We start from the raw sequence: 288,358 nt of genomic DNA on the forward strand, positions 1-288,358 counted from the left end.
AGGGCTGCATCTGGAGACAGAATTTTCCATGTGTTACCACTGCCAACAGGCCAAACCAATTCCTGCAGCCTGAGGACAGTTCCCATCAAAGAGCCACAGGTGCAGGCTATTGGGAGAGAAAGTACCCAGGAGGCCACATGCACAGAAACAGCCCTAGCGTTGTACTGAGCACCTCACCTGCATTGCAGCCTTTAATTCTTGCATCCAGCTTAGGTTTCGTCACCTTTAAAGTGGGCTCTCCTATTATCTTCACCTCACAGATGTGGAAGCGAAGCCGTAGGAAGGTCAAGTCCTTGGTCTGAGATCATCCAAGTAGAAATCACGGAGCTGCCATTCTAACCTAAGTCCACGTGAGCCAAGGGCCCAGATCCTTCACTGTGATCACTTCCTGGCACGTGTGCAAATACATTTACGGCATTTATTTCCTGATCCTTAAACAATTCACAGTATGTACCTATACACTCATTAGGAAAATTACAACTGTTTTCCTAGGTTATGTAAACAACTCTTTTGCATGTAGGAAGATGGTTAAAATGTCCATGGCAAGTCTCCCTGGTTCAAGAGATAAAACCGATGTGTGCACAAAATTAATTCATGCCATTCTCTTCTTTAAAGTAAAATAGCAAATTAAATCTGCATTATAGGGGCAGCTTCATAAAAAGCGAAATGAATATGAAATTATACTCTCAATCTTGAGGAGAGGGACAGAATCTTGAAATTTGGGAGATATTTTCTTTTATTCATTGTTTATGAAGTATTTTTTAAAGATTGCCATTTATAGCTATATAAAGCTATACTCTATAATCCACTTATTTAACTACTTCTCTTTGCCATATAAACATAATTACTGAGAGCAATCAATTTGTTCCCATTTGATATAGGACTAAATTAAGAATAGCAGATTATACTGCACTGAGTTTGGAGGGCGTGGGGAGCGTTTACTGTGCTGCCTTGATGTGAGCTGCCTATAGACAGGCCACGTGGCAGGGGACTCCTAGAGGACACATCTAATTGCTACGGACCTCAGTCCCATAAATACAAGGAACTGAAGTCTGCCAACGACCACAGGAGCTTGGAAGAGGTTCCTAAGGCCCAGGTGAGACCCCAGCCCCCTGCCCATACTTGGATTCCAGCCCAAAAGAGGACCCAGCTAAGGCATGATCAAACTTCTGACCTGCAGAAATTGGGAGATAAAAAATGTGCTGCATCTAATTGCTAAGTTTATAGCAACTTGTTACACAGCAATAAAAACCTGATACACCTGCTTACACTAACGGGGGGAGGGCGGGTGACCATGCGATCTGCTGTGGCCAATGGGAATGGGGAAAACTTGACACAAGCAGGAGCCTGACAAAGGAGTCTTGCATTTCTACATGCTTTCTTCAACATTTGCTACCACCAGCCACAAATACACATCTGCCGAGCTACTGGAGGGATGCGAGAGACACATGGAGGAGAGCTGATTTGTCCTGAGTTCATCCTAGACCAGCCAGACCCCAGGCAACCTGCCAGCTGACCACAGACACCCAAGATTACCCAGCAGAGATCAGCTGAGCCCTGCTCAGATCAACAGAGCTTCTCCCAGCTGACCTTCAGCTTCATGCGAAATAATAAATGCTTGTCATTTTAAGCCATTAATTTTGAGGTGCTTCATTGTGCAACATTTGAGGCAATAGATAATTGCTACAGGGACCCACCAATTAAAGTTGCAGGACACTTTGAGCTTAAACACTTATATGGTTGCCTATTTGGAACTTTTTTCTTTTAATCAAACGGCTTAAAAGCATAAAAGGAAAGATTTGGGGAGCTGATGAGAGAAAAGAGATGACCATTTGCTATGAACTCCTGATAAAAGAGAAATTCTTCTCCAGTAAGATTGAAAATGCATTTTTATTTTCTTTCGCATTTTACAGAGCATATTTAAGCAACAGCAAAAATAAAGGCTGCTTGCATTTTTATATAAATCTTTTATAGACACCTTTCACTTTCCTTCGCTCCCAAGGCCTCGAAGGTCACCAGCACCTCAGGGTCTCCGTGTGCTTGGGTGGGGAGGTGCTTGGGAGGTTTGGGGAGGGCAGAACCATGTGCAGAGGGGTCCACTGTCCTCTGCCTTCCACACCACACCCAGTCACAGAACTACCAACGCCTCGTCTAACAACCCAGGGACTCCTGCAGGACACCCGGGTACAGTCTGTTCCTAGGGGAGGGTTGGGGAGGGGTGTGTTCCAACGGGGGCTGGAACAGAAAAAGATACCCTCTTCGAGGCTGAGGCAGAGAGAGCAAATCCACAGTACTTTTCCATCCTGTGGGCACGGGCCCTGTCTCAGACCTCAGGGGCCTTTGTCTCAGACCTCGGCTGCCCAGGTAATGGAAATTCTGAGATTAGGGGCTGCGCTTTTCAGAGAACAGCTCCGTTCATTCTCTTTGATCCTGACAAATTCACCACCGAGAACAATGCAATACAGGAAGCATTATAATTTCATTTTGATCCACTAAATGTCAGTAAACAAAATGCACTCAGAGGATTTTTCTTATAACTGATTTTTGTTTCCCATTTTGGGAGAGCAAAATAATGGAATCTTTCCACAGCCTAGTAACTGGTTTTTTTGAAATAGCTTAAAATGCTTCTTTTCTAACCTAGCTTAGTGTCAGCATATTCCAATCTGCCTGCATTTACCTAAGTTCTATGTATAAGTGTTTCCTGTAACATGTGCATTGTCGGGTGACAGGGGCCTGAGGCCATAGAGGAAAGGTAGGAGTGAAACCACCTTCCGAGAGGCAGAACCAATTCCCTTAATAGCAAACAAAAGTGCTTCTTTGAGGCTTTCAATGTCTTTCTTTCTTTGTTAATCTTCACCAAAGGATGTTTTTTCCACTGACTCTTAGAGAGAGCGGGGGAGGGGGCACACGTCAATGTGGGAGAGACACACTGATTGGTTGCCTTCCTCATGCACCCTTCTGGGGCCAGGATTGAACCTGCAACCCAGATAAGTGCCCTTGACTGGGAATCGAACCCTTTGGTGCACAGACTGATGCTCTAACCACTGAGCCACACCGGCCAGGGTCGTTTAATGTCCTTGGGAAGCTTCACAGGGACCCTGTCCTAAGGATTCAACCAACAAGTTACTGGGGAGCCCTAGGAGGCCACTCTGGGTAGCCTCCTTTTTGGTGAGAGCTCAGAGGTGACAGCCCAGTGACACTGTACTCTGCAGAGTGATCTGAATCACTCAGGTTCATGGAGCTGCCCAGCCCCTTGCCAGTCACTCGTCACCACCTGTGAGAGCCTGTGGGGCCATGTCCAGCACCGGGAACCACCTGCCTTCCACTTGAACTCCAACTTCTCAAAGTAGTTTTTATTTGGGGACTATCCCACGCCCTTGAAAGATCCATCTTTCATCTTTAATAAGCTGGGATTGCTCTTCCGAGTACTTATATGTGCCCGTGCCCCACGATGTGACGTGGGGTTCACACAAATACTTCAGCTGCTCCTCCTGGCCTGAGCCACCCCAAGCCAGCTGCATTTCCTTCCTTGGTCCCTGGGGTACGCGGCAAACAGAGGACGGAGGGCAAGGGGAGCTAACTCCGCAGTCACCCACGGGCCCCGCACTCCTTCAGGATCGTGGCTTGTGGCCTTGAAATGCACGCCTGACCAGGGTTGGGGACACCACTCTGGGAGTGACCTTCACTGTCTGACTTGAAGGCGCTGAGCGGTTAAGGCACGTGTTCCTCTTGGTTTGTAATTTCCAGTCCAAACCTCTCTCTACCTGTCCTATGGGACCAGTATGTCATATGATTACAAACACTTCGGCTAATTTCTCATTTGTGAGCTCGTCAGATCAATTCCGAGCATCTACCCAGACTTGTTGATGACGTGTCAACAGTGATTTTTCTATAAAACAAAGCTGCTATCTTTGTTCAGATGAAACAAAGGTAAGCTATCTCCAAAGGACAGCATTTAAAAAGTCACATATTTGCTATAATACATGTCTGCTACTTCTAAATACAGTTTCTAGGCACAGGACAGAGCTTCGTAGGACCAAATGAAAAGAGGCAGCTTGTCATGTTTAGTGAAGTAATTTTTAGTTTTCAATTGAGAATAAAGTTCATTTACTTTTAGGAGAAAAGCAATAAACTGTATTTAAGTTTTTAATATATTATTAATCATTGCATATATGCAGTTAAAAATCTAGCATACCTCACATATCAAATATGCTGCTATAATTTTAGGGTATGTGATATTTATTTTTAAAACTACTGTGCATCAACCCAGAGGGTATGTAAGTTTGCAAATTTGCAATATCCATCAGTCACACCATCAAAATCACAAACTCTTTCCTGTTCCTCTTGCAAATCTTAAAACAACATCATGACAGGCATATAATCAACTACAACACTCATAATTACAATATGCAATTTAACTGTAATGACACACATAAGAATTTCTTTACCATAAAGCTCTTCCCTTGAGACATCTGAGTCTTCCTATCAATATGGAAAACAGCATTCAAGGATAAGCATACAGTTAGCAGCACATTTCAATGGAAAAGATATCCAAAATGATGCCAACTTCCATCAATGGGTGCAATCTGAAAAATATCATAAAGATATGGAACACACATATTGTCACATTTAGCTGCTGAACATGACAAATTGCATGTTTGGACAGAATTTTACACAGAGTCAAGGTCAACACATGAAAGCTCTGAGCGTGTCTTGCTCAGGAGCCCTTTGTGGCTACATCTCCTGGTGCTGAGAGGCTGTTTCAGCCCCAATTCCTTTGCACCGCCTCCCCAGTTGATTCTGTGCTCATGAATACACAACATTAGAAAAGTGAAAGGTAAACAATAAAAGTAGCTTATAAAGAAGCTTTTCCTGCTTTCAGATAGAAGCTGAAGCTATTTCTAAAGGAATCCAGCATATTGATTGTCTTCGGTTCCTTGCCATTCCAAACAAAGAAATAGCAATAAATATATTTTGCAACTCAGCAAATCAAAAAAGATATGGATTCTATGCCCATTAATACTGATAGACTTGACTAAACAATATTGTTGCCTTCACACGTCTTAAATATGAGTGGTGATTAATCAATTCTATTGCTGAAATTGCACATGATCAACTAGTCCTATATTTGTTCTTGAGCATCAAAATGTATAGTATTTATTAAGTCATAGATGGTGCCTCTAGGAGGACCTTCACTCCCGATCAGTCCCACCATTTGGGTAAGCTTCACAGCAGTGCCTGTGGATAGGTTCCGCTTTAGAATGCTGAAACAGACGGTGCCTGACCAATGCCACAAATGCCCACATTACCTCAGCAGCACTTCTCTAGATTTCTGAAATTCATCCATGAGCACTGGGTCTAGTGCCCATGTTACTATTCCCTGAAGATCTCGAATGAAATATCACACATCTGGAAGAAGATAAGGTTAACAACCAGTAAGGACGTAGGCCTGCTGCAGTCACTTCCCTGAGGAGGGAACATTTTGCTGTTAAAAAGCAGAGTAAGGTTTCAAATACACATATTCAGGTAGAGCTGGTGAATCATAACATAATTCACTAAAGTGCTTGTATAACAAAGGTGATCTGAAAAGACTGACTCATATTCTGGCCCGTACAGATATTCGGTGACCGAGGATTAGATGAATTCACAGGGATTCCATCACGCAACAAGTAATTAAAGATTGTACAAAAGAAAGGAAATTTTTAAGTGCAATCAAGAAAAGATGATGAGGCCCGTTAATTTCAAGTAACAACGTCTTCGCACTAGAAGACAGTTCAGATAGTCCAAACAAAATCGTCATTCTTGTTTTATCATTGGGGGAGTGAACTTCACTGCTGGGATGTGCCTCGTGCACAAACTGGTTCGCTTATCAAAACCCAACTGTCTCTTAAAGGCTTGGCCTTGCAATGGGGAATGTTGATTCAGTAACTGGTCGATTAAGGGAGGGATTCAAATAGCACACATTCAATATTTTGGCAAAAGAAGGCACTTCTCAGTTGATGGACCTAAAGCTGCTGCTGAAAAAGACATGCATTTGCTTATTTTTGTTAGTTCTTACTGGCTCCTAGCATCATACATGCCTTTTGCATGATCTAAAAGTGTTAGAGAAAGTTTTTTGCTCCAGTTCTCATTAATGAGATTGACTGTACTTAAGAACACCTTCAAATAAATATTTCTCTTTTCTAACCAAGGTGTGACCTCTGACAACTATTCTTTTCTACTATATATTGTCATTTGATAAAGAGCTTTATTGTTCAAAGGTTCACCCCATAGCTTGATTTGTTTCTAAGTACTGGCCTCTGTCACAAAGTCTGTGCCCCGCTAGGCCTGTGCTTACTATACAATGAGAAAATGTGTCCACTCCACACATTAAAAAAACAAACAAACATAAAAAGTAATATTGCAGGTTCAAATTAAATTGGAATAGGAATAAAATTTTGCCTAGTTTAAATCAATAAAAGTCACAGCATTTTGATTTCACAAGTAAATTTCACATTTGGATGGAACTGGTTTAAAAGCTGAAGCTGAAATTTTTCATTACTATATTTGTATCTGTTATTTTAAATTAAATATAAATATATAAGTTACACTGTATTTGTTATTAATTTGGCTTAAAGACAAAGATTCACTGATAATCTTCAAAGACATTAGTTAAATGGAATTTGGGTATCGTTTAAGTATTAGACATACTAACTGTAAAAATAGATGGATTCATATTATGGATTTTTCCATACTACACAAAAGGTTATTGTGTTTTAACCGCTGTAAATATATTGAATTCTATTCAATTGTGCTAAAAATATACCAATGTAAATAAAGGTAACAGAACTCAGTGAAAAGTAAATAAGAAGCCCAATTTTGGCTTTCAAATTACTAATTATATAGCATTAGAATGTTCTTTAAGTAGTCAGAAGTGCAGTCTAATGTGGCAATAAGGGTGTTTGTTGACATTACTCTGATTATAAGAAGCCAGTTGAAGATTTTAGCCCAATAAGAATCTAGAAAATTTTCATCATAAATTCTGATTTCTCTTTTTCAGGGATGTTTCAATGAATAAAGAAGGAACTTACATTTTATTATATAACTTATTTTCATTTCAAATTTCCAACAATAAAAATTTTAAAACAATGTAATTTTAGTAAGGGGGGACTTAGAATAGGGAATATTGCATCTCTTTCATAGATTCTATGAACTCCTCAAAGTGCTCTAAAAACACTATAAGTTTGATTAGCAGCAAAGCATGGGCCTAAGCAACCCCCCAGTCCCCACATATTTGTACATATACACACACTGTACATCAATATATGCTGTTACTCTCCCTTAAATATGACTATGTGATAGTTATCCCCAGAGGCTGTGCAAGGTTACAAATACTGGCTACACTGTATCAGGGTTCAAGACCACTAGCACCCAAGTGGTTAAGAGAGAACCAACCCTTTCATTAAAATGAACAACAAACAAATTCAATCACATTTTAAATATCTTTTAAGATTAAAAAAAATTGGGAGTTACAGTGAAGCACCCAATATATTATCATTCTGAGTCCTATAATATTCTTTATCTAAAACTATTTGTTATACATGGAAGGCTAGATGTCTTTGAACTAGTTTCAGCAATCCTAAGTATAAAATATTTCTTTGAAAAACAAGGTTATTTTTTCTAACTTGGAGGAAAGTTCTATGAAAAGTGGGTTTTCTTCCCACAGGTGACCTTTGCAGCATTTCCTCCCAGGAGCACACCGGGAGCCCTGTCCTCCCGTGTGTAAGGCATCCCAGGGGTCGAGCCTCCAAGCACTGCAGCTCTCGTACAGCCCAGCACCCGACCTCCAGAAAGAGGTCCTGCCAGCACCATGGCATCTTGGTCTTTTCTCTTCCACACTCTTCTAACAGCACCCAGTCCTTAGGCATCTTGCAGCAGTGGCTTAGGTCCAGAACTTGAACTTCATTAGGAAAACCAAGTTCATTCAACGTGCAGCATTTTCATCTTTTGGTTGGGTGGCTCTTAGTCCCCCATGGATAGGAGTGATACCTAGAAGATTTGGAAGTGGAAAGAGTTCTGTAGAGTCAAGAATATTTTACGTCACACATTCAATTTCAAGAGCAGTAGCTCAAATGTATAAGTAAATAAATCACAACAAATAAGAAAAAGATTCTAAATATAACAGACTGGGGACATTTTTAGAAAGCTGCCTTTTGCTGATGTTCAGTGCTAGTAGTGTCTCTGTCAATTTAAGAACTCAATAGGTACTGATAACCCTTTACAATGGAAAAATAAACACCCAAAGTAGCTTGTATATGTAAATGCCCATGCACATTAAATATCTAATTTATATACTCATCAGTTAATTGTGGGGGAGGGAGCAGTGCAAGTTGATTCAATGTAGATCTTTTCATCTTGCATATCATTATTTCTCAGCACATACTTCACTGTTACAAAATAAAATATGAATGTGTACCTCTAAGTATGTGCTTGTCATCTACTCATTCACAGAACCCAGGCAGTTTTACTCTCACAAACAGCAATGAGAAAATTAAGGTGTGCTTGGCTGTATCTTTCTGATAAGGAAGTTAAATGTTTCTGTGTGTCAAATATGATTAATCATACAACCCTAGAAATGGCCAAGAACAGAGCCTGCTTTGGGCTGGCCAACTTTGTTTTGACCTTGGTTCATTTTCTTTACCCTGCTTTCTTCCTCTCAACTCAGTCCTACCTCCCTTCCCAGAAGCCCAGAGATAAGGAATCCCCTATTTGGTTATGGCTTCTTGCTGCCATTTCTTTTTTTGTTACCATTTTTTAAAAACTAATACAGCATTTTGTGCTGGAAACATTCTACCAACTGCCCCAGCACTCTCCCCATTATTTAAACAATTCTAGAAATCTTCCCCAAAGATAGCCATTAGCTAGATGCCAATGCCATCTCCCTATCCCTAAATAAATACAAACTCTTTCATCTAAGCTGGAAATGTGCCATATCTTGGCTTAATGTCTTCGTTGCTATCTTAATGTTTTGTAGATGTGTGTATAAATTTGAACTCAGAGTCTTAAGCTCTAAGCAGGAATTAGGTATATAATTCTCTGTGCATGGTAATTGAATAACATTTTGTGGTGGTGATGATGACGATGAAGACAATGAGAACAACAGCAGGTCCTGGAAGGGGAGTGAAAGCGATGTTTCCCATCTCTAACCATATTGCTAGGACAGCTTTCCTCAACTTGTGAACCAAGGTCAACAGATTTCTTTCCTACAGTCTATCTCACAGTCTTTAATATGGTATGTGTGTCAACATTCTCCACAAATGGAAAATTGTACCTTCAGAGTTTCCCAAATACATTTTGGTCATGAAACTTTATTTTTCAGGAAACATCTATTAACATCTCTGATAATACTGGCTATCTATGAAACCTATTTGGGAAAATACAATCTACTGATTCCAAAAACTCTACATGTTGTGTGATATTTAACAACTTCTATCCTTTTGCTATAAAAAAAAGCATGACTGTCATAGCTGATCTGATTTGTATTTGAAATTGTGTGTATTTCCAGCTTGTGAAGTATTAGGTGCTTCTATGTAGAGCCTGACTTATTTCTTGGGATTTAATTTGGAAAATCAATAAACAAGTGGTGGCTTAAAGTACAACCAAGGCTTATTTTTACTAGTAAACTATAAAGAGTCTTTCTCCCAAGATATATTCTATCATTGCTATTAGAAACAAATAAACAAGGGAGTGTAATGGCTATATGATTTTAAAATGGGTGATTCATTTTAATTTGAAGCATTTTAAGAAAATTTATTTCACATCCATCATATGTTGCTTGAACTTGATCGGTTAAATCACGTCTCCCTGTTACGTTCACAATTCTGAATATAACTGTGAATAATGTTTTGCCTTTGTTATTAAGCACCTTATCTGTTTATCATAATAAGAGAGTTTGCAATGTCTTTTAATACAGGAATATGTCTTTGAAAGTGGAAATGATGTTTGATTTTTTTAAAAACTTGATAGTAAAACTGAGAAAGGATAAGCAAAAATTTCAAAATAAGGCTGAAATTGTTTTTTAAAAAGGGAAAAACAACTCTTGTAAAAGCTTCTCTAACTTCCTTAACACCTGATTTTTCATGAATATTTAAGTTGATTTCTGCAAAATATAAAGACAGTTATTGCCAATGATCCTGAGTCTCTGAGAAGATACAGATTAAGAACTGATAAGCATGACTTCTGCCCCCACTTAAGCCAAGGCACTTAGAACAGTAAGATGCTGAGAGTCAAGAACAGGGACATTCGTACTACCCATGGAAGGCTGGGTGTTCTCAGTCCGGGAGTAGAAAGTAAAAAATTAAATCTCTCCAAGAATGGTGGGAGGAGAGTGATTGTGGAGATGGTGATTTCTATGAAAAATATATCCTTGGAAAATGAGAATTACGCATCATTTCACTGCAGTTACAAATCACAACAGAACTAAATTTACAAAAGTAGTATTTGGAAATATATTGTCAAGCCAAAGGAACAAGCAGTTGAATAATCTCATGTGTGATTCATAAGAACAACTCGTGGAAACAGACGGAAAAACAATGCTGGAGACTGAACTAACCTCGACAAGAATCTAATTTCCATATAATGACCTCAACGGGGTGTTCTCGGGCCCTCTTTCTCGTACCATGGCTACTAATAGTTATCCTTGGGGACGGCTTCTTGGATCATTCAATCACAGTCACAAGGCAGCTTCACTAGCCAGGAAGGAAGACAGTTCCTCCCGGCTTAAAGGCCACATGGGGAACAAACTCCATGAGACTGGGCTTCCTAGAGCAACTTTTAACTATAGAGAATGTGTATGTCGTTGCTTACGATCAATACACATTCCATACGGCTCCTTGGAAAAATGAGCTTCCTGGAAAAGTCGAGACACTGTCAGTGCCCATATCCCCTCGTCCTTATGACTTCAAAGCATGCTGGCCTGATCTCCAACGGCCAGGCCCAGCATTTCCTTTCCTTGAGAATTTCTCTGGCCTCTAGAATCTGCTTTGGCCACCTTACAGAAAGCCAGAAATGCCAGGTAACTAACATCCCCTGGGGAAAGGCCTCAAACAATGACTGATGGAAACTGGAGGAATGCGTGAGGCCCACGTTCTACACAGGCTCTCAGACTTCCCTGTGGGATGGAGCTCCAGTCACCCATGATGGTAACTTGCTTGAAAAGGAAGCCTCTATTCAATTATTTCTTCACTCCCCTACCAGTGCTTCCTAGAATTTCCTCTCAAATAAACAAATTGTACCCAAATCTTTGTGCCCAACACCATGCCCAACAGTAAAATTGCAGGAATCCAGAACTGGATGAAATAGATAAAATAAGAGAATATTTTTACAGCACCAGTAATGGTTATAGTAGAAGATACTATATTGCCCCTGTAAACTGAGGCTTCTTATTTAGGGTACTCCAATGGCAACATATCACAAGTTCCTCTCTCACAAACATAACTTAAATTGACCAGAAGTGATTCTTTGTTTAGTTGCATTTTTCCTCTTGCATTCTGTAAAAACAATCGGTAAATTTCAGTGATGGAAATATGAATTTACAGCTCTAATGGAATGGAACAAACGAGTGCTTAATTTTTTAAAAAAGATCTAGACATCTCTTCCATTTTACTGCATTTTTTTTTTTTTATGGGAGTAAATTACTACTAAGTGGTCACCCTTTCTTTTCTAACAAAACACAGCATCCATACAAAAGATGAGCAACATATATTCTACCCATGGCCACACACAGTCTAAGACAAGATATTTTATAAAAGTGTTTAAAATAAAAGTTGGAAAACAACCTTTGGAATCAAATATAGAGAAATCAGATCTAATCTCCAATGGTTGCAATTGATTTTTCAAATTTGAAAGCAAACTCTAGAGCTCACCTGTTAGAAGAGAAATTGTAGTAACCGCTTTCCTCCAGGACTTCTTCAATCACAGTCTGAAGTTGAAAAAAAATCAGGTTAGCATTGAATTAAATGCAACAAAATAAAATCATCCGGAGGCACTGCCGAAACCTCACCTGCATCTGCTCATATGTTATTCCCTCCTCCGAATCAAGGCTGCTGGGGAGGCCTGCGAGAAAGCACGAAAGTCTGACATTGGGCTCACGCTTTCTTAGGTCTTATTGGCAACTGGGACTCAACTGCAGTGAAAACAGGTCAGTTTCTCACTGATACCGGTGAGTACTTACAAGCACATTCCTAATAGTCTTGGCTTAGAATAGTCAATCTTTTTGTTTCTCTTCCTGTAATAGCTGGCTGCTTTTGAGGCCGCCATCACAGAATAATACACCAAGATTTAGGGTGCTGCTCATGATATAAATTAGCCAATTAAGCTGTGTGTGTGTGTGTGTGTGTGTGTGTGTGCAGGTGAGGAGTGACTTCAAACTGAAACTGCCTGACAGGTGCGTGTTCTGTTCAACTCTTCCTAGTCCACAAGGCAGAGAGCAGATACATGCTACAGAGAAAATACATTTTTAGAGGGAGGCAGAGAAAGACAGTGAGAGACAACAAAGATCTGGCCCTTTCCTGTGGCTGCCCAGAGGGAAATAAAACCCATGCATTTAAATGCCAAAAGGCAATACTTCTTTTTATGTTTGCTCTGAGTATGATGTACCAACACCTTCAGCCACCCCAGCACCACCCAAAGTAATGTCCCCCAGCCGCCACTGCAATCAATCAGCACTGACTCTGTGGGTGCCCCGGGGCTCCCCGCGGGGCAGGAGAGCATGGGGGGGGGGAAGGTCAAGGAGAGGGGCGCCCACGGGCTCTGCTGTCTTTGGTCCGGGAGAACTTAACAATTAATACAGGAAACAATTCGCCCACATTAGGCAACCACAAAAGCACAACCAGAGTGAGTGCGTTTCCAGGCTGAGGAGATGGCAAGTCTTCACCTGACCGTAAAAGTTGACTTCTGTCCTTTCCGCTGAGTGACCTGACGATGGTCTGCAGGGTTGGAAAACTACGAGGAACTCTGAAACCGCGGAGTGGCTTGACAACTTCTGAGAGCTCAGATGTCATAAGAAATGTAACATGCTGCCGACCCCTACCATTGGCCAAGTGAATTTTCTATGTTGACACAGATCCTCACTATAACCCTGTGACGCAGGTGCCATTTTTATCCTCATTTTACAGGCAAGGAAACTGGGGTGCAGAGAGGTCAAATAACTTGCCCAGGTCAGCTACTAAGTGGGTGAGCCAAGATCTGAATCTAGGCACCAATGTCTCAAGAATCTATCCCTTTAGTCCCTGTATTATTCTGTCCCCCCTGCCACCCCATATGTGAGATTTATGCAAAATGAAGAAAAAAATTCAATATGTCTAATGTGGATCCTTCGGGTAAGTTTCAAATTTTCTCCATTTTAAATATTAAACTCTTTATTTCTGCTTTTTATCTCCCTGGATGCTTTTGGGTATCTGATTTCTCATCACCAAATAAACTAGATGAAATAAAAGGAAATATGGTCCTAGCTGGGTTGCTCAGTGGTTACAGCGTCAGCCTTCCCCCGGACTGAAGGGTCCCGGGTTCAATTCCGGCCAAGGCTACATACCTTGGGGCAAGTGGGAGGCAACCAATCGATGTGCCCCTCTCCCATCAGTGTCTCTCTCTCTCTCTCCCTTCCACTCTCTCTGAAAAGTGATGGAAAAAATATCCTAGGGTGACGGTTAAAAATAAAATAAAAGGGAATACGATTCACCCCCACGGATTCTGCTGTTCGCTTATGACATTAATAGTGACCAAGGAAGCTGCCACAGCTGGGCAAAGTAAATCTCGGGGAATTTCTAGATTCCCCCGTATGCCCCTTCCAACTATTGCATAGATAATCAAAATAAGCTCTATTTTTCTTTTAAATTGAAGATTTTAATCTTTGAAGGATAGCTGTAGATCCAAACACTATATTTCTTTGTGAGAGCCAGATTTCCTGTGATGAAAACCGTTACCTGCAGGGTCATTTGGGGACAGGCTGTTTCCACCGGCGGAGTGATGTAATGAATGGTAATCTGCTGTGAAAAAGCTGGGCTCGATCGGCTCTGGCGATCCCTGAGATAACTGGAACAGAAAAAGGAAACCGCACCATCTTTTACACTCAGAAGCAAACGGCATGAGGCCTGTGTGTGGGCTTTTCCACTTCCCCGCGTCTGCACAGAAAATTTAGTGCTCTGCGCTTTGCGATCCCTGGTAAATAGACAAACACACATCTTCTTCCTTCCGAAACAACGTGTAAGTCAGAAGCAGCCCAGTTACGGTGAAAGCGAGTTAGGCAATTGCCTGGTCGCATGAAAAAAAAACCTCTACACTTTATAGCTTTATGAGAACAAAATTTTTAAAAAGAAAAATAATGTCAGGGGCTGGGACATCACAATGTTTTTTTTTAGTCAGGCATAGGAGGGGTGAATTTCAATTATTCGACAGACAGTATGTTTAGCCCAAATCATCCTTTTTCAAGTGTGTTTGGAACAATGCCTACTTGTTCTATCAAAGCAAACACACTTCTTGATACATTTTTCTGAATGACCATTAATTAATTTTCATTTCCAAACATTGATTCTCAGCACTCTCAAGGAAAGAGTAATTCACCAAATGACAGAATTTATTGAAGTTCCAATTGTTTCGTGCCCTTCTCTGTGCAGCTGAATTTTTTAATGAAATTTTAGACTAGAAACGTTTTTCAGCTTCCTCTCACCATTCCTTCTAATCAGCATGTGGAATGGCCAAGTTTTAGTGCCTGTGTTAATATAATATACTTTTAAAATATCGATTCATATTAATAAACCAGAAACAAATGGTGCACTTTGGACTACGCGAGAGTGGTTACCTTGGAGCCACATACTCTGCTCAGTCCCATACATCACTGTTCAATCCCTTGAGAAACTGTTTGGCAGCAAATATTAAACTTGAACAACGTATGCCCACCCTGTGATCCAGCAGGGCCCCTCTTAGGTAGATACACAAAAGAAATGAGTAGGTCTGTCCCTCGACAGAAATGTGTAAGGATGTTCATAGCAACTTTATTCATAATAACCCTAAACTATAAAAACCCCAGTGTTCACTGGGTGGCAGGGTAAATAGAGATATGGCGGTGTGCTTACCAATGGACTTCTTCAAAGCGCTGAGGAATAGGCTATGGACGCCCACAGCAAATAGGCTGAGCCAAAGAAGTCGGAAACAAAACAGTGCCTAGAACAACTTCACTTATATACATTTTCCCCATCAGGCAAAACTAGCCAATGGTGATAGGAATCAGGAAAATAACTGCATTGTGGCAGGGGGAGGGGGCCTGGCCAGGAAAAGGCAGGCGGTAACCTTCTTGGGGACTGGAACTGTTCTGTTTCAATGCGGGTGGTGGTCACATGGGTGAACATACATGTTAAAGTCCACAGAGCTGTGAATGTATTTCACTGCATGCATTGTGCATCTTCTACCTTAATAAAAACATTTTATATTAGCAATCTACATTCCATCAATTCACTTTGGATGCTGTAAATAAAAAACATTTGTGTCTTTCAATCTTCATGTTGCCAAACACTACACTCTAGGAAAAAAATGTGGTTCTACCCCTTTTGATTCCTGAAAACTTATTTTTCTTACTTCAGTGACAACTGATAAAATTAACAAGTCATTTGTAAAATGACAAGACTGTAAGATCGCAACATACTGTAATGCAGGAGGATCTGATATCCGCACACGCAGTAACTTTCTCATCAGTGTCGTTAGGAGGCCACGGAGGGGGCCCTAAGCAATCCTTACTTCTTATATCCAAGCTAACAGGGTGCTCCCACTAAGCTTCTTAGAAAAGGGCTTTTCCTTTTCTGTAATGCCTCTCTATAGCCTGCTGGGTTGTAAGCCATTCATCAGGAGCCACAGTGATCCCTAACGACTCCTCACGCTGGAGACCTGGAGTCCCTAAATTTCAGGAGACGTTTCAAGGGGAAGGTGGAAACCAATGCGTTTCACGTGCTCGCACCACTCACTGCTCCCACGGCCCTGGTGGGGGTGACCGAGCCAGTCAAAGGCTAATTGGCCACTCTTCCGCGGTTGTACAGGGGATGAAAGATCCATTTCTGAACAAAAATCATCGTTAACAAGGGATTATACCAGAAAGGAACAAAAGCAGAGGTCACAGGTTCTTCTCACTGAGGTTTAGAGGAGCAAGAGGGCTTCTTTCCATATCCCCATAGAAGTACCTGCACATATTACATAGAACCAGCATAGAACACACGATACAGAATATATGTATCAATGTAGAACACAGTCTACATTCAACAATCACACATGAAGCACCTACTACGTGCCAGGCGCTATGTAAGACCCCGAGAGAATCAAAGGTGAGAAAGACACACTCACTGCCTTTGGAAAAAAACAGAAAAGTGAGGCAGATGAGAGGCACTTAAGACACAACAGTATGTGTGAAAAGGGCTTGAGGTGTCGGGAAAGGGAAGATGAATCCCGACGGGAAAATGAAGGGAGGTTTTCAGGAGGAGCTGGCTTCCCCGTGCAGTGGCGGGACAGCTGGCAGCGCCCCGGCTGAAGGTGTCCCCAGCACCTAGAAGGCGCGGGCTGACTGCCTGATGGGGCGGGTAGACACCAAGACGTGCCGGCCACCCACCGCAAGCTCGCATCAGAGAGGGGGGCCGGAGCACCGTCCAGAGACAACTTAACCTGCCCCTTAACCAACTTGAAACTAAAGATGGGTCGGTGACCCCTTGGTCCCCTCCCAGAACACCCTCCAGCACACCACCCTCCCTGCCGTCACTTCCCCGACCGGGAACGGAAGGGAGGTGCCCTAAGGAGAGACGCCACCAAAATACAGAAGCGGCAGACAAGGTTGGGAGTGCGACTGAACAAAAGGAAATCTCTTTTCTATTAGGAGAGCAAAGAAAGGCAGCACGGGAGGGATCAAAATGAAAACCTAAGTAATAAAAAATGATTCACTTTAAAGACACACACGGATGGAAAATTCCTGAGCAGGGGAGGAGCTGCAGGCAGTCACCTCCGTGCATCGGGCCGCTTGCGTCTAGCACTTGCATCTCAACGCTGGGATTTCTGTTAAAATGAATTTTGTGTACAACTGGGGTTATTCTGAATATCATTTTAATAAGTTTATAAAAATCGTTTCAACTTTTCATGGGAGATTTGTGCTTCTGTCTTCTAAAAATCTTTTTATTGGTATTCATGGTCTGATACAGAAATTTGGTAAAATAAATGTTTATCTATGGCTCCTCCACTTCTGTTTTGAGCTCCCCTAGCTTTGCTTCTTGGCCGTATTTGCCAACCCGGCCCATGAAAGAAACTTGGCGCTCTCTGATCTCCGGCGAGGAGGGGCTTATGCTTGTTTACCTGCCGCTGTGTCTTTTCTTTTTTCCATCTCCTGTGTGTGTGTGTGCAGCCACCACTGATGGCAGGTAACAGCCAAAACACACGGTCTGGATTCTTATCAAAGAGCCCATGGTCCCGCCTGAATAATGAGCATATTTACGCCCAAGGTTGGAGACAGTGAACAAAAAAGAAACCTTAAGAAAAAAGGTCCCTAGCAGCATGGCTGTGCCAAAGTTTAAGCATATGATGAAACTTTTAAAAAATTACATGGAATTGCAGTAGGACCAAGTATCTGTACCCAGGTGGGTCTGAACTGCCTGGGCCTGGGGTCTTTCAGGGACAGGAGGGTGGGAGCTTGTGACCATACCCACGGCCTATATTAAAATGGTTTCCTGTCACCCAGTTGTATTAAACAGAGATAAACTCTTTCTTTCTGTCTGGTTGATTTGACCTCATTGTGATTTAGTTTCTTTATGTATGAACAGAAATATTTACTAGCACCTGAAGTCTAGGAGATGGTAGAAAATGTTGAAGATGGAAAGAACCTTACAAATAGTTCTCGTAGGTGATAAAAATCATGGCCTCAGGTGGTTAAAGGACTTGTTCAGACTGGCAATGCTCAATTAAGGACTTACTGGAGAATATTCTAATAAGAAACTTGGGATAGAATTCTCTAAAAAAGATGAAAGTATATTTAAAAGCAAAATATTTAATAATATTTAGTCTTAGGAAAACATGCAATAATATGGGAAGAACTTTCTGTTTGTCTTCTGAGAACAATGACTTCAGATATAAAGGTGAGAAAATTATCCTTAATAATTTTCCCTTAGTGTCTTAAGCAGTTTGAATGTTGGGTCCTCCAAATTCATACATCGAAACCTAATCCCCAAGGTGATTACGATGATGTGGGACCTTTGGGAGGTGATTAGGTCATAAGGATGGAACCCTCATGTCAGTGCTCCTATAAAAAATGCCTTCATAACAATGGGCTGAGTGCGACCCCGTCTCCCCCGGAACAGGGTCCTCGCCGGCTCCAACCACGCTGGCGCCCTGACCTTGGACTCCCAGCTTCCAGAACCATGAGCAATAAACCTCTGTTGTTTACAAGTTCCTTGGCTTATGGTATTTTTTGCTATAGCAGCCTGAATGGACTAAGACAATAATAATATCCTTTAACAGAGTTTAGAGCTTAAAGTACAGGCAAAGGAGGTAGGAAATTTAATGGGAAGGATAGGTTTTTGTTAGGCAAAGGAGAATTCCTAAATGTAGAAAACCATACCTTTTTAATTTCAGATTTCAAGTTACAAGGGTTACTCTGCTGGCTGAAGAGGGATTTCTTGAATCTCTCTATAACCCTTCTTTTCAAATTGTGGTGCAACGCTGGAGGAAGCTGCATGGAATGAGAAAATAGTTATTACAAGCAAATTGTTAACACTGCACAGCTGGCTGACTCCAGGGAAGCATTTATTGAGGGTCAGTGCAACAATATTCGCTCAACAGGACTAAATAAGAATTTAAATTGTACTCCAAATAGCATGAGTTTATGTTATAATTCTCCATTCTATAATCCAGAAAAAATATATCACTCTGCTCTCTTTCAAAGGACTGCTTAATTTATCTTACTGTTCTTTCATTTTATTATTGTTCATATAATAACTAAGTGATATATTAATTGCACATATAAACTGACTTTTGTAAAGACAAACTTGACTAGGAAGAATGCCTTCTATCAAATACTTAGGTGTCTGGGTCACACCCACAAGCAAAAACGATGGTAAGCACTCTAACCATGACCTTTGTCCTGAAGGGTCTGATACTTTAAACCAGAAAGCACACAGTCAGATGCCTGCCGGTGAGTGCTTCTGAATATACAGCTGGAGGCTGGAGGGGCCACTCTTATTGAGAAGGAGAGAATGAATCAGTACACATCAGGGCCAGGTCAGGCTGACTCAGGTTTAATAAGTAGTAGGAAGTCCCTGCAGAATCTTAGGAAATATGGGGATTGGATGAAAATGGGGATTTCAAAAAATCAAATAGGGCCATGGAAAGCCAGTGCCCTTCCTCCATCCCTGCCCTCCTCCGGGGCAAGGAGCTCGGAGTCCAGACGGCAGGGCCAGAGGTGAACGATGGCCAACTTTAGCCAAGTGAGAAGTAAACCTCCATCGTGACAAGCCGAGAGACACCAGGGTACATCTGTTAGCGCAGTGTAATTTACCACATCCTGACTAATACAATGGACATCTATTATTCAAGTTCCACAAAACAGGGGGACATGTAAAAGATAATAGTAGGGCAATTAATGGGGTCTACAGGGGCTCACAACGGCTGATTTAATAGCAAAGAAAAACTGTTCATCAGCCCAAACACAATAGGATATGGGATCCATTATGAAGCACTGTAAGGGTATAAAATAAAGACAGTACAATTGAAAAAGTTCTAAAAATGCATCTATAATCCTAGTTAATCCTTTGACTTTGCTTGAGTCAAAGCAGTTTAATTACAGAAGAATTAAGACTGGAGATTCTGAAGCCCTTTGGTGTACCCTGGAAGGTTCTGTAGGTTAATAGCGCTGAGCTTCTGCTGGTCTGTTTTTATGTCAATATTATGGCTTGCTTTTACTTTGATCCAGATGTGATTACTACTTCCTACCCCCAGCAGAGAGTCACAATTAATGTTGTCCTTCAATGAAAAGGGGAAATCAAGAAATGTAAAGAGACAGAGACAGAGAGAGATTTCTCAGCATTAATGAGCAAATAGTTGGAAGACAGATGAGAAGGAAGTGAGTATAAATGATATTTGTGTGCATGAGAGATTAGCAAAAGTGGATGGATTTAAGTTGGAGTAGGATCAGACATGAAGAGGAGAGGCATGCGCATGCTCTCCTAGCAAGGAGGTGGCGGGCTGGAGTGGAGGAGAGACGGGAACATTGCCTTGAGATACCTTTTTGAACTTGATAGTTTCCTACAGTCACTAACTAGAAGCTGCCACTTCCCTGAACTAAACACCAGATGGCAGTGCTGGCCCAGGACTGTCTAGTTGCTGCCCAGTATGGTGCCAGCTGCCAAAGAGAAAGCTGGCTGCCTTTTCTGATATACCTAATTGTCTGCTGTGGCAAATTTTTGAAGATGTGAATCATCAGTAGGTCCATAAATTTCTTCAAAGGTGGCTTACCCCAGTACTGGAAGCACCAGTATCAGCTTACTAATTCAGGTGCTCTTAAAATCTTTATTCATTTAACTTGGTAAGTCTCTGGTTAGAATTCTTTTTCCTGCCCCTAATAGCTTGAATTAACCCTCAGGAAAACTTTTGTGAGTAAGCTAACATTCCATCAACCTAAGATTCACACACAGGGCAGTATTAAAACGATATTGCATCCTATTGGAATAACTATGACTGTGGACAGCAAAACATCTTTAAAGTTTTACAGAAGTAAACTTTAAAATTTAAAGATGTTTAAAAAAATCTTTAAAATTTTACCCAGTTTAATTGCAGATGACAGAAGTATAAAAATATTTTTAAAAACTATAACACTAAGAACAGAATATTAATACCTATGATTTCTGTGTGCCGGCACTCTGATTACTCTTTTATGCACAGTACGCCACTTTTCCCCTAAAACAAATTTATAAAGCAGGCGCTATTTTATAGGCCAGGAAACCAGAGCTTAAAGACATTATGCAATATGCAAGGATGCTTCCTAAGGTAGTGAGTCCTCTTACACAGCCAATAATCAAGAGCAAACAGCACCACCACTAGCAGCACTGTGGTATAGCACTTTACAGTTTATTAACATTTGACATACTTTCTTTTCTTACCATGACAGTCCCATAAGCTGCCTGAATTTTACTGATGGAAAAAAATGATTCTAGAAGAGATAATGACTTACACGTCTAAAAGCTTGATTCCTGTTTGTTTGTTTTTACTATATCAAAAAAAGTAACCAAAGAAAGATGAAATCTGATATGTATGTTTTATAGTAGGTTTTCTCAAACTTGCATAATATATGGATTCTTTTTAAAGAACTACATTCTCTAGTATTGCCAAGAATACATCAGCAGATCATTTGTAGCCATGGGGCTCCATCTGATAGTGACTCAATATCTTTTCTATAATAAAAGCCTTATTCTGACATATTAGTGCCTAAGAGATTTCTCTAAATGCTAAAGTAAAATGTTCCAAGATTATCATCAAAATAAATACACAAAATGTATGACTTCTCTTAGAATTTACAGACCCTGCAAAGCTGAGTTCATTTGAGAAGCATTACCCTAAATTCTATTTAATCTGTAACCCTCGCCACTAGGAACCAGGAGATCCAGATGCGAGGGGTGGAGGGTTCTCTTTTCATCCGTCACCACCACTGAGAAAAGCAGTGCGTTTCACAGATGACAGTCAGTAGAGCAACTTCCGTCGGAGGACGGCACAGTGCTCTTCCCAACCACACATTTTTGTCCTGTTGGCAACGTTTGTGGCTGATAAGAAGGTGATGCACAATGCAAAGCAGCTCCGGCCACACTGCCTGTCTGTTCTCTGGGCGACAGATGTTTAATTTTTGAAAGTAGCTCTATGCTAATTTTCAAAGCATTTACTTAACAAAACAATCAAATCCTAAGTGCAGAGTCAAATCCAAAGCTGACGTTGGCTAGGCAGGTCAAACCTAAGGAATCACACACAGAGACTCACACTAAAAGGGAACATATGTACGCTGGTCACCTGATACACCCAGAGATCTCGGCTCTGGCTTCCAGCGATGGAAATGAACCACTGATTTCATTCTCAGCTTTTCGGTCTTAAGGTAACATCTCAGTTTTGATGAAAACAGATGTCAAATCAGTGAAGGCAGGGTAAGGATTTTAACATCCTGCTTTTTAAAATGGTTGCTCTTGGATGATTTCTACAGGTCTGTCTCCATGGAAACTGGAGAGAAAAGGCCACCTCCAGCCAAAAGTGAGCCGTCTCCCCTGTAAGGTCATCTGTTGGCTATCAGGAGGGATCTGGCCCTGCATTCCAGGTCGGCCTCCACAGTCAAAGTCTGAGAGTTTGATGAGTAAATAAATATGTGAGCAAGAAAGGTTTCTGTCAATTTGTTTTGTTTTGTCAATTCAGTTTTACTTTGAGCAGTTTTCCTTTGCAATGAGCAGGGAGAGAAACTGATCTTGGACTTTAACCTACAGCAAATACACCAGTATAATGTTTAGACTTGTATTTGTCTCCTGTATTTGAAAGGCACTGACTTTGTTTAGCACTGTGATTTAAAGTTCCCCAAGGAGGAATCATTCCTTACTATGTGCAATGTCATAAACTTTAAAGTATTCTGGAAATGCATTTAAAAAACCACAGTGGTTATATCTGAACTTATAGCAAGGAATGCCATCTTACCAAAAGATTTGAAACCATTTGTTATGCTGGCAGGGTAAGAGCATAATAGTAAGAAATTCATAGTAGTTTTATTCTTGCTTTAAAATACATTGAAATCCAATAAAGAAATAGAACACATCCATTAAAAAGTTTTTTATTATATATAAATTAGCAAGACAGGCATATGAACACTATATTTAAATTTCAAAGGACATTTTCTCTCAATTTACTAGTTAATCATTGAGGGAACCAATAAAGCTATTTAAAGCTCTTTCCATAACACTAAACTTAAGCATGCTTTCCCCATATATCTATGTCAGTATTTAAATGGAGATGCAATTTTGAATATAATGTCTTTACTCAATAGAGATACGGCACATTATAGTTGATTTATTAACCAAGTTTCTCCCCGCACCCTCACATTGAGAACTTGGAGAAGGGGAATCCCAGAGAGAGGCCTCTTTACCTACCCCTCGCCCCCCAGGTTAAGTGTGCCAGCTGTCAATTTATTGCCTCTTAGCTCCAAATACACCCTTCAGTGCCCTGCTTGTGATGCTGGAATATTTCTCCCCTGCCAGCTGGTAGGATGTCTGCTGTGTCTGCAGAGGGCACCGGCGGGACACGAGGAGGGTGGAGCTTGTCCCTGGTTCCAGATGCTCCTGCCTCGCCCTGGGCCGGTAGCGTGAAGCAGTCAGTGCAATGGGGCCCCCTAGCGGTGCTCCCCCAACCACATTCAGTCCTGCAGGCGGCTTCCCAGCGAGGCGGTGCGCAGCCCCTATCCAGGGCGGCCTCCCAGGCCTAGGGAGGGCGCTTCCCTCACACCACGCTCACGTGCTCATTTCCAGCAAGCTCCGTGGTATGACACCTTCCCATCGGTGGCTCGCCCCAAACCCCAGAGGGAGGCAGCCCTGAAAGTTTCTCCAGAACTGGACTTCTGGGGGTTTCTCTGACCTTTCCAGGGAGGTCCAGACCTCAGCCCAGGGTGTGTGTCCCCTTCTATCCTGTCCCTTCCTTGGGTGCTCTGCCTCAGTACCTTCAGCAGTGACTTCCCTATCTTTCTTCCTTTATTCTCTAGATTTCTCTTCCCCTCCTGAATTTAACATATTTAAAACTACTGTATTCCTTAATCTATGTAACAGAAAAAAAACTCTAGGCCTGGTAGACAAAAATAGGAGTTGAGTTGCAGTTGCCACAGTGGAAAGTCACAGCCTGAGGACCCTTGAGAAGGGTCCTGAAACACTACCGTAAGGGCCACACTATAAATTTACCCCAAACCTTCCCTAAGGGACCTGAGGCCATTTCCTGCAGGGACTGTTCGCCCAGGAGGAGGGAATGCACAGGCTTTCAGGGAACAGTGGGCACTGGCTGTAAACTGGCGCTTATTCCTAGTTTTATATGGTCACTGTGGTACATGACCAAGCGAAACGGTTTTCTGTTTGTCTTGTTTGCTTTACTGTGGGAGGGAGCAGATCTATTAGCCCAAGTTGGACTCACAATGGGCCCCGTTGGTCCACTGACCTGGTGGCATTTCTCTCTTGTCCCCAAATGTATAACTGAAATTGCCACAACTGGCAACTGACACAATCCCCGCATTGCTTCTCTGAGGATCTGGGTGAGGGTATGTTTATATATTTTGCTCACTGATAGGTCTCAAACGCCTAGGCCAGTGGTTGGCACACAGTAGGCACCTTCTAATTACATGTCAGATAAACAAATGAATAAACTGTGTAACACATGCAGTCTCTCTCATTACTTTCTCATCCAAACATCTACACTTCTGCATCTACAAAATTTTCTTTTCTTATTAATAGTACGTACCTTTGGTACATGAACGATCAAGTCAGACAAATTTCTGTAACTTTTAGCCACTTTAAAACAGTGCTTGCTTCTCTAGTGCCTAAAAGTCACTGGGATTTAGGAATGGCAAGTTTCCACAGTCCTGGATTTTCTGTGCTCTTAGCTTTCATTTCTCTGAGAGGTCCTGGTTTTAAGCCTCAGGATTTGTGGGTGGGCACTAGTTTCCTCTTTCCTTCCTGCAGTAAAGGTGTTTCCAAAGCCCACGTCTGTCCCCACTTCCATCTGATGGCCCACTCGTTGGTCGGTCACCAGCAGTGAAAGAGCAGGTTTGAGGTCACAGGGAAATCTGACATGTTTGCCTTTTTACTCTCCTATCTCCCTGGCCCTGCTGCTAAGCCACAGTGTCGCCAAATATTTGTAGTTGGGGAGGAAAGGACAATTATTCACTCTAACTGAAAGTCCCACGAAGTTCCTAAGCAATATTAGCAGCAAATTCATATTTAAGATGAAAAGGAAATAAAAGGCTAAAACGCTGACCTGCGTGATGTAGATGATTTTGTGCAGCTGGATTAAGATCTGCTGAACAGGATCGCTGATCTGGCGCACTTTCCTCTGGGACACGGCAATCCCTGCGGACGCTGTGGGTGGTAAATGTTTCGGTTAGTCAGGACCCTGGTTTTCTCTCTTAAGGGTGATTATTAGTAGAAAATGGGGTAAAATTCTGAAATAAAAATTAAGCAAAGGCCCTCATTCTAGCAACGAGACAATATGCAGAGACCTTGTAACACTTCAACATTTATTAATATGGGATGCGCAATTCCTTCCCTCCACTTCTCAGATGCCTAAGCAACAGCCCGGAATCTGCTTGCATTTTCACGAGGCTGCCACCAGGAGCACGTGGTGCCTGGGATACCGTGGTATCCAAAAGCTGGGCTTTAGATTTGTGCAGTTAAGAGAACATCATGCTTTTAAATTTTAAATTCATCTAACATAGTTAAAACTACTGAACGCAAACATCGAATAAACAATATCCAGAGAAAAAAACACCCCCAAAACAAAAAATTCTAAGTAACAAAAATTACTTTGAATTAAGTAACTTTCAAACCCTTGATTATCACAAATTATCATTTCACCTGGATTTCTGTCCAGGTCTCAATAGGACACACTTATAATTTATCCCAAATTCTCATCACAGAGTCATACCACTTTCACAGTTTTAGGCTAGGCTGGTGTCAAATATTATTTTCTTTATGGGTATCTTTATTGAGTTAACTAAAAAATTCTCACAAAAAATTATCCAGTTCTAGTTCATCTGCATTTAATACTTTGCTTAAATGTTAAAAATTTAAAGGATCTTCCTTCCCTAGGCACTGTGTCTAACTCCTTTTAAGCATCAATTACTTGACCATTAAGATGAGGTTTAATAAATTATTCTTAAGGTAAAAATGTGAAGGTAAATCAGAAAAAACTAAGATAGCTCTAAAACAAAAAAAAGAGAGAGCGGGAGCTATGTACAGCCTGCAGAGATGGCCGAGTGTACACATTCCACATTTCCTACAGGGGTTTCTTGCAGGAATAATTCTTAAAACATAACTGTTTGTCTAGATTCATATCAAAAGCTAGAGACCGTGTAATGTAGCCAAGCTGATGTTGCAACAGGAGCATTAACTTTGCATTTTCAGAAACTAAACAGCTTAGTTTTTTATTATTTTCATGTTGATCACTTTATGTCTTTGATGTGTGAACTTAACAGTCATGGGGAACGAGCTACAATCTCACAGCCTGGCAGAGCCTCCTTAGGTTTGCGATGGCATTTCGAGAGGGATGCCACATGGGTTTGACTCCACCTTGCCACAAGAAATGTGCTCATCTGTAGCCCTAGACACAAAAACCGAGATAGTTAGCTACAGAGTCTGTCTTCCGAATGACTCGGTCATGCAAAGTAACTTAAAACTCTTTTTCTTAAGACCCTCTGACCACTCGCTCTCAAGTCCAGTAAATTCTTAACTTTGGAAAATAGTTTTGATGGCTACTGTCTAAAAACTAAATTTAAAAATGTTTAATTACACCTGCCCCCTATAAAACAAGCAAACAAACATAATGACAACCTAAGTGTTACAGAAGAGGCAGGAGGCCCCTGGGAACCACCACCCATTGGCCTCGCCCCAGAAGTAACCTCTGATACCAGCGTCGTGTGCTGCCTTCCAGTCCATTTTCTACCCATTTACATGCATGAAGCTTTAACTCCACGACTGCATTTTTCAAACTGTGGTTGAGTGCTGAAATCAGTTTAATGGGTCATGACCAGCATTTTGAAAAATGGGATGGACTGAAGTGGAACAGGAGAGAAACTTTTCAGAGTGCACTGCGTGCAGCAAGAGTTCACTCCTTCAAGATACAAAATGTGTTTCTTACTGAGGGTCATTGCTGAAAGCGTTTGAGAGCTACTATTGCAGAAAATCTATAGCATCACCTCAAGCATCCTTTCTTTCTTTTTAAATATATGGTGACACATCATAAGACTTCCATACTTTTTTCCTCTCACTCGGTCTGGCACGGAGATTCTTTTTTGCCAGCACAGAGGTCTGGCTCATTTGTCACCACCACTCCTGAGTAGCACGGCCTGCTCCGCACGCACCGTAGTCTCCTTATCCACCTGTCGTGATGGGCACTTAGCTTGCTTTCAGTTTCTCATGACTGTAAATGATGCTGCCGTGAGTGTACATGGGCATGCCTCCTTGTGCACGAGGACAAGGGGTCTTTTAGGGTAGATGCGGAGAAATGAGACACGAGCTGGGCTCACAGGTGTCCATAGTTCTTATTTTAACAAATACATTTGAAAGTGGCTAAAGCAACTTGCACTCTGCCCAGAAAAGAATCCATTTTTCTACACCTCCATCAACGCTATATATTATCAAGTGTGTGGTGAATTTCCTGTTTGTGTCCCATGCTTTTTTTTTTCTTATTGGTTTGTAAGTGCTCTTTACATAGTCTAAATACCTAATTCTTTTATTGCATTTTATATATTAAAAGCATTTTCACCTAACCTGTTACTTCTTTTCAATTTAAAGGGCATTTCCCACCCCGTCACCTAGACTAAAGGCACCACCAGAACAGCCTCCGGGCCCCTGCCGCCCCTGCGTCAGGGCAAGGCAGCAAGCACCCCACGGCCAGCTCAGCGCTCCCGGCCCGCTCCGGAAAACTTGCTGAGATGTGAGTAATCGCATGAGTTAGGATTGGAGAGAAAAAGGAAATTTGAAACTGGGAAAGACGGGAGGGAGTCTAGCCACAATATCTGCAAACCCCCCTGATTTCCTGAGTAACTTTGATTCATTCTGGGTATGAAAATTATTCTCCTCTTTTGCTACATGATCAAATCTTCATAATTTCTTATATTCCCTCACTCCAAGATGCATATTTATTTAGCCCTTAATAGGATTAGGAAAACACAAAAGGATAAAAATCCAAATAGATACCTTTTAAAACTTTTATTCCTTATTTAAATATCAATAACTACCAAGTTCATGGCGAATGTTAGCCATATCATTTTGAGTTTCAAAGCATCGTCTCTCAACAAATCTTTCAGATTGGCACACTGAAAACACTACGCATCCTAACTATTCACATGCAAAAAATGCAACACATATTTACATTGACAATTTTGTCCTAAAATAATTTTATTGAAACAATTCCCTTAAAAAGACCTCACAGACAGGGATCATATTTCAGCATCAGTCATAGTGTGCCCATGATTCATATCTATGTTGTTCCTAATACAGAAGGTATTCAGTCTTATTAAAATGTAAATAAAATCAGCTTAAAATTATAATACTTTGTATTCCTTTCATAGTTTTAAGTCAATTTAATTAGTGTTTTGAAAACTGCAAAATTCCCTATAGGAGGCAATTTCCTTAAAAGTTTCAAAAATAATTATATTTGCTCGCATACTCTGTGGTGGGCACGGCACTGACCCGCTATTAGCCCCTGGGGGCAGTAGAGAGGAGCACCAGAGGACCACCACCCTTTTCAGCAGGGACTCGAGACACTGAGAAGGGTTTTACACATTTAGTCTCCTCTCATTCTCACACCCATTCTGAAGGGCAGTTGTTTTAATCCCCATTTTACTGGTAAGGAGACTGAGATTAAGGAAGTTGCCCAACCGAGATCAGAGAGCAAGAGGGTGCTGGGGTATGAAGCCAGGTGGCCCTAAGAGGGGTGGGGAAGGTCCAGCCCGCGGGCTGTATATGGCCCTCGAAATCATTTGTCTGGTCCTGCCAAGGACTCACCAAAGAGAAGCAGTTCCAGCCATCACATTAGGGGTGAGTTAATTATATGTTTGACCAAATATAGCAGGCTAATTTTTAAGTTGATAATTTCGTATGACCCTAGAATGATGTTATAAATATCCAAATGGCCCTTGGCAGGAGAAAGGTTCCCCACCCCTGAAACACTACACTGGCACCATGTGTTTTGGCCTAGAAATAGCAAATGCATTTGGTATAGTCCACACAGCCTGGCTTTCCTCCAGAGTTATTTCTTATGCGATGCGACAATGAGTGGCCAAGTCATGCTGACTCATTCATTCCTCCTAAAGGGACCATGTCTTCTCTGAAAGTCACCGTTGTTGACGAAGCCCAGATGCTCAGGAACAAAATACTGTGGTGTGAAAACCACACTATGTTCAGTGCTACGAATGCACAGACTAACCAATCAAACGAAAAGAAACAGAAAGAAAAGATAGCCCTACCCACCTTCAATATCCTGAACAAGAAAAACATATCCAATCATGAACGAACTAGGCCAAATGACCATCGCTTAATTCTCTGGCATCATGCTAGAGCATTTTCTAATAACCCCACTGGCTCCTAGGCTAATACTTTTGGGTAATGTCCCGGTATATTTAAGTAACAAGCTACACTGATAAAGGTGCAGGCAGTTTACAGCCTATATAGTGTAAGCAATTAACCTGCAGACACTGACCTATTGGTATGACTTCATAGGCCAATCAAGAAGTTAATCACAGAAGCATACAGTTTTATTGCCCTGTAGAAATTGCACCAGTCTTATGCTTAATTTAGCGACATTATTTCAGCTTTTCTTTCTTGACTAACTCTGTAAATCCCTGTTCTCAAAATGCTCTTGGAACCAACTCTTTTATCTTCCATCTGGTTCCATTGTTAATGGGTTAAATAAAGCCAGAACATGTGCTGAAGAATAACTTTAGAGTTGTGCTTTTGCACTCCAGGATGGTTTTTAAAAAGAGTAACATAAGTAACAATTTTTAACTAACTCGCTATCTAAAACACCCCGAGTAACCTATGGAGTCCACAGTGAGGAACGCCAGGTAAGCTCAGCGAGGGCTCAGCTGTCCTGGAGGCCAGGCGGGCGGCCCAGCTGGAAGAAAGAGGCCTCTCGTCGCTTCTCATTAGTGTTGACTGACCTGTCTCCATCCTCGATACTCAAATTACTGTACGATTACAGCTCAAAGGGTAGTTGAATATACTCCAAAACTATTTTTAAATGTTATTGAAATAATTAATAATGGCAATTTGGAATGTGAGAGCCTTGCTTTTCTATTCAACTATTTTGAATGGAGCGCTACCCTCATCACCCAAGCCACACCGACTTCCCTTTACTCCCACCAGAGGGCGATGTAACTCCCCCCACCTCCCCCCACACACACCCACCCACCTCCCCACACACACCTCCCACCCCCCCACCCCTGTCCGGGCAGAAACCCTTGGGGCAGAGTGTGAGCTGCCACTGAACAGCTGATCTGCGGTTGGCACTTGGCCTCCTATTGGGACCATGAATAACTTTTGCAAGTCTGAGTACCTCTTTGGAAAGACATTATCCTACAAAGAATATGAAGGAAAAAAAAATCGACATCTCCAGCAGCATCCTCCTGGGACCTGGTCCACCCTCACTCAGCGCCTCCCTCGGCAGGAAGAATTAGGGAGCATATTACCATTGGCAAAGGAAATGTGCTGCCGCCCACCCCTTCCCCAGTCTGAAGTCTGACATTAAAATATCATTGTTTTTCCTTTAAGTAATCATAAGGTTACTCAGGCAGTGGTTCTCAATAGCAAGGAGACACAAGGTAGGTCTGCACCAGTCACTCACTAAGTAATTTCCAAGGGCCTGATCTCAGAGGAAATACTCAGGAGATATGCAAACTTTACTAAAGACACTTACAATCTGATCTGGTCGGAAGATAGAGCTAATATAACCAAATCCCAACAAGCAATCAAGTATATAATTATACGCCAAATTGCATGGTATAAGCTAGCATTATAGGTTTTGATTAAAATCTGGTTAGCACATTTATATATGCTAAAAGGATTGCTATGCAGTAAAATGAGAAAAGGCATGCACTCCAAATCACTTTGGCAATTGTGAAATTTAGGATTAAGTACTTTCTGTGAATAATTAATTTGAAAGTAAGCTACTGAAGGTTACAGAATATTAGCTGTGCTCCTGGAACATTTGGAAGGGACACTGACTACTGTCTTTGGATTGGACCTTTATGAACAAAAGACAAGTATAAAAACAGATTCCCTGTCATCTCTAGTAAGACAACAAAACTAAGAGCCCAGATATAATAAAGTGACAATTTCTAGTCAGAACACAGAGCATAATCATTTCTATACATCAGTTCAGTGCCTGCTAACGCTGCTGAAAATGAAAACTAAGGAAGGGAGGAAAAATGTCAGGGTCAGTGCAGTCAAATTAGGCCATACTCTCAGCTGGCATTACATTTGCACTTTAAATTTGAGTTTGATGATGTTCCCCAAAATGTACATTTGACCCACTCTGATAGCATCCATAACATTAAAATGTACTCTATGTGTTGACAAAGAATACATTTTTCATCCTATGTTTTGGTATGATTTAATTTTCACAAATATAGGACATTTTCTCTACCTCAGCAGGAAAGGATTGTTTCTTTTTATATACAACAGACTCTAGACTTTGTGTTCTCATTCAAAACATCCAGCTGTTTGATTAATTCATTTGACTCTACAGGTAACAGAACCAATTATTTTAAAAACTGAGTTTTCTGAAACATTGGGCACTTACATACAGCACAGTTTTACACAGGAATAAATCAGGTATGAAAGGTATTTCTTTTCCAATTTTCTTTTCTTTCTACTGATTATATCAAGGTTAAGTTTCAGTATGGAGCAAGGATGTTGTCACCATTTCTCAGCCTGGGTGTGGCTCAGCGGGTGAGCGTCAACCTAGGAACCAAGAGGTCACTGGTTCGATTCTCGGTCAGGGCACATGCCTGGGTTGTGGGCTTGATCCCCAGTCAGGGGCACAGAGGTGGCAGCTGACCAGTGACTCTCATCATTGACGTTTCTCTCTCTCTCTCTCCTTCTCCTTTCCTCTCTCTGAAATCAATAAAAACATATTTTACATTTTTTTATTCTCTTAGTCTAGAGATACAGAGGACAACTGGAAAGGAGTGTGATTTGCAGATGAGGTGATCTAAGTGGATTGGGCTGGTACCAGTTGTTTTACGATGGAAATAGAAATAAAGACTTTTTTTACTCGAAAATAAGAACGTACTACCTACTACCATAGATAGTAACCCAAATTGTCAAGTACACTAATGTGTTCTATAACATTATCTCTTTATGGTTAAACTTTAGCATTCACTGACAACACTTACAAATGCGATACCATATTGTTTTAAATTTAAAAATATATATGAATCAGTGAATGTTTAAAAATTGGACAGTATAACAAACTGTAGGTCTAAGAAATATAATACATGTAAACTGTGCTATAATGTGACTAGTTTGTTTAAAGGTCCAAAGATCTGGTCAATCTTACCGACATCAAGTCAAACTGTAAACTGGGCCTATTCAACACGCCCTCTAGGAAAAGGAATCCCTATTATGGATCACAACAGAACTGTGAATCTTACATGTGCGTGTGTTTGCTCTGCTCTTGCTGCTATAAAATTAGTCAACAATGATTGTTTTAGCTACATGATTATGCTATGAACTTACCTTATGCCAAAATAGGAGGAGTAGAGCAGGGGCAACATGACAGCTTTGGACATCTTAGTAACAAAATCATCCCTTTGTTTGCATCTATGTTGACAGTGTAAATGGCCCCAAACTCCCAATAGCTCTTTCAAAGCAACTTTAATAAATATGAAGAGATGGACTAATATTACAGTAAGTCAATTCACATCACCTTTGTTCACTACATGTGCTAACGCTACCAAAAAAAGTGAATTAAGAAAGTTAAAGTGAAAATAGCATTAAGCACTAATTCCAAATTAACCAAAGTAGTAAAACAGAACTTTATACTTGAGCCATACACTCCTATATATTAAAAGCACAATCACTAAACTTTTTCTTGCACTGTCCAGGTTTGGCTAACAACTTTACCACTGCGTGTACTCTGGCCCTCTTTCACAGAAATCAGAAACTATTAACACACTCCTTTTTCCCCAAAACAGTATTATAAACTTTTATGTTTTAAGAATCCATAATTATTAAATTATTAAAGAAACAATGTGACATAATATTGTTTTAGTCAAATACAAATAGAAAAAATTAAAAAGAACTATCTGTGTCAGAGTAAAGGAGATAGAAAAAATAAGCTTTAGTCTCTAGTATCATATAGGTCTAGAGCTTACAGAAACATGCAAGTAAAACATAGCTACTATTTTTTGCTAGTAGGTGTGCACTTTAAGCACCAATAGTTCAACTGGTTAACATTCCCACCAAAGCAGAAATGCAAATTTTAGAAAAACAGCCTATATTTACGTCAGACAAGTGAACACAGAAAGCATTTTCATACTCTTAAATGCCAGATAATGGAAGACAAAACAAAATTCCCCTGCCGCTGGGATTAAGATGACCTCCCAAGCATCTTTCAGACGTTTCAGGCCCAACTACAGTTCTGTGTTCACCCATCGTGTGCCTGAATCAACTGGATCTAACGAGCACTACCATGATCTTTGAGACTGCGGAGAATCACAGCGGGGAGGCTGTGGGACTGCCACCCCGTCGCTAACTCGGCCTCTGCCTCCTTAATGTGGGCCCTGACCATGAGGGGTGGCACTTTCAGAAGCAGGTCAAGAGGCAGCAAAGCTGAAGAAATAAAAGGGGGAAAGATATGAAACTGTAACATAAATTGCACTGAGTTTCAGGGAGGCATGCATGATTTCATTCTGCCCACATTAAATTACCTGGTCTTGGTCTTGACCCCATTCCACTTGTGAAGTCCCTGAAAACAGAATTGGGGGCCATTAGAAGGGCTTGTTCAACTTCGACTTGACTGATATTTATTGAAAGTCTACACCTTGCTACGGTTTAGATTATAAAAATAAATAAAGTGTTTTTCCCCCTTAAGACACTCTCAAGAGTTCAATAAAAAAGGAACTAAACAGACCTGAACCCAGAGCAGAACCGACAATCCACTGACCAATGGAAGAAACTTGTCCCATCAGAGTTGCTTATAAGCTCTAAGAAGGATTAAGAGCCTAAATCTCTTAGTGCCTTGAATGATTTTCTTGTTATACTAAAATCAACGTACCAGTTTTGTATTAAAAAGAAATATTATTTAAAATTTTAGATATATTATTTTTCTTTGTTCCTGCTGTCTTAAAAAAGAAACTATAATTCTTCCTATGAAATAAGATGATTTTGCATTTACAGGGAAGTGGTATAGTTCTCCCACGGCTCCCACTCCTACTCCAATACCACCTGCTAGAAACAAGTGAGGGATAAGCCAGAAAAGTTCATCACTGTCATAGAGAAGAAATAATTTGGTCTTACTGGCAATAAATCAAGATTGCTTGATTGTGACATTGGCAGATAGGCCAGGATTCTGGCAAGTAGTGATCAAGCAGTGTTTACTCAATTTAACTAAATCTAGATATGAATTATGAAAAAGGCGGGAGGGGTTGAGAATAGGTGTAAGTGAAAATGAGCGAGACTTCTTCTAAAAGCAGGCAAGATCCATAGTTCCTGAGAGTATAAAAGGGCCTTCCTGGCCACATGTAGGATACTGGGTGGTTACAAACGTCCACAATCATCTTTCTATACAAAGACTAGAGACAAGGGCACACCCATGAATACAATTATGCATACATTGAGTTATCAAAGTTGTGAACCACAGGCATCTCTGATTCTGCAAACACCCGATGTCTTAAACCAGCCTGCCAGCTGTACCCTGTTGCCTTAGCAACGGGATGCAAGCAAGCATGGAGAAATCTTGTTGCCTGAGCAACAGAATCTTAAAGAAAAGGGGAAGTGAGGCCTTAGGTTGTGACTATAGCAAAGGCTGTAGACTCAAGCCAGTAGGTGAGATTTCAGTCCCGTTATAGTGAGAAATATAGAATTTCTGCTAAAATAAAAATCATCCAACTATTAATTAACAGGTATTTGTGGACTGGCACCTCTGTGCAGTACACTGTGCTCTGGGCAATGCAATAGAAGACTAGGCACAGTCTGTTATGTACCAACCCAGAGTAATAAATATTAATTGATGCTCTTAAGGCCTTAATTCAGTGACCGAAGCTTAGTAGGACTGAGATATACATAATAATGAAAGAAGCTGAAGCCCCTGTGTGTGTTATCAAATCCCACTATATAGAATAATTTATTTGTAAATTGAAATAAAATGTTATGGCTTATTGGATTAGAACTATCAATATAGATACTGAGTGAGACTATAAAACCCAGCTAGAAACTGATAAAAGTCAAGCTCATTCTCAATTCTTTCCTAGCAAGTAGTAATAAAGGCAGAAGATTTTAAATCACTTAAATCATTGACTTGATTACAGTTGGAAATTTCAAATAAAGTCCTAATAATTGAATTTTTAACTGCTTTTTCCTGACACAGACATTAACCTAGCTTCTGGCTAACTCTGTCAATGTGCACAAAACATCGAACAAACATTAACAATAAGGATATCTATTCATATGAGTATTAAAAAGTAGATATTTCCTGAGAGCTTGACCATGAAGAATGAATTCCATTTTCCCTCTTATTCCTTATGACTTCAGAGATGCACACATCAAAAGGTGATTTACACAAACACTATCATCCACTTCAACCCCTCTCAATATACACACAAAGTTCAGATCTCTCAAACTGGGAACATAAAGGTTATACAACCCCTCTGGAAAACACAGTTTGGCAGTTTCTTTAAAAAGTTAAGTATAAACCTACCATATGCTCCAGTCATGCCAAGATAACAGAAAAATACATGTCCATATAAAGACAGAAATGTTCATCTTGGCTTTATTTGTAATAGCAAAATAGTGTAACACAAATGCCCATTAACAGATGACTGGCTAAACAAACAGTATATCCAATGGAACTGTACTTAACAATAAAAAGGAATTAACTATTGATGCACGAAACACAGACAAATCTCGAATAATTATGCTGCCTGAAAGAAGCCAGACAAGAAAGAGTATGTACTATATAATTCCATGCATGTAAAACTCTAAAATGCAACTAAGCTTTAGTCCAGGAAGCAGATCAGTGATTGCCTGGGTGGAGAGGGAGGGTCAGGAGTGAGGGGCACAAAGGGACATGAGGACACCTTTAGGTGATATGTTCACTGTCTTCCCTGTGAGATTTAAGGGGATGTACATACTCCAAACTTAGAAAATCGCACACTTTAAATATGTGCCATTTATTTTGTAAATTATACCTCATTGAAGCTGTTAAAATAACTTCTCTCATTCTCGTCCAAGGGGTTATTCAAATAAACTTGAAGTTATTCAATCACATGATCTATGTGCATTCATTAAAAGCAATATATGCATAAAAATCCCTCATTATGTTAATTTTCATCTGCCCTTTGTTGCTCACTAGATGGAACTTCAGTGTAGTCAAACTGCGTTCTCTCATGGCTCTCCATCTGCAGGAGAGCTCACTAGTTAGGCCTCAACAGGGTTTGAGGGGCTGCAGTTAAAGCAGCTGCGTGGTGACCACTCAGATTGATAACCATCTGTAGGAGAATCCCAGTGGCACTCCTATTTATGACTCTCCAATAACATGCAAAGAAAAGAAATAAAATCCAATCTCTATTCTAGTAAACCAATGGCTAAAGGCAAACGATGCTCACCGAATGCAATAGCGGGAATGCCCTGTTTATTAGGAAGTGTGTGTCAACTGGAAGTTCCCATAGTCTACGTCTGTAATATTAAACATGCTACACTGGCACCTCCAGGTTCTCCGGGGGCCCAGGAGAGTTCTGGGAATGGCTGCTAAATGACATCCTGCTCAGGGAGATGTGGTGCCTGGAGATTTGGGGACAAGGATTTGGAGATTCGCCTCTGCTCCATGAATGGCTGCCTTTCCAGAAGCCGAGGAACAGGGCTCTCGCCCCTGATCCCATATCTGAGCTTTGACTTTGGCTTCTGGGACTTTTGGTGATTTGGGGATGGACTGCTAAGATCTGGGGAAGAATTTGGCAAGAAAAGGAACCCAAAGGAATTATCTGCCAGCTGCAAGTGACTTCTGTTCCTGAGAAGAAACATGGACTTCTACGAGTTTGGGGACAGGCTCTCTCCAGGTCTTGCCATTAATTATATTCCTAAAAAAGAGTTTCATTATCTGATGGTGGCTCAGATCAACAGGGTACCTTCCAGTTCTAATATCATGTTTCCTTTCACCAGCCGTGAGGCTTTAATACTTCTCTGAGGAGGTAGGAGCTGCCCTTCCTCATTTCATTTGCTCATGTTTTATCCATTTTCCTGGCCCATTTGCCCAAGAAAATCTACTCAGGCTATTAGGGAGGCCCCTGGGTTCTTCAGCAGGCAGCTGGCTGAACGCTAGCTCTCGGTGTCTGCAGTGGTCAGAGTTGCGTCTATGCGTAAGCTTTCTCTGGCTCCAAGCTACGCGGGGATTCTTCACCATCAATTCTCTTCCATCCTCAATCTCTCCTCTCCAGGGGCTGCTTCTGCTCAGTCCCTTCAACATTCCCCACCAACTAACTGACCCAGCTCCCCCTCACTTTCTTTAATTGCCCTGCATCCCTGCCTCTGTCACTTTTAAAACCCCCACAATCCAGCTTCTGCTCACACCCACTTCACCAAGGCCGTGGAACTGCTCTCAGGGAGGCCGCCAGGGACTCGCAGGCCACAATGAACAGCTTTGTTTAGCCCTTAGCTCAGGAGACAACTACTGCAGAAACTTCTAGCTATCCCAAAACAGCAATTTCCTCTTCCTTTTAGATCAGAACTCCCCAAACATATTCATTCTCCCTTGCACTAGATGTGGTCATGTGACAAAGCTCTGGCCCATGGTGCGAGCAGAAGGGTGGAGCACCACACCTGGGTCACATCCCTAAATGGAAGGGGCGTGTCTCCACTTCCCCTTTCCACCTCCCTGGGTGCGATGTGGTCCACATTTACCCTGAGGGTAAAACCTATACCCTGGGGATGCAAAGAAACAAAATATAAGGAGCCAGGGCTCCAGACGATCTCATGAAACACAACTGTCCTACCTCCCTGGTCCACCCTTGAACTCAGAGAAAGTAACTGATTGGCTGAAGATCACAAATCTAGACTAAAGCCCAGGTCCAAGCTGAGTAGTCTTCCCAGTGTGCAGCTTGGTAACTACATCGGTTCTGGGAGGGTGGGCTCCAATTGCCTCCATTTCCACATGACCAGCGTAACCTACAGCAATCAAGTTTCACTTTAATCACCAATAATTCAGCTCCACAGAGCCTAAAGATATTTCTAGGAGCTCAGTGTGTACATACCTCACTTGGGATTGTCTTTCTCCTCCTGAAGCACTAAAACTTCTCTTTAAAATGCCTGGAACAAGAAAATAAAAATAGTTCTATATTTTCGCACTGCAAATCTGTTATTTATTTGTTTGCTTGCTTGCGTGCTTCAGAGTGCTGCATTCTATTATCTGAGCAATTGTAAGTACTACGACTTCATTTACGAAAGCATCAGCCAAAATATAATGTTGCAAATTAATATTTTCTTGACAGGTTTGTCTAAGGGCCTTTTTTTTTTTTTTTTTTACAAAGAAAAGGTACTAAGCAAAGAAACTGAGTTATTAATAGCTAACAAAGAACAATAGCACATCTATGTCATAATCATCCTAAAACCCTTGCCAAGACAGCTAGCTGCAAGTTACCACCTGCAAACCTAAGGGTCCAACTTTTGCTTCCCCACTGACCCTCCATCCCTTGTTACTGGGGACAGACATACAACACTGAATTCATCTTAAAACAGTAATTAACTGCTTCTAGAATTTGCTACACATGTTTATATGCATAGATATTTTTGCTGTGCAATATTCATGTTTTACCAATTACAAATCAAGACATTGTACCTAGTAGGCTGGAATTTACAGGGAAGGCAGAGCAGAGTGTTGGAAATTGGGCTCTCCCAGAAAATCTGGACCATCTAGTCACCGATTTTCCAATTAAGTTTGAAAAGGGACAAAGAAGGAGGCTAAGTCTGTAAGGTTCCAGTTTTGTCCTTAGGGAGAGGCAATTTTAAACCTTCTTTTTTGAGACAGTCATTGGTGAGAAGTCAGATAGTCACTGGTGAGGAAAATTATTTACACTCAATTTATTTTATAGAGTATTTCTATCTACCCTTTTTAATATTCTATGAACTTATTCTTTTAAAAGAGCTATTATTTTCTATTATAACATCTGTTCTTTCAGTTTCAGATTTGTTGAGTGAATTGAACCCTCTCCTTATAATCTTTAAGTTTTGTCTTAATATATCTATTTTTTTCTTTCCCATATCCCAGTGTGACTATTTTCTTTACTGTTTCAAATTAAGAGTCAAGACTAACATATGGACTGAATTTATATGTCATATTTTTTCATAGCTCTAAACAATTAAAATATTTATGTTACTTTGGTGTTTTAAGAATAATACATCCCTTTACATTAATGTAAATAAAATTGTACAAAACTTCACCTACACCAACACTAATTCCTTTTCCAAGTTTCTAACCCCTAATCAATAGACTCATGAAGGTCACTTCCATCACTCCTGTGGTTATTTAGTCTTTCCAAATTAGTTGTCTCCACTCCCCAGTTAGAGCCTGCACTTGCTGGTAGAAATCGTGAAACCATTCATTTGACAGCTGACGCAATGAGAAACCACAGCGCTGGTTGGTTTGGGGGCTCGGGCAGAGTGAGACGCGCCTGTGCTAACTCGCACTGCTGGGTCATGCATGCGCGGACAATGACCTGCCCCCCAGGCTGCCACCTGCCGGAATCCGCGAACTGGTAAAGAAAGCTTACTGAATGTAGACTCCTTCAAAGGGCTCGAACTGGAGCTGCTGGAGTTGTCCGAAATGTCCAGTTCGTCGTCCAGCTCTGAGTATATATCTACACGTTAATGAAAAAACATAATAAGCACATGAGCCTCGGACAGAGGCCAGTGTGTATTCAGGCTGCCAGCCCTTCACTAGAAGTACCTTTCTCAATGTTTTCCAGGTTGAAATTCTCCTCCGACAGGATTTCGTCACAGGCCCTGTCTTCTTCCTTGCCGCAGGGGGCCTGGAACCCCTCGGGGGGCAGGTCGGCGCCCTCGGAAAGCTCGCTTCTCAGGCTCGCGGCGCCGCTGCTGCTGCTACTCAGGCTCGCCTTCTCGAAGGTTTCCTGAAGGAGAAAGTCAGTGTCTAACAGCCACTTCTGGTCTTCCTTCCGCAGGACACAAAGCTTGTTAGAACATATATTAAAACGCTTAAAATGGCATTATAAATGTGTGTGCTGCAGTAGCAAGGAAAATTCCAACTGTACATGTGCCATAGGATCCATTCAGTCCATAACTACGAAAAAGAAGTAGGTCTGCAAGCTACTGCTGGACAAAAAGAATGGATGTGGCAAGATGCTTAGTCACAAAGGTCTGTGTAACCTGGTGAAAGAAAACGCAGCACTAAGTGATTGACACGTATCCATTAAACTGAAATTTCTCTTCTTTAAGTTATTTTGAAAATTTCTGCTATCAGATCTTCTCAATACCACAGTGAGTAAGTAAGTAAGGCTTAGTTTCCTCAAAGTTCAAGGGCAATTAGCAGCAGACACAGCCAGGCCAAGGAGAGAGAGAGAGAGACAGATGAGGTCTCCTAAAAGATGAGCTACAGCAAAGGGACTTTCAATCCACTTAGGACCCTGGGCCACTGCCTGGCATCAACACTCTCCATGGAGCTACGCTGGCCAGGGGCTCCTCCAGCTCCTCCAACTGCTGTATTTTTATTATCATAGTGCCACAAGGTTACCATCTGGCCATGTGAGTCTGTGCACATTTCCCTAAACAGTATTATTAGAAACTGCAAGATTATGTCTGATATCTTAAAAGTAAAAGGAAAGAAAAATTACTCTCATTAAATTCAGGAAGTTTTTGATTTTCTAAGAAAAAGACAAGAGGGAAAGGAACTACATATGACTCAGCAAAAGAAGTACCCCTTATTTCTTTACTCAGCTGATTCTCAGTTTCTAAGACATTTATTGTGTGCAGCAGTTTGTGGTAAGTATGTCAAAACTTCTTAGGCTGTTGGGCTAAACAATGTTGAACCTAAAGTATAGACCAGAAAGATGAAAAGACAAAGGAAGAAAGGCCATAAGAAAGGTAAGGATAGTAGTTGGAGAGCAGGAGGCTGCACTCATTGAAAGGGGAAAACATCTACTCAGGAAGTGTGTCAGAGATTGCTTAGTCACAAGTCACAAGTCGACCCCAATGATGAGCAATGCTTGGTACAGATAGGCTCATAGTTTTTTTCTAGATATTTTTCCCCCTAAAATTAAAGTAACACCCATAGCTTCAAGGAACAAGTTTCTAAAAACTCTGGGGTCGTAGAATTTGCAGATGAAGACAATCCAAGGCCTTATGAGTGACTGCAGTTAGAAGTAAACCTCAGAAAGTGTTCATGTATTTATGTCTATTAAACAAGACAAAAAAAACACTATGAGACATTTTGTGCATTGCAGACTGTCCAACGAATTTCTGTTATGTCTTTTTCCTGAGAATTTTTTCATTTTTCATTCCTCAAAGTTTCACCAAGATACTTGGAAATATTTCTTGCTCTGTGGAAAGTAACATGCAGTTAGTTGAGGAGCCTTTTAATTTTCTTTGTCTAGACATCTATCCAAAGGTCAATGTCTTCCTGCTTTTGGGACTCAGAATTCTCCATTCCTGCTTCTTGAATCTACCCTTGTCTGCTAAGTGAGAACCTGCAGCAGTTTTTGCTTCAACAAAATCTACATAGTTTTTTGTAGTTGCCATAAACTATATGCCACTCTTAGACACACTTTCCCAAGTGTGATTTCCAGAGTGTTTGCTTGTGAATATTTGAGTACCCAAGTTATTATGCAACTGGCTCCTTCAAGACCTGTGGGCTATTTCAGTCCCTTTTAACTCCCTTGATACCTTGCACATAGCAAATGCTCAATAGGCAGCTGCTGTGTTCAGATCAAAGGGAAAAGGGCTAGAAAGTAGGTGAATTCCCTTACAGGATGAGGTTTGGTAACTGCTGTGTTTTTAATCTTGTCCCTTCATCCAGGATCCTACATTGTGAAATTTCTCGGAGAGGTGAAGGGACTATCCAGTGATGTGAACTTCTCCCTTCCTTTTTCCTCTTTGCACTTAGGAAAAGTTGTGAAGCTCACCTCTTTTAGAGATGACCAGCCCAGCAAGGACAACACGCCTCTGTAACCCAGCAGACACTGGCCAAAGGCAGAGATGGTCGGGTATTTTTAGCATAACAATGAGGCCATTAAGATGTTTCCAAGTTGGCTCCAGCAAGTACATAAACCTATTAAAGCGAGTTAGGGGTAAAAAAGGTGCAGCCTTGGGGACGGAATTTGGTAGCTGTGGTCATTTTTTATACTTTCTAATTATGATTTTTCTAGGGATAGGAGAAAGAGTTCAGATTTTGTTGCCATTTGTATCTCCTAGGAATGAATGGACACATTCTGTGTATCGATACAGCAGCAAGGAGAAGACAATGGAAATTATACAATAAAATTAGCATTGATATGGTAATCATCACTATTATAAAGGCCCCTTCCTGTCATAATTGCTGAGATAGGCACAATTATGTTTAGCTCAGTTTTTCTCATTACAATGTAATTTTTACGTGTGGAGCAGATCATAATACATTTTTAGCTGAAAGGCAATTCTAACAGTAACAGACTGACATTGTTCAAATTAACTGTGGCAGTAGGAAAATACTTAAGAGAGCCTAGTTTATTAAAACTAGTGCAATTTTTTAAATTGCCCAGAATGTTAGTTTTATAATGAGAGAAAGAAAAGCAAGAAATAAACATAAAGCATAACACCAGCTCTATCCTATCGAAGCTTAACTTTAGAGCCATAGAGAATGCACTACATCTATTGTGTTCTACTTTATATTCTATTTGAGCTATATCTTTACCCAGTTTCTTCTATTTGTTTAGTTAATAACTGTGACCTTAAATACATGACTTTAGGGCTATCCATTGCTTCACAGAAATTCACCAGGCTGAGGGGATCTCTTTTCAGGGGCAAATCAAGTTCTATGTTTTTCATGGCTGACAAAGAAAACTCAAAATAGGAGATACCCACAGCACCCCAAGAATGCCATTGCCACTGATAAGAAAAATGGATCACAGATCTATATATTAAACTATAACCATAAAGAACTTACAAGGAAAAATAGCTTATTTTTGCAACCTTAGGATAGGAAACAATATCTTTAACAGAATACAAAAAGGATGAACAAAAAAAATCTAAATAATAAATTGAACTTGAACAAAAATTTCTGCTTATCAGGAAAATATCATTAATAAAATTAAAAAGTCATAGACTGGGAGCAGTATCTGTAATGCATATGTTCAAGAGAGTCATATCTAGAATATATAAAGAACTGCAAATCAACAAAAACAAACAAATAATTCAGTCAAATAATGGGCAAAGATTTGAACGCACACTTCACAGACACAAAAAGATAGACAAATGACCAATAAGCACATTTAGAAGTGCTCAACATTCTTGGTTATAAGGAAAATGCAAACTAAAACCACAAAGACATACCCTTTTATGCCCACTACAAAGGCTAAAATCTAAAAGATTGACAAGACCAAATGTTTTCAGGAATGTGAGACGATCTCACACATTCCTACTTAAAGGGTCAAACAGAACAGTGCTGGACAACTGTTCGGTAGTTTCCTTTAAGGTTAAATCTTATGACACGGAAATTATATTCCTAGGTGTTCGTCTAGGAGAAATGAAAATATATCCACAGAAAGACCTACCCAAGACAATTCATAGCAGTTTTACTTATAAAACCCCCAGTCTAGAAACACAGTATCAGTGTTCATCAACAGGAGAATCAACACGTTGATATACTCATACAACGTAATATAAACAACCAACTAAAGGGCCTGGCTTTGGTGTGCAAGCAGGCCTTTAATTTATATTCAATTGTAAATATGTCACTGGAGAAATAAAATATGAATTTCCTATCTACAAAAAAAAAAAAAGAAAACTACAATAAGAATTCCACAATAAAGACATGAAATTATGAAAGATTTGTGAGTTTAAAAAATAATCTTTGTTGATTAGCACTCTACTAGCTACCTTTTCCCCCACAAATAGATGGAATCTAAGACGATAATTATGTGTGCCATATTTAAATAGTTTGACAATATCAGATATTATAGAAATCTTTCTTTTTTAATTCACCAAAAACTTAGAGTAAATTTCTAGGACTCACTATGTGAAATGAGATAATTTATCAAGATGCGAGGTTTTTGAAAGATCATTTTGGTGGGCACATAAAAAATGGCTAAGGGAAAGATGATTCTAAATTATATGGGTGGAACAAATTCAGTAACTTGGAAGGTCTTTAAGGTAAAAAAGCTAAGTGAAATAAGCCAGGAAGAGAAAGACAAATATCACCTGCTCTCACTCATGAGGAATCTAAAGAACATAATAATTTGATGGAAAAAACAGATCCAGTGACACAGAAGCATGGAACAAACTGATGAATTTCAGAGGGAAGATGGGGGTGGGATGGAGGGTGGGGAGAGATTAACCAAAGAATTTATGTACATATATGCATAACCCATGGACACAGTCAGTGGTATGGAGAAGGCCTGGGGAGGGGACTGGGTGCAGGGTAGAAGGGGTCAATGGGGAAAAAAGGAGACATCTGTAATATTTTCAACAATAAAGATAAATTTAAAAATAAATAAACACTAAAAAAAAAAAAATTACATCTGTGGACAGAAGGGGATCTGAACCATAAGGAAGAATTAGCTTATATAATAGCCTGATAATTCGGTTGTTAGGTATACTGTGGAGAAATTCATCATTTTAGTCCACACTACCTAGGATTGAACCCAAATGCCTTAACTAGGTATTTACAACCTCTGCCATCTAGAATCAGCCTGCTTTCAAACCATGTATAAAATATAGTGTATTGTGAATACAGATATGCACTGTAAATCAGGAGACCAAACTTCCAGATCTGTCACTAACTAGCTTGATGACCTAAGGTCTCTTAACTTCTCTTGGTTTCCTTTTACTTGCCTATTAAATAAAGCATAAAATAATAGCATTTCCAAAATGTGATTCTTTGTCCTAAGGGAGCTAAGCTGGAATATCTGAGTGCCTGAAATTCTGCTATTCCCCTCCATCCGGGAGTGATGTCCTTACCTAGTTTTCAGGGCCTCCCAGAACTGTCACCCACATGTCTCATTTGGCATTTACCCAACCCATCCAGAGCATTAGAAATTTCTTCCTGCATGTGTGTCTTCGCTTCCCAAGTATATTGTAAGTTATTTCACAACTGAGACACTGTTTATATCTTTTTTTATAAACCTTCACAATACCAAGCACAATGCCTAGAATTCAGAAGACATTCAACAATTCCTTGTTTCTTTATTAATTACAGACAGCAAGTGTTTGTGATTTTTCTTTGTGCTGCTCCAATAGGCTTATGGATGTGAAAGTATAAAAGTTAGAAATCTTAACACTTTCCAAAGGCGAGTCTTGGTTATTTCACAGTGGGTGAGTAAATCACAGTACAAAGGCATGAGCTTCTTTAGTGAAGACTTCTCTGTTCTTTTGAAATATATATTAATACTTGTCTTTACAAGCTCATAATGAACATTTCCATAATTAAGAATAAACTAATGTGTGAAAGTAAATAGCATGCGCTCCATGAGATAGGAGCCTCTGATGTCTCTTATCAATTGTTCGCTTACCTGCTAATTTGCAAAATTTCAGTAATTCACAGAGGACTTTTTTATTGGCACTGGGAATCCCTAAAGTTATATTGAACCCACTAGTTTCTATTCCCTTTGACTATGAGTTATCATTAGGTTGTGTAATTGCATTATTGATATTAGCAGCTCTAGGAAAACACGCCAGTGTATTTGAAATGACACGATTGCAGTACCACAATACTGCTGGAGGAAAACAAAACAATTTTACACTAAACCATTTCACCAGTAATGGTGTAGATGTGAGTTTCAAAAAATAATAATCGATACCCAGTGAGGATAATGCCAATTAACTGCATGCTGTCTTTAATGAAAAGTAATCATGATTTTTTCCATTCTTTCATAAAGCTGCATTTTTTTCCTTTTAGCTACCATTTGGTTAATCTTGAAATGAAAAATCACCAGTATACCCAAAATCGGGCAAAAGAAGGTATTTATGGCTCTTTAAAACTGTAATATAAACTTTGCTTTGAAGTAAAGCACTTCTCTATGGTCCCCAGAAGACTGAAGGCTCTATGAGGGCTCAGAGGCTAACTAGGAACAGGTGCCCAATAAATATTTATTAACTGCATGGGTAACGTACATGGATCTAGTACCAATGGACCAGTTAGTATTAGATTAACAAGTTTCATCAACAAACTATCCTTCAACATGAGCACTGCTCATTTTCCATAATTGATGCTAACTTCTAATTTATGCCCCTTTTCAATTTGCACAGTATATTCAAGCACATTAATCTATTTAATCCTAGTGCCCGCTGCAATTGGTAATATCTCCCCACTAATTTGCAGATGAGTAAAGAACCTCTAGAACCTCTAAACTCCCTCCTTGACTAGATCTCTCCCCTTTATTTTACCCAGTCATGGCCTGGCAGCTAGGTTTCTACAGTTCAAATGCTATGGTATCTTGGATTTGGGAGAGGGTAGCAGCTAAGCATAGAGATGATACGTGACTGGTCCCAAGTAACAAACTGTTAAAACTGGGGGGGAGGAGGGGTACACAAAGCACTTTCTTTACTTCTATAGATGTATCAAATTTTCCGCAATAGATTTTTTTATAGAAAGCTGAGGGATAAAATTAAATAAATTAAATGGTTTCTCAAGGTGTTTTGCTAAAGATAAAAGAGTTTCTGCTTAACATTTTAAACTAACTCCACCTATCAGCTACATGAATCTCATATAAACCAACCTGTTTATATCCCACTGGAAATTGGCTAAGTAGCTTTGCAGTACAGAACTTAACAGAAGGCTCCAAATGCTTACGCTCTATAGAAATGGCTAAATCTCTTGCATTTTAGTTCACTGGAAATACTGTAGTCTGAATGCAACCTGACATCCGTGTGCTTCTCATTGTTGCCTAGTTTTCACAAAGCCAGGTAGCAAAGTAATAAGGGAAATGCACTCTAATTCCCTGTGTGTAAGATTTAACGGTGTTCTGCAAGAGCTGTAACTCCAAGGTATATGCTCCTAAACATAAACCGGGGCCTTGGAGAATCACCATGAATTGTTCTGTGAAATTACAGCCGGGATCAGAACCTACACCAGTGAAGATGAAAGACCCCCCCACCCCCAAGAAAACTATATTGAATCTTTAACTTCTGGATTCTAAGTACATCAAGACAAACCCAGCTAACAGTAGAGTGGGCTTACCTTCTGACAGACTGACAGCCATCGAGGGGAGGGGGAAATGGGAGTTGAGGAGTTGAGCAAAAAAAGGAAAAAATAAATAAAAAATACTCACGGACAAGGACAGCAGTGTGGGGATCGCGGGTTTGGGGTGGGGGGTAGAGGAGGGGATGGGGTGACAAATGGTGATGGAAGGAGACTTGGCTTGGGGTGGTGAACACACTATGCAGTGGACAGATGATGTGTTGTGGAATTGTGCACCTGAAACCTGTCTAATATTGTTAACCATTGTCACCCAATAAATTCAATAAAAAGGAAAAACATAAAGGAGCTTTTCCTTAAGGCAGCATGAACAACCTTAGACCGCCTATCCGAGCGCATCATGGAGAGACTGAAGGATTCACACTTACGTGAGCCAGTGGAACCAGCTCACGGTGACAGGTGACGGCGTTCCTGTTGGCTTCCATAAAATACCTCTGCGTGCGCCTCCGTTCCCGTTCCAGTTTCTTTTCCAGGGCCAGCTGGGATGTAGACAAGCTGTCTAAATACTTCATCATGACGTCCGATATCATGGAGCTGACTTCCACAATATCGGGGCGGGCTTCTGCGTCAGGAGTGAGGCACCTAAGAGAAGATTAGCTCATTACTACACTCTGGCCAACGTCCGGACCAGGCCATGGGGCTTGCAAGGTGAAGGTTAAATTCCACTGTGTGTCCACCACAGTGTGCGCACCCAAGAGAACCTAGGGTAACATGGATATCGAGCATAGTTTTGAACCCAAGACTTTTCCAAAAGGCATTTGAAAAGTTTGGGAAGGAGAGGGAGGCAGCACCGTTCTCTTTGCAGCTGGACCGGCAGGCAAGGGTTACAGGCTGAGCAAGGAGCTGCTCCTCTGCTCTCAGGATAGGCAGATGGGGTCATCTTCTCCTGTGTGAATTGGTTATTTTCTAAAATTAGCACCAACTCACTGGTCAGTGAAACAAAGAGGGATACCGATGATAAGAGGCCCCGATGATCACCCCTGATGCACGAAAAAGGAAGAAAGGTTTGGGGGGGTCACAAGTTATTGGAAAATATTAGCACAATCTGATCAGTGAGGGTCTTATAAAACATGAGGCCATAAAAATAACATGCAACCCAGTTACTTAAGAGGTTTAAGATGTTTGTAATAAATTCTTTAAAAAGTAGCTAATTTGACACATTACCTACTAATATTTTCTGTGATGTTGGAGGCAGGAAATATCAATCAGCCTACTAACAGGAATATTGTTCATGTCACAGCTAAACACAAATAGAAGGCCTTTCTGGATGCCCAGGGAACCAATTATCAAGATCACTGGCTAGCATCGTTAAATACTTCTGGCACTCACTACAATATTTTTCTATTTTTAAATTCAAATTCACTAACTTCACTAAAATCATGTGTGCCTTTCAGAAAAATTTAACTTCTTCGGACTTTGAGAGAAAGATCTAATTTTCACGCCTTGTGTGCGATTTAGAGACCCATAGTTAATACAACTTGTGCCTATACTGATGTCTCCAGGCAAGATTTAGAAACTATTACACAGAATTATTCTTCAAAATAGAAATCAAAATAAGACTCTAACTTGTTAATATGCTTATTCTTTCTTACTGAGTTGTTAACCACGAGTAAACTACAAGTCTTAATCAGATTTTAAGACGTTGCCATTTCATGCTTTATCTTTATGCTACTTCCTTTAAGTTCTAAGGCAGTGGGCTTATACTCTGGTTATGACCGGCACTTATACATCTCCTGAATTCACATTTAACAAAGTTCAATCTATGAACTTTATTATATAAACAGTAAGGCGAGAGAGACAGTGAAGACAGGGCCAGCTACATAATTCGTGTGGTTCCCAGTACAAAATGGAAATGCGGGGCCCCAGCAGGGAGGGAGGTCTCCCCCTTCCACAGCCCAGCATCCTGATGGTAGAGGAGGGACCCCAACGACTTGCAATCTCCATGCCCACAGGATGCAATAGGATGCACTGGAGGTGGGCAAGAGGCCCCCACCGAATCACCCCCAGACACACTGTGGTGCTGCCAGCCTGATCAGGGATGACACCTCTTCTTGGCCCGGAACCAAAACACAGCAGGGCACATGCTCCATCCTGTCCCCTCCTTACTTACCGTGGGGGAGGGGGGTAAAGGTGGAGCACAGGCCTCCCCTGCTGACACGCCCAACTGCCATACGAGGTAGGGGGCAGCAGCGATGATGGGACAGAAACAGGGAGGTGGAGCTGGAGGCCAGGGAAAGGTCCAGCGGACTGGGATCAGGTAGCTGGGAATCTGTGCCAGGGAGGCAGGGAGCATGAGCTGAGACTCAAGCCCTCAACACACATGCTCCCTGTCCCATCACCTCTCACTTCCAAAAGACCAATTCGAAGATGAAAGTGTTGACCTTGATGCAGAGGCTTGAACGCCGAGCACAGTACTGATGTGAGCACAGAGGCCTCATGCGGTGGTCGTGAACAGGGAAAGCCAACTGTGTGTCAGCCACGCATTTGTGTTAGAGTTTCTTACACTTGTTCATAACCACAAAAGAAGCCAAGTGCTGAACTTTACCTTCTAACTAAATCAGTCTTCTTCGACTCTCACTTAATTAGCAAAATGGGTTAAAGCTCATAAAAAATGTTTGGTTGACCTGGGGTTGGTTATGACTGCAATGTATTGAAAAAACAAAAAACACTCCCAGCATCTAAGCCTTTCATCGGTGCAGATATTCTAAATTATTAGTTTGCAGATATTTAAACTAATTCAACATAATATTAGCAGTTGAATCATCAGCTGAGTTTTTTTTAATCAAAAAGGCAACATAAGCTAATTTTCTAATTGTGTAGTCATATATTAAGGTAAATGGGAACCAGAACGGCCTCTGTTCTGGCATTTACTCATCCCTTTCTCTCCCAAAGTTACTCCCCGCCCTGCATTTGCCACCCAGGAGATACAGTTTAGCATCATCATTAGGTCTGAAGGCTCCAAGTCACAATGCTGGGGTTTAAATCCTGGCTCATCCTTCATACCTCTGATCTTGGGCAAAACTTAGCTTCTAAGCCTCTGACAGCTCATCTGTGAAATGGGGTCATCATAACATCTACCTCATCAAGCTGGTACGGGGATTAAATGAAGCCATCCCTGTAAAGTGCTGGCACATTATAAAGGCCCAATCAGTGGAAAAGAAAACCCACAACTTTATCTCTCTGCCATCCCTTCCCACACTCGACCAACACAAAGTCCCGTGGCTTCTACCCCTTAACAGACTTTTGAATCTGTATCCTTCTGCTCTAATCCGTGGTCACTGGCCTATTTCATCATCACTTGTTTGGGCTACTGAAGCAGCCTCCTAAATGGCACACGCCCCTCTAGTCCACCTCTGCTCCATACTGTAAAATGCTACCAGGATGATATTCCAAATTGATTACATCGCTCCTCTGCTCAGAACTGCTCAATAGCCCCTCGATGGCCTAAGTGGACAAAATTAAAATTCCGAGCCTGCCAGACAAGCCCCTTTCTGAACTGTCCCTTACCTCCTTCCACAGCGGCCCTTCTCCCCCTACGCTAGCAACACAACAAATGCTCCAACCTGTACTTTCCCAAATAGCCCAAGGCTTTCCTAGGCTCCCATTTCCTAGCTCGTTTTAGTCTTCCGCCTGACTCTGTGGGGGGGTTGCTGCCCTTTCCCAAACCACAGCCCTTACCTGCTTGCCAAAGCCCCGCTTTTTCAAGTCTCCCTGAGTAAGACTTCTTGGACCACCCTCAGATAGACTCACTGTCCCCTTTTATATGTTCTTATTGCACTGCCTATATTTAAGTACTTAAAACTACTATAATTATTGTATTGTATTGGTCTGTTTCAGCACTAGAAACTGCAAACTTCTTGAGAGGAGGGACATGTGTCCCTTTCACCCTGATCTCCCCCAGCATGTAAAATGGAATCTGGGTTCTAAAATGAACTCAGCAAGTGAAATAACTAACAAACTAACCAACTAACTAACTAACTTAGCCTAACATTTAAGAAGTTACCTGTCCGTAACCCCAAATGTTTGGCCACAGACTATGGGACTACCAGGTATCTGTCCTACCAGAAGTTCTAGTTTAGCTTCATTGCTTTGAAATGTCTCCCTGCTTAGCTATTTCAGAGACATTCTGAAGAGCAGCCCAACGCTTCACTGACCCCCTAATCAAACAAGCATGAAATCATGTTCTAGGAAGAAATCTGGGATGTTCCACTCAGCCTGCCCGCTTTGTCCCCAGGCTGCTCTGAGAGACCAGATGGAAAGAATTAGAGGGCTACAATGTTGGACTGTATTCGTTTCATGTTTAAAGAAACAAAGAACTGAAGGTGGGGTGAAAACTGTAAAGATCCATCGTGCCGAGAAGAGCTGAAAGCATTAAATCCGTTAGTCTCATGACTGCCCCTGAAACAAAGGGCCAGCCAGCTTATGCAACCCGGCACAGAGAGAGAAAATAAGGCATTTGGAATATTTTGTGCATAATAAGAAATGCTCTCCCTTTTTCAAAAGTAAACAGACAATGCTCTCTCGACAGTCCACTGGAAGGTAAAAGCAATAATGCTGGTACTGTGCAGAGCAATGAACTGTATTTCTTTTCTTCCCCGGACTCTTCAGGGTTGCCAAGATATTTTCCCAATTTAAAGGCCTGTTAAGGAAAAAAGAAGGTTCCAATGACCAAAGTGCTTGTCCACCACCTCACCAAACAGGAAAAGGGAAAGATGCCACACGTTAGAATACAAACAGTGTGAGAGCCACCTGACAAGAGGCAGAAAGTAAAAATGAGAAGACAGTGCCGCAGGCAAGGAGAAAGATACATGTGATTGGAAACAACGCCTCATTTAAAATTAAGAACGAGCCTAGTGAATTTTCTCATCAATGGCTGTCTTCATTTCAAAAGCGCCACAACATTACTAGTGACTGGCTCTGAGCCTGGTTTGCTGAGTCATAAGTGATCACTAAGAACACTTTTGCCTTGATGTGTCCCTTGCATCAATATCCTGAGGAAAACAGGAAATGGAAAGTATCCTGTAATTCTTTGGGAACTAAATTTTTAAAGAATAAAATTCCAAAGCAAATTAAATATGTGACTGCATGCAGCTCATGACTGAGTTGGGTTTTTCATGTCAAATTTTCTAAAGATAAAACTTTGTTTGTGATGTGAACCCAGACGATGAATCTTGAATAACTTTAAACAAAAACAACATCTGCTGCAGAATGCACACTGCAATCTTAATTTATAGTCAGTTATAAAGCTAATTGTCAGTTCTTATCATGGCATCTTGTTCTTTCAAATAAAAATTATCCTCAAAAACACTTAATCTAGAGCCTCTCAGTAGTGATCATTCATTCTCTTAAACATCCCGGTGACAGGGAACTCGCTGCTCCACTGGCACACCTCTATTCTGACACTCGCTTCCCAGGTGAGCTGACCTGCCTCCTAGGAACTTCCACTCCATGCCCTTGGCTCCATTTCCTGAAGTTCCGCTGAATAAATCCAATTGCTTTCATATTTTCAATGTCATTACATTGTCCCAGTTAACTAAAGTATTTTTAATCCTCTTAAGATCGTACCCCGAAACTTGTTGGCTCAATTTCCAATCCACAAATGAAACCTCACTTCTCTCCACCAACACCAACACCAGTCCAGTCACAGCTGCCACCACCTCTGAGTGGACAGTGGGACCCCCTTCTCCCTCCCTCCCGCACTCCTTCCCTCCAGTCCATCCCCCATGATCTTTGCTAAAGAGGAAATTTTCACTGTGTGCCAGCCTGTTAATAACACTTTAGTCCTCTGCTCAGTACTCAAGATAAAAATTCAAAACTCTCCATGTGGCCCATAGGACCTCACCAGTCTGGTCCCTGTCAGCCTCCCCAGGCCCATGAGTAGTTACTATTGCCACCTATCCATCCCAGATTAGAAAAGTGGGGCCAGGAATGTTAAGATGAGTGGAAGAGTAGGAAGTTGGATCCAGTTGTTTCCAGAACCTGTTGATGCTCTTAACCTTTCCATGATGTTGATACACGACTCTGCCACAGCCTCAGCCCCAAGAGGCATGGATGCCAATAGCCGGGGAGCCTGTCAGAAGCAAATTATGGCCCTGTATGCTCAGTGCCACAAAATCAGAGTAATGCCTCTGTTCTTCTTCTCTGCACTACCCCTCCCTGGCTCTTTGCGGCAATCAAATACCTATGAAAAGGAGAAATTGAATGGCATCTCCGGAGACTTGGATTTTTAAGGCACTTCACAGGAAGCAAATAGCAGAGAACAGGGACAAATTGTGGAGATGAGCAGTTTAAATACATGTGACTGGATTCACTAGCAACAAGGCACGACCCAGTACATGCAGAATTCAGATGATTTAGGAAGGGGCTTCAGCTCATTTCCTGTAATATTAACAACAATGACAATTGCCAGCGTTGGTTGAGATTTACCATGTGCCAAGCTCTGGTTAAGTGAGTTGTGTGTGTTACTTTGTATAATCATCACACCAGCCTGATGAGGTTGGTACTATTAGGATCCCCATTTTACTGAATGAGGAAATAGAGATGCAGAAAGAGTGGTCTGATTGCTTGTTTCAGAGTCTGCAGTTAGTGAAACTCAGCCCGAGCAGGGCCTGGGGCTCTAGTACAGCAGGACAGCCCCGTGGGAACGAGGAAAGACTCCAGACGTAACCCGCAAGTGTGCAAGGAGTACCTATTAGTGCCAAACAAGGGCTGGGAGGGAAACCAAAGGGAAGGGGCACAGCCTTGGTAACATGGCTATGACATCCCACCAGAGATGCTGCTAAGTGCTGGGACAGACACAGAGCCGAGCTTTCAGGGAATTGGGCTGGGGGATGGATAAAGATTCTATCTGAGGTGACTTGGGTTTCTATCATAATAATGGGGCTTTGACTGAGCTCAATGAAGCAGAGGAGTAATCTTGGGCAAACTTAAGTGCATAAAATGGCCCAGAAATAACAATTGGCCAGATAAATGAGAGTCATTTATTCGTACAACCAGTTGTTAAGTGTCTACTTCATGCCAGCCATTGCTTTGGGCACTGAACAGCTAGGAGCTAAACTGAAGGAGGCCCTGCTCTTGTGGAGTGTGGCAGGGACACAGATGATAGGGAGACGAGTGTGCATACACACATACAACACGTCAAGGTGATGGGCACCATGAGCTCTACAAAGCAGACAAGGGCACGAGAGAGTGCAGAGAGGCCGGGGGGGGGCATCAGAGCAGGCTTCCTGATACGGGGACATCTCAGCAGAAACCCAAGGCAGGTGAAGTGAAGGCCTGTGCCACGTGTGTTTCAGAGAGGAGAGTTCCAGAAAGCGGGAACAGCAAGGACAAAGGTGCAGAGGGAGGTGCATGCCTGGATGGAGAGGGACAGTGGGAAGGAAGTGGGGCGGGGTCCGCTGGCACAAGCCCTGGGGGATCAGAACTTTGCAAAGGGATAGTGTCTTTCATTAAACTCCTACTATATTGACAGCTACAAAAGTTCTTCCTGACTTTCTTTGAAAATTTGTTATACAATATAACACTAGTGATTTAAAAATAGAAATGAAAAATGCTTACAATTTTACCTAACGTGGCCTTTTTCCATTTCATATGTTCTTGTCCAGCCTTTTCCCACGTTCATGCATAATTTTAGGGGTTTTGTCATAGTTATAAACAACTTTACATCCTGTTGTACTTAGGTGCATATTGCACGTGTCACACAGGTGGATACAAAGCCTTCGGATCATCATTCTAGTGGCTGCGTAATGTTTCAAGTGAATGTACTACTTCCTCTTGGACACCGCCTGGCTTCCAAGTGGTCACTATTACTGATGATGCACAAATATGTTTCTAGGTTTGCATTATTTGGGAGCCCTTCCTCTGTATGAACATTGACAAAGTGAATCTTTGCAGATGTGAGGTGTTTCCTGAGGATCCCTGTAAGTTCAAAGTCGGGAGACTAATTACCTGCTGATGGTATCGGTCACTTTTTCAGAGTAGATGCCTTCTGGCACAGGCTCATATACCGCCTCCACTATCTGCAAAACAAACAGAGTGGAGTGATGGAAGGAAGCGAAGGGGCCACTGACATCTTCGAGCAGTAATGCCTGGCCACCACACGAGAGTTACTCAATAGGCATTCTAACTTTGGGCACAAACCTTCATCAGAAGCCAAAGCATCCCAACAAATACAAAACTGACACCAATTAAATAGTTCTTGAGCTTGGAATTATATTCTTCAAACTGACCTAGAGTTAACCTCAGATTCGTATAAATGATGTATAGGGTAATATCACCTATTGGATAGTGGGCATCCAACCTGCAATTAAGAGTAACAGACTGAAAGTAATTTGATATATTTATTTTATAATTTTCTATGATAAGTAAAGACAATTATAGGGAGAAATGTGCCATAGCACATGGTATAGGTTAAAAGAAAGGAGGAAAAATAGACTGGATCATGTGGTTAATAAAACCGTGCCTGCTGGTCACTGATGGTTTTATTAAGGTCACAGAGGTCCTATTTAAGAAGAAGAGGAATGGCATCCTCAGCAACGCGAGGCCCCTTTGTCCCCCGCACCCGCTTACCTTCGTGGCCAGGGAGAGCATGTTGGAGCTGGAGAAGGGGGGGCTCAGCGTGGCCATCTGGTACAGGATGCAGCCCGCAGCCCAGACGTCAGCCTTCTCCCCGTAAGGCTCACTCTTCAGTACCTCGGGGCTGAGTGACAATAAGGGTGTTAACAGACACTGAAAGAGGGAGTCCGCACAGAAAGAAGTCCCACTCTCAAGCTGAAGCTGGAGATATAAGGAGAAAATGGCAACTTCTCTTCATGATTTCAAGTACACATACTAAAAGTATCTCTGAATTCCCCCAGACTTGGGTGAATCGCAGGGACACGCAGGCTATTCCAGTGGAAGCACTGGACATCAAGGGGCCATAAACATCACCTACTGTGTCCAGGGAAACAGCCATCCCTCTGCGGAGGATGGAATTATTGGCCCCGGTTCATCACTATAGTGGAGATTTTGTACGTCTCACCCTTGCCTCTTAGCAGGCAGTATTTGTGACCCACTCCTGCCTCTGGGTGTGACCGATTTATCTGGCTTTGGCCAATGCAACGTGGAAGGGACAGGGCACCGGATGAGGGTCTCACTCTAAAAGGGTCTGAAGGCTTCCCTTAGTCCCTCTCGGGGCTTCTGTTCATTAGCAATAGAAGAACATATCCCACGTAGCTGCTGCCCCTCCAGCCTGGGCCCCTAATAAGACCCACGGAGAAGATCTGCCCCAGGGAACCCGTAAGCCTGCGCCCGAAGGGGAACCAGCCCGGGGGACCCACAGCCCTGTGCGTCTCACAGTAAAAGCTTACTGCTGAAGGCCACTGAGGCTGCGGGGTGCTTTCTCACGCAGCATTTTCACAGGAAGGGCTCTGTCAGTCCCGAGAGAATAAAAATGTGTCTCCTGTTATCACCTGATCAACTGCTCACATTTAAAAAGAAACGCCTAACAAGAAATAATGTCCTCAAGAGGAAGGTGTCCTTGGCTCCCCACAGACAAATTTCTCATGTTTTTATCTACTGAGAACTCAAAGGATTTCTTTCCTGTTTCCAAGAGCTCACGAAGCAGACGCTCTGCGTGCTCCACCAGGGTCCCCCAGGTCCCCTCTCCCGTCCTGTTCCCACTGCGCGGTGTGCTGAGGGGAGGGGGCTGCAGCGAGCCCCTCGGCTTTGAGGCGGGCTGTCCGAGTTAGCTGACATGATAGCCGTCATCAGATTCTCGGAACTGCCCGTAGGTCCCTCAGGTAGACTGAGGATGGCTTCTTTGGGAGAATAAAAGAAAGAAACAAGAGGCAAACAGCACAGTGCTGACTCCCACTGTGCTTCTGGGCCCAGCTTCAATGCAGCCCTGAGCCGAGCGTTTCAGAACCAGGACTAAAGGCAGCGACCCCTGGGACTGAATCCGACGTCCAGAAGCCACAGCGAAACGCTCTGCTGCGGCGTCACGGCGCCCTCCAAAGTTTGTATGTTGCAGTCCCAGTTCCCAGCACCTCTGAACGTGGCCGTGATCAGGGGACCTGCCCATACGGGGTGATTAAAGCAAGATGCCGATAGGACGGCCCTAGTCCAACACGACCAGCGTCCTGGAAAGGGGACACCTGGCCTGTGTGCCCAGAACTCCTGTGAGGAGGCAAGAGGACGCCCACTGCAAGCCAAGGACAGAGGCCTCAAGGGAAACCGAGGCTAACAACACCTTCACCTTGGACTTTCGGCCTTTAAAACTGTGAGAAATTGAAGTTCTGTTCTTCAAGCCGCCCAGCCTGCGGATGTCGTTGCGGCAGCCCGAGCACACGAATGCAGGTTCTAGGGGAAAACCTAGTCATGTGTTTTTCATCGTCAAAGGGAGCCCAGCCTTTGGGAAACAGGACTCACGTCACTGACTCAACCCCAGCTTGCAAATATCATATGGTGTTTTTTGATAACTATTGTTTAGAAAACCATTGTGAAATAATTTCTAATTTCTCCTCTTAAAGTGAGGCCAACCACATTTAGTGAATACAGAGCTACAGCAGCAATATTTCATTTAAGAGAAAGAAGTAGCACGCCCACGCACACACACAATTTAAAATGGATTTTCTTTTTCTCAAACAAAAAAAATTATTCTGTATTTTTTTAAAAAGGATGGTGGTGAAGGGGAGAAAATGGGGGACATCTGTAATACTTTTAACGATAAAATAAATTAAAAATTAAATAAAATAAAAAGGTTATTCCTACTTGATTTTGTCATGTGAAATGTTTTTACTGATAAAATAGAGCATAACTTACATGATATTTAACAAAAATAGGGGCTTTTCTGGCAAAGATTAAAACATCTACGATTAAGTGTGTGCAAGTTATAAAAAAATTCAATAAAAAATATTAGTTTTATTTATTATTGCTGACCTAATGTACAGCATGGTGACTATAGTTAATAATAATGTATTACATATTTGAAATTTGCTAGGAAAGTACACAAGTGTTCTCATGACAAAAAAGGTAATTATGTAAAGGAATGTATATGTTAATTATCCATGTGATGATCCTGATTGTGGTAATCATTTCCCAATGTATATGTGTATCCAAACATTATATTATATACCTCAAATATATACAATTTTTAATTGTCAATGATACCTCAATAAAGCTAGAAAAAAATTTTAACTGTAGCCAGAAGTAGTATAGATTTATGTAGATAGCAAGGCACAATGTATATTTGTTACAAATATTTTGATAAATAAGTAGCCTTTGAGAGGAAACTATAGTAAAATTTATCCAAGCACTACCTCTATTTTACAAATGGCATAAATTCACAAATTAATAGTGAAAACAAGGTAGAGGAGAGATGAGGAAGAAAGGGTGGTTAATCTATTTTTTTTAAGCCACACTGTTTAGATTTTAAAACCGCATTAGTAGTTCCTCACTGATACATAAACAATGAAGTTGCTAGTTGCTAATGCAGGTTTATTCACCAAGTGAGATAAACAAAGAAAATATTGAACCTAGGTGTTTTTTAAAATATTCTAAAATATGACCATTCTTCTAATTCGTAAATAATTCGATAATGTGACGGTTCATATGAGTTGGGAGAGGGGATGGCTTTCCTTTAAACGTAACACAGCGAACGTGCCGAGGCGGCGTGGGGAAGGCTTTGTGTGGGGATGGCTATTCTTTCTCCCAGGGCCATACTGTGGCTTTGTTAGAAGTCCTTATTGTGCTCGCCCTGTCCCCACACACACTAAAATTAGAACCGCACAGCGAAGGCTAGCCTGCCCCTGCACCGGTCGGCATGCAAATGTGAAGCGTATTTTGGAGACGGTACAACAACAGGCAAAAGGTACTACGCAACTGTACTTTAGTTAAAATAGTTTTTTTCTATATTAAGATGAACAGTGCTGATGCTGCCACACGGGTCTACATCCTGGAACCGAACGTCAAAGCAAGCGGACGGCAGAGGGCAAGGGCCAGGCTCGCACCGTCGGAGCGAAAGGCTACAGGCAAGCAAGGAGAGCAGTCGGGGCGCCCGACAGTGGGGTAACAGAGTTGAAGGGAACAGTGTAAACTCATGTTTCGCTTACTATCAATACATGCGAAATATTTACAGATATTTGCACACGCACAGGTTAGCATGCACATATATCTCCTCATTCTGTCGCTGCAACGACCTAGAAATGATAGTACCCCCAGAGCAATTAGCGCCCCTAGCACCAGAGCTTGGTTTTTAATACCATTCTCCAATAAAAAGAACCAGGACTCCTTGGAGAAATGACCGGTTCTAGGACTGGGGCAACAACAACGAAAGGACTGAATGAGCTGGAGCATCTTGTAACGCCAGGAAGTCAGTGTTCACGTAGTGAGAAAACCTCACAAATCGTCCTTGAAAAAGTGTCTCGTTGGCAATATAATGATGTAGCATCTTTGAAGTGGCATTTGGAGACATTATAAAAGGAAAATTTTCCTGAGAAACTATGAGTCTCTTTCTATTCTGCTTCTTAGTTTATTTTGTTCATTAGCTTCCAGCTGTCAGAGGGGAGGGGTTTGGGGGGCTTGGTGAAAAAGGTAGATAAAGGAAAAAAACCCAACAACAACAACTCATAGACACAGCCAACAGTATGGTGATTACCAGAGGGAAACGAGGGGGGCTTAGAAGAGGTAAAGGGGAGATTCATGGTGATGGAAGGAGACTTGACTTGGGGTGACAAACACACAATACAATATACAGAGGATGTATTACAGAATTGTACACCTGAAACCTATATAATTTTATTAACCAATGTCACCCCAATAAATTCAATAAATGAAGAAAAATTTCCTCAGCAATTGTTAGAAAATGCTAATAAAAGAATCTTGAGGAGTTTGGGACATAGTGAAGACTAAATGCTTGGAGACAAGTACCTCTTATTGAAATAATTCACCCAATAATATTTGTTTCACTGAGTCAAGACAGAAAAGGGATTTTTGCATCCCACTGCGATGCATCAATTCTCAGTCTATTAAAAAGTACGTTCAATAAATGCATAACTCATGGACTCAGAAAATAGTGCCGTGAAGGCCTGGGGGGATGTGGGGTGGAGGGGATCAATGGGGGGAAAGGGGGGATATCTGTAATACTTTCAACAATAAAGATAAATTTAAAAAAAAAAAGTACATTCAGTTCTCTGGTTCTGGCCACCAAACATTCATCTCCCTAGACTGCCTTCAAAACAAAGGAGAGAGAGAACTAACTTATCACTATTAACTGAAAAAAGAACAAAAATGTAAATTTTGAAAGAATAAAAACCATCTGTCTGAGAACACAAGATCCACTGTTTATTCAATCAAGGAAGCAAAAGTCTGTGAGTTCCTGAGGATAAAAATCTGAAGTGACATAATTAAGATTATATGCCAATACCTAGAGTTTATTTAGGCTGAAAAGGAAATTATGCCATACCTTGGAAAGATCCAACCTAGGACAGTTAGCATTATAGGGTGGCCAAAACACACACATGCACGGTGTGTGTGCACATATGTGTGCATGCATGTGTGCCTGTCAGTGCACGTTTATGGTTGCTGAGGCAGGTAAAATGTTTCTGAGAAATGGCTCAAAAAACAATCACTGTGGTGGGATGGGAGGTAATGACAATTAAAGGGGGTTCAGGAACTTAGGAGAACTCAGAGGGTGCATTTTCTGGGAAAGAGTGAACAATACGATATTCAGATACCCAGTGAGATGAGCAGAGCTTAGCAAAAAGGACTCTAGGCAGGACGACGCACGTTGCAAGATCATCCACGTTCTGATCTTCTCCTATGAGGCCCTATTATTGTAAGTACCTAAAGGCACGGATGGAATATGGTCTAGTCCCTACGGAGGGGGGAAAGGATTGAGGTGCAGGAGGGACAGAAAGGATGAGTCTCCACTAATGCAGTGGCCAAGGAAATGGAGAGAAGGGATCGCAGGACTGACTGCACATGGAAGGGGAAGACCCCCCTCATCTTTCAGGCTCCCAAGTCTCTGGCTTGGGTGATGGGGTGAATAGATACAGGGGGAACTGTGGGGGGAGATACTAGATCAATTTGGAACACATCGATGCATGCCCGCGAGAGCCACAATTAGGGATATGCAATGGGCACCCCCATTCTGAGGTTAACAGTCTCTTAGAGCCTTACCCTCACAGGTTCTGTAGCCAGCACCAGGGAAATATTCTCAGCTCACAGATGCCAGCTGCCATTAAGCAGATAATTAAAAAGATTTGATACCTAAACAGCTTTAAGTTTGTTTTAAACACAAAGTTCTTACAGAGGGAAAAGGGAATTAGATGACACATTCAAGAGCCATGGATATGCCACTGAAGGAAACTGGCCACACCTTTATCACAAATTTTAGAGTCTGCCTGGACCTAGGTTGTACCTAGGGTTGGCAGCCTTAGTGAGTAAAAATCCAGAACACCAGTTAAATTTCAATTACTAAAAAATTGCAACATCTGGGACATATCAATACTAAAAAAATACAATATTTGGACACAAACTGAAAAAAATTCTGTTGTTTATTTGAAATTCCAATTTCATTGGGCATCTTGTATTTTATTCTAGTTGCAATAAACTTTGTGTGCTCTCCTTTGTTAGCGCTCAAGTCGTCCTTACAGAAAGGCACACGAAAGCTATTTAAGCATTAAGTATGGTTTCTGCACTTACTTTAGAAAAATAATGATAGCAGTGTATTTACATAGGGCACTTGGAACATTTCTCTAAAAGCATCGCATTTCTCTCATGTTGCATAAAGACGTGCATTGATGTGTCTTAACACCAATGAAATCAATGCTTAGAAAGTTCTTTTAAGTATAAGCACTTTAAATATAAACTTTTAAATATAAAAGTCCTTTTAAATATACATATAAATGTATATGTATAAAACATACACACATATATATATGAAATGTAAGTCCAGTCCTGATTTTTGCAATGACCATATATTATCTAAACATTTTAGTTAAATAATAAATAAACTCGACTATGATCCATCAGAATAGCCTCATTGGTTCCATAGATGCAGGTGGGCCATGACTGGTTTCTAGAAGCCAAACCTTCCCATTGGGTCACCTGCCCTCCTGTGGATCAGGGAGATGTATGATTTAGCCCCTAAGTAACATTTTATGAACTAGAGTGGCAAGATGCTCCATTTGGAAGAGTTATCATTACACTTTCCATGAACGACTGGTAGATGAATCTTAAAACTAAAACTGACCCATTATTTCATTGATTAATGCACAACTTCTTTAAGCAAGACATGAGTTCTATACAGAAAAGCATTTTAACTAGAAAATGAAATGTCAAGTTACATTCAGTTTTCATTTCCCCACTAGGATCAGTGAATGTTGCCCAGATGACACAATTGATCCCAGATCATTTTATATGACACGGTAATTTGTTAAGAATCTGTTCATGAGATAATACATATGCAAGTGCCATGAAAAATACTAAGTGCTATACAAATGCAGAGTGGCATTATTATTATTCTATAGAGAAATCTGTCACCTTTCACAGGGATTGTGACAATAAGTGGCTTAGATGAAAACCAGACAACATGGTAGACATAGTAGTGAAGACGGGACTGTCATATTCCTGAATCCTGAGGAGCTCTCAGGGGACAAACAAATATTTGACCTTTGGCCCATTCAAGTCAAAGTCAAATAGGCCGAGAACTTCTACCACCTCGGTGAAAAAAGTTCGTAGTGATAACAGTGGTGCCAGGCTCTTTCCCAGCAGGTCCACTCTGAGAAAAGTGTGTGTGATCCCAAAACACTAATGGAGGCCTACTCTCACCCTGTCCCACCATGTCAGCCACCCTCCTGATCTGTGCTCCTAGTTCACGGCACCCCTTATCTAGCATGTTCACGCTCTTCATCCCCAAGCAATACCACCCTTTACCGTATAGATCAAGTTCTACCTATTGGGTGAAACCTTCTCTTACCACGCCAGCCAACACAGATGGCCTGACACTGAATTTTAAAAGCACCATAGCCTGTATTTTTCCCTAGTTGTATTTTCATTTATTCAGCAAGTAGGTGTTGACCACCTACTATGTGCCAGGCACTGTTGTAGGTGTTGCAGACACAGCAGTGAACAAAACACACAGGGGGAAAAAAATCCCTGGCCTCATGGAGCTTCCATTCTACTAAGGGAGACAGCCAACATGTAAGGAAACGAAAAAAAGTTAATAAGTGTTATGAAGAAAATAGTTATTTAAAAGAAAAAGAGTATCTGATGAGTTAGCATTTAGCTGTTCTGTGGCATCAAGTAGCAATTTCACCTTACAAGGGTCTCAATGTTCTCTTCTCTATTAGAAGGTTTGTAAGCTATGTTCCTGTACTGGAATGCGGTGTCCATCAATTAAGGTTTAAAACATCTTAATGACAGATATATACACAGTTTTAAAACAAAAATTAAATTCATTTTTCAGTATGACCTAAACATTGAGGACAGAATCAACACCATGTTCAAAATTAGGTATCATCCTACTCAAAAACAAGTTTGTGAGCGTATCAACAATTTCTGATGATGTATTACTTCGGTAGACTATTGGAACCTCTTTTCTGTTTGTTTTAAACAAAATAAAGAATTTTTATTCTAAAAGATAGCTAGCACATATTTCAAAGTCACTTTTTGGAATTCATTCTTTTTATTTGTAGATGTCTTAGGCTGAGTGCCCACTGTAATTTCCTCATAAAATGCTGGGCAAATGGATCCTAAATCTGCACTCTTCCATGGCTGAAAAAGAAAAGAAATGCATTCCCCTTCCATCTTTTAAACAGATGTTCCATAACCATGAATACATGAAAAACCTTTGAACGTGACCTCTGACAGCTCTCTCATGAATGATTTCACTCTGTCTCACTATTGCCTGTGCTGATAAGTAAACCACTTGCTAACTCCCAACAAAGAAAGCTATCAATAAAAAAACACAGGATCAGTGTGATATTAGGAATACAGAGTAGCTTCTTTCACCCAAGAATCTTTCCTGAGGCCAATATCTGCAATTAGTGACCTCCTTTTGTGTTAAACACTGTAGAGATTCCTGGGAAACTGAGAAGGGGGAAATGGGAAGGAGGGATTCAAACATTAGAAGTCATGGCCAGAGTATATTTGATAATGACTGACCGGTTGACAATGAGCTAAAAAACAAAATCATGATATAGTATCAAGTCCAAGGCTACCCATGAAGCATCTTTATAGTAATTTCCCTAAAATCAGAGTGTGGCATTAAAAAAGTAGAGAGATTTCCAAGAGCAAGAGAGGAGGAATTGTAAGTCATATTTTATTTCACCTGCTCTTTGCTGTCTGTAACGAACATGGCGAGAAACTTGTTTTCTTAGCTACTTTGTTTTGCTAAGATTCTGGTTTGCCATAATTGGCTATTATCTCTACTAACCTGACTAAAAATTAAGTTGTATTTTTTTTTAAAAAAGCAATTGTCCAATGCATGACTCCTAGATTTCTGGGTGAAAGTTAAGGAACGAGGGCCCATTTTTACTGCCATTTTACCCATGTTAAATTGCTAATTCCCCTCCTCCTGTAGGCAAGGAGCTAAATGGTCCACCTCAACTTCTCTTCTCTTACTCAAGTCACTGAAGTGCAAGGCAGGAGCTTTTACTTCCTATAGGAGCTTCTTCCTCGAAAATTTCCATATTCCCAACTCCCAACACTGCGAAAATTAATTTGAACAATCTGATCGTTTATAAAAAGAACCCCTTCTTCTCTCTTTAAGAACAATGACTATAAATTTTAAAACAGAAATAAAGCACCTTACTCAGGTCCCAATTTATTGTGTTCCACTCGGGAATTCACTGCTATCGGTGTAGTCCGCCCAGCTCCATCCAGAGGCTAAGTCACCTTAGCAAAGAACCTCGTAGGGCTGATCGGAATGACACCTGGACGCTGTGGGGCTATTTCCTCTGCACTTTAGCTCCCTTTCCCATGCAACAGGAAATGCAACACATTTTCAAAATATAAGGCCCAGAGTACCAAGTTCACTCAAGTAATTTATACTCCTGCCCTTTCCTCAGTTGTCGGCAGTTTAAATGGGAGAAAGGGCGAAAGGGAAACAGAAAAGGTGAAATAAGGACTGTACTTTGCTTTGTTTACCACACTTAGAAATTGTCACCTTAATTTACTGTACCAACACTGAAAGGTTCAGTGGTTTTAAATCTATAACTAGATCTCTTAAAAAGTTTCCTCTCCTTTCTCAAATTTATAAAAAGTATAACCTAACAAGCTTTGTGAATGGATTCGATGTCTGAGAAAGAAAAATAGGTCATTCCCAAGAAAGGTCCAAGAATTCCAGACAGTCATTACAAATTCAATACAACAATAAGAGATTACAAAAGTGACTGAGGGCAGAAACAAAAACGAGAATTCACAATACTAAATTAAAGCAAAGAAAACATCTGAGACAAGCAAACAAAAAGGTATTTAGTACACAATAGCCACCTCTCACTGATACATGGTACAACTGAAAATAAAGATTCATCACCTATGCATATGGGCTCTAAATTATATAAAAATAAAGCAGAAACTATTTATAAATATAAAAACCACTATTATGGACTAAATGCTTGTGTTCCCCCAAAATTCGTACACTGAGATCCTAACTCCAGTGTGATGGTGTTAGGAGGAGGGGCCTTTGGGAGGTGATTAGGTCACAACGGTGCAGCCCTCATAAGATTAGTGCCCTTTAAAGAGAGACCCCAGACAGCTCTCTCGCCCCCTCCAACACGCCAGGACACTGAGGAGACGCCCGGGTGTGGTGACTTGGCCTCCATCCCCCCCCATTCAAGTCCTCTGACTTCCCCTCCTCTTCCTTCCCCTGCGGACCCTCATCACATCACCCACCCCTGCCATTATCTCTTTCCTCCCTCACTTCTGACTGTCATCGCTTCATCAGTGAGCAGGCTGTCACGGTGTCTGCAGGGAGGGGAACGCGGGTCACTCTGGGCAATGCTGACGCAGCGCATGGCGCGCCGCATAACCCCGCACGGGAGGGCGGGCCCGCCCGGCCCGGGGCCTCTCCCCAGCTCTGCAGCCTGGCAGGTCCCCGCTCTGCCCGCGGCTCCCTGCGGCGCGCCCGGGGGCTTTCCGCATGCCCCTGATGAAGGCTCCTACGGGCATCCTATGGAAAGGAATTAAGTCACCTACTCCTGACAAGTAAGGGCTGGGATATCTACTTAAGGGGCGGGTAAGATGATAAACACACACGTCAGTCCTCTTCCCTTCCCTTCCCCGGTTTAATTCAGAGCTTCAAAACAAGCGCTTCCATTAAGGGACTGTCAGGCCGAGAGAGACCCGGTGGATCTACAATGACAAAAGGAAAATTCCAGGTCTCCCGGGATCTCAACATAAACTGCAACCCAACCAAACCGCATTCCCGCTCTCCCCTAAATAAGCTGAGTCTCTTCAGGACTGAACTGAAGGACAGTTTCATTTTCACAATCCAAAAAGACACTCTGGAGATGTACCAGCTGTGAAGGCACAGAGAAATATAACACCTACTGTGTGTCGTGGTTTAAAGTTCTTCCTGCATACTCTACAGATTTCCACCCCCAACAAAAGAAAATTATTCATCCAGCAGAAGCAATGGGGGGGGGGGGGGGTGTCAGCCTTGTTGTTAACAGATAAACTTACACTTTTCAAGTCACTATACTAGTGTGGCCGCCAACCTCTGCATCTTCTCACTAAGCTAGCTTCAAGAACTAAGATGGAAGGAATTTCTAGTAAAATAAATGAAAATTCACACTCCAAAAATACTCTCCTGAACACTTTTGTATGAAATGAGTTTTTGAAATGACTCTGTTATTTACAGATGATATCCATCCCCCTTTGAGAAAATTTGTTCTGAATTCTACCCCCAGGACTCAATTGCACAAGAGACTAGATTTAAAAAGAAGATGGAAGTGTCCTGATTGTTTGACCTGGTGAATGATATTTCAGAGTATTTCCTTGAAATCTGTTATGTCTACTGACTACCACATCCGTTTACTAATTTCAACAGATTCAGACAAATGATATGTGATCAGCAAAAGAAAATTCTCACTTCAAAATAATTAACGGATTGCAAATAAATCCTCAAAGTATGCTGAAGAAGCTACAAGTGTCCCAACTCATCAAAATACAAACACTCATTTACCCAAGAAACAACCAGCCTTGTAAATATATGCCTAAGTATGTATTTCATCATTTATGCATTCACACAATAAATTCACTAAGCACCTATTGTTTACCAGATGCTGGGATACGTATTAAGACATAAAAAATCCTTCCTCTGCCCTTGAATGTTTATAGGCAGGAAAAAAATCATATATACCATAGGTGTAATAAAATGTTCCAAGTGTCACGTTGGGTAACAAGTCTACTAGTTCATTTGCACATGCAACAACTATTGCACACCTACTATGTGCCCAGGATCGTTACAGTTTCTGAGTAATAAAGGTAGTCCCCACCAGGGACAGAAGAATGATAATGTGTTGTTGTTGTTGTTTTAAATACACGTAATGATGTATAACTCTACACATGTGTATTACTTGGGTAATTAGGGAAAACTTACTAAATAAGCTTTTTGTCCTAAAGTTGCCTTTCCTTTGTGAGCCAAGAAGAGAAATAAAAGCCCAAACTTGTTAAGTATGATGTTTGAGAGCCATAAAATTATCGTGCTTACCAGGAATACAGGATTGTTCCAACAACAGATGTGAGTTTACTGTTTTCTTGTTTTTGCTTTGCCAGGCCAAAGTCAGCTATAATTCACAAAACAAAACAATGTTAGTATTTTTCTCCAGAATTAGCATCTTTCCTTAGGTTTTGAGATTACAGTTCACAACAGGAAGCTTTTCTTTTTTTTTAACCTTCTACAGAATGCCCTATGTATCAATCTTCCACACCACCAGCCCTAATGAACAGCATACATATAATATTCCATTATGCTATGTATTTTGACATGAGGTTTATCATTTTTAAAAAACTAAAGTAAGTCTTGCCAACTGAAACATAGGACAAAGTACTAATTGAACTTCTGGTTTCACATTTTAAATTACCTTTTATAATTTCAAATGAATAGAATGAATCTAATATTTTGGCATATGGCAGTTATGACCTCACCTGGCCAAAAAAATGAATAAAAATTAAAAATAAGGTAAGCCTGAATAACCACCATGAAGACCTAAAAACCTGAAATTAAATGACATCTACTGGTAGTAAATCATAGTAACATAATGTTCAGAATCACTCAAAATATTTACACATCAACAAGTAATTTGGATTTTTAATTTAGAACCAAATATTTATATTTAATATTAGCACTAGCTGAACTTTTCAAATCACCTACAGATTCTTTCCTTTTTTTTAACTACTCAACAACTAAGGTCTAGGTGGTAAAACCTCATCTTCAGATCCTCATTGTACAGATTTACCAACTTTCAAGTGCTTTACTTACCAGGGTTACACAAAACCACACATTGAACCAGAACAAGAATTCGAGTTGCTCTGCCTAATAAGGTTTGATGTTCACAGTATCACTTTGTAAAGTGTACCAAATGCGATGGAATTTCACTGCAATTGGTTATTTACCTATAATTAAATGTCTTTCAAGTTGAAAACATTCCAGAGTAGTTTGACTTCAAATAATAATAATTCCCATTAGTGATAACCATACCCACTTACTAAACAACAACCTTGAGCTAGCACAGATTTATTTAGCTGCTTACATGAATTGCCTAATACTCACAGAGACCCTGAAAGAAAGGTGTTATTATAGTGAGTGCCGCTTAGCTGCTGAAAAGCAAGGACTCTGGAACCAAAGATTGCCTCATGTCAAATCCTGGCTCCATCATATGCTACTAGAGTAGTCCTGGGCAAGTTATTTAATCTCCCTTTACAGTAGTTTATCCATAAAATAAAGATTATAGTGTAGTATAATAGTGAAATTTGAATAAGTTAACATATGAAAATGTAGTATAATATAGTATTGAACAGCTGATGTATATCATTATTTAATCATCACAAACACTATTTTGTAGATGAGGAAAACTCAGGGTCAAAAAGATTGACTAACTTGCCCAAAAGGAGAAATTAACAGTCTGATGTGAATCTGGGGTTGCTTGATACTAAAGCCCAAATTTCTTATCAAAACACAGTAATTCCAACAACAAAAAAATCAGGCCCAGATCATTTCAGTGACAAATTCAGCCAAACACTTGAGGAATAAATACTGATTCTGCACAAATTATAACAGAAAATAGAAGAAAACATTTCCCAACTCACTTTACAAAACCAATATTACTCTGATACAAAGCCAAACACATTACAAGACAAGAAAACTATAGAACAATATCCTCCATGCAAATAGACACAAAATAATTAACAAAATAAAAGTAAATAAAATCCAGAGATATGTAAAAAGGTACTTAATGACGAGGTGAGGGTTAGGCCAAAAATAGAAGGTGATCCACCATTTAAAAAGCAATCAATGAAGTTCACCAGTATGTTTAGGGTCTGTCATTCTTAACTAGTACTCAAGGTCCAGGAGAGCCTGGCTGGCGTGGCTCAGCAGCAGGAGGCAGCCGATCAATGATTCTCTCATCATTGATGTTTCTCTCTCTCTCCCTCTCCCTTCCTCTCTCACTAAAGATATATTTAATATATTTAATAATTATTGAGAGAAGAAGGGAGAGGGAGAGAGAGAGAGAAACATCAATGATGAGAGAGTCATTGATCGGCTGCCCCCTGCACGCCCCGGACTGGGGATCGAGCCCGCAACCCGGGCATGTGCCCAGACTGGGAATCAAACCTCGATCTTCTGGATCATAGGTCGATGCTCAACTGCTGAGCCACGCCCAGCTGGGCTGTATATATATATATTTTCAATACAGGAGAGCAAGGGCTTTGTGTCATTAGTCATGTAGAATGACAGAGGTACATGTTGGCACATATATAGACATATATGCATATGGATATGTCTATCTATCATCTACTTACCTACACATCTGCATTATCTACCCTCTCAGTCAAATGGGGAATATTAGAGGGCTCAACTACATGATGTGTTGCTAAAAACCATTCACAGGCAGATGAGTTGCTATAACCTTCTCTTCCTCTAGTGTGTAATGGAGAAAATTAGTGGAAATAGAATAGTATTTTAATATTTTTAGGGGCTCCCTATAATTTTAGCACACATAAACCTTGACTAATTTGCAATCTAAAATAATACTTTAACTTTTAGTTCTAATGTTACATAGAAATTATAAAAATGCCATTGATTTTGAAAGGCAAAAACAAAGGAGTGGCACTCACAGTGCTTCAACTCGCTCCAATTAACTTACATAAACGGCAGAGCGCAGACTGGTGTCTGCGGCCAGCCAGGCGGCCGCGAAGTGTCCGTAGAGAGGCAAAAGCTAACAGGGTTGGGCCCTTTGGAAGATACTGGTAGTAACGATCATGCTGGTATTGCTCTTTCTCCATGTTTGGAGCAGAGGAAAGGCTTCATTTCAGGAAATGTGGTCCTAAAAGCCTTCATGTGCTCTAACAGAAATCCAAAAGTGACAACGGGAAATGTTTTGTCCTTCCCTGTGCTTGCATATAGCACATTTCTGCAAAAAAACCTCTCCTTTGATAGAACCGCTCACGCAGGAACTGTTCGTGCTGCGGCCTGCAGCGAGCGCTCGGCCTTCAGGCGGAAAGGGGTGCGGGCTCTGCCTGAGCTCCTGGTTCTTACTCTCCCCTTTACCCCGGGTGACAGTGGACACGTGACTCCGCTACCGTGTTTTCTCAGAAAATGGCTTTGAAACTGACCTTCTGCAAGGCCTGCTCCCACAGCCTGGCAGCAGATGAGCGCTGTGCAGTGCTGTGCAGGTGCTAGGTGTTCCTGCGCCTCTCCGCGGGGGGCTCTCGGTCGTCACGTGTGTCAGCAACACCCCACTCACAGCCAGAAGGGCCGGCCTGAGCACAGCCCTGTGGAGCACCTGCCCCTTCACACCCCATCGGGCTCACTGTCACGCCCTCTGGGGTACCCCAACAGGAGATGGCATCTCAGCTTCCCATTTCCTGGCCTTAAAGTCTCTGCCTCTTTCCTCTTGCCCCTATGTTCAGCCCCTCCCCAGGTCTTGTATTTGAACCTTTTTTTTGTTCTGTAGCCATAACTGAAATGTGCCAGGAGCCCGGGCCTCCCCCTTGCGGCCACAGCAAAGGCCTCCCCATCAGACGCCTCCTGCTCCATCCCGCGGGTGTTAACCATGGAGCAGTGCCAACCCGTGCCAACCCGGCCTTCATCACAGCAGCCCCTGCCTGCTGTTCTTCATAAAGCGTCCGGCCGCTCCGCCTGCCTTCAGGACTGCCCATTACTCGTTGGTTCACTCATTTTTCCACCAAAACCTCCCCCTGACCTTCCTCCAAATGAAGTTCAGCCATTATTAACAATATTATTTCTAATTTAACAAGTGGAACGCTAATCGAGTCCAAAATGAAATTTCTGAAACAGAGGAGGGAGGCAGGCATGCAATGCTGTGCAGCAGGGAACGCCTCCACCACGCCACCCCCCTTCCGAGCGCCCTTCCCCAGGGCAGGCCCAGCGCTGGCTGCGGCAGAGGTAAGGTATTTCTTTTCCTCAACAGCATAGTTACTTCATCGATTTTTTATTGATGGAGTTGTTATGACTGGGAGCTCCAGGATGAAACTTCCAACACCCGACAAAAGAGTGCTTTCTGAATTCTAGGTAACTCTACAGTACACACACATCATTTCACTCTCGGACATCTATCAATAGACTGAATTCTCCCTTCCTCTCTCTCTAAAATCAATAAACATATCCTTGGGTGAGAATTTTTTTTTAAAAAAAGATACAGTCTCCTAAGAGGAAATATATTTAGACGTTAAAATTAGATATCATTTGGTAAAACTTTGCACACCTAAATATGCTGGAACTCTGCTGCCTCATGAAGGCAAAATCCAGCCAGCAGGCTTACTACAAATAATTGCAAACCAACTTTAATCTTAAAACATCTAATTCACCTACAGTAAGTAAAAACAGAAGAGGGAAATTTTAGTTTTTCTAAAGCTTTCTTTATGGTCATGTTTTCAATGCATTTTGGCTTGGGCATCTTAAACATCACTTGGTAATTCAGAGCTTCTTTTCTGGGAGTAAATAAACCTTGTAGCACAGAAAAGAGAAAAATAAAATATGGCAAGGTTGCCCCCTAGTGGTGACATGGTTACACACACACACACACACACACACACACACACACACACACACACACACACACACAAACACACACACTTTTATAGCCTCTATGAATTACAGCTTTATTTAAATCTCCCCAAATATGGGAATCTTATACATTTGGTTTCAAATTAATGTTGTAAGATTTTAGTTTAACTGAAACTCCTTTTAAAAATGAGTCTCTAATATCCACATGTATATCAATAGTGATAGACACTGAAATACATATTTCATCACTATTTTATTTTAAATATTTTTAAATAGAACAAAGAGACAAAGCTGAAAACTGAGAATTATTTTTTAAATTAAGGGATTATTTAGTATAAAGATCTAAGACCAAAGGATTTCTAGAAGGGGAAGCAGAGAAAGCGGAGGGGAGAAAAGCAGTGAAGGAATCACGCAGGAAAATTCCCCAGAGCTGAAGTTTTAGTCTCCCAATTGAAAAGCATACCTAGTTCCAGACACACGGAATGAAGAGAGACCCATCCAAAGCAGAGGATAAAGGAAGCATCCTAAAAGTTTCCAAAGAAATAAAACAGCTCCTGTATCCAGCAATGGAAATCAGAATGGCACTGGACTGTAGCAGCAAAACTGGATGCTAGAAGGCCAGAGTAGCCCCTTCACATCTGGAAGGACACGACTTTCCTCTGAGGAAAACTACCCGGCCAAACGACCAGTAAAGTACGAGGGCCCAAGAGGAATATCTTGTGCAACGCAAGCATCCAAAAATTATAACTTCCGAAGGATTCTTTCTCAGGAAAGAACTGGAATACACACTTCGGCAACACGGGGGAGTTAAAAAGAGGGGGGGGATATAAGAAACAGAGACTCCAATCAGAAGAGGAGCCTGAAAGTTCCAGGACAGGGGTTGTCTAGCAGACTAAATTCAAATCCAGTCGTCACTACAGCAAGTAGCTACAGGAATTGGCTGTCCAGGAACAAAATTGAGAAAAATTGTCATGCTTGACCATGTATAAATAGTACAGAGAGAGAGAGCTTTCAAAATGGTTTTGGAAGATTTAGAAAGAAGAAATAATAGGTACATTAAAAAAACTAGGAAAAATAAAAGAAAAAATAAAGGTCTATGAGAAAGGAAAGGTAATCAACACTGAATGATTATTAACACAGTATGCTATGAAATTTAAATATACAATTTACAGTAATCCTTATTAACTATAAATTGAAATACCTACATGTATATAAACACTAAAAACTCTTAAGAAAACATATGTCTGTCTTATAAAAAGAAAAATAGTAAAAAGCTTGTGATAAACAAAATTGTAATTAATTTCAAATAATTAAGTAAGTGTGTGTCCAAGATGAAGATTCACAATTATTTGGTTTCATTATACATCTCACAAAGCACTTGCTTGAAATATTTCCAAGTAATTTTGCATTGACGGTTAGCGATAGAGTTTGTTTTAGGTTGCTTTTTAATTTTTTAAACTAATAAAGGATCTCTACTTGCAAAAACTGGACAGCAAATCTAATCATTGTTATTGAAGATATGTGGTTTTGGTAAATGTGTTATTTTGGAATTGCCTTCATGAGGAATTATATTCCTCTAAAACTAAGAGATTCACCTTCAAAAATGTTGTCATACATCTCTTATGTCTATAATATTTAAGGCAGTGATCTCCAAAGCTGAGTGCCTCTAGCAACCCACCGAGGGGAAGGAAAAAATATTAAAATCTTTACTTTGATATTTTAATATACCCCTTTATATTTTATTTCAGTAGACTTCATGTACTATATAATAATTATACAATGAAATTTGTATAGAATTTATAATTAAGCATACATATAACAACTGTATTATCAAAAAAATTTTTACTGATAGAATGTCATGGCCAAAAATATTTGGAGACCTCTGATTTAGAGATGGCTCCCTACTTATAGTTGGTGAACCATTAATAGTCCATGAGAGTAACACAAGTGGTCATGAGTGAAGAAAGGCAGGAAAAAGCTAATATATCTTCTAAGCAACTAAAAAGTTAAGGTATGATTGAAAATTAACCTACTTTGGGGGAAAAACAATTATCTCATTTGCAAAATTTTATCCAACATGAGGCCTCCCTGCCTCATGTTGGATAAACATCAGTTGAGATATATGAATGGCTGGATTTTTCATAGTCCTTGATTAGTACATTTGTCACTCATATGGTACAAACTATGTTAAAACTGTTTAAAATAACATGCTCACATGGTAGTCATAAAAGCTTTTGTTGATGAAGTAATATTCTATAGAAAGAAAATACCTAGAAACCATTGGTTTGGAAACTGAATTCTCAAGCATCTTAAGGGCACTTTCTTCTGTCATATGGGCAAAATACAACTCAGTAGTGGCTACTAGTCACATAGGGATGTTCAACTTAATTAAAATTTAATAGAATTTAAGATTCACACCCTCAGTCCCATCAGCCACACTTCAAGTGTCTAATAGTCACCTGTGGCTAGTGGCTACCAAATTGGATAGTGCAGATACAGAACATTCCCATCGGTGCAGTTCAGTCCTGTGGGAGCTCTGCTCTAGAATAATATTCAGAAATTCTTAAATTAAAAAATGTTAACACTTTTATACTTACTAACTGTTACTTTGTCTTTATCCCCCAACATAATGTTGTTCGGCGTGAGATCTCTATGGACAATCCTCTTCTCCTTGTGCAAGTACCGAAGAGCTAAGCACAGCTTGAAACGGCAAAGATGAAACAAATTTTATTTCCCCCAACAAACTCATAACCACTGGCGACCACTACACACGCCTCTCACACACAGCTTGGACCTTCCCCGTTTCACAGAGAAGTGTAATGAAGGTAAAGCGTACCTGAATAAATATTTTCCACAGTCTTTCTTCGGTAAAATGGAGTTGTTTTTCCTTCAAAGAACTGAAATGCTCTCCAAGGGGGGCCCCTTCTATAAGCTCCATAACTATATACAGCCGATCATCTATACAGGAAAAACAACAAGAAAAAGACAATAGAGATCTAAGCTCAACAAAGACATTTCAGAAACACTTAGGAATTAGAATCCAAGCTCCCCGGTGGGTGTGCAGCGCACAGCACTGAAGAGTTGGAGGTGCACTAAGATATGCATTCACTCAGCCCTGGGGGTGTGGGGGGTTGGGGGGTGTCTGGGGGCAACTGGAGCCCAGCGACAATCTCTTCCAGCGACAGGCCACCTCCCAGCATAAGTTTACACTGGCAAGCATGCGGTCACTTTCTATGTAGCTGCAACCTGAAGTGGTTGGGAGGCGCCAAAGAGGACAAGCTAATGATCCCAAGTCACGGAGGATTCCCTGCAGAACATGCAAACCCACCTTCATCTCAATAGTCTATTTTTCCCTTAAATAAAGTCGGCCCATGAGAAAACTGCATTTTAAACTGCATCGTTTGTAGTCTCACAGATTTATCTTTCTGACTTTTATAATCAATCACACCATGGTCTTGTAATGAATGACAGTTGAAAACACCACCCAGGATAGAAATTTCTGTTACGCCCCCTCAAGAGCAGAGAAAGCTGGGCTTCCCTGGTTTTACCTGATGGGTCCCGGAAATCTCATAACAAATTGTGTTCCTCTCTGTGCTTTGGGTGCCAAGAAACAAAGAAGTAAATTCTACTTCCTCCTTCAAAACTGATATGAAACTACTAACAATGGTAAGTTTTAGATGTATATAAAATATGCAGGTACATGATATTTACAAAAATGAAATCATGCCATACATGCCCTTCCACTTGTGGTTTGGTTGTTCAACATCCTTCTGTGTCACTACACATGGACCCATGTCTCTCTTTCTATTGGTTGCATAGGATCCCATGATACAGTGGGATCATAATTTACTTACCATTTTCCCAAGGACAGACATTTCTATTGTCTCCAATTTTCATAATCCCAAGAAATATTTTCATATGTACTAACCTTACCTCTAGCTTTATTTTTAATTTTCTCACATTTTTCCTTCTTTTATCACAATTTTCTAATCTACTTTATCACAGTTTGTTTTTTTAAGCCACTCTCATTTCTTTTTGGAAGAAGTCAGGTTGTGAAAAAGACTTTTTATTGCTTTTATTCTTAACTAAGACAAGTTGTGCCATTTAGGTAGAGGTTAGAAGCCAGTCTAGATCTCTGTATGATAGGATGTGCACTAAATTACAGGAAATTATTCTAATATCAAGACCAAGAGCCAAGGGTGCAGGGTTTACTGGAGACTGTCAGAGCTGAGTTCCTCTGAGTCATCCAGAGGGAGGGAGATGGGTAAAACCATAACATGTCACAGTACACAACAGGTGTGCTTAACAGTAGTGACGATGAAGAGGCAGCGAGGGAGCCCCGACTTTCGCCTTGTATCTCTTAAGTCTTCCTTCAAATGGAGGTTTATTTGAAAGTTCCTATGTTTTATCAGTACCTACCTCGCTTCAGTCAGAGGTCCTACGCTGTTCTAAACAATTGACTGTTCGGGCTCTGGCTCGGCAACCCGTCATCCTGGCGGAGAGCCTGCGGCCTGCAGCCAGTCAGGGCTCCATCTCCACCTTGTGGCAATTGCTTGAACTTCAGGTAAAGAAATCAAAGACCAAGCCCGCTCCCAATTTATTTTGGAGGTGATCAATGTCATCTAATTCAATGAAAACAACTTTTGTTCTTTTTTAGCCACTATCCTTAAGTTTCTTCTCTCCTTGTCCTAAGTTATTGTTATGTGTATGAAAATAGCTATAATAATTAGTGTGGATTGTTCATTCAGTGTCCCTTACCTGGGAGTCTAGGTAGTTCATACGTAACTCTCTCTAGGTCACTGATTACATCACTGCTCCAGTGATCAAGAAAGTGATGCATGAGACTGACTGTCACATAAACAGCAAAAAAAGTAAAGTAGACGACTGAGCTTATTTTTTGCATTCTAATATGCAAATAGGTGACAAAGATACTTTCCCTTAATTAGAAATATCATGAAAACTCATACTTACTTTCCAGAAATGTTTTGTAATAGCGTACAACATTGGGATGATAAAGCTACAAGAAAATAAATAACAAACATTACACTACTTCAAAATACAAACGTTTGTTACAGACCATTCAGTTGGACTTCATATTTGAAAAAAACACACACAAAAACAAAGAAAGTATTGTATTTATATTTCTTTATAAAACTAAGTATTTTAAGTTCTCATGTAATGGAGAAGGGGAAGGGAGGTGGGGGAGGGCCTGAGGGATAAAAGGTGCTGGAAGGAGACTTGGCTTGGGGAGGTGAGCACATAACACGTGTACAGTGATGTGCTGTGGAAGTGGGCACCTGAAACCTGTATAATTTTGTTAACTAGTGGCACCCTGATAAATGTAATAAAAAGGGAAAAAAGTTATCAAATTCAGATTTTTTCATGATTTTTATTTGCTACTAACACAATCTGAAAACAGCAATCTCCTATAGCCTTAACAAGTCCAATCAAAAACTGATTTGTGCTTTATCACCAAATGTAACTGAAACTGAGACTTGTGAAACTGAGGGGAGCTTGAGTCCCTTGGCACTCGGCCCCCTCCGCGCTCACCTGCTCCTTGATCATGGCCAGCTCCGCCACCACGCCCCGCACGCTGCTGTCCCGCGCCGCCTTGTCCTTCCCGAACGCCGCGCTGTGCGGGCTCACCTCCTTCATCGCCAAGAGGTTTTGACCGCTGCGCTTTCTAACCTGAGGGAGACCGAGAACAAGACGAGGGGAGGCGGAAAGGGGGACAGTCACAAGGTCACACGAGCAAAGCAGGTCATGCAACTTCTAAAATTCTATCTGTATGTACACTAAGCTCAGCTCAAAATATCGGTGTCTCCCGGGTCAGTCTGCAACATTCACTAGGATTTGCTACGTAAATGCAGAAACACTGGTGTGAATGGGACAAGCCACTTTGACTATTTTTTGTGAGATTAATGACAGTTTTTGTCTTCCAAAGACAGCGGCCAATTTCTAGAGCTGAAAGTTAAGAGGCCACTGATGCAGCTTTACAATGGACAAAAACGATCGTGCTGATTTTTAGACCCATCCCCACTCTTTTTCCCGGAGAGGGCTCCAACTCCACCCAGACTGGGGTGCAAGTGGGACCTCGGTGCACCTGGGGATGTGAGAAGTGTTGTCCCCCAAGGGCAAAGTCACCTTGTAAACACAGCCAAAGGCTCCGCTTCCCAGAAGATCCAGAATCGCATAGTTGCCTATGTACTTCGAAGGAGCTTTGTTCTGATTGATGCTTTCGATACTTTCGGCAATCTGCTTCAGCTCATCCTCCTACCCAAAAACACAGCGAGAGGAAGCGGGGCGCTGGACAAACCCCGACCTGACCGCACAGCGCCTGCCGAAGCTTAGAACCCAAGACTTACCACTAACACATTCAACCTTGACACCAGCTCTTCGTAGGCACTGATATCGCGAACATAATGTCCTACGTCAATGAAGACCTCAAACAAGTCGGCGGGGAAAAGTCTGCGGGAAACACACACGCATGCGGGATTTGGAAACTGCTGGTCATTCCTTCTGTTTTGGATCTAGCTCATTCACAGATTAATTAAACAAACGTAACTTCCTTAATTTATCAACAAAGTGGGAGGAAATAATACCAGCTCATTTCGCAAAAGTGAACTATAGCTACAGTTGGTAAGGGTAAGGAAAACAAGTGGAAAGTGCTGGAGATCTGCTGTACAGGATTCTGCTCAGTCAGCAGCACTGTACTGTACAATTAAACATTTGTTAAGAAGGTATATCTCGTGTTATGTGTTCTTTATTACAATAAAAAATATGATACAAATTATACGAATACCTTATTTGTGAGATATTTGGGGCATAGGTATTAAACATGTTACTAAGGAATGATTACTGGGTGTCTATTCTGCCTTACCAATAAATTTCCTGTGAGACCTTGGGCCTGTGATTTGTGCTAACCTGCCCAACTAAACGGCATGCAGGCCACTCGTGTAGGTAACTAGCATCTGCTTCCCAAGGTGGTGAGATTTTTGTCATGCCCACCAGCAGTCTCCCGACCCAAAACATCAGCCTCCTCCTCTTCTAATGAGCTCCTACCCTATGGAAGATACCCAGACAAATCCTTTTCTTTCTACAAGAGGAAATAACTTCATCAACTTGGGAATTTATGAATGGGCTAAAACAAGCAGGTATTTTAATGTCATCCATTTAAAATGTTATTGTCTAAAATAGAGAGAGAGAAACTAAAACCACGGCATCCACGTGTCATTAGAAGAGACATATCAGTAACGTAATTCGTGCTCTCATCACTTTGTTCATTTTCAGTGCTAAGACATCACTAGTACAGCTCAGTTTTATCTGTGGATCCTACGACGTCTGGAGACCTGTGTTTTGCACACTGGCTCTCCTCTTACTGTTTGCATCTACGTCAGCTATGTGGAAAAAGTTCAGTCTTGTGATGCCTGGTCACCTATACTTCTCGAAGCTCATACCTTTTGAAGAGTGGTCTGTTTCTTTCCATGCTGAAGAGGAACCTCAAGGCTCTGAAAGCATAACACTGGAAAAGAAAAGGAAGTGAGATTCTGCAAAGGTAGCTCAAGAAATGAAACAATTCAGAATAGAATGATCAGGAAGTAAACACTGAAGTGGTTTTACTGAGTGTGGCTGATCTACATGGGAGCCAAAGTTTATTTTTCAAAAAGCATTTACGGCCCAGCCGGCATAGCTGACCTTTCATCCAGGAGATAGTGGTTTGGTTCCCGGTCAGGGCACATGCCTGGGTTTCGGGCTCGATCCTCAGCAGGGGGCGTGCAGGAGGCAGCCGATCAATGACTCTCTCTCATCATTGATGTTTCTCTCTCTCTCCTTCTCCCTTCCTCTCTCTGAAATCAATAAAGACATATTAAAAATAAATAAATAAAAATAAAGCATTTATGTAGTAAAAATGCTAGGGACCTTGGCCTTGTTTCACTCAGGACTCAGCATTAATTCCTTTCTAGAAAGTACAAAATGAGCAGAGACAAGAAATAAAATTCCTGTGCTGAGAAAACCAAACGTCCGAAGAGTTCCAGGAGCTCAAGGTTTATTTTGTTTCCAGCCTGCTCTGTAGGCCTCCATATTTATATGGTTTCTGTGAGAAAATAAACACTAGAAATGATGACATATAAAAATAGCCCCAGGCACGCTGGACTCAAACTTGACAAATTGGTCTCTTGAGTAAAGAGTCTTAAGCATTCCCCAAATAGAACGATCTGCAGTAACTCCTGTGAACGCTCAGAAAGAGGCCTGTGAGACTTCAAGGGGGAAAAGTAAACTTCAGACACTCTACAGTGCTGAGAAATAAAAAGACAGCCTCCAGCCTGCATCTGTACCTGCACAAGAGGCCACCCCTGGGGTGATCGGGGTCTGCTGAGTTTGAGTCTGGAACCATTTCATAAACTCAGTGATCTGAATACAGAAGAGTCACACACACAACTGCCCAGAGAAGCCAGACAACAACAATGGCAGGAAGGAGCCTGGTGAGAGTAGCGGCGACTGTGAGAGAATGGAGAACACAAGTGTTCCTCGAAAGCCATTTCAACGTAAATCTTTAAAACCCTCTCCTGTTTAACAAAGTGCATCTACAGGATGGCTTGGACAGTCTGCTCCGGCGCAGGCTCATGTATCGGCGGGGCACTGACAACACTCAGTCCCACACCTCTCTGTCCTCATTTGTAGGTCTCCAAACCTGTGGCCACCAGCCCTCAGACACCACCGAACGCTCTCTGCTAGGTTTGATCACCACTGACTTGGGGGGGGAAGGTGAGGAGCTGCAGCTACCACAAAGGCTTACTTAAAATATGACTTTATAATTCCAGTGTCTTCAAGTGGCTCCTAATGCCCACCCCTCAAAAAAGCACCTAGGACCTCGCATAATGTGTCCCTTTCTTACCTATGAGGCCTCAACTCCTGCAGCACCCCCTCCCCCAACCACACCCCCCAGCCCCACTGAGCAGCCTACCCACTAAGCTGTAAGCTGTCAGGTTCTCACACTTTGCACATGCTATACCCTCTGGGTGGAATGCCCTTCCACCCCGCAGCAGATGCCATTGGTGCCCCACTCATATCCCCTTCATCCACCTGGCAAGTCTTTTCTCATCCATCAAGATCCACTTTACAGGCTTTCCTTTGTAAAAGTGAAATGTTAGTGACCACGGTCCATGCTTAATTTTCCTCTTATTATTTTCTGATACTCAAGTAATACATGTTTTTAAAGAATAGAACTAACTAATAAGCAAAGAAATATCTAAATAAAATCACCTAATTCCCTTCCACAAAGAAAGCACTAAGCTTTTACTCTGTTTTGACAGCATTAGTTTCCATGCCAGCCTCCCTCACCAAGTATTTTCCTTCCCAGGCTGTGCAGGGACCAGCCCTAAGCTAAAAATCCTAAAAATCATAGATTATGTTATCAAAGTTTCCCCAGATTTCAGTAACTTGATATTGAAGAGCAGTGGACATGTTTATTACCTGTAACAGATTAGTTTTTGCCGCATTCTTTTGTTTGTTTGGTAAAATTAGTTTTGCTATTGTATATACACCATTCTCCTGAAAGAATAAAGGGCATGTTGTCAGTGACCAGGGACAATGCCACAGAGACACACAAGCATAAAGAAGTGACCAAACAATCTCAAAAACTATTATTATATTAGGGTTAGTATAACCTTGGAACTTTAATATGACAGGACATTAAAAATGTCCGTGTGACTTTTACACACCAAAGGCTACAACCACAACCTTAAAACTTCAATTGTCTTTTAAGACTATAAATAATAAAGTATATCAATTTAAAGTGAGTTGAGCCCTGGCCGGTCTGGCTCAGTGGTTGGAGCGTCAGCCTGCAGACTGAAGAGGCCCAGGTTCAATTCCGGCCAAGGGCATGTACCTCGGTTGCAGGCTGGATCCCCAGCCCTGGTTGGGACAAGTGCAGGAGGCAACCAATCGATGTGTCTCTCTCACATCGACGTTTCTCTTTCTCTCTCTCTCTCTCCCTTTCACTCCTTCTGAAAAGCGATGGAAAAAATATCCTCAGGTTATGATTAAAAAATAAGAAAAATAAAAATAAAAAAATAAAGTAATTAAAATACTTTAAAAAGAGAGTAGGGATAAAAGGGGACTTAAATATATTTTAAATCTTTATACACTGCATTTTAAATATCTAATTATGAAAGATAATTTCTCCCTTGATAGCTTTTTAATTAAACAATACATATACATCAATTGTTATAGAAAAATAAAATAACAGATTAAAAAAGAAAATGAACATTATTCATGAAAACACAGTTAACACCTTTCTAGACTTCTGCTAATACAAATATACACCTAGAGGAATGAACAAAACTACTAACTCGTTGCTACTTTCTATTATCTATCAAATATGTAATTTACTGAACTCTATTTATGTGGACATGTATATTATAACTGAAAAGCTTTACCTGCCTTACTGCCTTTAGTCCTTATAGCTATTCTTTGAATTAGACTATAATTTCTCTGTTGTATACATGATAAAACTAAGTCATTTTTCCAGGGTCCAAACCAGCAAGTAATGACAATAGGAATTATTTTAACAGCATTTGCTTCCATACCCGCCTCCCTCACCAGGTGTTTCTCTCTCATGGTCAGTACAGGGACCACTGCTAACCTGAAAATTCTAAAAATCACAGATTATTTTATCAAAGTTTCCCTAGATTTCAGTTGTTCCACCAACTACCCCGATTGGCTGAGCTTCCACTCGGGATTCTAATCACCAGTGACCTGATCCCTAACTATTATGTCCCTACACATATTTTGAAGTTGAAGTTGGATATATTCTATTGACCAAAAACAAAAGCTTTCTCTGTAAAATTCAATAAGCAGGAAGTAACTTTTGTAGCAGGAACTCATACAAGCGTTGTATACATGTGTGTGCATTTGTATGCAGCTGATGTACACAGTACAGGGCTGCTTTCCTTAACTCGTGGTATCCTATATGCCCAGAATTAAAGCAATGCAGAATAGCTTTTCTAAAAAGATAAAGAAAATGAAGAAGACTACACAATGTAGGGAAGAAACATCGTCGGTTCACCACGTCACAGTTCTTTCTAAGCCAAGCAAGTTAAAAGAAGGAGGGCAAGAATCAAATGGAATTCTGTAAGTTAAATGAGACATGTTAAAATATTCTGAAACCACGTGATGAGGTCCCAAAAGCTCTGCTCTGGGACGCAGCGTTGGGCCGGCTCCGGAGCCCCTCCCAGGGCAGCAGCGTGCTCACCTGAACCACCTGGTGGGCGTTGGTGTCGTTGAGCACCAGCTCAGTGAGGGCAGCGCAGCAGGCTGGAAGGAAAGCCACAAGGTCACCGTCACTGCCGTGACTGCGGCGTCACGCTGTCACATCAGTACTCCAACTCCAGACACTGTTAGCATTCACTCTCCCAAAACACTACCCTTCCTCTGGCACAGCTCTGGGAGAAGGGAAACTCACTTTCAGTGGCTTCTAACTCTGCTCTTCATAGAGCATGTGTACATGTCCATTCCACAGAAGCCTTTTCTTGAGCACTGACTGTGTCCGGGAGGCAGGGCCTGCACCTGTCTGTTTCACTGTAATCCCCGGTGCCCACCACGCGCCTGCCACTTAGCAGGTGCTCAATAAATAGACCTAACTGGTTGAATAGTAAGTACTTTAAATGAATTATCCAAACTGACCCTTGCAATCAGAGTATGTACTATGATCCCCAGTTTCACTGATGAGAAAACTGAGGTTTGGAGAGGTTATTAGCCTAGACCACCGAACTAGTAAGTGGAAGGGGCCAGGAGTATGACCCCAGTCTATCTGGCCTTAGGTCCTATGCCCTGACCACTACCCTTCATACTAGGAGCTCCTCACAGCCACCGTGGCATCTGCACCGAGCTGCCTCTTGTCCAAGCAGAGGTATGCTGGAGCCTGTAGCACAGAGCATCTATAAAAACAATGCCGTTTTTATTGAGCCCTTGCCCCTGGCCCTGCACTGTGCTATAAACTTAAGTCCTCATGTAAGTCTCACAGTGACCCTCTAACACTGACACCATGATTACAATCACCATTTCACATAAGCAGAATTGAGACCTGGAGAGGTAAAGCCACTTGTCCTAGACCATATGGCTGGCAAAGGGGTACAACCAAAACTCAGACCCTACTCCTAACACCTTATGTTTTTAATTTTTTTTTTATTGAGGTGTGTAAAGCAGATATATCTTAAGTGTACAGCTTGATGAGCTATTACATATCAAACTACCCTGTAACCACTACCATCCAAAGGCCTGTCCCCAAGGGCCTGCTGTGTCCCTTCCCAGGAAATAACTTACCATCCCACATGTGGGTAACCACCCTTCTGACCTCTTTCACCACCAATCTCATCCACTCTTGTGAAGGGCCTAGAAATACTAGGAGCTCTGATTTCAGCTGGATTAGACTCCCAGGGAGCCTTCAACCAGGAAATCCCCAGTAAGAGCCTTCATATTGAGACAGGCCTTTCAGAGTAAGGACAAAGCCGAAACGACAATGCAAGCGGGCATCCTACTTGCCTGACCTCACACCCTTGAGGGGAAACATCTCCGTTCTCCAGGAAGAGAGAGTAAGGAACAGCAAGTCCACCCTTCTTCTATCCCTTTTTTCTCCCCCTGCCACCTCTGCTCTTCACCTCTTAGGACCGGCCTGCCCTCCTGCAGGCCCCCGGTGCCTCTCCGTCCCTCCCCGTGGGCCACTGCAGGGCACCCAGCTTGCTCAGCAGAGCTGTAGCCTCACTTGCCCAAGGCCATGTGCACGTATGCAGGGCGCAGGCTATCCCACTGTTCAAGGCTGTGACGAGCTGCCCAAAGCTGCATGCACATGTTCCTGCTCCCGCTTCTGCGTGGAAATCCCACCGCACAGGGCAACAGTGCTGTCCTCTCTTAAGCGCCCAGGTGTGAGGAAGGCACTCCCTTGCTCCCGGTGGAGTGGGTATGTGTACAGTAGAATGTCCCTTAATGAGGGTCCCCTGGGGTCTCGAAGACGGTAGAAACCATCATTCTGGCCACAGATTGAGCTGCATTCCCTCATCCAGCTTTACCAGCAATGAAGCTAATATTCTGCTCTCTTTATGTCCGATCTTTACGTTGCCTTCTTGATGTGTTCAGGATGTGGAAGGGAAAGGAAAGTTTGTGGTATCGTTAACCTGCGAGTCCAACACTGGTACCAACAAGTTTCCAGCATCCACATGGATTTAATTTCACATTTTTTTAAACTTAAAAAGCATGCCTAATTAATATCATACTAATTTTATAAAGAGAATATAATAAGACAATATTAAACAGTATCTAATAGTAAAACATAATAATAGGATGTCAATACCTGCTTGAAGAGAGAAAGTATTTTCTTGTATTTCCCGAGGGCTTAAATCTTCTGACAAATGGAGCTGCTGGATTCGGCCTGCTGCGTTTGCACTAGACAGGCTTCCGATGGAGGAGCGATCAGAAACAAAATTCCTATCTCTGAAAGAGAAAAATTAATGCACAGATCAATTTACCAACTTTCCTTCCTGGTGAGTACTTTCTGAGTCCTGTTTAAGAAATCTTTGCAAAAACAGAGAGAGGGGGTGTGGGGGAAGGAAGGGAAAGAAAGGGAGGGAGGGAGGGAGGGAGGGAGGGAGGGAGGGAGGGAGGGAGGGAGGGAGGGAGGGAGGGGGGGGGAATCTTTGCCTCTCCCAGGTGATGAAGTTTTCTGCTGTGTGATCTTTTTTATTTCACCTTCCAATCCACCTAGAATTGATTTTTGTGTATGTCGTCAGAAATCATTTTTCTTTCTTTCTTTCTTTCTTTCTTTCTTTCTTTCTTTCTCCTTCCTTCCTTCCTTCCTTCCTTCCTTCCTTCCTTCCTTCCTTCCTTCCTCCCTCCCTCCCTCCCTCCCTCCCTCCTTTCTCTTTCTTTCTTTCTTTCTTTCTTTCTTTTCTTTCTTTCTTTCTTTCTTTCTTTCTTTCTTTCTTTCTTTCTTTCTTTCTTTCTTTCTTTCTTTCTTTCTTTCTTTCTTTCTTTCTTTCTTTCTTTCTCTTTCTTCTTTCCTCTTTCTCTAAAACTATGAGTACTGAACTGACTCAGCCCTGTGTGTTGGACAGACTGTCCCTTCCCACTACTCCACGCGGCCACCTTTGTTCCTGAGCTCTATTCTGCTGCAACAGATCCACCTGAACACACCTGAGTCTTCATCACTTTGCCTTCCTTTTCTGTGACACTCCCATCTTCAGTTAGTTTAGGAAAGTTCTCTTCCGTTATACCTTTGAATGTTTGATTCCTTTTGTTTTATGCTCTAATTAAGGGACGTCAGTTATCTCACGTTGAAACCCCATCTTCTTCTGGACAAACTCACTTTTCAGTTGCTCGTACTCCTTTGTCTTCCTCCTCCGCATGAGACGCATGTTCTTCCGCTCGCCCTGCCTTTTCCTAACTCCAGTTTCCAGGGAATTTTTCAGTTGTGTGTAGGCTATTCGGTCTTTATCTTCTTTCCTAGCCCTGCACTCTCTCTCCTCCCCTTTCCATTGTCCTCTCATCTTTAATCTCATTTCATAAATTTCATGTTCTGTTTAACATCTTTGATAAAATAAAGCACTTGTTTTTCTGTTTATTTAAGGCAACATCTTCCACAATAGATTCTTTATGTCTTTTACCTGCTCTGTTCCCCTTTGTTTTATGTGGTACCATATTTTTTCATTTATTCATTTTTTATGACAGCAGCTCTACCTAGATTTCTGTGCCTCAATATAATGGGGATAGAGTCCCCCTCATCATCTGGGCCACTGGAGTCCCTCCTTCACTGCACCCTGGGAAATAATGGATCTGAGCCTAGGGATAGTCATAATCAGTGATCTTATCTGTCAACATAATTACGTTAAAACTCAAATTTAGGGATCACTCCACATTTTCAAGAGTATACAGCCCTATAGGGACCACCTCTGGCTTTGGGACTGCAGGTGAATGGGCATGAACAGGCTTCCTGGAAACCGCCCGGACAACAATACCTGTTCATACTCAGGCCAGCAGGCAACCTGGCAACCTCCACTCCTCCAACCAGCTGGAGGCAGCTCAGGGGCAGGCACAGGCTCTGAAAGGATATTGTTTATCCAGCTGGGTGATAAATTCTCCCAGAGCACTGAGACATATTTCGCATAGAATAAGTGTTGACATCTATCTTCTTCCCAGAAGAGTTTTCTAACATTGCACCATAGAAACGGTCTGGGAAAATTCCTCATTAGACATGAAAGAACTTGAGCCAAAGAGGAAAAATGGTTCCTTGAATTAAACTCAGTTCTGTGTGGTAAAAGGGTAGGTTTTGTTTTTAAAGTATTGCTTAACTATTATAGAATTTAATTTAATCATCAAGAAAATAACTCTCTCCAACGGGGTAACCCATAGCTGTTGGAATAAGCACCACTATAACACGGCCATCACTATCCTACAAACTCCAGCAAAAACAAAGCTTTGTCAAATGTTTATTTTGACCAAGGGACGAGCTCATTATGCCACAGCACTAACGAAAGATTTACAATTTATACTTTAAAGTATTTGAGACCTTTGTCTGATACTCAGAAAAGCAAAAATAGATTGTCAACAGTCTGTAACGTTTTTCCTTTGTTTTGGTAATGACAGAAATCGCCAACAAAACTACAGTTCATATATCTACGCTCTGTTCTTATGCCTTGGAATGCACCCTCAGGAAAAAACGAAGCTGAAAACGCATCGTTCTGCAATATCCCCAGAGTCATAATAAGCACAAAGTCTGAATGATATTGACTTGATAATATCTAGTCATATTAAAATTGACAAGTCACTCTGCTTTTATTAGCATGAGCTTTATTTATATGCCCCTGATCACAAATGTGAGCCCTTTCAGGCAGAAGTATTCCTTTGCAACTCTGACTCAGCACCTATAGGACTGAATTATGCTTTATAATAACTTTAGGTCACAGAACCTTCCCACTGTGGTACCAAAAGATGTTGTTATTCGGTATTTCAATGTATCTACTATATACAACATAGCAGTTATTACAACATCAGGAGAATTTCAATTTGAAATTATTTTAACAAACTCATACTCATGGCTTTAACTGCCATTGGAATTGTACTTTTAAAAGAGAGATAATAAGGGGTTAACCCACCTTAGGGCACCAAAATGGAGACTGGAGAGAAAAGAAGAGCAACTGGACCGGGGGCAGGAACATGGCAATCATTCGATTAAGGATATTTTCTCCTATTTTAACTGAGGATTCTACATCTGTTCCTTACATGTAGGTTTTGCCTTCTCTGTGCAGATGAATGACATATATGCACCCAAAGACATTTTAGCAAAATCGCAGTCATCACTGTACTTGTTGGGGTTACGACAGGCATAGACTGATTCAAGAAAAAGGGGGCAAGATGACGTTTTCAAATTTGGGTCACTGGGCTTCCGTTCAACCTCTGTTTGCAGACAGACGGCTTCCTACATTCCTGGCACTGTCCTGGAGGCTGGTGATGTAAAGATCAACACATCAGGGCTCCCAAGGAGCTTAAAAGGCGACGCTTCCGACGCCGATTTAGAGCATGTTTGTGACAAGTCCAAATGACTCTGCAGAGCACGAATGATAAGGGCCAGGAGGGGGCAAGTCGAGCGATCTGTCCCCAGCCTTCAGTGACTAGGGCAAAGCGGGCAGGAGCCCACGCTGACTCACCCGCGTAAAATATGAAGCAGCTGCTTGATGCCTCCCCAAACGCGAATTTCCACGCTGGTCTCGGGGTCCTCACAAACTTGCACCAGGATCCAGACCACGCTCCAGAGCAGCTTCAGGTGGTCGGAGTGGAGCAGGCTGAGGAGGATGGGGATCCCCTCGTAGAGCTTCACCTGCTCCTTCACCTGGGGCTCGGCGCAAAGGAGGCGCAGCAACTCGGCCGTCAGCCTGGGGGGTGAGGATGAGGGTCACAGCGTTAGCGGGACATGGCCCTTACCTTTAGACAGAGCCACCATCACTGCGTGAACCACAAGCCTCAGTTTCTAAACCTAGGTCAACGTGCATTTTCCGTGACGGGCTGGACCACAGACAAACGTCTCAGCTCTGCAGGCATACAGGCTCTGCCAGTGTCCTCGCAAAGTCGGCTCTTCCTCTCACGTCCCTGGTCTGGATTGATGACACCACAGTCTTTCCAATTTCCCAAGCCAGAGAGTGGGAATCATCCAAGACACTTCCTTCTCCCTTCCCAACCTGCCACTGTCGATCGAGAGCCTTCAGTGCCCCTATTTCCTGGGCAACTGATGGGTCAAGTCTCTTGCAAGTCGTGCAGCTGGCTAACCCCACAGATCCTCCCATTCTTTGATATGTGATTATGCTCAAGGTATAAGCCCCTCTGTCATCTACCTCTCCAAGATTCCCATTCCCATTCTGCTTCCGAAGTCCTTTCCCCTGTGCCAATTTTCCATAGCTCCTCTCCCTCCCAGGCTTTTATGCTGTGACATTCAGAACATATGTTCTTTGGTGAACAGTATTCTTCACCTTCTCAAACTTTCTACACAACACACTCCTTCCTTGTTCTCTGTGGATCTCATTGTGCAGCTATATTCCCCACCCCACAGCCTCCACACACTGCTATCAGAGTAATCTTCCCCCAAAATAAACCTGATCATGCTTACAATCTTTCTGTGAGGCCCCGTTCTGTTCATGATAACAACTACACTCCCTCCCAGCTGATGTGGCTCAGCAGTTGAGCATCAATCTATGATCCAGGTGATCAAGGTTTGATTCCCAGTCAGGGCACATGATCAGGTTGCCGGCTTGATCCCGGGGGGGGGGGGGGGGGGGGGCGGGGGGGCATGTAGGAGGCAGCCGATCACTGACTATCTCTCATTGATGTTTCTCTCTCTCTTTCCCTCTTCCTTTCTCTCTCTGAAATCAATAAAGACATATTAAAAAAAAAACACCTACACTCCTTATTTAGCTCAAAGAACCCATCGTGGCCTGACTAATGGTGTCCTATTGCCTTGGCCATAACATATGGAAATGAGTGAGGTTATTGTGTAGATCAAATGGGTGAACACACAGAAGTGCTTAGAGCAGGGCCTGGCTGAACTTAGCTATATTTTTAATGTATCATTAATACCGCCTGGTCTAGGTTTCTGGCACTTTTGCCCCTGCATTCTTTGCTCCAGCTGTGCCCAGCCGTGCCAGATCCTCTAACATATACCACTTCATGTGGGAGCACTCTGCTCCCCCTTGCTCGCTCCCTCTGCCTAGATCACTCCTCCTCCCTTCCGGAAACCTGGCACGCCCCTCGGAGGCCCCGCTCTGTGCCCCCGAGCAGCCTGTGCCCCGCGGACCACCCCGCGCACAGAGCTAGGACGAAAGATGAACACGACGCTGGTGCATCTTGTCCAGCCTCCGACTTGCGTGGCTGTCCCCCCCCTACACTGCACACTGGTATCTTATCCATCTTCGGCTTCCCAGCACTTGTGTTGGGTGAATGCGTTCAGATAGCCAAGTCTATAAGGACAGTTTGTAAAAGAATGTTAAAATGGCTTTAAAGAAGAATCCAGGGAGACTTGCTACGAATTAAGTGTCAGAGTTTTATTAGTTGACTTTCTGTTATTTATTTTGCCTCTTCAGAAAATTACTGACTCACCTAAACATCAAACGATGTCGGCTGCAAAGCTCTATTTAGAAACAAACTAGTAACTATCCGTGTACAGTAATTCTTTACAGCAATATGTAGTTCACTTGAAAATGATTTCATTTTACTCTAGATTCTGTTTTGAGTTATAAAAACAGGAAGTCATGAAACAGGTCAGTACCTGTCTTAATTTATTTTACTAGCCTTAAACAAAATAGATTTTAGCAATTAATCATCTCTTCTACACACAATCTGAAATTACTAAAAACAGAGCCACCTCAGAGTTAATTTCTTTAAAGAAACAAGATGTAAATAAATGCAATAAAAAATATATTAAAGATGTGATCATAAAATTTATACCATTTGATTCTATGCCCAGATATAGAAATAATGCAGGACCAAAGAAAGATAAATTGATACACCACTTTGCTCTATTTTCTTTATATAAACTTAAAAAGAAAGTAAATGGCAAGCTGACTCATAATATTCAGTTAGCAATGTAAATAACATGACATAATAAAAAAATAACAATCATTTTTATCAAATAAAAGACACTGCCTTTCTCCCCTTGAGCATCCTACCTTTTGGAAAGTAAGTCATATTCATGTAAAATCATCAGTAGATTTTCTACAACGTTGAGTTCACTAATCTTCTCCCTACATTCTGGGCTACAAATTGAAAACCATTAGTAACGACTGAAAACATAGGTCGCCATGTTCACTTACTTAATATCCTAGCTCTTCCATTATCTCAGGAGGAGAAACAAATGCAATATAACTCCATGGGGCAGGGCTCCATCAAGTTCCAACATTCGATAAACATTACATGTCCCAAATGTGTTTAACAACAGTATGATGATAACAAATCCCTTTCTGCAAAGGGAGCCATGCTGTTCACCAAAAAAGCAATGAGCAGCGCCGTTCACAAGAGCTAAAACATGTAAATGAGCTACTTGTCCCCTGGCAGACAAATGGACAAAGAAATGTGATACATACAATTGAGTATTATTCAGCCATAAAAATAAAAAACATGGATGAGCCTGGAGAGCATCATGCTAAGTGAAATAAGCCAGACAGAGAAAGGCAAATACCGTGTGTTATACTTATGTGTGGAATCTAAAAGAGCAACAAAACAAAAAACTGATTAAGTAGAAGCAGAGAAGAGAATGTTGGGTGGTTACCAGGGTCTGGGAAGAGGAGGAGATGGGAAGAAGTAGGTTAAAATAAAGGGTATAAACTTGCAGCTATAAGAAGAATGAATCCTGAGGATCTAATGTACAGCACGGTGACTACGGTTACGAATATGGTATTGTACACTTGAAAGTTGCTGAGGGCACATCTGGGTCCTTATCTCTCTCTCTCTCTCTCTCTCTCTCTCTCTGACACAGACACACACACACACGCACACACAGACACACACACACACACAGTTAACTCTGTGAGGTGATGGATGTATTATCTTGATCTTGGTAATCACCCCACAATGTATATCAAATCATTATGTTGTACATTTTAAATATATACAATTATATTTGTCAACTATTCCCTATAAAGTTGGAGAAAAAAAACAAAAAACAAAAAAGCAATGATCCACTTACTGGCATAAAATACATTTACAGCTCTTTTATTTAAAGTAATCACAACATCCATAAGAGGACAGGTTATCTAGATGTTTTAAGGGTAAAAATGTTTGAAATTTTTTTATATGTTAAAATAAGTACACAGGAAAGAATGAAAAAAGGTTAGGGAGATTCAGTTGTCAAAGAAATATCATGGTAATCTTGAAAGTAGAAGTAACTGAGGGTTGGATGAAAGACTAGGTAAATATTTCTGGTCAGAAAAAAAAAGACAGAAAATGTTAAACTGTGATTCACCTTTCCAACAACTTAAATTTTAAAATGGAGCTTTTCCATCCAGGACCCTCCTCAATAAATTAATGGTAGGTCATGCTTATCTTTCTAAGTAGGTAGCAAAGTACCCAGAGAAAGGAATCTAGTTTGTAGCTCTGCCACCTAAATTGCTACTGCAGCAGAACTGGAAAATATATCCAAGTACACTTACCTTTCAGCCAGACTAGCCAGGGCCAGGAGGGTGCCCAACAGAACATTCGTATCTCGGGCACCGAGTAGATTTACTAATGTCTGAAAAAATGAAGTAAAAAAAAAAGCTTAATTATATAAGTGCTACATGCTCCTCGAACAGTATAATGTTTCCTTGTAAAGATCATAGAGGCTTAACCTTGAAAGGAGTTCTGTTAAACACGGCCTCCAGCTCTTTACAGGGGACAGGTGTCGATCCCCTCCTTACTTAGAACTCCTGACACGAGCGCCTTGTAGCCTTTCCTTGCCCAGGACAGAAAGGGAAAGAGACTAAGCCACATGCCAGCCTGGTTCTCACACTTCCCTCTATTTCCATGTGCCCAAGAGGTCACTTTGCCTCTTCTGACCCCTCCCCAAGGAGAAGTGGCGGTGACTAATGACATAAACACCAGTCATAATAACTAAGTCCATGTAATACTAGTCATCGAGAACACATCTGAGTCAGGCACTGTGTTAGTCACTTCCCAAATTATGGAACTATTTTTCACCAAAATGTTGAAACTGTCATTTTTTTCCAAAACTAAGCAAGATATGTCAACACTACCAAGCACTCCATTTGTCTCTCAGATTTCTAATCAATGTTGAAAGAGCATGAATCAGTGCTCCCAGGCATCATCCTGAGGAACATGGCTTAGCTAGAAGTCTTCTGGGCTGTATCAGCTGACTTCTCTGAATTCCCATTAATGCAAGTTCATTTCTCATCTCTCTCCATTTTTGGAACTCAAAAGTACACACCCAAACATATTCCAGGTCAGAGCGGCAACAGCTGCTGGATGATTTGGGGGTTCCTCCCGTAGGATTTCATGCATTTCTATGAAGCTATCATTGTTTCTCTGATCCTTTCCTCTTTTCCATCTATCATTTTTCCTTTCCTCTCTGTCTTCTAACTTCATGTTTTCCAAACGTCAGTCACTGACATCCTTATCACAGTTTTTGCCACATCCACTTAAAACCTCAATGCTACTCAAAAACGTTTTTCAATTTCTAAGCAATAGTATCAGTGAAATGTATATAGCTATTTAAAGGAAAATGTTGACCTACAGATCACCTAGAATCATCCCCTACACAATGAGCAACCTCTTAGGCAACCTTGCTCTGATGTACACTGGAAAGTGGCTTCCTGGGATATGAGAAATCAACAGATTATTGAAACGTGGCTCCAGGCAGCTACCATCTAAACAGTTTTGCTATAAATATAAATGTAGTCTGTTTTGGTTAAACCTGCATTCAACCATCTTGTAATGCACATGTGGCCCATCTGCTCACAGAATTATACTATCTGATGATGAGGTTGAACCCCGTGAGACTGGCCTACAGACCATGGCAATTCCATATGGTGCAAACCAATATAACCCTGAAACTCATTTTTTGGAATGGAAAAAAAAACACCTCTTTTTTTAAATTGAAATATTCCAAATTTTATGAGATAGGTACTATTATTATTAACCCAACTTTGTAGATGGAAAGTGAATAGTTTCTGGCATTTTAATAGAAATCAAATGACACAAGAAATATGTTTACCCAAACCTGCTGTTACAGAAGTCTCTCTTACATTAGACAAAGTGAGCTTGCACTCAGTGAAAATCTTAAACATTAAACTGGGCTTCTCAAGACAAGAGTTGTGATCTAAAAGTCTTCCTGCTGGTGCCATATGTATTTATATGAATACATACACTGTATTTGTTTATTTGTAAACATACACCTAGGATCAGTTTATGTATAGCCAGGGTTTTTCAAGCAACATTTAAATTAAGCAATAAACTTAGCTGGTATTAAGTGACAGGGAAAAAGTTTCAGAAACCCCTGTATTTGCTCCTTGGGCTGACAAAGAATATGAAAGGGTTAGCACAGATTTACAATTTGATGCTAGGATAGTGGATCTATGGCTTATAATTTCACAGGACTTGACCACAGGGCTCTGAACCCCATCCAGTGCGTGAACCATTGCCACATGGAGCAGAAGTGTTGACTCTCCTGGACCACTCACCTTGTGGGCTCCACTGGTGGTGACCCACTCTCTTTGGTCTTTGACAGCAGCAAGTTTCTGAAAAATATCTATAAAGGAAGGGAAAAGCTCAAACAGGAATTTGGCACTTAAAGAGGGCAGTACTCATAGAACCTCGGGTCTGAAGTATAGACGGGCAAGCAAAGAAAGGGCAAATGGAAACAGAGAGAACACAGAAGGAACAGTGGAGGGAGGAGGAACAGAGTTAGTGTTGTTTTAATTCAAGTACCTCTCAAGCTCAGCTAGCATTGCTTGTATAACACTACTATAATAATGAAAGAAAGGAGATAGAAAAAGGCAAATCTTTCCTTCCACATAAGTTAAATGAGTTTCTTAACATCATTACAAGTTCGAAGTAAAACTGTTTTTCAAAGACCCTCCCTATAAATATCTGTACTTTATATAAAGAGGAGCGGGAAAGCCAGCAGGTGTGATGGGCCTAGCAGGGCTCCTCAGCTGCGGAAGACAGTTGTTCTCAAAGAACCTTCCTGGCGCCCGGGCTGGCTGCCTACACTTCTCTCCCTATAACTGGATCAGTGTGCTGTCCTGTAAACAAACACGGTAAACCTGCCTGTTCACAAGGAAAGTGGGCTGGGTGCGCCAGCTGCAGGAGGTCTCTGGCTCATCAAACCTGAAGGAGATGGAAGGTGGGGCTGGGAAGAGTCTCCAGAGAGAGAAGACTGAGTGACCAGAGAACAGCTCACCCACACAGACCAACATTTTCACATTATTGTCATTCCATGAGCGTTTTTTTCTTTTTTATGTTCTGGATGTTCCAAATGTTTTCAGATAGGTATCATTATTAACCCAGCTTTATAGATGATAACTGAATAGCCTCTGACATTTTAATAGGAATTGGAGGAGCCAAAAAATATGTTTACCAAAATCTGCTGGTATGGAAGTTTCTGTTGCATTAAAGAAAGCTTGTGCTCAATGAAAATCTTCTTAAACATGAAATTGGGCTTTTCAAGGTAACAGCTGGGATCTAAAAGTCTTCCTTCTGGGTATATTTTGTCACTGAATATAATAATTGGCATGGAGTCTCAACACATAACTGAGCATGGGTACACTCCTAGATATTCAGAGTATCCCTTTTCCTGCTGCAAACACCATGTTACTTATTCTAAAAAGTGCAGAGTTGGCTGCTCGCGCCCCGCCCCCCATGCTTACATGTCATGTTCACCAACTTGTCCACACTGTGCTGCTCTTCGCTGTAGCCAAGGTACTCGTTGGCCACGATCTCCATGTACTGCAGGAGGGACCAAACCAACAAGCAAGTCAGAGGACACCACAAGCACACAAGCAGGAGACCAGATTGTGCATTTCTGAAAATGAGCTGTAGGTGGCACAACACATTCGCCAAATAATAGTGCTTCTGGGCCCAGTTCACTCAAATGCAAAAAAGTGATTGAGTTCCTGGATTCTTTGCCTTCTCTTGAATGCCCTGAAGTTAAAAACTATATAAAGTCCCTGAATAATTTGTAAATGAGCAAGTCTGTAGTGTAATGGAGTCTCCAAGTATAAGATAAAAATAAGATGCATAATATATGGTACATAGAGTTTTATTTCTTCAGTGTAACTTTTCAGTAGAATTTAATTTCTGATATTATAATGGAATAAAGTGGAAAAGAATGGCATTTACAATATAATTTTATGAAAGACTATTTCATTAAATGAGGTAAATACCCAGACAACTTTTTAAAATCTTAAAAACAAAAGCTAGATACTTTGTACCAATTTCCCAAAAATGGAAATAAAATAGATTTAACATTAAATTGCCATTAAACTTAATCTTCCCTTAATAATTCAGAGTGAGCCTGCAGGGCCACAGGCTTATTGTGAAAGCCATCCTTCCTGTGTGTGCTGTGGGCTCTAGGTGAATGGACTGTTTCAACTCGATGCCATGCCATGTTTTATCAAATTAACAAACCCAAACATTTGATTAGCTCAGCACATATATTCTCCTGCTTAGTTTCCCTCAGTAGTTACCAAAGCAGAAAAATAAATGAGGTTAAAATCGCTCCTCACATTGTCATTTATTGGTTAAAATTTTAGTGAGCACAGTAATTCTTTGTGTGTGAGAAAGTTGTGAAGAGCTTCATAACCAATGTCTTCTCCCATCATTTGGTACGTGCAAGGCTGAGGACTTGGGCCGGCCAGCCAAGGCCTATTTCTTTTCATTACTAAGGACATGTGACCTTTTATAGCACTTTCTGGGTTCAACAGGCAGGGTAAAGTGAGCCCAATTAGCCAGAACAAAATGTCATGAGCCCCGCCCTGCTCTGTGAGTATCCGGCCTCACTCGCACACTTATTAACCCTGCCTCTTCCTCCCCTTGGCAGGCAGCTTAAGGTTAGAAAAATCCCATCTTCTGTCACATACTATGTAATCCTTGCCCAGAGCCACGGCACAAAATGGGAAGGCAAGACAAGCCACTGCAAAAGGAATCTTACCTGAGCAAGGTTTTCAATGCCACCCAAGCTATGGAGTATTTCCTAATAAAACAAAAACAACAGAACATACATAAAAGATGATGCTGAAGGGAAAGGTGTATTTTATATGCAGCTTCTTTATTAAATCATGAGATTTATAATTATTTTCTGAAGGTACACATTCTAACATAAACATGGAAAACTTGGATGCCAGTCATTCATATTACATTTAAGATAAACTGCTAATAAAAATGAACGTTGTGTTGAGATTCAGAAAAATTAAATATGTTCAGAACTTCAGCCAGACTCATTTTTTCACTTCCTCCCGTGTTATCAAAAAACATTAGAACACGGAAGAACTGTTAGCTATCGTTCCCTTCAACCCTCTCATGTTGCAGATCAGGAAAACAAAGACCCAGAAAGGTACACCATTTGCCTAAGTGACAGGCCAAGATAAGAATCCAGAGTCACCCAATTCCCAGGACCTTCCTCTGGGTCTCTGCCCGGTGTGGTCGCAGACCAGCAGCTCCAGGCTCGCCTGGGAGCTGAGTAGAAACGGGGAATCTACTCACCCCAGACCTGCCGAGTCACTCTGAGTTTAATAAGACCCCAGGTGATTCGCATGCTCAGCGGAGTCTGAGGAGCTGCGCTGTGGCAGACTCCACTGCAGGGCTTCTTAGAAGGATTAGGCTCATGGTCTTCCTAAACCTGCACTACTCTAAACCAGCGTGGGGGTCACCTTTGCAAAACGTGTCCTGACAGAGGTCTTTAAATCCAGTCCCCTAAGAAGGCATTTCACCAGCCTTGCAGCTGCCCTCGCGGGGACTGGGGTGAGGAGGGACGGGAGGTGGAGGCGGGCTTGGGACTCTATGAATAGTAAATGCTCTCGGGTTGTTCGCACTGACATTTCTTTTCAGGCCAGCGTGGTTCAGGTGGCCCTAGCCTGTTTAAATAAAGCTGAATTGACGTCTCACTTCTTATTTAACACGCACACAGGGAAGTTACTTGAAATATAAACACGGCCATCGGTCCAAGTCCGGGAAGTGCAGGGGGATGAGGACCTGGGTGCGGGAGGCACCCGTGGGCTCTGCCGGGAAGCCAGCCGAGGGGCAGGCTGGGGACACGCTCGGGCCCTCAAGGCCTCCTGGGTCAGGGCTTCCTTACTCTGTGCAAAGGGATCTGGGAAACACTAAACATACCCTTGTTTAAATTAAGAGTGAAGGGACATTTATAACGCAATTAAAAATAGTTCTGTGACTACCGACCAATTCGAATTCTCATCATTGCTATTCACTCTAGAAAAGTATAATTAAAGAACATAAGAATATTGTATACATTATCCCTAGTAGTAGCAAGATATTTTATACATATAAAAATAACATTTTAAAACCATTAACATTTATCCTACAAATATTTTTTTCACTCCTGTTATGTAAAAGCCCTGGGTTGGGCTCTGAAGACGACACAAACGTAGATGACAGAGGCCTGCTTCCGGAGCCCTAGGCAGGCGTAAGGCAGACACGCTAAGGACAGGAACTTCAGGCAGAATTTGGTCAGTGCTATTAGACAGTTACACATGAAGTGCTGAAACCCCAGAGAAGGGACACGTGACAGCCTGCTGAGAGGACTAAGGAAGCCTTCGTAAGGGTGATGGCCTCTGATGGGCTGAGAAAGATGGGTAGACTTGCTGAGAAAAAAGTGGGGGAACAAGGGAAGATAAAGGAGATGCCAAGCAAAGAGAACAGTGAGCTCCAAGGTGCACAGAAGTTGCGTAGAAAGAACATCAAGATGTTCCATGCCCTGCAAAGCACTCCCGTAACTCCACGAAGGGCACTGCTGGGACTAATGTTAGAGAAGCAGGTGGGATCCCACCATGGGAAGACTGGGACATGCGCCTGAACTTGGGCTTCATCGTGCAGACCATGAGACCAATGAAACGTGAGGCCAAGGGACTGATCAGAATCAGCTGTAAGGACTTCCCTCTAGTCTTAGAAGGAACTGAAGAGGCGAAGTGTCAACTGGAAGCCCAGCTGGTTGGCAGGGGCCCTGGAAACACAGAGGGAGAGGCAGGGAGTCTCTGAAGTGGAACGACCCACTGAACAGGAAGACACGTTGGAAGAAAGGGAATGACGTAAAAGACATCACCATATTTGAGCCGGGGTGACTGGGGACAGGGACATGATTAACAAACACCAGGGAAGAGAGAAAAACAGGCTTGGTTAGAGGAGACTTGATTTAGATACAGTGAGTTGCTGATGGGATATGCAGGTGGAAAAAAAGTACAACAGGCCACGAAAAATGAGACGAGGGAAAAGATTGAAATCTGAGAGCTACTGACATGAAGGAGATTTCAATTTGAAACTTGGGAATTGAGAAGACACCAAGGGGAAGAATAATGTTTAAATGATGTGGTCACGGTCAGACTCATTTTTAAATGTTTACCTTGACGAGAAATATATCTACCCAATAATTAATGTTAACTATATGGGACTAAGTCAGTGTTTCCCAAACTATGTCATGGGAATGACCATTCTATTCTGTGCAGTGGGTTGTGTTAGAAATTCTACCAAAAGAAAAAAAAAAAGTTTCATGGTCAAACCCAAATTCCTTGGAAAAAGCCAGGTGCTAGGTGACAGTTTAACGAGGTACTTCATCACAGGGCTCCTCGCGGCTGCTGCTAGGCTGCCCTGCGCTCTAAGTCCCCAGGGGAAAACCAGAGGCAGCCTTTCCTCGACATACCCATCGAAGCACAGCTCCTTTCCCAGATACTTAACTGCTGGGAAGCACAGTTGGGAAGTGCTGTTATCAGGCTTATACTTCAAAGAGGCCCTGGCCAGGGGCTCAGGTGGTTGGAACGCCACCCCACGCACTGAAGGGTCACAGGTCCGATCCCTGGTCGGGGCACATACCCCGTTTGTGGGCTCGATCCCTGGTCGGGGCCCATACTACGTTTGTGGGCTCGATCCCTCGTCGGGGCCCATACTCCGTTTGTGGGTTCGACCCCTCGTCGGGGCACATACCCCGTTTGTGGGCTCGATCCCTGGTCGGGGCCCATACTCCGTTTGTGGGTTCGATCCCTCGTCGGGGCACATACCCCGTTTGTGGGCTTGATCCCTGGTTGGGGCCCATACTCCGTTTGTGGGCTTGATCCCTGGTCGAGGCACATACCCCTTCTGTGGGCTTGATCCCTGGTCGGGGCACGCGCGGAGGCAGCCAATCGATGACTCTCTTTCACACTGATGTCTCTCTCTCTCTCTCCCCCTCTCCCTCTCCCCCTCGGGTAAGGATAAGAAAATAAAATTTTTAAGTTTTTTTAAAAAGGGCAAAGAGGCTTTGTCCCTCTCGGAAAGTTCTGTTGCTATGTACTCAAGAATTTACCCTTCATTTATGAGCTAAACACTCTACCCTCCCAGGCCCCTCTGTTGACGAGCGAGGCCAGGAGGTGGCTCACAGGCGCGGGGTCTCCCCTGTATTTCCTCTGGTTACACCCCGGGGCTTATTGCTCTAACCTGAGAGCACCAACTGGAGAGGAACAAGACCACCAGGCACGCGCACACCCGGGCTTAGCTTCTCTGGGCGCTGATCTGAAAAGCAAACATGAGCACGGCAGCGCCTCCTGGGGCCCTCTCAGGCCTCCGTGTTTTCTCCTGGTCACGGCCAGAGGGTCACAAGACTGGCTTCTGTACTTAGGTTCTGAGCCTAACGACCTGGAGAAAGTCCTTTAGTCAATCAGATCTTCAGTTCAATGTGCAAAATGTGAGCAAATGTCCCCGTTCTGCCTATTCCCTGAGCTTTTCCTTTTTTAAAAAAAATTGATACAATAATATGGATAAAAAGTATGCCTTAAAAAATGGAGCACACTGCATGCCAATATGTGTGTTGTTAGCACACCACTATTGCTACCACAGTGGAAAATGCCACTGCCATTAGACATCTCACCCTGAACCTACTCAGCAAGGAAATCAATGCTAAGCACACGGCAGTGAGCCCTGATCCTGAATCATTGACAAGGTCATTTTCTGTGCAAACTTATCACTGGTTCCACACTGTTGACTCCTCCATCACAATGTTAAGGCCACTCGAGGCACTAGCCTCCATTTATCTTCCAAGGAGTAATAGTAACCACTCTTCTAAGAGGCTTGAGGAAGAATTGAAAAGGTCCATTTGAAAGCTATTGAATATAATGTGCTACAACTGTACCCCTTTACACTCTTAAACATTACTCAGAACCCTAAAGAGCTTTTGTTTATGGGTTATATCTATTTACAGTTACCATACTAGAAATTGCAAGGGAGAAATTCCTAAAACACAAGAGTACATATCCCATCAGCCATCAGGACCATGGCATCATCACACAACCTGCAGCCTGCAGCCCCAGGAACAGTCCACTGCACACTTGTAAGGAGTGGGAGCAAACGGGCAAACAACATCTGAGCATTATTTTGAAGACCACTGTGATCCTGTGGAGCCCCAGAGAGGGATCCAGAGACCTGTAAGCAGTTCCAGGACCACACTTGGAGAACCATTTGCTACTATGTCACTGGATGGCTGTCCATCATATCCCTAATGTGGGGCTTAATGAAGGGGAAAGGGTGAGAGTGCAGATCTGTGTTCGGGAGCAAAGAACAGCAACGGCAACCAAAAAAGGACAGTTGAAGCCGAACTAGGAAGATGGGGAAGAAGATGATAATGAAAAGGACTCTGGGAAAGTCAGCATTTAGAAAAGCAGGGTTTCTAAAAGGAGCAAGTAAATAATACAGAAAAACAAACAGTGCCGAGGAAGAGCTAGAGGCTCTCAGGGTTGGTGCAGGCCACTCAGCTAGACTATCTTCTTATTGTTGCTTCTAAGGTAATTGTTGTTTGGAGCTTTTGAGGGTTTCTCTTTATCCTTGGTAAGTAATGTGCTGGTTTCACTATAATGGATCCAGTTGGGAATTTATCTTTACGCTGCCTGGGACCCCAACTATACCTGAGATCTCATATGTCTCCCTTTAATTATGGGCAACTCTAAGCAATTATGGCTTTTCTTTCATCCAGTGTTTTCTTGCTGGAATCTCCATTAAGCACATCTTGAAGCCTCTGCCTACTGTCAGGCAAGATTCGATGTGGGCGCCACCAGTCTGCAGCCTCTGGGTGGAGGAATGGTGACTGAAGCATGGCACTCTTTGGAGTATTCAAATGGCTTCCAGACAGACCTTGTACACAGATTTCAATGTCCAGATAGAAAGTAAGTGGGTTCCTATCCTGACCTTTCAAAAAATGTACTAATGAAGGTAAGATGGAAGATTTGAAGGAATAATGGATTAAGAAAGGGTTATTATTATGATAAAAGGAAACAGGAAGGGAGCCACTGACACTGTAAGGAAGAGAAGAGATGGGAGGGTGAGCCTTGGCAAAGGCACAGGACATTTCCTCTGAAACAAGAAGAGAAGTAAAGTTGCATGATAATCCAAATATTTCAAGCAACAAAGAGGAGGGAATAAGAGAGCTCCCACCGGGATGTCTTCAGATTTCCCTGTGACAAAGATGTAACGCGATGAGAATGAGAGGGGCAGGAGGTGGTTTGGGTGTGAGAAGTGGAGATGGCTTGGAACAGCTGCTGTGGATCCTGCGAAACTCGCTGAGACACTCCAGCATAAACTGTCGTAAACCCCAGCCTAGCTTTGTGACTTTGCCCAACAATTCTTGGCAACTTAAGATATTAAATAGCTGCCTAAACACCTGCTCTTCTCTGAGAAAAGAGTGCTGGGAGGAGAGACTCAGAGAGTATCCCCTTCTATGGAAAGGCTGGAAATCAGGGAGAGCTAGTTTAATATGTGTTCTGGTCACGAAACCCCATAAATAGATTGCTGAATTCTTTCCTTTGGAGAGCAATACATCAACCCTGTTTCAATCTATCAAGAACTGGGTTGAGAAAGGAGACCAGCTGAGCGTGACACAACTGTCACCAATTTTCTGAACAAACAGAACATCTCTAAGGCAAATATTTTCCTAATTTCTATAAGCCAAAACCTAGCTCTTGACCTTCCTCCATGAATCCTTTCATTACTATCACATATGCAACGTTCTTGTCCAAATTGGGACATGCTGGAGAGCAAAAGAGGGCGCTATTAATAATTAAGTAGGTACAATGAGCACACACTGGGCCTGACCAGGGCAACGTGGAACATATGGTCCACCCTTATTACATCTGACATGGCTAATGGCAGCTCAGAAATGCAGGGAACACACGGTTCTGTATGGTTGGTCAGGAGGGAAATGGAAAACTCCCAGAAAACTGTGAGAAACCAGGACGGACACCCATCAGAGTATGCCCAGAGTCCCACATTCAAATGACTGTGGTTAGCACAAAGCCAGCCTAGAATACAGGAGGAGGGAGGGAGCAATTCTTCTAAAGGAAAAATGTGGAGCCACCATGACTCTGGAGCCCTCCAAAGAGCCCCCCACTTGTCACTGTTGACTTTGACCTAGTGAGCTGCTCAGCCTTGAACACGCTTGAGGGTGTGACCAAGCGCATACCTCTCTGAACTGCCTGTGGTTTAAAATGCCAGGTAATAATGAAACATAGACCAGCGTGTAATTCACTCATTCCCACAGGTAATATAGTAGAAATGTACAGGTTTTTTGGTCCCCATTAAATCACTTCTCTCCTATCTTTTAAATAGCAGATGAGATACTTCCCAAATTTGGAAGCTATTGAGTTGTGAGAGAAAAGGGTTAACACAGTTTGCTTTGAAGAAAAACCCACCAGTTTTGTATTTCATCTGCATCACAAGTAAAAAACATCTTTGTTTTTTCCAACCAACCTGGTAACACGGATCCCTCATGAGCAGTCGCAGGCAGATTAACACTCTCAGGAAGTGAATAGATGGGGCTCGATTAACCCACTCCCTGAAAGAAGGAAACAGGAGACAAGTTTGCTCAGGTTTGGAGGACCAGCGCGCCCGCTCGCGAGCAACTCGAGACGACGGACAGTGAGGAACAGACGGGAACCACACTGGTTTATTTCAAACTTGATCTGCAGTGGGGGCTGTTGTTCGGGACTTAAACACTTGACCCATTTTAATGCAAAACACATAAAAACCCTCATTAACACTCTGAAGTAGAGGCCCCCCAAATTATGCAGTTTACAGTGCCCTTACCGCCTCCGGACAGCCCCTGACCAAACCAAAGAGCTATAAGTTTCAATAATTAGGTTCAACTTAATAAGAGTATATGCCCTAATAACTAAAACATAATGCACATACATCAAAAGAAAAATGTTTATTTTACTCTTAAATAACCATATTTACTTATCAATGGGGTATGTGCACTGCAGACGCTGAGCAACTTCTCGAGCTCTGAATTAAGATTGGCCAGTCCTCCCCCTCTGTCCTCTCCCACCTGCCTTTTATCGCAGCGACCACGGAAAACCCAGCTTCAGAAGGCTATGCCGCCATCGAAGCAAGCAGCACGAGCTTAATGTGGAAATCGTAAACCTCCCTGAGTAGCGTGCACTGTGTCTGATGGATGTCCAGTATCACTGCTTTCCGTGACACCCCTGGCTGTTCTCTGAAGCCCCTGGGGCACTTCAGGGGCAGTTCGGGTGCCTGAGTCTTAGGTGTTTCCCGTGACAGCCTTTTGTGACTTCTTAACACTGGCACCTCCCAGGGAATTAGAAAGATGTTCTCTAAGGTGACATGAGGCCAGTCACATGCAGCTGTTCTAACCCAAGTGCGTGTCGTGGTGCAGGGGCCACCAACACCGCACAGGGGGACCCGAGGAAGGAGGAAGGAAGCTGAGCGCCGTCCTGTGAGCTGGACCGACAGTGGAAGGCAGTGCAAAAAGCTAACAGAAACCAAACAAAGTGTCTGCTGCCCTGCGCTTAGCCAAGAAAAACTAAGGAAGGGAAAGGAGCGATGAGAGCCCACAGAATTCCTCCCTCCCTCTCCCACCTCCACAGCTGGGCTGGCTGTGCATCGGGCAAGATTACTTTAAAGATCGGACCCTCTGCCAAGTGAAGCATTTATCGGGCTGTGATCTCAAGCCAACCGTCACCTGGCTCATCCCGTATTAACCCTTAGTGGTAGAATTCAGCTTCATCCTACGAAGTTCAACTCTGCCCCCAAACCTGCACATCACAAACCTGAGTGCAGAAGTCCCACCCTCCTCAAAGGCAGGACGGACATCTGTGGTTATGGCCACTGGAGGTATCGCCCCCCCACCCTATCCCACGCCCACTCCACCCTAAGCCACTCACCATTCCATCCATCTACTGAGACTTGGCTCATGGGAAGAAGGCTGGTAAACATGCTTTTCCCATAGCCTTATGTTCCCAGGGATGACTGACTGCTCCTTGTAGATCAGAGCCCCCAGCAGAGGCCTGGCCCAGTGAGGAGAGGTTGGACAAGATGTCCCAAGAGCATTGCTGGCTGAGAACTATTCTTGCTATCACCAAGACTTCTGGCTGGAGCTGCCCACCACAGCTGTGGTCAACCCTACAATCCTTCTCCAGCCCAGGCATGTGACAGTGACACCTTTCCTATGAAGGCAGACCTCAGTTTCTTCTGAAAAGGACAGGAGTCAACCCATCCCAGGGCTACCAGCCAGGAAGAACTACCCAAGGCCACACTGGGAAGCTGCATGACAGTTCATCCTTTCCCGCATTGTAAAAAATGATGCAGATTTGAAATGCACTTTGAATCTAAAACACAATCACCTATGGGAACACTTGCAAGGATATGGTTATTCTGTGGCTCCTCTTACAGAGAGAACGCCTCTCATCTTCATCAGTAGGGCGATGGCACATGACTGCTCTCCCTTTCATGGGCTGGGGTTGTCTAAAGACAGTGTGGAGCCTGTGCTCTGGCGCAAAGACACAGCATCCCGAAGACCTAACAAAAATAATGCTCAAGTTGCAACAGCTGCTGGCAGCCCAATGAGGGCTAATGCTGATTGCTTTTCATTCCTTAAAGGAAACGTCGTGGGACATAGTAAGAGGTTATTCATGGTACAAATATGTGTGCTCTTGGTATTTTTCCTAACTATAATCTTCAGGAGAAAAGTTCATGGCCTTTCCAACGTTTTAATATCAAAATAAGTATGAAAAGTTATGTTTCCTCCTCCTCTAAAAAAAGAAAGGAAAAAAATTCCACAATAGATTTTTTTTTCTTTAACTTTTAAAGGAGTGTAAATAAATGAAGAGTTCCAGAAAAGTCACAGAGTTGAGAGTTCTATTCCAAACAAATGGCCTTTTTTTTTTTTTTGCTTTTTTGGGACCGAAGCCTACAGCTATTAATATTTCTGCATGATTCTGGCCTCCACTGTCATAAATGTAAATAGAATTCCTGGTGTCTGAGTCCTCTGGCTTTTCCTCTCTGAGCACTGACCTCTAAAGGAGCAGTTGTCCCTTCCTTGGCTCACCGCCCCTGACCCCCACAGGAACGTGGCACGTCGCAGGGAGGTCTGGCGTTCAAGGGGAATGACGTGCTCTGTAAGACGATCTGTAGCTCTGCTTGCCAAGGGTTGGAGGACTAGGAAACACACCGCTCAGTGCCACTGGAGGAGTGCAGAGAGTAATCGTGACAGACTGTAAAGTCGGTGCCTTCATTTCCCTGCAGCAGCAACTTCGCATGGAGGGGCGGAGTGGCTGGCCCCAGGCTGCACAGGGGTGCAGAGCTGGTGCCTACCTCCCGGGCCAGGGCTCCTGCCATCCTCCCCTCCACCTGGGTCCTACACCAGGGGATGGCTGGAGAGAAAGTGACTCTTATGGGAAGAGGAGTGTCCAGCACAGGGGCCAGGGGATCCTCTGAGGCAGCTCTGGAAAACTCATCTGTCTGCAAAGATAGTGTTTCCCCAGAGGATTATGTCCCAATATAGCAGCCACACGGCAGCGGATTCATAGCAGGCAAATATTTGTCCCCTCTGTGACTGAACCTTTGCCATGGCGTTCACAGGACTATTAATACATGGCAGCGTGATCGGCTCCAGCTGCCATGGCACTTTCAGCATCGGATGCCACTTTCTGCCATCAATATAAAAATCGAAGGATGCTGGTATCCCCAGAGACACCGTGTTTGGACAGAGAAAGGGTGGTTGGGGTTTCACCGTCTTACACAGTGGAGGAAACCAGTATGTGATGTGAGCGCTCTGTGGGAAAGTCAGCCGCGAAGCTGTGGTCCTGAATACTGAGTAAAGCTGCAAGTACCAAGATAAACGAGAGGGTCAGGTGGTCCAGGGTTACCTGAATCCAGGGCTGATGCAGATGCCCAAGGTTACAGCCTAGACCCCCATTCTTAACATGCTTCCCTGACTCTCACTCAGGATAAGCCGCAACTTCACGGCAGGGGGTTATTCAGATTTCCCTTTTCATGCGATCGTACTGTTTGCATTAACACAAACCGCAACAACGAAACTGCAACTTTTGACTCAATATTTTAAAGTGGAGGAATTCAAGCCTGTTTCAAAATAAATATCACCTCAAATTTATAAGACAGGGCCCTATTTTTTGGATAGTTGAAAAAGTAAAAGTAACATCAAAATAGAAATTAATTATAAATGAATATTCAAGGAATCTTTACTGACTTGTCCCACTCTTCTTAATGGGTCTTTGTTCTTTCTCTGTCTACCTCTAAACTTAGCCCAGCACAGGCACCCAATCAGAAGTCCATCCAGTGAAGCCTGCTGGTCCCCAAACTCACAGAGATACTGAGCAGAAAGGACTGTCTTCTAGGTGTTTCCTCCAGATAGTTGAGGAATGTTTCAGAGGCAGAACGCTTCCCAATATGTACTTGTCATCTACTAGGAGTTAGGAGCTATGTACCCCCAAGGACACAGCCCAGGGCAAAGCACACACTGTGCTCTGGAGCTTCTAAAGAACACAGAGATAAAAATGTGCAGCAGGTGGTGACCAGTAAAGAGCCACCAAGGTTCGGGCTGTAGGGAGCTCGGGGGTGCTATTTCAGGACAGTCAGAGAAGGGGTCTCTGATAAGATTAGCATCTGAGTGAACTGAGGAGAGAGTCTAGGTTAGAACAGCAGAAGAGCTGCGTATGTAGTCCTGGGGCAGGGCTGCGGTGGCTTGTGCCAAGAACGGCAGGAAAGCCCACGGGGCAGGGGCAGGGTGAGCAAAGACAGAGTTACAGGAGGTGAAGTGAGAGAGAGCAGGGGCCACAGCTGCCAGGCTTTGTAGAAGACAAATAGGGACTTTGGGCTTTTAATTCTGGGAAGTCACTGAAGGCTTTAAATGGAGGCCTGCCATGATCTGACAACAGATATGTGCTGAGAACAGTATAGGGAGCCAAGGATCAAAGCAGGGAGCCCAGTTAGCCTCCTGCAATGGGCCCGGCAAGAGATGAGGGCAGCTGGGACTCGGTTAATAGGTGGGGAAGACTAAAGCTGAGGGGAGGGCAAGTGGAGTGAGCCAAATGAGAAGTCCTGGGGGCATGTTAACTTTGAGAGGCCCAAGGAAGAAGCCCACCAATCAATACGTGAATTGTCAGCGAGAGAGAGACGTATTTACAAGGCACAGTGTCTCGGAGGAAAGCTGATGGAGTAATTCAGGGACAGGTGGACTTTCCTTAGTGGGACTGTTTGGGAACTGGTTGATTTTAGCCATGGGTTTCCGGAATGTGTCTGTCACTTAGTGCCGGGCTCTCAGAAGCTCCTGCACTAATAGGAAACTGTCATTTATGGATTTGGCCAAGTTAAAACTGATTCTGGTGGTTACATGTGGCCAAAGGACAAGAAGTCCTTTCCTGGGAAGGCGGGAACATCTTCATTTCATGTCTGTGAATAGGTTTTGCAAGAAGCAGTAGTAAATAGCAAAAAAGAGAGAAGATGATTGCTGAAGTGATCATCTTTCTGTGGTGCAAAACTGAAAACATATTTTAAATAGACTTTGATTAATAAAAAGAATCAGGTAATCAGAGAGGCAAAGGAGAGAATGCCATTCAAGACTTGCGTCAGAACCTTGGACTTGTCCCTAACCCCTCGGCTCCTTTATCTTTCAAAGGAGGCTGGACTGGATTTTTACTTCAGGATCCATCCACCTCTGCAACTGGATATCAGTTTTTGTGTACATATACACAAGTGTGTGCCTGTGTGTGTGCGTGCACACGATCACATTTTAAGTTTGGGATAAACTCTAAATAACATTTCAGGAGAAATAAAAATGTAAGAACTAGATGTGTCTTCCAAGTTAAGTGATGGGGAGAAGAGGAAAGATTATTCTTGCTTGAGGGTTACATGAAATCCTAGGTTATTATAGTTTGTTTTCTTCCCTTCTACACATAAGGTTGTGAAACTTGGAGCAAAAAAGAAACAAAAGGACAAGATTATAAAGGATATTCAGCCAAATATTCAACTCTTTAAAAAAATTCTACTCTGGATAAAAGCAGAATACAATTTTGTATGTGTATAATAATCTCTTATGTAAGTAAAGAAAAAAAACTTAGAATTTCCTAAAAGATTAGAAGAAAATACAGCAAGAGCTAATGTCAGTTTCTGAGAGTGGTATAAAGGGTAAATTTTCAGTTTTTATAATTTTCTGTATTTTTTAAATTTTTTTACGGTGATCAAAGCAATTTAGTGCAAAGAAATTCCACTTTATGAAGACTCTCAGGCCCATGCTCTGTGGTAAAGCCAGTGTCAACGGCTCGAGTTGGGGATAAAAGACCCAAACCCTGCTCTTCAGAAGCACAGTGTATAGTGGGGGGCGGCCCAGGGCCATGGGGGGGCAGTTGAGGGGCCAGAACACCCGGAAATGGAAAGACGTGGGCCGCATTCTTCAGGTGAGGACGAGCCTGGGCCAAGGCTCAGAAGTGAGAGAATAACTTTCCAAAAACAATGGCTGGTTCGCTCTGAGCTTGGTGAGCCCAGAGGATGCAATAGGAAGGGACAGAGATGAGGCCAAGAAGGGTCGAGATCTCAAGACTCCAGCAAGCAGCTAAGGAACCGGAGCTTTACCCTGGCCATTAGGTTTTTTAAGTGCCCAAAGACCCAATCCTGAGACTTTGGGGGACCTTAATGAACCTTTATTTCTGCCCAACTTATGGGGCTGATTTGGAAACCTCTCTAGGGAGGTTTGAACGATCTGACAGACTTTACCAAGGTGACCAGGGTCCTCTTTTCCTACGAAGCCTTCAAAGGCCCGTATTGGCCTCTCTACTACCTGATGGAATAAAATCACAGAAAAAGCATCTCTCCATGAACATAACATATTTTAAGACTTTAATCAAGACACTGGAAGAGAATGCCACTGATCCTAACTTCTAGTCCTCTCCTCTCACCTCCCTGTGAAGGCGTCTGGAGAGCCAATGCTGAGGATCAGATAAAGTTCGAAAAAAGAGTCACTTGCAGCAGACATATGCCCTAGAGTGGACACGGACAGCAAAGGTCTGATTAGTAAACACATAACTACATAGGTCCTCTTGGTGAGAGGCTTCTGTGAAATTCCCAGAACACTCTAATAGCGTTTCTCACAAGATTGTGATTTATGGGTCAGATGTTTTCCCCTAGTTCAAGAAGTTTTTGAGCTCTTGTATAGAATGTAAATATAATCTTCCCAATCTAGACTTCCTACAAACTCATTTCCAAAATATTTCAAATGTGCAGCAGGTATTTCAGGAAATGTGATATAAAATAATTATACCAATTTGTTCTTATCAGAAAAGCGACTGCATTTTTGGACAGGAAAAGTCATGCTAAGTGGATCAGTTGGTTCTCTTTTAACTGAAATTAGAGAACCTGGGGTGTGTTCACCTCTACAAAAGTTGCAGGTGGGAGAAGAGAGGATATCCTGGCAACTCTAGAATAATTGTATCAGGAAGAGGCCAATTAAATGAACCGTCATAAAATAACACCAAGTTTCACATTAAATAGCAGAGGCAAGATTCCATTTAAATATTGTAATTGTAACTCTAATCTAACAACTAGAAAAAAAGCAAGAATAGGTTTTGCTGGCATGTTTTGGCATGTTTCTCTGGCAAAACTATATAACGTGATCCAAAATCCTTGAATTCACTTCTGACTTTTGCAGCATAAAGAGGTTCATTTTTGCAAATACGTTAGAAAGATTCATCGATTTTTCCTAATGGCATCTCCTGATCTTTGTTATTTAAAATATGCTTTTTTGAAGTCCCATTTTGTCATCTTCCTTGTTAAAATACTCTCTTCTTCGATTCAAAGTTACTTTCAGTAACTTCATAAAATTCTACATCTTTAGCCAGATTCACAAGTTCATTTCACAAGTAGGTTACATTACATGTGCCTTGTATTATAGAATCTTCACATTGTCTGGCAATCAGCAAGGAATGAACCAACAGAGAGGGAGCTCAGAGAAACAGATACACAGAAGAGATATTTAAGTAGAGGTCAATTTTATAAGTGTCCGGTTAACTGGGAAATATGTCAATTTTGTGACAACTTTTACTTCTCTACAAAACCTCATAACCTTATCCTGCATACCAAGACCCTTTGTACTTTCTTAGTAATTTCCTCCAGATAAGATAAAAAGGGGTGGGTTTGTTTTCTAACGGCAGACTACTGTAGACAAATGATGTGAGAGCAGAAATAAAAGTTGGAAGATCAAAATTTGCTCCCTTACTCTGCCACACATAGGGATTCATTACCATGTGTAACCAGGAGTAACCTTAGATTCAGAGGCGACACTTTCACTTGCCCTTTGAGATCTACCATGAGGTGTTTACAGCGTTACCTTATCTGACTCTGGATTAACAAGTCCTGTTTCGTTTTAGAGGCTGCCTGACAATGTCATTTCTGTGAACAAGGGAATCACAGGTCAATCTTAGGAAAAGAACCCAGAAAGGAGGTATCCCGAGTGCAGGTTAAGGGGAGACTGCAGTTGGGGAGAGTGGAACAGAAGAGGGACATCATCAACTGGGCATAAATAGGGAGAGGAGTTGAAGGGCTCAAACTCCACGGATGAGACTCAATTTCCAATCAGCCACATTCTCGGGATGAAACTGAATGGCCTAACATCCTGAATATGCCAGTCTTGTCTACAACCAGAAACGGACCAAAGTCTACGCCCCCTCCACCCAGCCGTTGGTGGTCTTCATATACACAGTTTGTATTTACCACATTTTCCCTTATATTGAGGAAGAGATAACTGCGTGGCTGACCAGATAGACTCTGAGTCCCTAGAAAGAAGGGACCACACCTCTTATTCATCTTTGTATTTCCACCCACTCTTCCTTCTCCACCATTTGCTATGTCTCTCTTCCTTGCACATAGTAGGTGCTCAATAATTTGTTTATTGAATGGAACCCAGGTCTTCCAGTCAACATTAAGTCTGATGTTCACAAAGAAAGAGCATAGAAAGCCATACCAGCAAAGGCCCTGAGATGTAATTCTTCTATAAGTCTAAAGTCAGAGGGAAGGGGGGAAAAAGGCAGTCTCACATGGTCTGAGAAACAATAGAGACCTTTAGACCTAAGCCACCTTTACCCAACCCTGCTTTTAGAGAACTGAACACAACAATCTGTCAGCAGCCAAAGGATGCTATAAAAGGATGTTCTTGATATTTAACATTCCTAAATTCCTTCTCATACTATGAAAGCAAAGAGATCTATAATTGTCCTTTCCTGGTCTGAAGATTTCCAGGGACTGCTCATATTGCAAGCCAGTAACACCATCCAATATAAGATGCCTCATTAATCACTAAGCAGCTGGAAAGGTCCTGACAAGAGATCTCTTGACTTCAGAATTGTTAAGATCTTTTTCAACTGTTGGATGCCAACTCTTGCCCAATTATTTTCCATAACAATATCTGCATCTAGTGCCTTCAGTGTAAGAACACAGTGAGGTCTCCACATCTTTAATATAGGAAATCTGCTGCCTTTCCCAAAGTACCAACCTGACAAATAGCCTCCTAAGCATCCCTTAAAGAATTGAGGATAGTTGTCTTCAAAACAAATTAAAGATCTTCATTTTCTAATGCCTATGAAAGGCATAATTATTTTGCTACTAATCATTGTTCTACTCTGTTCAAGCTCAAGAAGAAACAATCCAGGCCAACTTCAGGTCCTTTGCAATGCTCATTAATCTTTCAACAGTCTTCGCATATATTGTCAAGAACTGAGCACTGACCCAATTATATACCTGTGGCAAAGATTCTAGACTCCTTGTGTCATCTGAGTCAGTTTAATAACCCTCTGCTTGAATCAAGTACAAAGGCATGACAGATGCAATCCCATCCTCAACTGCTTTATACTAAACCTAATAATCAAATCATTAGGCCGCCACTTAGGCATGTACTTAGTATCTGATTCATCACGGAGGCCCCATCAGGATGACGTTCTACTTAAAGTCAGCTATTGCACTGGACCACGTCAGAGTTTTATTTCAATCTATGCATTCAATTATTAATTAATATCTCTCCTATTTTCCAGAGTAAGAGTAATTTTTGCTCATCTCACAGGGACAGAATTCAGATATTCCAATCAAGTCTCAAAGTGGTGAGGAAGACGCAAAGTTTTCATAGGCATCCTTTCAGCCAGTGCTTGTGGGCAGCGGGCCTGGGCCTCCTCGGAAGAGTGGAAGACCAGGTTCTACCAGGACAGAGCGTTGGGAGCCTCCTTCATATCTGGCGGTAGCAGAGCCAGGTCTCACTTCCAGCAGACAAGAACGGAGAGAAAACTCAATCCTGACTGCAATCTAGCAGCACTCAGCGGCTCACCAAAAACCCCCGAGACTTTCGAGAGAGAATCTAAGAACTGGCCAACTATCCCTTCTCTACGGTCCCACACTGCCCCTGTGTGAAGACAAAGGCGAGCAAAGGAAAGAACGTTTGATTTGGTCCTAAGAAGAAAGGTCATCCTTGGACTGTTAGTGGACGTCACACACTCGCCCTTTTGCCAAGGTCCAAGCTGGGGCAGCCCATGTAATCAGTCCCTGTACAGGCTACAAAAATGCACTGTAAGGATGTTGCCCTGTGTTACTCAACGTCTCCCTTATAAGGACCCAGGCAATAACCTCCTCCTTAAAATAAAGGAACTTTATTTTAAAATAAGGAAACTTCAAACAAGGAAAACAGTGTAACTTGCATTCCTTATTTTACCTTATTTTTCATAAATTCAGCTAACTTCAGTCCCTAACCAGAGTGGTTTCAATGAGATCATCTGCGATGCCTCTTTATTCATCTCCTTCTAAAGGGCTTCTGCTCTACTGTATCCTTTAAGTATGTTATACTCAGTCCTGTAAGCTGCTTCAAGCCAAATGCTAGAGATCTATAAAATATGCCATTCTTGGGTAAATGTCCATCTTTCCTGGGACACTCTTACCTGCATATGAGTCTATTTTTCACCAAAGCTGTAAAGATCTCCTGAAACAGTTTATGCTGGGGATGTTTGCTGAAATTCCTCTCATTCTTGTAGTTTATACTGAGATGAAACAAACAGAAAAGTATTTCATAACAAAAATTATTTAGGATGCCTCAAAGTTACCAAAGAAAGATCACATGTATTCATGCAAGGGTTAAAGGATTCTTGGATTTTAATATATTGCCAAAGGCAAGTATCAATTGTTAAAATAGGAAATAGAAATTCAGTTATAAAGTTAATATTAAGGATTACAGTCAAGCATATATACTTCATTTTACCACATTAACTAAATTATGCCCTACAAACACGTAACAGCTAAAATTGGTCAGAGGAAGGAAAGGAGTATGGGGAGAGCAAGAGTGATTGGAGCACATTATCTAGACAGCTGAGCAATAGGCAGAGAACTCCCTCCCTTCACTTTCCTACCCGCCAAGACCTCGATGGCTGCTATAGCTGTTACCCCAGTGGCTGTGGACATATTTCCTTATAGGTAGTAGGGATTTATTACACACAGTCTACACCCTTCATTCGTGAGAGTTTTTGTGGTTGCTTATGTTGTGTGAGTGTGCATGTGCGTATGCATGTGTTTAACAAGTCCAGCTTCGGCTTCTTTTTTCTGATATTACAGCCATCAGAGGTTAAAAATATCCCAAATATTATACTTTAGAACTGGGAGAGGATAAGTGCTAATGTACAAAAGGGTCACATTGCTACAGAATATATGATACAACATTTTTGTGCATGATAAAGGAGACTAATTTTAAGATCTGGGCCAAATAAGCTGTAAATACATAAACATACCAACTCAAAGGCAATCTCTGGATGCTTTTACTGCCATCTGTACCATTCTGCCTTTGCAGATACCAACGGGCAGTGTGTCCCTACCCTGGGCAGATGAGGGTTATGACGGTTTCTTAGTGCATGGACACTAGTACACTGAATATGTAACAATGTTTAAAGAATTTAGTGCTCCTCACTACAAGTGTATTTTAAAAATATGAACTCATAACATCACGCAACTTTTGTGAACTATTAAATTCACTGTCATAAAATGATAGGGAAACAAAATCTAGGCCAAATAAACGATCATTCTAGAATATTCATATTGATATTTCGTGCCATTCACTGTTTACATGGCACTTAGTGCCAAAACATCTTCACACTTTGTAAAACTGACAGAACCAGCTCCTGGGAGGGGAGGGGCCTTGGGAATGTGCAGCTTCCAGAAGGTCTGCATGGCGACAGGAGAGACAAACATGGGCTGACACTTCCAGTGCTAAAGGTGAGGTGCAATCCCTTCACCTGAAAACCTGATTGTTTTGACAACCACAGTCTTCAGCCACGCATCTGTTCACAGCCACGGGTTCCTCCTCCTCACTGCTGGTGAGCTATGGGAGGTATGGGCACCCCGAGCGAAGACAAGGCTTGGAACCCGCTCCCGGCTCAACACTGTGCAGCCACTTCCTCATGGACCGAACGCCAAATGCGTGTCAGCAACGTGTCCTGAAGCTCCCGCTCAGTTTCGCCGGCAGCCAGTAAGTCTATAATTTACACACTATTTCTGGGAAGGGTTTAAGCACGCACTAAAATTATTAAGAACCCTCATGGTAAATTTTGAAATGGGTTTTCAATTTTAGCTCCCATGATAAACGTAAGTAAAGCTCTGGGCTCATTAGAATAGGTTGCTAAAGACAAGAGAGATACTGGATTTCTTACCTAAAATTTTCAAGTTCGACAGCTTCTGTGGACTCATGCCACTGACCTCGAGCTCTGTGTCCACCCGCCTTGATAGAGGGCTCAGACTTCGTCATGTTATTCTGGGCACTATCAAAGGTAATGGCTGGAAGCTACAGAAATAGAAGCACAGAGAACTTGAGGGTAACAATTCAGCACAGGATAAAGTAAGTAACAAAATGGGGGGGAGGCAGGGTGAAGGGAATGAGTCTTTTTTCAAACCAATAGTTAACATGACAGCTACGGCCAATGTAGGGGTTTTCCAAGATTTGAACACCTGTGACTTAAACACTTCCTCCTCTCTCTACCTGAGGCCGCTTCATGTTCCTCATAACTTGTAACACCCCCTGTCTTATCTTACAGTTACTTAAGCGTTTTCAGTCTCCCTTGATTAAAGTGTCAGCTGGAAATGAGCAGGAAGTGGTCTGTTTCTGTTCAATGCTGTGTCCCCACCACCTCAAACAGTGCTGGGGCAGAGGTCTGAGCAAGGCCTAGGCATTAGGATATTTTGAAGTTTCTTGATGATTCAAATGTGCAAGCAGAAAAGAGAGTTTCGGGATCCAGCTAGAACACCCTGGTACAGAGTGGAGCCCCAAACTGAAAGTCATCATTCGTTCGTTGATTCATTCATTCATTCATCCGTTCATTCATTCTTCAGCACTTATCAATCATACACACTACTTGTCAGGTGTTAGGGATAAAAAGGTAGAGAAGATCCTATTACTTTTAATTGGTCTGAATATCGTGAAAATATATTATAGAATTCACCATAAGAAAAGTAAAATGTGCTTAAATCAACTACAACCACTTGAGCATGCCCCACTGGCTATATGAACCAGTAATTATTTACATACTACATTCTCAAGTTATCAGCATTCAAATGGCTTCATTTACCAATATTTACCTACAATGGAGACAACCTTGAGAACTGGTTCTTGTACCACAGTAAAGCTGAGCATAGTGCAAACAAATAGCCTATTCTTTCCAAAGTACAAACAAGGGATGTTCTATAATTAGCTAAATTACTACATATTTAAGTAGAGCATAATATAACAGATTAAAGGATTCAATTTTCAGTAAATCATTCCATTCTACACATTATAATTATCAAATAAAGCTACAATATGTTGTATTCGTCTCATTCCATCAAAGTATTTGATAGAAATCTGCATAAGGACATCATTTCCTTATCCAAACAGAATATCTGAATTCTAGTAAGGCAGTCAGCTTACAGAGCAATGCATAATAAGAATATTGTTAAACAGGTAGCAAAAGAAAACCCCACAAAAAGCAAAAAACCCAAAATCCTTCATCATATGCTAGCCACAACTGAGTTCTCTCAAAATATTAATAATAAATCTTTCATCCTGTAAACGAGGATGTTGTCTTCTGGAGGTTGTGGATTCGCCCCACTGAGGTAAGTACCATTTCATAGGTGAGAAAACTGGCCCAGCGGGGCTAAGTGACTTGCCTCAGGGTCACAGCTAGCAAGGGACGAGCTGAGATTCAAATCCAGACAATCTCCCTCCCTCTCCAACATGCTCAGTCCTCCAACATCTATTTATGTATCTCCAGTGATGAGAAACACACTCTTACACCAGCCCATTTGCTTTTCAGAGGTTTCCTTCTGAATGAGATGAAAATGCCCCCCTGTGTTCCATCCCTGTCTTCCAGTCCAGCACCATCACCTTCCACAGTATCTGAAGGATGAAAGTGTTCCTTTAAACATGTCAGGTGACTCCTTCTGGATGGAAGGCCTCCCCAGACTCCATGCTGTGAGGACAGACAGCCCTGTGGAGAGGCCTCCCCAGCAAAGAGCACCAAGTGTCCACCTCAGGGAGTGAGCCACCTTGGAAGTGGACCCTCCAGCCTCAGGTGACGTTGGCAGGACCACAGCCTCACTGACACCTGACTGCAACCCCATCGGAAACCTGAGCCAGGACCATCCAGGAAGCTGCTTTCAATTCATGCCCCACAGACGGGTGAGGGACAATAACGACCATTGTTGCTTTAAACCACTAAGTTTGGGAATGATTTGCTATGCAGTATTTGATGACAAATCCACCAAAGAATAAAATATGAACCCACAAGGCCATACAATATAGATAAACAAGTGGAAAAATTTTTTTTAAAACACACCCCAAGTTCTGGCTACATGAAACTGGCCACCCATCCCGGAAAGCACCGTAGTGTTTGACCACTCCATGCCCGGGCGGGCACTGCAGGCTGAAGCTCTAGATCACCTTTCGGGGCTCAGCCCAAACACCTCCCGGTGAGCACCTGCCAAGCCTTCCTGGCTGAGCTGTTCACGCCCTCCCTGGTGGCACCACTGTGCTGACCTCTCTTAGAGCACTCATCACGGTTTACTGCAATGACTCGATGCACATCAGCCTCTCCTCCTCGAACCTGGCCACCCCGAAGGCAGCACCATCACATCTGTCTAGCTTCGTGTTCTTAGCACCTCTCACAGAGCCTGGCACATAGAAGGTGTTCAAACGGGAAGCTGCTGGATGAATGCTTGCTTTGTCCACAGTCTCTTGCTAACCTGATTCACCTGGTGCATTACCTCTGGCCAAGTTCATCCATCAGCATGTTTGCTGCAGGCACATTGTTTGCAGGTTGATGTGTGAGACACTGGGTATAAGCAAGCAGGACAGCCATGGGCTCTGCCCTCAAGGAGTCTGCAGACCCATGAAGGGGAGGGGTTATACTAGCATAAAGACATGCTGCAAAATTAGTGAACAAGGCTTTGTTGTGGTGGAAAGTAAAGATAGTAAGGTGGGCCATGGACCAGGACGCTAGGAGTAATCCAGAGTGTTCTAGGCAGATTTTACACAGGCTGGCAGGCAGAGAAAATCTACGGTGCTTTAGAAACTGAAAGGTCCCTGAGCAGCTTGAATGGTCCCTGAGCAGCTTGAGTGGAAATGAAAGAGACTGAAGAAGAAAGCCAAGGACCTTCCTAAAATTCTGATCATGTCACTTCTGCTTGGCAAGTTCAGCATTCCCTGTTGCTCACGGGCCCAGGTACAGCATTTGTGGATGGGCCTCCACACACTACGGTTTCCCCTAGCTTCACTGCTCTCTGCTTCCGATAGAAACGTCTAGTCACCGTTTGGCTTCAGTGCTTGCCATCTGCTTCCCTCCAGATAGCTCATCATTTTATTCACTCCACCCACAATCCTTCCCCATCAACTCTGCTGACGAAAACCCAGCCCAGTTTTCAAGAACCACCTCCTTCCCACGACTCACACTCGAAGTTGGCTGCTTCATCCCCCTTAAAATCCGTGTACCCGCTGTCCGTGCCACTCGTCCAGGGTTCTTGTCCTCCTCGTCACGTACCCGGAATGACTTTCCTACGCCTGCTGTCAGGCCACAAGAACTGTGCCCCATGCTTTTTCTTTCCACAGCATCTACCAAAACCTCTTTTATTTCAAAGGCATTTAATGGACCTGTAGTTAATTTTTTCTTCTATTTTTTCTATTGCAAACCGATTTCTCAGCTCTCTATGGCTTTAAATGGAGGGGGGAACCGAAATTCCAGCTCTAGGCAGATTACTTCAAGATCCGTGAAAACCTCTGGTGAAATCTCCAACCAACTCTGTAATTTCCCTTTGTGGCAACAACCGTGGAGCAGTTCTTTTCCTTGAATTACTTGGTTTGCCTGGGTTATGATTATGATGAAGGCTGGGGTCCGCACCTGCCTCTGTGTCTGCCCCCCTTCTGTCACCCTGTGGGATGGCCTACAGAACAGCAGCGCTAATGTGCTGGAGAGCAGCGGGACAGAGCGCAAGCAGAAGCCCGGAGCCCAGGGCGCAGCGAGGGAGGCGGTGGGGCTCGTTAGCTTCGGACGAAGGACATTCAGCTCTTGCGATTCTCTGCCCACCCACAAGCTAGATTTCCTCTGGCACCGGTTCAGTGGCCATCTTGGCCCGTTTACAGAAAACAGGCCAGAACTTGCTAGGACAGAAATTCGGGTGAGTGGGCCTTAATCTCAAGTTTCCATTTCCAAACTGACTGCTGAAAGTCGCAGAGCCAGTGGCCGACTTACATATCTCGGTGGCATTTCGGCAGAACTCTGACTCTGCTTCGCCCCAGCCCTTGTTTTCCTTTCTTCTGTGGCCCTGGTTTTAATTAATGATAACCTGCCATACTTTATAAGCCTCCTTACTCTCTTTCTGGAACAAGTAAGATATAAATAAATTCTTGATTTATACTCTCCAGTATCTCTCTTCTATAAATGCCTCCACATTATTTTATGGGGAGGAGAAGAGGGTGTTCAGAATAAGATTTATTATTTTAACATTACAAATGAACAAAAGTTTTATAAACAGAATTAAGAATGAATTTTGTGAACCTCAGGACCTTCACATAGTTGAACACAGTTATGTCATTTTTTTTTCTTAGAACCATCTGCTTTCTGAGTAATTCAAACATTACAAATACACATCTTCATATGTGAAATAGTCCACAAAAAGATATACCACGTGAACTTGTCGTACAACAGACTGCAAATTCTAAAACTGGTTACGGGGGGAGGGAAAGTACTAAACTCACTTTAGTTAAGCCAGGCAGGTGTTGAAAGGGGACACAATAGATCTCGTGGGCATGAGCTTCAAAGCTGTAAAACTACTGCCAAAACCATCACTGGTGATTCTTTTACCCTGGCAGAGGGTTATTATACATACTTGTGTGGTAACCCAAGTCTTAAGGCACAGTTCGATTTGGCAAAAACTGACCAAGAATTCACGGAATAGAGGATACAGTGAAGCAGAGGCAAAGTTGTTGGCACTGGGAAATCTATCCCCTTGCCAGGAAATTAGACGTGTAGACAAGTGTTTCCAAAACAAGGGAGAAAATAATGCTACGAGAGTGAGAGGGACTCACTTCTAGAGCAGAAGATAAAGGAAAGCTTTTTCAGCAGGTGGCGTCATTAGAGTTGAGTCTTGGAAATAGGTGAGATTTTATACAAAAGAAATTTGGGAGAAAGGAATAGCAAATGAAAAGCAGAAGTCTGATAGTATGGTAACAACTTACAGTGAGAAAGAGTGAGAACTGCAACCAAAACTGCATGCTGAGTCACCCTGCTCACCTTCCCAGGAAAGAACGGACTGGATTTGGGCAGCCATTCATGAAGGTTTGTGAGCAGTGAGCCAGAAGGATGTTAGGCAGTCGAGATAGACAAAGGGTAAGACCGACGCTGAAACAGGTGAATGAGAAGAAGGGAGCTCCTGGGGGGGTAGTATCAATAACAGAGAACAAGGAACTGAAAGGAGGAAAAATACTTTAAGGCCATGTTTACTCCAAATCAATGTTTATTCAACTTGTTTTTGAACTGTACATAATTCAATTTCCCAAGTCATTTAAAAGGTATCTCGGTGGTTAGAGGCACACATTGCAGAGATGAAGTGTTTGGGTTCAGATCTGTATTCTACCCTTAGCTGTCTGTATGAGCTTGGGAAAGTCACTTAACCTCTCTGTGCCTCTGGCTCCTAATCTGTGAAAGTGGGAGCTCTGGTTATTAAGCAGGGTAAAGCAGGAAAAACACCAGGTACATGATAAGTGTTCCCTAAAATGAACTATCATTATTTGGCCTTTATATGCCATTAAATCATTAGAAAGTCACTCGCCACTATAAATAAGTAGATAAAAATGCTGGCGTTCTCTGGAAAGTTTGGCTGATATAACAAAGATCATCGATGTTGAGTTACCATAACATGAGCTCTTAAACAAATGAAACAAGAGTAGCATAGCAGACTTCAGAGGCATGCCACCAGGGGTCAAGTCCCATCTGTGCCACTGACTAGTTAAAGGTGCTAAATAAGTGTCTTCTATTATTATTATTAGCATTGCTGTGTTGTTTCCCAAACCTCCAGAGGAGGCCTTTAATCTCATGACTCTCCAAAGTCTTTCAGAAGTAAAACCCAAAAGAAATGTTTAGAGATAAATTTTTTTCTGCCTAATAAAAACATAAAAATGCTATTATAAAAATAGCCCAAACTCACTCCTTTCCCCTCTTTTCAGTAAGAGACATTTGAAGCAAGCCTCAAGAGTGGTCCTAGAGCAAGAGGGCAGCACAGGGCGGGTGGAGGGGAAAAGAAGGGAAATGTGGTGAAAATGCTTTGAAAAAATCAATTGCCCAAAACTCTGAAGACTTGAACATCGGGCATTCAATAGAAGGCATGCTGTTTCTAGACTTTAGAGCTTTGGTAATGAGGACACGTGGCGACAAGCACAGAATAAAGCAGGAAATCTACTTGAACCAGGTATGAGAGAAACAGCTGGGCAAAGAAAGACAAAACATGTGAAAGAACAAAGAGAAATAGACATATCATTCATAAAGATGTTAAATGGATCCCTTTGGAAACATGTGATTTCCTTTTTATTGACTTATGCACCTTCTTTGAAAACACTACCTGTTGTTTGCTTGACTGAACGTTCAAAAGGCACCGAAGTCTTTTAAGATCTGAATAGTCCCTAGGAGAAAGAATAGCACAGTGTCAACCAACAGAAGGCTTCGGGTGAGCAGTCATGTTACCCACTGATGGCCTTGCCACCGGAAGGCCTGCTTTTATGGGCTGAAACATATACACGCAAACATTTCCTTTAGAACTCTATAAATGATCAGACATTTCAGTAAACACCGTAACCCAGAGTAGCAGTTGTCAAAGGTCTACCTATTTCTCAAAAAGCTATTAAATCTGGTTGCTGGCCACTGCCTGAGTTAATAATTAGCAGACTCAATAGGGGGTTACCTGGTGGTGATTCCTTGCTGTTTTTTATCGGTTGATTTTTCTGTGGTCTTCACCGTTCTGTCTTGATCAGGCATTGTAAGATGTCAGTGCCTCAGGATTAACATTGCATTCCTTTCAAGGTAAAGCAGAGGGGAAAACTTTAGTTCAGTTGTGTGCTCCAAAATATTCTCAGTTAATACAGCCAAAAGTCACGACATTTACTTAAATATGCAAAAACTAACATTTATTTCTAATACAATAATAAAAATGTTAATATGCGTACCATTTACTATTTCATTCAAAGGTACATTTAGAGCATGGCTTATAATTATAGCACCAGAGCCTATATTTTCTAAGTCATCCTTGATTTCAAATATTGTGACTCATTGTCCCAGCAAGTATTGTTCTGTACGTCATGAAAATGCTCTCATTGGGGTTTCCAAAATATATATCTATAAACAAATACCTAATCCTAACTGATGCTATTATGCCTTCTTACTTGTCTTTCTTGACAAGAATCCTTAAGCATAAGCTGCTAGTTAAGGGGTTCCTCCTTCATGCCCAGAAGAGTCCCAGAGAAAGTCTCATCCACTTGTAAATAAGCATTACAGTGTCCAGAGAAACACATAAAATGTCACTGGATTTCCAGAATTCCTAAAGTGTTTGAGCTGCCACCTGAATCCCCACGTGGATCAATTCCAGTCATAAGCTCTTCTGCAACAGCTGGGTCAGTCTTGCACAACCCCTGAACTCACCCAATCATCCTGTTAAAAACCAGACAACAGGCCCAAAATGGAGTCACTTATGCTAAGCGCCACGTCACTGAACCAAGACTTAATTACAGCTTCAGCTCTCCCAGAAATGGAAACTTAAGCCAGCAAGTAGTCGGGTGATCTTCCTGACAACACCCTACCATGCCTTTGCGGCAAAGCAACCTCACAATAACCGACTTGCTTTTTGCCTGGTACAACTTCCTTGCTCCTGCTCCCTCCTGCTTGTTAAAGTCTTTCTTCTCTTACAGCAACTCGGAGCTGCCCAATTTATAAACTGCTGAATAAAGGCAATAAAATCTTTAAAATTTACTCAGTTGAACTTTGTTTTTTAACAAGTGGGATAGTGAGCTTCAGAATACAACCCAGTGAGCATTTCAGTCTTCTGAATTAAGCTTGGGAGTCATCATCACTTTTCCAAAAATAAATTTTAGGACTACTTTCCACCCCCACTCAAAATATGAGTTCACAAATAGACAGAGCAATTTGTTTGCTTTTTTCCCCTTAATAAACAATTTATTCAATTGTTTTAGTTTCCAGAATAGAAACAAAAAGAAAGTTGAGGATACCCATACTTTCAACTATATAGCAAATACAATATTAAATATACCATTGGTTTAATTTGATTGGATGTAAAACTTTCCACTGTGCTTCAGTGCCATAGCTTGACTTCACAGTGTGTTTATCGGGCATGAAGGAGCAGGCATTATGGTCTCATAATTGCATGCCTTGATGTATTATGAAATCGATGGTCAAGGTCCAAGTGTTTCAGAGGTATTTAGAGGCAAAAGGAATTGCCAGTGGGTGTTTCACTGCAACAGAATCTAGTAAAATTTAATTTTGTGAAGTGTACAAAGACAGTTTAAGGAATTAAAAATGATTTTTCCAAGACAGTTGTCATGTCTGTGACAAAGAGTTGAGCTGAAATTAAGAGTTGGGGGCCAAGACAATCATCACAGGTGCACACCAAGAAAAACACATCATTGATATTTTAGGATTGTGCCTACTAGAACATAACACTAAGGACTCATTCACTCAGCAGGTATTTGTTTTCTATGTACAGCCTCAGACAGGAAACTGCTAAAGGTAAACGAGGCTATCACAATGTTGCGATTCTACCACAGGCAGAGAAAACCCACTTAGGAGCTTTAAAAAATGTTTTGTATGGTATTCAGGTAGAGAATCTGAATCCGAAAAGAAAGGAAAGAAGGAAGGGAGGAAGGGAGGTTGGGAGGGAGGGAGATCTGTAAATTATTCTTTAAAAGCAAAAGATCCAAGTGCTTTTTATAGACAGATATTAAAATACCCCCAAAATTTTCTAAAATAAAAGGAAATCCAGTCAAAATAAATAGAATCTAATTTTACTTTTCCCTCAAAGACAGAGGGAAAATTCCACATAGACACACTGGCCCTTTGGCTTCGAAATCCTGCTCAGACCCTGGCTGCAGACTGTTTTACAAGGAGGAAATGAAAGCTACCAAGATTAGCACATGAAAATGTGTGGAAAAGCTCACAGGCCTCTTCTGCTAGAATTCACATCCACAGCAGTCAAACCCTGCTAAACACCCTGCCTTATTCCCTTGTTTAATCACTGTAATTTTATTGACCCGGTGTGTGAAGAGGAAATAATCACCTAATAGTTTTATCAGTTTAAGATTAGGATTTACTCTCTGAGCTGGAAGAGTGAAAATAAATAACTCCCTGGAAATGTTTCACTTAATTGAACAGTAAACAAATCCATCAGAATCAGTAGAAACAGATAGTTGTCTTTATGTTAAAAAACAAAATCCTTTCCACCTGATGGCTGTTAATATAGAAACTATTCCAAAAAAAATAACTTTGAGAATTTGGGAATGCTTTAAAATATTTCATCTAATTTTATTTTAAAATAAAAATGATGACACTATACCAATAATCCTAAATGGGGCTAGGGATGAAGAAGCCGGTTTGGTGGCAGGGAGGGCAGTTCAGATCTTAAGTCAAGTTGCCCAGAGGAAGACAACTTATTGAAAAAGTGCTCCCAAGACAGGTCAAGCAAGGGTGCTACCTAAGGCAAGAGCTCTCCAGAGGGTAGCTTCAGTCAGATTCCAAGGAACACTCCAGAGGGTACAGATTACGCCTCAGAGCTGTCTAAAGCTGAGGGAAGGGAGCCCAGCTTTCATGCTCCTAAAACCTCCAGTCACTGGTTACGGGCCACCAAGAGAGGTCATAACACCCAAGGCACTCCTGTCTGGGGAGTAAGGAGACTCCAGTAGCCTCGGGGCAGTCCTTCGAAAAAGAGATACAGGAACTGGCTGTCAGAAGCAAAAGAACACTGAGGCCAATACCCAGGACAAACAAACAGTCATAGGGATGGAAGCTCAGGGTGGAATGCCCATGTCATCCAGTGTGGTCGCCGACTCCAGTGCAGGAGCTGTGGGTGATGAGGGTCCAAGAATCTCTGCTGTGGCTGCACCGAGCCCGAGCCTCCTGCAGGAGCTCTCAACTGCTGAGTTGCATTTCCCTCCTCCTTTGCTTGACCTCTCCACACGCGAGCATGACCTTGAGGCCTAGCAGCTAGCTTGGCGTCTGGCCCCTCCCCTTCTCTATCTACCCCCTTGTCCCTAAGGGATCTCTTGCACTGCCATGGCTTTATAATTCCAAACGTACACGTTCAGCTCTAACCCATTCTGACCTCCTCGATGCGCTGTCATCACCTGGATGTCCAACAAGCATCCCGAATTTAATATACTCCAAACCAAACTCCGACCCCCACCCCCAGACCGCAGGGCCCCCATCTAGTCACCGGCACCACTCAGCTAGTCTAGACAGAGCTCTCGGTCCCTGCCCCTTCCCTGCCACATTCAGCCACCACCAAGACCAGTCAGTCAGCTTTCCCTCGTCTCCACTCCCACTGCCACGGCTCTGTAGTCCCTGCCACCATCTCTCCGGCCTGGCCGCTGTCACCACCTCCTCACTAGTCTCTCTGTTTCTGCTCTTGCTCCTCTATATCCGCAGGAGCCCATGGGATTAATTTAAATTTTGAATCAGATCTGCCACGGGCGGTTTACAGCCTCCCTGCGGCTGCTGCTGCACCGGCCTCTAACCACGGCTGCTTCCCCTCTGAGCCTGTCCTCTCCCTCTGGCCCGCTCCCCTGCAGCCACGCTGGCCTCCTCCCAGCCTCATTCCTGCCTGAAAGCCTTGGCACTTGCCACTCGCTGTGCTGTTCCCCTCTCACATTCTCCAGCAGGCTCCTTCATGTCATTCAGGCCTCAGCTCAGATGTCCCCTCCTCAGTGAGGGCTCCCCTGATAAATCTCTGCAACATATTCACTCCCACACACTCATTTTTACCACCTCCCCCCGTTTTATTTCCTTCTGGAGCTCATCAATGTCAGAAACCCTCCTGTCCATTCGTTGGTTTCCTTGCACTAGATCATAAGCCCCATGTGGACGGAGATTGTGTCTGTTTTATCCACAAATATATCCCCAGCACACAGAACAGCACTTAGAATAGTGCCTGGCAAGGTGTAAGCACAGTATAAAAAGTCAAAAAATGTTCGTGTCACAATCCATAAGGAGTGGCTTAGGTACTTTTTACCAAAGTTTGTGAATTATTTGCTTTTTAACAATTACTTAATTTTAGAATTAAGGCCCCCAAACTTGGTGCCCCTTCTCAGTGCCCCAGGGAAGCCTGTACTCCCCGCACAGCAAGCTTACGCATGGAATATTGCATTGCCTGATCACCCCATAAGACCAGGGATTGGACCTCCCTCATTCACCAGACACCTGAAAGGCAAACAGTAATACAGGGTGGGGCAAAGGAGGTCTACAGTTGTGAGCATGGGAAACACAGAGTTTATTCCTGTATTACTATTTATTAATTATTGTATTATTTTCTATACAAACAACTTTAAACCTCCTTTTCCCCCACCCTGTGTTTATTGAATAAAAAAATTAATGGATAAAAGAATATTTTTTAAAATTGTTACTCAACAATTACTCAAATCTCTCATAAACTTTCCTTATAAATAAAATCAATTGATAAGTATTTGTAATGGTATAATAATCTTGAACACGGGAATTATCTCACTTATTCAGTATTTAGGAGGGAAATTAGAGTTCTATATTAGGTAATATTCACAAACAGTGATTCTCAAACTATCTATGAATTTTTTTAAATTTCAAATCTATTAAGGACCAGTACTCTTGGTCCATATCCTGTTCAGCAAAATAAATCCACTGATCATGTGCTTGGATATTGCAACAATGTTAAATTGCTGTAAACATCTCTAAACACTCTCAGTTTATACTTACCCCCTCATGGACCAGCAACATACCAGTCTGAAGACCTGGCATGTCTAAATAGCCATGGCCTAGATAACTGAAGTTATCTAGCATTGTTAATAACAGCATTGTTGTCACAGCAACCCTAGATGGTTCTCTGAGAACCACTGCCCCAAGTACAGAGCCTGAGGGACTGAGTACTTGTCAACTCCAGGACAACCAGGAGAGGGCAAGAGTGAGCCTTCCAGGGGAGAGCAGTGGTCAAGTAGGGCTGAACCTGGGCTCCCACTTAAACCCAAGCAAGTCCGGCTTCTCTGGGGTTCCGTACACAGTTCCATTTGAGAAAGGGGTTCTTTGGCTAAAAATACAAATAGAAAACCACTTCTTTCCTAACACTGATTTTACAGATGAGATGAGGCCAAAGAGATGACAGAACTTGCTACACAAACACTTGTGCTCACATGGATTTTCCTTTGATTCTAAATGGAAAAGCTGAAATTTAGTACTTTTTCCCTGAAAAAATGGGAGTGGGCACAGAAGTGAAAGTTTATATGTGAAATCCAAATGCATGTCACTTTAAGAACAGAAACTTTTGGTATCTTTCCTTTGTACCATAGTCATGGGACCCAAATACTATCTCCCATGGGAGAGATAAGATCTTTCCATATACCACAGGACAGCCACATGGGTTTGCTCTTTACAGCCCTAGTCAAGCACAGAAATTATCACGGTTCTGACTCACTATGGAATTTTTAATCTTTTTTTTTTAATGATTTTAGAGAAAGAGAAAGGGAGAAAGAGAGAGAAATCTCCAGAGAGAAACATTAATCGGTGGCCTCCTGCACATCCCCTACTGGGGATCGAGCCGCAACCTGGGCATGTGCCCTGACCCAGAATCCAACCAGAACTTCTTAGTGCTCAGGGACGATGCTCGACCAACTGAGCCACACTGGCCAGGGCTTAATCTATTTGTTAAAAAGAAACCCTCAAAAATAATTCCTAACTTCTGTTGTCATATGAAATTTGGGTTAATGGTAAAAGAAGTCCCCAGAGACACACACCTCATTTGTTTGTGATCACTCGGTAATTGTAAGGTAAACACATATGACAAAGAAAGATATCCAAGCCATGGTAAAATGACCTAATTGACTGTAATTAATCTATAAACCCACTAACTAAATATTGTGATATTTGTGATATGGTTTTCAGATCTTCTCCTTGGAAATTTTTTTATCCCACAGTTGACTTGGCTGCTCCAAAGATCCGCAAATGGCCTCGTCTTTACTAAGCCATTTGACTCATTATAGGAATCGCTTCACACGCCAGCATACTTTTCTCTCCTCCTAATCACTTAGGTTGCACCTTTGTAAACATTCCTTTTCATTTACTACATTTGCTAATGGTTAAAAACAACACTTAGAAAGTAGTAACAGTAAGAGAGTTTGGTAGAACGAGAGGCAATTACCACTTTGGCTACCTCGGGTTTATTACCCTGAAAAAGAACATAAACTGCTAGGAACCTTCCACGGGAGAAGGCAGGACTTCCTTGGACCAAGACCAGGGAGCCCTTACTTCTGTCCATGAGTAGGGAGAACCTCCTCATCAGATGGCACGGTGCAGGCGCTACAGAAACTGAGAGAACTTTCAGCCCCACAAATGGCTGGCACTGCAAGATGAAACATCATTTCTCCAGTTCCTTTACTATGGATATATTTTTTCTTAAAATTCCTTTAATAGTGGTTCTTTGGGGGAAAAAGTGGTTAAAATAAGATATTACTCACATAAAGCAACCAGAAATAAGAAAAATGTGTCTAAATGCATTGGTTAAATGCTATTTTCTTAACCTTGATTGCTGTACCATGGTGATGCAAGATATTAACATTAGGGGAAGCTAAGTAAAGGTTATATGGGAACTCGCTGTACTATTTTTACAGCTTTCATGTGAGTCTAAAATTATTTCAAAATAAACACTTAAAAATGTGTTGGCCACTTGAGCAGTTTATTTAAGTAGAGTGCTCTGAGAATAGAGAAAGGGTTCTTTTTTAAAAATTATTTTACAAAGAATAATTGCACTTAATCTCACAGATATAGGTGCTTGGTCTTTTCAAATTAGTTGTGTTTTAGAAAACTATATATCCTGCACAGAAGGTGTCAAGTTAAATTGGACAAATTGCTGGCAAATGAAAGACACACACACACTTTCTTTTCTTTTTTTTAATCCTCACTTGAGGATATGTTTTCATTGATTTTTAGGGAGAGAGAAAGGGAAAGGGAGAGAGAGAGAAAGAGAAAGAAGCGTGGACGTGAGAGAGAAACATGGATCAGTTGCCTCCCAGACACACCCCAACCGAGGCACCCGGCTGGGGCCACACACACATTTTAAAAGTAAAGTGATCAAGCCCTGGCTGGTGTGGCTCAGTTGTTAGAGCGTCGGCCCACAGACCGAAGAGTCCTGGGTTCAATTCCCGGTTGCAGGCTTGATCCCCAGCCCTGGTTGGGACACTTGTGGAAGGAAACCAACGGACATCAATGATTCTTTCTCTCTCTCTCCCCACCTCTTCCCTCCCCTCCACTCTCTCTAAAACAATCAATACAAAAAATGTCCTCGGGTGAGGATTTAAAAAAAAAGTGATCAAGAAGTCAAGGAACTCCTGTAAGAAACATGACTTGTTCATGCCTATTAGAGCTCAAAAAGGGAGCCTGGTTCTCTAAGCTGTAGGCTTGATTTTATCTCTTACATTACATCGTTATTGCTCTTCAGTGGGCTATGTGTGGAGCTAGCAGAACAGAGACAGGTACTACAAGAAAGAACCTTGGAGCACATCTAGAGGCAGGGGTCTAGCACCTTCCACGCCCAGGAACAGAATATAATAGTGACAGGTGAAGAGTAGACGACAGACAGTGGCAGGGCTTCGGTCAAACCTGAGAAGGCATACCTTCCCTAAAGGGACTCAAAATCACATTAAAAATGAAGCTAAACAAATCAAAACACCTGCACAGGACATACAAAGCAGATCTACAGGTCATCAGTTGCAGATCATGATTCAATGCCCTTCATCTAAAACATGAAGAAACAGGCCCAAAGGGGTATAGTGTGCTTAGGAGTAGAAGGAAAACTAAGCCCAGTTCACCTTCAGGGTCTAAATCTTAATGGCAAACTCTGGAGTAGATGGGAAAGAGAGGATCTGTTGACTTTGGCCCTTAGCCGAGGGCAAAGAGTAGAATAAGAGTTGATGCTTGCACAGCTACACCTCCTGGGCCCTGGAGTGCTTAAAAACATCCATTCATTCACCTGCTTCGCTCATGTGAAACAGGTAGGTGTGCAGAGGAGTATCACCATCAGGGGGAAACAAAGACGCAGCTGCTACAGGGCCTCCCCGGGCAGGAGTGCGTCGCCAGCTAAGGGCAAGTACCATCATGGCTTTGCTCCTGAGTCAACAGACTTCCCACCTTCCTTGTGCAAATAGTTTACACTGTAAACAGTTTTCTATTTTGTATTTAAACAAGCACTTGGAGGTTAAAAGAATCGAAAATTCTAATAGTACAGTATTCTGATTGTCTCCCACTCATTCCTGCAAATATTTATTGACCATGGGCTATATGTTAGACATTCCTTTAAAAGTTTGTCTTCCTTTTCCTCTGGCTAATACTAACCCAAGTTGGTCTGAGAGTGCTGCTCCAAAATCAGCTATGTGGCAAACAATACCATTACAATTTTCTTATTTTCAAGCTTTATTCCCATTCAAAGTCATATCTTTTGTGATAAAGGGAAATACTGCAGATATGAATGTAATTTCTATGGATCCCCTCAGCTGCCACTGCATAACATTATTTGTGATATGTTTGAGTTCAAATCTGTATGGTTGCTAACCCAAGTCTACTCATGACAGAGTTTATCATGTGCCTGTGTTAGGACAAACTAACCTGAGACATATATATTAAGTAATATTAAAAAGGGAAAAAAGATCCAGATGCTATGAAGGAAGAATGTATATTAACTAGTCAATAAAAATAACTAAAGTAGCACACCAATTTCCCTTTTCTCGTTAGCCCCAAACATAGTGAAATTACATTCTATTCCCTATTTTTGTGTGAGAAAGCTCTTTAAGAAATAATTATTGATCCCCTTGTAATATGCAAGATATTGAAGATACTGCACTGAATAAGACATGGTCCCAAATGTTTTCCCCAAAAAGTTAAGCATTACAGTAATAAGTCATGATAATAAGTGAGTCATGAATTAGTAACAAGTGAGTATGGATTCAGCCCTAGACCTTCTAAGGGTGAAGGGAACACTGGGTAAACACACGATGTTCATAACAATTGGCTGCATGGCAAGAAACTAGAAGTACTTTCTGAGCCATAAAATTAAATTAAATTTCACCAAATAACATTTCATTTTAAGTACATTTTATTATTTACTCTGCTCTGACTATGCAGAAGACGCTACTGGGCACAGCAAAAAAACAAAGAAAAACTATCCACAATTCAATGTGTGTAGGAAATTCTAAATATGTAGTTAATACAAAAAATTGTCCTTTTAAAAAAAAGGACAATTTCTTATAGTTCAGCCTAAAACAGGGGATTAAATAAAAACACCAGAAATGTGAGAAAACAGAGAAAATTAATATTCAAAGGCGATTACAAATTGAGTGAATTCAGAGACAAGGAAGATCACTGTGGGCTGAAGAGCTTATAGGAAGGCTCATGGGGACTTGAGGAAGGTCCCTACGGATAGGTAGGGTGGGTGAAGACTACTCCAGGGGAGCAAACCAAGGGATGGGGGCAAGATCCTGAGAGCAGTTGGAGGAGGTGGTGAGTAGATGAGTTCAACTGAGCCGAGGAATCTGGTCAGAGGTGAATAACGGGTATGTGAGGGGTGACCTCCAAGACTACAGCCAATTTGTAGAACAAACTAGTCTCAAATGAAGCACAGCCCTTTGGTGTGAACCTCAGAAAAATGACACCATCCTCCTCCTCACCCCCTTGATCATTTGATCACTAAATCCTATTTTCTTACTCAAGACGGTTCCAGTCTGTTCAGTTCTCTCCATGCCCACTGCTGACACCTTAGTCTACATCATCACCTAACTACAGTCATCGCTTCTTTTTAAATATGTCTTTATCGGTTTCAGAGAGAGGAAGGGGGAGAGAGCGAGAGAGAGAGAGAGAGAGAGAAACATCAATGATGAGAGAGTCACTGATCAGCTGCCTCCAGCACGACCCCGACTGGGGACTGAGCCTGAAACCTGGGCATCGAACTGCGATCTCCTGGATCCCAGGTCGATGCTCAACCGCTGAGCCATGCCCGGCCGGGCTACAGTAATCACTTCTTAAATGGTCCCTCAACTTCCAATTTCTCCCTCCTCCCCAAAACAAAAAAACCCATTCTCCAAACACCAACAAAAGCATCCCTTTTATGGTAAAATTTGACCAATTAAGCTTTCATGAGCCTCCCATTTCTCTTAGGATAAAAACAAAAATTACCAAGGCCTGTGAGGTGTTTCATGCGATGATGGCCTCTGCCGCCCTAGCCAGCTCCACTCATACCGGGCCCCTGAATCCTTGTCCCAGGCCTGCTCCTCCTCAATACCCCGGGACTTTACTCCTGGACACAAGGGTCAGATTGGTACAGAAAGGCCTGGAAAGCTCATCCATCATGTCTCAACTCAAGGATCCATTCTTTAAGGAAATTTTTGCTGACCTCCTTGATGTAGTCACAGCCCCACCAGGCAATGCCTTGCAGCTCTTAATAAAAGGGCAGATTCAGGCAATAATTCGATAAATACGTCTGTCTCCTTAGTCTACTGTAAACTAGTCGGGGATGGAAATGACAGTCAGCTTGCTCATCTCCAGCATCCAGCACAGCATTGCTAGTTTATAACAAAAAAAGTATTCAATAAATGATTGCTGAATGAATGAATGAATGAATGAATGAATGAATGAGTAACCAAACACCTCCCGTAAAACATGACTTGGAAGCTCCAAGTATAACTGGAGTCTCATTGTTTAGCTATGGAGAATAAAGATAATGAAAAAACTATCATTAAATAAGTTTGCCCCAGCTGACCAGTATCCAGTCATTACAGGATGCTGGTTTGACGAAAATCTCTTTAGAAACACAAGGAAGGCACAAAGTAAACACGTTACCGATGTTAAATATGGGCCAGCTTCAGTACTCATGAACAGGACAATAAAGTCTCCTAAAGAAAACTTTGTACTCATATTTACATCAAGTGCAACATACACGTGCACCTCATATGAATTCCGTGGTCTCCACGGAGGAGAGGTTAAAGGCCTGGGGATGCGAATGCCTCCAGTGGCACTGACGGCATGTAGCCAAAGGCAGCGAGGGTGGTTGTGGGGACCTGGCTTCCACTTGCCCACTGAGTGACCTCGGAAAGTCCCCGGACTTCTCCGATTACTAGTTTCTTCATTTGCCAAAAATAGAAATAACAACATCTCCATTATAAGGCGGTGGTTAGAACTACAGAAAGTGGAGCTCCTTTAACACTGTTGATAGCTATAGAAATATGAGTTATTGTTATGATAGCTGTTGCAAATATTATCATTGGTAATATTATTCAATGTAAAGAGCTTATCATGCTTACTTTAAATCATTTGTCTATATTCACTGACTTAGATCCACTGATGACAAATACTAGACATAAAATCGAAAAAAAGTTTTATTTCCAATGTCACAGTCTTCATTTTTTTAAACCTAATGTTATTTAGTGTTTCCTTTTATAAGCACTTTGGTGTATTCATTTAATCCTCAAAACAATTCTATGAGGTGGACGATGTTGTATTTCCCACTTAACAGATGAAAAAACTGAGGCACTGAAAAGTTTAGTAACTTGGCCAAAAACTCCTATCTCGTAATAACAATAAGAACAAATGTTTACATGGTGCTTACCCTGTGCCAGAGCCATTTAAGTGCTTTTCACACACTAATAAAATTTTCCTAATAGATCTAGAAGGCACCTACCATTACCGTCCCAACTTTAAAGAGGTAACTGAGGCCCACTGAGGTTAATCAATTTGTCAAGTCACACAGCTGGTAAGTGGCAAAGCAGAGATTTAAAGCCAGGCAGAGCCTCCACTGCTAATCTAATGCTACATACAGTAACTCTCGTTTATTGGTGGCATTTATCCAGCTCTCTGTTCACCTAGGTGAATTTTCTAGATAAATGTTTGCCACTTTAATAATAAAATATCACTTCATACAGTTTTCTCAAATTAATTAACAATTCGCTACCTTTTATGTGAAATACATTAAATACGATTACTTTTTCCTGATGGCCTAGGGTTAGTGTTATAGCTACTGTGCTTCATCCACTCTGCCTCTAGTTTTAGGAAGGGATTTTTTTCAGTCTCATTTCTAGATATGAACCATTTATTGTCATTTTTGTCACTTTGAATCTGCTGAGGGCTGTGAAGCTAGAGTCATCGATTACAAGGACTCCTAATGAAAGGTTTAAGAATCACTGAGTTGATGCCAACTCTATGGACTTGCATGTCGGACCTTCATTATGACAACTGCAGATTTCAGCTGAGATGAGGGTAAATTTGACCTCTAGATCAGTATGAGTAATACCAAGTGAGAAATCATCTATTTTATACAGTGCTCATTTTCATGTGTTTTTAGTTGTGTGTTTTCTTAATACTCACCCAAGGACATCCTTAGAGAGAGGAGCGGGGGTGGGGGAGAGAGAGAGAGAGAGAGAAACATCAATCGGTTGCCTTCCATGCATGTCCCAACCGGGGATGGAACCCAAACCCAGGCATGTGCCCTGACCAGGAATCCAACTGGCAACTTTTTGGTGCACAGGCCGACACTTAAACCAACTGAGCCACTCCAGCCAGGGTCTTGTGTTTTTAGCCATCAAACATGTCAGGCGTGTACATGAGTATGTTTAAAGTTCACTTTCCTAAGGAAGACCAAGTCTTTCAAAAATGTAAGACTCGTTTCCAAATCCAAACCACATTCCTTGTCCTCATACTAACACTTTCTATCCCCGCCCCTCCTGCTTTACTGTTTATCTGTTTACTTGTCTCTTGCAAACTGTGATGTACTCTCTCTGCTTTCCATTTTAAGCTTATGCCATATAATAACAGCTATCATCCTAATGACTATGGCATGAAATATAGACTATGAATTGGAATAGTTTCCAACTACTAAGGGTCGCAAAGTCTGAGTAAAAGCTGTAAATTCAACATTCAGCTCTTACAAGCAGAAGCTTCACTGGCCAGAAGTTATTTCTGCCTTTTCTGGAACTAATAAGGATGCCATGAAAAACAATCGTTTCTCATTTTAGAGATCCATTCAACTTAACGAGGATTTCTTGAACCCCTGCTAAGTGCATGGCACTGTGATAGATACAAGTGGTGAGGAAAACAAACAGGGCCTCTGCCCTCGGAGGAAGCAGAAAAGTAATCAGGCAGCACACAGAGAATGACCGGGGAGTGAGGGCAGGGCTGGGGGTGATGCAAAAAGTGGGGTCCACTGCAGGCACAGTGAGCGACAGGTGAGATTAGGATACACGGGGAGAGAATGTGGCCTGTTCTGGGAACAGTATGAACTGCCTATGGAAGGAGTCTGGATCTGAATTACTGCAGGAAGTGAAATGCCCTTAGATGTTTCTTGGAAAGATCAGTCTAACAATCGTGGGGAAAATCCAATCAGGGAGGTTGGATGGGTGCTGAATTTTAACCAGGGGACTGGTTGGAAACTGCAATATAGTGAGAATGGAGATGGTGCTTGGGAATTGACCTGACAGCTATTAAGAAGGCCTTGGCAATGGATGGGGACGCAGGAGAGGAGGCAGCGTCAAAGATGCTCCCAGAATGTGGATCTGGCAAGTGAATGGGGGTGCTCCAGACAGGAAATCCAGGGGCAGCCGTCTGGGGGAGTGGGGCGAGATGGCGTGTAGGGTGGCCCGTGTGTGCACTTCACTGGCAGTTGGACTGGGGGGTCCGGCGCTCAGGGAAGCTGCCGGGCTGGAGGTGGGAGCCTCCCAGCCGCCCGCCGACACGCGGCGCCGGGGACCGCGGACCGGGGACCGGGGACCGGGGACCGGGGACCGGGGACCGAGGCGGACAGGCTCGCCCGCGAGGCGCAGGGCAGCAGGGGACCGGTCGCGGCAGCATCCTATCGGCGACGCGCAGAAGCACGCGCCTTCAGGGCTTTAGGACTGTCCCCGGAGACGTGGGAAGAGACTGGAAGAGACACACTCGGGCTCCACGTAACCAGAATAACTACTTCATCGACAAACACCGTTGGTGGCACGTCCCCACCGCCCGTCCGCCCGTCCCCGACCCACCTGCTGCGGGAGCGGCTCACAGGGACTCGCCTTCCCGCAACGGCCCGCGGGGCCGGCCCCTCGCTCCCGCCGAGGGAGGCTGACTCCGAGGCCTCGCGGATGCTCCGCAAGGACCTGCCCGCGCCTCCCCGGGGACCCTGCTCAAACCGCGCGGGCCCGCCCGACTCACCGCGCCGGAGGGGGCGTCCCTCCTTCAGGCCCAGCTCCAAAGCATCCTCCCCACCGTCTCGGCGGCTGTCGCCCGCTGCTCGGGACCGGAGGGCCGGCGCGCCCTGCCCCCAGCCCCCGCCGGGCCCTTGAACTTCGGGGCCGCTCCCGGCCGCGCCGTCGGTTTCCCAATCAAATCCTCCTCTGGGCCACCAACGGCGCCGGCCGAGCCAATGCCAACAGGCTTTCCTCTGCCACAGCCAATCAGGGACGGCCGTGCTGTCGCGTGCCCAGCGCCGTAGCCACGGGTGACGCTGCGTCGGCGTTGCCGTAGCAACCGCAGAACGCGCAGGTGGAGCCCGGAGGTGGGGCTGAGCGCTGGCGCTGCAGCCACTCGCCGATCTACAGCCCGGGTGCGGGTTTCTGAGGGATCTACAGCCCGGGTGCGGGTTTCTGAGCGATCTACAGCCCGGGTGCGGGTTTCCGAGCGATCTACAGCCTGGGTGCGGGTTTCTGAGCGATCTACAGCCCGGGTGCGGGTTTCCGAGCGATCTACAGCCTGGGTGCGGGTTTCTGAGCGATCTACAGCCTGGGTGCGGGTTTGTGAGCGGTGCGCGTTCTTCTGGACTTGGTGTCCCCAGCCTTTAGCGTTTGAAATGAAATGGGTGTGAAAGCACAGCTTCGTCTATAGGGTGTCGAGTTTCGAGAATTGCTGCGGACAATTCTCTTCTAAAGCGAGGATTTAGCCTGAAAAGGACCAGTGCTACATGCTAACTAGCTTTTAGGGGAGCATGAAAGCAGCTACTCCGAGCTAGGAGAACACGGTGTTGGGAAAAAGTGACCTGAGATTCGAGATACCTGCAACGAACGGACACACCTATTACTAGTTCGTTTGGTGGCTTCAGGGAAGTCTCCTCGCCTTTTGTGAAATTCTGAAGGTTATTTTTCAACATTTTTAACTGCATTAGAAAAAGCTTTAAAAAGATAACTTCACATTATGTAGCTTTAGAAAAATAAAATACATTGAGCGCTCATTGTGTGCCAAGCACTATTCCAAACGCTCTCATCTCCTTTACTCACATCAGCATCTGGTAGTCGTGCCTGTCATGCCAGTTTAGAGTTGCTCAATGAAGACGCAGGAAATGTCCTAAGCTGCCCACCTTGGCAGAGCTAGTCAGTGATGGAGGCAGGGTAGACCCTACACTTTGAATCCACCGCGCAGCCTTCACCAACAGATGTCCCATCAACTTCAAGTACAGGGCCTGCTCTAGTCCCTCTTAATATCACCTAAAATGCCCCCCAGTGTGTCAGTGTGGAGATTATATCCCCCAAAACTTGATTTAAAATGAATACAGTGAACCCTCCCCTGATGTTTCTCTGCTTTGAATAAAAATGAAAGAAGTAGGCTCAGTGGAATAACAACATGTGGGTTTTGTGAAAAAATACATATTTTTTAACTAAAATAGTACGGTAATACTTTGGAAATATAGAAAGGTGAGGCAAAAGCCAAAGTCAGGCAAATGCAGCAGAACTAATTACAATTCAACTTTAGAATCATAAAACCAGTGGGATTAATGTCACCAATCAAAAAACAAAAGTTGACAAGACCAGGCAGCCTGATGCTGAGTAGAAACAGGATTCTCTGCACACATGTAAAATACTAAGCAGTGAGGCAAAGTGACTCCGCCGAGGTTTCTCTTCACTAGAACACTGAATGTGCTTCCCACCTTCCTCCTCCTCAACAAAATATTAAACCAACGTCTGGCCTTCCCTGGGTGTAACTGGGAGCTGTAGAGGTCAAGAGGCACGAAGACACCGGCTCCTCTCCACCTGGGGAGGGTGTGTGCTCTGTACAGTGGCCTCAGCGGGTCCTGCTTGTGGCTTACGTGGTAGGGCGCAAACCTGTAAGATTTAACACCCCCTTTTACTGTTTTCTAATACCCGTTACACTACCCTGAATGAATTCACAGATAATGTAAATTACATAATTCAAAAGTAAACCTGTATAATTATAACATAAAGTACAAATAAAAGGAACTTAAATAGGTATTAAAATAGGTATTCAGGATCAACCTAACAAGACAACAAAAACGCTTCCCAAAACTTCTAAAATACCCCCAAAATACTGGTCTAGGACAGAAAAAAGGGGGAAGGGTATTTAAACACATATTTTTCAGCACAGTAATGAGAATGATCTTGTAGAGACCAACAAGAGGAGGCTGAGTACAATTTGAAGGAAAAGCAGAGCTTCAATTGAGCTTTGAATAAAAAGCAGAGAAACAGGATGTTTTCAAAACGGGAATGTTTTCATTTAAAGCAGGGGTGGGGGACCTTTTTTCTGCCAAGGGTCATTTGGTATTTGTATCACTCACGGGCGACACAAGATTATCAACTTAAAAATTAGCAATGAAAAAAGCTCCTAGATTGACTGAAATTTGAGCCCTGCCTGCAGTTGCCTTAGCAGGGCCAGACCTAATGATTTCGCAGGCCATCTATGGCCCACAGGCTGGACATTTCCCACCCCTGGAAAGCAGAGAGGTAGCAATGTAAAAATCAACCACAGAAAGAACTGATACTCAAGAGCTCAGATACGCCTTAATGAGCAAGACCCAACAAAATGAATATGAAGCTTACCTCCTTTCCTCTCCCCTCCTCCTTAAAAAACTCACAGTCTGTAGATGGAACTATTAAAAATATTTTTTTCCTAAAATAAATGTAATGTAAGTAAAACTTTCAAATGAAATTTCCAAAACCATAAGGCCCTTTCCCCATCTCACTCCCAAAGGTTACTGAATTCATGGTGGGATATCAGCTTTCAGTGCAGAAAAGAGGAGGAAGGTGTTACATACGTGCCAAATGGGAAACAAACCAAGACCTGTCATTTGCTGTTATTTTTTTAAATTTCATAATAAAATTAGACATTAAAAACAAATCAAGAGAACAAGCTTTGTTTGTGAGAGTTCATATTAACATGGTCATTACGTCATATAATATGATGTGTGTTCGTTAGAAATCACATTGCAAATTCTATCCTAAATAGATGTGTCTTAAAATAGAGAAAATAATAGATCAGCCTATCTTAAAGGGCTTTAATTTCTTAATTATCAAAAAGTCACTGTGAATACACACTACCCTGTTTCATCTTCCTTTATCACCATTTTCTCTTTTCTCTTTCTTACTGAAGCGTGTGAATATTCGGAGGCAGGAAACAGAAATCACTTATATTCCCTCATCCCCTATCCCTCCTCATGAGAGAGGTATGCAGCTCTTCTAACAATCAAAGTACAAAGTAAAGATTATCCAACAACTAATTCAGTAGACTTTTATTGCTCTTTCAACTTCAATAACATCTCCAAAAAATAGTTTTCTTCTAACAATTATAAAACAAATTTAAAAGGCAGGATCATTCACATTATAGACTTGGTAGAGACTTGTACTTCATACAAATGAAAAATATCAGTTCTACATTTTAAATGTTTAATTTACTTTGGATTTTATTACAAAAGAAAATATTATCAATGTAATTATAAAAGTCATAAAAATTAGAGCTGTACTGTGAAATTATACCAAGCTATCAAATATTACATAAATGAACAATAAAATTCGATTTCTACTTACTTAAACATAGTAAACATTGGAAGTTAACCCCCTCTACAGAACAAAAAAACAAAAACTTTTAATATTAAAGCAACAAAAGAAAAGCCAACACACACACACACACACAAAAAAAAAATCAACCAATGCACAAAAATCTGATTTAAAAAACTGGGTTTTAACAATAACTCTAAGTCAACTGTAAAATCATTATGTGCTGATAAATTAAATTTTTTAAATGATCTTTAAATGATTCCACTTCCAAATATATGTTTTCCTATTACTGATATTTATATTACCTTTGGAAAAGTTAAAAAAGAACCAACTTTACATTAAATTGCCAAATTTTCCATTCTGAATACTATTTTAAATTTTGAATGTCCTTAAAGTCTTTAAGTTTACTTTCTAAAAAATAAATAACTGTCAGACTAAACCAAAAGACATTTCACATATTTGTACTGCATACGGTAACAATGATGTGATCTACATAAATAAATTTAAAACATTAAATTAAACATTTCTGAATTACAATGTTGCATCAATTCAATGGTTTACACCTCTGAAATCTGAGCACTTTAAAACAGGATTCACATGTAAAACTCTTGAGCACATTTAAAGAACTGATGTACATGATATAATCCTGCAAAGCAAGCAAGCTCTGGTGTCATACCTCAGTTTCAGAAACCATTTTTCTTTTTACAGAATTTTGAACCTGTCTTTGTAAAAGGAAAAAGTTAGAAAGCTATTATATACATACAATAAAATTTAAGTATGTGGAAAAAAAAGAAATGTTTTTGGATGAAAAACACAGAAGTTAATCTTGAGTGGTAAAGAAATCTCCTTTATAAATACACGCAATAGCACATAAAAAAACAATTGTCCTGCATGTTTTACAGAAGACTTGGCAAATAGGAACATTGACACGCCAACAGCTTTTTTAAACAACTTAAGAGATTTCAGATTTAATAAATCATTTACACACTCACACACACACACTCACACACACCCATTAGAAAGACTGTGTGCTTCACTCGCCATATCTAATATTATTAGAGAATATACAGAATCACCCTTTTATCTGAAGGAAGTTAGTTCGCTGTTTTCTCAAAAGCTGCTATTTTAGAGTGAAGTAGCATTCAAAAAAGTAAATTTCAGATGGTCAACATCAGGATCATTATAGTCTTTGTAAGCAGTCCTCTATAAATAAATAAAATAGGGTGAAGAATATCCTGAGGTGGCTCCGGGGCCAGGGTACTCAGTAGCACTAAGCTCCATCCTGGAAACCAAGGCATCTAAGAAAGTGCAGGGCTGTGTATAGGAACTTACTTCGTAAATGGAATACGTACAGGTTTAATTATTTTGCACCTTGAGGTAAATCAGTACATAGCAATTACTACTGCTCATTTCCACCTATTTAAGGCAACATTTAAGAATCAATATATGTAGTAAATTATATTTTTCACTGTCTTGCAATGAATGCTATCCATGATTGTAATTTGTCAAAAATAGTGGATTATTATAACCATGTAAAACAAGCAGTTAATTACCTAAACATGAGTTACCTTTGCTCTTCAATGGAGTAGTCATAGCAAATCATTTTGTAAGTCAAGTAGTCAAAGGAAAGCAGGAACCATTAACAAATTTGAAACATACTTAAAACATTTTGAGTGCAAAGCATTTTGCAAGTCATGGTTTTTCTGGCACTGGACAATCACTATACATAATTAAATAAAATCACAGAAACACTATGATCCCAGGTAGTTTCAGTTTAAATTTTAAAATCACTTCCTATAAAATAAGCACATTTGTTAACCCTATGATGTCCAGACATAAGGAAATTATGTGAGGAAGTCCTCCTGTTCAGGTACATCAGGGGAGTTTACAACATACAGCAGCAAACACTGGGGTCTTTGGAAATTATTATGCTGCTATGAACAAAAAGGAATCACTTCAATGGAAGCGCAAAAACAATAACAAGCACCGTGGGTTATAAATACTCTATTATCAATTGCCAATAGAGTCTAACTCTCTTTTAGGCAGTACCAAATGATGCCAGCTATATTTTCTACTTAAAAGTGACTACATGTGCAACCTCCCATCTGAGGCACAAATTGAATCAGTTATTTTAACAAGAGTCTGATAATACGGTCTCAGATGGGTAAATTACAATAGTTGTTAAGTATTTTTAGAATGGATTTAAAACATTCGGAATTGCTAAAATATCAGCTTTTGGCATTTCTCATGATCCTCTACAAGACCATTTTTCATATTTTTGTATTTTAATTACATGTAATTAAAGGGGGCATTTGCAATTTCACCAATATTTGCATCCTAATATCCATGTCATTATTTTCAATATTTCTGTGGCTTCTCAATACTCATTTAGTTTCCATTAAACTATCCTCTTGCCAAATTAGTTTCACAACCCCATTCATCCAGTCCTACAGGCTTAACAAGAACATTTATTTATTTCATGCGGAGCTAAGAGTATATAAAAGATGACTAAAAAGATCTGCTAGAAGTTAAAGACAGCTCAGAAACGCAAATACTAAATAACAAATACTAACGGCAAAACAGAAAGAATGCCATCAATCTAAGCTGTACATAAAATGTCTAAATTCCTTTTAAAATACAAATCTGGCAGTGCTTTATATAAAGATGTAAAATCTGTCAACTGCTTTCAGATAATAAACTGGAAATGCAAATGAGCACCAACTATTTACATTAACAATTTACTCTATATTTGTTACCTTTTCAAATGTTTGTATAATATTTAAGCATCATATCAATTAAAATAAATAAAATATTTAAAAGTGAAATCACAGATAGCAATCTATTAAATATTATCTATACAACAGAAAGAACAACGTAAACAGAAAAGGAAAGGTAATTCTGACTAGAATAAAGTAATACTGATCATAAACCCATGTAAGAGAATTCTGACTCCTGATTATTTCATCGTACTACTTATAATAGAAAAGTAATCAAAACCTGGAACCTGATGAAAACTAAGCCACACTTAAGTAAAACACAGCAAAGGCAGAGAACAGAGTGAGCATTCGGGGCTCTAATAAAGTATTAGAATTCAGAAAAAAATTTCTACAAAGGCAACAAAATTTAACTATTGTAACTGGCATTTTCTAGCGTCTAAAACTCATCAAACTGTGACTGGGATGGGGGTTAAATTATATTATCAACTGCGATTTTACTTGTCTATCTGAATGGAAACCTAGATGTGGAGGTTTTAAGATTTAAAATAAAATTTCAGAACAAAAAAGTCTCAACTATAGTTATTTCCTAGGAAGTTTCCATTGTCCTACCTCCAGAGCTAAAACACGCCACGGCTGTGGAACACGGCGGACAGCTACACCAAGGGCACACGCAGAGAAGCCAGGGCACGTTACACCTGCCCCGCAGCCGGGGCATGACACCGCCCTCCCTCCTTCCTCCTCCCTCCTCCCACAAAGCACAACCGAAGCGAGAGCCCGCGTAGCTCAGGTTAAAACTATGACTGCATGGACAAAGCCCATTTCCCTGAAGGCTGTCATGAACTGTCACTGATACACAGATTTAAATAAATGCACACTGAATGCATTTCCCCCACATCTTTCCATTGCAGAACAGAAAATTTTTTTTCAACAGAATAAATACTTGAATAGCAAGAACCATATACCTCACTTCTCAAAGACCATTTCATTATATACACAGTCTCCATGGCGCTCCTAACAAACTTCAGGCTCCACCCTAAAAAGCCCAGTGGTCACGCACAAACAGCATGACATACGATGTTGTTATATAGTGACATGAAATACACACACACACACACACACACACACACACACACACACACATATGTGTATCTGTGTATGCAGTTCCTCTTGGTTCGATCCTACAAGGAAGTCTCAGCATCCGTGTATTTCTTTGTTGATTCGTCTTCAATATTTACTTTCACACTCACAGGCTTTTCAGGGCTGTTTAAAACAAAGAGTGAGAATCAGTGATTCTGAAGTAGACAGATAGTACATTCCACGCATGGCCAACAATAAGTACTCATAACAGGCCTTTCAGATGACTACTGATAACATAAATATGTCTTGCTATTATTATTTTACTGCTTTTTCTTTTCTTATCAGTGAACTTAACTGGAAAGGCAAATATTAAAATTCTTAGTTTAATAGATAATTTTCCCAGTGAAGTCATGTGTTTCTTACAGCTGAAGAAAAGCTCTTTAAATTGGTCAGTATATGACTATGTTTGATTTATTAGTTTTACTTTATATATGAACAGTTATAGCACTTTTATTGCACTGCAAATCCATTAAAAATTAATCTTTATTAATATAGGTAAGCATCAAATAGATTTCCTAAGAAAAATGTAACAAATTTATAAACCTCTCAAGTTTGGTTCACAAATATAAGATCGAAACACATATTCTATATTTTCAGAAATGAATATAAAATATAATAATTCCATGTATATATAGATTTAATTAACTGCCTTAATTGTAACACATGAATATACCTGAGATATGAAAAATTTTCAAAAGTATAAAAACACACTATGATTTGCTGTCTTCTCCAGACAAAACTGAAGCAAGGTAGCACCCTCAGACATTTTCTGTTAAACAACATAACCCAAACAGTCTCTCTCTTCCCCATTTGATTTTGAATTGAGGTACAACCTGAGAGGCAGAAGTATAAAAGTAATATTATTGTTATATATATATATATATAACTATATTATATATATATATATATATATATATATATATGTATATGTATATATATATATGTATATGTATATATATAACTATATTATATATATATGATATATATCATAACTATATTAACAATCTGGGCCAGGAGTGCTCACAAGGGGTGAAAAATTAAGAGGATTTAGTGAAATTCTGGTTGCATGAAGTAACCCAAAATGACAGAATTTAACTTAAAAACTTTTAAGATAAAAGACAGAAGTGAGTAAACCGTCATCTTAGAAATTAGAATTCAAGAAATGATTAAAAAAAAAAGGGTAGAGATTAAGTAGGAGCAGAGGACGGAAAGAATGGAAAAAGCCCTAATCAATTACCATCAAAAGATGGCCAGAAAGACAATAACTGAAGAGAAACAGCTATGTGCTCGCTCGCCTAGAAAATGTACACTGACACCCGACATAGTGTCTGGCACCAAGTGTACACGAAATTAATATTTGTTAAAAATGAATGAGTAACCAATAAGATTACACCTCATTTCTCCAGACACCTAAGGGATTAAAGTACTAATGATTATCAAACTGGAATCCCTGAGGTTCGGGCCTTGAAATGGAGAAAAGAGGGTTATGTAACAAGAAATATAAGGAAGGTTATAAAATAGTTATGTGATATATGGCACATTATAAAACTGAATGGCCTTTATATCCATGGATTCAATTTCTCCCAAATATCTTCAAGAAAAACATTTACCTCAACTAAAGAAATCGTAGGCTAAAACAAAACAATACACAACACAACACCAAAGAAATCTTGTTTTTCTTTTTCTTTTTCTCTTGGACCATCAGAGAGCATGATGTCATCAGAGAGCTAGAGTGTTTAATTACAGAATTTATTTAATCCCCAGTAATTATCTTTCTTTATATGGTTTCTGATCTTTTATATATGTATTCCATACTACCATAGGTATATATTCATCTTTATTATAAAATAGCTCAAATTTTCTTAAATAGAAAACAATAAATTTTTAAAAAATAAAACCATCAGTATCGATATCTGATTCTAGTATCCAGAAAAAACAATGGATAGATTAATAGATGAAAGGAAAAAGGAAGGAAGGAGGGGAGGAAGTTGGTTTTAAGTAAGGAGAATATGAATTACACAAATTAAGATAAACATAATGGTTTTACTGAAAAGCTATCCATAAGCAAAATGAAAATTGGCTACAGTGAGAAAATGCATAAATGGGTACAGCTACCTCGTGTTAGATCTGGTTACTTTGGCATTCTCAGTATTCATGGAAAGTGCCTTCCACTGTGCAGTTTTGGCCATTTCATCTGATATGTTAACAACTGAGGGATCAACACTGAAGAACAAATACACTTCTTGGTTAGTATTCAGTACTTGCAAAAGCATTAAAATGTCATCAACATTACCTATACAACATGTGCTTTCACCAACTTCAAATGGAGAAAACTCTGCCATGCACATAAACCAACGTCTAACAAGATGCCAGAGTCCTGGGGTTCTGTTATCAAGGTCTCACGAGGAAATACATCTTTCTTTATAATCGAAACTAGGGATAAGATGAATTAAACTGGCAATGACGTCCAAAGATCTTGCCTATAAGAACACTACTGAAATAATGTAAAAGAATATATTAATGTGTTAATAAATATAAAAAATAATACTGCCTTAGGTAAATTAGAAAACTTTATCCAATGTAGGTAAGAAAAAATTAAGATTAGCTTTAAAAAAACAAACTAACTTGTTTTTTAAAGCTCTTAAAAACATTAAAAAGAATGCTGGGAAAGGTGACACTTTAAAATTGAAAACAGCTCTGAAAATATTTCAACAGGCTTATAAGTACTGATTTGTGCTGCCATTCACATGTTTATCAAAGTGTTATATCAAATTAATCAAAATGAGAATCAAAAGAACAAAATACTGTTTCCTTATAAAAAACAAATGTCTCTATGAAATATCACAAAAATTACTTCAAGACCCCAAATCCAATGATGATGATACCCACAAATCATTACGGGCTCAAGGCTGTCAGTCAAAAGTAATATGAAAGTATTACCAAGTTAATGCAAACATATTTGCAAGCTCTTTTTCTTCAGCAAAAGAAAACATTTCATGCAAAAAAGAGACAAGTACAAATGTCAAGTTAGATGTTAAATTAACAATGTGATGGCAGCTAGGTTAAAAATGGCCAAACAGCAGTCATTTAGAGAGCTCTAGCTTTGTTCGTTCTTTAAATTGGGACATGATCATTTTAGAGTCCTAGGAATGGCTGCCTCATCAGGTCAACTTGTGTAGTGCCCAGAACTTGAAGACCCAAATTCACGATGGCGCAGTCATACAACTCTCAGCTCTGCCTGCTCTGGGTAAATGTTCCTTTGCTGGGTTGCCAACTTCAAAAAACAGAGGTGAAGAGTCCTTGAAGCAGTTTTCAGCTTCTAAATGTCCTCCTTTAAGTAAGAACTTTCCCATCAGTAGACATTAGGGCCCTTCTGAAGAAAGGACACATTTTGTTTTCCCCCAAAACTAGACGGGAAACGATTTTCTCACATTAAATAAGTTATTTTCACACTTTATAGGGCTTTACAGTTTCCACATGCTGTCATAAATTATCTCATTGATTTTCATGGCAAGTAGTCCAAGGTTAAATAAAATTTTAAATTCTGGCAGATAAACAGGTCAGCCCATTCCTGGCATTCTTGATGTTCAAATTTTAAGCAAAGCAGCATTAACTGTGGATCATGTCATCAGTTGAAAAAATAAAAGTAAATATACACATACCCATTCTTCGTGTTAAATATCAGACAGTATAAGTACAAACAGTGGTCAAGGCCCATGTATAATCGCATTGAGAGAGTGCTCATACAGGACCAGCAGAGATTAAGTGGTAAATAATCTCCGCAAATTGGTGAGTATCACTAATAATCATGGTAGTTCCCTAAACTCTTTTTAGAAGTACAGCCAACAAAGTTAATATATTAATTCATCTAACAAATGTACACAGAATCTAGCAAAGCAGAGCACTATAGTTGGATACATGAAGCTGTCTATATGTGATATTTAAAGTATATAAAGATGTGAGGGGGAAATCCTGAAAGGTGACATGGGAAAATACCAATTTTTAAAATTAATAGTAAAAAGCATTGAGAGAAATTACTTAAGAAACTCATTTATCAAAGCTCATCAGCATGTACAAGTCCACAAGTGACCTCTGTAAAAACTACAAACATTAGTTAAAAATAAAAAAGGTTGAAGGAAATTAATTAAATACCAACAAACACTTTTCACAAAAGAAACCTACATATACTCTCTAAAACTGATTCTTCTACTATAAATAGCTAATCAGAAATGCAATAAATGTGTAGAAATCAGAATCAGAGGTATGCATATATAATGCAGGATTTCAATCTTTTAAAACTACCAAAAAAGTTTACATTTCCCAACCTTTACCTTTAGTTCTTAAATTTAAATATAAGCCACCAAAGTCATATATGACAAACGAAATATAAAACTTAATTATTTTTCCATAACATGAGCCCTCACTACCTGTGGTCAAATCATACCTTTGGAAACGAGGAGTTCCCAGGCCTCTAAACAGAGCTGCATTATTGGAAGGTTATCAGAAAATGCATCTCAAATGTTTACTGCCCAGCACACTCTGACCCCAGCTGTGCTACTAAGAGTGGGAATATTCACAGACTTGTGTGCTGACCTTAAACTTCACTGAAACGGAAACAGTGATGAAAGACAAGTAAATCTTGTCTGCCTGGCACAGAAATTTAAGGCTGTGGTTCAAGGCCAGTTTTTTCTTCACTCCTGCCTATAACCTGGGAGGGGAAGGAGCAGGAGAATTGCATGAAGCCCTCCTTTAGCCGATATGTCAGGTGCAGGTTTTGTCGCCTTTTTAAAAACAGTTATCACGGCCTCCGGCGCAGCTCAGCGGTTGAGCATCAACCTATGAACCAGGGGATTGCGGTTCGATTCCCGGTCAGGGCCTAAACCTAGTTTTGGGCTCGATCCCCAGCAGGGGGCGTGCAGGAGGCAGCCGATCAATGCCTCTCTTATCATTGATGGTTCTCTCTCTCTCCCTCTCCCTTCCTCTCTCTGAAATCAAAAAAAACGTATTTTTTAAAAAATATTTTTAAATAGATATCACCATTTTAAGGAAGCATTACATAGCTTATGTGTGCAACTGACATGTATATAAAACACATTTTACAAGATAAAGTTATAGCTCACCTGTATTTTAGGGCCTTAACCGGAATCTGCAAGAGACTTCCCCCTTCATATGGAAGGTGCACAGTGTCGTCATCAGCCTGAAGCATTCGCTCGGCCTCCTTTAGAGCACACACACAGAGGTTATTTCCCCACAGCAGTTCAAATCAACGTCCATGTTACACGTCAACACACAGAGACTAAAGTTTTACTTTATTTTTTGCCAAAAGATGTTTATTTTTTAAAGTCCTTTTTGTCGTTGTGTATGCCAGATTTCTAGAACACTGTTAAAATTAAAGTGTACCCTAAAATATACTTCTGTATTCAAGGTTAAATTCTATTGTAGACTTTGATGTAGAATTATTCCGCGTTACCTATGTTTCCATACTGCTAAATTCTTCTGAGTGGTGATTAAACACATACACGGTATGCAATTTTCTTAAATGTATTTTTGTGTCAGGACTATGGATGGGGCAAGTTGGTAAAATGGGTTAAAACCACGTTTGGAACAAGCTGCCTACTAACCTCTCTCTGCCTCAGTTTCCTTACTTGTAAACTGGGGATAATAAAGTACTTACACTTTATAATAATAAGGTTCTTGGGAGGTATTAAAGGAGTTTATTCCCATATAAAGTGACTGTAATAGTGCCTATTACTTGGTACAAAACATTAAACAAGTACTTGGTATAAATTTAAAATTCTTGTGCTTTTACCTCTTTCTCTTTTTTCTTTTTGTCATCTTCTTTCTTTTTCTTACTTTCTGGCATGAGATCATCAAGCCAACTCAGCTCCCTCTTTGTGAAGCACAGATCCATGAGTTTACGTACAAAGACTAACGCGAGGACCTTAAAAAGTGGGGGAGAGGACAGTAAGTGATTATCTCAAAATAGGTTATATTACCTGAAGAGAGAAAGAGTATTAAGCCATAAATAACAGAAAAGTACTTCATATGTTTTATTTTTATTTCATGCGCTATCTTATTTCAAAGGAACTGAGTCACCTATATATTTCTGAACTTTCTGCTTAAACAAAAGATATAAAGGCATTTTACACCTCTTCTCATATAAATCCCTTGCACTCTGCCTAAAATTATAGAGCAATTTCAGCGTGGTGTCTGCAGTTAGAGATTAGCTTTTATGATGACTTTGCAATATATATATATGTGTGTGTGTGTATATGAGTAGAGACGGTAACAAAAATCTTTGAGCCATGCATGGGAGAACCCATTTTCCAGCATTAGGTTTTAGCTTTCCAACTGTATTTGTGAAAAAGATTTGTTTTACTTTAACCGTTACTAAGGTTAAAGATGTTTTCAAATGTTCACCGTCAACGTGGATTTCCTCTTCTGTTCTTACTATTTCCTGTCCTTTGCCTGTTTTGCAATTGGTTTTTATGACTTTTTCATGAATTCATAAGAGTTCTGCGGAGTTTGGATAGAAATGCGTTATCTGCCTTACATGTTACAAATATTTTCTCCTAAGCTCACAATCTGACTGTACCACGGACATGTAAAACATTTAACTATCATGTGGTTGAATATATCTCTTTCTTTTGTGGTTGGGTTTCCATATTTTCTTTGAAAAGTTACCCTCGGTGACTGGATTATAACAAATATTCTTCAAAATTTTCTACTACAATTTAATATTTAAATCCTGAATTCATTATGATTTCTTTCTAAATATGATATCATACAGGGAAAGCAACCATATTTTGCTCCTAGCAATAATCAAATCTTCTAATACCTGTATAAACTTTACAACTTAATTTTAATATTTTCTTTATGGCAATGTACATAACCAATTTTACATGGTCTTTACAAAAGGATAGATATTCTCTATTTGCAAAATATAATATTCTGTGATAATTTAATAGTTATACTGTCTTATTGATATCATCAATAATCTTTAGCCTAATTTTTTTAACTTCTAGATCTGTTAATTTCTGAAAAAGATGTATTGAAATAGCCTAGTAAAAAACCAAGTCATTCTGGTTACTTTGCTTTTTATACTTGGCTATCATATTTATTCCATAAATATCCTAAACTCTAAAGTTGTTTAAAAATATAAAACGGTGTTCTATACCTCAGACTAAAAAGCAACAACAAAAATGAAAACATAGAAAATAACAAGCAAATTCAGTTTTGAAAATGATTAATAGCTAGAAAGGGCCCATTCATATTTCATAATACCAAAGGTGCTTTTAAGATGGGCTATTCCATTTCCCAAAGTCAATTATAAATATTAATAGTAACTATTAAAAACACAAAAATGTTATTAATTAGTGACCAAGTCTGAACAACAACAACAACAAAACTTACCATCATGGGAAAAACCACTGCAGCAGCTGAGGCTTTGATTACCCACAAGAGAACCAGGCAGGTGAGCTGAATGACCGTGAAAATATGCACCTTCCAGAGGGGCACGTAGCGGAGGTATATCAGGTCAGGCTGATGCTTGGCAGGCATGCCAAACAACTTTATACGGTCGAAAAACTGCGTGTGGAAGGAAAAACAGAACAATAAAACATTTTCAACGAAGTCATCATCTCTGCTGCCTAGGAAGAGAGATTACATTCAATTTAAGGGTTTTGAGATTGAAACTGTAACTTTCTTGACTTGTTCTGACAGTGCAGGAGAATGTTTCAGGACAGAATATCTGGACTCCCCTCCAAAAAACATCAGGGCAATCCTATGAACTAATGCAATTAATTTAATGAGAAAACTCAAGCCAAAATGCTTTAATTTGGGGGATTAAAAATAAATTTGTCTGCTATAATCAAATGCATTAGTCATTTAATTTTTCATTTATTTCTTGTTTCTAATATGTACAATAAAAGACTTATACTCTTATAATAAGGTTCTTTCCAGCTAACATTACCAATTCTATGAAAATAACCTCAGGTAACAATTACCAATTTTTCACCCACTGAAAAGGAAACCATGAGAAAATTCCCTGGTCTTCTTGAGCTTTAATTTCCTCATTTATAAACTGGAAATAAGATCAACCCTACCTACCCCATAAAATTATTGTAAAAAAAGTGAGTTAATGAGATCATTTCTTGACCAGTGGAGAGCAGGTCCTAGATGGTGATGGAAAAAAAAAATCAAGATACTGCCTGTGGGAAGTCTTGCCAGCCACTAGCTGGCAATTTTAGTTTTCATTATAGGAGGTGGTCAAGTGGTGCTAAGCGTGCTTTATGAGCTAAATATTTGTTACTAAGGTTGGGTTGATATGCATCTTAGTAAATTTCATTAGGTTGTTTTCCAGGAAGTATTATTAATAAGATAAAACAGAGCAGTGAAATCACTGGGTTCCAGCGCTGGCTCCATTGCGTGCTTAGTTAACAGCCCTCAGTGAGTCTCTCGATTTGCAAAATTGTCCTTCCTTTCCTGCTTCCCAAAGCCGTTTTGAGGATCACAGAAAATAACTTCCATACTAGCTTTAAACTGTATCACACCCATACCAATGGCAGGCTTTACCATTTTTATGGGAAAACTATTATCTACCTTTTCTTTTTAAGCACCGAAATTGTTCAGCATGTCAGCAACAGTACTTTTTTCCCATTCCAGTTCTTTTGATCTTCCCTCATACTATACTATTCCTTAATGACGGGGGCCTTTCAAAGACTGCAATTAAAACTAGGTAGGACTGTATCAGTTCTCCCGTTCTCATTCTCGTTCTCGGGGGAGAAATGTGCAGTAAGCCAATAATCACTAGAAAGTGTGGATTTGAAGTCGCCCGTTAACCTGCCCTCAAAATACTCGAGTTGAGAATAAACCGCTACCATCATAAAAATAATCTTTGCAAATTAAAATTTTTTTCAAGTTTTTCTACAAAATCACTAAATATTAAATAGTTAACACTTACCTGGATTCCCTTCAACGAGGAAACTCCCATATAAAGGAAAACGCCGTATAGAACAGGCATTGGAATAAACTGTAAGTAAAAGGACCACAATCAGAACTCGTGCTACTATAACAGTTTCACAGTAACACACACACAGCATGGTCAGTGACTACCTATTGAGGCAGAATTAAATGACCTTTCAGTAATGAGATCGAACTTTTCTATAAATAAGAGAAATGCGAGCAAGCAATAACCTCCTTGCAAACTGTCTGTCTTCTGCACGTTCCTTCCTGGGGGGGGGGGAGGGGCAGGTTCAGTGGTTACGAGGTTGGGCACTACAATCCAGCTACGTGGCTTAAAAACCCAGCCTCTTACTGAGCCTTAGCCACTCTGGCTTTAGTCTCCTACATCAGAAAGCAGTGAAAATTAAAGGATTTCAAATACATACTCAAAAATGCACGTGGTCTGTATCAATCACTCAAAGAGCATCAGCCATTATTATTTACTATCGCCACCCCTACAGTGACTATTACACAGTAGCATTTACCGAATATAATAATTGAGCTCCACCCCGAAAAGAAAGTTCTTATTACTGTGGCAGGAGGACCCCAAACCGCCTACCGAGTCCATGCCTAAGGCACCCCACAGAACAGCTACCAACAGACCCCATCTACTTATTTAAAAACCACAACTGGCATTCTCACCCGAGAGAGAGCTGCGAGGAAAAAAGACCTAAGTGCTACAAGGGAAACGACTAACCAACCTCGTCTGCCCTTCCTAAGAACCCTGGAGAAAAAAATAACTCAGGAGGAGAAGAAATACGTATGTTAAAAATCTAATCAATATACTCAGGAAATTTCAAGAAACTACTGTATCCATAAAGCAGCTTCAGAATGCTAAGAGAAGTGAGTGAAACAATGAAAGGAGCCCCTGGAAATTAGAGATTGATATGTACACTGTACGCATACAGCTGTGTAGGAGAGAGGCGGTCACCGCAGTAGAAATTAAAAGAAATTTTAAGTAGCTCTTTTTCACTCATTTTAAAATAATAAACCCATTACAAATTAACATTAAAAAAACATCTTTATGGAAAACTACTATTTAAAAAAAACACACACAAAAACTGAGAAGAGTGGCACCGGTTTGGATTCGTGCCAAGCTCCCGGGGGGCGTGACAGACGCCTGGCCCTGGGCTGCGGGCGTCCCACTGCCGCGGCCAGCCCCGCACAGGCCCAGCAGAGCCAGAGGGCTGGCCACCCCCGGCAGTCAGGGCCCCGAGGGCCCTGAACCAGGCTTTGAAAATCGCCATCTTTGCTAAAGATCTCCAGTCTAAAGGTAAGAAAGTGAAAAATAAAATTGCCAAAGTACATGAAACTGCACTGGCGGTAAGGCCAGAGCCACGCAGACACGAAGAAGGAAGGAGAGTCCCTCCGGATGGTGCCGCCCAGAGAGAGGAAAAGCTAGGTGCGCGCCTAGCTTTTCGTTCCAGAGCTTTCTTGATACGCTACTTGACTTTTTTGCCAATACACAGGTAATACTTATAACATTTAAAACTTTAAAAATGTAAAGGGCGACCTTCGGCAGCAGGGCACGGCATCCTCCTAGACGACATAGTTCTGCCCCGTGCCCCGCAGTCCACCCGACACTCACGGCTACGCGGTAACTGCCGCTGGCCTGTTACTGTCCCCCCCGTGCTCAACGGGACAGCAAGCACTCAGCAAACATTTGGGGAGTTAATTGGCTGCTAGGAAGTCCACGAAAAGAGGTCAAAGAATCCTAGTATTTAGCTATAATTTTTAAGTTACTATATAACATACACACACACACACATACTCCAAGCTTGAACCCTAATTTGTAAGTGGTACACAACTCTTTACTTAGTAATTTTGTTTACAACAAAAACTACTTAAGCACCAAGGGAAAGAGTGGAGTTGAGCTCTTCCAGGATAAATAGGAAGCTTCAGATTAGCCACTCAGCTATGTTTGCTATGGTTATTGTTATTTTTTAATCACGAGATTCAATAGGATGTGTATAGCAAAAAGCACATCTACTAAACGATGTTAAACATAAAGTAAAATTTCTTACATACTTCATTTATGATATTAACTGTTCATGTTTTTCTACTAAGTGCTACTACTTTTCTTTCATTTAGGTTATTAGGAAAAATGCATTAATTTAATTAATAGCAATACTGTTTTGTATTTTGTCAAGTAACTCAGTTTCATCCATTTCTCAATATTTATTTTTTGAACTATGCTTTTAAAATCTTCTATCATCTTTTTGATCATAACTAAGTCGTTATGATCATAACTAAGTCATTCCTTCCATAACTCTATAGTCTTTAATACTATCCTTTCAAAATTATTTTTTAAATGGATACATCTAATACTGAAATGTATAACAAAATACTGAAAATAATACCAAAATATTATTTTCCAAATAAAGTCTAATTTTAGATATTTTAATATTTCATCTTCGTACAACTGGGTATAAATGTTACAATAAAGATTTTAAAACATTGCAATAAAGGGATTTTACCTTTAGTACTGAAGTCATAAACACAGACAGGCCCATTAGAATAAAAATCATTAGTCCTGTGACCCGCTGTTCCCGAATTCCCAAAAACTTGGGTTGTTCCCCTGGAGCAGAACATTCGGATTCAAGTTTCAAGCTGTTGACATGACTTATGGACAACACTGTTGCAGCCACAAACCATGGAAGTCCCATGACAGAGCAAACTCCCAACATCACACCGACCACGAACAAGTCGAGGTGATAGCCAGCTCCTTTCTGAAAAGCAAAATGAACATGGATACTTATAAGTCTAAAGTGTTCTTTTAGGTTAAAATTCTATCCTACTTATTAAGAGAGAAGAAATTCATTTTCATTTTACATCTTTTAATGTTCTAGTCATGTTGAGAACACCCCAAAGTCTTGAAGAAATTGTAATACCTGAGACAACATTTTAAAGTTACCTTTAATTTGTGCTCCTTTCTGTTTATGATTACAGCTGTAATTTGTTGATCCATAAAGATAAGAATGGTGCAAAGCAGAGCCGGGACAGCGGCTATTAATAAGGTCCACCAAGGATTGTCTCCCAATGGGCTTATGATCCAGCCCCTATTTGGATCAGTAGGCTGTTAAAAAAAATTACAAAGAAAGAAAGAAAGAAAGTTTCCTCCTTCTCCTGCACAAAATTCCCACAGCACAGACTATCTACTGCAAGAAATGCCAAGGGGTCAGAAAGAACGGATTAAATCTTGGTATGTACTGTCAATTATTTGCAAAGACAGCCACAAGGATTCTTCCCACCCCTGGATGCAGGTCCGTGTCCTCGTGATCGAGCTATTGTCTCCACGCAGAGGTGAGTCTGTTCCTCCCTCTGAATCTGGGATCACGTTATGGTTTATTTCAACCAACAGAGTGAGGCCAACGCGGCGCTGTGTGGTTCCCGAGTCTGGGTCTGAAAGGACCTTTACAGCTTCTTTTCTAACCCTCTTGGAACCCTGAGATTAGGCTCTTGAGTGCACCTGGAGCTTTCTTGGGGATGTGACACGATGTAGTGAGAGGGGGACAGGAGGCAACTACCCAGCCGTTTCAGCCACCTGAAGTCCCAGGAAGTGAACGAGGTCACACTGCCCCTCATCAAGGCAACAGGTTACTGTGGGCATATGAAATATCACAAACAAGGGACCAGACCACTCCCCAGCTGAGCCTAGTCCCAATACCACAGATTTACGAACAAATAAACGGTTGTTATTTACATGTATTGTGTTTGTGGGAGATTTGCTATGCAGGAACAGGTAAGTGAAGCAGAGTGTCTTTCTGACATGTTCCTACCTATTTCATCAAGTGTAAAATCAGTCTACCTACTAGATGAACTCCTAAACTAAACCGCTGTAGAGATTCTGCGGACTAGTGATCCTGGCACAGTCAATACTAAGAATTGGGCCTCAGGACACTATTTTTCCCAAAGCATCTACTGACAAAAATCTGGCACTTTATCAGATGCTAATAATTTCAATGCTGTAACATAAAATTGTTTTATAACTGAAAAAAAATTTAAAAGATCGTAGGAAAGTTTAATATTCTTGAAGGATATTGGCCATATTAAAATCTAAACATGTTTTCATTACCTAGACTTAACATTTAAGCCTGTCTTTTCATCGTGAAAACATTTGTCAATATGAAAGGGAAATTTAATATTTTCTAATTCAGGTATTCCAATGTTCCCACACTGCTATATATTAAAGTGCTTCATATTCAATACTGCACATATATAGAAACATTTTGCCTATATCATGCATACATTCTTAAGTGTTCCTTAATTTGTTTCCCCAAGTGTATTTTATGCCCCTGGAAATCAGTCTGCTACTTGAAAGCTAGATCAATAAATGTATAACAAGGATACATTTAGGAACCAAAATCAGGAAATGGGGCCATGCCTACAGGAAACTAAATCAGTATTTTTGAACCAATATTTATAGTTTTATTTATTTGTAAGACTTGGTAAAAATAGAATGACTTTCATATAGTCATCTCTTCATGGCCTACAATCTTTAGTGGCTCAAAATCTATGCTTTTAAACAAAGGTCTCCAAACTTTATCTATTATGCACTCTTAGCAGCAAAAATATTAAACGTTTTTTATAAATAAAAGTGAGCACGTATACCCAATGGCTCTATACCCATTCACCTGTTAGGTTACTAATGGTTATCCATAGAGTAAAACCCATGTAGTAAAAGCTATAAGGGTTTTTTTTTTCTTATTTTTAGACAGAGATATAAATAGACCTTCTAAATAATTTTGGTGGATCATTTTCTAACCACACACTCTACTTTGGAGATCACTGGTTTTAAAAATAATGTTGTTTCTTTTTATCTCAGTGAAAGATAAAACAAGACTAAAATTATCTTCATTATATTCCTTATATCTAGTCACCTTTAAACCTTCTGTTTCTAAAAGAAGTCATCTAATCTGCCAACTGCAAATAAAAGCAGTGGCACAAATACTTGCATCTAAAAATAAATTCCAGAAATTATTCAAAAGCTGCCCTCTAACTTAGGGAAATATTACTAGATGCTATATTATGCATATGGTGTATTGTACACAAAAGAACTACGGTTTGCTAATGAAAACAAAGGGTGTGGATGATCAGATTAAGTATCCTTTTTCCTGTGGAAGGATATTTGATTCTCTCCTGTCAGACACACTATCCTTCTAGAAATTTAACTCGGATGTCCTTGCTACTCATAAATCCAAGTTTGATTTACTTCTTTAGAAAGGAATAAAGAATGTTTCTTTTGCCTGGAAAGCACATCATGAACTCCAGCTATCAGAACAGGGTCAAACGCTTTACATGTCTCCCAAGTCTCCACCATGGGTATTTTCATTCCTGCTCCAGGACTGGCCTAGCTTTGAAAACTTCTTATTTCCTAAATAGGTTCCCTTGTAGCTTTGCATCTTGTCATTCTTTTCATATATGTGGGAAATACATAAAATATTTCCTTTCAAAGCATCAGCTCTTCAGAGAGGCTATGCACAGTTTAAAAATAACTGCCCAGGAAGCGGAGTCTCACTTGGAAGTAGTCTGGTATGCGCCCAAGTAACAAATAGCCAAGCGTTTTAATCCTTACCTCGAATTTTTCAGGAACGTGAAGTTTAGGAGATGGAACTCCTACAAGGTAGTCAATTGCGACCATTATTACTATTGTGAGAAATATAGCAAAGTCACTGATTGTCGATCGCACCTATGTTAAAGGGATTACGTTAATATAAACACACATATACTATGCATCCTTTCTAAATAATTCATATGGTTGAGATTTAAATATGCCACTAGAAAGTGTGAATGAGGCTTTTAGTTAGCGGCAATGTGTCAGTGAAATACATTTAGATCTAATAATTTTTCTAAAAGATAGAAAACACATTTCACAACTAACCTACCATCTCTCAAGATACTGTTATTTTACATACTGTAATATACATATTGTAATATACATTTTTCACTATGGATAATTTCTTTATAACTATTTGACATAAAGTATTAACCCCAAATAATACATTACTGTTTTAAAATAAGCCAAGGGAATGAAAACAAAAAATGTGACTATTACCAAAACTCCAAAATTACACCCCAATTACCTTGGTAGGAAAATAGCGCTTGGTCTTAAACTGCTTGAGGAATGAAGACAAAAAAAATGTTGTGAAAAATAAGATAACACACCAAAAGAGCACATCTGGAATATAAGGCCCATGAAGACCACAAGCCGATCCTACAAATACACCGTGAAAGATTTTACAATCCTGGAAAAAAAAACAGAAAAGGAGGGATTGAAGGAGGATTCTCAGGTCACCAATAAAGTACTAACAAATTTCACCGACTCTAAGATGCTACTGATTTTAAGACACACCACTGTTTTATGTATCATTTAGAAAGAAAACACACTCCCAACTCAACCTGAACACACCAATCAACTGTTAAGACATATCCTGAGTTCAGAGATGTTATAGTTTGAAAAATATGCGCATCTTAAATCACTGAACTGAAACATAGCATTTTGCCAAGTTAAATCCTAACTCCTTTCTTTCACCTCCGTATTTCCTTTAGTGAAAAGGCTTAGACTGAGTGTTAATTCCCAAAAGTTTTGTCTGCATTCTTGCTGGTTCAAATTTCACTATCTTTACTTCTCAACAAGTTCCTTAATAACAAAAGCAACAGAGAGAGAAAATTACTACTATACCTTTTTATGATGCTGAATAATAAATACCTGTTAAGTACTAAATTCAAAGCAGTAATAAAAACTGCCGTTGGCTTTTCTGACTTGACTCAAGAATGTGGGATTAAAGCATGGGACTATGAGCAGTAAGGTGACTAGGAAAATATTTCCACTAACAAAAATCAATAGCATAATTAATAATACAGCATAATATAATACAATTATAAAAATCTATTGACTTGATCTTCCCTTTGGAGGTAAACATAACAGAAAGGCAACCAGTGATTAACAAAGACATGCTACTGAAGGGCTCTTCCCCTTACTTGTATTTTACTGAGACTCATTTCACACAGCTCCAACTCAGGTTTACCAAAAGATGCATTACTCTCAAATTTTATGTGCTGAGATTAGTAAATCTACAAATTTACAATGTAGATCATGAAAATAAAAGCTATAAGTCCAAAAAAATCGAACATAGCCCTTTTGGATGTCAAAAAAAGCACACTGCAAAGACCTATACCTACACTCTCGAGACATCCTACTCATCATAAAACAAGTTTTTTTTTTAACAAATCACTTTCATTTAAGCACCTCTATTAACTCTACCTCTTTCATAACCAAGTGACTTTTTAATATGAAATAGCAAAGCATCAATCTAAGCTCATTACTGATATATAATGCTTTAAATCAGCACTGTCCAATAGGATTTCCTATGATGGTGGAAATATCACGTATCCGCCTGGCCAATACAGCAGCCAGTAGTTACGTGAGGTGACTGAGCACTTGATACGTGGCTGGTGCAACTGAGAAACTGAACTTTTAATTAGTTTAATTTAATTTAAATTTAAATAGGCACATGTGGCTAATGACTACTATATTGGACAGCACAGACTTAAATGATCAATGGGATAAATTTCCAGATTGATAGCTTTCCAATTACACAGTTAAGCACTGTCACCTTCAGTGAGACAAAACTGACCTACAATTGCTTACATGATATAAAAAGCACCAGAGAGACTCAGGGCATCTTGGTTTTCACTGATACTGCTAGTATCACTGTACATCTTTTTCCTAAACCCCAACCTGGGACATGTCAAAATGAATATTCCAGGGGTAGGACAACATTTCCCAACAGAATACAAGAATATGTAACAGTGTTCAGGACAGGAGGTGCTCGTTCTACGGTTCTGGCCCTTTTTCCTTTCTCTTCCCTTAGCGCTTAAGTCAGACTGGCCTCTGCAAGTCAAACAAGGTTCAGCTGGACATTCAGGACATTAGCAGAGCATTCATGGTCTCTAAATAAGCTGTTCACAGAGCAGATGAACCAATAAGCAGAAGGCAGAAGAAGTGGATATGGGATGTTGTAACTGTCAACTCTAGTATGTGCAACCCTAGACCTAATGTATACTTCCTTTGAATTTATAAATATAAGTGGAATTAGAAATATATATATATATATATATATATATACCCATCTTTTTAATAATTATATCTTGGAAGTCAAATATATTCCATCTCTTTCTCCTGTACCAGCTCCATTTTGTCCAGCCTACACTTTTTAGTGCATGATACATAAAAATGTGGTAACCCCTACTCTGTCAACATAACACTATTACTATATTTTGAAAACATACTATATCCATCAATCAAGGAGAAAATGTAGGTCTACTCAGAAAAAGCTAGAGAACTAGGTTAATAGTTGCAAAATACTTTATTGTATCATATACTCACAGAAACAGTGAGGTTCCCCCAGGAAATATCCTGTGCTGTTATATTCTTTTCCGCCCACACATTTAGAGTTTCGTTGCTGGGGTTAGGAGGTTCACTACAGACACATCTGAGAAATTAGAATATGGTAAAATATTTAGGATCCTGTATTTCATGTTTACATGTTATTAAATCAATCACACAAAGTGTTAGCTTTTAACTCCTTAATTTTTTCCATGTTGTAAAGAATGAACTAGGAAAGTGAAAACATCAGAAACAGAATAGAATGAGATTGGGCTTATATAAATAAAACATAACTAATACAAATAGCAGTGAGATGTGTACTTGATGAAACTAGCTAGACTTATCTCTTTAGGAGGGGTACTAATTTTTTTAAAAATCTGAGACGATACTACCAGGTTTAGCAAGATTACTCTCCACTAAATCTCATCTACTGCCGCCTCCCCATCCGCACACACAACATGCACAGATTCCCAACAAAAGTTATCCTCCCAGGAACTCCTTGTACTCTGACAAGCCCTACCTACTCATCCTTTATTGATCGTAAGATTCATTCTTAAAGAAATAACAACAACATAGTTTTTCATCAGGACAAGACTCAGAAAGTCATTAGGAGATCAGAGAGTTTCAGTTCATAGCCAGAACTAATTCACCCACCTAAAAAACACATGCTAGAAAACACACACACAAGCAAAGAAATCCCTAATGTGGATTTAAAAACTGAAAATAGGAGCAATCCCAACTAAATTCACTGCTGTTTCAGAAGAGGCAAGGGGCTGGACTTTGGACTCAATCCAGGCTCCATTGCTTACTAGCTGTTTGACCCAAGGCAGGTTTTAATCCCCAAGAGCCTCAGTCTCTTCATACTCAGGAACAATTAAGGAACACTATGGTGTGAATTATGCAACATTCACAGCAAGTGCTCAGAGAACGCTAGCTGAACACATGTAATGCCTCGGTTAACCAGAAGGAAGCATCGCCCCAACTGGCTGGCACTAGTAGGAAAGCCATGCTCTGTAAAGGTCAAAGGAAAAGCAAAAGAAAGAAGACAAAAAATAACACTAAAAAAAATTAAAACAGTTGAAGAGCAAAGAAAATAGCACAAAGTAGATTCAGCATCCAAGTGTCACTAATATTTTCAAACCGGCCCATGTCCTAAAGGAATCTTCACAGCCCTCCCTACTCTCCATCAAAGCTGAGAATGGGCAAGGCAGGCAAGGGCAGGCGGGGAGGACAGGGGGACGCGCGAGTACAGGGATTTGGGCCTCAGGCGGGCAGGAGGAAGGAAGTTGTGTTCTTATTCGTTAGTAACCACATTCTTCCAGTAAGTCAACCAAATGCAGAATCACATTTACAGAATAAAAACGACTGAGTCTGGTAACATCTCATCCGTAACAAGCAAGCCAACCTTCACAAGGCCAGCTGGGCCATTTCAGCTCGATACAGGGTGAGCGTCACATCGTGTAAAAAAAAATCCATTCTTAGGCCCAGGCATGTCCGCCAAAAAAGATACATTTCAGTATTAGAAGGAACACAGAAGCACTTACGAGTAGCTGGTCAGCTCGTCTAGACGGTTGTGCATGTTGAACTCGTATATTTCTCCCAAATGAAAGAGCTTCTCCAGAGCCTCGTAGATGAATATGATGCAGATGAGGGCCGCGAAGGCCTCCTCCGTGAACCGAGTAATGTAACACACGAGGCTGCTCGCATCGGTGGCGACCAACGCGATGCACAAGAAGGAAGTCCACAGGCCAATGCTGGTTCTTAAGGACAAATAGGAGAGCTGATAATCTCTGTTCAAAAAGAAAAACACAAGCACGGTCAACGTATGCACGATTATGGAGTAGTATTTATACTTAAAATCTTCATAACAAGCAGTAAGAACAGTGTAACAACATAAGATTCCTAAAGAGACAGTAAATTACAGAAAAACAGAACAATAACTGAAGGAAGCTCTATGTGTTTTTCTGCTTCAGATGAAGACTAGCTTCTTATTAACAGACTTTATGGTTATAGTTTACTTGCATAAAAGATTTACAGTGAAAAATCTGTTAGGCGTAGGCAATAAGCATTTCAAAAACAAAGACCTCACTTCCGAAATCAGCTGTGAGGGATAAATAACAGAGAAGCAGTCTATAGAATAAGTTAATGTGACTCCCTCAGAAGACCCGGACGCTCTAGTGTCAACATGGTCATCACACCACTGCCCCACCGCCACTCCTGTCACCACCACCCTCTCCTCTACCACCAGTATTCTCTAGAGAAAGCAACTTCAGTTTTTAATTCCATTTCATTGAGAAATTACTACCACAGTGTCTAAAACACTGCAGGTGATTGCATTCTCTATTAAACAGTTTATACAGTGAGTGTGCCAGATCAGGATTAGAATCAGTTTATGCAGCGAAGAAAAGACTCAGGAAGAAGACTCAGAGGAAGCAAATATTTAATAGTATCAGGTTGCTCCAGGCTAAAATATTCAGTTGCATTCATCTCACAAAAGGAACAGTACTGGCCATATCGAATTCCAAGTCTACTAACTACCATACCCTGCACTGGTTCCCACACTCTCAGCAACTCTGCCAATGGAAACCGGCATCTCCCTCTGACTGCACCAGTTCCTTCTGTGGAACAGACCCAATGGATAGTCTGCTTAAGCCCTCAGGACCCACCTTCCCAAACTGCTCTTATGAGGCCAATACACCACCTGATAAACAATTCAGACTAACTCTTTCTTACTGAGTTGAAATTTGCCAACACAAATAACCCCTTAAGTGATTTGCTTATCAGTACTCAAATCCATCAATTTTCTATTCAAGGTGACTGGGGCAGAGACGATGTCAGAGGCCAGAAGAGGGCTGACCACACAGTAACACAAAAATATTAAAAATATATATAGAGAGAGAGAGAGATCGGATCTTTTCCAGCTATTAAACATATAACGTACTTTTACCTAAAGTTAAAATATATATATAACATATAATTATACACATATGTAAACACATGGGACAAGTAGATAACTATTACGTACCTGCAGAATTTAAATAAAATTTTTTCAAACACTAAAACTGGGCCTGTACTCCCCAATATTGTAAGAGGTTGCCCAGCAAACAACGAATAGGCAATCCCAGTTAACGATGCTCCGAAAAGAGACTCTATTGCACTCTGTTCAAGGAAAAAAGAAACGAATAAAAGCAATACATCATAAACACATCTCTAGCCTACAGTAACACATGTAACAGACATCTGGGAAATAAAAAAATACAAATCAAGTAGTTAAAAATGTAAAAGCAAACACAGCTTTGAGTCTCAAATTTAAATTTTAAATACAGAAAAGTTAAAAATACATTTTTAAATACATACGAAAAATTGCTTTATTTTTGCCTATTAAAAGTGACCTTTTGCAATCAACATTCGTTCAAAACTCAATACTGTGAAAGGTAAGGAGGGAGAAATAAATGGGAGATAGACATAGAGGCTTCAATGCTATCTACGGATGTTTTATTTCTTCAGCCTGTGGTGAGTACAAAGATATATGTATTATTTTGAATATTTTTGTATGTCTGAAATAGTTCATTTTAAAAATGGAAAACATATTAAATACTCAATATCATCCTGTTAGAGAAAAAAGACTCCTTCAAACAGATAAGAAATAAACATATGATCCTACTGTTCTCAAACTGATTTCTAAAGAGCAACATTCCACACATTTTAAAGAAATTAATCTAATATGATAGGCTTAACCAACAGATATCAAAAATGAAACGCTTAACACAAATAAAATAGATGAAAAAATCTCTTTATAATACTGACAGCAATCATAAATGAGGAAGTATCTTATTATTTTTAGTGTTTGGTAACAGAAGACAAAATGAGAGAATGAAAAGACTCAAGAGAAATTTTAAATCAAAACTAGTAGCCAATTTTATGCCCCCCCCGCTACATTCTAACTTTAGGTTTTTAGATTAGGGGAGGCAGGCTAAGCCACTAGACAGAGGGGTGGGATCAGAAAGAGAAGGAGTTTACCACTCACAAAGATCAAGGTCAAGCGGAGCGCACTATCAAGGAAGGAAAAGCCCACTGCTGGGAAGTAAAGACAAGGAGAAGCTGGTGGGAAACAACAGCCCAGGAACTGGGAGGCAGCACAGAGCAGGGCTTGAGAACCAGATCTGAAGTGTAAAACTGGTCCCTACCAGGTGTTAAGCCATGGACACACCTAAAACTTTTTGAGCCCAACCTCTCTCATTTTTAAATGGGGGTGATGGTAGCCAGGAGAACCTCATGAGGCAGTGTTTGTGAAACACCCAGCAAGCCTAGCACCTGGCATACAGAACGCCCTCAATAAACGGGAGCAATTCTCATCATCGGCAATACCCAGCATCTTCCAAGATCAAAATCACAAAATAATAGTATGCAGTGCAAGCATTATTTAACTATTACTAGAAAAATAGGATCAAACTCACATACAAACTTGACTTTTGGCAAAATTTAAAAGTGTCCATATTAACGATGTATTTGCTAATTGTATGAGATACATTTTTCTCGCCCATAGATGCAGTGGTCCTAAGACACTGCTAAGCCATTATAAAATCCTTAGTTAAAACAGAATATGCCTATTTACGTATGAAATGGTATCTAGAAACAGAAAGCAAAATATTGAGATGAAAAGCAAAGAGATGGCGAATAAAGAAATGCTAACGGAGGCAGGCAGGCACAAAATTATGGTTTCCCTCCCCACCATCGTATTGAAAAAGCAGGAACGGCCCCATGAAGACCTTCCTTTCACCGATCCCAGCCCCTACTGCCACATTTACTAGATCCTTTTACCCAGACCTATTTTCTTTCTAATTTTTCAACTGTCTCTATGTTCATGCCCAAACTAACCCAGGTCTTTCTCTAAAGAAATCACAGCCCACTACCTGCCGCCCCCACCCCACATTCAGAAGTTTCCCTTTTATCCATCCCAAGCCCTGCCCTTCTCTTCCCCGTAAACCTCTGCTCTGCACGGCACCCAACACTCCCTGCTCGCTCGTCTTTCCTCCTCAAAAGCCTCCAGCTTGGTTTCTGCAAAATTACTTCGTCCTGATTCTCCTTTTGAGGGCTCTGACTGTGCCTGTGTCTCCCGGCCCTCACCCCACCCCACCCCATAAAGGCGAGTGAGGAACTGCCCACTCCTCCCCTCTCCTCTCCCCCTCTAAGTTACCCCCCGGGTTAACCTCTCCTATTCTGTTCCAAGCCCCACGTGTGTGCGAACCATTCCTGCCACGCTCAGCTCTTCCTCTCCACTACGAACTCTGCCACTCCACCTCCAAGGTCTCCATTTAGACCTGAAGTTCCAAAAAAGCATCTGCACACACCCACCCCCCCGGGCCATCTTCCTGCATCACACACTCAGCTCTCTATTTCCATTCCTTCAGCGCCTACAGCTCCCCTTCACCCCACCGGCGCCTGGCCCGGCGCCCCGAGCACGCTAACTGTGTTATGCGGTCCGGTCTCCCTTTCCTCCCGTTAGGGGTTAGGGGCCTTGAGGACCGAAGGCGCCTGCTCGGGCCACACCTGTCTACATTCCTCGGTGCCTAAGGCACGACCACACGCGCGTGGCATTAGGTGGCAGGATGAGATGGGCGGGCAGCGAGCGACAGTCACAGTCCAAGAGCAAGGCAGCACTTCCGAGACGGCAACAGGTGAGACACAATTCCACGGGCACCCGCGGACTTACATGTACAACTCGCGCCAGCACATGAAGCAACTTACAAAAAAATATACCTTCAATACAGTGATTACAGAGCAAGGTAAAAAAAGACTCTAAATAATCGAGAACAAACTGAGCTGAGAGGAAATTTCAGTTACCAGGTTTCTCTCCTGGTTCAGCTCATGAAATGCTTTAATTAAATAATTATCCCTATGTAAGCTTTGGCTATTTTTTAACCTTTTATTTGTAACAAATAAATAAATAAATAAATGTTCTCCCAAGAGTAAATACAGTTAAATGAAATATGCTTAAGAATTACAAATCATCTCATTTAAACGCCATCAAACATGTATATAAACAAGAAACTGTCTTCAGGATTTTACAAAGCACTATTCAGTTATGCCTCCCACAGCCCCTATAACACAATATTACCAAGAAAAACAAGAAAGAAAAAAACATAGAAAAACTTTCATTTCAGTCTAGAACAAAAACATAAAAACTTTCATTACAGTCATGTCAAATTATGGATGAAGTGCTGAGTTATACTTTCCAATAAGAAGTTTTGACTATTTTCACACCAATCTGGTTACCAGCAAAATTAAAGGAAGCACCGCCTCGGAACTCCGTGATTCGTCCGCAGTTCGGTGCCCTGGTCCCAGACACTGCGGCCCGGGCCTGGCGACTTAGCATGACTCCCGCGGCCCGGCCTAGTCCCGCGGCGCCTCCGGGGGTGCGGGAGCCCCAGGGATCGGTCCTCCGCCCCCGCCCACCCGCAACCAGCCAAGAGGCCTCCCCCCACCGGGCCCCGCTCCCCCACACAGACACCACGGGCCCTTTACTCCACTTATGCAGCCATCCATCCAGCAAGCCGGGAGGAACGGGGGCTTTTCTTCTTTTCGTCTTCTGAATTTTTTTTAATTTTTAATTTTTTGTTATTATTATTTTTTTTTACCTCAACTGTGCATCTTCGCCTGTTCACATGGCTTCCCCATGCTGTCCATAGCAACTGCCCCTGGGGGAAGCCCGCTTTGGGGCAGGTTAATCTGCTGCGGCGACTCTCCGAGTGGACTAGCGGGACAGATGCACACAGACACTTGCCTCCGAAGAGCTAAGAGCCTGGCCGCTACCAATCTTTGTACTCACTATTCTGCCTTCTGTAGCTTCTCCAAGCAGCCCTCCAAAAGTGATTACAGGAGACATACAGGCACAGTATAGGAAAAGAATCGAGGCCAGGCACTGCAGACTTAATGCATCCTTGAAGTCACTCAAGAAAAAAGGTGCTTTCCTTTTGATGTCAAGTATCAAACCACCAAAAAGCCTAAATAGGTGAGATGAAACTCGTCAAACTGTACACTAGAGGATTCTAGCTATTGCAAACTAAAACTATGGGCTACACAAAACTGCTGGTGTCTAGGGTTTTGTTAACCAAAATTAATATCCTATTTAAATCATGGTATAAATTACAGAAGACACACTCATTTAATCTAACCCACTGGTAGAGGAAAGGTCAATCTCATTAAGTTAGAGAGACATAAACATCTGTATTTTATGGGCTACATACTGAAAAGACTGCAGGCAAATGATTTTATATGAGTAAATGCAATTTCAGGCACAACTGTGCAAGAAAATGTACAATAAAAATAAAACCTAACAACTCATTTATGGAAATATGCATAAGCAATTCTATTAATTATTATCTACATTATGAATCTTAAAGGCAAATGTCAGAAGTGCCAGGAAGGCAATTATAATATAAATCATAAGCCCCCAATACACCCTTTAATATAAACAGAGTATGCTGTGCTTAGACCCACCCAGTAGTAAGTTAAATAATTTTAATTACTCTTTAAATTAGCACTTTAATCGCATAAATATCTCTGGTCCAGGAAAAAAAAACCTAAAAAGTACTTCAGTGTCTGTAATTTACTTTATATGCAGTAAAACTAGTGTGCATACTATTAAGAATTTTTAAGTAGTAAATTCAGAAACCTGTATTTGCACATCAAAGCTGTGTGATTTCAATGCTGTATTTTAATCAGACTTTTAGATACAGCTACCTTGAAAGCATTCCACTGAAATACAAGCTCTGGGAGGGGCAGAGACTTTTTCTTGTTCAGTGCCATTATCTCCACTGTCTAGAACACTGCCTGGGACATAGTAGGTACTCAATAAATATTTGTGACAAATCAATAATCCAAAAAGGTTTTGTGACTCAAAAATACATAATCGTTCAAACCCCTACTGTAGAAAACACTCCAAAAAAATTGTGAGTTCAAGCGTCTCTAAAGTTTACATTTAGTACACCAGCTGTTACTTTCCTTCTATATAATATCATTTAGGTGTGTCATTACTATGCCTAATGGTGTATCTGTGTAAGACATCCTGGTTGTTTAAACAAATATTCAAGATTCAATATTTACTTCCAGAGACCACCAGTGGACAAAAAGATACCAACACCCACATGCTTTTCTTAATAAAAAATACCATAACATTTCTCTACTTCTACAAAATATTTTAAGACAATGTTTACACCTGGCCATATTTCTATTCTTCATTCCAAAAATGAATTCCAACAATTTTTAACTACATTTCCAGGGATCAATACCATGCTTTAATTAATACTTGTCTAACTTCACATTATCTTATGATATAATGCCCTTTTAAGAGTTTTAAGTCTATGAACACACCAAAAACACTGGTTTTCATTCCTCTCTGCTCCCATAAATCTCTAAATTCATAAGGAGAATTATAATAGGACTCCACACTTCCTTAAAAAATCTTCTTGTAAATTAATGTAAATTAACCTTCTTAGCATACATTCTTAGCATAGGGTGCATAATACTTCCATTTTAGATTAAAGTGTGGTATATAGAGCCCAAGTATACGCTAGTAAACTTATTTTTAAATGCATATTAATTTTCCTTAACGTCACATACCTATATAATAAGGCACATTTTTTTAAAAAAATAATGAAAAAAATACTGTATAAGATTACATTCAAATATTTGCCAAGAAAAAAAATGTGTATCCCTTTTTCATCAAATCAACCCCTAGTCTCTAAAGATACCCACACGGTATCCGTATCGGTACCCACCGTCCAGTCCGCTGGAGCTCAGGCCCCGCATGGTGAGCAGCCTCTTTGTGAGTCTCACCCGAGCTGGGGGCAGATCCATTGGGAAATACAGGAATCTTTCTCTTTTCCTGCATTTCACACAAAAAAAACACACTTTCAGAATTTTACCTTAAGAAAGGTGAGATGGCATCTTCAATTAGAGGGAGCATGAGAGCTCTTACTTGTTATGTATCTAACTAGAGCTCCTAGAAAAAAGATGCTTCCTAACATCAACCTCTACTCTAAATAAGCTCTACTTTAGAAGAGAAGCTAATATTTGTCTATTAATATTTTTAAGTTCACACTTGGCTCGGCCCATTTTATATTCTAATATCAAACATACTATGAAACACATTCACACACACCGTTTCAAATGACTGTTCGGTGACAGGAACATAAATATCCAATAAAGCATCGCTCCAACCGGAATTTTTTAAATACAACTCATGTTAACTACGGGAAATGCACTTTACATTAAGAAAAAGGTAAATGCAATTTTTCTTTTACTAAAATACTTCCCTTAAGATATAAGTAACATGAGAGCTTTTCATGAGAGCTTATTAAACTCATTTTCACCAAAAAAAAATATAAAAAATCAATATCCCATTAAATTTTATTACACATTCAATAGTACTATTCTCAGGATAAAGAATCTTGTCCCGGACACATGAAGAGAAAGGAGTGGGTTTTTGTGACCTGGGCCTAAAAGATCAAGAGAGAAAAAAGGAAGAAGAGGAGACTGGAGAAGCAGGGGAGAGGGAAGGAGAGGAGGGGGGTCACCCCAGGAGGTCCTCAGGTTCAAAGGATCTACCAACTTACACCACCTGGTTTACATGTTCAGTATTCACAGAGTATAAAGGCTTATCTATAATCATAAGATTGCCATTTGAAAATAGCAAAATAAAAACTAAATTATATCTCAGCTCAAAGAAGAAAGAAAACTAAATTATGGAATTCCTAGAAGACAAACATAACTATATGAAGAAAAACCAAAAAATAAAAAAATGAATTAAGTGCCTAACTCAGAAAACGTTAAAATAAATATATATACGTGTGTGTGTGTGTGTGTGTGTGTGTGTGTGTCCTGAAGGAAAGTGAAAGAAATAAAAGAAAAACAGCTAAAAAGCAGAAATTGGGTTAGAAAATAAAATAATTTTTTTAAAAAAACTTTTAAAACAGTTTTTTAAAGCTGCTCTATTTGAGAAATATGATAAACCGTTAACTAATCACAACAAAAATATGACAAGGCAACTTCAAAAACTGAGGGAAACTTTATACATACATGAAAGATATACATATATAAACACGCAGGGACTATACTGTACAACTAAATCTAAAACCTTGATGAAATGGGTAACATACAAGGATAACCTAATTTCCCCAAACTGACACCAGGAAAGAGGGAAACTGTTCCTATGATTTACTAAAACTGAACCCAGAAAACAACAGAAAGCGCACACAAGCCAGTTTCCAGAGAACAGGCAAGTTGTTCAAGCCTCCCATAAAACAAAAGATTCAAGCTCAAAAGTTTTACAAAGGAACTCTTCCAACTTTTAGAACCAAATTATCCCAAGCAATTTAAAGTTTTAAGAACACAGAAAAAGGAAAACTTAAAATGTGTTTTTATAAAACAAATGTAATGATTGTACCAAAACATAAACACTGCACAAAAGTCTACAGACCAATCTACGTAAGAGATGCAAACAACTTAAAGTACTAGATGTAGATGGCCAACACATTAGAGCCCAAGCTCAGTTTATTTCCAACAATGCAAGAGTGTTTCCAGATTTAAAAACCTATTAATATGATTTCCCATACTAGTTGATAAATAAAATGCATACAATCATCTCCACAGATGCTAAAAAGCCCTTTGACAAAATTCAACATCCACTTACATTAAAATTTTCAATGAAATAGAAATTAGGGTACTTTCCGAACATGATAAAATGTGTATTTTTGTTCCCAACATCAGTAACTTATTGAGAGGAACAGTAGGGACACTGACTACACTTAGAAACTAATTAAGAAAAGTCCATTATCAAGCGAATTACTACTTAACACTATTAGAGATTTTAGTCAAAACAATTAGACAACAGAAAAATATCAGAGTTGTTAAAAAGAGGGATTAAAATACTGCAGATGATTGAAAAATCTACGTACAATAGAAGAATTAAGAAGGGGAGCAAGAAAAATATACAATAATATAAGAAACATACAGTAACAAATAGCCTTCACAGACATAAAAGTAACACACAATATAATAGAACAGAGAGCTCATTTACAATAGAAACAATAAAGATAAAATACTAATGAATACACTCACCAAGAAGCTTGAAAAGTGTAGATAAGGAGAACTTTGTAACATTCCTTAAGGACACAAAAACTGACTTGAAATAGGAAACCAACTAGGGAAAGATATACCATGTTCTTGAACAGGTTCAGTGTTATAAAGATGTCAATTTTCTCTCAGTTCATTTAGAAATGTAACTGCCATCACAATTATTTTAAAATTTAGGTTTTTTTCTGTAAATAGGAAGCTGATTTTAAAGCTTACATAAAAAAATAAACATGCAAATATAGCCCAAGAAATTTAGAAAAACAAGAGTAACACGAGTCAAGAACAAACCTAGATCTTCCAGATGTTAAAATATACCAACAAAAAGCCTCAAAAATTCAAGTGTGGAACTGACCCATAAGTAGACACACCAATGGTAAAGAAACTCCACAAAAAGACCTGAATGCAAATGGAAATTTAGTAAATGAAAAAGGCAACATTACCAATCAATGGGAGTAATTTATCAACTTTTTAATAAATTGGAACAACCAGACAGCAATTTAGAAAAAAGATAAAGTTGGATGCATACTCCACATAATATACCAAGGGATCAATGGACAATTTAAATGTTTAATAAAAAGGTGGAGGCGATGAACAAAAATATAATCAGAGATATTCAACCCCACTAATCACAAAAGTACAAAGTAAAATCGCATTAGAACACCCGATAAAATAAGATAAAGATATCTATCAGACTAACAAATAGTCTGACAGAATCCTGCATTGATGAGGCTGTAGGGACATGGGCACTTTCACACATCACTGGGGGGGGTCCAAAACAGTTCACCGATAAGAAGTCATTCTGCTAATTATCTGCTAAAATTATAAATTCTCATGTGAGCCAGCGATCCTATTTCTGGGAATTTATCCTACAGCTCTATCTGCACAAGACCAGTCTCGCGTCTGAATACCATGATGTGGTTTGTAACGGCCAAGGACAGAAAACCACCTGATCCCAGGAATAGGATGCACTTAAGGTATGTTCAATAAATGGAATGCAGCACAACTGCGAGAAAGGAATAAAAAATGTTTCTAGGATTTCGTATGATCAGATCTCCGAAATATAGTTACGTTAAAAAATGCAAGGTGCAAAACAGTACATGTATAGTATGTTAACCTCTGGTATCAAAAGAAGAGGAAAGAAAACTTCATGTTCTTATTTCTTTGTACTGAATAAAGACTAGGGGGGCAAACAAAAAACCAGCAACAAAACGGTGGCCCACAGAAGGTGGGTATGGGGGTAAGAGCGTAACGGGGACACACTGGGGTAACAACTTCTCTGAGTGTTGCATTTTCTTAAATGCATAAACTATTCCAAAAAATGTTTTAAATACAACTCAAAGAACTGAGTGCATTCTTACCTGAGAAGGAACACTTTTTGGTGGCTCTATGCGTATAGAAGGATCCCACTCTCCTGGAGGTAGGACAGTTACTTGATCTAAAAATTCATCAATTCCAGATAAGAGGTCATTTCTGTCTTTTGCTTTATAAGCCACATCGTGAAAAATCTAAAGGGGAAAAAAAACAGCAGGACTGAGTTAAAGAATGTTAAAGTTGACAGAAAATTCTATGCCTCGTAAATCCACTTCAGATACCGTAGTAAGTTAAGTCTACAGTAAAGATAATTACCTAACCTCTTATCCCAAGCAGGTCTCTGCCCCACCCTGGGTAACAACCATAAAAAGTAACCCACAATTAGTATTGTCAGATGAATTAACAGTAACAAGCAAACAAAAGGAAACAGTGATGTGTTAAGACAAAACAATCTTGAAAAAGAGAAATTTTTACATGGAAAATACTCAGTAATTCATTGCTGAACAAAATACTGCAGCACATCTTTCTACTTCTATGGTATTTTAATGTCATTTATCCTAAGCCAATAATCACAAATAGACAAACAATTTTAATTATATACATAATTAGAAGGTGATCACTGATCTCAAGTGCGGGGTAGAAAACAAAGAAAACACCAAAAACTATCCACTAATCCTGAAAGAAACGTCTTGATGCCCGAAACAGGCAAAATAGTTGGAGCGTGAATACGGGATACGCCTGAAACCTGTGTCATTTTATTAATCAATGTCACCCCAATAAATTCAATTTAAAAAAACAGAGCGAACGTGAGATAAAATAATACAAACAGCGAGGACAATTTTTTAAGCTTCGCTGGAAAAGGAGAGAGGGCTATCATTTAATGCGTCTTATATGTTCCAAGGTGCTGAGTTACCTCATCCGTCATGAGAGTGGCTATGGATCTCCCAATTTCATGGTACTGTGGCGCCTTGCCTGCCGGGCCCAGCAACAGGAACAAAAACCTAAGGAAACATTAAAAGACAAAGACTTAAACATAAACGACATGCACACATGAACCTCAGCAATCATTAAAAAAAAGAACTGAAGCATAAACGCCAAAACACTTGGCTCACTTTACCACCCTCCCACACCAGCCACGGAAAAGGCCAGGCAACTCCACCCGGACCACAGCGGACCACGGGCTCAGAGGCATTCAGCTAACGCCCTATGCCAGTGCTTCCCGTCTTCCCCAGGGCCAGGCGGCAACTATGATCTAGGGTTTTCCGTGAGAACTCCCCACCTCTACGTCCTTAGAATTTGAGTAAACAATGTTCTCTGGTCTGTTTGACAAAAAGTGTACCTTGCTGAATACCAGTTCCATTGAAATATGTAAAAGGTTTGCCTAATAAAATAGCTCAAGAGTACACACACAAAAATCCACAATCCCTCAAAACAGAATCTGGATAAAGACCCCGATAAGGTGAATAAGGGAATGATTGCTTTGGAAGGAAAAAGAATTTTTATCTACAACTCCAAATTGACCATCAAACCGCACATTATCTGATTGTTTTTATTTGGAGTGACTAAATAAAAAGTGATGGACTTCCGACTTAATTATGTCCTTAACTAACAGGACAGTAAAATATTAGTGTTTACACTTATCCAAGTTGGAAGTATTCATCTTCCTGCTTTATGAGACTGTAAATATGAATCAATGGAATTATTTTCCTCATTTATCTTAATGCTACACCATTGAAGCACCTTGGTAAAGTGTATTGAAAATAGGCGTGCACATTGCAGTCAAGTTGCAAATAATTCTTCCCCGGCCAGTGTGGCTCAGTTTGGTTGCAGTGTCCTCCCGTGCACTAAAAGGTTGTGGGTTCCATTCCCGACCAGGGCACATACCCAGGTTTTGGGTTCGATCCTGCCGGGGCACGTGCAGAAAGCTGGTGTTTCTCTCTCACATCGATGTCTCTCTCTCTCCCTCTCCTCCCCCATCTCTCTTCCCCTTCCTCTCTCTAAAGTCAATTTTAAAAAATTTATAAACTAAAAAAGAGATCATTTATCCCCTAATAGTCAAATTCCTTTGGTACAATGGCAATATTAATAATTAAAATGATCTTTTACTACATAAAGGAACATGTTCCTTCAGGAGGAGAAAGACAGATTTTGGACATGCTGAGAGGACATTCATTGGAACTAACTCTTTACCTGGTGGGAACAGGGACCTCAGTCAGCCCCGAGAGGAGAACAGCAGGAGCCAATCTCACAAACGCGATTATAGGTCTTTCCAGAAAGTCTACTTCTCCCACCAGGACATTGGATGCCTCGGCTCCCGAAGGAATTTTCCTCATGAAATTCATATCAACCTATTGACAAATAAATAATAATTTAAAATAAAAATTGAATGGTATTTATAAGACTATTTTTAGACAGAAACAGGAAAGAAAAGATGCTTTTAAGACTAGTATTTGCTAATCAAAACTGGTGATTTAAAGAATGCATAAATGCCAAAATTCTCACAAATGCAAAGGATGGAGTAGACAAATACAAAAAAAGCAAGCAAAAATACGTCTATGAAACAATACTCCCAATGTTTTAACTGTCGTAATCTTTATTATTTCAGAGATCTAAATTATCAAACATAGAAACTAGAAAAAATTTTCAATGAATACATCACTATTCATTAAAAGCTAGTAAGGACAAAAGTATAGTTCACAAACTAACAATGGCTCGTGAAATTATACACAGTGCTAAAAAATATTCATTTCATGATAATCTATTGCTTAATCTTAGAAATGAATTAGTTCCTTTGTCTTTTTTATAAGTTAAAGAATTCTGGGCATTTCCCCAGTATTTTCACAAAGTAGAAAAAAATCTGTTTTTATTTTTATTTAAAATGAAAATAAATAGCCATAACCGGTACAAATACACAGTAGTGCCGTGTAATCAAATTTGGTTGTCTGTGTATAATTACAAAGGGAAGGTTACAAAAGTAGTATCAAAGCATGGGAGCTTCATGATTTATAAGCAGTTTCACACAAGTCACTAAACAACCACTTGCAGGGCTATCTATTAAAAATAAAAGCAGCACTTACAGCGGGCCTCTTGAGTCCCACACCCAGTGTGCCACAACTACAGTGCCAGGAGGCAGACTCCTGTCCAACAGGAGACAAGGAGGGGTACACAAGGATAGGCCAGGTAAAAAAAAAAGTAAAACTGTGACAGAGGAACAAAAATAAACGGCATCTGCCAGGTCTAGAGGAGATCTATAATGTAAATTTTATTAATTTACTCACTGACCAAGAATAAATTGCATTTTAGTTCCTGAACACTTTTCACTCATCTGAAATACCAGGAGCACCAGTAAAAATATAACCAAGTCAGTACAGAAGCAAAAGTACAACAGCCTGTTTGCACAGCCGATGCCCCATACGCAAGGCTTTCTGTAACTGCAGAGCACGAGACGCAGCAAAGTTCCATAGCGCAAATCGTCATTTAAACTCCTTTTCTACGAAAGGGGATCTGTGTTTTGCATCATGAAAGGCTGAACTGAAATAAATCTTACTTGGAATAATCACATTTAATTAAATGTCTGACATTGGATACAAAAATACTGAAGTGTTGAAAGCACCCTGTAGCAAATTAATGGCATTAAATTAAAATGGCCACACAGAATCAATTATGCAGAAGCAGGACTCACAAACTACTCTTTAAATTCGATTGTCATTAGAACTTGGGAGTTTTCTGCCTGCTTTTCGAAATAAGTTTTCTTTTCCCATTTCACTTAAATACTCATCCACCAAAATAAAAAAATCACAGGCGAGTTGTTTTTAAATCCATGCCTTTACCTACCACCCATGGGGGAAGCGCCGATATGCTTCCCAGAGACATTCCAGAAAGTACCAACACAGGAAGACAGTAATTCTGGGATCACATTACAGCTGAGAAAACTCACTACTACTGCTGTAACATCATTCCCAGAATTAATCTTTCTAGGGCTGGTAGCTCCAGAACATATATCTCCAGTTCAAAAGGGACTGAAGTTTCATGGTATCTGTGGGTAGGTACACAGATGAAAGCACTGTATCATTCACATATTCTCTCATCAGACCATCTAAAACTAGTAAGATATAGTTATATTCAAGTGCTCTGAGACGGTTCCCTTTCTCACAGTTTCTGACCTTAAATTAACCGATCACATGCCGGTTTGTAAGCACCAGATTAAATAATAATTATAATAAATGTCAATAAAGGTTCACTGCTAGCGATTTTCTCGACAAGAATGACTAGGAGAGTGCGTAGTTAATGACAGAATTACCTTGCTGAAGTCAACAGTGCTATTTTCTCTGCTGCCTCCACCTCCATTACCTTTAATCTCTCCACTTTTACTAGTGTCCAAGTTTCCAGGTGCAGACTGTGGAGAGGCTAAAATACCTGTATTCAAGAATAAACAAATTCCAAATCAGTAAGGAGAAAATTCACTTTGCAACCTAACTCTGCTCATCTCCTGAAAGTGATGATTTATTAAAAGCAAATGTGCAAGGTAAAAAAAAAAGGGAAAAAAAAGTGCCAAGTGTTAGTACCAAACCAGCAAGACTAAAATCACATTTTAAGCAATAACAAAGCTATACATTTTAACATTTAAAATAATACAACTGGAATTTACAAAAATGGTGGCCTTTGCAAAAATAAAAAAACAGTGAGTAGGTGCAGAACCACAGAAGAGGGAAGACCTGAGTCTGATCACCACTGCCAATGCTTAGAGATTACACTCCAACACATCTAACATACGTGTGAACTACAGGAGTTAACGATGCCTAACTACACTCAGCGTGCTTGCACCAACAACATAAATTTTCTGATAAATCCTAAGCGTAACTCAGGAAAATTTTAAGAGTTACAGCAACTAATTGTAGGTTAAATTTACCATAGTACTCCACAATCATAATAGTTTCCTCAAGAATTTTCATTTCTGTTGGGTAACATTTATGTGCTGCCTATTGTCACTGTCCTAAAAAATAGGACTTTATAATATGATGTTTTTTATAATATAAATACAAAGAGCAATTAAACAGATCTGTATTGAAATAAGCCATCTCTGCCACTTTGTAAGTAACATGACATTAAGTAACTCACACAACCTCTAAGATCTGGACAAACTTATAAGATTAGCTTGTTTGGATTACAAATGATTTATGTCCCGGCGTTAGTTTACTCATTTTAAGTGACAGCAGCAACATTTCACGACAATAAAATAACCTAACACCACCCTGTAACCTGTGACCAACTGTTACCACTATGACTTTTGCAAGAAGTTCAGATCTCAAAAATTTTAAACTACATCACAGATTTCTACCATTAAGTGTACTTCACTTTTGCAAAACACCCAAGACTTCTAGTTCAAGAACACAGAACACTCAGTATCACAGGAGAAAAGGCACTAGACTGAATTACGACAGACTTGACCACTCACACGGCAATCTAGTGACCCACAGAAACTCACAGTTTGTGGTTACGTCCTATAAACCTTACAGTAAATACTGCAGCAAGTGCAACAGAGCGTCAATACATATATCCTTGTAACTACTAAAAAGCATTCACTCTGGAGCAGTGTAACCAAAGAATATATATGCACAGTTTCCTAGAACAGTCCCAGCAAACACATTTTGGAGAGAAGAGTGGAGTAAGGAGAAAACGGGGGAAAGTAAGGATCAAGTAAGATCGGGAAGAAGAAATGATGTGGAACCAGGAGATGTGACCTGCAGTCACTTAGCTAACCTGGGACGGCACAGCCCCTACAGCAAAGGGCCCGGCCCAAAATGTCAGCAGTGCCAAGGCCGAGAAACCTCGAGTTAGAACAGTGATTTTCAACTTTTTTCATCTCACGGCGCACACACGCAAACTAATTACTAAAATTCTGCAGCACACCAAAAAAGGTATTTGCCGATCTGACAAAAAAAAAAAAAAAAAAAGGTATAATCTTTGATTTACTACCAAAAAAATGGTAATGGTTATTACCTACCCTTTTTTAAAAAACCAGGTCCAATACTTGCATATAAGGATTTCTGGTACAAAGAATTAACCGATCAAACACAACCTTACTACTATCGTCATTATTATGCGATGTGACCAAAAAAATGCAAATCTATTCTATGACCTATATGCTCATGGTTCAGGACAGGGCATTCACACGGGACGCTGCTGCTGTGCTGGCTGCCGCCAGCCTCCTCTCCGCCAGTCTGGGGGAAAGAGGCCGCGGCCCCCGCCAAGCAGCCAGGTGTGCGGGTTAGAAAGCCTCGGGCGCACCGCACCGCCTCAACACCGCCGCGTGAGAAGACAGGCACAAATCCTAGAAATGAGTTCACCTCTTCCGCATTTAATTATTCTCCATAGAAACAACTGATTGGAAACACCTCTTTCTTTTTCACAATGGGTATGCACAAAGCGTGAGCCATGACACAAGTACCTATGACGCTAGTCGCTCCAAAATTATGCGGAGGCCACCTACCTCCTCCTCGAACACAGCATCAGACTTCAAGGACACTGGAGTTTCCAGGTGCTTTAATCACCAAAGGCAATTAAACAGGGAATAAGACAGCCGCTCCTATTGCTTTAATTACATACCTTCTACAGCTGTCTTCTTAAACAGTAATTGCGAGCTTTTTCTTGCCTCTAGAAATCCCCTCTCTTCCTTCCATTCTAATTTCTTTTCTTTGGAAAGGCTGGTAAACCTCGTGGTATACTTACTGCATAGGAGGAAAAACCTGTGTTCCTCGATTCTCAGTTACTCGCTCCTTGCATCCTTCAACAACATGGCCTAACCAGCCATCGAGACCCATACGTCACTTCCTTCCTAAATAAAATCTGTAGTCCCTTATCATTAACAACAGAGAGGCTGGTAAAACAAGAAATATTCAGTGTTACTGAGAGATAAACGAACAGAGATTTTGTTATAGGTTGATCTGAGTTCAAGTCCTCGCTCTGATCATTTAAGGTATGATGTTAACATCTCTAAGTCTTAGTTTTCTGCATTTGTGAAGCAGGTATAACACCACGAACCTCACCAAAGTGTTAGAAGAATTAGAAGTGCACTATCTGAAAAGCACATATATCTGTGTGTGGTGGAACAAACTATAAAACAACGGTGGCTATAACTACGATCATAATTACTGTTATAATTATTTAGCCCAAAACTTCCATTTTTTTAATTTCTAAAAGTATTATCATGTTTTGGCAACTACAATGAGCTGTATCTATTTTTTTTTCCTTCAGTCCTCACCAAAGAATATGTTTAATGATTTTGGAGAGAGGAAGAAAAAGAGAGAGAGAGAAAGAGACTGAAGCCGCAACCTAGGTTTGTGCCCTGACCTGGATTAGAACACAAGACCTTTGTGTATACGGGATGACACTTCAATCAACTGAGCCACACCGGCCAGGACAGCACAGTGAGCTTTAATTAAATTTAATCGGCATGTTTGGAAATAGACAATGAAGAGAGTTGAAAGGCTTGTCATGTGGTGGTAGGAGCACAGAGATTTTTAGTCAGAGGACATAGGCTGCCACTTATTAGCTTTATGATCCAGGAGAAATTATTTAAATTTTCTGGGTCTGAGTTTCTCAAAGTGGCTGTATCCACCAAACAAATTTTTATACCAATTAAATAAGCTAATTTAATAACTATAAACTACCACTGAAGTGTTAGATATTATCAGTATTATAGAGAAGTGTAATAATACTATAATGTCTAATGATATCTAGTGATTAAAAACACTAATTAGTATTTGTATATATCACATCGATGCTTGACTGTCAGTCACCAAAGAATACTTCATATGAATTGGGCATAAATATATATATCAATGTATATATAATTAATAAAAAGAGCCAATATTTTCATAATATATAACCCTTAAATAAGTTATAAAACTTTTATCCACTAAGAAATAATTTTTCTAATTAACATACAAAATTATACTCCAGCCACAGTTATAAGAACTCTGGTCTTGAAAAGTTCCAGGTAAATCTGGATTAAAGATAGACATGACATTAATTAAATAAAGGACAACTAAAATCTATCCCAAAATATAATTCTAATCTTGAACTAATGATGATTCCAGGCAGTCATTAGGAAACATCAATCTCCTCAGAGACAAAATGAGAAAAAGAACATTAGATCCTATCATTGCCAAAAAGCTTAAAACGTACCACATTCTTTGGACAAAAGATCCAACAGATAAAAGGCACCTCGCCTCAATATAAGTAACATACAATGTGTTCATTCACCTTATGAATGCACAAGAAAAGCGGCCTTTTTCTAGAAATCTTGGCAAATTAAAAGACTATGTATAAAAACTTCTGTTTTCCTGAACCACTCAAATGCCTTGACCCATAAAATGTCAGTGAAAATTTCTGAAAGGGCTTAAATTATGTGTAGTCTTCTCTGTAGTCTTTGGATAACTTAAAATTTTTAACGAAGTCTATTCTTTTCTACAATACATTTTAAAGGAAAAAACAAAACCAAAAAAAACCATGCAGAAGTCAAAATAAAGTATAAGCATCATCTACAAATGCTGCTAAAGCTCGGTGCTAACAGGCATTCCAAGTGCAAGTGGCCCAGAGGCAGGAAGCGCCACACGGGGAGGACTGCGCATAGTTGCCTGGAGTTATGTCAACATTTTCCTCCTTCTGGTCCTGGCCTGGCGGTGCTTCTAAGTCTTCCTCTGGCGGATGAATTACTACTGTGGGAATATCGTCACTGGCAGGAGAGACCAGTAGCTCTGGGACCTGCAGCTGACTCTGCCGGGCACTTGTGGAGGTCGGGCGACCGATGCTAGGGCTAGAAGGAGGGCTGTTCTGAGGGGTGGGCACTGGGGTGGTACAGCGCGAGCCTGCAGGGGTCCCGGCTCTCGAAGAAGGAAGGAGGTGACTGAGAAGAAGAGATAAAGGCGATTCTCCTCTCAATGAAAGGTTTGAGGCAGACAGGCCTGTTCGCAAAGAGTGGCGGGAGGCTGAAAGGCCTTCCCCTGAGATAAAACAAATAAATGAAAAACGATGAAGTTCGCTGCAGAAGGCAAAGAGAAACACACAAGAAAAATCACTTTACGCTGTAAACTGCAAGCTTTCAAGCCCCAACATTTCACATTCATGCTGTCAGGGTTAGCATGGAAATCAGGTTTTTAAATGTTAGGAAGTCACTGAAAAGTTGCTTAGGCTGGGATTAGTTCCCTGAAGGTATAGCCACAAAAATAATAATAATAATAATAATAATAATAACAACAATGAAAAATAAAAAACATGTTAATGTAGATGCTGGGGGACAATATTGTTAGTAATTAGAATGCCCACTAGTGTGGCTTTTTCTAAAAAGAACAATATCAGTGCCAAGTTGCTGCTTCAATAAATGGTAAACATCAAATATTTAAGAACATAACACAAAAATCTAAGAATTGGAACCAAAAAAAAAACTTACCAGCACTAAGAGCTTATATTTAGTGTATCTGTCCCACACTGTACCGAACCACTACAGATAATTATCTCACGAGAAAAGTCCACATTGATATTATGAATAATTCCTAACTTAAATCTTTATAACATCAAGTCAATAGTGCATCACTTATTCATAGTGCTCCCAAGTAAAATTTAAAAATTTAACACAAGTTACAGTAATTTTTTTAAAATGAAAACATAAGGTCAATTTTAAAGGATACATATTTTGATCTCTCTAAAGATATTAATAAATGTCCTAAAATAGGCTTCCATTTGTGCTACAGCAGATAAATTTAAACCAATATGTACAATTTTAATCTAACTAGATAAGAATAAAGTATTTCTCACTAACAACAGCAATAACAAAGTAAGTCCTGCATATTTCAAAAGCTGATGTCCATTCATACTTCAAACACCTATTCTATGAAGCGTACCTTAATGAAATTCCTTTTATTTTTAGGAAAACGAGAAATACAGCAATCGATTCTATATGATCTAAGTCTAAGTAATCAAAGCTACATGCTCAAGAGATCCCAGAAATATTAAAAATAATGATTAATCTTCAATCCACAAACAATCACAGTTTAGTTAAAAAATAAGCTACATGCAGGAAAACTGTTAAATCACAATACAGCGAAGTAACACAATTCCCATGCTAAAGGAAAACAGCCACTGTCTTATCATTAAAAGGAACGAAATGACAACTGGAGAATAATCTGGAATCACTGCCTCTGAGAAATTACGATTTAGCAGGGTTTCTTTGGGAAAATGAACTTGTTTCACAGATATACATGACAGATGAAAATGAGAGGCAACGTGTGACACAGATGGGTGCTTTTCAATTGAACTTAGGACCCTAAGAGATTCCTTTTATTCTCAAGCTTCCTTAACTGTACAAAGGTACAATTTAAAACAGATTTAAAAGATTTTGAGGGACAGGAGCTGGGTGGAGGTGGGCAGATACGGGGGGAGGCATGAGGACATTTCTGATAGTGTCAACAATAAAAATCAAGTTTAAAAAAAAAGAAAAGACCTTTTTTTTAGTGGTCAAATGATCAGAAGAAAACGGACTCAGGTATTTTACACTGACCTTCAAACGATGATTACTATCAACTTTAGATATATTAAACCCTATCACCTTCGGCTGTTTGCCTGCAGAACACTTAAAAGCCGTACTATTATTTCAGGAACAGAAGGACAGTGTGGCCCACCCCCCACTCCTCTTCACTGTAACCCTCATAAGTCTTGGGTAACAGTAGCTGCTGGAGGAAACAGTGACCCTCATAAGCAACGCATTTGCACCTGGGATTTCCAGAGTTGCTGTCATCAGCTCTCTTTAACAGCCAAAATAGAACCCCAGTGATGTAATCCCCTGCTTTAAAGAGAGGAGAGGCAGGCCCTCCGAGCGCTCCAGCCCTAAGATAGAGTACCATGTAAATGGCTAAAAAAACACTGTCTCCCTTCATCCCACATTTAACCCACTGCTAGACCGTGAACGAGTGGCAAGTGGAGACGTAGGTCTACACCATTCTCAACGGTTTGGAAGACATCAACTGGGTAACTCCTAGCATAAGACAGAAACAATCATAAAAACCTTTCACAAATGAATAAATAAAGAGCAGGGAAATGGGCAAACCAATCCAAAACGCTTGTTTATCCCCAACAAATAAAGTACATTAAAGAGACCCAAAAAAAAAAGTCATTAGGAAAAACCTAATTCTAATATAGATAATATGGTTCAAACAAAGATTTAGAATTTTAAAAAGATTAAACTAAATTTATAGATCATAATTTACGCCTCTTTAACCAATTACACAAGAATTCTTGAGCAGAAATAAAAAAGCAAGAAGCAGGGGTAATTCAGGGTTAGATACAGTGATAGTGTTTAAATATTACCGATACTCAAGTATGCCATATTAATAGAATGACTGTTCCAAGTTTTTGGGGATTTTTTTTTAATATGTATCTTTATTGATTTCAGAGAGAGGAAAGGAGAGGGAGAGAGACAGAAACATCAATGATGAGAGTCATTGATCGGCTGCCTCTTGCACGCCCCCAACTCGGGATGGAGCCCGCAACCCGGGCATGTGCCCTGACCGGGAATCGAACAGAGATCTCCTGGATCCTAGGTCGATGCTCAACCGCTGAGCCACGCCTGGCTGGGCTTCAAGTTTTTTATCTAAATGATTTCTACAGATAATTCTGTCATGTTGTAAAGAAAGACATTTTAGAAACGACATTTTTAAATGTACAAATAATACTATTTTTAAAAAATAATAATAATAATAAAGAAAAAAAATGACCTATGTAATCATCTGGAAAAAATATCTTTCTTTCGCCCAATGCTAATTGTAACATACTGGAATGCTGTTAGAATAGAAGTGTTAGCAAAAATTGGATGCCGCAACTTATCTCACCATTCCTTTCAAGCAAGTGAGGGTCAGAATGTTTCTTGCCTATATCTGCAAAAGATCGCACAAGGGGAATCCGACTGGCAAATCTTTTCTCGTTCTGATGATGATGTCTCTTCAGAAGAGCTTCTCTGACATTCTCTCTGATGGACTCATCCAACTGGCCAGAGGCTATCATGTTGTCCAATACCATATCTATTCGAGGAAGAAATAAACAAATAAATATGCAAACTAACCCTTGGATGACCAGAGCATGGAACAAACTGTAAGTGAAACTGTACTAGGAAAGTAAGATTCTTACATAGCTCTGGCAAGTACTATTCCTTTCTAATACTGAATAGCGTATGCATAAAGGTAGATATGAACATTATCCAACAAAAGTGAACAAATTATGCAGAGCCCTTACTTTAGTAAGTACTATTATCTATAAAGAGGCTACTGTCACACAATAATAGCCTCCCTATAGTTGAAAGCGCTTTCCTCATATGGATACAATAAAGTCTATTAAACTGAATATTCAATACTATTGGATTCCTAAGAAGTGAAGAAATTCTACTGCTACACCTCATAGTTTTCCCCAAAACTGTAGATGAATATCTGGGACATGTTCATTTAATCATTTAAGTATTTACTGAGTGGCTGTCATGTGCTGGGAACACAGCGGTCGGCTAAGCAGTCGGCTCAGCTCTCACTCTCCCAGAGGCAGAACCACCGGTGAGCAAACGGATAAAACATCATGGAGCAGCAAGTTCTAGGAAGATGAAGGTATGCGGCTGCGAGGGCCGTGCAGGGGACGGGGCGATGGACAGCGATGCCATTTTCTAAATTATTGTGGTGATTGGACTATTTTTAATTTATAGAGCATATATAAGTATTTTTAAGTAGTGCCACTAGAGATAAAAGTGTCAGTCTTTCAACTTACAAGATTACTGCAGAAGTAAACTAGAAGGGATCGACCTATCAGGTCAAAACATGAACACAATGACTACAGGCTCCCGCACAAGTGTCGGTGGGTTATACAAAACATTTAATGAAATGTTACACTGCATTATGTGGTAACTGCAAAGCCAAAGGAAGACCCACATGTCCAAATTTCAACATTCCTAACTCAAATTTTCCTTCATAAAGACAAAAAGTAGGGCTTTTATGATAATTTTAAAGGTTTGCAGCCGGTGGTCAAATCTAACAATCTGGTACTATCAAAATGTTTCTAGCCTGAGAAACTCAATAATTTATGGTTCTCTTGAAGATCAAACACTATAGATTTTTTTTCCCCCCCCGTGGGAGCAATCTATAAAGGTAGTCACACTATAAAATCCATTGCCACTGAACTTGATGTTGGTTTTGAGCAATTACAGTTAATGGTGAAACAGCTTTATCGGGGAGCTGTCTTTTTCCACTTTCTATCTCCACCGTATCCCTCATCTCCATTGCTACTACCTACAACAGTTCTGGCCACCACCGTTTCTCGCCTGGACTATTCCAATAGGACAACCTGCCTAACCTGCTTCTGACCTCTTCCTACCCCAAAGCCCCCTACGTATTCCTGCCAGAACGACCTTCCTGGCGCACGTTAGATCACACTACTAAGCTAAAAATCGCTAAAGAGCCAAAACGCCTGCCAAATAAAATCTGATTTCTTAACCCCGTAATTCAAGGCTAGTAACGATCCCTCTCTAATTTATTTTCCAAAGATGTGTCCAGTTATTACTCAAGAAATCTGTATACTCACCCCACCTTTCCTGAAATTCATACCTGTCTATACTTTCTGGACCTTTCTTCCTTCTCTGCACCCTCCTTAGAACAGTTTCTTTCCTCTTACACTACCTGCTCCCTGTGCCCAGGTGTTCGAACCCTACGAATAAGCTGCACAGCTAATGTATTCTGTAGGTCTTCCCCAAATACCTGGGTACAGAAAACAAAGAAACAAAAAGCCCTTTCCTCTGCATTTCCGGAAAACAGACTCCACATCTGGCTGAGGGCCCTAGTCACTTTCTCCTTGACACTGGAGCAATATCTAAGTCAATCTTCCAGACTCCAAACTTATCAGAGGCAAAACGTGTTATTTACGGGTCTACTCCTCAGACCTGCCCCGCACTGAATGGAAGCTCAGCGTATAACTTCTAAATCGGTGGCCTAAAAACTCTGCTTCATTTCCCTTATTTAAGAATCTCTAATTTCAGTACAACTTAAATATAAAAGCGCCCATTTGCTTTAACCTGCTATTTCATCTAGAGTGCCTGCTCGCATATCCAGCATGACTGTTCCATTTAGGATGCAACTCCTTAGCTCAAAGAGGCTGTGCAAGGACAGGGTTGCCACGTAGGGTTTACTCCACCGGTCACCACCATCTTCAACATCCTCTTCAAACTTCAGCCACCTGAAATATGGGACACATAGAAATATTTTATAAAGAATGACAGTTTCACTGGCTTACTTTAATACGATCAGCGTAAATTTGTTCTTTTAAAGAGAAACAACAGCCCGGCCGGGCGTGGCTCAGCGGTTGAGCGATGGCCCAGGATCCAGGCGATCGGAGTTCTATTCCCGGTCAGGGCACAAGCCCGGGTTGTGGGCTCGGCAGCCGATCAATGACTTTCTCATCACTGATGTTTCTATCTCTCTCTCTCCTCCTCTCCTTTCCTCTCTCTGAAATCAAAAACGGTATTTTTAAAAAAAAAAATAAAAAATAAAGAGGAACAACAATCACCACCACCAAAACAAAATTTGGCTACAAACACATTTTTATAAAATTAGGCTAATGGTCTATTAGCCACACGTTATCTCTGCAGTTCCTCTCTTCTAGCCTAGCACAAGAAATCGTCTACAGAAACAAACTATGGCCCTTCTAATCCTCCGTTTAAACTTAAAATACCCAAGATTTTGGTTTTTCAGACTTGTTTCTCTAATTAAGGACTTAAGAAGATCTGTAGCATAACTCCCTTCGTGTTATGTGGAAGCAGTAAGGATTACTTAAGGAAACAGATTTTGAGAATAGAGAAAAAAAACTGAAGATAATTTTCGGGCACCAGGAAAACCTGTGCTCCCTGCTTCTAAAGCACCGGGACACCCAACGAGTTCACTTGATGCTCCCGTCGCAGGGAGAAGCCGCGGCCTCACCTGGCCGTCTCCTTCCACTCGTACTCGCCCCCGTCGCGGTAGCACAGCTCGTCCATCTCCGTGAACAGGTCGTGCGGGATGTGCTCCTCGTCGTCATCGCCCGTCCCCAGGATGAACTGCACCCTCTGCGACGGCGTGTCTGGGCAAGAGGAGAGTTTAAACACCCTTGACATTTTTCTCAATTCACTCAAAGATAACTGTGGTTTTGACAGCGAAATCCTTTGGTTATAAATAAATATATTCCATCAAAAACTCTTTCATTATTAAAATACTATAATGCTGGAAGGAAACAAGAGCAACAATCCAGAAAAAAAGAAAGAAAACGCAGAAAGGTCACACCCACAGGCGTATAAGAAAAATTGTATGTTAAAAATAAACAAGACTAACTCATCTGTAACTAACTGATGTAAACAAAAAAAAACACAAAAATAAGCAGCATCCATAAACATGTAATTAATATGTAGCTAAGCTCAAGAGCATTCCAAAAATTACGAGAAAACCCAAACTAGAAGTATACAAATTAGTGATGCTCTATTTTCAGTCCTTTCCCTTCTCTTTCATTGTGGATAGTTTTCTATCACTATGTCTTCAAAACCACTAACTTTTTTCCTACATCATCCAATTTTCTGTGAACCTTACCTCGTATATTTTTCATTTCTGGAACTGTGCTCTTCATTCTCTAGAGGTTCCATCTGGCCTTCCTGACATTTTCAGTTTATCTCCCCATCACAGTCATATTTTCCTCTAACCTCTTAAACATGTAAACATAGTTTATATGTTCATTATTATATTAAACATTATTGTAGTTTCTTTAACATGTTTGTTTTCTAATTCCATCAGGTTTGTCATTTCTGGGTGTTTCTACTGATCTGTTTTTCTCTTGGTTGTGGCTCATTTTTCCACTTCTTTTTGTTTTATATGATTTGAGAATGTCGTGTATTGTAAATTTTACAATTAGGTGCTGGATTTTATGATACTTCTTTTAGTGGTGTTATACTCTGCTCTGGGAGGCAGATACTTGGAAGTTTAATTCTTTCAACACCTGTTTTTAAGAATTTTTAGAGCAGATCCACTGTAGACTCTAATGTAAAACTAATTAAGACCCGCCATTAAGGCTGCGGTCGCTTCCCAATGCCCTGTATGGCACAAGGCCTTGCCACTCTGACTGATGGAAACACACCCTATTCCCAGCCTCGTGTGAATTCCAGACATTGTTTTGCCTGCTGCTTTCTGCTGGTATTTCCCAGGCCTCAGGGAGTTTCCTTTGGCCCAGACCAGTACCCCAACCAAAGGTTCAAAAGGACTCGTCTTCAGACCTTTGGAACTCACTGTGTGTAGCTCTCTGCTTTCTGGGACTTTCCACCTCAAATTCTAGCTTCTTTGGCCTCCCCAAATCCCAGTCGCTGTCACCTCAACTCCGAGGGCCTGCTGGGCTCGGCTCAGGCTCCCCTCCCTGTGCTGCGGCCCGGAAACTGTCTCTAGGCAGTAAGTTCAGGCAACCCTGTTACTCATCTAACTTGCTCTCTTTCGCAGGTCAGAGACCCGTGGCTGCCTGTTGTCCAATGTCTAAAAATTACTGTTTTGTACATTTTATCCATGTTTCTGTTTAAAATGGGAGGGCAAATTCAATTCCTCTTATTCCATCATGTCCAGAAGCAAAAGTCCTTTATAATCTCTTTTTTAGAGGGCGGCGGAAAGAATGAAGGGACTTCATTCATAGCAATTTCTAGGATACATATTGGCAGCAGTTAAAACCAAAATAAACCAACTTCAGTGGCATAAGACTTTTCTAGGGAAACTTCTTCCATTTAAAAGTCACAAATATTTCCTCCACCAAATTTATTTTTAAGCCACTATATTTAGACTTCAAATATCATAACTTAGCTTCACCTACCCAAGTGAACATATAAACACACTTACTTACAGTCGAGTCAATAGTATTTCTATAAAAATATTGTGTGCCTTGCCCTAGCAGGTTTGGCTCAGTGGTTAGAGCGTTGGCCTATGGGCTGAAGGGTCCCGGGTTCGATTCCAGCCAAGGGCACATACCTTGGCTGCAGGCTCAATCCTGCCCCCGGTCAGGGCCAGTGCTGGAGGCAACCAATCAATGTGTCTTTCCCACATCAATCTTTCTCTCTCCCTCTTCCTGTCTCTCCCAGTCTCTCTCTCTCCCCCCACCCCTCTCCTCTCTCTCTGAAAAGCAATGGAAAAAATATCCTTCGATGAGAATAAAAAAATATATCGTGCACCTTTTTGATTCAGTATGAATTACAGGAACATGCTGATCCACTCATGGGATAGTCTAAGATATCCCAAACTGGATGGATATCTTCTATGGAACCGCAAAATACTTCTAAATTACCTCATCATGAAAGTTCACTAGTGATCTTTTTCCTTTCCTAGCTATATGACCTTTGGTTAGCTCTATGACCACTCAACATTTTATCAGACTATCAGTTTCTTTTAATAGAGGTTGTTAAGCCCATGTTTTTGCCTGTCTAAGCTAAAGTTTCTCCATCTATACAATAAAAACAATAATATCCATCATCTTTTGAAAATTGCAGAGAAGCGAAAACAAAAAAGGGTATGTCAAGGGCTTGCTTGGTCCAATGCTTAGTGCAGAATTGGCACTTATTATTTTACTAGGCCATCGGTATTGTCTTTCTTACGTTCATATCGTAGCTGTATTATACACAGTAATTCTTTCCCTCTTTACCTCGTCACAAAAACATTCCTTTACCATAGCACGAGTGCCTATAGGGGTGCAACTCACAGAGCTTTGCTGGAATGTACACACACACTAGTATAAAGAGGGCCACGTGGGCCCATGTTGTCCTAAAAAAACAAAATCAATGACTCCCTATATGCCAACCAAGTGCAGCTTACCTTTCCCACCTCTCAGGGCCACTTAAATCATCACTATCAATATTTATTATCAGATTACATTCTCTTTCCTCAACTTTATGCTTTTTTTTTTTTTTCTGATTTCCTCTGTCTATTGGTACTTCTGTATTTCTCTACTTTCAAACAAATATTCTGTCCTTCTAGAAACCAACTATCCAATCGGAGCATTCTTTTTTGCTTAGATAACCAAGTAATCCAACTAGTGGATAAGATCTTCTGGCCAAAATGTTTAAAAATAAAACAAAATATTCAATCTCTTTCAGGAGCCTGAGAATTCCATATATTTGTTCGTTGCCCATGTAAATAATAAAGCATATAATAAAGGTAAGTAAAACCCTACTAAATTGAAGATTAAGTGCCAAAACGCAACTTTCACAATTCCCAAGGCTGAAATACAATGAAAACAAAGCCCCTTACTTTTCTCGTTTATCCCATGTAGATCTTAACCTATAAACTAAGTATTTTTCTTTCAGAAAAAAATATTCTTACTTCAATTAGTTTCTTCAATGCATATGTACCTAAATTATTGCAGACATATAATTTTAAAAAGAAAATATATTCATTTTTTTTAATTTTAAAAAAAAGAGCTTCCCAGTAAAGAACTTTGAAGTGATAATGGAGAACCACTGTTTTCTTTTACCATAGGAAGGAGATTCCCGTCCATCTTCCTTATCTGATTCTTTATCTTTTCTTCTCCGGTGGTGATGCTTATGTCCACGATGCCTATGACGTCGACGACTCTCTTTACTAAATGGGACGTGAACACCAATATATACAGCTCGGTGACCTAGCAAAAGGTTCAAAAAACGTATTACTGGTTTTCCAAAAGGGAAAAAAAGTGATATGCACAAAAGTATACCAAAATTTACTTTGATAAAAGAGAATTACATATAAATTCGTATAGTTAACAAAGCTAGTGTCCTACTTTACAGAGCACTACACAAAATGGTACAACAAGGGCTAATACCACTGACTGATAAATACACCAGATACACAGGTTACTTGTGTAATCATTAGTTTGCAAGTCTATAAAGACTTGGCCCTCCTAAAATCATACTGTGTACACATAAATTTATTCCATCTACATTTATGGCCAGCCCAGTTAGTAGAAGTCCTTAAGAGATATGCTTTAATGATAATTAAATACTTTATAATAAATATTTACAAATGGATATTCATAAATATTTACTAATTTCTTAAAGTTTTGAAAATCTCAAGTCATCAAGGTCCAAATGACTAAGGGCTACATTAAATGTAAATGGTCCAAATACTCCAATTAAGGGGTGGAAATTATCAGATTGGGAAAACAAAGCAATACAGTATGGTTACCATATACTTTTAGAATAGAAAGGGCTACTGCTGATGTTGCATTATCCTTAGTTTCTATTCTGACCAACAAAATGGTTTTGAAAGGCGATCTCTGCCCTTGCCCACTAAATAAAACTGAAACAGGGAGCTAGGCAGCTAATAGCACTGTGTCAAATACTAAGAAGCATGAAACTGATTTCTTAAATAGTTTTCATGAGGTTCCTATCACTGTATTGAGTGACTGGGTCATGAACTACAAGTTTAACCAATTTACAACTTGCAAAAACCATCTAGCATAGAGAGCTGCTTTTTGCCTTTACGTACAAAAAGTAACATAAAAAAGTAATATGCTGAAATATGAAAGGTAATGGCATTACTTTCCAAACAAATTCTGTAAGATGGCTAGAAAATAGATGCCTCAAGAAATTCAAGATCTTCATCTTTAGATGAGATTTGGAAGTACAGTCAATCCTGATTATTCATGGATTCTGCGTTTGCAAATTTGCCAACTCGATAAAATGTATTTGTAACCCCAACTCATGAAGACTTCACAGTCATTTATAAACATGCCCAGAGCAGCAAAAAATTTGAGTTGCCCAACACACATATTCTCAGCTAAGGCTGAAAAAAGATACTGTGACTTCTTGTTTCAGGGTATTAATATATTAATGTCAATATATTAATATATTAATGTCAGTAAAGCAAACAATCACCTTTTAAACTAAAAGACACTAGACCTACAGAAACATATTAAATTAAAATTGTTTAAACATCCCTCAGTACCCACTACTCTACCTACTTTATGGTAAGCACTAGATAAAGAACTGTAGAAATTAAATATCGACTATTTGAAAATATTTTACTGGAAAATCCCAAACTTAAAAACCAATTATAAAGGGTTTCCTTTTGTAATGATGGAAAAATTCTGGAACTAGAGAGTTGTGATGGTTGCACAACACAGTGAATACACCAAAAAACAATAAATAAATCATATGCTTTAAACTGGTGAATCTTATGTGAATTATATCTCAGGAAAAGTGGGAAAAAAAACTAACAAAATTCTGTCATCTTACAATTTTATTTTAGTGAAACTATTTTCTTCTGAACACAGAAAAGTGGAAATTAAAGAGTCAAATTCTCATCACTGTGGACTGGGAATCATAAAGTTGCTGCCCCAATTAGTACTAATGGGTTTTGGCACACAAGTCCCAATGCACACACAAAAAAAATTATGAGTTAGCAATTTAGAAAGAAAGAATTTATTTTTGAGTTTGCAATTTAGATAAAATAAATGAAAATATCCTAGAATCCAAAGATTGAAAGCGCAAGCCTTATGGGGGTTTTTTTCTATTTTTATTATTGCCCCCTGAGTGTTCTCTGTTATAATTTTTCTTTCATTTTTCTTTCTCCTTTATTTTATTTCATCAAAGGCCTATTTAGTCAAACTCTGAGAGAAACTTAATCTCTCCCTCGATCTTGATACTGAAATTTAGATACGTACAAAGCATGCAAAGTTCGGGGGCCTTGGGGTAACTGAGGGAAGCCAAGGAGCATAGCCAAGTGTCTCTCTTTATGTTCTAGGTCACATATATTTGAGGGATGACATTAAGTGGTTAAGTGATGGAATAAATGTAACACCATACATTTGAACTAATAAAATTACTGCTAAAAGTTTTAACTTCCATAGTCCCTGTAATTCACAGAATCTAACCACAACCTTCAAGGTAACTTAGGTTCTTTCTAGAAACCCTAATAAGTCTAGACTTTAAAAGTTGAATTTAAGAAACAGAAGTTGTTGGTTTTTTTCCATTTCAGAAGGTAAATGTGAAGAACACTTGTGCCTCTTTCCATTTCCTTTTTACAAGCAACAGATTAATGGCCCCACGTGATACTAGTCTTCACAGAACAGTTTAACTTAACAATGTGTTCTCAAAAAGACCCAAAAATTAGTCTACCACAGCTTTTGCCATGAACACCACCTTAACCAAGTCTTCAAGGTCAACATCACCAACAATAAGTCATGTTGATATCCCATGTCCACAGGTACCATACACTGAGAAGAGCTCCAGCTCGTCACTTCCGTGGTATGTCTCCCAAACATCCATAATCTTGGTCTATTCATATGCTAACATGCGACAAACCCAATTTAAAGACATTCTATAAAGTATCTAACCGCTACTCTTCAAAAAAGTAAAAGTCATGAAAAACAAGGAAAGACAAAGGAACTGTGAGAAATTAGATGAGATTAAGGAGACGTGACAACTAAATGTACTATGGGACCCTAAACTGTTCAACTGGATCCTGGAACAGAAAGAGGACAGCAGTGGAAAACGTGAAATCTGAATAAAATCTGTAGTTCAGTTGATAGACTTGCAACAATGTTAACTTCTTCAATTTCTTAAATTTATGCTGGTTACGTAAAATGTTAACAGAAAAAGCTGGACAAAGAGTACACAAGAACACTCCGTACTATCTTTGTAACTCTTCTGTAAACCTAAATTTATTTCAGAAGAAAATGGAGGGAAAAAAAAGAAAAGAAACCACTTCTTTCTGCTTAGGGAAGAAAGACTGGCAAATAATTCATTTACTCCTGACTGGAAAATAATTCATTTACTCAGTTTACGCTGAGGTTGTTATAGCATTTTAAAAGGCTGATGTAACAGACCTATAAAATGAGCATTTAGATGCCAACTAGTGATAACTGTGCCTTTTATTAGTCTGGTACTCTAGTTTGCTCATAATACAAATTACCCAACCTGCTAGAAATGAAAAATAAATAAAAGTATTAACTGATTTTGTAACCGTGGCATTTCGACTTTTCAAGTTAACTAATGGTAACCATTAGTGAAGTCTGTGTAATATAATCTATGCTGTGCCAATACTTTCAACAAAGAGTAAATCATCAGGGAATGCTCTATTTGCAGATGTAGGTAGTGGTTACATGAGTGTTTGCTGTATTAATCTTTAAATTACATTTAGAAAACAGAACTGAGCACCCCTCTCAATGTACGCTCTACCTCACAACAACAGATCAACAGTACCAGGTAAAAGTTAGAAGATGCTCACATTCATTCGGAGCTTAGCCTGCAAGCACACTTACTTTCTAGTTCTTCCTTCTCAAACTTGGTGTTCACCGTTGAGCTGGTTTTGCCAAGATCCACAACAGCTTCTTCGTCAGGACCCTAAAAAGAAATTATTCTCATTAGCTTATGAATCAACATATATATATATACACACACACACACACACACACACATATATATATATATATATATATAGTGAAGACTTACTACTAGGTGCATTATTTCAGATAGCCAAAAAATAATGTAAGATTGCCTTCCTATCAAAAACCTGAATTCTTATTACAGCTAACTGCATTCTTTTTAAAGTGTGCTTATAGGCTTTTTTTTTTTTTTTTAATCCAAGACGACCATTCAGAACTCTCATGATAAGAACTGAGAGAGCAGAGATTTTTAATTGGTGTTCTATGGTAGGTACGAAGTAACTGGTACCTATATTCACTTCAACAGAAAGACCCTGCAGATCAGAAATTGCAGAGCATCTGGGGTGAGAGGGGCCCTGAGACATCAACAGAGAGTGCTTTGTCTCTGTTTCACTGTCTCTGGTCCTCTAACTAAAGGGGAACACTTAACTGAGCTGTAACTGACTAGGCTACGGTTAAACATACAATTCTCAAAAATGAGTCTATAGACTTTGCATGCAGTACCGCTTTTCACTGACAAATTAACCAAGAGCCAGTCAGAGTTACAAGCACTGCTTATTTATACAAAGGAGAAGCCATGCCAACACTCCACACCTAAGGAGATTCTCGCTTTACGCTGTGAAAGTCTACCTGCATAATTCTTCATCTCAACAAAGACTAAATACACTTATTGGAAAATATTGCCTAGATTATTTTTTTTAAAATAAGATTTTAGGTTTAACTTCCCTTCCCAACTTCTACCTTAACCTTCAAAGGAGCATTACCATCACCGCTAACTATTATGTACCCATTACGCACACGATTCTGTGCCACAGAGAGAGACACGTGCACCCAGACTGGCGGGCAAGGGCGACAAGGAGGACACCACCGCCACTCCCAGTTCCCGGGAAAGTCTGTTCTGTTTCACATGACAAAGACTAGAGGGCAGTGTACCAGGAGCAGGGAACAGTGGGCAAGGACACCGCTGTCCTCAGCCACACCCAGGAAAAGAAATAATCTAGTTTGTTCTCTTAGAAGGTCCTTATGCTCTAACTGGTACCTTCATAAGCAACAGAGACAACTGGAGATGAGAGAATTAAATACGAGCATCAATTACAACATTAACAATCCACTGAACATCATTCTTCTAGAATGAAGTTCCTTTTTCATCCATCCAATTATAGTCTTTTTTTAATTTCGCAAGACAAACTTTCAACCATTCCCGTTTTCTTTGTGGTTCCTCCTACTGCCCAGCATCTATCTCCTTAGCACTTAGAACAATAGATCGAAGTGACACATAATGTAGTTAGCTTCTTACCACTTCCAGCATCCACAAACTAGAGAACCAGTTTGTTTTAGAAAAGATCTAATAGGGGGTTGGGTAAATGATCTTTTAAAGTCTCTTCCAACTTTCAGTCTAAAGTATTGCACTTCTGTGTACAGCTTTTCTCAGTGCATACAAACTGGATTCATACACAATTGTTCATTGCTATCCAAACTCTCAACATCCAAATTCTCCTCTTTAAACTCAGGAACTGAATCAATTTGATTTTAAATAAATTCCTTGCTATCCAAACTCACACTATTTGCTACCCAATACTCAGAACCAAGTGGTACTTGCACATACAGGAAACTCAGAGAAGGAAAATGCCTTGCTAAGGGTCCATATTTAAAGAAGTAGGAAGCAGGCTGTGTAACCATGTGACATTTTCATATAAAGAAGACAGACAAAGGTATATGGGTCAACCAAACTGCCTTACGGCCATCATACGCCCTTAGAAGTGAGGAAAGGCTAAAGTAGGAAACAAACAAAAAGCCCACAAATAAAGTACAAAAATGCTTAATTAATAATTACCATCCACTAAGCGAGTCATACTCTAAAACCTTCACTTAGCTTTCCTCCAATGACTTGATACCATTTGGCCCCTAAACATTTAGCTCAGGTACAAAAGGTCAGAAGTCATATTATCCCAAGAGGTGGCATACTGCGTATTTTAAAAGGGATTAACTGCTCCCATTCTAAACTTTCATGTAGCAAGAACAATTGCCAAGATAGGAAGCAAAACAATGCACTTATCTCTCACCCCTAAACAACAACAAAACCTTTTATTTCTATGCAGACATACTTACACGCTTAGGTGTACCGACAACACTGATCGGGTAACACTCAAAAATAGCACAAATTGGGCAAGCTCACAATATTTACTTACTTAAAACAAACACTCTTTGACCTCTAAGCATCATTTAAAAAATACTTCCAATATGTGTAAAAAGTGGTACGTTATAGGGTGTCCACAAGCACATCCTCTCATGGTCCATCCAGCCTGCTCCTACTAGTCACTCACTACCTGCGAAGCCTTAAGTCAGTCATTCAACTTAAAGCCAAGTGAGACTATTATTATACTATTATTGTTTGGTTCTCAATGAGAATGTTTGCATGTGTAACTTGTAGAACAAACAAAAGTTAAAATTTTAAGTCTAAAAAATGTTCAACACTAGTGCTGCAAAAAGGGGGAAAGAGGGGGAGGGGGGAACATCTGCATTTCTCCCTTCTCTTAAAAAACTTTACCTAGTTCTTCAATGACTGTGAAGCATGAATCAGAAGGGCAGTCTGCTATAAAAGCAAATATTAAGTAGGCCACAGGAATTGGGCCTCTTGACGTTTTACAAGTAATTGAACAAAGTAGGCAGGGTGCATATCACTTTATATTGAAAATCTCTTAGAACGAAACCACTGATATTTCAAGGGGGCAAGACATTTCTGAAACAAATATACTGTACTTTAATCCTATCATTTTAGTAGAATGCTTTAAGCCATATTTCTAAATATAGAGTATATTCATACACTACGTAGAGTCTGTTTTTGTTTTTTAAAAGGACTATAAACGAAGCTATAGGTAATATTAAACATTTGGAAGGCTAAACATCAAACGGCTAACACTGTCCCTCTGATGACTGAGAAAGCAGTAGGAAATAATGCAGAGACAGGCAATCATGTACTGTTTGATTTTTTGTTACAAATTTTTTAAAAGAATAAATTCAAATTTAATCTGCTAATAGGGCAGTTATTTTTAAATCTCTCTGTAGAAAAAACTCTACCTCATTTTTAAACTCCAAGAATATAGTAGAAAACTAAAAATAGCAACAGCAAAGAGCAACCCTTGACATCAAAATATTTTGACACGGACAGTGGTTATAGAGCCTACCTAAAAAAAATACAGCCAAGGCACTGGGAAATACACAAAAGCATAAAATGGCAGCTAAAGTGTATGTATCAATGCAACAGTGATCACTAATCTCAACCAAGTTATTTTATCTTTGGTTTTACATTTCTACACATAAAATAAGGTAACTATTCAGATTATAATTGTTCTATAACAAAGACAACAACAGATTTAAGAATGATCCATGTATGATCATAAAGAAAGTTTAAATTCTCTGTATGTGAAACAGCACACGCACAAGGTTATTTTCTGCAGGTTGTACCAGGAAAACAACCCAAGGACCCCTTAATAGAGGAAATGACTACCCAATGGAACACCAAGCTACTGAACAAAACAAGGACATTCTCCATGTACTGGCACAGAAAATACCTACGACCTATCACAAGATGAAACACACACAGGGAGAACCACATAGACTACTTTTTATGTAAGAAAGCCCCCAGAATAGGACTATCTGAATTTTTATAATGAAACACATAAGGACATACAAAAAAATAGTAAAACTGGACCTGCACAGCACAGGTAGACTCCTGGATTTGTTATTTTTACAGTGCTTTGATTTTAACCAAGTAAATACAGAGATAGTATGCTTAAGTATGCAATCTTTTGAAAGCCACCTCACCCATCGATCTTGGTCTCAACTACAAATACAAGTATAACACCACCTGAAATGATGGGATGAGATACCATGTAAGAGTGTCAAGCACTAGGTACAGAACCCACAGAGGATGCCCACACATTTACTGAATCTCAGTAAGGACACTATTCCATTTCTCTACAAAAATGTTTCTCATCTACCATATAACTTTAAAACTTGATCAGAAAAGTCTTACAACTACAGAAACAATACCTATTAATTACCTAATTAAAACTGATGTGAAGACTTAAAATGTATAAGAAAATTATTCATAGGAAATACACAGAATTATTTAGGATGGAATGCCAAGATGCTGCAACTAACTTTCATAAGGACCTAAAACTGTATGACTTTAAGAGATTTTATGATATATTAAATTTAGACACACCTAGAGAGCTTGTTCAAACTCAGCTTCCCTTGCCCTGCGCTAGAGACGCCGGGTCAGTGGTTAAGGTGGTGCCTGAGCATTTATTTTTAATAACCTCTCTCATTCTGGTGCACACCAAAGTTTGAACATATCCTTGGATTATGTCACAGACTTAAGTCCCACACATTTACATTTCTCTTTGAGGCTGTTTCATGACCTTAACCATTTTAGTCAGATTTTCTTGGGACCACTCCCACTTCATTTACATTGTTTCAACCCTTCAGAAAAAAAGTGTATATTATAATTCACAAGAAAATACTGTAAAGTTACTCCATACTTTCACTAATACAAACAACCCCAAATCTATAAATAGGGCTCTAAAAGTTGACTGGTATGTCAGAATATTTTACCTAAGACGCCTAGGGCAATCTATCAAAGTATATACAAATAATAATGTTGTCCCCCCCAAAATACAGGTTTCCTCCAAATAATGCCAATTCCCAACCCAATCCCCACCTACCACCAAGAGTTGAACTTACATATTAGAAAGCTTTAAATTTATGAGCAAAAAGCTTAAGACTAAGGCAAATACTCTTTTCTAATCCAGGTGAAGAGAGAAATCATCAATGACTACTGTTTCTTAAAGTGAAACCCAAAGAATGATACTCGTAGTCTCTAAAGAACTCATTTGGCATTTGGATCCACAGAATAACTCTAAAATAAGGTGAAGAGATGTAAAAGGTATATGAAAAATTATTGCAAATTTTAAATTCAGACAACCATGTGATTCCCACAGAAAAAAAACGTAAAAGCCTTGTGAAAAATTGTCACCAGACAAAGAGTGGGAACTGGATAGATTCAGACACTGGAACAAAAAGCTTCAGAAATTTTTGTTTTAAATATCATGGTTAAAACCAAAGACAACTTAAGTTTTAAGGAAGTTTCAAAGGTAAAGAATCAAAGACTGGAAAAGCGAAGAATTCAAAGAGGTATAAGGCATTAAAAACTGCCAAGTAATAGCCAGGATTGTTAGTGACACACTTTACTGTCACATGCTTCATCACAAGGCACAAGAGTTATGGACAATGGAAATCCTCATCAGGGTTCTACCTGAAATTATAAATCACAAATATCTATTACATTATTCCAAGTTCTAATTCAGTATATACACAAACACACACACCCAAAAAAAACCATATAGCAATCACTTATTTTAGGGTTATCAAGTATGTATGTTTGTCCACAGAAATTAAGATAAAATCTATTTTTAAAATGGGCTTTCTTAAAAAATTATCTCAGATTGGTAATTGAAATGATAGAAAAGCACAGGCATTCCACACCAAAGGGAAAACACACACACACAAAGATCCAGTAGGTTTTTCAGAAAAAAGGTCCAGTAGGTGTCCTACCAAGATTCCCCATCTTCAGCCAGCATGGGGTTACCGTGAGCCTGCACTTTTCTGCTGAAACCCAACATGAGAGCCAGGAAACCCCTCTGCAGCATGGTCTGTTTACACCTATTCTTCCCCTGTGTAATAACACTGTTCCCGTGAGTTCCATGGACCATGAAAAGCAGTCTCATTCCCTTAACAACCCGCTATTAAGGAAGTCATCCATTCATTCAACAAATATTTACTGAGTGCATACTATGTCCCAAGCAGTATTCCAGGTACTGGGAATACACCAGTGAATGAAAAACTGTAATATAATCAAATGTCCAGTTTATCGTTTAATTTACAGGTAAGATGTGGCTCCCCATGATAAGAAATCCAGATATAAATGAATTCTCCTTTCCATTCCTAATGAATAAATAAGACCCCACAAACTCATAGGTCTAGACAGCTTTTACTTTTCCAGTTCAGTTTTCTCATTATATAGGTATTTCTCTATATAGCTAGATATACACAGATACGTAACACAAGCGTGCCCGTTCACGCACGCACAAACCACACTTAAGTGACTTGCCTAAGACCACAGTTAGCTGGTGAAAGAACTAAAATTAAATCCAGGTCTCTGGAGTCCCAGTTACATAGGTTCTTTAACACTAGACAATAAACCAAGGTCACTGTAGTACATGCTGAGAATTTTTTACAGTATTTATTAAAACTTGTAATTGCCTATTTATGTAATTACTTCCTTAACTGTCTCCCAGTCTGAACAACAAGTTCCAAGAAAGGAATTATGTCTGTTGTGTTCACCACTGAATCTTCAGGATTAAGGAGGGCCTGGCCCTTGGTTACATTTTCTAATACATGCTTATTGAATGTAGAGTATGTTTCAAGAGACAAGAAACTCAGCTAAAAATTTACACTGGACCCACTTAAGGACTCCTTATGCACACAATTAAAGCTCAAACATAGAAAGGCACTCAATATTTTTAAATTTAATAAATCAGTTTATAAACCAAAAGAAAAAAAAGCCCAGCATCAACACATAATAAAATCAAAACTCAACTCACAAGTGAGAATTCCCAGCAAAATCAAACAAACTTAGTTTCCATGCCTGAAACAGATTTTCTAACTACATAGCGCATTTTACTAATTCTTCTCACAGTCACTCATCCTGCCTGAAAAGCAAAATCCAAAATTTGCATTTTCTTAATAAAATTAACAAAAATGATACTTTAGCATTCCAAAGGAATATTAGAGAAAAAAGTGTTAAAAGATTATTTAACAATATTTTCACAAACCATAGCCTTTAAGACATGTGAGGTTTAAAAAATCTACTATTAAAACAGCAGCAGAAGATTCCTTCCACAAAATAATTTCTTCATTATATAAGACATATAGCTAGAGCTCAAAAGTAACACCTCCCATAAACTATTATTAACATGGATATAATTTTTGTTATAGAACACTTCAATTTAGCCTCAAAACACACTTAGTTGTTAGGACAGAGTGATTTCTTTCCTAGTTTCTTAGCCAAATTGGGTTTTTTAAAGCCTCACTCAAATAATATTAACTAATCAAAAGCCTAATTTTATAGCATAATAAAGATGCTACAAACTTTGCTAACTTTATACGAGGATTTATTCTTTCAGCAGATGACTTCCACAGCCAAGGACACAGAGGATGATACTATTCTAAGCCAGTGCTAATAAGCCTGACATTTCTTCAAGCTTCACTATTAAACTCCCAAAGAGTCAACCTTGTTTGTAAATAAAACACAGATCATAACTAGGTACATACAGGTAGCTTCTTCTCCAGGCGAAATCTTTCCATAGTGATATATAAAAGCCTTGTTTGTGATAATGTAATTCAGGGAGGCCCCTGAAGATTCCACGGGCAGTGAGTACGCATCTGATTTAGGTCACTGTGCTTTTGCACAGATGAACTCTTCTCAGTGGCTTTTATGGTACAGCCAATCGCTGTCTTCTAAGCTGCCTAATCTTCCAAGCTAATACTACAGCTTATATGGCAGGGGTGGGAAACCTTTTCTCCACCAAGGGCCATTTGGATATTTATAACATCATTCGCGGGCCATATAAAATTATCAACTTAAAAATTAGCTATGAAAAAAGCTCCTAGATTTATTGAATTTCGAGTCCCGCCTGTGGTTGCTCTGGCAGGGCCAGACCAAATGATACAGCCCACGGGCCAGACATTCCCCACCCCTGTAGGGGACCACAGCAGAAGAGAACTAGAAAGTAGCATACACATAAAACATCGGTTCAAGGGACAGCACACCCTAAGGACATGTGGACGAATGGACACACACACATGTCTTAGAGTATATGTTTTCAACAACAGAGTCTGCTACATCTAGCCCTTTCACTTAATTTCAGGAAAGATCCAAAGATGTTTTCATCTGAAGAGTTTTGCCTTTTAAATATATTATGGTTTATAATAATCATCTTAACCAAAAGTTAAGTGTTCATATGGATAACAGCTAAAAGGGGGAAAGGAAATGAACAGCACCCCCTCCAACTGTCGAACTCAAAATCTCTTTACACTCTATTAAAAAAATTACTGAAGACTCTCTCAAAGGGCCTTTGTTCATACGAGTTTAACATCTCTATTTATCCTATTTTTTGAAAAGTAAAACTGAAAAAACGTTAAAATATTTAAATTCATTTTTAAAAATAATAAAGCCATTACATATTCAACCTAAGTAACATTTTAATGAAAATAACCATTTTCAAAAACAAATGAAAATCTAGTGAGAAGAGCTGCTTTAACATTTTTCAAAATCTCTAATATCTGACTTAATAGAAGACAACTGGATTCTCATATCTACTGCTGTAATCAATCTGATACAATCTGTTAGTTGGTTGAATTACATAAAAAATTCAGATTCAGCCTGGCTGGGTGTGGCTCAGCGGTTAAGCGTTGGCCTAGGATCCAGGAGATGGGGGTTCAATTCCTGGTCAGGGCACATGCCTGGGTTGCGGGCTCGATCCCCAGTTGGGGAGTGCAGGAGGCAGCCAATCAATGACTCTCTTATTACTGATGCTTCTCTCTCCCTCTCCCTTCCTCTCTCTGAAATCAATAAAGATATAGTTTTTTAAAAATTCAGATTCACACAAATACTCTATTGGAAAGGGGCAGGGGGTAACACTCTTTTCAGGTAATTGACTATTCCTCTTTGACCACTAAATTCAACAAGTAGTCATTCCTTATCGATCAGTTTGGAAGGTGGAATCTGAAACCATTTCAAGTGAATGCTTTGTACACTGTTATACTGAAATCCATTGGTCTAACACTATTTCAACTGTATATAATAAAATTCAAGAAAAAACTATTTCCAACTATAGTTAATTAAAACAAAATTCTAACTGAACATGAACAAATAAAAAATGTCTACCAAATTCGTATCAATGTGATCTAAATTTAACCAAAAATATATCTTTCGATACACAGATTTATTTCCTGGTACCATCAAAGTCTATATTTTAACAAAGCAAATAAGTGATACTGTCAATAGAAATATCTATATCCCAAAAGTAAAGTCTTACTACCAGCTAATCCTGTAGAATTTACTAATGACATGCAACAGATAAATAACAAAATGAGAAATTTAAAACCGAACTAATGTATTAAACAGAAAATTAATCTTCCACTGGTTGATGAGACAGGAGATACCAGGCCAAAGACAGATGCCACAGCCTTCAAATCCAACTAAAGCTTCCTGTTTATTAGACTTCTCTAAGACTCAGAAACCCCAATGATATCCAACAGTTACAATAAGGCATATAATTAATCATATTTTTTAAATGTTCAGACTTTTTATGACTTATATATACTTGGCAAATAAACATAAGTCTGAAGAAACAAACAGAAAAGACATATTCACAGATTAAGCCTGGAACAAAGAACATCTGCAAACAATCAAGTTCAATACCAATTTCTACAATGATTTCTTGAAATTTACCTCCCATAAAAAACCCAGGCCGTCCCCACTAGTATTAAAGAGCTTAACCTCCTGGTCTAGCATATGTCTCACCCCCACTGGATTATAAAAACACTGAGCAGGGATTTGGGTAGAAAAGGGAGGAGAGAGGGAGGGGAAAAAAGAGGAAAAGAAGGTTAAGAGTCCCCAGAAGGAAAAAAAGGAATTAGGTGCATACAAATTTTTAATTTCCCGAATTGCAGGGGGGGGGGAAAAGTTATTCTTCATCAAAATACAAAACACCCATTTCTCCAAAATGTTACCTGTTGTGACGCTATCCTGGGCACTACATTAAGCCAATATTCAAATAAAATTTTAAAAATCAAGCTTTACAGTTTATGATCCCATTTTTATGTTTTACAAAGGATAAAACATTATTTGTGAATATATGTCTATATAAACATGGACAAAGTACAGAAAGATATATAGGTTGGTCTATGTTTCAACAAAGACTATGCTTCTCTAAAGATATTAAGGATCTAATTGTGAATTTCAATCAGTCAAAGGGGGGGGGGAATCTAGAAATGTAAGTTAGGTGGAGAACTGTACAGATTTAAAATGATTATGAAAGCAAATGGATGGACCTTGAGGATATCGCACTAAGTGAAATAAGTCAGACAGAAAAAGTTAAGAACCGTACAATTTCACTCATGTGGGATATAAAACTGAAAGCAACAAATGAAAAAACAAGAAAAACAAACAAAAACTTATAGACACAAACAGTAAGGTAGTTATCAGGGGGAAGGGGAGTGGGGGGAGGGTGGTAAAGGGTAAAAAGGGGTCAAATATATAGTGACAGAAGATGATCTGACTTTGGCAGTAGGGCACACGATGCAATTTATAGACCATGAATCTAGAAATGTGCACTTGAACCCTATATAACCTTATTAACCAATGTCACCCCAATAAATGTAATAAAGAAAAATTTAATTCAAAGTAAATGGGGGGGAGTATATGTAATGCCCATTTAAGTTCCCTGTACAGATATGAAGTCACTTTTTTAGTACAAGAACATAACACAGGGTGTAGCTGCTAATGAAGTAGACAGTGCTACTGACATAAAGCAAAGAACCCATAAACGCTTCTCTTAATTTGACCAAGATAAGGAGAGGGGAATGCAGTCAGGTGCACTATTTTCTTAATTAAGAGAAAACATGTTTTAAATTCTTTAATTTAAAACTGTTACTTTTTACATATTTTCCTAAACTCTTTAAAAAATAAAGGTGTGAAAAGAAGAATGTCCTTTACCAATGACAGGCAAGGAAGTTAGTTCTATTTCTTACTAGACATAGACACATATTGCTTAATACGGGCACCCAATTCAGTTTTCACTGCTGACTACTAGTCTTCAGCAACGTAGAAGATCGCCATCTGGTGGCTATCATTAGGCATGTGGAACCGATCCCAGCTGTGCTGATGGCCAAGGGGAAGACCCTAAATACCTCCTCCAGGCAAAAAAAACCCTGGGTTTGAGATAACTTCCCTGGCAGCTGCTTTAAGAAACCTGGGCATTTCATTACATTCAGAAAAACTTAAATATTAAAAAGATAAATAACTATTAAATAAATAGTCCACTTAAATATCAGCATAGTAAGGATATAGTAGAGCCACAGCTTTCATTTAGGCACTTTGCATGTACCACTGACTAATCAATGTGTTACAATCAAGTAGATCAAAAGTCATTTGTTTGGGAAATTGTTTCAAGCTGTCCCTGTTGTGCATTTCACCACAATGCAGTTATTCGGTTAATCTACTTAACTAAAAATTCAGAGACCAGCCTTGCTTAGAAGGATGCAGACTACAGACTCTGTCAGACTGACAACCAAAAAAAAATGGAAGCAGATGCAGAGAGAAAATGTGAGTGACTTCCAAGTGGCACCTGACACAGAAGCTACGCCATACGTCAGAGAGGAAGGTGACATGCGACAGGTGTTCTCTGAGCTCTCCTTCCTCTTTCCAAAGCTTCGGCGCAGCTTTCCCGGGTCCCAGCAAGGAAAACCCCGCATGGTTACAATCTCTCTCTAACTATAGCGGCTTTAAATATATTTCCGTGTCCGGGAAACCAAAGAACCCTGCCTGGAGCTCTCTCACAATTTATTCTATTAGCTTCTACTTACTGAGGTAAAAGCTGTCAATTATGAAAGAGAAATAGTTTAAGGATCTAAGATTAAAATATTGCCAGATTTAAGCGTTATGGACATAAACGAGCAGGTCTTGACCGATTTACAATCAATGCCGCAGCCACTTATAGCATATAAGCTAACTTGAAGTACTTTCAGTAACTAACTCAATTGAATTAAAACAAACACGATGGTCAGATATTTTATCTCACATTCCCCCGGTATTTTCCACATTTGTTCTCTAACAGGAGACACATTTTTATGTGACTAAAAATGAAGCTCCCTAACAACAGTAACTCACTTTATGCTTACCTAGTGTAAGGGGCAGGGGAGTAAAGAAAAAAAACCACCTTGGAGGTCGTCATAGAACACGCAAGATCAAAGATTTGGGTCTGGGCTTATGTCTTCTCCCTCCCAATACTCACTAACAGCACAGTAATTTTTTTAAAGGAAAAACTGACAAAGACAAAGAGAAGAGAAGGAACTACAAATAAGAGATATCATAAAATCTCTGGAACATATAAAGCCCACGTAGGAATGGTTCTCTCACGTGGGAAGCAGAAAGCAACCTTAAAATAGACGGCTACGGAAGAAACAGGGTAGGATGCAGAAACCAAATCGTGCGTAAGTAAGCAAACAGTGCATCAAACTTCATTAAGTAATTAGGATAATTTGCATATATTTGAGAAACAGCTTCTAATTAAGGGCCTTATCCAAGGAACTATCTGCATGAATTGTATTAGCATAAAACTAAGACTAGATACTACTGAAAACTGCACCTATACATATATAATGCAATTTGTCAACCAGTTTATTTTGGCTGAAGATAAAACATTAATGAGCGCAGGTGCTCGAGTCAGATAGCCCGAATTCAAATCCCAGCTCTGCTGCGCACCAGCTGGGCGGGTTACTTGATCTCACTAGATCTCAGGGTCCTCCCTCCTCCGCAGAACGTGTGCAACGACAGTACTTACACCCCACGGGCTGTAAGAAAGGTAAACAAGACGATGAACGTAATGAGCTCAGGAAAGCTCACGCGCAAGACAGACAAATATTAGGTATTGGTATCACCTTACTCCATGATCACCCTTCCCGGTCTTGCTACATTACTCTTACATTTAATGTTTAAGTGAAATTAAATTTATTCTGTACATATTCATGACCATCTCCCAACTCATTTCAAGCTCCTTGCAGACGTAATTTCCTTCGTGCGGAATTTCACTGACACTTTCATCTGTTCCTTTATTCGCTTAAAAAAACACCTCACAGGTATTTATCAAGTGCCTACTGTGTGTCAGGCACTGTGCTAGGAGTTGAGATGTCATACGTCCAGATCCAGAGGTGAGAAAAAAAAGTCCAGTATAGTCGAGTAACGAAAATTAGTTGGCTATGTCTGAAATCTGTAACGGGGGAAGAGCATTGAAGACAGGAAAAGGCGGAGAAAGGAAAAAGAGCCAGACCTTCCAGACTCATCCTGAGCAATGGGGGGTGAAACAGTGGTACCCAACCCCTGGGGCAGGGCAAGACAACACTGAAGAAGTAGAGGCAGGAACTCCTGGTTCCTGCAAAGACCCTCTCCTCTGGCCAAACCTGAATGAGGCTGGGAGCTGACCTTTGGCTCCCCCCTCTCTGTCCCTGCAGAATCCCATCTGAGCAAGAATCCCATTAAGTGATTTTAAGGAAAATCCCTAATCCTTGGTATCTGACCCCGCCTGGACAGTTTAGCGCCAGCCTGCCTTCAGCAGTTCTGCTGAGCTGGTGCAACAGGAATCCCCCTCACCTCTGCTGTTCCCCAGTAACTTTCCACCCTCGGGCCCTGGCCCTGCTTCCTGAATGTAAGTGCCCGCTTGTCGTCCTCGGGGTCAGAGCTGAGGCCAATCTCTCCCCCCCCCCCCCCACGGCAGTGGTCCCTACACCCTTCAGAATGCCCCCCCCCTTAAATAAAGTCTGCTTTGCCATTCCCAGAGACGTGCCACTACAGAGTTTTTCTTTAACCGACAGAACACTGGAAACACTGGAACACTGGAAAGGTGCTGCGTTATTTCACGCAGAAGACGACAGAGGCCTGAACCGTGGTGGCCAAAGAAAGGATGGAAAGGGAAGGGTGCTGAACCCACTGGGTTTGGGTTTGGGTAGAGGGAAGGAAAAGCCACACAGCGCTCAGGCTTCCAAATCTGAGCCAGACAGCGGTGCCATTCACTGAGATACGAAATTCGGAAAGAGGAGGTCTGACAAGATCAACTTAAGGCCTGTCAAGTTCCAACTGAGCAACCCGAGCGGAAAGGGCAGTGGACGGAGCTCCCTTCTGGTACCTTCTGCCGACTCTGTGAAGAAAGCAGCAGTGCTTGCCGGGGCTGAGGGGTGGAAGGATACAGACTGAAGGGAGCAGAGAATGTTTAATGCACCCGCTGTAGAGGACAGGAGAGCGTTAGAAACACAAAGGAGTCCTTTCTGCGGTTGAAGGACCAGAGGGAAACATGACCGTGCAGGGCTGCAGCCAACCTGTAAGGGCCACGGAACAATTTCCAGCCGTTCTGAGCACCCCCAGCGGTTGAACTGATTGAGAACTGGGGGTTTACTGACATATTTAATACCAACGAACGTGATGATAAATGTCCTCACACAAAAAGCGGGAGGCTGCAGATACGGGCCATGGATTCTAAACGGCGTAGGAAGTGGAGGAAGCGGTTCCAGAAACAAAAGTGAGATAAGTGACTGGTGAGCTTCATCGCTCAAACATTCAAAGAGTAAGAATTAGAGTAATTACGAGAGCTGGGGGGCGGGGTGGGGGTGGAGACTATGGTCAGACTTAACAATTAGCAATATCAGAAATGTGCACATCGCCCTCATTTATAACAAACTATAAAATTATTTTTAAAAATCAATATGTTTTACAGAAGGACTACTAACACTTTCAGCTACTACCTCCATGGTACAAACATTCTAACTTTTTACAAACATTAGATCCTGTGAACTAACTGAATCCTGGAAAGAATAAACCTTGAGGAAACGTCTGTCTCAGTGGCTCAGGGCATTTAGCAGCCGTGCGTGCTGAGGTGTAAAGAAGGGAAAATGCAGCGTCTGCTGTTCACGGCGGGGCAAGCCTACGTGGGGAACCAACGCACGAGATCTCAAGGGGTTCCAGGCAGGCAGCTGAGAACACAGAAAGAAGACGAAATTAAAGCCATCTACTGAATGATTCTATTTTTCAAAGCCCTGGCAAGTCTCTGCGTGAACAGCTTTCAAAAACAGATTTTGAGAAACATTGGTCACAGCTTGGGTGTTTAAATGAAATATATATGGCCCACGAATTCTAAGCTAGACATGGAAGAAAGCGCAAACAGTGGAAAGGAAAAAGGGGGGAGGGGGAGGGACAAGCAACTAGAAGAATGATGGGAGTATACTGGTCACCAAAGCCCATGAATGACAGCGTAAGACATAAAGAGGCATAAATTCCTAGAATAGTTCCGTTGAGGACGTAAAGTCACCGAAAGTTCAAACACTGATTATGCTTGGAAACCTCTAAAAGGGACTCAGCTCTAGAACTGCAGTAATTCTGAGAACTCCTGGTAAGATGACAGCCATGGCTAAACACACTTAAACTCATCAGAGCCTAAATATCAATCATGTGGGGGTGATTTTCACTACAACCATCTTTACAGTTAAAAACTAAACACGCAGGGCCCTAACTGAAGCCATTGCTAACGTGCTAATAAGATAGTGATCCACTGATAAGTCTCAGGGAAAAAAAATGAAAATGACCATTTTGTCCAATTTCTGCAAAATAATTTAACTTTTTTTTTTTTCCATTGCTTTTCAGAGAGAGTGGAGGGGGGGAGAGAGAGAGAGAGAGAGAAAGAGACAGAAACATTGATGTGAGAAAGACACATCCATTGGCTGCCTCCCGCACGCACCCGGACTGGGGCCGGGGATGGAGCCTGCAACCGAGGTGCAAGCCCTTGGCCGGAAATGAACCAGGGGCCCTCTGGTCCACCGGCCAAGGCTCTAACCATTGAGCCAAACCGGCCAGGGCAATAATTTAACTCTTTTAGGGATATTATTCTACTGATCTGTGTGGGAAGCGGCTATAAAAGAATAATTTCAGATACTTAAAAATATTTTTATTACAAAAATAATGCACGCTCTTTGTGAAAATTTTGAAAACTAAAATAATAATCTATTTACTCTTAAATTCCACCTCCAAGAGATATTCGATACAAACTTTTGATCTATTTCAATATTCAATACTAATAATCTTTAATACTAAATTTCCTTCCATTAAATACACACACAAAAAATGGAATCATTCAGGAACATATTCTGCTTTTTTTTAATTTCAGATACTTAATCTGCAAATATATTGAGTTTTAAATTACAGTTTATCAAACAGAATCACTCATTCCTTCCTGCACCATAAACTGTTGAACTAAACGGAATCTCCTTCAGATCTCTCTCCAAAGAAACCTAAGTCTCTAGGATTACCCTGCACAATAAACAATACTTGCCTCCTTTCAAGTCTGCTCAATGTTTTACATACACATAAAACAGAAGAATTACAGTTCAATGTCATGAAGCATTCCAAGCTTATCCTCCTGTCCCTTCCAACATCTCAAAGCAGTTAATGCACAGTGATAGAGCGCTGATTCAACTGACGCATTCCTGACGATAAGATTTTATCAACAGTTTTCCATAAGTCCTTTCCAAATGATCTCATTCAAAAATTACAATATTTCTGGTACTTCTGGGTCAAACTGACTGAACAAAGTCTTTCTAATTGTAGATACTCCAATTTTTGTTTTTGCCCATGAGCCTAAAGGCTGAAACAGTTGATAAGAGCTTGAAAATGAACAGAGGAAAAATCCTTTGGCAGTTCTTCCTTCTCATTACACCTCACTAATTATACCTGAAACCAGAAGCTGTTGTTAACAAAACATGAAGTTAAGTTTTCTGATATAAAAACCTTTTAATGTAACATTAACTTATACATATTTAATCTCAATACTTATTTGGATATGTTAAAATTTTAAACAAAAAAAGTTTATATATATTAATTTATATATTAAGATTTTTTATTGATTTTTAGAGAGGGAGGAAGAGAGAGAGATAGAGAGAGAGAAACATCGATTGCTGTGAGAGTGGAACATCCATCAGCTCCCTCCCACCTCCCACAGGCCCCCTACAGGGGATAGAGCCCAAAACCCAGGCAAGTGCCCTGACCAGGAATCGAACCAGCAACCTTTCGGGGCACCAGACGACGCTCAACCAACTGAGCCACACGGGCCAGGGCAGTACCCTACTTTTAAAAGGAAAGGCATTTCACATTTTAAATGTCTTTGTCAAACAGTTAAAATTAAATGAAGACATTATGCTTTAAACTTCTAAACATTTTATCAAAATACAATTATATTCTTTTAAATTGAATGCTAATGCAATAAACTGCTCTCTAACCGATGAGGTAATATAAGAATATTGGTTTCTGTCCCTGGTTCCAAGCAGAGCTCCTAAATCTCGGAATTTCCTAGATGGTAGCAGAGTCTTTTGTTCTAATGAGGTGACTCTCGGGCACCTGGATGGGGGCTGGTCACCAGAGAAGACCAAACCATGATTAACTGGAAGCTTGGAACTTTCAGCCCCACCTTTCATTCTCCAGGCAGGGGAGATAGGCTGGAAATGAAGTTAATGAATGTCACGCCTACTGATGAAGCGTCCATGAAAATCCCAAAAGGGTTCAGACAGCTTCCAGGTTGGCGGGCAGCAGGGGTGCTGGGAGAGTGGCCCCTGGAGAGGGCATGGCGAAAGATCTGTGCCGGTTCCCACGTACCTGCCCCTGCACATCTCTTCCATCTGGATGTCCATCTGTGTCCTTTATCATACCCTTTTAGAATAAACGGGTAAACTGTCTTCCTGAGTCCTGAGAGGCTCTAGCAAATCAACCGAACCCAAGGACAAGGTGGTAGGAACTCCCGATTCATAGCTGATGGGTCAGAGGCACAGGTGACAACCTGGACTTGCAACTGGCATCTGAAGGGGGGGTGCAGGGGAGTTAGCCTGTGAGACTGAGCCCTTAACCTCTGCAATCTAATACTATCTCCAAGAAGATAGTGTCAGAATTGAATTGAATTGTAGGACCCCCAGCTGGTATCCCAGAACTGCCTGGTGTGTGGGAAAACCCCACACCTCTGGTGTCAGATGTGTTGTGAGTATGGTAGGGTGTGAGTGGAAAGGAGACACACAGGAGGAAGACTGAGCTCTTCCTAATGCGTAACCCCTCCCCACAGGGCTATCCAGATGACCTCAATGCCCAGGCCTAAGGAACAGTCAAGACTTTCTATTTTCTATCTATTTCTTCAATCGATATGTACAGTAACTCTTAGAATTGTGTTACAGGAGATATTTCACAACAACACAGGATGATTATTAATAACAGGTTTCCAAGGAAACACCTAGCATTTTATACAGTATATATAATTCCCTGATCCTAAAGAAGCCCTATAAATATTATAATTTCAATTTTATCAATAAGAAAAAAACACTCCAGGATGTTAGTTGCCCAAGGCCACCTGGTGGCAGGTTGGGGATTGGGAACTCAGGTGTGTCTGAAACCCATGCATGTACCTGCCATTCCAGGGGCTAAGGTTAAGCTACCTCCCAATTCTATCTTGTTTTTAAAATGAGGCTTGGTGCTTGGGGTTATTTATTGAATTTCCTATTACCGGATAAAAACAGTCCAGTACAACAAAACAAGAGACCAAATGGAGGCCAATTTTAGTCTGAATGAGTCCCTTACTCACAGCAAAGAGGAGACCAACTTGCCCAGATATAAACACGCTCGTAACAGAACATTACCCTGCTGCTGCTGCTAATGGCATGTGCAAAAAGGCAGGAGGATGTTCTTCCTGGACATGTTAGGAGGTCATTTGGGAACAATTATAAGCAAAACAAAAATAAATACAGAGAATCACTGAAAGGACACTACTGAGTCAGTGCACCGGTTGGTTACATCACCAGCACAAACACTGGTGCGGGGACTAGGAAGTGAGGGATGCAGAGACCGGAGAGGAAGCGAGGCCACAAACCTCAAAAACATGAAATTAAAAGGCAGGGAAAATAAAAAATTCTGCTATGCAACAATTCTAAAGAATTAACAAAACAGCACAATTTCAAACCAATACGCATAGCAGCTGGCACAGTATCCAGCATTTGAAATTCCTTTTCTTGCCACTGGTCCTTTATAGTCATATACATTAAAAGCCATGGATTTTCTTAAAGTAAATATTACACAAGTATTAATATATAAGTAAAATACCCACTGCTTTCCAACAATCAATTTAAATGAATTTATAACTTGTGAAAATATCTTAAGAGTCATAAAATTTTCATTTTAATGCACTTATTATTCACGTGGCCTAAAATTCCGTATCAGGCTAAAAAATAAATGTTAAGTACTCTTACTTCAAAATCAATCCTATATCCTTCCTCAACAGAACCAAGACCCGAAACATTCTCTTCTACTGGCAGTTATTTTAAGCAAAGTAGGAGTCTTAACGGTAACCACAAATATACTATATAATTTATTAATTATCTGATTCAACAATTAACTAGAAGCATATTCAACTTCAATTTTATGAATTCATGATATTATGCTAGCATTCATTCACTGAACAAATATTCATTGAATACTTTCTATGTGTTAAACCCTAGAACAGACCTAACTGAGGATTTAGCAACAATCCAGAAAAATTCTATGCCAGCCCTCATGGAATCTAGAGGCAAATTTCACTGAAATATTTCATTGCTATAATATTAGCAACCAAAGTTATAGTAATAAAAGCTCTTAGAGAAGTAAACTACATACAGTTAACTCAGTTATCTGAGACAAACCAAGCTTTCACGTATCATACAAGTAAAATTATCTGATATGCTCAATGCTAAATGGTAATGACAAGTAGGGACCTTTGGCTGGTTACTCCAGCCTAAGGATGAGGGACCACCATGGGTTCAAATCTCAGCTTAGCCTGTAACTGTATGGCCTGAGACATTCTAGAAAACCTCTCTGCCCATGAGTTCACATCAGTAACAGGGAGAAGTGATTCACAGATGCCTAATGAACTGAATGGCTCACAGCAGGGCTTTCTCTAAAAAAGCCAGTTACCTGTTGTTCACGAACTTGCCCTACAGCAAAGGGACAACGCCATAAATCCTAGATTAGTGATTCGCATCCACGTGGGAAACATGATGCGCCTCCTCCCACCCAGAGAAGTCTCGGAACATCACTTCGATTTACACCCAAATGAAAATACAGAAACACTTTCAAGAGAGGGAAAAATGGTTATCTACATTTTCCAAATATTGGCTTACAAAGACTGAAAATAATTTCTTTAGTCTTAATTTCTTAACTAACTTTTTAAAATGTAGGGACAGACATTTCACATGGAATCTATGGCCACAGTGATGTCTTCCCACAGTACTTGGTAGTAACCATGTTGCACAACTCAAGGAGTAACCAGTTACACTGTACTCAGGGTAAAGGGTGCCTCCTGGAGCAAAAACAGAGAAACACTGTGAACACTGAGCGCCTCTACAGCTGGGCCACTGCAATCTCAGCAATCCATTCTAATTAATCTGGATCATTTTAAAAATACACATCATCCTCAATCAACGGTAAGTATAAAAATCACAAAGTAAAATCCTAAGTTTAAAATCACACACGTAACCCAGCCGCTATTTCCTTATGCCTAGGGCGCTTCGTTTATAACGGCAGCCTCCGCTCTCCCGCGTCCTGCCAGCTCGTTACTCCTCAGGGGTCTGAAGCCCAGGCCAGGAGCCGAGGGCGAGGGGACGATCAGGACGCCAGCACCAGGCAAACTCAAAATTTCCAAAGGGCCTGTGCATTCAGTAGCATCGTCAGGCATGCGGTATGTGATTCGGCTGACAGACATGTATCCACAACTTAAATGCTTACGTGGTGCCTTCATAACAGGAAAAATTAAGTAGTTCGTGGTACACTGGACTATACGACAGTCATACATCTCTCTCTTGAAACAGCTGGATATGCTAACCTGTGACATGAGGCAATGCCACAAGTCATCCTGTCTCACTGGACAGATGTTTGCATGGCTCAAGAACTGAAACTGTATAAAGGTATACACTGGAGCTTTACCACCGCTCCTATTCCAATTCCGGTTCCCTCACGCCCTCTAGGGCAACCATTTTTATTAGTTCTTTGTTTATCTTTCCAGTACATTTATACAAATACTAGTAAATACAAATATACTTCCTTATTCCCTTTAGGAAAAAGCACTACACAGTATCCCCTGCCCCACACCTTGCCTTCTTTAATCAATTTATCCTCGAGCTCTCTCTACTTCAGTACAGAGAGATCATACTCAGTCTTTTTTTTTTTTCTTGTTTTTATTAATTTTTTTTTTTTGAGAGAGAGAGAGAGAAAGAGAAGAGAAACCTCGATGGGCTGCCTCCTGCACGCCCCATACTGGGGATCCCGCCCAGGACCTGGGCATGTGCCCTGACTGCAATCAAACCGGCGACCTCTCGGCTCACAGGACAACACTCAATCAACTGATCCACACAGCCAGGTCCTCACCTCCTTCCTTTTTTATCCCTCTAGCATCCCAATGTGTGGGTAAACCACAACTTATTCAACTAGTTCCCTATCGGGCTGCTTCCAAAGCACCTTCTTCTTCAGTGATACAGTTCCCAAATCTCTCCTGTTACTGTAACAGGGAGTTATCAGTATCACAAGATTTGCTTTCTTAAACTTATAATACAACATCTCAGTGACCTCCTGTTCATATTTAGTAAGACCCATCCGATAGTCCCAACTCACCTGGCTGCATTCTCTCCCCATCAAAGTTTAATGTATTTATCATAGGATTTCTCACATATCATTATACACTGTTATATGCTGTTATACATTGTAAATCTCTTTGGCTATAGACTGAGTCTATGGCAAAACCTATAGATGTATTCTGCAAAACAAACTTTAGCAAATAGTGGGGTGGATGAATTATTATCTATTTCAGCAAAATATAAGAGTATGAACTTTTTATAGGAAGGCACAAAACCAAGCTGAGCTAATTTTTGGAGTAGGCATTCCTTAGCTGTTTTCTGAATTATAAACCCCTTTGAGATCTAAATGTAAAGTTATATGACCCTTCCTGGAAGGAATGCAGACAAGCATAAAACTTTTCAGTTTCTGGGGATTCATGGACCCTTCAGACCCCTCCATAGTCACCATGATCACATCTACTTTCAAAGCAATTTCAAATAGACAGTGCTATATTATCTATGGCACTATTAATACTCCAAATACTAAGAGGAAACCCAGAGCACTTTTCATGCAAAGCCAATGACAAAACAGCAGAGAATTTAATATGAAGTGTTAATATGAAGTTTAATATGAAGTGGTGCAGAGCAAAGAAAAGCATATTCGCAGGGATCATGTTTAACAATGATACCAAGCAAAGAAAATTCTACTACATAACTGTGGGAACTGTTTCAAGGGGCTGTACTGATTTTTACACAGGTACCTCTCATTTTAAATAAATCAGATTCTTACAGGATTAAGAAGGCTGGTCTCTTACTCACTTTACACAATACAAAATCTTAATATCCAGGATTTTTAGAATACATTTCACATTAGACAGCAGTACCTACTAGAAATATAATTCTGCTGCAAATCTGAATTCCGACAATGCGAATGCACATGAGAAAGGGGAAAAAAAATTCTGGGACTTTTCAATGTAGATCAAAGAATCCCCAGGTATGATTATAGGAGAAAATCGGTATTAAATTAAAAGGTGATACACGCAGGGCTACCACATCTGTTGGGGGGAGGGGTGCTCTACCTACAGAAGGGCATTCAGAGGAGAGGGCAGTGGGGCCGAAGCCCAGCCCAGCCCAGCCTCCTCTCATCAAACCTTATGGTCAAGGTCAGATCTGCCAAGGTGGGGGGGTGTCTGCTGTAATTCAGACAAATGCAGCCCTACAACATCCTACTTCTCTCCCTTCCTAGCACTTCCTCTCCCCAAAAGCTCTCCTACCCATGGCAAGTATGAGAAAGTGCTAAAATTTTGAAAAAGATGTTTTCTAGATCAAGATTACATCACAACGGCCCAAATGTAACAAAATGGAAATTTCTACTGTAAAGTCTTATCGAAAATTTATTTCTTAACAGGACTTTTTTTTTTTTTTAATGAAACACCTCTCCAACATAGGACTCCAAGGGAGGAGAGAGTCCACTATACATGAATACGCTTTATTCCTGTTTTTGTTGAATACTTCAATTCCTAAGATAACTGAAGTTCTGAGTATTTTCAGTATTTTTCCAGAATAAAGAATGTTATTAAGCTGAAAACAGTCTGTATATAAAACATGCAAAACACACAAAAGCACCAAATGACCTTGAACAACATGGTTCGACTTGCGCAGGTCCACTTACGTGTAGATATTTTTAAAAAAATATGTACAGTACTATAAACGTATTTTCCCTTCCTTATGATTCTTGGCAGACTTTTGTTTTCTCTAGCTTACTTTACCATAAGAATACAGTATATATAACACATAAAACACACAAAATATACTGTTGACTGTTTACCAATAAGACTTCACAGTCAACAGTTGGCTATTAGCTCGTCTTGGGGGCGTCACAGTTAGACACAGCCCTGGCCAGTGCGGCTCAGTTGGCTGCTTGCTGTCCTGTGCACTGGAAGGTTGCCAGTTTGATTCCCGGGCAGGGCACATGCCCAGATTTTGAACTCGGTCCAGGTGGGGGCACGCAGGAGGCAGCCGATCCATGTTCCGCTCCCACATTGATGTTTCTCTCTCTCCCTCTTCACCTCCCTTCCTCTCTCTCTCTAAAAATCAATATAAAAATATATTTTTTAAATATTATGCACAAGTTTTCAGCTGCACAGGAATTGGCACCCCTAACACCTGCATTGTTCAAGGGTCAGCTGTGTAAGTTACGGAAAATTATGGGTAAAATGATTATAAGCATCGTCTTTTCCCTTCTCGTGCTCTTTTGAGAAATCATTCCACATTCCTTTCCGTGGTACAGCATCTTGCACGTGTGAGTCCACGTTCAAAGGTATATCCACTCTCAAGTTCCCAATCAGAGATGACCTGTAACTCAACAGCTTCTCCAAATCAGGCATTTGACAAAAAACAACAACAGAGACACAATGCAGTCCTGGAGTCCAGAGAGGACCATTCCCGGCTGCCTGACACCTGAGCGGAATGAGAACCAGGGACACTAGTCCACACCACGTTCTCTACAAGAGGAAAAGCATGATTAAAATAGTAACACAGCCCGGCCGGGCGTGGCTCAGCGGTTGAGTGTCAACCTAGGATCTAGGTGATCGGGGTTCGATTCCCGGTGAGGGCACATGCCCAGGTTGCGGGCTCGATCAATGACTCTCTCATCATTGATGTTTCTATCTCTCTCTCTCTCCTTTCCTCTCTCTGAAATCAATAAAGATGTATTTTTTTAAAAAAATTTAAAAAAATAAAATAGTAACACATCTTTTCTATTTCATTATGAAATGTGAACTGCACTTTACCATTGACTTAAATATTGCCCCCAAAAAACTGCTTAGATGAACGTACTCAAATCCAAGCTATAGCTTAAGGAAAATTAAAATATTTAAAAATATCCTTTTTAAAAGGAAATTTTAAAATCTTCTCAAAATAGCCATGCTAGAACCTTTCTGTACTGGCATATTAACTCCAGGTAAAAATGTAAAAATCTATGCCATAATCATACTATCTTCTTAAGCAGCGCCAGGAAAAGCGTTTGGCCGCTCACCTCTTAGCATTCATTTAAAAACGTCCAGCCCATGGGAGCAAGGAGCCACTCTTGTAGGAGCCCTGCTGGCCCTCTGCCTTCAGGAATCTGTTAACCGCAGCACAGCCAAACAATATGCCCACCACAGACCCCTTCCTGGTTTATTGTCACTATCATTCAAATAATCCTAAGTTTCCCCACTTGTAAAGTTTAATGTGTGTCACTCAACAAAATACACGAAGCTGTCTGCGAAACAAAGGCAGAGGCAAACTTCGCTGTAAACTAGAATGTTGGAATAGCTGCCTGCTTTTTACACAGGAATCAAAAATTCTCATTCAAAAGCGGGGCGAAGGAAAGGGGGGAGACTAACTGCACTTTTATATGTAAACGCAGACCTTTATGACTGATACATTCTTACTGCAAAATTGAAAATACCGTATGTATAAAAAGTGATAAAACTATAGAAGAATCCATAAGCAATGAAAGGAAGCTATGACATAGTAAATCAAAAGCCACACTGACTAATCTAGAACATTAACCCTGTGAATCACCTGTTATGTTTTTTATATAAATGGCCCATTTTGTCAGTTGCAGTTCCTATCTAAGATCGTATTTGTGGTAAAATACAGTAAGACAGAAGGGGAAGAAAAGGGGAAGAAAAACAACCCGCTACAGGATGTTGACAAGTGTTAACTACCAAGGCTTTAGAATGTATTGGTTAGCACACCACATACCACTAAAATAATGCACCAGGTTCCTCCAACACTAGGTTACTTTGGCTTTCGATTTTAACCTACTCAAGTAACAGGAGTCTAGTGTTACAAAACACTCTTAATTTTCATAGCCTAAGCTCTCTTAGAAGAAGACCTGTGTACTTCCCAGCCTCCATTATCACACAAAACAATTCTTCAATCCAACTCAATTGTTCTACAGTTCCATTTGCACAGATAACAGATTTGCTGTCTCTATCCCTTTACTGCAACTCCATGGACTGTGGCCCGGAGATATCAACAATAAGGCAAAAAGTAACTAAAATCCTAATGTTATGCCTGGGGTACACATTATCTCTAAAACTATCAATAGCTAGCCACAGATCCCAAGGGAGATACTTACAGACCTACCAAAAACCTTCTACTTGCCAATCACCACTAAGCTCATACTGGGTTAATATCTTTCATTTATTCTAGCGACTGCTTTTTTAGAGAAGTACTTCTAACAGACTCATGAAAATGTTTTAACTGGTACTTGCGAATGGAATTAGCAAGAATGCAAATGCTATCCCTGTCTTCACTACCAAGCCAAAATAAATTCAGTAAGGTTAGGACTCTGTCTAGCTTGTTTTGCCTGCAACCCCAGTGCCTGGCACAGAGCAGATACTTAAATTCTCATAAAATGAATGATATCTTACAACAAGAGGCATGAAACAGCCCCAAAATTTCAGTGGTAACAGAACTGTGTTAAATCATGCACTGCTTAAAAGAAAGAAGTTATGCTAAGACTTGGGAACCTTCTAAACAATGCTACCTGTTCTAACAGGGTTTAATTTACGCCAGAAAATACGACTGACAGTTAAAATCAATTCTAAGGGAGGCCTACAATGATCAGATTTTGTAACAAATCAAACAACAGTTGCATTTTTATAAGATAAATGACTTTCTATCCCAAAACCATGATCAATGAAAATTACAGAATTTTTTTCTGGGGGGGGGGGATCTTTGAGCCTAAATTATTCAACAGGTAAGTTCCAATTTCAGAATACAAACTGCCACCAATTTATTCAAAAACTTTTGCATAATTACATACCTGAGGTAGCATTTTATGAATCTTATGCTACTTTTTTTGGCTATGCTAAGCAGCTGGCTTGGAGAAGTTATGACTGATGAATATCATTACCTTCCATTTCTTATGACTTTCATTTACCAGGGAGGGAAAAATCAGTGAGGAAAGATTTAACTTTGCCAATAGTTCCTCTCTCCCCAGTTTTCCAGTTGCAGTGTTCTCTACTACTTAAACCAACAGCTTTCCTGTCCTGTCTTTTGACTGTGTAACAGCTTCTCGCATCTGATCTTTATTACTGACTTGTGTGTTTACGATAGCCAAGTCTTATTTCCCCAAAGGTTTGGAAGGTATTCCCCTTCCAAAGTGCTTCCCTGCCACGCCATTCATACGGCGTTTAATCATTCCTGTGTCCCTTGTCACCTCGTTAAATCTAGGTTCTGCTGGAACAGAGCTGGCTCTGTCTGAGGGATGCTGCAGGACAGCCTCGGAGTGTCCCTGCCATGAAGGAAGGAAGGAAGGAAGGAACGACCTGGGAGGCAATGGCAGGACTACATGCGCTCTGCCGGCTAAGCAGGCAGTGCTCAGGAGACACCAGTTTCTATCCAGCTTTATGAAAACTCGGGTGCTCTTTGCACCTCTGAATTGGAAATTGGCAAATAAAACACTTAGGAGGGAACAACACTATGGGATACACACAATCAGAGAAGGTGCTCGAGCACACGTCCAAAAGTTGATTCAAAGGGCGCACGACGGCAGAAGATTCCATTACCATCCGTCCCTATGAATGATCTCAAAAACCTCTGCTAAATGACTTCACTGTCTGGAGACGCGGCGTTTCTCCATGTTTTGAGGATTTATAAATGAACACACTGAAATAATGAATGACTCCTCTCCAGGGCCTTACAATTATCTTTAAAAAGACTGGGTGGTGGTGGGGTGGGGGTGGGGGGTGGGGGGTGTTAAGGAAAACTCGTTAATACAAACACGTGAAAAGCGATTTTCCAGCGAGCTGTGAACGGCTGGAAAATGCTCACTGCAGCCTCCGTCTCGCTGCTCAGAGTCAGCCCCGGGAATCGGAACACGGGCAACAGCCCCACGCGCCTCGCGCCGGGAAACGCGCCGGGGAAGGAGAGTCCCTCGGCGGGGGCACACGTGCCCCCCGAGGGCAGGAAGTCCGCGGCCGGCCCGCGGGTCCAGCATCCCGAGCGGGGCACCGGCCTCCCGAAAGTCCGCCCCACTCCCCTCGGACTCCAACCCTGAGCCCAGAGCCGGCCTCCCCGTGAAGGCGGCCGTGCGGGGCGGGGGGCGGGAGGCGCAGCCGGGGCGCCGCGGACACCTTCCTCTTCCCGCTTGGCCTGCGGCCGGAGGACAGTCCTCCGGTTTCGCCAAAAGAGGCGGCGGGCCAGGCACCGCCAGCAGCGCCGGGAGCCTCGGCGCGCAGGCGGGCGGCTCGTCCACGCGGCCGGAGAGCTCGGCGAACAAAGCACAGCGCGGACCCGGCGGAGAGACGGGGGGGAAGGGGAGATTCACCCCCGCTCTGCACCGCTGCCCGGGGCTGGAGACAGGTGGAGCCGAGCTCCTCCTCGGACGGAGGCGAAGGGCGGGCTCTCGCGGGGCTGATCTGAACTCCAGCGCCCGGGGGGCCGGAACTGAGACCCCGGCCCGGGAGAGCGCACGGGAAGCGGGACGAGCGCTACCGAGAGGAAGGAGAGAGGGCCGGGGTCCCGGGACGGAGCGGGGCCCCGCGGGGGTGCCGGGGTCTCGCCCCGGCTGCGCCGAGGGCACCGGCGGCGAGGATGCGCGTGGCGCGCTGCCGGCCGCCCCCCGGGCCCCCTCGGCTCGCCGCCGCCGCCCCCTCGCACCCGCGCCCGGGGCGGCCACACAAAGGGGATGGCGAGGGGCGCCGGGCCCGGGCGAGGTGGCCAGACCGCGCCGGCCGCCGCGCCCCCGCCTTTGTCTCCTCGCTGCGCGCCCCCCCCACCGCCGAGGAGCCCCGCCGCCCGCGGCGCCCTCACCCTGCTCGTTACCCGGGTGAGTAGCGGTCTCATCTGCTCGCCGGCCCCATCTGCCTCCATGGCTGGCCGGCCAGCCCGCGGCGGCCGCTACGGTGCTGCCCGCGCGCTCCGCCCGCCGCCGAGACCCGAGGGCTCGAGGGGAAACGAGCGTGTGTCCGGGCGCGAGGCGCGCGCGCGCCGGGGAGCTGGGGGCGCGGGAGGCGAGGCGCGCGGGTGCACGCGGGGCCGCGGGGCTGCCTCTCGGAGGACGGCGAGGCCGCGGCGTGGAACTTGGAGTGAGAACTGAGCGGGCGGCCGGACGAGGCGGCGGAGGCGGAGGGGGCGAAGGGGAGGAGAGCGCCGCGTAGGGCCCGGGGCGGGGCCGGCCCGTGACGCGCGGCGCCCGGGCCCCGCCCGCCCCCCGCGCCACGCCCCCTGCCAGTTTGGCACCGCCAGCCTCCTCCGCGCGCCGCGGGCCCGGCCGCGAGGCCACCCGGAGGTGGGGCCGGAGGGAGGCGGGATGGGCACTGGCCCCAGCCAATCGGCGGCTCGCGAGTTGCGCACGAGTCCCCCCGCCCCCCACACACGCATCCCCAGCCACCTCCCCTGGAGGCCCCGCCCCTCTTTGTAAAATTCTAAATGACCGAAACTAAATGTCTAACTCGTTTTTCCGGTCGGAGGTTCCCCTGGAGTTTGGAAGCGGGGTGGGGGGTCACCACCGCCCCTAGCTCCCAACCAGCTTCTTCAAAGGCAGGAGGGCAGAAGGGTGCCACCCTGGTCCAGGGCGCTCACGGGGACCCGAGGGAACTAACGGGTCTTCAGGACTCCAGCAAGTCCCCCGCCCCCAGTTCAGTGGGCGTGACCCCCACCTCCCCGTGGCTGGGCCCCGCGGCGGCTCGCACCGCCCGCCCCTCGACTGCACCCGGCGCCCGCGGGGGGACGGCACCTGCCACAGGGTCAGCGATCAGTCAAGTGAGTTTCGACCCGTAAATCGCGCCCGCGAGAAGCGTTATTGTCAGCAGAGTTCTCTCGCCCGTTTAAAAAGATAAAGGGTCCGCGGCGAGGGGCGGGACGGGCGCGGGGGGCTGTGCCGCCGACCGGGAGCTCGTCTTGCTGACCGGCAGCGGGGTCTTCGTAAAGCGCTTGGCTGCATAGGTGAGGATGCTGGGCGCCCCCCCCCCCTGCTGTGAGCCCTGGGCCCCCGCAGTTCTCAGGTCCCCGAAGAGTCGCTTCAAGGCTGGCGCACACTAGAGCAGCTGTGCTCTCCTATCATCGCCACCGCTTCAAGAGGCCTCCGATCAGAGACCCTGACACTTTGCAGACGTGCTTCATCTCCAAGCCTCCCAGCGCCGCGAAACACGCCCCGCGCTTTATCGTCTCCACTTCGCAGGTGGGGAAGCCGAGGCCCGAGGCCCGAGGCCCGCGGCCGGGGCGGGCGCGAGGTCCCAGCCAGCGGACCTGCCCTCCGATGGCACCATCCTAACGCTGCGCGGAAGGGAGTCCAACCACAGGAAAGAAACGGGAACAAAGATGAAACAAGGGTGAAAAGAATACAGAGTAAGAGGGGAACTGGGGGAAAAAAATTTGTTAAGCCTCCTAAATGTGCTTAAGGTGCCAATCCCCTGTGCCAAGGTCTCTTACAGTGCAGCTCCCCTACCATAAAACTGTAATTCGTATACACAGAACACCCTCTATTCTGTTTCTCTGCTTTGTATTTCTTTTTCATTTTTTATTTATTTATTACTTATTTATTTATTTATTTATTTATTTATTTATTTATTTAAAATACAATTCTATTGTTTTCAGAGAGAGGAAGGGAGAGGGAGAGAAGCATCTGTGATGAGAGAGTCATGGATCGGCTGCCTCCTGCACGCCCCCTAGTGGGGATCCAGCTGCACCCCAGGCATGTGCCCAGACCTGGAATCCAACCTTGACCTCCTGGTTCATGGGTCCACACTCAACCACTGAGCCACACCGGCCAGGCTGCTTTATATTTCTTTACAGCATTTATCCGCTTGTAACATTCTATGTATTTTATGCTTTATTATACACACACACACACACACACACATACACATTCATGGAAGCTCCATGCAAGCAGCAAATTTTGTTTGCCATTATATTTCTAGTAATCCTAGAGGAGTGCTTGGCCCTAGCAAGCTCTCAGTACATGTTTGGGGTGAGGGGGAAGGGAGGAGGCCTACATCTTTTGGGACCTAAGAGCATTCCGGGCGACAGCTGAGACTATAAGCAAAGTTGTAACAGGAAGAAAGTAGGAGCCAAAACCTTTGGTGCCAGATTTGAAAGAGCTAAGTAGTAAATTTTTAAGAAGACTTAAAAATATATGCTTGTGAGACCATGCTAGAAAATAGGTATCTCTTATCCATTTTGAGAAAAGAAAAAAATAAATAAGCCCTTGATTTACTTAGTCCACGATTATGTTTTTGACTTCTGTGTTGTCATGCACTTTTTTCCACTCCCTCTCGTCATCCCAACAGCTATAAAAATAATGTAGTGAAGGCCTGAATTGTAGAATTTATTACTCTCAATTGCCCACTTAATTCAAGTGTAGCCAGAGTTCATCCTGAAGTAATGGTTTCGAATAAAGAAGATCATGTGTTAAAATTGCTTTCATGCAAATGGAGATGCTATAAAAATGCACCAAGGTGCTGAAAGGCAGATTGTTCTCTTAAGTATTTTAAATATCCACCCAAAATGTAGCACAAGGAAACATTTGCTAAACAAAAGAGAATATGAACCTACGTTTATCACTGACAATGAACTTGTACCACCTAACATTAATGACGTTTAGCCGTATCCCAAATTCAGGATACTTCCTGGGTTTCTGGAACAGCAGGTAATACTAGCAGGGACTTGGATACAACCTCTTGGCAAGATCTTTATCCTGAGAAACGAATAATCTTCCCCCAGCAGTTCTCTTGAGCCAGGGCATATTTTGTAAAGACAAACAGCAGCTTGTCATTCTGAAAAGCCATCTTTAATCTTTAGCAGAGGATCCTTTGGCAATTATGTATCTCTCCATTGCCTCTTCTTGGTCATAGTTGAAATGTAAATGTTCCCGATCATCTGACCCTATAAGGAAAACTAAAATGCTTGGAATGGTGTTTACAAGAACACCAGGGCAGCCTTCATGGGAAAGACAAAAGGAAAATAATTGAAAAAGGTGTTGTTCTTTATGCCTGTAGGCCAGGCCTACAGAAAACTTTGGGGGAGAAAAAAAAAAGACCAAGTACCTGATCTTATGAAGTTTTGTGTATATCAATATATAGATCCACAAGTGTGTATCTACATGGTGATATATACACAAATGCCCACCATGGAATGTGTGCAGCTCTGATACAGGCCAGGGAATCTCAATGGAAGAGAATGGGAGGGCTCTTGCTAGAGGTGGAAGGGGAAGGGGGCTGCCACCTGTGAGAAAAGATGTACATGAAGGTGTTTGGAAAAGCTACAGAGATATATGGTAGATTTAAACTGAGTCGTGAATGATAATATTATTTCATCAAATGGGTGCGGGCGGGGAAGAAGGACATCACTGGCATTAGAGAGCATTAAGGAAGGGAAGTGGTGTGACTCGACTATTTTATAGACACAACCATGGTAAAGACAATGGACAGGAGAAATGCCAAGAGCAAGGAGGTGTGTTCAAACTGCCCTGCTCCAGGTGGTGACTCCTGAGTACTTGAAATACAGCTATTTTAACTGAGATGTCCTCCAAGTTTAAAAGTTGTGGCACACACAAGAGAATGTAATCTTTTTATTCTTATATTGGTTACGTGTTGAAATGATAAATTTTTGGATACATTGGGTTCAATAAACATTATTAAAAATAATTTGACATTTCTTTTTTAGCTCTTTTTTAATGTGGCTACTAGAAAATTTAAAACTACATATGTGGTTCACATGATTTTTCTCTTGGATGACCCTGGGCTACAAAGCATGGACTAAGGCAATGACAAAGGAAATAGAAAATATAAGTCAGATAGTTTGGAAAGTAAAATTGATAGAACATAGTGATTCCTTAGATATAGAAGCTGTAGGAGGAACAATCAAAGATGACCCCATGTCCATGGACAGGTTGAATCTGATGTCCTCAGGGACATTCAGCTGGAGATGGATAAATGTATGTGGAACTGAACTCTGAGCTGGAGTATACTTAGTCCAAGAAACTTACTTGTCTCCATTGAAGCAACAAAATCCCTAGGCAAGTATCCTCCCAGACACTGAAAGGCTATTGCTACTCAAGGAATCATCCAGAGAAAGAGAGAAAAAAAAAAAAGATGACATAGATCACTAGGTTCAAGCACAATATGACACAAAGTCTACATGCACGTAGTCTGTTCATCTACATTGTAACCCTGCCATCACCACTGTTCCTCTGGCTACCTCTCCCCTGATAGGAACACTTCCCCTTCAAGACTTAAAAAGCATGTTAAGGGAGAAAATATTTGCAAGTGACCCGTCTGATAAAGGACTGTTATCTAAAATATATGAAGAACTCTTAAAACTCAGCAATAAAAAGAAACAGTTTTAAAAATGGATCAAAGACCTTAATGGACACCTCACCAAAGAAGATATACAGGTGTCAGTTAAGCATATGAAAAAAACGCTCCACATCATATGGCATCAGAGAAATGCAAATTAAAACAACAATGAGATACCACTACACATCTATTAGAATGGCCAAAATCTGGAAAACTGACTACACCAAATGCTGGCAAGTATGTGAAGCAACAGGAACTGCCATTCACTGCTGGCGGGAATTCAAGATGATACAGCCTCTTTAAAATACTATTTGGCAGTTTCTTATAAAAATAAACATATTCTTACCATATAATCCAGCAGTTTTGTTCCTTGGTAATTACCCAAAGGAGCTGATAACTTATGTCCACACACAAACCTGCACACGGATGTTGACAGAAGCTTCACAATCGTCAAAATTTGGAAATAACCAAAATGTCCTTCAGTAGGTGATCAGATAAACTATGATACATCCAGACAATGGAATATTATTCAGCATTAAAAAGAAATGAGCTATCAAGCCAAGAAAAGACATGGAAAAACCTTAACTGGATATTACTACATGAAAAGAGCCTATCCGAAAAGCCTATATACTGTATGATTACAACTACATGGGAAAAGCAAAACTCTGAAGACAGTAAAAGATCAGTGGTTGCCAGGGGTTGGGTGGGAGGAAGGGACAAACAGGGGGAACACAAAGGATTTTTAGGGTAGTGAAAATACTCTGTATACCATAATGATGGATACATGGCATACATTTGTCTACACCCATAGCATATACAACACCAAGAGTGAATGGTAACCTGTGTCACTGTAGGTTCAGCAGTTAACAATGTACCACTCCGGCAGGGAATACTAATAATGGGAGAGGCTATGCATGTGTGTGGGCACTTTCCCCTCAATTCTGCTGTGAACCTAAACTGCTTTAAAAAATAAAGTCTTTTTCTTTTAATGTGAAATAATTTTAATCATTTTAGAACCTTTCAGACAAAAAAAAAAAAAAAGCCTAAGGAGTAAATCTTTAGTTGGTGCTACAGGGAAAAAATAAAAACATTTTAACCTGCTTTCACTAATAAAAACCGGTGGGTAGAGTATGTGTTCAGGTATATTCACTGAAACATTTGTAATAGAAAAAAACTGGCAATAGTCACACATAAGTGAAATAGATTTTTTTATTATTCCAATAATAGAAAACATCACCTTAACTTGAAATACCAATTTAGGCAAAGTACTTTCTTTGGTTTAAGTTTCACAGGTGGTTGTACCAGTCCTTCCCCATTACTTTATATGTATAGATACATCATTAAATTTGATAAATTAATGGAGTGATGTTAATGAAAGAAATATAGTCCCACTCCTGAGTATTTACCCAAAAGAAATGATACTATGTTCACAGAAAAAAAAACCTATACACAAATGTTTATAGTAACTTTATTCATATGGCTGAACTGGAAACAATGGTAATGTCCGTTAATGAGAAATATGGATAAGTAAGAGTTATGGATAAATTAGTGTGAACGGATAAACAAGTTGTGGCATATCCATATAATGCAATACCAAGGTACAGCAGGAAAAAAACTACCGACACACACAACGATATAGATGAATCCAAAAAGGAATTTTGCTCAAGTGGAAGAAGCCAGCCTCAGAAGGCTACATTCTCTCTAACTCCACTTACGTGACATTCTTGAGAAAAGTAAGAGACAGAACTCAATGGGCGCCAGGGTTTAGGATGGGGTGAGGTGTTGGATACAAAGGGAGCATGAGGGAACTGTTGGGGGGCGATGGAACTGTTCTACTTCTTGATCATGATGGTAGTTACACAACTGTACCCATGCATTTGTCAAAACTCACAGTACTGCACACTAAAAAGCATTAATTTTATGTAAGATGTATGTAAATACCTCAATAAACCTTGTATAAAACAAAAAGAAACATACTGTCTGAACACACACGCGCACACACACACATGAGCCCACGCATTTTGCAATCTGGGATTAGCGGACTGTTTTTCATCAACCTTATTTTACGTATTTATGATTATGCGGTCGGTCTACGTTGTGCTTTAAGTAGTATATATCACAGCATCCATAATAAAAATATTATTTTCAGAGCTTCAATGGCCCCTTTTCAGTTATTTCCTAATGCATACAAAACTATTTGCATGTCTGTTTCTGAGTTCTTTTATGCACATATATTCAGAAGGAACTGCAGTTACTGAAACTGAAGACTGGAAGCACTGTCCCGGTCAGACAGCACAGCAAGTCAGGAAGGGGTGCTGGAACTGAACTAGACCGGCTAACACTCGGCTCATTGTTGCTTTAACAATGCTGATTTTTTCCAAGTCGGTTCAAAGTTGCCGGCCACCAGGCCACCACCTCCGCAGCTTGCGGAGGCCTTGGCTGGAACACCGCCGTCCGCTGTTGAGTAACAGGTGTCAAGTGAGTGCAGAAGAGTGTACGTTGGCACTTCAAGAGGTGCCAGCAAACTTACTCTGGAGATCGTTACGCATTTTGAGTTCGGCTGTGCTCTCTAAAAGCCAGAGTCCATTTTCGTCACACCTAGGTACACTGGGTTAGTGGCTTATGTGTTGGTTGCTGTCCAAAGACTGTTTCTCTTAATACTTGGGCTAGGGAAACATGAAAGATCCTTCCTGATCATTTTTTTCTTTTCAGGACTACTCTTTATATATAGTTAAACGTCAATAAACATTTTATAATTGTGATCCCTTCAATCAGGTCTAAAACTGCAATGAAGTTTGGATAACAACTCACCTGAACCAAAGGGGAAATCTAAAACCCCAAGGTCCCATATTGAGAAACAGACAAAGATATAATGGACTTTTAGGGGGGCAAGAAATGTTTTCTTTTAGGAAGAAAACATTTCTTACACTGGAAACAAAATTCTCAAAACAAAGCGTTACCGGGCATTGATATGAAAATAAATAATAGGATTGGTTTAGAACATCTTGGGCCCTAGCTGGTCTGGCTCAGTAGTTAGAGAGTCGGCCCTTGGACTGAAAGGTCCCAAGTTCGATTCCAGCCAAGGGCACGTACCTTGGCTGCAGGCTCGATCCCTGGCCTCTGGTCAGGGTGTGTGTGGGAGGCAACCCATTGATGTGTATCTTTCAGATCGATGTTTCTCTCTCTCTTTCTCCCCCTTCCATACTCTGTGAAAAGCAATGGAAAAAATATCCTCGGGTGAAGATTAAAAAAAAAAAATAGATCATCTTGGGATATTCATAATCATCCCATTTTAAGATAATCCAAAACTGACAGCCAAAAGGAGACTTAGGTTCTGCATGACATTGGACATGTCACTTAGCATCTATGGACTTCTGTTTCCTCATCTGTAAAATGGGGATAATTGAGGCCATAATCCCTCATCCTTAATTGCAAACTCCAGAAATCTCTGAAAAACCAATGGTTTTTCATAACTCTTTGGGCTGCAAAGACCTAATCTAAACTGACATGAGGCTGTTTATAGTCTCAATCTCCTTATTTTTAACTATGCATATGTCTCATTACCAAAATATTAATGTGTCTGATAACAGGATGTTGTCTTGGACCCTGCTGTGGGTATTTCATAACATATAAAATACATTATATCACTTGCATAAATTCTGAAAAATTCTGAAATCTACACTATCTTGCCTTAAGGGTTCAAATAAAGGATCACAGACCTGTAATACATATTCTGCTTCTTTCAAAGATGTCACAAGTTGTCAGATAAGGTAACAGATAAGAAACTACCCGACAAAGTGGGCCTGTACCTACTGGGACCATAGGCAGCCCTGGGGATTCTACTTGCTAGAACTCCTTTGGTGTGGAGGCCCTCTCCTGTGCGAGAAGTAGCTTTCAGCTTCCACCTGCTTACAGCTGCTTTTCCTGTCCCACACCCACGCTGTCCCTCTCCTTAAAGATTTCCTTTCAAGACAGCTCCCTGTGATTAGGGGTGTGTTTCCACCCAGGACCAGTCTGGGTGTCTCTTGTTCTGTAGCTTTGTTAAACCCTGGCTGGTAACGAACTGCCAACAGAGAGTGGAGAGAATCGGACCAAGTGAAAACTTAAGCCCTTGGGCTGCTTCCAGATGCCCTATACGCATCCTGGAGACTTCTATAATCTTCAGTGCTTGAAGCCAGAAGCAAACAGTACTCCTTTCTCCCTCCCTCCCTCTCTCTCTCTCTCTCTCTCTCTCTCTCTGTCAACTGATTCATTTGGTGGGAATAGTAAATTCATCACGTCACTGTGTGTCCTTGTGACTCAAGGTCAGCTAAGAATGAGAAGTGGTAAGCTTTCCTTTTACTTGTCTTTCGTTGCTGAAGTCTACTAAGACATTACGCTCAACTGAAAGTTGAGCCCAGCCGGGCATGGCTCAGCTGTTGAGCATCGACCTCGGATCCAGGCGATTGGGGTTCGATTCCCGGTCAGGGCACATGCCCAGGTTGCGGGCTTGATCCCCAATGACTCTCTCATCATTGGTGTTTCTGTCTGTTTCTCTCTCTCCTTTCCTCTCTCTGAAATCAATAAAGATATATTTTTTAAAAAGAAAGTTGAAAGTGGGGAGGGGAAAATGAAACATTTTACAAAGTATGAAGCTACGAGCACCAGCATTTCATCTTTTCTTAAAGATGATTAGCCAGAAACAGCACTGTGAATTTAGAGATGTTTCCATTTGAGGACTGAGGATATATCCCCTGCGATTGGGAATACTAGTGTTATTATTTGCCAATGACTCACTAGCTGTATCTCCCCCTTTAAATGCCAATTAACAATAGTGCTTATGAGTGGAGATACAGACCGTGGTTCCAGTCATAAGCTGCCCTTTGTATATAAAGATGGAAGACTACGCACCAAGACTTTGGTGCAATAGCAAGGAGAGATTGATATGGCTCTTTCAGTGTCTTCCCTATGATACTCAGTTTTGAAAATATATTGTCAGAGTTAGGAATACATGTCTGGGACCACAGAACACAAGGAAGCTAATTGGTGCATCTATAAATCGCAGCCATTTCCTAGTGGTTATTGGTCCCAATGGATCCATTTAGTCAAGAATAATTTCTAGCCTCTCCCTCTAAAGACACTCTGTGGGCCTAAAGTGGTCCAATGTTCCTGAAAAGCAATTTGGCAACAAGTATTAACAATCTCAAAAAAAAAAAAAAAAAAGTCCTTCAACCCAGTGATTTCATGACTAGGACTATCTTAGAAGATGATTTATAGATATGAACATAGATTTTACATATAAAGGGATTTATGCCAATTTATATGTAAAAGTGAAAAATTAACCATTGAAGCATTGAAAAATTATTAAATAAATGTTTACCTATCCATATATACTAAATATACTAAAAATTAACAATAAAATGATTAAAAGGAAATAGACTAAGATGCTAAAAGTTGTTATTTCTGGGCAGTAGGATTACAGTTAATTTTTAAATTTCATTCTTTATAGGTTGCTACAAATGTCTACAATGAATAAATTACTTTTGTATTGGGGAAAAAAGCTATAAACATCATTTTTAAGGCAAAATAGTCTTAAATCCTAATGGAAAATTTTACGATGTTTTACATTAATAATATTTCAGTTAAATATCACTTTAAAAAGCCAAACACATGAATAGTAACTAAAACTAAACAGGTAGTTATAGTATAAGGATATTCATAAGAGAAATCACTTCTCTCATTGAGGCCAAGTCAAAAGCTGAATGAATGGGTTAAACTAAAGCCTGCCATGAAGCCTGTTGAGTATGCTGTGGCGTCTAAAAGTAGAGGAATGTTAGGTTGCTGTTAAATATTCTCAATGGCATCTTTTCTGGATAAAGAAGAAAATTTTAAGCAGAAAGAAAACCACAGGAGTTTCTGAAGGTCTCATATCTAGGAAACTAAACCCAGTTGGTAGAGTAGACCATTGCCTAGCAACCTAATGAGGGTTTCATAAAGGTGGCATTGAAGTCCATAGGTCATCAGCATCAGCAAACACAAATTGGAACTGGAAGCCTTCTGCCAATTATAACAAATCTTCAAAAGCCTGCCAAATAACACTTCTTTAAAATAAAAGCTTCCAAGACTACTGCCTGGTTGGAAGCTACAGCTTCAGTCTTTGTTTTAAATTCTATTACACCAGGGTTTCCCAAATTTGCTTGTTCATAAGAATTATCTGGGTTACTCTTGAAATATACGGATTTCCCTACAGTTTATGACTCAGCAGGTCTGGTTGGGCCAGGAAATCCATAATTTTAACCAGGGTCCTAGATGATTCCTATGACCAGCAAGTTTGAGAAACATTGTTATAAATTGTCCTTTCCTTCCTAGCACTTCCCGCTAGTTCTAATTATGTGCTGTCCTTACCTGTTTGATGACTTGTTTACCATCTGCCTCTAGTACCAAACAGTAAATTCCATGTGAGCAGAGATGGCGTGTATTCATTTCTCTACCTACCTCCAAGGAAAGGTATGGTACCTGGCACGTGCAATTAGAAGTTGAGTAAATATTTCTTGAATCAATCAATCAATGAATCAAAATTCATTCTGTTGTATCTCATTAAGTCTGGGTCATCCTCAGGACTGCAGGCAAAGCCCCACCTCTGGAAAGCACAGGGTGACTGTGTTCTGACAGGGCCCTTGGGTTACCTTAAGGAGAGTGCACATGTGAACCTGGAAGAGTGTTGCAAAAGAGGACACCCTGACTGCCAGGCACATTAAGACATCAAATTCACAGAGAAAATAAACATCCTGTCCATATCTACTAATCTAGCTAGATACTATCTATTACTCAGGCAAGCATATTGCATGCTGACCTGATATAGAACAAAAAAAAAAAAATTACTTCCTGGCTCACTTGAGGTCACTCGAGGGGAAATTGATTGCCAAGCAAGTGAAGGGCCAGTATACTGAACCAGGTTTCAGTTTCCTGAATGTGTAGGCTCACAAAGAGCTATAAGGACAAAGAATATTATAGAAATCCGGGGCCTGCAGCTCGGCCCCAGTTGAGGCACATGCAGGAGGCAACCAATCCATGTGTCTCTCTCACATCAATGTTTCTCTCTCTCTCCTTTCCACTCTCTCTGAAAAAGCAATGGAAAAAATATCCTCTGGTGAGGATTTAAAAAAAATAAATCTGGGGTCTGCAACACCCCCCCCCCAAAAAAACACCTTTTCTCTAGTTTTTCAAAGATTAAATTAGAGATGGTGTTGAAATAAGGCCCTTGTGTGGGTACATGGACTACCCAAAAGGCCTACTATGGAAGTACAGTAAACCTTAATGTACATAGGCACTGAGCAGGTGTTTCTAAAATGCTCAAGGATCAATTTGTCAGGACAAAACTCATTCTGGGGAGTGGAATCCATGGAGTACTCCAGTGGTAGCCTATCTCCTCTACTGCCTCCAGCAGCCCCAGCTGCGCTGTGCCCGGAGACACCGCCTCTGCCCTCACTGTGGGGCTATCATGTTTACAGAAGCCTGTCACTGCTGGCACCCGAGCTTCGGATGAACTGAGCTTGCTGTTGCTCCCGACTCGTGAACTCCTGGCTAAGCCTTCACTAGCCATGCACGCTTAACCCCATTAGAAAGGTGTAGGTGGGGGTCAGCAAATGTACTGTCCATGAGCCAAATGTGACCAGCCACCTATTTTTGTTAATGAAGTTTTATTGGAACCAGTCATGCCCATTCATTTATTTATGGTCTAAGGCTGATTTTGGCATTACAACAACAGGCTTGAGAAATTGTGACAGATCATCTGACCCACAAAGTCTTAAATATCTACTGTCTGGCTCATTAGAGAAAAAGTTTGCCTACCCCTGGCCAAATGCATAGGACCAGATAATAATAATTATTGTAATAAAATTCTTCTGTGGTATAAGGTCTTTGGATATGTTACTTCACTTAGTCCTTACTACAGTACTATGAGAAAACTGAGGCACAAAGAGTTTAAGATGATGCAGCTAATAAGGGCCACCCCAGGTAAGAAAGGTATTGTAAATAAATAACTACAGAGGTATTAATAGGGGAGGTATTATAAAACAAATAGGTTATCACACGGTCCCACAAATGGGGACTTAAACCATAATTTGGAAGCTCTAATAGAGCAGCAAACAAATCATGGTGGGGATTATAAGAACAATGTGATCGTGGAAGCAGGTTATTATTAATAACCATGTTCTGATCAGCTGCAGATTCCTTTTGTGTATGAAATTGACAATGAAAAAGTAAAACAAAGGAGAAAATTAAAATTACCCCCAAAAAAATACTTTCTTTAAAAAAATGTATTTACTCCAGAGCTTCTACAGTTAAATTGTAATTCCTGCTTTAAGGTGGTCACCTTGGGATACTCTTCATTTATTAAAAGTAATTCAAAATGTTTTTGAAACTTATATTTAGAAATTATCTGCAGAACCAGTTTACTAACATAAGGAATACCATGTTTTTAGTTTTTATTATTTTTTTAATCCTCACAGAGGATATGTTTTGTATTAATTTTAGAGAGAGAAAGAGAAACATCGATGTGAGAGAGAAATATCCATGGGTTGCCTCCCATACTCACCCTGACTGGGGATAGAACCTACAACCTAGGTGTGTGCCCTGACCAGGAATCGAACCCATGACCTTTTGGTGTACAGGACAATGCTCCACCAACAGAGCCACCCAGGCAGGACTGGAACCCAATGTTTTTAATTTCTGGTTCCATAGTTACAAAGTTTTTTTAGTCCTGAGTGGTATTATTGAGAATATTTTGTTTTATGGTCCACTTCATTCAGCAGATGTGGCCCAGAGAGATTTTTGGCTTCGTTAAGAATGTAAATCCACCCCAAAGCAATTCTAAAGATAAATATTTTCCACAGCCTTATCTGAATAGTTCCCCAGAACCCGGCACATAGTGCTCAGAAAATATTTGTTGAACAAATGAGTGACTTTATCAATAAAAAGTTCCAAAAATATTTTAGGAAATGACAACACTCTCTAGGTGACTGCTTTGAAGAAACATACATTTCAGTCATCAAATTTCTTTGATTCATCTATTTAACAAATATTCATTGAGAACCTGGGGTAGCTACATAATTTGTGGGGCCCAGTACAAGATGAAAATGCAGGATCCCTTGTTCAAAAAGCAAGAAAAACTTGTTTTCCTTTCTTCTGCAGTCTCCTCAACCTGCCATTGTGTTTTTTATTTGCTGTTAGCATTGGGCTCCCTTGGGCACGTGGGTTCTAGCAGAGAGAGTCCATACCCTCACGGGCACTACAGACTGTGCAGAGCTCCACACGTGGGCAGGGGAGCCTGACCCGTCCCTCCCTGCAGGACCAAGCCTCCCTGCCTGAGCACCAGCGTGGGGTGGGTGGTGGCGGTGGTGGAGGGGAAGTGGGCAGGAAGGGTGGTCACTGGGGTAGATGTGGGGGAGCATCCCAGGGAGGTGAGGCTCCAAGCCCCGGGGGCATGCTCTATTGTTTCATTGAACTTCACTTACAAAACATTAATCCAAAGGCAAATGATTAAGAAGCTCAAGGCAGCAACAAGCCCAAAGGCACAGCTCCCTCCCAAGTGCTCCTGAAGCTGGCCTTATTGAGAACCTACTGTATGCCAGGCCCTGAGTCTACCATGGGAACAAGACAGACAGTGCCTGTTCCATGGACCTTTCTGTCTTACAGGGAGAGAGACGAGAACAGAGGAGATTACCCTGCAGTGTTCAAGAGTGCTGCTGTGAACAGGAAGAGTCTGGTGGCTTCAGTCCTGGTATCAAGGAAAGCGTCCCAAACACAGAGACCGCTAAGTGACACATGCTAACGTATAGGAGAAATAAAACCAGAGGTAGAGTGCAGACCAAGGAAACAGCACTCGAAAAACTAGGGGTAGGGAGCATGGGGCGCTCCAGGACCTAAAGGAGCTGGCTACATTTCAGGCCTGGCACATGGGGAGTGGGGGCTTTTTCATAACGTTGGGGAGTTCCAACATTTCCTGAGGACAATGGGGAGGCATTGAGAGGGATTTAAGACAGTGACTTAATCAGACCCATCAGACCCGTGTTATGTAAAACCACTCAAGTTGCAATGGAAAGAAGAAAAGTTTCCAAGCATGGGAAGTTTGGTACGGAGAGCGGTCAGGCAGGGTCAACAGAGTGGAAGCAGAGGGTGGTTTGGGGATACATAAGGGGGGGCACTAGATAACGAAAGGGGCTCCCACTGGGACAAGAAAGACCTAGGATACCGAAGATAGAGGTGTGTAGATTTCATTTCAATATGCACCTGGTAGATGGGGGCCAGAAGGCTCTAACAGCAGGTTACGGCCCGCATCACGTGTGCTGCTTTGGCCAGCCTCAGTTAGCAGCAGGCTCCACCACTCTTTGTCCTAAAATTGTTGCACAGCACCGAGGCCTGAGAGCTGCTCTGGAGCCTACGATCACCACTCAGATCCACACCCTTCCTTAGAAAATAACTTACTCTGCAAAGTAAACATAATACCACTGAGCAAATGTTATTTGAGCAATTCCATGAAGGGACCAGGGGTAAAGTATGAAGACACATGTCTCATCCCCTTTCGAAAGCACAGGATATGTGCCTATGTTTAGTCTTTAGGTCTAGAGTAGCATCTTGGGCTGGTAAATGTTGGGGACATTGTATCCTAACACATTCAATTTGCCCAACAACTTTTTGAGTATGTGAAGTGTCTACCATATTTTAGGAATCCCTAGCTTGCCTGTAATAAAAGTGATTGATAGTTTTAAAAGTGATTTGCTGAGCAGTGTGACAATTGCTGTAGGAGATACAAGAGCTGGTCAGAGGAGCTTGGAAGCAAACAGAGACCTGGGCATTTGTACACAATTAAAGTTTAGGAAACACAGTTCTTAAGCTCTCCTTCCTGACTTTAAAAAGGTTATCATTTGAGTTGAGAAACCCATAGGAAACCATAGAATTTTTAGAAACTGCTAAATAATGTGGCATGAAATATAAGGGCTATAAGGTTTCATGAGAGAAGGGCTATCAGCACCATTAATGTTCTCCTAATCGGAGCAGTATTTCATTTCACATGAGGCTGTAATTCATTACTTCCTTGCCTTCTGTGTTGAATACCAGTAAGTTCCATAAGGACTAGGAACATGGGCGACTCATTTTCTGCCTCCCTTTCAGCAATTTGTACATTATACGTAAAATACAAAAAGATTTGTTAAGTAAATGAATTCGTTCAACATCTTCCTCTTTGGTAATCTGATCCTGACTGGTATTTTTCCAGGTTAATTTTTTAGGGGAATTTTCTTAGTGAAACCATAAGAGGATGTTCAGGGTCAGGACATTCCTCACTCTGGTCTTTTTCTGCAGGGTGCAGGGGTGGGCAAAAACAGGTTTACCGTTGTGAGTACACGAAACAGGGTTTCTCCAGCTATTGTAATAATCATAACCTGCATGTCTTTTTCCATACGAACAACTGTAAATATACTTTTGCCCAACCCTGTATTGGGAGTCTGAATTGCTCTTCGGCTCTGTGGGTGGAGAGAGGAAAGCTGTCCCCTGTCACACAACAGTAATCTGAGTCAAGGACAAGAAACCCTTCAGGAAGTGAGCCGATTAAATGTTATTTCCTCAGATATGAGGTTAATAAACAAAATTTGGTTAGAGAATTGAAACACTTTGAATTCTTACATTCCCCAAAGTGGTAGAAATCATGGATGTCCTGTGACAAAAATAAAAAAGGGCCATGGGAAAAATTCTCTCATTCCCATCACATTGGCTCATCTCTCTTTTGTGCCCCACACACAATGTGACGCGAAAACCAGCAGAGAGCATCTCTCTCTTCTTCCCCCTTTTGTTGGGTGGTAAATACCAGCTGGAGCTCTGTGAGCAGTGAGTAATACACCTGGCACAGGACCAAGGTAACTGCCACCTGAAAACTTTCCACTCTATTATGCTCCAGCTCAGGAGTCTTCTGGTCCAAATGCATGAATGGAGCGACCTACCCATGTGGGCTCTCTCTTTCACAGGACTTTTCCTAGAGAAGTGAGGGCCTGGCTCGGCTACTTTCAACTCTTGGTTTTGCTCCTGTAAGCCCACACCCAAATATTTCATCTCAGAATGGTTTCCTCTTTGTTTCTCAGCACGCATCTGGGTTGTCTCTCCCCTGGCCACAACGAGGCTCATTCTTGAAGATGAAAACCCACGAGAAAAATAGATTTAAGACTGTCAATATAGTGGAGGCCACGCTGACAGGTCCCTGCCCATATATATCACTCAGGCTTTATTTTCAGCCTTCCAACGGTTGGTCGTATCTGCTTTCCTGTGCCCTTAAGCCCAGGCAGGCTGCTCTACCTGTGCACAAAGCAGGCCTGGAGTTTAGGAGCAGTCCTTATCCATGATCAATAAGCACTGGTGATTCCTACCCCAGCTTCCTTGCACCTCGGCTAAGATCATTCTGAAGTGTCTGTTGTGTGTTTCACAGAGGGGTGAAGCTCCTAACATGCCTTGGAGTAGCTGCATTCTCAGTCCCTGTGTCCTGCTTCTACCCTAACATTCCCCGCAACTCCAAAATAGACTGCCAGCCCTTGAATCTTTGTCACAGGGTCAGCTTCTGGGGGAACCCAAACCAAGATGGTCAGCAGGCTCCTCCCAAAATTCTTATAATGGATTCCAGGGCCAAATATACGTAACTTTAAAAATGCCTGTTTGATTAGGAGGCAGCCAATGGATGTTCCGCTCACAGTGATGTGTCTCTCTCTCCCTCTCCCTTCCTCTCTCTCTAAAAAATCAATTAAAAAAATATTTTTTTTAAAAGTTGACAATTCATAGATAAGCCAAGACTCAAATTTGCTAAATTTAAGTTCCCGCACTCACAGCATCACTATTAGTCCAACTTTCTCCTTCATGCTCCAAGTGTGTTCTTCTGACTGAATGACCTCTGCGGGTAACTGCATTTCCAATCATTTCAATGTGCTTTGAAGGTTATGGCACAAGCCTCTGAAGCATGATTCACAGGTGTTTTCCACCTGTGGTGTAGCAGGTGACCTTGGCTCTTATGATGCCTATATTCAACCGGAATGTGCTGTGTTATAAAATTATAGTCAGTGGCTTGTCCTCATAGATGTGATTTTATTTTTAATTTATTTAATTATTTTTCACTGCTCTTTGTTTCCCCTTTTACCCCAAATACGGGTTTATTATTTTTCTTCTCTTCTCTTCCTACCCACATTTCTCCCTCTGTTTATTTCTATCCTGTCATTGTTTATTTTTGTGTGTGACAAAATGATACGATCCCACATAATATGCATTTGGCCGATGCTACGTGCCCAACAGATCCCTCTGGGATCAAGGAACTCCCTCTCCCAGCTGTTGATGGCTCACAAGTCAATTCCTCTTTAGGAATTGGCCTCAGCTGAAGGAAGCTACCTTGCCCGAGGTTACACTCCTCCCTGGGGACAGCCAGCATCCAAAAAAGCTCAGATCCTTTGTCTCAATTTGGAACAACTCTGTAGTATCAACTGAGGCCTCTTAGCGATTGCATCCTAGTTCCCCTTGTCCCTTTGCCTAGTCCTGCTTTCCTTACTCTTCGTAAGTATTGTTCCCAAGAGCACCCTCTAATTAAAAGTCTGCACAAAAATCTCAGAATCTCAGAGTCTGTTTCCCGAGAACCTGACCTACGACAGTTTCAGATAAAATGAGAAGTTCAAAAGGAATAAAAATGTGTTGATTTAAGTGTCTATCCTCTGGGCACCCTGCCTGGTATATGTAAAACGGTGTCATAAAAACTTGGGAGGTGCCAGTATATATTTGTATATTCTATTACTAAAAATGCGTGGGGAAAAAAGTACATAGACGTGGTTGAACCATAGAAAATAGGTGTAACAGCACCTGGCATATGGGAGGAGCTCAACGAATATTTCCTGAATCTTTGACTCAGCTTTCTTACAATAAAATATGATTTACACTTGTCTTCTAATTCAGTGCTTCAAAGACTGGGGTATTTTTTCATTGTAAATAATTGCGTTTTTAATAAAAATGTTCACATTTTAACCTATATCCAGGTAAATAAATAAAACAATTTAAAATAAATTATTTCTTTAACTGCTGAAATTATCTTATCAATTTCATCAAATAGACACTGGATCAGTTTCTTTACCTGAACGCCCGCTAAGTTACTATCATTACCATATATCAAAATCCCCAAGACTTGTCCAGAAAAAAACACTTTACAAATAAGACGGCTCATGCTATCTAGCTGCTACTCGTGCTATCCCTACATCTACTTTTTGACAGTTGAGAAGGTAGGTGGAATGTAAACAATGTTTATTTCGTTGAATGACAGCTTCAAATTTAGCTTACCTGAAGATAAGCCACCATGGTCCCTAAGGGGCAGCTGTTTCTTTCCTACAGTCATCCCGACGCTCTCTAGGCCCTGCCATTAATCACCACACGTGTCCTCAAGCTCCCACCATCCTGCCCTCTTTCATTGGAGAATTTATGAAAATCTTTCCTGGTAACTGTTTCCAAACTCAGTCGTATTTGGTGTCCAGGGGTAATGGACAAGCTTTAATGAAGAGATATCCCTACCGATTAATGAACTAATAAATATAAAAAGTGAGCCAATGCTAAACCAAAGATGAGGGGGAAAAGGGGAAAGGATTGTGTTTCTGAAATGGTATTTCCCACGCAGCTGGCGAAGGCACATCTGTTGGTGCTGTTTCTTTTCATTACAGCCCTTCCATTGCTAGCTACTCAAATTGCTTATTAGTTAGGGGTCATGTTAGCAGCTGTAGGAAACAGATCTCAAAACGTATACTACTCAAGCCTAATAAAAGTGTATTTCTGGTGCACATAAGTTATTTCTGGGCGGTGGATGTCTCTCCGGCATACTAGGCCCCTTTGTAATTTGTTGTTCTATCACGTAGCTCCCCCTTCCCTGAGGCCTCACTTTCATCAGCATCCAACCAGTCAAGGAAGAAATAGAGCAAGGATAAGACATACCTATTTCGTAAAAGGCTTGGCTCAGAAATGGCATAAATCACTTCTGCACAAGCTCCATGGGTTAGAATCCAGTCTCGTGGCCACGACTAACTGCAAGGGAGACTGGGAAATGCAGTCCAGCTGTGTGCCCAGGAAGCAGTGGAAACTCATTTTTGCTCACCAGCTAGGAGACCCAGACACAGAGCCTTTGTACAGCTTAAGGGAACAAGCACATACCAAGCTTCTCAGGCCATATTAGGGGGATCTTAAAGGTGACAGACAGCTGGCTGACTGCTAGAGCCAGTCAAATGGGAAGCCACCTTCTATCAACTGTCCTAAGCCTAAAACTTAATCCCTAAAAACAATTCTAATCTCTCAGTAATAGTTGTACTGATACACCACAGGAGGCCCCACTGTAAAGCACTCTGTCTCTCCAAGACAGGATAGATGGCCTCTTAGGAACTGACTGAAGAATTTATTTGGTCCTGCCTTCTAATGAAACAGTCACATTGTTTGAAAAGGTTTCTGAGATCATTATCTGGATGCTTCATCCTCTGACACCACTACTCTGGGCACTAGAATTTCAATCACGAAGCCCTGTGAAACTTAACCAGTTGGTTTCCTTTAACATTTTGTCAACCAGCGGGATAAACTCTTTATATAAAATGACAGTTAAGAAAAAAGCACTTCTCTTGACCAGTTCCTACAAGAAAACGGGGAACCTTTCATTTCAACACTCAAGTCAGAGATCAGAACTTTATTTGCAGATGACAATTCTGTGGTTAATGGCATTTTTTTTTTTTTTTGGTAATTACTTGCTCTTGCAGATGAACGGCAAAGAATAATCGCTCATTCTGAAGACAGATTCACAAGGGAAGAGCTTGCAACCCACACTGTGTAATATTTTTTTTAATTCAAAAAGGACATCCCTGAGGGAAAATGTGATCAGGTTTATATGAGTCAAACGAAACTGTCTGTGTAGGAGGGTTTTGCTTTGGAGCCTAAATGGTTAACTCAGGTGTGTCTCCACATAGAAGAGCCCGACAATAATTAAGAGCTTCTAGTGAACACCATCACACTAGATATTATCAGTGTTTACCAGTAGTGTCTGCTCATATTTACAAATCACTTTATAATGTTCCTGAGAGTATCTTACCTCAATTATTTATTTGTAACTAGTCATATAGCATGGGTGGATAATATTTTGTTTTAATTGCTGGTTCATCCCCTAAAGCAAAACCAACCTTGTAATTAATTTAGAGTTGTTTTTCCTGAAAGACATAGTAGGCATCAAAATTGCTTCCTTTAGCACCTAATCGAAGAAAGCAAAAAAGTACATCATGCTTACAAAAAGTACTTTAAAATAAACTTTATTTCCACACCGTGGCCAGTTCAGAGAGAAGGGAACAAATAGGAAGGGGTGGGAGCAAAGGGTGAGACATAGAAACAGAGTGGGGAGTAGACATAAAAAGGGAAAGGAAAACATGAGTGACAAAGGAAGGGCGTGGGGGGAAAAGCAGAGGGGAGACCAAGGAAGAAACACGGAGGGAAAAAAGAGTAGCAGGTGGTTTCTTCAGACGAGTAGGGGCCACTTGGACAAACAGAAGAACAGAACCGACGTAGCAGGGAAGCGAACCGGGGAAAAGATTTTCTCCTGTATTGTCGCCGTTACAACCAGAGCCACTCGCTTAAGTGATTCCTCATAACTCATTTCTTCATAGATTTCTTTTTTAATTGACATAATTTACATACCATCAAATTCACTTTTTAAAAATGTGTAGTTCAGGGCTTTTGTTAAACTCACAAGGTTATACAGTCATCACCACTATTTAATTCAAGAATACTTTGATTACACCTGGAAGAATCGGCATACACATCAGCAGTGCCCCCTCCTCCCAGCTGGAAACCAAAAATGTCCTTTATCTCTATTGATTTTGCATATTCTGGAAATTTCACATGGATGGAAACCCTGTGTGTTCCTTTGCTTAGCGCGCTTTAAGAGTCATCCACGTTATTGCATGTATAGCACTTCGTTGCTTTTTATACTTCAGTAATATTCCATTGTATGGACATGTCACAATTTCTTCATCCGTGTATCAGTTGGTGGACAATTGCGTTGTTTCTCAGCTATCATGAATAATGTTGCTTTGAACATTCCCGTACTCATTTTTGAGTGAATATGTTTTCAGTTTTGTTGAGTGTGAGTATGTCTCAGAGAGCGATTGCTGGGTGATACGGTAGCTCTATGTTGAACCTTTAGAGGAAACGCCAGGCTGTTTTCCAAAGTGGTTTTCCCACTTTATTCACACCAGCAGTCAACGAGGGTTCCGCATGCTCCTCAACCTCAACAACACTTGTCGTCGTTTCCTTTTTATTATCACGCCATCCTAACGGGCGTGAAGTGCTTCTCATTGAGGTTTTGGAGGTGCTTTTATTTTTGCAGTTTTATAGGGATATTTTATTCAACAAAGGTAGCTCCTCTGCATTAAAAGGAGAATGCTATTTTTTTGTAGACGTAGTAAGCTTTGGGGGGAAAATATCCCATATAATTTCTTACCACTTCTAAAAAGAATTATTTTATAATCCCTTGGAGGTGGTTTTAAAGATCCAGAGGATACAATGTTGTGCTAAAATCAGGGATCTTCCATTTGAATATTTCCAGGGACAAAACAAACTCACTTTCCCAAGAAGCTGTTCCTCGTTTCAGTTGGTATTTAGCCATGGCTACAGTCAAGTTCTCCCACTGAACCCAGGTCTTCTGCGAGCCATTTTTGCCAGCTCTACCTCAGGGGCAACATAGAACAGCTCTGTGGACATCCTAAGGCTACAGTTTACAGGAGGACAACTCTACCTTAAATTCTTCCCCTCCTATATTCTGATCTCTAGTCCCACAGAATACCATTAATGATTAATGGAACTTTTCTGCCTTATTTTGACCTTTTGAAACTGTGACAATATCCAACTTTGTACACGAGTCAGTCAATTCCAGGAAGTGTGCTAGATTTGAAGGTTCTCAGATACAACAGAGGTTTGCCGCAAGTGGCTCTTTGTACTCTACTGACTATCAGTTTTATCAATCTTACTGTGTTTGTCCTAGTTTCCAAGATAATCTGAGATTTGAACATATGGGCTCTTCTGTGTGATTCTGGTGGTATTTGAGTTGGTATTGTGTTACAAAGTGCTTAAGAATGTCTTTGTCCTTAATTCTGACTCGCCTCATCTCAGTGCTATACTTTGAGTCGCCCACCTGAATCACTGAGGCTCTGATTTGTATTTTTTAATGACTAATAATGTTGAGCATCTTTTCATGTGATTATTGGTCAATTGTATATGTCCTTTGGAGAAATGTTTAATCAAAACCTTTGCCCGTTTTTCAAACTGGATTCTTTGTCTTTTATTATTGAATTATAAGTGTCCTTCTGGAAACCAGGCCCTTATCAGATATATAATTTGCAAATATTTTCTTTCATTCTGTGGACTGTCTTTTCACTTTCTTGATGCATGAAAGTTTTTAATGTTTATAAAGTCCACTTTTTCTATGTTTTCTTTGGTGGATTACGCTTTAGGTGGCATATCTAAGAAACCATTGCCTAAATCAAGATCAGGAAGATTTATACCTACGCTTCCTCGAGGAGTTTTATAGATTTAGCTCTTACATTGAGGTCTTTGATCCATTTTGAGTTAATATTTGTATTTGGTACGAGGTAAGTGACCAAATTTATTCTTCTGCATGTGGATACCAGTTGACCTGGCATCATTTCTTGAACTCAACTGGTCTTTCCTCATGGACTTTTCTTGGGCTTGTTCATGTCATCTGGGTTGTCTTTTTTGTCGGCATACAATTTTTCATAGTATTCCCTTCCACCCTTTTTATTTCTGTGAGGTTGGTAATAATACCACCTCTCTTTCTTGGTTTCAGTATTCTGAACCTTCTTCCTTTTTTCTTAGTCAGTCTAGCTAGATGTTGTCAATTTTGTTGATGCTTCAAAGAACCACCTTTTGAGTTTTTAAATTTTCTCTATTGTTTGAACTCTAGTGAGAGAGGCAATCAAAGTGGACAGCTGTATTCTAAAACAGAGAGAGAGAAGGGGCTAGGAAAGAAATCAGGTAGGGAAGAGATGTAGAGATGTCAAGTGCAAGGACTCATGAGAAGTGCTCTCTGACGGAGTGATGTTTGAGTAGACACCTAAATGAAGAGGGTTCAAGTCATCATGATCGGCTGGGGCGGCCTTTGGGGTAGAGGAGATAGCTAACGCAAAGACCCTCAGGCAGAAGTGTGCTTGACAAGGCTGAGGGGCAGCAAAGACCCCATGTGGGCTGAAGAGGAGAAAGCGGGGGAGAGGGGGAGACTGGGGGGAAGTGAAGCAAGTGAGGCAGTCAGAGATCATATTCGCACGATCATACAGGCCTTCTTCCAAGAGGGCTGTGAGCAAGAGAATGACAGTGTTAGTTTTACGTTTTAAAAGGATTCCTTTGGCTACTATACGGAGAATAAACTGCAGAAGTGCACGACTGGAAGTTGGAAGTCGACTGTAATGGACACACCTTAAGTTGAGCTCTCAGGAGTGAGGCCCTTGTACGGTACTCTCCCCCGAATGCAGGCGGATCCTGCGACTTACCTCTGATGAACAGAATATGGCAAAGGTGATGGGATGTCACTCATGACTCTGTTACATTACCTAAGACTTCATCTTAGCAGACTGCAATGTGCGAAATTCTCCTGATTATGGTTTTTTTGTCATCGTTGTTTCTTGGGTGTTTTTTTTTTTTAGAGGCTAAAACATGTATTTGTTTTTATTTTTTAATTACAGTTTTCTTTCAATATTATTTCATATTGGTTTTAGGTGTACAGTATAGTGGTTAGACAATCATATACTTTATAAAATGTCCCCCCTCCCCAATATTTCCAGTGCCCACCTGGCACCCTACGTGGTTATTGCAGTATTACTGACTATATTCCCCATGCTGTAGTCTCTACACCCCCTTAACTATTTTGTGACTGCCAATTTGTACTTCTTAATCCCTTCACCTTTTCCACCCAGTCCACCAATCCCCCACCCCTCTGGCAACCACCAGTCCACTCTCTGTGTCTATGAGTCTGTTTCAATTTTATTTGTTCATTTATTGTGTTCTTTAGATTCCATATATAAGTGAGATCATAGGGCATTTGTCTGTCTCCGGGTTGTATTGAAGAAGCTAACCACCTATGGCCTATGGAGTGGGTCATGTGTCTGGGAACCCTGAAAGACCTCTAAGACCTATGGGCAGTCCCCAGTCAAAAGCCAATAAGAAGCAGGTCCCTCAGTTCTATAACCACAAGGCATTGAATTTTGCCAACAATCTGAGTGAACTTGAGGTAGATTCTTGCTTAGTTAAACCTCCAAATGAGAATTCAGCCTGTTAACATCTATCTAGGTTACAGATGATCAGATCCTGAGCACAGTATCCAGTTAAGCCACTCCCAGACTCCTGACCCATGGAAACTGTGTGTGGTTTTAAGCCACTAAATTTATGGTAATTTGTTACACAGCAACAGAAAACCAACACAACCAACTAAGATGTTTTTGTAATAGTCCAGGCAAGACAAAATGGTGACTTGGACCTGGGCAGTAGATAAGGAGATCGGGAGAAGTAGTTTGATTTGGGATGTGTTTGAATCTAGAGTCTATACATTTTGCCAATAGCATTTGCCAATACTTTAGATATTGCACGTGTGAGAAAGAGAGGATTCCAAGATGACTCCAAGAATGGCTCCATAAATACAAACACCCAGATTATAAAAATCAGTTGATTTATATTTTGCCCATCTTATAAATCAAATCTGGCCAATCTCTGTTGACATGCTATATATAGCACCTCTTCCAAGAATGTACTTGCCTCTTTTCTAAGCCTGGAGAACACTACCCATACTTCAAAGTTCAGCTGAAATATTTCCCTTCGGTGAAACCTCTCTCATGCAGTATAGTTGCTTAACTTTTTTTCTCCCTTAGTCAGTTTGGGTTGCTATGACAGAATTACATAGACTGGTGGCTTATAAACAACATAAATTTATTCCTCATGGTCCTAGAGAATGGGAAATCCAAGGTCAAGGCACAGACAGATTTGATGTCTAGTTCAGATAACTGATATCCCCTCACAAGAAGGAAGGAGCAAGGGAGCCTTATGGGGTCTCTTTTATGAGGGCACTAATCCCATTGAGGAAGACTCCACACTCAAGACCTAATCACCTACCAATCGCCCCATCTCCAAACACCATCACACCGGGGATCAGATTTCAACATATGAATTTGTGAAGGACTCAGACATTTGTTCTATAGCACTCCCCTAGAACACTGCTCAAAAATTTCCTACAACATTTGTCTCATGAACTGTAATTCATGTTTATACCTCTGTCTCCTACACCAGGCAGATATCTCATATTTTTTAACCTTTATATTCCAGAAGCCTAGAACAGAGTCTGAGAAATCTAGGGAATATTCAAAAGTTCAATAAGTAAACAACTGCAGTTATTTTGAAACATTTGAAATCATCAGATCAACTGTATTTTATCAGATTGTGTCCTTTCATATCAACAAAGTTCATCTCACTATACGATCAGCTAAAGCAGAAAAGACACATACTCATATTACCTGTGTAGGAAATAGAGTGCAGTATGATCATTTGACAGTGTTAACTTCATAAATAATGATACTTATATTACATATACTGGGTGTGTGTGTGTATGTGTGTGTGTGTGTGTGTGTGTGTGAAAGAGAAAGAGAGAGAGAGAGAGAGAGAGAGAGAGAGAGAGACGGAGGGGGGATTCCACAAGCTGAAATTTTTTAATGCAATTTAAATTGTGGATTCAGCATTTACTTCTTGATTTACTGTTTTCCAGCCTTGTAAAAGGAAAAAAGTCAAGTTTTTGAAAAGACTTTGAGACTGATTCTTCAACTACCCAAGAATGTGACAAAGGGATAAGATAGTGCTGGTTCCCTTTAGAAGAGGAAAGGAATGTTCCAATATAAAAAATATGGCTTTCGTGGGCCACAGTTTGTTCAAACACACTGGCATGACTTTCCAGGCTTCAGTCCAATTGTCTGATGCATTCAGAAGCCCTGTGCCTACTCATAAAAACTTCTCAGATCAAAGACTTTGAAAATTGTTCAGGAGCTTTAACTGTCTTGAGCACAGCAATGTTGTCCATTTTATTTTTGGACCAGAGGTTCAGTATTGAACCTGACAGACCAGTGATTATAATTTCTCTAATTCTAGAACACACACACACACACACACACACACACACACTCCTCTCAAGGAGGCAAGTAATGTCAAAGGCTTGGAGGAGCCTCTCTGAGTCAGTTAACCATTTGCCTTAAAGTGTTCGTTTTCCTGCTCTTATCATCTGGGACACCCAAATTCTCCAATAAATCACAAATATATCATTTCTGTCACTTGGGAAACTTTTTGGCAGTAAGACTTACGACATGAAGCATGATGGAATTTCTATCTCTTCAGTTAAAAACGATGCTCAGAGCAGCCCATTACTTTGGTAGAGTTATTCACAGACTGGAACCAAATCTGAAATGCCAAGCAAATAAAAAAGTGAGATAATTATTAAATCCAGAGGAAGCAAGAAGTTATTCAGGGCCCTGACAGGGTGGCTCAGTCAGCTGATGTGTCGTACACCAAAAGGTTGAGGGTTCGATTCCCAGTCGGGGCACATACCCAGGCTGCGGGTTTGATCCCTGATTGGAGCGCATACGAGGGGCAACCAATTGATGTTTCTCTCTCTCTCCCTTCCTGTCTCTAAAATCTTTTTTTTTTTTAAACCATACATATCCTTGGATGAGGGTTAAAAAGAAATAAACAATTAAATAATGTTTTAAAAAACAAAGTTATTCAGGCAAGAAACTCTAGTGGGCATACTACATAGCTAATCTGTGGATATTACATAATTAACCTAATATCAGTCTAAGCAAAATCTATGCCTAATTAGGATGTCAGGGAGGAAGTACTGTGTGTGTAGCAGAGGAAGGGTGGGAGGGTTAACTCCTATCTTTCACATTAGGAAGCCAACGAATTATCTTTAAAAGTGAGAAATCAATAAACAGCAGGGTACGCCTATTACCTGCCCACACAGCAGAAAATATTAGAACAGATGGTTGCCTTTGGGGAGTGGGAATTGGGGAAGGGAAGGGATAAAAGTACGAGATTGCTATTTTCCATAGTAAGCTTCACTTGACTTTTAAAACAATGTACATACAGAACTTGGAAAAAATTAAAACTTGTAAAAAAAAGATTAAATGACATACTGTGCCTCAAAATTATCTATTAGAGTACGTGGTTTAATATAAAGAGCTAATCAATGTTTTTATCTGTATTTTTAAATAAGAGGAGGGAAGTTAGACATTTGCTCTAGTCTTTCTGCACAAGAGGAGCGCAGTGACCTAGAACATAGAATCCAGGAGCACACTGTCCAAGAGCACATGACGATATCACATCTTTTGACATTATGTGGACTTGATTGGGTAGTAGCTCAGGCACAGCAAGGGAACAATGATACATTTGTCCTTATTGGCCCAGCAAGTCTTTTGAAACACAAATCAATGAAGCAATTCGAGCAAAGACCTTGTGGGCCATTCATGTGTAGCAAATGTGTTCACTTGGCCCAAAGAGAAGTATGAGATAAGTCAGAATTATGAGACATCTTAATAAATGTGTCCCGTGAACTGGATCAGGGTCTCACTCTCAGAGCTCATCTGGAGCAGTTTTCAACCTTGACTGCACATTAACTTCATTTGAGGAGCTTTAAAAAATCCAGATGCTCGCTGCATCCTAGACCAATTAAGTCAGAACCTTCTTCAGAGTACCTCAAATGATTTCAATGTGTAGTGAAGATGGAGAACCACAGCCCTAAGGTGTGAGTTCAGGAGGCTGGGCTGCCATTTCCCTCATCAGAGCCCATGGAGAGGTAGAGAGACACCCACCCAATGCGGAGAGAAGTTGGGTATCCTTCCCTATACCGGGTCCAACCTACACTTCTAATCAAGCCATATTGTGAATTAGTACAATTATACAAATATGTCTTCTGGGTAATTATAGGACATGGACTATCAACAGGGTCTCAGCTCCCCCTCCCTCATCCTCACTTGCCAAAAGAGGAGACCTGGTTGGTCAGAATCTGAGACACTGATGGGGCGTGTGCCTTGAAGGCAAAGACTAGGCTCCTCCATCCTTTCCCCTTCACCTAGCATCCAGGTGAAGTGGACCATTTTTCTGCTTGTAGGCCACTGGTTTTCACGGGGTGGACTCAGGCACACTGGCTCCCTCTGTGTAAGCATCTCTGTATGAAGGACTGGGGTCTCTCACAAGAAGCAGGGAGTGGGGAGCAGGACACTGTCTGGGTCTCCTTATGCTGACACAACAAAAGACTATAGACTGGGTGGCTAGAGTGTTTTCTCAGTTTTGGAGGCCAGAGGTCTGAGATCAGGGTGCCAACATGGTTGGGTTCTGGTGGGATCTCTCTTCCTGGCCTGCAGAATGGCACCTTCCAGCTGTGTCCTCACATGACCTCTTCTTTATGCACAGGTGTGTGTGGGGGGGGAGAGAGAGAGAGAGAGAGAATGCTCTCTCTGATATCTCTTCTTTTCAGGGCACTAATCCCATCAGGAGGGCCCCCACCCTTATGACTTAATTTAAACCTAATTATAATCCAAAGAGCCCATCTCCAAATATCACCACATATGAATTTTGGGGGGACACAAACATTCAGCCTGTAACAGATGTGTTAGGCCTTGGGCCCGGGCCTCAGCTCCAGCACAAGCTTGCAGAGGTCAGCAGGCTTTGGGCCAGCTCCCCATAACTGGAAGGGCATTCTGTTCTCTATCCAGTCATGGGTCTTCAGGTGTGCCGCCCTCAGTTCAGAACCCCAAAGAGAGTGAATGAGAGAATTTCTGTGCTAAATCCCCCCTGGAAGTACTCAAAGACAGTTTACAGGGAAACCCCGAGCTTGTGCTCCACTGCCCTGATGGCCTAACAAAGCAGCTGGAGCTTTCCATTCTCTTTCCCCAATCAATCAGTATATGCATTTCAAATATAGATCAGAATATTATGCTGTGCACTGTATGAAACTAAGAAGGAACACACTCTCCTAGTTCACAAAGCAGGGGTGAAATTCCAAATATTTAACGATGGTGGAGGCATAGGCAATGACTATTTACAAATCAGTATAGGAGTATTTCAACAGATTAGCAATATACATAGTAATTAATACCAGTGAGTTCCAGCTAAATATTAGCCTTGCCCCAAAGGGTTTCTGAGTGCTTGGCCGGGATGCATTAGTGGATTCAGGAATGCAATTTAGAATGCAAAAGGTATGGAAGCAAAGGCCTGCGGGGCTCCCACCCCACGCCCCTCACTTGCTCCCTTCTTGACAGAACTCTGGATGCCTCCATCTGGGGAGACCCAGCCACAGAGGGGTGCCATGGCCAGAGGCAGGGCCCAGAGGTAGTTGTAAGCCTGAATCAGCCTTCCCTACCAGACAGGTCCTGGCTTGGGAAACAGAGACAGGAACAGAAAAAAGTGGTCCTTCAATTCAGCCAGAGCCAGGGAGGGTCACGAGCAGAGGGAAGAGCAGGCTCTTCATTCTCGAGGCCTCAAATTACATTTGTCCACACACGCAAGCAAAATGCTGCTTAAAAAATAAATGAGGTTAATTTCTCTTTACGGGTTCCCTTTCATCTCAGGGTTTCAAAGCACTTTGCCACAAGAAATTCCCAACGTCACGCGTTTGTGTGTTTTTTTAATCTAAATATAAACTGAGGGCCCCACGGGGTTAAAGTTCGATAAAGCCCTTTGAAATTTTGAAAGAAAAAAAGCACTGAAGGAAAAAAATTATCATTACGAGATCCAAGTGCCCAACCAAGGACCACACAGTCAGAAAACTCCCGATCTGATGAAAGGCCACGCCTCCGCTCAGATGACAGGCCGGCTAATTAAAATCACAAAACCAGCAGGGGAGATGAAGAGTGGTGACTAAAACGCCCTTACCCCAGAAACAGAAACACTCAGGACTGACTCACACAGGCTACATCAGATTTTCTCCAACCGGCATTTGGAAAAAAGAAAAGACATTCGAGCCCAGGCCTCCCTCCATCTACTGACCCAGTAAACTCCGCATCTGGGTAGGTGACACATCACAAGTCCCAGTGCAGGAAGAGCCAGCTTGGCCCCGTGGGGGTGGGAATGCTGTTTACACATGCATTTTTCAGCAAGGGGAAGACTCAGAATCTCCCCGGTTCCAGCATGTGACTCACTAGTGACTAGTGTTTGTTTTTTGGGTTCTGGGTTTGAGTCACCACCCTTCCTGCTGTTGGTTTTCTCGATCCAGGGGTAAGGACTGAAAAGAGATTTTTAGAAACGTCTGTGATGCGGAAGAGTGGGCACCTGAGAGCTGGTCAGTCGGCAGTTGGATCAGCAGTTAATTTTCGAGAGAGTTCTTTTCTCTGTAAACAAGAATATGGCATTTATAAATAACAGTGGGAAAGAGGAAGGAGGGGAAAGGAAGAGAAGTGGGTCTATAAAGGATGCGATTGAGGTAAACGGAAGTAGAGTGCAGTCAGAGTAAAAATAGACAGCTGCCTGTTTGCCAGCCAGCGGAGGGATGGGGCTGCGAAGCCGGCCGCGCCCTGTGCGTGCTGCCTCCGGGCGCTGTTCCTCCTCGGCCTGGAGTCCGGGCGGGGCGGGTAAGCCGGGCTGCCAATATCACTGAACACTTCTGGAACTGAGAGGCCACCGTGGCATTGAAAGGACACCTTCCTGATGTCCCTCTCATCAGTGCTATGCCTGGCACCATATATTCCTGAAAAGCTGGTCTTAAATAGCACTTCAATACCACCCAGAATTCTACAACAGGGGATACTCTAGAAGGTCCCAATGCTAAAAAACACCAGCTTGAAAGACAGTGATCTGACAGTTTGTGGCACCCCAACAGCTAGTTCTTTCCGTGGCATTGGCCAAAACATCAAGCCACTTAAGATGGCTGGGAAAAAAAGGTGATCACAAAATAAACAGGCTTTTTTTTTTAAATATTGCATTTTTAAAAATATGTTTTTATTGATTTCAGAGAGAGGAAGGAAGGGAGGGAGAGACAGAAACATTAGTGATGAGAGAGAAACACTGATATGCCGCCTCCTGCACGCCCCTGCTGGGATCGAGCCCGAAAACCGGGGATGTGCCCTGACTGGGAATCGAACCTCCATTTCCTGGATCCTAGGTCGACGCTCAAGCACTGAGCCACACTGGCCGGGCAACAAACAGGTTTTGATCTCATGGACAACTCAACTGGAGCTGACCCAGGGAAACTATTTAGCCACAGGCATTCCAGTTTCCCTTTTAGAAAGTAGATGATTGCAAAGGAACAAAGCTTCAACTTTTCAGCTGGTCTGAATGTGGAAGTCAAAGCTGGACCTTTTGTAAGCAGTAGGAGGCTGGATACGATGTTTACTTTCTAGCATATATAATTAAAAGATATCTGGCTGCCCACACATTGTCCCTACATCTGGGACTTTACAAAGCTCAGAAAAACAGAACCCCTGACCTACCACTCCAAATCTTAGTCAACCTACATAAATCCTTAGCAGAAATGTGAAGATAATGGAAACTAACTCTGCTCACTCTAAGGAAGAAGTATTATTTAATTCAAAACATTCTCATTTGGGGGAGAAAAAATTATAATGCACATCACCACCAAATGGAAAACAAAGATTAGAAACTTAGAGCTGTTTTCCTGGGACCTGGATATCTTAAAACAAAAGGCTTCATTGTTTGCAGAATACTTTTTTACATTAATGTCTCAGTTTCTTGTTTTAAAGATAATTATCTGATGCTATTATAGAACTTTCTGAATTACCTATTTGCTGTGGGCACATACATTTAAAAGATGCCTGAGGCCTATTTCAAAACAAAACAAAACAATTAACACACACCCCTGATTGTGACTTTATGCTTAACTAACCTGTTATTTATGACACAGCTTTGAAAATTCTCTCAAAAAGTGGAGACCTGAGATTTGACTCTGGCAGGCAGAATTATTAAACTTTTTCAGAAAAATTCTGCTGTTAACCTGCTCAGCCTTGGGTACCACTTCTTGGAAATGGGACTGGTGAGGTGTTCTCAGAACTTAGGACTACCCATCAAATTGCTTTCATGCTAAAACAGAGCTGGCTGCCCAGCTGAGAATACCCAAGAAGTAGGCTCCCAGGGATAATGTCTTTTCTGTTACCCTCCTTCTTTAGCCATAGAGTATCGATCTAAGGTTAGACACCTGACCCAAGCCAGGCCAATCAGAGTACTGCCCTGGAATTTTTCACACTGAAGTACGGCCAAGAATCCCACATTCTCTTGTATGAGAGCATGGGGTATGAGATTTGGAGGTATGGTGTTCCTTCCCATATAGAGGAAGTCCATCTTCAGAGGGAAAAAAGTAAAATGAGCTGACGCCTAGAGAGGAAAGTCAGAGAAGTGCTGGTTGCATTTGAGTTTTTGGTTCTATTTGTTCCTAAGATCATTCAGCTTGTCTTGAGCATAAGATATCACAGAATCTTTTTTAAAAATTATCACCACTAACCCCCTTTTTGGCCTAAGCTGCTTAGGTTTCTAACACACCAAAAAAGAGTCCCACTAAATCCACTGATTGAGTTGGTTGTGCAAAAAAAATGAATCAAAGTTGCCAATATTTTTTATCAAAGAAAATTTGACCCAAGGGACTATAGAGAAATATTTATTTTCAATGTTAAGAATCTTTCAACAAATGTCTGGACAGCACACATGTATGGTGTGCCATCCTTATAGGGCCATAAGACCAGGGGATGACACCTCTACCCTTCTGGTAGCTTAAACTCTTGTCTGAGATATAGTTAGCTTTGTTTCCATGGGAGCTAATGTTTCCTGTTCACTGTGCATTCCCCGCCCCCTACAAGAACAAGAACTACACAGGCAGGGGTATTGGTTTTGTTCATTAATGTATCTAAGGCCCCAGAACAGTGCTTTGCATATAGTAGGCCAATATAGTTGTTCAATTTAACAATTTGGAAAACTTTTGCTAATGTTTCTGTTTCAGCACAAATCAATAGATAAAGCAAATGAATATCTCCTCATTTTCACTTTTACTTAATCTCTATTTCACCACCGTGCATTCTTTCCTTCTTTTAGTAATAGCATCTCTTTAGTTTTAGGTCAGCAAATGGCAGTCCAACCAAGAACCACATTTTCCAGCCTCCCTTGCAGCTAGCTAAGACGATGTGGCTAAGTTTTAACCAATAAGATGTCCAATCAGGATACTATATTCCCCTGGCCTAGAACAGGGAACTTCTCTAGAGTAGGCACATGACCTAACCAGAGTTAATCAGAGTCCTTTGGAGAGATGAATAAGGGTGGAAAAGGAGAGCGGTTATTTTCTCTTTTCTGATTGCTAGTTATGAAGACAGTGTAAATTTAGCCCAGCCATGGCATCACTGCTGTTACAGAGAAGACTGCCTAAGAATTAAGCCAATTTGGAAGTATGAAGGGCCATGAGGGGAAGAAAGGAGAACTTGAGCAGAGCTGGAATCCTTGGAGCCAGCTGTGCCTGAAGGCAAAACTCCCTCCCACCTTGGACTTTCCAGTAACAGGAAACAACCAGTTGCTTTGGTGTTTCTCAGCTATGTTGTGTTTTTGTCACTTGCAACTGACAGAGACCTGACTAATGCAGGAGTATCTAAAGATAAGATTAAAAAGTAGATATAGTTGTATTGTGGCGGCCCTAAATTCTAGACAAAAAAGTTTAGACTTGTTTTTGAAGACTAGGGATGAGCCATTTGAATGAAGAGGCTGTTGAGGTATTATTCTGTGGTACCTGGGAAGAATACACCCAGATATAACTTCCAGGCTTATCACTTCCTGGCAGTGGACCAGATGCAAATCCTCAGCCATTGTTTTCTCATCAGCAGAGGGTGGGCAATGCCACCTACCTTACCGGGTGGCTATGTGGACTACATTAAATAGTATTTTAAGCACTGAATAGAATGTCTGGCACGTTATAGGCATAATAACTCTTCTAACGGTGACAGTGGTAGTGGCAATGGTGATAGAAGAGGAAGGGGGAGGAAAGGGCTATTCCTGGACTAGGCTGGTGGGAGTGGAAATAAGAGGAATAGTTATAAAAGCCATTGGCAAACATCAGCAGGACCACATGCAGTCTGGAACTGGGAAGTGAGGAAAAGGGAAAAGTCAGTTTGGATACAAATTTAAAATATCTGTTGAATTGACTAATTCTTGAACTTTTTCTTCTGTTGTGTCCACACCACCAGAAACAGGAGAGACGACAATGAAAACCAGCTCTGTGTGTGTGGATGTGTTTGCGTAGGGAAAAAAGCAGCAGCTAAAGATTTTATCACGTGGTCTTCCTATCCCATGCCAGCTACATAATTTGCAAAGCCCTGTGCAAAATTAAAATTGAGGCCCTTTGTTAAAAAAATCCAGAAAACAACTTTTTTTCCTTTCCTCCATGGTCTCTCTCTTGATCCGTTGTGGTAGGTGGTGTTTGTTTGTTTGTTTTTGCTATTTAGTGTCATATTACCTCCAACACTGGGATACTCACAGTGCTGGCAGAAACCTTCCAGGTATCTGGGGCCCTGCTTTGCAACTGGGCTAGTGCTCCACCCTGACCCTTCCCATACCTGTGCCCGGGCCCCATACTAGAAGCCGAGGGCAGCAGTGGTCACTGGGTAGGGTTATGGAAACAGGGACACAAGAACTGGTCCTGGGAGGCAAAGAGGTGGTGGGAGGTGGACTGTGCGTGAGTTGAGGTTCCAAGTTCCAATGTCCCACTGGACTTCTATTAGAATATACAAATTCAAAGAAGACTATTAAAAATTTCCAGATGGTGACCACCGAGTATTAAACTCCAAACATGTGGTCCCCTTATACAATTTTAGGTATTAATTTTAGGTGTTGACTTGGGATCCCCAGATATTTGGTCAAACATTATTCTGTGAATTTCTGTGAGGGTATTTTTGGATGAAATTAACACTTGAATCATAGACTGATTAAGGAGACTGCCTTCCTCAACATGGATGGACCTCATCCAATCAGTTGACTAAAACAAAAAGGCTGACCCACCCCCAAGTAAGAGAGAGTTTTTCCTGCTTTTGGACTCCAACTGAAAGATCAGCTCTTTCTGGATCTCAAGCCTGCCAGCTTTCAGACTGGAACTTACACCACTGGCTTTCCTGGTTCTCAGGCTTTCAGACTGACTGGAACTAAACCATCAGCTCTCCTGGGCCTGCAGCTTTCCAACTCACCCTGCAGATCTTGGAATTTGCCAGCCTCCATAATCACATGAGCCAATTTCTTATAATAAATTGCGCTCTCTCTCTCTCTCTCTCTCTCTTTCTCCCCCCTCCTCCCTATATATATGCATCCTATTGGTTCTGTTTCTCTGGAGAATCCTGACTGATACACTTTCTGAGTACTAGGGCCTTGTGTGACTACACTGGTCACATATCAATGAAGTTGGATCTGTTTCCATTTTCTTCACTTGCCACGACATAAGAGAGAGAAAGAGAGAGACAGAGAGAGACAGAGACAGAGATACAGAGAGCTATTAGTGAGGAAGGGATTGCTTTGGTTTTAATGAGCTATCAGTAATGTCTTGAGGTCATCATAAAATACAAATACACTTTTATATATAATAATAAAAGTATAGACCCCATAAGACAGCTCACAAATTCTAGCGTCCCAAGATCACATATTGAAACCTACTATTCTAGGAAAATATTAATTTCATATGCAGAAGGGTGAGACTTCAGAAATAATAACTGAACCAATAACTATGTTAGTTCAACTCTTCGCCACGTGCACAATCAATGGTACATTTTGTCCTGTAGGATAGCAAGGCCTCATCCAAAACCCTGGGGCCAGATGTCAGAATTCAGAATTATCTTCGACTTTTAAAACAGTGCTACAGCGTAAGCATTCACACTGCTGGCGAAGTCTGGGACAGCACTCTGTAGTGAAATGCATTACCATTTCTGCCGTAAACATGTGAATATTTATGCTAGTTGGTCAAAGACTGTAAATAGCCTCATGTCAGTCCAGGTAAGATTTTGCTTTCAAATGAGTTCAGGTAAGGTCAGATTTTGCTGCCAAATGATTTACAAAAACTCAGTTTGTAGAGCTTTTTGGATTTAAGAAATGCAGGCCGGGGTTAGTGGATCTGTAGCTCCTGTTTCTGTGGTTGGCCTCCCCTGTCATTCTCATTCTGACTACAGTGAACTTGAGAACAAAATGAGAGAGGAGAGCTGCCTGGGGAGCATCCGGTGATACATAGAAAAGGTCAGGAGGAAGGCTGAGGGTTTAGCCTTGTAATTGCCTTCCACACCTTTTGGCTCAGGTACCAAGATCTATGTGAGCCTAGAAAATGAATCAGAACCAGGGTGCAGGAGACAAAAATCCCCACAGCCTCTCCCGGAGTTGTTCCCTCATGCACTGTAACACCCACAGAAACTTCCCTCTAGGGCATCCCAGTGGTGCTGCTAGAACTCAGGGCTCCAACATGGGAAAAGCCATCCAGCTCCTTAAGGAATATTCCTATATGTTGACTGAGTTGTACTTAAACTTAGGGAAAGAGCCTCAAGAGACTGTTTCCAACATCCAGTTATGGGTTCATTATATGGAAGCATTATCTTAAATGCATATATATTGCTATACTAAATTTAGTTATAGGTGGCTACCCCATATTTTCTCATCAGGTCTCTAGTCATGCTCTCAATTCGGTTGGTGTCTTAAAATAGAGGTCTTATTAGCATTTTATGGCATGATCTTAGAAATACTCAGACATGTGGCCATTGTATGAACATTTTTCAAGGTCTTCTTTAGAAGGTGTAATTTTCAAGCAATTGAATGTTGCCCCTGTTAAAAAAAAAAGAAGAAAAAAAAAAAAAGAGGGCTTTGCCTACAGGGACCCTTCTGCACAGTGGTGCCCTCTCATACATCTTGAAATCCTAACTACCCTCGAAGGCCCAAGACCAATGCCACCTATCTAAAAAACCAGGAACAAAGTCTTACTTGGTCCTTCAGTTGAAAGGCAATTCACTTACATCTTCTGAGTTCTCACTGAAGTATTTCTGTGCCTCGTACATAGTAGCATTGGTTACTTTTTATCTCGACAGATTATATCATATCCTTAAATATAACCGTTCTTTCTGGAAAGTACTCATTTTGACATCTGCAACTGCTTCCAGGCTAAAACCTTAAATGGAAGTAAATAATTGATAATGTTCTTGTTTTGTTTTTTTTTTCAATCCTCACCGAAGGATATGCCTTTACTGTTTTTAAAAGGAGAAGGAGAGAAAGAGAGAGAAACATCTGCGTGACAGTGAAACATCAACTGGTTGCCTCCCACACTTGCCCAGGCTGGGAATCGAATCCAAAACCTGGGTATGTGCCCTGATCTGGAATCAAACCCGTTACCTTTTGATATACAGGACAACACTCCAGCCAACCGAGCCACACCTGCCAGGGCAATAATGTTCTTAATTAATGAATAATTTTGGACTTAATGTTCCTTGTGTGGCAATTTAGGTTAAAAATTCCTAGTGGTCTAGTAATTTTTGCATTTTTTAGCAGATGCTCAATGAATATATTAAACTGTGTAACCAATTATGTATTAAAGATTTTTCCCTTCTTTGTTACCAATACCTTGTTATGGTATTGCTTGCTGTTATGAATACATATACACTTAACTTTATCAGTATTTGCTTCCTTGTTAGTTCACTGAGAAAATAAATTCTATCTTAAAAAGGATCTCTGATAGGTTATTGGTGAAACTGAATTAGAAAGATAGAGTGTGTTTATTAAAAAAGAAAATCAGATTACTCATTAGTTACTCAACACCAGTCACCACTGATTATGCAATGATGAAAGTAAATCTTAAAAGCGAGAAACTCGAAAAGGAGTCAGCAAATTAGACTATAAGTGGAATAAAAGAAGTAGGACTTAGTAATTTTAAGGGTCACAGCTGTCCCTCTTAACCAACCACAGTGTTCAAATCACTGGAGTATGTAAAGGAATGCAGGTTATGCTGGTTCACATTACATCAGGGCATTGAAGTGCTGAAATTCAACCAGGAAACCTACACAACCCCAATGCTTAAAGAAAGAGAGAAAGAAGCAGTTTATTCATCTCCAGAAATATGATCATTAACTATATTAACATGCTAGGGCAGTAAATAATCAAAGACTTGGGCTTTTTGAAATTACTATATTTATCTTTTCTACATACAGAAAGAGTTATTTAATTAACAAGTAAGGGTGTCAGATAAAATATAGAAAGCCCAGTTAAATTTGAATTTCAGATAAACAACAAATAATTTCTTAGCATAAGTGTATCCTAAATGGTTCATGGATAGTTGGGACTGGTGTCTCAGTTCTGATTCTTTGTCACTTTCTAATGTCATGATTCATTCATTCATTTGCTGATTCAACATTGATTTATTTAGGGCCTCACTCTGTGCTGAGTACTGTGCATAGTATTGACCACACAGTGGTGAGCAAAACAGGCTAATCTAGAAAAGTAAAAGGCAATCACTTTATAATTTGATTAATGCCATGATTCACAGTTTATTCATTACAGAGGCAATTAGCCCAGCCTTGGGTCTAGATATCTCTCCCAGGAGAGATATCTAGATTAGGCCAAAGGCAAAAGGTTGGGAGAATAAAGAAAGGTTCTTATCAGAGAGTATTTACCACACGAGCAAAGCTTGGAGGACCAGAGATACCACAGAGCACTTGAGAAATTGAAAACTCCAATAGTTAGTATGGTTGAACCATAGAACAGAAGGCGATGAGTAATGAGGCATGTGACTGGAGAGGTATGTTTTGGCTAAATAACTAGGGGCCTTGTTTAAGCCCGATTGAAGGGTCCACTCAGCAGAGTGACACAGTCACATCTGCAAGTTAGAAAGTTCCCTCTGGCAGTGGAAGAGAGAATGGGCTACAAGTGAAGACAGTGTTATTGTGGACTTGAGAATGGATATGAAGAGAAGTAGACAGATGCAAGAGCTATTCAGGATGTCACTCCAAAACTGTTTAGGTCCTCGAATGGATGCAAATCTTCGACCTCTTCTCTACCTTTGCTTTGATGTTGCATATTACATGACAAGGCCCTGCAGCCCTAGCTTTGCAGGGCAGTTTTGCCTCGGCCAAGGTCAACTAGAAAGAAACGGGAGTCTCATAAGGAAATGGCAAAACAGATGTGTGTAACTATTCGTGTTAACATGTTTAGTAAAGTGTACATAATTTACCCATAGTGTGGTTTTTAAAATATAAATGTATTCTATAATCCTCACCCAAGGATATGTTTTCATTGATTTTTAGAGAGAGGAAGGGAGTGAGAAAGAAAGAGAGAAACATCAGTGTGAGAGAGAAACATCGATTGGTTGCCTCCTGCACATGCCCCAGCTGGGGATCAAACCCAAAACCTAGGCATGTGCCCTGACTGGGAATCGAACTTGCAACCTTTTGGTGTAGCAGACAATGCTCCAACCAACTGAGCCACCTGGCCAGGGCCATATCATGGTGCGGTTTTGATCGATCTGGAGTTACTAGAGAACCAGCCCAGAAACGGACACTTTGCCTGGGCCGTGGGCAGAAATGACTAAGAAGGTCACCAGTTATACCAGCAATCCATACAGACAGCTCTTATTAATAGAGGACTATGTTTTAGCTCTTTCATGAGGATGAACTATGCTCAGCCATGATGAAAGAAATAACTCAGAAAGGAAACCAGAAAGAGAAGCCAACAATATGCAAAGAAGGCAAGACCAGTGATAAGGGTGCGTAATTGAGAAACGAGAAGATGCAGTGTCATCAACTAAAGCACAGCCATGGTTACCCTTTATTGAAAGATGACTATGGGCCATGACCTAACTTAGTATAGAATATACACATTTAATCCCCACAAATGTACTAAGGGGTTAATCGTTGTTCCTATTTTCCAGATGAGGAAAATTGTGGCTCAGCATGTTTAACTCTGCCCAGGTCATGCAGCATGTAAGTGCTGGAACCAATATTTGCACCCCAGGTTTCTCTGCCTTGAAAAGACAATGGTGCAGCTTATAGCCTCTGGTATGGCATAAAAGAAAAGATACTTTTCTGATGGAGGGTCAACCTGGCATTTCTGAAGCATCACCCTTCCATGCTGAACTGGACAACAGGGACAATTCACAGGCACCATTAAGTTTATGGAATGCTGGGACCTTCCCTGCTGAGAGGTCTAAAAGCATCCATGCATAGACCTGCCAAGGTTAATAGAGACAAGTTCTAAAATTTGTGCAGAAGTTATTCAAGATTCAATACGCCTATCCATTACTTCTTAGATAAGGAAACATGATTTAGCCAGAAAAATAAATTTTTAATGATTGATTTATAAATATTTAGAAAACAGCAACATTCATTTTGAGCTAGTGCTAGGAGCTATGTTCACCCAGATCAACTCATGTTCGACTAATCTCATTTCCATCTCATGTCTGTGATATTCTGTTGAGCTAAAACATCAGGGGAATTCCATAGAAATACTCGATCTTGATTGCATCAAAGTTCTTAGAAACATGTTTTATGATATCACTGTGAATCAGTGTGAGAACAGCAAGTGGAATGCTAGCTCCACCAAACAGAGGTGTGGTGACTTAAACAATTATATCCTAAAAAGATCAGTGTTAACTGGGGTATATCTAGTGATATACTGTAAGGCCTCATATTTAGACTTGTCTTTTTCAATACATTTTTGACGACTTGGAGAATGGGATCGATCTCCCGAGCTTCAGCTTCATAATGAAATCACTGCTGAAAATCTTCATGTTGACGTCCACAGCAACTCAGGGTCCAAAACGGACCGCATTGTCCTCTCTCAGACCGGCCTCTCTCTAACTCTTCCCAACTCAGTTAGCGCCCTGCCATATATTAGTCAAGACTCCCAGCTGCAAGTGCCTGAACTAGAGCTAGCTGAGGCAACGAAAGGAAAATACCACCTCAGGAAAGCCAAGGAACACTGTACAATCAAACCGCAGAACGAACAGGGAAGCAAGTGGGCCCCCTGGGCAGCTAGAGTCAGGGTCTCAGACGTTGGCAGGACTCTCCTACCTATTTCTCCCTGCCTGTTGGCTTCATTTTCTTTTGTTTCAGACTGACTCCCCTTCTATAGCTGCCGGCTCTTTTATATCTTGAAACTTGGTCTTAGTTAGCTCAGGTTGCTAAAACAAAATGCCATAGATTGAGTGGCTTAAATAACAAACTGTGAGAAATCTCTCACAGTTCTGGACACTGGGAAGTCCCAGGTCAAGGCACTGGGAGGTCTGCGTCTGGTGAGTGCCCACTTCCTGGCTGCAGACAGTTGCCTTCACACTGTATCTGCACACACACCGCTGAGGGAGGGATCAGCTCCCTCACATCACTTCCTAGAAGGGCACTAATCTCCTTCATGAGGCTTCATTCTCATGACCTAGTTATTTCCCAAAGGCCTGCCTCCAAATACCATCACATTGGGGATTAGGCTTCAACTTACAAATTTTGAGGGGTTACAAACATTGTCAAGTCCACACCAAAAAAGTCCATAGCAACTTCTACCCCTTAAAAGGGACTTTTACATCTCCCTTGAAGTAAACTGATTAGAAGTTTTCAGAAAAAGGTGTAATTTTTTCAGTAAAACACACAAGGCGCTAGGTCAACAAAGCCATAGATCATAACAAATCTGTCCACTCAAATCAGTGAGAGAGTTCTCCTAGACTCTTCTCCCTCTTGAACCCCCTTAGCCAATCAACCAGCAAATCCCCCAATATATTAAATTGGTCCCCTCCAATTTTTTCAAACTACATTCCACATTCTTACTTCAGATCTTCCTCATTTCTTGCTGTAAAACTGACAGTAGTTTTATCTGGTGGCACTGTCTTCTGTTTTCACCATTCTTCATGTAACCATCAGAATGAACTTTCTAAAACACAAATATGGTCATACTTCCAAAAATGTCCATCACCCGAAGAATAAAGTTCCAAATCTAGCATATTACACAAGGTTCTTCCTAAGTTTGATGCCACCTCGCCAGTCTCATCTCCACTGACTCCCAACTTATTCCTATTCCAGGATTTCAACTTGTTTCCTCTGAAATCTACCCAGCTGCCTCACCCAGCCAATGTAAGAAATGTCCGCTTCACTGTAGAGCTTTAGAAGTTAGCAAGAGAATTCTAAAGACCTGCCTGTCCAGCTATTGATGGGAACCCGGTTGTGCAGAGAATCTAAGAAGGAAGTGCGTGGAGAGACAGTCTCTCTAACCCACCCTTCCTTTACTTTGACAGGTGAGACACCCAGTTCCTCCAACAGAATAAAGTGATTTTATCTACATGCTAATGAGCCCAGCCCAAGTCTTCTGATTTCCATTCCCATTCCCCAAACAGTTCTTAGATGCCAGAGAGCCAACTAGGGAGGAAGGGAATCTAGCCACAGGGAGAAAAGATCCAGAAAAGCAGGGGGAAATGCCTTCATTTTCCCAAATCATCCCTCATCCCAAAACGTGACCGTAAACAAGAAAAGCTTATGAAGGCTAGGGAGAGGAGGGGTGGACACACAGGGAGGGGAGGCATAAGAAACGACAAAAAGGAGCAATGGCTAGCTTAAGATATCATCTCATCAAAATGGGGTGCGTCCAGGGCTAGAAATAAAGGATCCAGATGGTTTTAATGACCAACTCTGACTCTTGCCTTTCATCTGACTACAACAGGAACAGTCACCAGTGATGGGCCATATCCTGTCCGTGACCTGCCTCACAGGCTCCCACTGGAGCCTTGGAAGTTTTTCAGTGAGTCTGGGGGGCACACCCATTCCCTGAGCCTAACACCAAGAAGCCTGGGAGCTTATCCACTGCCAGGATGGCTCTAGCATTCAGGACTGTGGCGAAACTTGTAAGATGAATAAATCTCAATCCTAGAAGTCTCCTTTGGTCTTGTTATTTACTTTAAAATATAATACATGTTGGGATATGACACGGATTATCTCAACCTCCTTGATAAAGCAAGAGCTGTTAACATTGATGAGAAATACAAAATACCAACCAATGTGTGCTCAAAAAGAGCTGTTAACATTGATGAGAAATACAAAATACCAACCAATGTGTGCTCAAAAAGAATAGTTTGAATGCATTTGATTCTGAGGACAATAACTGATCAATAAGTCATTCTCTCTTTCCTTCTTGTTTTCTTACCCCAACGAAAGTTGAAATAGTAAAAGATGCCAATATCTGCAAGTACCAACATACTCATAAAAATTTTACTGCATAATAGCAAAGCAGAAAAGAAACTCCAGCAGTTCTGAAGTGAGTCAATGGCCTTCCATGGGCCCACCCAAAGTCCTTTTCCAACACTTGAGTTAACACCAGTATCATGCGATCCCAGACCGTGTTCTTCTTTTTGTTATTTTGGAAAGAATGACTAATCCCTGTATACTATTCTCGGACTCTGTTATTTTGGCCAACTTAGGAAGAATAGACTAATACTAATAATATCCAACGTTTACAGCACGTTCACAGTTTACAAAGCCTTTTTCCATTTAATCCTCACAGCAGTTCCCAGATGAAGGGACTTGCCCGGGCTCACCGTAACTAAGTGGCAGAGCTAGGAAATAAACACTGGTCTTCTGAACCCAGCCTTCAGTTTTAACTGTGCAGTAGACAGGATAAGTAGTGGTAGCTGCTGTCACCAATGATCTTCATAATTCAATGGTGTAGCACAGTAAAGTTTTTTCTTGTTTTTCTCACCAGAGTGTGGGTTGTTGGGGCTGGGGATTATGCTCCATATAGTCATGCAGGGACTCGTGTTCCTTCTGCCTGCGTGTCACTATCTTCTACATGTGGTCCCCAAAGCCAATAGAAGGTGGCAGGTCACACACATAGATTTTTATGAGCCAGGCCTGGAAGTGGCACACATCATTTGGCTGAGGTTCTTTTGGCCAGAACACCATCTCAGCAAGGGATGCCCAGATGCAATCCAGCTGTTTGCCCAGATCCACAATCCTGGGGAAGGTGGATTTGAGAGCTTTGCCCTTAGTGCTTTGGTTTATCAAGCCTCCCTGAAGTGTCCACTGCTGGGGAGGCCATGTGGAACAATCTCTGGGAGTTATCAGTCCCCATCCAGCATCTTTCTTCTCCTTTAAACTCCCAGAACGTCTGTCTATTCCTATTCACTATTAACCCTTTCCCAGGAGCTGTCTGAGAGCTATTCTGTTCTCATTGTCTTTTAATTTTTCATCTGTGTATTTGTCTTTCTCTCCATGAATCGTAAGCTCTTTCAAAACAAAAATGTGTCTACTATTGTAATACTAGGAGATAAATTCCTTCCACCCTCCCTCATCAACCCTCTGCTTTCATCCAAATAAACTCAGTTCTGCCCTCTTATTGTACAAGATGCTGTGCTTGGTGCCGCCAGGAGAAGCAGCGAGGAATTAGGCATGGGTCTTAAGAAGCCTGCAAAACAAGGCTAACCGTGAAAGTGCAGTAAGGAACATAGAAATACGGCGCTAAAGAGACAGAAGACACTGATTCTGAACGGAGGGCAAGGGGACTGGAAGAAGAAACAATAATGATAGTAGCTAGCACACTGAATTTCAGGAACGCCTTCAAGCGCCTCACATGTGTGGACCCATGTCATTCTCATAACCACCTTATTAGACGGCACTACCATCGTTCCCGTTAGCCTGACACGGAGGGAGCATATGCTACAAAGGACATTTCTGGGACAATTGGTGAAATGTGAATATGGACTGGAGACTGGACAGATAATGTTATTGTATGAAGACCAGCTTTCTGGATAATTGTGGTTATACAGAATGTCCTTGCTAACAGGAAATGCACGCTGCACTCTTCAGGAATAAAGGCGCATGGTGTTATAAACGCACTGTCAAATGGCACAGAAAACAGTAGTAAGTGTGTGTGTGTAGAGGGACTGGGAGAGAGAACGACGGAAGAAATGCAGCAAAACGTTAACTGGTGGATGTGGGTGGCCTGGAGGCTTTGCACTACTCTTGAAATTTTCTGTAGGTTTGAAATTATTTCAAAATGAAAGGTCAAAGAAAACAGAAGGGACACTGGCGCAGAGTGACGACATGACTGATCCGGCTCAACACAGCTTCTGGAAGGTGGGGAAGGGTCTTCTTCAGAGACCACCGCCTGGCCTCCAAGGCCCTGCGAAGGGCCCCATCCCCTGCGCCCCCCCTGACCGCGGGCCCCGCCCACCTCCGCGCGCACATGGCAGCGGCCAGGACCAATGAGCGCCTCCCTAGACGAGGGAAGACCCTCCCCCTCGGCGGGGCCCAGCCGCGGGTCTCGCAGACGCTCGGCTCCCCCCCCCCCCCCCCCCCCCCCCCCCCCCCGGTTTGTCTGAAGCCGGCTGCTGGGTGGGGGGAGGGAGAGGGTGACACTCCCCGGGGCGCGGGGTGGCGCCCGCCCGCGGAGACTCTCCACCTACCGAGGAAGCGGAAGCGGAGCCTGGCTTTTCCCTCCTCCCTCCTGCGGGGAAAGCGCCGCGTGAGAAGTGCGGCGCGGAGCCCACACCTGCGGGGCGGCGCGTGCTCGGCCGGGGCCCCCGCGGGCTCGCGCTGCGCGGCGCCCCCTCCCCTGCGCGGGTTCTGCCCCCGCTCGGGGGCGCCGCTCTCGGGCCCTCGCCCGGGGCTCTGCGTCCCGGGGTAGGGGGGCTGCAGAGTCGCCCCGCCAGGGCGGCTGCAGAGTCCATCCGCCAGGGGGGCTGCAGAGTCCCCCGCGCTGCCCCAGTTAGGGCCGGGCCAACGGCAGGAAACTGCGGGAAAGGCAGGACCCGAAAGAGCGGCTTTCGGGAAGCTGAGGATCGTGGTCAACAGCTGGGGGGGGAGTGGGGGTGGTAACGGGGTGCAGGAAAGGACATGAAGCTGACACAGAAGGCAGTGGGCGTGAAGCCTGCTCTAGAGTTTAGGCATTTGTGCAGGTAGGATTTGTGGAGCCATCATCATCATCATCATAGCTGATGTTTCTTAAGCACTTACTGTTTGCTAACCTTTACACTAAGCATTTCTCATCAATTATTTTATTTAATCCTAACAATGATCCTGTGGCATGGGTACTGTTATCATTCCCTAAGGCTTAGAAAAGTGCATGAACTAGCTCAGGATCACACAGATTTTTGAACCAAAAAAAAAATCCCATGCTCTTTGCCACCAGAACTGAGTTGAAGGAACATGTGTGGGGAAGCGTGAAGGGCGAGGTTGGTAGCTAAACATATTAGAGACAGGGCTGCTCTTAGGATTTTTCCAGCTTTTGCAAAGATGGGAAAATGTGAATCAAGCCTTTCCTTGGCCACATACACTTACTTCAGTGTGTTCATTCAAGAGAGTAGTGACATCGTGACAGGAGCTGATCTTAAAGCTGGGAACCGGGCAGTGCACGACACAGGCCTTCCTGCCCTCACGCAACTGGCAGATTAGAGGGAGAGACAGAAATTAATAAAATATATTGTTGCCAACTGCCAGTCTCTGAAGGAGAAGCACAGTGTGTGAAAAGGGCACATTCCAGGGAAATGATCCACTTCGGCAGCCATGGATCCCGCTTCAGAAAATAATCCCTGTAGTGAGAATCTGGGTAGCTGATGAAAAGTGGCCAACCAGTGGACACAGTGTGCTTAAGGTCATTTGAAGCTTAAAAGTCTGTAACTAAGCTCCTGCTTGTTCCCCTGCCCCTAAATCTCCTCCAGTAATGCTCATCTCAGTTAGCGGGTACACCACTTTCCACATTGTCTCAGGCCGAAACATTGCAATCATCTTTCACTTCTCTTTTCCCCCATTACTCAGATGGTTTCATCAGCGAACCCTGCTGGCTTCGTCTCTAAAACACGTACAGTGTCTCATCACTTCTTACCATCACCACTGCTACCGCCCTGGTCCCGGCCACCACCGTTTCTCAGCGGGAACACTTGCAATCGCCTCCTTGACTGGCCTCCTTCGTTCCACTCTTGTTCCCTACGGGCTGTTCTCAACAGTGATGTTAAAATGTCAGTCACATCATGTCACCTCTGTGCTCCGAACCCTCCACCAACTTTCCATCTCATTCAGAAGAAAATCGAGAGTCTCACAATGACCCACAAGGCTGTTGGAGACCCAAGGCCCTTCCCTAACCTCTCTGCTCACCTCTTGGGCCTCTCCTGCGAATATTCTCCGCCTCTTTTCTTCTACTCCAGCCACACTGGCCTGCCTGCTCTTCCTTAAACACCCCAGACCTACTCTCACCTCAGGGCCTTTAGGCTTGCTGTTCCTTCTGCCTGGAAGTCCTCACCGCCACTCCCACCCCAACTCGCACTTCCCATCCTTCCTTGTGTCCCACAGTAATCCTTACCATCGAAACAGTGCTTCTATGGTCTCTACCCCACCACCTCTAGAATGGAAGCACTGCTGTGCTTTCTCATGGCCCTGATGCTTGAGCATTGAAAACAGTGTCTGCCACATGGTAGAAACTCAGTCAGTAGTTGTTAAATAAATTTATTTAAAATTGTTTAGGGCTTGTTCTGCAAGGCACACTGCCACTGCCTAAGCTCAAGATGACTAAGAGAGGAGGTCCTGGAAGCCCAGGCCCCTGTGAATTTCCTTGGGTGACAGCAAAGCACCTAGACGCATTACCTCTGGGCTGGACACTGCTGTGCAGCTCTGATCTCCCTTCAGGAATGACAGGTATATTCTCTCAGCTCAGCCCCTTTTGAGGATTACCTTAGCTGACAAGAGCCGCCTCACCCAAATCAAACCCTCTCCCAGAGCCGTCCAAACCCAGTGACTGATTGATGTGGGGTAGGAAGACCCTGCCCTCTTGCCCCAGTCCAGAACACCTCTGAGGGAACTCTCGGAGGGATGGGCCGAGGCCCTCATCGGGCCTGCCTGGCAGCTCAAGCTCTCCCTCTGCCTGAATGGGCTTCATTTCTTTCTTTTCACCCAATGTGGATGGCAGGAGCACTTCTCAGTGAGCCTGCACACTGACCCCATGTCAGAGTGCGCTTCCCAGGAAACCCAGTCTAAAGCAATGCCTCCCAAAAATCAATGCATCTCTTTCTAATAGTGAGATTTAAATAGTGACCTTTCATCATAAAAGGCAAAACCAGACCGTCTCCTAGAAAAGACAAGGGGCTTCACAAGGGCCAAGAGGTCATTTACCTCTGAACTCACAAAATCAATGGCAGGCCATTAAAGAGGAAATATAAAGTACATCCAGGCAGCTCTAAAGAAAGAAGATGTTATCACTGGGACTTTGGAAATTTAGTGCCATGCCCAGGTAATGTATACGCTTTTAACTGGGACCTACTGAGGATAGTTCCTGCCCCTTTATGAGGGTGCTGGGAAGACTGTGGTCTTCTCTGTACCTTGACATCCAAAAATAATGAGGATTAATGGCGTCTAACTTACAGGAAGACTGAGGTAAGGAGTGGTTGAGTGGGGCAGTCAGGGTTTTATGAATACTTTCTGTGTTTCAACATATCAGGAGAAAATATTTAGGTTTATTTGTCCAATACAAATGAACAAAAAATGTAAAGGCTATTAAATACATACCTTCTTCATGTCTTTGAAACTGGGAGATGCAGGATTCCACACACACAATGATGCCTAGTGATCCCTAATCCAGTCCTTGCTACCTGCTGCTGCTCCCAACAAAACAGATCTGAGCATGCCTTGGACCATCTTAGATGCTGCTTCTAGATGCTTTTTACTGATAACATAAAGACCAAAATCTTTACTACCATATTGAGTGCTGCTCACAATCAAACCACAGGCAAACACTCTAGATTCTATCCTAATTCCTGGAACATTTCCCCTTCTCCCTGCCCCCAGCTTTCAGAAGCATTTCCTGTTCCCTAAAGGAGCTGGGCCTTTCCCAGTTTTCTGTTTTTGCATTTGCGAATCCACCTTTCCTCTCCCTCTGACTCCATCCCAGCTTCAGTGTCACCTGTCTACAGCCTCTCTGACTCTCCCCAACTCCAGGCATAATTCATTCCTTCCACTTTTATTCTCATGCAGTACCTTGTTTTATCATTTTTCTAACTTCTTTATTTTTTTAAAAAAACGATGACAATATTAATCGTGCTTATATATTAATATTATAAAGAATGAATGTACATAGAGTGGCAAGTACAAATCCCTTCACCTATGTTTCAACTCAGAAGTTGGTGGGGGTGTTCATTATATTATTCTATATACCTTCTTAATTCTGGACTATTTCATTAAAAAGTAAGTCTTTCCTTTTTCTTTCTTTTTTTTTTGCCACTCAACTTCTTTGTTAGAAAAACTACTGTGAAGAGTTTGTTGTGTACTCAATTTTCTAGACCTTTTGCTATGTTTCTAAACATATAAATATACATTGTTGACATAAGAAATGTCTAAACTTGTAGAAGAATTTTAGAAGAATTTGAGCCAAGCTGACAACACATGCTGGACAGCAAGATCTGGAATACTCCAGAGAATAAGAGTTTTGCAGTTCTTCATGCACTTGAAATTAAGGAGGGACCGTAAGGAAGAGCACATGAAGGTGGGAGGAAGCAAGGCAGGGATTGGATTATAGGCTGGTTAAGATTACGTGGGCTCTTAAGGGTGGTCAAGCTTTAGAAGGAGGGGCCTGAAAGGGGGCATTTCAAAGATGTATTAACCTAGAGGAGTGAAACAATGGACATGGCTTGCTTAAGGCAAAGATAAGCCTTTTAGTAAAGAAGGTTTATGCCTGGGGTGTGACTACTAACCATGACCTGCCCGGTTAGGAATTTATGATCGAATCACCCCCTGAGGATCCTTTCTGTAGAACCCCCTTTTTTACTTCTACAACTTGTACATACATGCACTTATTTTTTATTCAAATGGAATCCTATGATACCAATTGTTCTATAATTTTTTAAATTAACAGACTTTATTTCTTAGAGCAGTTTTAGGTTTAGAGAAAATTGAGCAGATAGCAGAGTTCTTCTTTACTCCCCTCCCCTCTCACAGCTTCCAACACTATTATTTTTTAATTGAATTTATCAGGGTTACATTGGTTAATAAAATTATATAGGTTTCAAGTGTACAATTCTATAATACCTCATCTGTATATTGTATTGTGTGTTCACCAACCAAAGTTAAGTTTCCTTCCATCACCATTTATCTGTCATTTACCCCCTTCTTCCTGCCCCGTCCCCCTTTCCCTCGGGTAATCACTATACTGGTGTCTGTATCTATTAGTTGTTGTTGTTTTGCTTAACCCCTTGACCTTTCTCACCAGCTCCCCAACCTCCCTCCCCTCTGACAGCTGTCAGTCTATTCTCTATCTATGAGTGTTTCTCTTTTGTTTGTTTATTTTGTTCATTCAATTCCACGTGTAAGTGAAATCATATGGTATTTGTCTTTCTCTGACTGGCTTATTTCATTTAGCATAATACTCTCCAGGTTTATCCACACTGTTCCAAAAGGTAAGATTTCCTTCTTTTTTACAGCTGAGTAGTATTCCATTGTATAAACATAGCACAGCTTTTCTATCCATTCATCTGCTAAAGGGCGCTTGGGCTGCTTCTAAATCTTGGCTATTGTAAATAATGCTGCAAGTCTCCCCCATTATTAACATCTTGCTTTTGTGTGGTATATTTGTTATAATCGATGAGCCAATATTATTATTAACTAAAGTCCACAGTTTCTGCCCTGGTGACCTGCACTTGGCCCGTGGTTCTTGCTCTGCTCATGTCTGTCTAACTGCCAACCACACTTATATCTACGCCTACCTTTCTCTAATAGCTACGTAAGTATTTCATAGTATGATTATACAAACTTCTTTTTCCCCCGATAGACACATGGGTTTCTTCAAGTTTTCTAATGGTCTATTTATGTATCTTTGTCTCCCACTAAACTTTGTACTCCTTCACCATAAAACATGGTGTTCAACAAACAGCATTGCTTCTGTCCACAAAGAACTATATACACAAGGAAAGGGTGGTAGTAACTCAAAATAAGATGAGGCAAGACTACCATAAGTGGTGACAGGAATTTAGAGGAGGGAGTCTGTGGCAGGCTGTGAAAAAGCTGGTCAACAAGTACTTAACAGGAGGTGGGACTGAAATTGGGCTTTGAAAGGGTGGGTAGGGATTAGGAGGAAGGGGAGATTTCAGTCCTTTTGACTTCTAAAATAATAAAAAAATTGATGATTGCCAGATGGGAGGGGCATTGGGGAGGTGAGTGAAAAAGTGAAGGGATTAAGATGTCCAAATTGCCAGTTATAAAAACAGTCACAGGAAGGTAAAGTACAACATAGGGAATATAGTCAATAATATTGTAATAGCTATGTATGGTGTCAGATGGGTACTAGGCTTATCGGGGTGACCACTTCCTAAGTTATAAAAGTGTCTAATCACTGGGTTGTACACCTGAAACTAATATAATGTACGTCAACTGTAACTGAAAAATTAAAAAAAAAATTCAATACAATAAAATAAAGAAGCAGCGTTGGCCTGCTGGCGCTAGTGTCATTACTCAGCAGCCAAGAGCCTGGACACATGCCCACCCCCAGGGCTTCCCAAGAACACCGATGGATGTGCCTGGTGAGACTCCCAGGCAGGCCCGGGCCAAAAAAGGCAAGGAGGCCTGGCCTCCAGGAGCTCTTGTTTCAAAAATATTCTTTGCTTGTGGAAACCGAGTAAATGCCAAAGGACTCCCGGGGACTGCCTGGCTGCCGCTCCTGGGGCTGCGTCTCCTACCTTTCTTCCCTCCTCTGGTTCCCGAGTGCGTCGTGGTGCATGCCATCGTCCCCTCCTCCCCAGCTGCTGTATGCTTACGGCCCACGGCTCAGCCACCTGAACTTTCCCTGTGGCACCTACCACCTGAGGAACCCTTGGTTTTGGTTGGTTGCTACCTGAACAATGAGTTAGAAGCTACCTTTCCTAATTTGGGTTCCCCCAGAAGCATACCCTGAAATAAGGACTCTAGTGAAAGGAGTTTATCTGGGAAGCGGTGGGACACCTACAGGGGAGAGGGGAAGTGAGGTGGGGGGGGAAGGCGCACAAAGGGTGTGTGACCAAGTGAGTTATCTCTGTGGGCGACCCAACCCTAATCTCGCAGGGAAATGCTGGGAAAGGCAAAACATGCCCTGGGCTGCTCCTGGGGGTATAATAATTTCCCAGTGCTTCAAGCCTGCCACACACAGGACCACAGGGTGACCTTTTAAGGTTCCAGAAAAATCCCTCAGGCTCCGAGGGGCAGATGCTGGAAGGTGGAAGTCAGCCAGAGCACACTGACCTGGCCAAGCCTGAGGGCTGTGGGGGAGGGGGGCATCTGCTACACCACCTTCCAGGGAAAATACCCACAGGTCTCAATTCCTTGTGGAGATTTGTGACAAGTGGTTGTCCCTACTCCCACCCCCATACCTGAAGTGACAGGAAACTTCAGTGACAGGAAACAGGGCCAGCGATTTCACTGTTGGCAACCCCATGTGTTAGAAGCGCCCCCCTATCTGTTCTAAATCTCCCCATCTCAGTTCCCCAAGGGCTGCTAGGCGAGCCTTCTGGAGCTCCTCAAAACACCTAATGCCTGTTCCACATGCCTGCCCTTCAAATATCTGGAAAGAGACATTTCCAGTTCTTTCCACGTATTCCTCACAGGATGTGGTTTGGAGATTCGAGCCATCCCTCACACACCCACCTAAGCAAAGAAGTTTTTTAAAAGGAAAATACATGACCTTGGGACCATGGACACAGTTATTTTTATATGTGGCACCCCTTCAACCCAGGTTTTTAAAATACGTCGTGAGCCCTGGCCGGTGTTGCTCAGTGGTTAGAGCGTCAGCCGGGTCTCAGGTTTGATTCCTGGTCAAGGGCACATACCTGGGTGGCAGGTTCGACCCCCCCCCCCCCCACACACACACCCCGTGTGCAGGAGGCAGCCAATCGACGTGTCCCTCTCACATCAATGTCTGGGCCTCCCTTAGGGAGACAAGAGAGGACGACAGCTGACAGAGCTGGGTGGCCGTCCTCCAGCACAGCCCAGCTCTGTTCCCACAGCGAAACAAAAGCCCTGTAAGCAACCGTGACAGCTTCTCCAACAGGCCGACTAGGGCTCTGGGTTCCCCTTTCCTACCCCCACCCCAATTGTTTATAAGTCTTTTCCTTCCAACCACAGAGTGCTTTTCCTGAGTAGACCGGGAGAACGCAATTTTCGCCACCTTGTTACATTTCTAGCACTTTCTTGCTGAGCCCCCCTTACAGATGATTTCCCTTCACAGCAGCGGCTGGGCTTTCCTGCCATTGTTCACGGTGCTCTGTGATCTTCGGGGCGCCCTTGGGGAAAAGAGCATTCTCGGCACAGCACAGAAGGGAAAGCTGAGGCTGGAGAAGAGAAGGCACTTGCCCAGCCTACACCGAGGCCCCCGAGGCCTGAGCCACCTCTGTTGTTCTTTCCCCTGGTCAGGCTCCATTTCTCCGCCTTCTGGCAATAGTGCCCGCATTCTGTTTTGGCAACTATTCCTCCCCCCTCAATCTTTATCATTCGGGTGAAGCTGTCTCCACCCCCAGTTGCAGAGGAGCTCGCCTGATCCAGGTACAAGGCAATCACTGCATATTCTCCCCTTGGTTCGAAGATGGGCACATGACCCAAGTCTGACCCATATTTCAACTAGAAGAAAGACGGCAAGAAGCTCCTCTTTCCACAGAGACTGGCAGTTGTAAGGATGGTGTGAGCCTGAGTCCACCAGGAGCCAGTGTGGGGATACTAATAATGGAGGCACCACAGAGGAAACTGGGATAAGCGGGAGAGAGAATGAAATAGGTGACATCACTTGAGTCCCTAGATCCAGCCAAACCTGAAGCCCACTGTCTCTGGACTTTTCAGTCACGAGTCAATCTTAATCTCTCCACCCCTTCTTCTCTCCCGCGCTTCTTCCTTCCCTCCCTTCCTCCTTTCTAAGCAAGCGTGAGTTGGTATTTATTATTTGCAATAGAAGCAAAAGAATCCTAACAAATTTGGACTCCTCCATCCAAGCTCTTCCCATGACACTACACAGATTACATTTTGTCATAGACACACACTCATATACATACACACAATCATTTATTTTTGTAGAGCACTTTATAAAGCACCTTCAGACCCATTTGCTCTGACAGCCCTCTGAGAGAAGACAGATGGGTATTACATTGCTATAGTCATTCTTATAAACAAGGAAACCGAAACTCAGAGGGGCTAAGTGACTTATCTAACTCACACAGCCAGCCAGCCAATAGTGGCACATCTGATAGAGGTACCCAGACCTTCAATGTCCTTTCCACTGTGTCTTACTGGAGTCCTGGTTTTTGGACCCATCTTGGTGATCATCAAGCTGTGTGATCTCTGAAATAAGTTTACCTCTCTGGGCTTCAATGCCCATCTGTTATATGAGGGGGTTGGCAACTATGATCTCTCTAAGGGCCCTCCCAAAACTTGCATTCTGGCGCTCTATGATTTTGCTTTATATCTGTGCCTAGGGCTGGCTGGGTCGGTGCTAAATCAGAGACCCTGCTAGGAGAATGTCCCATCAGTCAGAGATATACTCAGCACACACACACCTGTCTGATGACATTAAAGTTTCTGATAGCTCTGTTCTCAGCAGGAGCAAACATCGGTACTAAACCAACAGTAATAAAATAATTGGGTAGATGCCGGGCACCCCATCTGCTCTATTCCTGTTTAGAAAAATAATGCCATGTACTAGAATCGTTTTGTCTTTCAGCATCAAACGACATGAAACAAAGCAGGCTTCAGGTTGCTGTATTACCCCTGACATGACAACATGCTCTGCGCTGGCCCTGGGTCACTCATATGGCTTTGTATTGGGGGGTGGGGTGGAAGTGGGGCATGGGGGAGCTGTAAGCTGAACAGTAAGTGTGGACACGAGGTTCAGACACAGCTCCGAGGCCATCCATGTGCTCTCCAGGTGGAGCCTATGGCTTCTCAAGACCTCAGTCAGGGAAGCATCGTGACCACACACTGATATATTAATGAGAATTTAAAATCTACTCGGAGCACCTGCCTGTGGGCACCCCACACCCTTCATCAGCTTTGCTGATTCTCTCGATCATTCTTGGACTTCTTCCTGGATGCTGTTTTTAAATAGCTCTAAAAAGAGTGGGGGTGCAAAGGCTGTCTGCTTTGCTATATTTTGCTGAACCCCAACACAGTTCTTTCCAGCGACCTGCAACCAGGTGGCTTATGAGAGAGTCAGGATCCTTATCAAACGAGGGACATCCCTTCGGGGCACCTGCCCTGCTCCCACGCAGCTCTCCTCTCCACTCACCGGCCTCCTTCCTGTTGCTTCAGTGGAAGGGAGACGTTTTGTCCTGACAAGTCAGCTCATGTCCTGCACTCCGTCTGTTCTCTGGGAAATTATATGACACAGTCATGTGATCACTCTTTAGTGTCCCAGCTGTTATTTCTGAATTCAGAATTAGCTTGAGCTGGTAGGACTTAAACTTCTTGCCGGGTGGGAGGGCGGGGTGAGCATGGAGGAGTGTAGAGGCTCATTTCAAAATCCTGACTCCAGCAAAACAGCAGCAAAGCCTCAATTCGTTGTTTAATTGATAACAAGGTGACTCCCCTGTGGGAAGGCAGAAAGGCACTTGGTGTAACTCTTAGTTTCTTAGGAGTCAGGGGGTTTCCAGATTGACCTCGTATTGTTTTCCAAGCTACTTCAGAGAGAATTTTAGAGACAGCTCTATATTTTGAGCAATATGCAGTTTTAGTAAATGTAGAACAAAGTGATACAAACTTCCAAGACAGAGTCCCAGATACACAGCTAACAAGTCTCCAAGTGTTCACACGGTCTGGCCATAAAACACTGGATTGTTGCCCTAGCAAGTTTGCTCAGTGGTTAGAGCGTCAGCCCATGGACTGAAGGGTCCCAGGTTCGATTCCAGCCAGGGGCACATACCTTGGTTGCAGGCTCCATCCCTGGTCCCTGTCGGGACTCGTGCAGGAGGCAGCCAATCAATATCTCTCTTGAATCTCTCTCTCTCCCTTCCACTCTCTCTGAAGAGTGATGGAAAAAATATCCTTGGGTGACAATTCAAACAAACAAAAGCAGCAGAGTGTTATGCTTCCGCAAGAATACCTGTCTCCACACCCATTAATAGAAGGCCTGCCCTCTATCTTAAGCTCTGGATCTCTGGTTAGATGCCAGGCAATCCCATGGTGTGAATATCAGATACTTCATTCTTGGACCAAGAGTACTCATGGAATAGTTGGCCCCAAACAATGCCTCCTGTTAAATTCTTCATAACCACAATACCAGCTTGTTGCTCTCTGATCAATCACAGTCCCAGGTTTGTTGAAGTCTCCTAAAATAACTCCCTGGTCTAATCCAACCCTAAGGGCCACCTCAAACCCCATTACCTCTTCCATACGGCCATTCCCAACGACCTCTGCGCAGCCAGCCCCAGCCTGCAGCTAAACTGTCCTATTTCTCCTGGCCAGAATCCGATTCCGACCCCCACACTCCAGCCTTGTTCTTAGTCTGTACTTTGAAGCTTTTTGACCCTTCCTGTCTCTTCCTCCTCTTCCCCACATGCTTCTGATCTCCGGGGCTCTGATCTTCATGTCTCAGCTCCTGTATCTAGCCTCAGGCTTGTCCCTGAGACTAGTTTGGCTTCTCTGGAAATGACCAGAGTTCCCTTCTTTGGCTCAAAATATTGGACCTGCCTTTTGAATTTTGTCTGCTAGTGGAAGCCTGGATACATTCGATTACTCATTTCAGTTCCTGGAACCTATCCCAGTGCTGACCACTATGGCCAGCTAGTTTCTGGTCCTGTCCAGTGGAAACTAAACAGTCATAGCAAGTAATGGTCTTTCCCCCATGCCTCACAAGGTGGGCAGTAACTCTCCTGAGATAGAGCACAAGTGCCAGAACAGGCAAGACCTCTACTTATAGGTGTTGGGGTCAGATGTACCTGAGTTCTAATTCCAGGTCACTGTTGACTTCGCTTACTTACTATATGAACTTGGGCAAGTAATAAGCCTCTCTGAGCCTCAGTTTCCTCATTCCCAGCTCAGTGGGAATAACAACAATAGTACCTACTTCACGGGACGGGTGTGGGGATTAAATGAGGGGCAGGGTGGATCTTGGAAATATTAACTTTTTGGACTAGTACAAACTCTTGTACCTGGTCCCAGGTTGGTGTGGAGGTGTGTGTACTTGGTGAAGAATCCTCATAAAGCCCTGGGGATTGGGGCATACAGCACACTACTTGGCACACAGTGAAGCATTCAACAAATATAAGCTTAAGAAAAAAACACAATGGAGAATTGAGAATCAACAGGTAGATCCTCAATCCTTCCAGGTCATAAAAATGGGCTAGAGCAAAGGGCAGTTGCTTATACTTAATTTATAGATTTTCCAGGGTTTAAGCCTGCTGTGTGTAAGATTCAGATACTCAGAGGGGAAGATGGTCCATTGTATTTGACTGGAAGGGCCTGGCTTCTAGATAGATCTAAAGACATATTGGTGAGGCACATAAATTTTAGATGCTGCGCTTTCTTTTTTTTTTTCTCCTGAATCCTGAAACATATAATCTTAAATCTTTAATCATCTTTCAAAATCCAGTTTTTCCCTGAAGTTTGATCCAAGCTCCTGACTGTGGGACCCAAGCTATTTCAAGAATGCACTCTATACTAATGCCTATAGGCCAAATCCAGCCCACTGATAGTTTTTGTAAATAAAGTTTTATTAGAGCACAGTCACGCCCATTCATTTATGCACTGTCTGTGGCTGCTTTCTCAATAAAATGGCAGGGTTGAATAGTCGTGACAGAGACCAAATGGTCCGCTGAAGCCTAAAACATTTACTCTCTGGCCTTTAGAAAGTGTTTGCTGCCCTAGCGGGTGTTGCTCAGTGGTCAGAGCGTTGGCCCGCGGATTGAAGGGTCCCGGATTGGGTTCTGGCCAAGGGCGCGTACCTCGGTTGCAGGTTCCATCCCTGACCCTGGTCGGGGCTTGTGCGGGAGGCAACCAATCAAAGTGTCTCTTTCATATCGATGTTTCTCTCTCCCCCACTCTCTCTGAAAAAGCAATGGAAAAAAATGTCCTTGGGTGAGAATTAAAAAAAGAAAGAAAATAAAAGTGTTTGCTGCCCCCTGCTCTGTTTCATACATGTTAAGACCCCCGAAATGCCAATTTATAAATATGTCCTATGTATGTTTCACCATTTAAGTTTCATCTTTGTTACAAGGAGTATAATCTTGAAGGCAAAGACCAGCTACCTATTTCTTTTGTATTTCCCATAGATGTTTCTTTCTTCTTTTTTTAAAAAAAATATGCTTTTATTGGTTTTAGAGAGAGAAGGAGAGACAGACAGAGACCTATCAATCTGCTGCCTCCTACACCCCCCCGCTGGGGATCAGGCCCACAACCTGGGCATGTGCCCTGACGGGAAACGAACAGGTGACCCCGGTGACCTCGACCAGCTGAGCCACACCGGCCAGGGCCAATAGATGTTTCTTAAGGGGGCAGTCAAGGCGTCCTCGGTCAGGTTCCAGCTGCTTCCGCAGCCCTCAACCCTTCACTTTCCTACTTTCTGAGTCTAGTCGGTCCGTCAGTCTCCTTGCCTTTCCCTAAGCACATCTCTCTATCCAACCTCGAGGTGTTTGCCAAGGGGAGTGGATTTCACTCTTTGCTAATAAGTTTGGCAAATTGTGCTGAATTTTCAAGTACCTTATCTCAAGCTTCTTATCTCTCACAAAGTCTTTCCTGATTCTTCCATCAGAAGGCTTGTCTCCCTTCTTTGAACTCTGTCCAATAGGTTTTGTTTGTGTTTCCTGAATGACACAAAGACTACTTCTTTTTTTTTTTTTTTTGGTAGTAGTAGAGACTGCTTCATTCTTCAGATGTGTCTCTAGTTAAAGCCTAGAGGCAGGCACTGTATCTTGTGATGGCTGCTCGTTGCCTTGTCCCTTCCTCGCTGCACAAGCTTCAACTAACTGCCCTGTGAGTAGAGGCCGTTGTGGAGCTGATAGGTCCTGGCTGGCCCGAGTACAAATTGAGACTTATCTGTTTATACAAAAGCAGTGCATACAGGAGTCAGTTTACATGGCACTGCTTTGCATGAGGGGGAGGGACATTCCAAGAGGAAGTTTAGTGCAAGAAGATGGAGCGAGTGGCATGTCTGCTACCAGAGCTGAGCCCAGGGAGTCATGTAGGGACAGAAGGAGCTGTGGCAAAAGCAGGGGGAGCAGATGCTGGAAGGGCTTCGTAGCTCCCAGGGCGTTACCAGCACTGCCTTGGGGCCAGGCGATGGTGTGGCACAGAGTTGGGGTCCTTCTCCCCCTTTCTGTATGAATGCCTCGTGGTTCCCACAAAAGAAGACTCAGAAGAGTGGGGCATTGCTTTGCTGCCTCTCAGGGTTTCCAGCTTCGGGAGAACTGGTAGATATTGTCCTAGCCTGGGGCTCAGGCGGAAGCCCACAGGTCTGGAGACAACTGTCATTGGGAAGATATTTTGTTATTTATAATTCCCAAGAGGAGTGGTGTGTCATTCAGGGCCATGGGGAGGGGGGGGCACTTGGGTCATTAGGAGGCAGAGGGAACAGGGGGAAAGGAGGAAAAGGGCCTTAACTGCGGTTTTTGTGGAAGGAATGGGTAAGGCAGGGTAAGCAGGCTTAGACTTGGCTAATTTGACTAACTTCAGCAGGCTCTGGGATCAAGGGGCTGTCCCTAGTTGTCAGGTACCTGGCCTGGGGGTGATTAGGCAGGGAGGGGGTTAGTGACCGGAGTGTGACAGCCCTGCCAGGGCTCTGGATTGACTGCTCAGCATAGGCGAGTTCGTAGATTTGTGTCAGGCAACGCTTGTAGGTTCAGTCCTTTACTGTCTCTAGGAATTGACTAACCCTGGGAGGGACAGTACTTCCAAAATCAGCAAGGCCCCAAGATGTCAAAGCATCGGAAACACACAGCTAACACAAGTGTCAACAATCATGACCATGATCAGGGACTGTGTTAGTTTGGGAGGGCTGCTACCATAAAATACCTCAAACTGGGTGACTTAAACAACAGAAATTTATTTTCTCACAGTTCCACAGGCTAGAAGTCCAACATCAAAGTGTCAGCACGGTTGATTTCATTCTGAGGCCTCCCTCCTTGATTTCCAAGAGGCCGCCTTCTCCCTGTGTTCTTACATGGCCTTTTCTCTGTGCATGCATATCCCTGGTGTCCCTTTATGTGTTCAAATTTCCTGTTTATATAAGGGTATCAGTCCGCTTGGATTAGGCCCCACCCTAACAACCTCATTTTATATTAATCACCTCTTTAAATACAGCCACATTCTAAGGTAGGGGTTCAGGGCTTCAACATATGCATTTTGGAGGCCTCATAATTCAGCACATTACAGAGACATTGCTCAGGTAGCTTGTGGATGGCTGGAGTTGAAGAACATCAGAGGACTGACACTGAGGAGATACCTGAGGGTCACCTAAGAATAAAGGCATGATTTGGTAGAGGGCAGGTACACACAGTTGAGGACTATGAGCCAGCGACATTTGAATAGTATGTAAATATGTCCTCGTTGATATCTATGGGCTGTGGGGGCCTAACCAATTTGGGATATGGAGATATTTGCACCTGTGAAAGATTATCAATGAATCTATATTGAATCAGAATTCCATCAATACTGAAAGCCAACGCCCCCAAGCCCAGAAGGGTCAAGGCCTCTTTAAAAAGCACAGCAATCCTATTTGCACTAACAATTAACGTCCTGACAGTATAGAGTCTGGGTCTTCTCTTTGACCACAAAAGTTTACTCAGATCTTGCAGGGAAAGATAGGGTCAACAGACTGAATGAAAGGAAGTGCACAACTGTCTAGTTTTAAAAAGCTCCCTGGATAACAAGCTGGTCATTCAATTCCTTCTCCCATGTCCTTCTCAGGAACAGCCTGGAACAGTCTATCTTGCTCCCTTCTCCAAAGTGTGTGTGAGTCCCATGCCCGGGCACACACACACACACACACACACACACACACACCCCTCCTCCCCTCAACTCAATACTTTTCTAGCAGCCACATTTCTTCCCTCACTAACTACTACGAAGGACTCTGCAGAAATCTCTGTCCTTTGCTTGCAGGGGTGGTTGGAAGCCGCTGGCTGGAGCAAGCTGTTTGCCTCTGTGCTCTTCTCCCTGCCCCCTCCTTCTCACAGGAAGTATGAAAGCTTTATTACTTGTAGACTCCCCCCCTCCTTAAACAAAACAAAGCAAACAAAAAAGAAAGAGGAAAAAAAAAAGCGTGGGTCATGCCAGGAACTCTGGCCTCAGCTCTTAAGCAGGCAGGGGTCCAGATCTGTCATAACCATGGTGTCTCCAGCCTATCAGAATTAACCGAGCTGCAGGCCTGATGGGGGCAGATTTAGACAGTGTGCTCTGAAAGGCTTCATACCAATCAAACTTGTTGGTTGCAGGCAAGAGACACCAACTCTGGACAACTTAAGCAAAAAGAAGATTTCTTGAAGGTTATCAGGAGGTAGCTCACAGAACTGACCATCTGGGCTTCGGTTATTACACACTGTTAGGTCTAGTTGATACTAATACACCGAGCTTGTTTCTTTGTTTCTTCTAAGTGAGACACACTGGAATCAACACAGGCTTTGGAATGAGACAGACCTGAGTTCAAGTCCATACGCCACTTCTTATGTCCTGGGTATAGTCCTTTCTTCCTTTCTGTTTTATAAAATGAGATTAATGGTATCTATCACAAAGGATACATATAAGGATTGAAAAATGATGAATGCAAAACACCTAGCAGGAT

General features: G+C 41.4%; 2 protein-coding genes across 8 annotated transcripts; both read right to left on the reverse strand.

Annotated features, from left to right (window-relative positions):
* Positions 1–7,055: 7,055 nt before the first annotated feature.
* Positions 7,056–138,306, reverse strand: NEK10 (NIMA related kinase 10). Of its 4 annotated transcripts, XM_081159255.1 has the most exons (37): positions 138,085–138,282; positions 123,587–123,697; positions 123,248–123,308; positions 116,818–116,948; positions 115,063–115,161; positions 104,588–104,672; positions 97,803–97,844; positions 96,520–96,598; positions 95,332–95,399; positions 93,307–93,386; positions 91,828–91,914; positions 89,320–89,544; positions 85,971–86,110; positions 83,877–83,938; positions 82,097–82,174; positions 80,080–80,144; positions 78,988–79,090; positions 78,767–78,895; positions 78,173–78,310; positions 77,594–77,639; positions 75,459–75,580; positions 75,220–75,322; positions 68,084–68,159; positions 55,957–56,086; positions 55,336–55,406; positions 47,757–47,970; positions 39,931–40,114; positions 39,755–39,841; positions 38,240–38,294; positions 33,704–33,741; positions 33,465–33,605; positions 25,030–25,130; positions 18,617–18,727; positions 13,962–14,070; positions 12,041–12,093; positions 11,904–11,959; positions 7,056–8,028 (listed from the first exon to the last, which is right to left on the reverse strand). In XM_081159255.1, the coding sequence occupies exons 2-37, from the start codon at positions 123,658–123,660 to the stop codon at positions 7,980–7,982; spliced, it is 3,492 nt and encodes a 1,163-aa protein (XP_081015381.1). In that variant the 5' UTR covers positions 123,661–123,697; positions 138,085–138,282; the 3' UTR covers positions 7,056–7,979. The 4 variants fall into 4 exon arrangements, with proteins under 4 accessions (XP_081015381.1, XP_081015382.1, XP_081015383.1 ...); XM_081159256.1 differs by lacking the exon at positions 33,465–33,605 and having other exon boundaries at positions 138,094–138,306; XM_081159257.1 differs by lacking the exon at positions 33,465–33,605.
* Positions 138,307–144,118: 5,812 nt separating this feature from the next.
* SLC4A7 (solute carrier family 4 member 7) lies at positions 144,119–226,381 on the reverse strand. 4 transcript variants are annotated; one of them, XM_081159554.1, is made up of 26 exons: positions 226,110–226,381; positions 197,664–197,745; positions 193,896–194,042; positions 190,352–190,490; positions 189,451–189,611; positions 187,277–187,426; positions 183,992–184,357; positions 179,653–179,768; positions 177,543–177,700; positions 176,266–176,353; positions 175,400–175,546; positions 171,686–171,792; positions 169,735–169,909; positions 165,931–166,064; positions 164,450–164,695; positions 162,906–163,011; positions 160,600–160,761; positions 160,092–160,205; positions 157,431–157,592; positions 156,994–157,245; positions 154,476–154,544; positions 152,927–153,100; positions 151,323–151,454; positions 150,634–150,731; positions 147,629–147,736; positions 144,119–145,636 (listed from the first exon to the last, which is right to left on the reverse strand). In XM_081159554.1, the coding sequence occupies exons 1-26, from the start codon at positions 226,155–226,157 to the stop codon at positions 145,555–145,557; spliced, it is 3,723 nt and encodes a 1,240-aa protein (XP_081015680.1). In that variant the 5' UTR covers positions 226,158–226,381; the 3' UTR covers positions 144,119–145,554. The 4 variants fall into 4 exon arrangements, with proteins under 4 accessions (XP_081015680.1, XP_081015681.1, XP_081015678.1 ...); XM_081159555.1 differs by having other exon boundaries at positions 187,238–187,426; positions 226,110–226,243; XM_081159552.1 differs by lacking the exon at positions 183,992–184,357 and having other exon boundaries at positions 187,238–187,426.
* Between the last annotated feature and the right edge of the window lie 61,977 nt (positions 226,382–288,358).

This window comes from Miniopterus schreibersii (assembly GCF_964146895.1).
Source record: "Miniopterus schreibersii genome assembly, chromosome: 15".
Classification (NCBI taxonomy): domain Eukaryota; kingdom Metazoa; phylum Chordata; class Mammalia; order Chiroptera; family Miniopteridae; genus Miniopterus; species Miniopterus schreibersii.

What these genes read in the sequence shown, in the direction of transcription:
- NEK10 (XM_081159255.1), bottom strand. Translation starts at nt 123,660, where the DNA reads ATGCCTGATCAAGACAGAACGGTGAAGACCACAGAAAAATCAACCGAT. An exon ending in TGTGGAAAATATTTATTCAG is followed by an intron (nt 75,323 to 75,458) that starts GTACGCTTTACC and finishes TGCCGTTTCAAG; the next exon opens with CTGTGCTTAGCTCTTCGGTA. An exon ending in AGCTGGTTCCACTGGCTCAC is followed by an intron (nt 40,115 to 47,756) that starts GTAAGTGTGAAT and finishes TTTCTCCTTCAG; the next exon opens with GAAACCTTCGAGAAGGCGAG.
- SLC4A7 (XM_081159555.1), bottom strand. Translation starts at nt 226,157, where the DNA reads ATGGAGGCAGATGGGGCCGGCGAGCAGATGAGACCGCTACTCACCCGG. An exon ending in GAGCTCCAGCGGACTGGACG is followed by an intron (nt 169,910 to 171,685) that starts GTGGGTACCGAT and finishes TCACCTATTTAG; the next exon opens with GCTTTTTGGTGGTTTGATAC. An exon ending in GAAAGGAGCACAAATTAAAG is followed by an intron (nt 157,246 to 157,430) that starts GTAACTTTAAAA and finishes TTTGCTTTTCAG; the next exon opens with AAAGGAGCTGGCTATCACCT.